Here is a 288,358-nt window from a genome sequence, read left to right as displayed (position 1 = left end):
CCCCCCGGCTTGTGCTCTCTTTTTCTCAAAAATAAATACACAATAAAATAAATAAATAAATAAATAAAATGCTATGTAACATCAAGATAAAGTGGTATTTATTATTAAACAGATACAAGTGAAAACCCCCAAAAAGCCATCCAGTATCTACCTCTGAGCCTACATAATCAGGGTTCTTGGCAAAATGATTTTTCTGGGTAAAGAACAAGGACTCACAATTTAGATGGGTTCCCTGGGGAGCCCTACACATGCAGCAAAACTCTACCTGCCTGACTGCATCATTATTCCTACAAGTTCAGAGACACTCATGAGTTAAGTCAAGACTCCTTCCATTTGAAACAAAACTCAGTCCCGAGTCAATGTAACTGCCAGCTCATAACACTGAAGCTTTGCAGAACTGTGTGCAAGCAGATGATGACAGAATGCATCTTGAAATCTAAGCTGGGAAGTCTTTTGACCGAGGCAGGTGGACAAGATTTTCTATAGAACATTCTTTTGCATCAAGGAATCCAAATAGGATGCATCCCGTAAAACACTCCATTCCAGCTGGGCTCGGGAAGATGGGTGCATGCAGGAATCACAAGGCAAGTGTGTGTCCAGCTGAAACTGTGGAGGACAGTGATGGGGATCCAGGATTTCTGCATGAAATGGCTCACTGATACCCACACATTAGTATTTATTGAAGAGAGGTGGGTCACCACCATCAATGAAAATAAAATTTGGATAAGCCAAGCATTAACTAGTAATTTCAGGAATTTACATTTTTATCTGTTGCACCAATGTGGCAATTCCTTATTCAAGGTGAATCAATTCCCATTTCTTGGGTGTCCAAGGAGTGACTGGTACTGAAGCTTTTGAGTTTCAGTTGCACTGTTTTAATGATAATGACATTTTCCTGGCTGATAGAAGTTTTTATAGTCTCCAAGAATTTTTTTGAACTTCACAACAAGGTGGAAGTATGATTTTTTTTAACTTGAGATAGATACCTCTGAACTATTATGCTGGAAATTTTGTTCCACGTCACTGAGCAAAATCAGTCCTTATAATTACTGTTTCTGCATTCTTCTCAAATGCCTGACAAATTACTCTAGCTGGTACGTTCTCCCCAACCAATACGCTTTCCCAATTCACCCTGGGGGAAAATTTGGACCTCTACAACTGGACCTCTACATTTTGTCAGGAGCTATCTATTCTCTTCCTCTCACTAAGGGTAGGGTCCTCTTGACCAGGTGAGAAGCAAGCGATCTGGTTTCAAAGCTCCCTCTTATTGCCTGCTTTCCTGGACCACTCCTGGTACCAACTCTTTCAGGTTGGCAGTCAAACTGGATTGTTCAGAAGCAGACTTGGAAATGGAATTTGGCAAACTGGGTGTTTCTTAGGGATCAAGAGCTGTGGAAGTGAGAGTGAGGTGGGTAGGACTGGTCAGAGGGAGAAGTCAAACCAATACATGCCAAACACAGTCATGGCCAGCATCCCAAGGAGCTCAGGAGTGTATATGACCCATATGGGGCTGAAATGGCTGGGCCTCTATACCCACCTCAATCAGTCACTGGAAGAGGCAGATCTGTCACTGATGCAAGGCCTGAAGATACTGACAACTGGGAAGCCAGTGGTTTCTTGAAGGGGGATCTGGACAGTGCACCTTTGTACCCACCACAGTCCACCCCTTGCACTGTTCAGAACCACTTCTTGATGTTCATTTGGGGAGCAACTCTTTAGGATTCCAGAGAATGCTTCTTCCTGGAGAGACTCAGAGGAAGTTTTGAGTGATGAATCGTATCTCCTCACACTGCATCTGTTATTAGGGACACAGTGGATACTCAACTTCTCCCTCTTCTGTTATTCTCTACTTGAGTCCTCTTATCTATAGCCACCACGTCTGTGGGCTCCCGTGGTTTACCAAGGGTCAAGACCCAGACCTTCTTTCTTGAGTAGTATGAGTCTCGGGCCACCATGACCTTCTCAGGCCAGGGTTATAGCCTCACAATTAGGCAGGGGAGTACCAAGAGGCACCTGAGTGTATCACCTGAGGGCCACATATATTCCTCCTTGCTTCCATTGTATGACAGCAGCCTTGCTCCTAAAAGCACTCAGGTCAGGCCACCTGGCTTCTTAAAGCTTTTGGCCACTGGGACACGCACAGGATTGTTTCAATCCACTTAATTGGAATCCAGCCTCACCACAAGCCCTCCCAGGGAGAGCCAGAACACAGAGCTCCTGAAAGACTGAGCCTGACCTAATATGGAACTCAAAACTGAGTCCCTACTGTAGAGAATCTCTCTCCTCTTGAGCCTCTACTCTAAGCATTTAAACTCTGCTGGCACACCATCCTTTTCTAAAATGAGATTCCAATTTTTAAAATCCAGTTAAAAAAAATCAACTCTTAAAGCAGCATCCTGCCCCTAAGCCCCTTCTAACTTCTACAACGATCCATGGGTATGAGCCACTTCACTCTCCTCTAATTGTTGTTCCCACGCAGCCCCAGCCCTTCCCACCATGGGCTCACAGAAGGCAAAAGGAGACCCAGTAGGATATGAGAAGTACTATTTTCACTCTGGAGAACTTGAGGAACAAAAAGCTACCTGCATAGAAACTCACAAGAGAACCTGTAGAAGCTCTCTTATCACGAAAAATGTCTCATTCATTTTAGTATTAAAATAACATCACATCAGAATGGTATTTGGGAACAGTCTTTTGGTATCTTTGAAATGCCTTTCTGGAGCATTGCTATCTCACGGAGCCCTCCCAATGGCTCTTTGAGGTAGATGTCTATTTTGCCAGCTGATCAGAAAGTGGTTCAGTCACTCTTCCACAGCCAGCATGTGCAGGGAGTCTGAGTACAGAGGTCTTAAAATCTTCTGGGGCTGGATAGGGCCCCATGGAGAAATGTCCCTCTGTCCCTTCTGCCGCCACTGCCTTACAGGGCCCGGGTCTCATCAGTGGCCTCGCCAGGAGACGAGATGCTGTGTTGCCTCTCTTACCTCCATCAGTGCCCTCCACAGTGCCCCCCCCCCCCCCCGCAGTGAATGCAAAACCATATACTTGTTTTGGAAACCCAATTTCACACAGACTTTACCTCTACGCCCCTCCTGTATATTTTCAGCACCTCTCCTGGGGTCTCACAGACAGGATTTACAGTCTGGGGACCATGCGGTAATCTCTGAGTGAGGGGGAAGGGTTGCCGGAGTTGAGACAGAACACTCGGTCCCACTCCTCAGGCACAGTCCACGGCTGTATAGCTGAGAATTTACTCGGGTGAAACAACTGTTCTCACCATTGCTTCCCCACCTCCTTCGTCAGAAGCTCAAGAAGCCCTGATAGATAGCGAATGTTCTGGCTCTCAGAGGCTCCCCACAGTTCTGGAGAGGTCCCAGCTGGGGGTTCAACGTGTGCCTGCTCAGGTCATATCCTGAAGCCGGTTTTTTTAAAGAAGACCTCTCCTACCTTTCCCTCTCCTACATCTCCCCGAGGGGCCTCATTTCCTCAGGTGCAGCTCAGGCCTGCGCCTTTGGGCTTTCTTTGCTGGTCAGATAAACTGCGAATTCCCCTGGGAGGAGGTCTATTTTAGTTTTATTAGCCCTTTTACTTTAACATGAATACACTGTAGAACCTTTCCTGGGGTAGTTTTGACAGGAAAATGCCTAGTGTTTGCAACTGCTCGCTCACCAGAAAGAGAAATGCGTCCTGGGGAAAGGCAGAGCCGAGAGGAGTCAGAGGAGTGGGGACTTCCGCTCACTGAGGACAGCTCCTCGGTCCTGTTCGCTGCAGATGTGCAGTGATCTCTGGGCGGTGGAGCTGCCAGGGCTCCTGGTTTCCCAGCAACAGAGAACTTGGGGGGCTCAGCACAGCCGGGAGGTTGTTCTCAGCACAGCTGGTCTGAGAAGTCAAGTGCACAGCCAACGACCCACCACAGGGATGAGGGGATTAGGAGCTCATCTCTGCAAAGTCACACGAGGTCCCCAAACTTCTGCACACATCCCTCCCCTGCCTCCACCTAGGACTCGGTGCAGGGGAGAATTCCCCCAGAGTGCCGGGCTCTGTCCTAGTTGCAAATGTCCCCCAGAGAGGGAAGCTCTGTTCCTTACCTTGATTTAAGATGGGGGGGGGGGGGGCTTCCCTTCCACCAGACCAGATGGATTTGAATCTCCAGTACAAGGAGATTTCAGGAGGAGGCAATAAAGATAGCATAGATTTAAAATCAGGCAGAGGAGCTCAATTCCTGGCTCAGCCACTTACCGGCTGCATGACCTTGGGCAATTGATGTAACCAGTCAGGGTCATGGTTTTCTCATCCATTTGATGGGGGTAACATTTTGTATCTCACAAAGTGATTGGGTAGAGTTTCAAGAAAATGAAAACATAAAACAGCTAGCCCCGAGCAAGAATTCGGTAAATACTCTTTCCTTTCACCTTCTTCCATCCCAAGCTTCTGCGTGTCATTGGCCCATCACAGGTCCAGCCTGGGGTGCAGTGAGAGCAGTTCTCCACAGGGATGAGCTGTCATTGTTAGACGGAAGGAGGGGGCTGAGCCCACATCAGCATTTCTGAGGCAGCCAAGGGCAAGAATCTTGGACTTGGACCCCAGCGGCACCCAGGCGTGCTACATGAATACCCACCCAAACAGCCTCGGCAGCTGTGAGAACTCCAGCCCAAGTTATCTGAAACCCACCTTATGAAAGCAAAAAGCAAAAAACAAAAAACAAAAACAAAAACAAAAAAAAACAGAATCAAGGAAAGACAAGTGACTTTTCCCAGTCCAGCATTCCTAACTACTCAGGCCAAACAAAAGATTGATCCATTAATTTTTTTAATCCGGAAAAGGTATTCTCTTCCCACTGGAAAGAAATAGGCAATGCTTAGAGAAAAAAGGCTCCCTTTCAGATTGTCTTAATGGGACGAAAGTCTGATGAAATTAGCACAAGCAAATATGAGCCCGAATACACCCCTCAAAGGCCTCCCCAGGTGGAATTTGTTTGGAGAGAAACTGCCCAAGACCATCACTTGCCTCCTGTTTGAGAGTGTGGTGATGGCACCCCACCCCTGAAGTTAGACGAAATATTTGTATGTCTGTAGTTTTTAACTACAGTCCTGATCTCAAATATTCCATGCCGTTGCCCCACAAACAAATATTTGCCCAGATGATAGATGTGAATTCAGAAAATGCGGCGGGGCAAACATAGGCCCACTGTGCTCAAAGGCCCCATCTGCCCTGGTTTTCACGGTTGGGCCTGAAAAGCCTCTTCTCTTGTTGACTCTCGTAGTGGGTCCTCCAGGCGCTAACAGGATGCCAGCACCTTCCTTGCAGGGTGTTGCTTTCTTCCCAGAGCTGGAGGACAAGGCCTTCTTAAACACACACACACACACACACACACACACACACACTGTGCTGTCTATGGGAACGTGAGTGGTTACTGGGCCCCTGAAAAAATTTCCAAACAGAGTCAATCTCTTGGAACACTTAGTAACAATTTTTCTCTTGGTTTTGATGTGGGTTTTTGTTGTTGTTGTTGTTGTTTTTAATCCTCATATCCAGCCTGTCAGGGCCCTGTCATGGGAATAAGACACCGGAGGCGAGGGTGCATCTGAGCTGAGTAGCAACCTGCAAACCCCTCTCCACTCTGAGGTTCAAATGCCAGCAGGCCCGCCGGCTGCTCGGCCCCACAACCTGGGTGAGGATTCGCTGTTCAGCTTCTACTGGCTGAACCGCGCCCCTTGCGAGATTCCGTTCTTACCTCAAGGCAATACCCTCAAGGGGCCCATTTCTTGGAGACAGGTGTCCTTTAGCAAAACTTCACACACAAATACAAATTAGTTTACCCAGTTACCCTTCAACAAGAACTATTTACTTAAGTCCTCTGCTCTACCCTCTTGCATAAATTATTTAGCTTTCGTGTGAAATATCACTTACAATTTCTTTACTTACTTGGTGAGAACGTTGTCTTCAGGCATGTTCACCAGCAGTTAAATAGAAAGGAAAATAGAAGCAAAATAAAGTGAAATAAAGTGAGTAACAGTTCTTTAAGTGGGGCCTAAAGCTCTCTCCCTAGGCCTAGAAGTTTTCATGTGAAGCGCCTTTATCATCCTGGCCAGACAAGTGGTTGCTTAGTAACTCCTCTTATCAATGATTTAGGTTTTCTCCTGATTGCCTTGTAAGACGATAGTACCTCTGGTATTTTCTATTCCTTCCCTTCCACTTGTAATGAGAAACGATTTTGTAAAAGGTCACTGTCCAGAAATTTACTTTCATTTACAAGCACAGCCTCTCACTAGCACGTGCCTACGGTGGAAGTTGTACAATAATTAATGTTAATCCTCCAACAGCGGTTCTCAAATTTTAGTACTCATCAGAATCTTCTGGGGAAGTTTTTAATAACACGGAGGCGCAGGCCCTATCCTATTTCGAAGAGCCTGAGGCTCCGTATTCTTTCCTAACACACCAGTGGTGGAGACCCACTCCCAGAGCCTGCATCCACTTGCTACAGAATCACCAGAACCCGTAGTGCTCAGGTGTCCACGTGCCGATGCCAATCAAAATCAGATCGATGCCTTAACTTTCACATGTGGCTCCAAGGAGACTTCTCCAATGCATTCATCACGACCCTGCACCCAGGCACACGCAGACGTCCTAGAGGCCCCGCGTCAGCTCTCGTATCCGCACGCCGTGTACACAGAGGGGCTGTGATGGCAGTGTTTGGGTCCTGCCTCCCAGGAGACGCATTCTACAGAAGATGAACATCAGAGAGAGCGAGCTAAAGTCTCACCGAGGGGAAAACAAGGTCCGAGTCTCACTTGCTTCAAAGCTGACACTTCAGTTAGCTGGTAAAACTCATTTCGCAACAGGGCTGTGAGACACTGAGATTCACTGCAAAAACAAAACTGCCGTGGCATTTTCTTCTCTGGAGAATTTACGAGTTCAGAGAGTCATCTCTCCGCAGTAGTTGAAGGCACAGATCTGGCTGCATGTACGTGACTCGAATTTCTGTGATCTTCAGAGAAACTTGAGCTGCTTCCTGGAATGGTTTGGAACAGTTTCTCCATCCTAGAGCACTGGATCAAACAGGCCAATACAACAGAAATGCAACTGTCCTAAGTACACACGAGAAATCAAAAATGAAAGATGATGAAGGCAGAAAATACTCTAAACCCTGTCAGAATTTCTGCTTCCAAGTTCATCTCTCCTTCCAAAAAAAAAAAAAAGAGCAAACTGATCTTTTTTTTTTTTTAAAGAAGGAAGAAGTTTACTACTGTTTGGTTTTTAAAATGAGGTGCCTAGAAAATATGTGTCATCCTTCCCTCAGCTGGAAAGACCTATGGAGCAGACATCCAGCTGCTACAAGGCTCATGTCCCAGGTAGACGCGCCTCTTGGCCACATTGACATCCTCACAAATCACTGGAAACAGAGCTTTGTGGAGTAGACAAGGAAAATGCTGGAGTTACTGGCAACTCTGTTCAGAGACGACCTAGACTCTGTTGGCTTCGTTTCTACACACTCAGAAGTCCCTGGGATAGAAACTCATACTGAAGTTGTGGCAAGAACCTGGACTCCAGAGGTTTAAACTTTGCCCAATGGAAATGAAGCTTTACGACAAGGCCTAAAAGTGGTCGTCTTGCATGAGTAACACTTTTATGAGCACTATCATCTGCTGTTTCGCACCTAGAGAAGAAAGGAAGACTGACAAATGGAAGGCTGCCCATCAATATATACAGAAAGGATGGGCTTTGGGTTCACACAGAGCTGAGTCTGAGACCTGCTTTCACCACCTTCCACCTGTGTGGTCTCAGGAAAAGCTGTTTCGCTTGTCCAGACCTCCGTTTGCTCATCTGTAAAATGAGACAGTTAAAGCATCCACCCACGCAAAGAAAGTGCTCAGTAAGTGTCGGTGGCCATTTGGAATCTACAAGGAAACAAGATCGCTTTATACTTCCAGCGAAATTCTCAAGTCACTGGAAAGCTGGTAATTATAAGAATGAAAACGAAGTCATAGAAGGTGATGGAAGGATCCGGCCTGTTATCTCTTCTAAAAATAAAATGTATGGAGAACTTAATCAATTATTTATTGAGTACCTGAACGACATGCCCAGGACTATTCTTGGCATTACCGAGAAATCAAATATGGTCCGTACTCTACAAGAGGCTACAGTCCAATTGTGTGGACAAATCATACAATTATCTAACTGTACAAAGAAAAATTAGGTACAAAGCTAAATGATATGTTCAGTGAAGAAAGGATGAGAAAAATGAGATCAGCGCGAGCTTGGGAAAAACTTTTTGAAGGCAGTGGGGCTGGGAGAGGGCTTGAGAAGTAATTAAGATGCCTCACATTTCTGTTCACATCAGTCACCATGGGAAATCCAACTCTCTAGGCCATGCCTACCTCCTGTAGAGGTCTGTATACCCCCACGCCAACTCAGTCTCACCTTCTTCCGAACCTACCAAACCCTTGTCCTGTGCCCTCTGATCTCATGACTGAAACACTGAAACCTAAACCTCTTCTCTCAGAGTCCTTGTCACCTTCTTGCCCTAACTACGCCTAGCTCCATCCTAACCAGGCTGATTCTCCCTCACCTTCTCATACCTCTGAGTTACCCATGTGGCCAGGGTCCTCTGTGCCTCCTCCGGCTTCTCCTCCCAAACTTCTGGTGAGTCTAACACACATACTCTCAGATCAGAAGCCCTTGTTGTGTCATCTACACACAGCCTGAGCCCATCCCCACTTCTTGAAGCCTTTAGCACTGGAGTGATGGGTATTCTTTTCATCCTTGGAAACTATAAATATGTTACCTGTGATATGGCCTGAGTCCCATCTTCCCCAAATTCAAATGTTGAAGCCCTCACTCCTAGTCCTCAGAATATGACTGTATTTGGAGATAGGGTCTTTAAAGAGGTAACTACATTAAAATGAGGCACTTAGGTTGGGCCATAATCCAATCTAACTGGTGTCTTTGTAAGAGGAAATCTGGACACGCAAAGAGACATCAGGAATGTGCACACTAAGGAAAGACCATATGAGGACATAGCCATCTGCAAGGCCAGGAAAGAGTCTTCAAGAGAAACCAAATCTGCCAACACCTTGACCTTGGACTTCCAGCCTCCAGAACTGTGAGAAATAAATTTCTGTTGTACAAGCCCCCCATTCTGTGGTACTTTGTTATGGGAGCCGACTAACACACATGACAAAGGGAAGTTGTAGATGAAATTAAGATTGCTAATGAGCTGACCTTAAAACAGAGAGATTATCCTGGATTATCCAGATGGGGCTGATCATAAGGGTCCTTAAAAATGGAAGAGGGAGGGTCGTCTGGGTGGCTAAGTTGGTTGAGTGTCTGACTCTTGATTTCAGCTCAGGTCATGATCTCAGGGTCATGGGATCGAACCCCCATGGGGCTATGCACTAAGCATTGAGGGTTCTTGGGATTCTCTCTCTCTCTCTCTCTCTCTCTCTCTCTCTCTGTGTGTGTATGTTTGTGTGTGTGTGTGTGTCTGTCTGTCTGTCTGTCTGTCTCTCCCTAAGCCCTTTTCCCTTGCTGGTGCATTCTCTCTCTCTCTCTCTCTCTCTCTCTAAAATAAAAAAAAAAAAATGGAAGAAGGAAGCAGAGAGGTCAGAGTGATACCATGAGAGGAAGATACAGCCTACAGTAGCCAGCTTTGAAGTGAAGGAGGGCCACAGGCTGAGGGATCTGCAGGCAGCCTCTAGAAGGTGAAAAGGGTAAGGAAACATATTCTCCTCCAGAACCTCCAGGAAGGAACACAGGCCTGCCAACACCTTACTTTTAGCCCATGACGCTGTGTTGATCATCTACATAAAAGTGAGGTCATCCAGGGGCGCCTGGGTGGCTTGGTCGGTTAAGCGTCCGACTTCGGCTCAGGTCACGATCTCGTGGTCCGTGAGTTCGAGCCCCGCGTCGGGCTCTGTGCTGACAGCTCAGAGCCTGGAGCCTGATTCAGATTCTGTGTCTCCCTCTCTCTCTGCCCCTCCCCTGTTCATGCTCTGTCTCTCTCTGTCTCAAAAATAAATAAACGTTAAAAAAAAAATTAAAAGTGAGGTCATCCATGTGTGTTGCTCAAACCACTACATTTTTGGTTATTTTTCACAGCAGCAATAGGAAGCTGATACAACTCCAGTCATGGCAGTTGTAACATCTATATAGAGTAGACAGTCCATCCAATATCCTCCCGTCCTTCCGTCCGTTGGGTTTCTCTCTTCCACAGGCCTGTCCTGCACACTCCCTCAGGCCACATTCCCTCTTGTCACTGCCTGTAACCTGTCCACGTGTCATTTTAAAGCACCACACTCTCCAACTTTCACTTGTTGTCTTTCCACCTCACTCCCCCAGTTCCCAGCCCAGACTCTAGACATCCCGCAGCTGCACGTCCTCTCTCCCTCATGCTCTTCCCAGTTGAGGGGCACTGGCCGTAAAAACAGTCATCCCTTACATGCAGCCTCCCCATCTTTACTTGTTTTTTCCCTTTAGTACTCATGTGGATGCACCCTACCCTCCATCCACTCTGTACTTGTACCCAAGCACCTGAACATGGCTCAAGGACAACATTCTGCAAGGCTCCATGGTCTCAGTTTCAATCCATGACTAATAATCTCAAGAGGACCCTCGGTGCTATCAGCTAATCCTACCACGTTCCTCTCCATTCACTCTCTCACTCTCCAGGATGTATATCTCATACCTGAATACTGACCTTGAGCTATCGCCTCCTTACCTCTTCCTTGGCCACCCCAAAGCTGACTGAGGTACCTCTCCTTGGGGAGGGGGGTCTTAAAATATTCTGTGCATCTTATTATACTTACCATCTTAGATTATAATTATCTGTACCCTCCCTGGATGGTGAGATCCCTGAGGGCAGAGACCAGGTGCTTTTCCAGGCCCTGCAGTAAGCCTAGTATCCAGAACAGAGCAGGTCCTCATAAGTGCTTGATGAATGGATGAAGAAATGAATGAATGAGCCAACAAATAACATGGAAGGAAAGAGGCATGGAGTAAGCCAGGTGACCTGCAGCATTATATAGTAGTTTCTTTAAACTCTGAACCACTTTTTCCCAAAAGAATAGAAGCCAGAGTGGCTGGCTGACCTCCTAAGTTCATTACCGCACTAGGCAAACATCCTGAGACAGCCGTTGGAAAGTGAGTTGTATATATATTTGTTTAAATCAGGATAGATTTCATTTGGAGATGTTCTCAAGTCTGGAGTCATGAAATCTTAGAAGAGGATGGGGCCTTTGAGGTCATGTAATTTCGTGCTCTGAGGTTGTCCAGCCCAATCTGAGGAGTGAGCTTGGCTTGAGAGAGGTGCTGTTTGCTATTTTGGTGGATTTGTTATTATATCAATTATTTTGAATCCAAGTTGTCTAGAACATGACAAAGACACTGGAAAAGAAAAATAGTCACCTTAAAAGAGGCCAGTTAAAATCGGCCTCTTTCGCACATTTTCCTGATTTGAAAAGTTAACACAGAACCAGAGGGAATGGAGAGATACACAAACCAAAGTCAGGAAATCGAGGTCTATAGGCTCCCGTGTGTACTTGTGCAAACCACTGAACCTTACCAAGTTTTTATTCCAGACAATAGAGGTTACTGTACCTCCATTCCCCTCCCCAGACCTGACTACATTAGGTAATGCCTGTAACTACACTGTGCTCCCAGGAGAGTGGGTACGAGCAAAAGTTATACTGTTGTAAATATTCCAGCAACAGTGAGAAACTAATGGCCCTTTCTTGTAATTTTTTAAAAAATCATAAACCACATGATTTGACCCAGCCAAGTTGTGAAAAATGTCCCTCGTGATTTGACTTAGCCAAGTTGTGAGAAATGCAGCTGACCACAGCAACTTACAGGATAACAAATGGAAACTTCTGGATTTGGGCTGCTTTTTACTAGAAAGAAAATCAAATGCAAAAATACAGAACACACAATGTCTCCGGGCCAGGCCTTTGAGCTTTCCGTGGCGAACATTTACTTGTTAAAAACGCAACACAACAGAACAAAAACCAAAACGTGTATTCGGCACCTACACAGTGCACGGTGCTGGGCCAGGCCAAGAGAGATAAAGATGATAACTTCCAGTGTCTTGTCTAGAGACACTCACAGGTGATGGTTGGGGAAGACAAATCACAAGGATGACAAGTGCTGCTAATGAGGCACTATGGGGATGAGAATGCCATCCGCTAACATTTTTAGTCCCTCTTCTGAGCAGGGGCGAGTTGGTCTGGTCAAGAAATGTTCAAAAAAATACTATGGGCGGAAGAATTTAACTGCCAACGTGAGACTCGGTGGAGACTCCTCTGGTACCTTAGTGCCTGTGGAAGTGTGAACTTGGCCTTGAGCCAAGGCGTGAGGTCAGCCACCCAGGAGAGGCCCCCAAAGCCACGGCAAAGGGCCTCGACTAGAACTCCGTGGTTGTTGTTTGGGGCCTGTGAGGTTTAGGGAGTGTCTGTTGTCCTGCTACCCTGACTGCAGGGGAGATGCTACAAAGGAAGGTGTTTGAGAGAAGCCCCTTCGCCCCCTGCAGAGGAAGGGATGGGAACCAGAGCCCTACCAGAGGCATTACCTCAGCACTAGGGCTGTTCTGTTTTGTTCTCGGTGCTCAGGGATTCCATCATTTCTTCATAATCCGCCTGCCCCACTGACGCTCTGCATTCTTGCCGAGTAAGCTTCTTCCGCAAACTGTGGTCGGAAATAGGTCTTCACGTCCGGAATCGCAGGCGCAAAGAGCAGTCTTCCCTACTTGTGTCGGGAGACCCTTACAGATGCAAATCAGAATGACATCATCCATGGCAAATTTGAACCTAACGGCATTTTTTTTTTTTCAGGTATAAAAATAAGAGAATGTAAGAGTTTAGTATCTTCCTTGAGTGATTTCTCCTCCACTTATCCAAATATGCTATCTTAAGAAGTCACCTGCTGGAGAACTCTGGAATACTACGTACATCCCCTTCCTTCAGGAGTTTGGAACATCCCTAAGGGCAATTGAAGACACACAACATGCGGGCCGATCCACTTGCAGAGGTGTCTCTACAGGACGACTAACCCAAAGTGTTAGAACCCCCTGGAGTGTTAGGTATCCGGGTGAAAGCTGTATCCAACACAGTAAGATGACTGGTTAAATACAACACAGATTTTTAAAAGACTTCTTGAGATTTGTATATTATAAAATTGACCCATTTTAAGTGTACAGTTTGAGTAATTTGATTTTTTTAATGTTTATTTATCTTTGAGACAGAGAGAGACAGAGCACGAGTAGGGGAGGGGCAGAGAGAGAGAGAGAGAGAGGGAGACACAGAATCCGAAGCAGGCTCCATCCAGGCTCGAGCTGTCAGCACAGAGCCCGACGCGGGGCTCAAACCCACAAACCGTGAGATCATGACCTGAGCCGAAGTCGGTCGCTCAACCGACTGAGCCACTCAGGCGCCCCTGGTTTAATTAATTTGGGTAAACTTACACAGCTGTACAACCATCACCTTAATCCAGGTCTGGCGCACTTCTATCACCTGAAAGTTTCCTCACACCTGTTTACGGCTAATGCTTGCTCCCATTCCCACCCTCAGGCTACAGTTTTGTCTTTTCTAGAAATTCCATATAAATTGAATCATTGCAAAATGGAGTCTTTTGTGTCTGGGCTTCTCTCACTTAGTATAACATTTTGGAGTTTCATCCATGTTGTGACGTGTTTAGCAGTTCGTTCCTTTTCACTGCCGAGTAGCATTTTGTGATACGGATATGTCACATTTTGTTTGTGCATCAGGAGATGGACATTTGGACTTCAGACTATTATGCATAATGCTGCTCTGAGCAGTCATGTACAAGTCTTTGTGTGGGTAGATATTATCATTTCTCTTGAGTGGATACCTAGAAGTGGAATTATGTTTAAGGGTTTGTTGTTGTTTTTTCAGTAGGCTCCACGCCCAAGGTGGGGCTTGAACTCACAACCCTGAAACCAAGAGTTACATGCTCTACCGACTGAGCCAGCCAGGCACCCTTATGTTTAAGTTTTAAGAAACAGCTAAACGGATTTCCAAAGTGACTGTGACTGTACCATTTTACATGATTATCAGCAATGTATATGGGTTTCAGTTTCTCCACATTCTCTCCAAAAGTTCGTACCATAAGTCTTTTTGATTAGTGACATTCTAGTAGGTATAGAATGTACCTAGTATATAGACGTATACTAACTAGTTGTGATGTTATTTATATTTCCCTAATGATTGAGCATGATAAGCATCTTTTCCTGTGCTTTTTTTTGTTTTGTTTTTTGGCCATCGATGCATTTTTGTTGATAAAATGTCTATTAAAAATACCTTGTCTATTTATTTGTTGGATAGTTTGTCTTATTGGTGAGTTGTAGGAGTTCTTTTTTTTTTTTTTAAAGTTTATTTATTTTTGAGACAGAGAGAGACAGAGCATGAATGGGGAGGGTCAGAGAGAGAGGGAGACACAGAATCGGAAACAGGCTCCAGGCTCTGAGCCGTCAGCACAGAGCCCGACGCGGGGCTCGAACTCAGGGACCGCAAGATCATGACCTGAGCCGAAGTCAGCCGCTTAACCGACTGAGCCACCCAGGCGCCCCATGGAGTTCTTTACACGTTCTGGATATAAGTCTCTCATGAGAGACGTATGGTCTGCAAATCATTCCTGTTAGTTTGCTTTCCATTTCTCCTCTAAATGTTACTCAAAAGTCAAAGTTCTTAATTCTCATAAAGTCCACTGTATCCTTTTTATTTTCTTTTATAGATCACACGCTTGAAGTCTTACTTAAGAAATTTTTGCCTAACCCAAGGTTGGAAGGATTTTTTCTAAACGTTTTATAATTTGAGCTCTAACATTTAGATTTGTGGTCTGCTTTGAATTAATTTTTGTGTATAGAATGAAGCGTCTAAGTATTTTATATCTGTTGCTGTTGTTTGTTTATTTTGCAAATGGATATCCAATTTTTCCACTACCATTTGACAAGACTATCCTTACTCTTTTGCATCCCTTTTAAAAATCAATTAACCACAAAAGTGTGGGTTTATTTCTGGACTCTAGCGTCTACCGTTGACCTACATTCTATCTGTATGCAAATACCACATGTATTTGGTTACTGTACCTTTAGAATAAGTTTTGAAATCAGATTGTTTAGGTCCTCCAACTTTGTTCTTCTTTTTCAACACTGTTTTGGCATTTCCAGATTTAGTTTTTTGCATTTAGGTCTTTTGCATTTCCAGATAAAGTTTTAGGATGATCAAACGTTATTTTTTATTTTTTTTTTTTAGCACTATAGTTTTTACCTTATGGAAAAAATTCTGTATTTCTTCCAAGTATTTTTTTTTTTTCTGAGAGGTCAGAATTCGATCTGACTTGAACAAGAGGGAGGGATTGTCAATGGTGTGAAGTATATAAGATGATCCCTAAAGTGTAACAGGTGCTTCTCCCTTTTCTCCCTTCCACACCCTCGCTTATGTTTCCCCCAGAAGGTGGGGAGTCAGAACAACATGGATTTAGCTTCTGCCTCTGTAACTTACCAAGTGGGCAAGTTTAGGCGATTTATTTAACTTCCCTGAGCTTAATTTCTCGATCTGTAAAAGAGAGATAATAATATCTACCTCACAGGAGTGCCCTGACTATTAAATGTAATGTGCCAGGTACAAGAAAGGTTTAACAAAGACTTTATAGATAAATGAATAAAAAAATAAAGAGTTGGTGATTATTCAAGCTTTATGGCAAAACAGACCAATGACAAACATTCTGTGGCTTCATGATTAAATGCACATTGGGGAGAGAGAACTCATTTTCCGGTTTCCCACAGATATTCCTCGTAGGAAACTAAACAATCTGATTCCACTTACCTTTGGCACTAGTAGAAAGGATATTCAACACTCCTCCCTCAAGGGTCCAGGCTGAGATTTTCAGAATTCAGGGATCTGCTTTTCTCTTTCTTGTGTTCCATATAATGCCCTTGTAGCTCAGTACGGCCTTGAGTCCCAGGGAAGCGAGAGCATGCTCTTGGCCTCTAGGGTTGCCACATTTAGCAAATAAAAATACAGGATGCTCACTTAACTTTGAATTTCAGAGAAACAGTAAACAATTTTTAGTGTAAGTATGTCCCATGCAATTTTGAGGATATGCTTGTCCTAAAAAGATGGTCTTTGTTTACCTGAAATTTAAACCGAATTGCGTGTCCCGTGCTTTAGCGGGCTTTGCAGAATGTAAACACACTTAACACAAACAAGCAAAAACTGTAGTAAAGAAATACATGGGCCCCCTGTCGTCCGTTACGCAGACCTGGCGCTCGTCGGTGGCACCGCATAACCTGTCGCCATAAACGTTCTCTCTCGTAACCATTCTCGTAGCGAACGCCACGCCGGCCCCAGGGAACCCCTTGTCCACACCTCTTGCTCTTTTGGCCTTGAAATAAAAGGCAACTGCATCCAAACGCCGTGAAAGCCTGTGGCTAGGGCTGCTGCCAAGGTCAGAGGTGGACGCTGCTTCAAAGTGCCCGGAATGTTTGAGTGACAGAAGCATGAAGGTAAAAGACAAATTAGCTTGCCGAGAACTTCCTCTCAGATAGCACGGATGACATCAATTAAGTATCGCTTCCCAGGAGTGCCGGATGGCTCATCTGTGCTCCAGAGCATGGCTCTGGGGCTACTCGCAAGTCAGCAGGGCGTTGGCAACACGCTGACAGAAGAACGTTTTGCGATGTCAAACAGCTCGCATTACTCTTAAATTTGTGTGTGTATATAAACATGCACGTGACATACACAAACCGTGATGATTCTTTTACGTTGGCAACCGAAGGGAACACGTAACGCTAGAAATACAAACAGATTTATTTTTTATAAAGCATTTAACAGGATTCGGATATTTGAAAAATTAAAAACTCCACTCCATGTAAATCATTTTGGTTGGATGTGCCTCATAATTTTAACTTGCCTCTTAATTTTAAAAGGCCACTGCCACTATTTTAGGAGAAAAATAACGATTGAAAATGTATATGAAATAATGACTAATTTTCACATTTAATGTCGTTCATTTTTTAAATAAAAACAGACTTACTTCATCACCTCCAAATAATTACAATGTATTTTAATAGAGACATTATTTAATACAGACATTTTGATAAAGACATACATGTCTTTATTATGAAGTAAGCATAAACGACAGAAAAATCTTGATTATAACAGAGTGGTTGAGCTGAAGTAGGGAAGGATAAATAAAATGTATGTAATAATTATATAATTTATTATGATTTAAGCCTCGACTTATTATTTATCCAACATTGCCAGTTCACCAAAAGCTCACCCAGCCATGTACAACATGTTAAATTCCGTATTTTGCCAACTATGAGCCAAGTAAAAACTATAGCCTTGTATGTATTTTTATTTATTTATTTGTTTGTTTGTTTTGAGAGAGAGCGAGCACGAGCTGGGGAGGGGCAGAGAGAGACAGAGACAGAATCCCAAGCAGGTTGTCAGCGTGGAGCCCCAGTGGTAGTTTCCATCTCAGGAACCACGAGATCATGACCTGAGCTGAAATCAAGAGTTTGCCGCTTAACCACCCGAGCCACTCAGGCGCCCCCACCCTATAAGCATTTTTTTTTTCAACGTTTATTTATTTTTGGGACAGAGAGAGACAGAGCATGAACGGGGGAGGGGCAGAGAGAGAGGGAGACACAGAATCGGAAACAGGCTCCGGGCTCTGAGCCATCAGCCCAGAGCCCGACGCGGGGCTCGAACTCACGGACGGCGAGATCGTGACCTGGCTGAAGTCGGACGCTTAACGGACTGCGCCACCCAGGCACCCCATAAGCATTTTGAAGCTTTGTTGCTGTTTCGCATGGTAGGCAGACATAATACATTTTATTTACCAGTTTGCTGGCAACGTTGATAAGCTTTCTGGACACAGACGTGTGGGCTGTGGTTCTCCACCAGAAACTCTTGCTCTGGGCACCCCCACCCTGTCAGAGTGGGGCCTGCCTAAGCAGCCCAAATAATTGAGGTGGGCAAGGGCAATGGGCACGATGCTGTATCACCCCTGAAGGGAGAGGAAGAGAGAAGGACCAGCGGGCAAAGACCTCCCAAGGTGCTGAACAAGCAAAGTCAAGGCGAACATTGGATTGGTGGGCCATAGAATTGCTAGATCCAGCTGGGTCCTGTGATGGTCCAAGAGGCAGGCCTTGGTTGGGACCTGGAATTTCTCCAGTGCATCAGGTAGAGGGGAGTATGCCATGGCCCGCTGTAATTGAGGATGGTGAGGTCCGGCATGTGCAGAAATCCCCGCTGAGGGTGAGCCCAAGGCCAGGTGGGGGCTTGTGACTAGAAGGACAGAGGGAAGGCTGGGAGAAATGACTTCAGATATGCACATGACTGAGCACTGCAGTCTTTGCAGGGATCAAGATCCAGGGAAGGTTTGATTTACATAATTAGCCGACATAATGACTGGCCCACGTTACCTGATGATGGCAAAACAGTCTGCCACACCCTCAGCTGCCTGTTCCTGCTGGGAACGGTTGCCGATATCCCTTCCTCCAGTGGAGGCCCTTCACCTCCAGCAGGAAACCCTTGTGCCTGACCCGGAAGTCAGCACCAGCCCCGCCCCGCCCTCCTCTCCCACCTTTCACTTTTATCTCCCCACCCCCATTTTCCGGTGCCCCCATTTGACTCGGAGGAACACCAGAGGGTTTGTAAGGTTTCCTCACAGTGTTTCCCATCCACATGCTCGTCCCCACCTTGTCATCTCCTTTCTGTTTCTCATGGAACCCTGGACATCTTCCAGACCCAGAACAGTGCCACCCCACCCACTGCCAGCCCAGATTGGGGCCATGGCCTCCCATAGGCTCTTGTCACACAGGATGGATTTCTGTGTCCCGCCCATCCTTTAGTGGATGGAACAGGGTCTATCCTCAGTAAACTGGGAGCATTTGAGGCTCAAGAACCTTCCATCTTTTGTTCCCTGCATCAAGCATGGTGCCTGGCACATAATCAACACTCCATAAACATTTGTTGCGTGAAGTGAACACAATCACACTTGAACTTCACAGCACCAAGCAGAAGTTGGCGTATTATTACCTCATTTGTATGGGTGAAAACTCAGGCTTAAAAATTGAGATTCTCTCAGAAAGGATCTTGGTATTAATCCTAAAAGAAAAAAAAAAAAGTTACCGGCTCCTAAGGCCACACACGGGACCTTCTACTAAATTGTGAGTGCTCAATTAAATGGCTTTTTTTTTTTTTTTTAATTTAAGAATGTTTCTGTAGCTGTGAATTCTGTTTGAAGAATAAGGGAACAAGTTGTTCTCACCTTTGAAGCTATGAAGCAGTAGTTATACACTTTAGAATATTCCTTGGTCAATGAGAATTGTTTTTGAACCTTCCCTTTGCATAAAGTTGAGTTGGTATCATGAGTTGAGAAATAATTACATAGTAAAGAGCACTCAGCCCACAAGAGCCTTTGTTGTTGTTGTTGTTGTTGTTGTTGCTTTTAAATCAGTCCTTTACAGGAAGCTGGTTTTCACCCAGGTAACTGCTGCAAAATATTTTTCCAGGTAAGAGCAACATTCTGCAGCCAATCAGAGGCATCTCTGTGAGAGCAACATTCTGCAGCCAATCAGAGGCATCTCTGTTGTGCGACTTCACCTACCTCATTACCATTCACCACACAGGCCAGCCATGTAATTACCTTCAGTATGGAACACATCCTGTTTCCGCTTGCTCAGACTCCCAGACTAACATTTTCTCTGACTTTCCAGAACTGGGCTGTGAAGCCTCAGACGGGTAAATAAGTGGCCTGACTCTCAAAACCCCTGCCTCCCAGCATGTTGGGGCACAAACTCAAAGCCAACCCTGAACTGTGAGAAGCACGACTAGCGAGCTCCCACTTGGTCCTTCGGGAAGAGGGTCATTAAAGGAGTCCCTGGCTCCAATCAGGGGCTAGTAAATAATGCCCCGGGACTCACACATGGGCACCTCCTCCTGGTGATCCTGCCCCCCTCTCTCCCCATGAGCAGACCCAAAAAGCATTAACAACCGCCAGAACATTAAGGGGGAGCCTTAACATGACAGACACCAAAAGCTCCAATAAGCCTGTCTCCTATCCTTTGGCCCAACATAACAAACAGAAAAGGGGTGATGATTTCTCAAGGGCCAGCCTCGAATACCATCTCTGCCTCTTTGTAGCAGTGTGACCCGGAGCAAGTTATTCAGCCTACCAGGCTTGCTTAGCCATTTGTAATACGTATTTTGTAATTTATACTTGAGGATGATAGTATTTGCCTCACAGCTGTTGTGAAGATTAAATAATACAGGGTGTGGAAAGTGCAGGGCACAGAGCTGGCCCATCACCAGACATTATTTCTCTTCCCTCTTTCCCCCACCCCCATCCCCGGAAGCTCAGAGAAAAATGGCTTCATCATCATGAAGGAACTTGAAGACTGAAAGCGCAAAAGCAGGGGGTGCAAATTCAGCCCCCCGCCAGGGCCAGGAGATGTTAATAAATATAACCAGTATGAGGGCATGGGGGCTATGACAAAGAGGAGAAAGTGTGCCCCATGGAGAAGGGCCTCTTGGAATTCTCTCAAACACAGAGGCGCCCGGCCCAGCGTTACCAGAGCTTCAATTATTTAAGAGAAGCAAGAAAGAAATCAAGATATTTGTTTGAGAGTCCCCAGTTTTTAAAAGTTGAATCACATTAAAATAAAACAAGAATATCTTGAAGGTCAAATAAAATACATTCCCTCGGGCCTCCAGTTTACGATCTCTCTTCAAGGTAAAAATACAAATGGCACAATACGTTACAGAGGGGACTAAACTTGGAGCCCAGTGCAAATCCTGTGGCACTCACGTCATTTACTGTGATCTGTAATCCCCAGACATAAATCTGGTAGTTATCACCACAAATAGCCAAAAAGAGCTGTAATGAGCTCTTACCGTGTGCCGACATTACCCCACCTGATCCTAACAATCCTATGGGGTAGGTCTTACCATGGTCACCATTTTGCAGATGAAAAAAACACAACGGAGAGAGATTGCTTTCCCAGCATCATCTATTTGTTAAGAGGCGATGCTGAGATCAGCAAATGCGTGCTCCAAATCCCAGTTTCCTCAACACTCCCGAGATCCATGCTTCAGTAGGCTTGAAGCGTTAAGGAAGAGAGGCTCAGGGAGAATCATAGCCGACAAGTCATTGCTGCCATGTCTACTCCGTCACCGTGTCCACTTGGCACAGATTCTCAAGAGACATGGGAAGCAGAATGTTTTCTGCCAAGGGCCTTTGGCTGGAGGTGTTTTCTGCCCCGCAAGCTTCTCAGGAAGAGTGGCTCCTGAATGTAACCAACTGATAAACAAAAAGCAGCCTACACTTAAGAAAATTAGGGTCAATATTTGTTATGGCCTCGCGTCCCTGACAACTAACAGGATGTGGGTACAGAAGCAGTCATCAGACTCAGAGCATGACATATCTTCCACCCACCCCACGGGCCACACCCCAGCCTGCCCACCTCCTCCCTGTGTGCTTCGGACACTCAGGTGAGCATAGAGGGTGGATGGTATACAGCCTCTCCTGAGAGGCTTAGACTGGTAGTACCGAGGACATAGTCCACATTCCAAAAAGCCTTTACGCATGTCAGAAACAGAAAACTCACCAGTAAATTGAGACAATGGAGTTACCTCTTCCCACTCATCAGATCTGCAAGAGTTGAAAAGTTTGACAATCCCAAGTGTCGTCGAAGATGTGAGGGAAATGGGAATACTCATACACGGCTGGTAGGAGTGTAAATCAATGTAAACATTTAAGAACATTTCATAATATTGCAGGTGCACGCAGCCTGTGACCCAGCTAAGCAATCTAGGTACATAACCCCAGAAGAAATGCCCCTTAGGTGCACAAGGAGCTACGTCCAAGAAGGTTTACTAAAACATGCTATGGGATAGCCCAAGACAGGGGAAGTGATAGGTTTTGTGGTGGGTTCACACTAAGGAACACAAGGCAGAAGTGGAAATTCATGAGCTAGATTCGTATAAACCAACATGGTTACATCTTAGGAATCTGACGTGAAGCGAGCAAAGAAAGTCACCACGTGAGAAATAAAACATGTCACCACCTCTCTGCAAGTATTTTTAAAACACACTATTATGGTATGGTGTGTAGGGGAAGCAAAAAAGACATGTATTGGAAGATGTGCACTAAATTCATGGTGGTGGTGGCATCTAGGGAAGGGGGACCCGAATAGGACTGGAAAGGAGACAGAAGGAACTAGGACATTTCTGATAAAACCCGTGTATCCGTTCCTTCCGGCTGGTGGGCACGGGGTATTGGCTCTATCTGTTGTTGTTTCGTTTTCTTTTCTTTTTTTTTTTTTTTTTTTTAATTTTTTTTTTCAACGTTTATTTATTTTGGGGACAGAGAGAGACAGAGCATGAATGGGGGAGGGGCAGAGAGAGAGGGAGACACAGAATTGGAAACAGGCTCCAGGCTCTGAGCCATCAGCCCAGAGCCTGACGCGGGGCTCGAACTCACGGACCGCGAGATCGTGACCTGGCTGAAGTCGGACGCTTAACCGACTGCGCCACCCAGGCGCCCCTCTTTTTTTTTTTTTTAGTGTTTATTTATTTTTGAGAGAGAGAGACACAGAGAGCGAGTAGGGGAGGCAGAGAGAGAGAGAGAGAGAGAGAGAGAGGGGGAGACACAAAATCCAAAGCAACCTCCAGGCTCTGAGCTGTCAGCACCGAGCCCGATGCAGGGCTTGAACCCACGAACCATGCGATCATGACCTGAGCCACCCAGGCGCCCCTACCTGCTGTTGTTTCTGACTTTTCATCCAAACTGTAAAGTGTGGAAAAAAATTCCATCTTCCTCATGTGTCTGTTGTGGGGACTAAATTAATGAAGAAAGCATGTCCTTACCATACCATGACTCTAAGTCACCTCATTTCCCCTGTTTTAAAATCTCTGCAGTCAGGGACTGCTTACAGTCCCCAATATCTTAAAATTATAATTGGTGGTGATTTTTGTTTGTTTTTTCTTAAGCCCACGACACAGAGGTATGTGATACGCAATGGGGGTCTTAGCTTCTATTGTGGTAGTTCCTGACCTTTCTGTTTCAAATAGCAGCTACGTGTAAATCAAGATAAATCAGTACATGACTGGGCTGTTACCCAATCTGTATAGCCAACCCTCAGAAAAGGGCTAAGAAGAACTTACCCCATTTTAAACAGTCGTCCCAGCCTACTTAGGAATAGAATGAGGTTCGCTCCTGGCCCTAGATAGGTTGTATCTCTAAAATCAGCCAGTGTATTTCAACATAGTTTATGGATCTTTTGCAGGGCAGCTGCCGGGGTATCCCCGCTGGGACAGACAGAAGTATTAGGTGCTCAGTAACCACGGTAAACGAGCCCTCCAGCCCATCTTTTTAACAGGCAATGGAAGGATTTGCTAATTATTTCTGAGAGATGAGGACATATTTGGACAATCTGTGGGAAAAAAATGTGATTACAGATAAGGAGCCTGAGAGGCAGTAAAGTTACTGTGCCGAATGATTTAAAACTGGTAAATAATGATCCAGGAATCTGGACCCAGGTCTGTCCGATTCCAAAGCCTATAATGCCACGTTGGGTTTTATCGTATGTTGACCTGTTGAGAAGTCCGACCCTCCCACCGACTGCGCTGTAAGGTTGCTGAAGATGATTGACTGGCACCTCGTGCGTCCCAGCCGGGTGTTCCTCCTTTTGAAATCTTGGATCCCGGGGTGCCTGGGTGGCTCAGTCGGTTGAGCGTCTGACTTCGGCTCAGGTCATGATCTCGAGGTCCGGGAGTGGGAGCCCCGCGCCTGGCACGCTGCTGTCCGCCCGTCAGCCAGGAGCCCTCTTCTGATCCTCTGTCACCCCCCCCCCCGTCCCTCTGCCCCTCCCCTGCTTGCTTTCTCTCTCCAGAAATAAATAAAACATTGACTTAAAAAAGAAAATAAAATCATGAGTCACATTTGACATTCATGGGATGACGGACCCCAGGATTAGACTACACCCGGGAGACCATCTTGCTCAGGCCTCTGCCTGTGGACAGGCCGCACACACTGCCCTTGTCAGAGAGGACGCTGACTGCCAGGGACGCCAGGAGGTGCTGGGACGCAGGTGCGGCAGGGGACAGACGGCAGATGTTTTCCAGTGCCCGGCTTTTTCATCATTGGGAAATAAGGAATAAATGCTGGGGAGATGTGTATAATAACGCATATTATGCTTTATATTTTTCAAAGATTTTTTTCACTTGTTTAATGGGCTCATCACAACAATTTCATGCATTCAGGGAATAAATATTATACGACTCGTTTTACAAATCAGACCAGTGAGGCCAAGAAGTAAGTGGTTTCTGAAGACCGTATAGCTAGCATAGCGAGGAGTACAACCCCGATGTTCCAATTCTCAGTCTAGCCACTTCCCAGTCAACTCTAAGAGCAACCCAGGAGAAACCGCTTACAAAGATTCTGTTATAATGGGCTCGCATGCCAAGTATTTTATTAGATTTCTTGCTCCTCCTTTCAACCTATTTCGTGAGCAATAGCAGCCGAATTAGTTTTCTTTTTCTTTCTTTCCAACTTATGAACACACGCGGTCTTTTCTTCCAAAACATTTGACGGTGTGTGGCGAGAGCAAAACCCAACGGATTCACTGTTGTCCTGTCCCAGCCTGGCAATTTGCCTGTGTCTCCGGGCATATTCTGATGAAATTACCGCTCAACTCACAGTGTACTTCCTTAGAGCCCTGAGTGAACTCCCCTGCCCCATTAAGCTGAAATTTTATCTATCCAAGATGTCAACTTGATATCTTATTTTCCATCCTGCCTAATGCTCGCAATGCAATCTGTGAAACAACACATCAAAATGGAAATTGCTCCTCGAAAATGCGGTCATAAACATGCATCAAGTTTTTCACGTGGTAGATTTTTAAAAATACAGTTCTGATAGGCTTAGGATATACGTAATCAAGAATACATCTGTGTTTTTTTATTTTCGAACCAGGAAAGTGAGCTCCCAAAGATTTTCGAAGTAGTGATTTGACTTTCAACAAGCTTGTTTTTATGGCCCATCGCTAGTCAATAACCCATTATTTTCATGTGCTGGAACGACACAAGAAGATTAATTTGTACGCTGTGGAAACTCCAGCCAAAACAGTTGGTTAATAATTACTACTTTTCACCGAATGCCTATTATGCATCAAGTGTTATACTTTACTTGGGGAGATTAAGTATTATGAAACTGGTTTCAAAACTGATGAAGTTGAAGCTCAAAGAAGGTAAGTGACTTACTTGCCTCCGATGGCCCAGCTCAGAAGTAGAAAGTCAAGATTTGAACTCAAAGCCTATACCCTTAACCACTCTGATATGATTTAATTTGACCTGAAGTTTTGTCTTTAAAATGGGGTTTGAGGGGTGCTGCGTGGCTCAGTCGGTTAAGTGTCCGTCTCTTGATTTCAGCTCAGCTCGTGATCTCACAATTCATGGGTTGGAGCCCCAAGTCGGGCTCTGTGCTGATAGTATGGAGCCTTCTCTGTCTCCCTCTCTCTCTGCCCTCCCCCACTCACTTGTGCACGCGCTCTCTTTCTCTCAAAAATAAATGAATATACATTTAAAGTGAAATCAAATCAAATCAAGTAGGGTTTGAAGATTCAGAATCTGGAATTCCCATGAGACGTTGAGTGGCTCTTGAAATAATCCTGCAAATATTAGTATGTTTTGGCTTTCATATATTCAGTCAATTGATACCATTTTCCTTTCTTCTTCTTGGTCCTGGGGATGAAATGGTGATAGCAGATATGGTGTCTGTCTTCACGGAGCCTACAGCCCGGAGGGAACACCAACTGCTAATTGAATAATCACACAAGTGAATGTCAAGCTACACTCCTACAAGCTCCTCTGCCACATTTAATGTGATAAAGGAGATGTATGGTACACGTTCAGGGGGACCTGACCAGGTCTCAGAGGTGATGACCGGCTTCAGAGTAGGAAGTGTTGAGATCCATAACCCATGAAGCACAACACTCGGTGGGTTGTCGCCTCTAAAGCTGGGGAAACAATAGGAATGACAACCATTAGGATTTCTAAGTGTGTCTGGCCGTCAGTGCTTTCAAACTGAGTCTCCTATGTCCCCTACTGACCTGATCCCTATTCTCTTAGAGCAAAAGACGTTGTCTCCAGCTCTTTCAACTGAACCCAAGTGTGTTCGAAATGGCCCATCCCGTCAATGGCATGGGCGTGGAGAGTACTTGCGGAGAGCAGAGTCGAGGAGGACTCTGAGAGTATCAACGTGGGTAGCTAGGAACTGAGCTCCGTCCTTCAGTAGCAACGCTGGAGTTGAACAGCAGTGAACAGGGGAACTTGGATTGCAACAGTATATATCGCGTTTCAGGCTAAGAGATTCAAGCCATGGTGAAATATCCAAGGGGAAACAGCTTGCAGACTGGCAGTGCTGGGGGAGGAGATAAGAACAAATTGTAAAACTGAGTCTCAGACCAGAATGTATCTGCATTCAGTAATAATGATTCTTTATGATTACGTACCATCGTCATCATTTCGCATGGTGCTTACTACACGTCTGCACACATGTTAACTGCTGGAGTCTTAGAGCAAGACTGGGAGGCAGACACTGTTATCATTTCCATTCCACAGATCGGGAATCTGAGACACAGAGAGTTTAAGTGACGTGGCCAAGGTAATAATGCCAAGCCAGTTTCAAACACAGGCAAGCTGGCCCCCAAGCCATTGTCCTTAACCAGCCGATGCCTCCCTACATAGCGTTACCAATTACAGCGCCCTGTACATCCATCCCATGCTTACCACCCCCCCCACAGCAACGTATTCCCTCGACAGAGGAAGTTTCTTGTTCTGCTTAGCTTTACAGAAGGCCAACACAAAAGCCGGCCCACAACAGAGGGTTTCAGAACTCAAACCCATGTCTTCTGATTCCAAATTCAGTATTCTTTCACTCCACCAACGCTGCCCTTGAAAGCTCACGAGCTCCCGCCTCAGGCAGCACAGAAGGAAAAGAGGGAATTCTCACAGGTGTTGAGGAGAAAAGCGGGACGGTGTAAGAATGAAAAGCTAGAAAGACAAAAGGCCTAGAGAGCCGGATAAAGATATTTTCCCTTCTAGTAACAACCTTACCAAATCGTGATTGATGACTGTGGGCAAAGCGCTATGTTGGGTGATTAATAAAAGCTCGTCGATGCAATGCTAAATACCTTGCAGCAGACCCGATTCTTGTCCTCGATGAGCTTACTGTCTTGCTGGGAAGTTAGTCAGACTTCAAACACAGGGAAAGAATTTTTTAAGGCAATCGTACTGCCAGTTGAGTGTCTGGCAGAAGAGCAGGAGGACTTTGGAGAAGGAAAAGTTACCAGCTGAACTGTTACAGAGAAGTCACAAAAAATGCCTCATGGGGGAAGATGGGTCCTGAGCAGTTTACGTAGAGAAATCATTCTGTGCTCATGCTCTTCTGTTTATTTTTTTTTTAATGTTTGTTTGTTTGTTTATGGATGGATGGATGTATTGAGAGAGAGAGCAAGTGCGGGAGGGGCAAAGAGAGGGAGACAGAGAATCCCAAGCAGGCTCCATGCTATGAGCACAGAGCTCAAAACCGGCTCGAACTCACAAACTGCAAGATCATAACTTGAGCCAAACCCAGGAGTCGGTCGCTTAACCGACTGAGCCATCCAGGTGCCTCTCTTCTGTTTATTTTTAATTACATCCACACATTTATCCTGATCCTTTAGGGACCAAGACGGCAGAAAACAAATTCATATCCTTTCCTCTATGCTTCCTCTCTCTTGCCAAAAAGTGAAAAATAATAACAACTTCTCTAAACGCAGCGTTGAGGTAGTTACCTGAGCGGCCTGTTCCAGTTCTAGAAGCTCTCCTTCCCCTGCCACAAGAATAAGTTTTATTTACACTCTTACCCCAAAGGAATTTGAAAGTGCTCTGAAAGTGCCCAAGGGGCCACCCTCCAACTGTTAACTAAGTCAACAGTCCCTCAAGGAAGTAATTTTGCTTTTAGAAACCGGCAAAGCCCCACCTGTAGCCGAAGAAACATAGTCCATGTGATTCCTATTTCCCAAGAAGAAACTAACCCAATACCGACAGCGTTTGTTAAAGTGGTTTCCTTATCACCGTAAAGGGATCTCAAAAAGCCAATCTATAACCAGAAACCCAGCTGTAAATCTCCCCAAGTCCACCTATGTTAAAACAGATGCCTGAAATAAAGACCAGAAGTTGAACAAATCCCTTTCCCCTTGATGTGAAATCCCGTCGCTGCTGTTGAACAGGATTTACAGAGCTTGAGTCAATTAAAGGGAATTATATGCAGCTAGAACGGGCACCTAGAACGGGCAAATTCATAAAGACAGGATGGTGGTTACCAGGGGCTGGGGGAGGGGGAACAGGACAGTTGTTTTTAATGGGAACAGAGCGTTGGTTTGGGGAGATACAGATGTTCTGGAGATGAATAGTGAATTGGAGCACAACAACGCGAACGTGCTTGATGCCACAGAACGGATTAAAATGGTAGATTTTATGTTCTGTATATTTTACCACAGTTTTAAAAAAGGAGTAAAGAGAATTTGTTCCAAAACCTGGAATCTAGAGTCTTTCCTAATAACAGCGACAAAGGCAACTGCCACCTTTTTATGACAAACTAGTTTTCAGTAAACTATTTTTAAAATACCATAAGTGAGGGGCGCCTGGGTGGCTCGGTCAGTTCAGCATCTGACTTCGGCTCAGGTCATGATCTGAAGGTTTGTGAGTTCGAGCCCCGCGTCGGGCTCTGTGCTGATGCCTCAGAGCTTGGAGCCTGCTTTGGATTCTGCGTCTCCCTCTCTCTCTGCCCCTCTGGCTCATGCTCTGTCTCTGTCTCTCTCTCTCTCTCTCTCTCTCTCTCTCAAAAATAAACACTAAAAAATAAATAAATAAATAAGTAAAATAAAATACTGTGAGCGAAGGGAAGGGAGACAGTAAGGCTTTTGAAGAGCGTAATATGAAGAAGAATCAAACTGTTTACCAGGAGCCATAGTATGAGTAATTCAGGTGCACCATCATTTCCTGGATTATTTGAGGAACAACTCAGCCCGCCAGATGGTCATTCAGCAACCTAACAGAAGTGTGTTGAGGGTTTGAGCCAATTATTATCCCTTTAAGGAAACTAAGACTGCAGAACTATATTTTGGTGCCTGGAATAGACCAAACTCATAGAAACAGAAATAGACTAGAAGTTACCAGAGGCTGGGGAGAGTTATTGTTTAGTGGGTACGGAGTTTCTGCTGAGGATAATGAGAAGATTCTGGAAATAGTGGTGATGGTTACATCACATTGTGAGTGTCCTTAATGCCACGGAATTGTACCTTCTGGAATAGTTACATTTTATGTTCTGTATATTTTACCACAATTTTTTAAAAATGGTAAACCATCTCAGCCGCTTGAAATAACAATAAAATGAAAACCCGTTCCAAGAAAGAAAGAGGGAATCCTGAGGAAAAGGACGAATAAAGAGCTGGTAGTTGGTAGACAGTGGAAGGAAGAAACCGTATTTCACAAAAGGGCCACTGTGGGCATGAGGCAGCACGTAGGCAATCTACCCTGCAGACATCTATCCCGGATCTCTGCCGGCAAGGTCCCATTCAGCCAAAAGTTTTTCTAGCGGCCCAGCCCCTCTTTCTCTGTCCTCCTGTCCCCTTCCTCCCCCTCCTAAACTCTTCAGAGCCCTAACCCGTCATTTTCTTTCTTTTAAATTGGCAACCGCCCACATTGGATAAACAAGATACACAGGATGGAGGGGGGTGGTGAAGCGGAAGCACATTGCAGGGCTAAGAAAACAAATAGCCAATGAAGCAGAAGAAACCACAATGTGACTTAGACGCGCTTGGCTCTGGAGAGCAGTGTCCGACGAGTCAATTATTTCCAGATCTCCACCGGCCCTGGGATGGAGAGGGCAAACCGCACCGTTTGTCGGAGTTGAGTTCCTATGGGGTGGAGTCCGAGTCAAAGGAATGGATAGAGAGAAACAAGAAGGGGACTGAAGGTCCCTTTTCATTAAGTTGTCACTGGGAAAGCCAAGTCTGTAATAAAGCTTGTTGGGTACTGATTAAGCTCTGTGGGTTTGGGCAGGGAGGAAAAGGATAAAATAGCAGTCGTGACATGACACCTTCTCCCTGGCTCTCACTGGAGCAAAGCCGGAAGAAGTGGCCCACGCCAGGCACAGAGGCCACAAAGCCACATGGCCACACACTGAGAGGTTCCCATGGGCGCTCAGGTCCGAGCATCTCGGGAAGGCGGCAGAAGCAGCAGGAGGAAGGGCGGATCACAGGCAGGTGAACGGGCTCCGCCTCTTTGGCACTCCTAGCCACTGGGAGAAAGACCTAGATGGACCTTGCCTTTCCATGAGCTCTTTCCTGAGCCATGAGCACAGGAAGCAAGGAGACCCTTAAAAAAAGTCAGTTGTGGTTTACTGTGGACAGAGGTGAGCAGGGCCCTGTCTCTCAAAGAGAGCTGCTGGATGAGCCAGATGATTTGTTTGCAAGTCCAGCCTACCCTTTTGGCAGGTAGCAGTATAAACGCTTGCCCCCCCCCCACCCCCGCATTGCATAGAGTCAAAACGTGGGATGCACCCTCAGGCTATTTTTAATGCAGGCCAGCTTTGCCCATGTGAAGTGCACTCTCTGCCTGAACGTCAGTGCCTTTGAAACGTTGACTGTGCAGAGCGCTGTGAAAAGCACCGTAGGGAAGGTGACCAGAGAACAGATCGTGCAAATAGGAACCATGTGGATACGTATCACATGGATACGAATATCAATGACGACAAAAGATAACGCATAAAAGGGGCACCAAGACACTGGGTGACCGGGGAAGATGTGTAGATGGAAACAACCCTGGGACTTTTCTGGAGAACCAGGCTTGCCAGTAAAGTGGTGAACTTTTAGTATTAAAACAGTAACGCTAACATTAACCACCATTAACCTGAAAGAAACGTACGTTTGTTCCTCCAGGACAAAGGAGCAACAAAGCCCTCAGTCGACCAGTCACATTTTCTTCCTTCTGGACTTTGTTCCTTTAATTGCCAAACCGTGTTTGTGACTTTTACTACAGAATAATGACTACCGTGTTCAGATGAAGTGATTTATTTTAACTACGTGCACTACATATTATCGAAACGAACAGAAAATGGACCCCACGTGCTCAGATTCTTTGGGTACAGTTTTTGCATATGAAAATTACCAGTCTCAGTTACCAAGCACGATCATGATGAATTTTCCTCCTTTTGACTTTTGCTCTGCACCCGTTTAAGTGGGAAGTTGGACTGGATAATCCCCAGGTCCCTTTCAACCCCAAAGTCCCATGAGTGCATGTAGGAGGGGGGATCGTGGACTATCAAATGAGGAGCTCTGACAAAGAGCGGGGAGACTGGGCGACCTGAACCCTGACCCACTGCCACCATTGGTATGCCCGTGGGAACATCCCCCCACCGCCCCCCGGCAGTCAGCTGTCACTGTGGGCAATGGGAGCACCAAAGAGATGGTACCAGGGTGGTTGGGCACATTTGGGGTTTTCTCAGTTGTGTATAAAATGTTTTGCAAACACGACTTCAGGACACATTCCTACCACTGCCCACCCCACCCCCTCAGACCAGATTGTTGCCCCTGAGACCCTCCTGTAGAGAAATCCTGTAGGGTCACCATCTGTGTGCTAGTGTCTCAGCTGTAAACCTGGAATAATAATAACATTGACCTCTCTCCCCATAGTGGCGTGGGGATTGACTAATTAAGCCCTGTAAATCGCCTTGAAAACTGGACAATAGAATTCTCTGCCTGACTGTCAGAAAGAATTCACACCATCCCCCCGGGCCTGACCCGAGGGTGGTGGCACAGCTCTCTAGTCCCTCTTTGCTAGTATTTTGTCACACTTGGACAAAGGGCTCTGGAGTCAAAGGGCAGCTTAAACCACACACCCAATATCTTGCTAAGAGGAATTCCTGAGAATCAGCTTAGTGCTGATGATGATTGCCAAATGCTCTGAATCACTTCCTTTTCTCCCACAGACTAGCTTTTTCTTGATTTGTGTTCCCAGATGAAATGGGTGTGTATGTGGGTGTGGGAGAGGGACCATGCCTGTAGCCCTAGGCTGGTACTTCCCAGTGACATGGTGGTTCTAGACGCTGCCACGGTGACCCAAATAGGGATTCCCTTCAAAGCTTCCTCTTCCTAGTCCCTGTTTCCTAATCTTGGTTCAGATTTCACTTTGATACTTAACTACTCGAGGGCAGACCCTGCCTGGTTTTCCACCCAGATGAAGCCGAGGAAACCAGTGCGGCCCAGAACCCTCCAAAATCATGCAGGGATGTTGTACAATTAAAAAGCTGCTATGGTTTCTGTGAAAACAGCTCCGTGCAAACATCTGGACCTTCTGCAGATGGTTTACTAATCCATACATATCACTGCCAATGAGCTCTTTGCAAAATCCTTTTAAAGTATATCAGATGTGACAGGTTTCCAGAAGCTGGGATCCTGAGTTTAATGTGCTGACATTCAGAAAAGCCAATAGCATTCCTGATAATTCACAAAGCTCCTTTCAAGTAACTTTGTGATGCAGTTATTGAAAGGGCTGGACTTTTCTTTAAATCAGACCTGACAGAGATTAAAAAATAAATAATAACTATAAAGAGGAATGAGTGAATTGGATCAGGAAAACATGACTGTTATTTAAAACGGTAATTTAAATTTTCACTTAGATCAAAAACAAATAGCAAATGCAATTAAATGAGGGCTTACATCGTTATCTGTTTTAGACACCAGGGTCACAACTCGGAGTATGAACCTGTTTTGTGTACCTAGCACAAGTTGACAGGTACTCTGAATGAATGAAATACCAACTACATAAAATACTGAATAGATATTAATTGCAATTAATACCCCAATCCCCCAAATCTTCTCAGTTTTCCACTATTCGTTCATTCCGTATTCACTGAACACCTACTGTTTGTCACCATGACAGCTTATGGGGTCACCGTGATGAACAGCTGTGGTCTACGCCATGAAGGAGCTAACGGTTTATGAAAGGCAAGGATTGTTCATAAATATAAGCCCTCTTTCTCTAAATTGTTTAGAGCAGTCTACTAAATACAAATATGTCTTGCTAAAAATAATGAAGCTTAGCAATATTATCATTTTTAAAAATTTAGATCTTTCAATAATTTCCCATTAAAAAGTTACACTCTTTAAATCCAGAAATCGGGGCGCCTGGGTGCCTCAGTCGGTTAAGCGGCCGACTTCGGCTCAAGTCATGATTTCGCGGTCCGTGGGTTCGAGCCCCGCGTCGGGCTCTGTGCTGACAGCTCAGAGCCTGGAGCTTGCTTCCGATTCTGTGTCTCCCTCTCTCTGACCCTCCCCCGTTCATGCTCTGTCTCTCTCTGTCTCAAAAATAAATAAAACGTTAAAAAAAATTAAAAAAATAAATCCAGAAATGGTCAAGAGTATTGCCTATCTGTCCATTTTCTACTCTAGTCTCTATTGTGACTCACAGAACATGGAAAGAACTAACCTTGACTAAAGTGACAGCAAAGCTAATTGAATAGTTAGTGGATAAATTCATGACCTTGGCCTCATTAGCAGAGCACTCAATCTAGTAAATATAAAGAAATAAAATGAAGCAATGCTCTTTACCCAGGATTGTTTTGTTTATGGCCATACAACTCGGAAATCATAGCCTGAACACAGTTATATACATTATGGGAGGAGTATACATTGATACAAGTTCTCCGCCTGAACACAGTTATATACATTATGGGAGGAGTATACATTGATACAAGTTCTCCAGAGATAACTTGGCAATATCTATTACACATTTGTGCACATAACTTTTGGCCCAGTAACTATACTTCTAGGAAGTTCTCCAACAAATAGATGCATGCATATTTGCAAAAACACCTACACAAGGTTTTTCATTGATTCATAGTAGCGAAAAACTGGAAATAATCTAAATATCTGTCAATAAGGGATTGGTTAAATAAATTATTATATCTCCATGCAGTGGAATACCATGCAGCCATTTTAAAAGAATGAAATAGATCTAGACGATGTACATCAACCTCCGTGATATATTACCAACTGAAAAAAACAAAAATAAGGCACAGATCATATTGAATAATATGATACTCTTTGAGATTTTCAAGAGGAGATTAAAAGGATTTTGTAAAGAGCTCATTTAAATATATATGTGTGCATATATAAAGTGTATTATGCATGCATGCTTGAATTTACATAGAAAAGACACACAGTGGTTGCTTTGAACTTGAGAGTCAGGGATGAAAAAGACCAATTCTTCTCTTTGATATGGTAACGCTTGAATTTTTTTTTTGTTCAGATTTTAAAGTAATTAAAAAGAAATGACCTGGAAAGATTGTCCACATGTTCTGTCTCTCAATTCAATGGCTTCTTGTGTTCATCCAGACTGGAGACATTCAGTAGTGTTTAAGTACTTCAAGAACACTCCAAACTATCTGAAGGCAGGGACTATGGCTCGTGGTCTTGACCTTCCTTGGGCAAGTTACCTATCTTTCATAAACCTGTTGCCTCAATGGTATATGGAGACAATAACAGCGGTAGCTAACATTTATTAAGAACCACGATCCAGCCTGTTACTGCTTTTAACGTGGATTGCACCTAGTCTCAAAACAATCCTAATAAGCATGATTGCTGTATCCCATTTTATAGATTAGAGAAGACACATATCACTAAAGTTGTAAGTGGAGGATTTGTCTGTGTCCAGGCCCCTTGTACCTACTGGGTTGTGTAAGAAGTGAGAAAGTGCGTGTAAAATACTTGGCAATGTCCGGCTCTTCAGGAAGTGCTTAGGAAACGTTAGATATTATTCCTGATGTTATTTCTTCCCTTCCAGGAAACTCTTCCAGCCATTAAAAACATGCACCAACTGAACTGAAACAAGGTAGCTCTGTGCTGAAAGCACTGAGATCCTAGCAGGGGCAGGCTCATGGGAGATACACAGCCACTACTTGGGCTCAGACATGTGGATCACCTCACATGTCTTCAGCCACGTGTGGATTGCCACGGGAAGTCATTAGGGAAAGTACTGTAGCAGGGTATGTGTTTTCCCCTTGGGATATGAAGGTTCTACTGCCAGTAATAACAGATGTGGCCAGCCAATTACAGACTAGAGATGGGTAATCACATCTTGCATTTTAAGGCTTAATCTGATCACCTCTGGGGTCAAGGAATGACAGTTATCGTAATGGCTAAAGTTTGTTTCCACCTCCACTTATGGACCGAAGTTCAAGCCTTGGAGGTCTGAAATGGAATCTATCTTTGTTCTGCAGTATGCATGTATGCATGCACAGGTGTGCATTCCTGCGTGTGAGTGCGTGTGTGCATGTGTGTGTGTGTGTGTGTGTGTGTGTGTAAGAGAGAGAGAGAGATTTTTTGTGCACATATAAGATGCTCCAAAGCTTGGCCCTGTCGCCCTGTCTCCAAGTTTACCTAGTAAATATTTCTTTTGAGAAAACGGGGAGTCAGGAGGCCTCACTTCGGCTTTCAGTTCTGCTCCAAATTGCTTTGCAATTCCGAGGCTGTGGCTAATCTGTGAAATTAGGGCAGTCTCCAAACGTTTACTTCGTCTCCCCCACACAACTGAGAACTCCCCAAAGGCAGAAGCTCTTGTATCAATCATCGAATTCTCAGTGTCTAAAATAGTGTCTGGCATACAGTAGACGCTCAGTAAACACAGCAAACGACTGAGTTTCTTTCCAGTGACAGTGTGGCGTGAGTCCACGAAATCATAATCTAATGCGTTGAGTTGATTCCAGCACGTGCAGCAGATAACATTGGCTGTCAGCTCTCTTCTTTTCTCTGCCTACCGTTGAGACACCTTCGTGAACATTGGCACCAGAACCTAACATGTGCGAAAAGAGATGATGTTGAGATCTGCCAAATTTTTCTCTACTCCGCCAGTAGTGGAAATGATTTGGATGAAGAAGAAACAAAGTATTGGATGAAGAAGAAACAAAGTATTAATTCGAAGGGCTGGTGATTTGCTGGTTTTGTTGAAGCAAGGTGTGTCTGTCAATCGCCCCATCCATACTCACAACTGGCCACCCACAACACTTGTCACCAAGGCCTCTATCCTCAGTTCCCCTCGGTGAGACAAGTCAAAGACTGCTGGCTAACAGCGTCTGAGGGCTTCCAGTGACATGGCAATCATTCCAGATCTGGAAGGGAAATGACCAAGGAGGACCTTCTGGGTTTTTGTCTGTTTCCATGAACGTCAGTCAGGGTTCTTGGATGCAAACAACACAAACTCTGACCAACAGAAGCAGAAGGGGGGGTTAAGAATTTCAGGTACCACAAATCAAGTGGGGTCCGCCCCTCTACCACCTCCCGCCTTTACCGCCGCCCCCTCCGGTGCTGAATGCTGCTTGCCTCTTGGGTACCCCACCGCCAGGGTGAACGTTGATTGGTCCCTTGGTTTTTGTGCTGTTTGATCAAAATTCGAAGTTCCAAAAGGAGCATATGATTGGCCAATCTGGGCCTCACCGCCCCCCCCCCCCCCACCAACCACAGGCATACACCAGATATACTGCAGGTGCTGTTCCAGACTACTCCAATAAAATGAGTATCACAGTAAAGCCAGTCAAATGAGATTTCTTGTTTCCCAGTGCATATAAAAGTTATGTTCACAGTATACTGTAGTCTATTAAGTGTGCAATAGCATTACATCCAAAAATAAAACAAAGCACATACCTTACTTGAAAACGACTTTATTGCCAAAAACTGCTAACCATCATGTGATCCCTCACTGAGTTGTAAACAATGATCGCAGATAACTGTAACACATAAAATAATGAAAAGTGTGAATATGGCAAGAATTGCCAAACTGCAACACAGAGACATGAAGTAAGCAAACGCTGTTGGAAAAATGGCACCAATAGACAGGCTTGACGAAGGGTGGCCGCAAATCTCCAATTTGTAAAAAGCGTAACATCCGCAGAGCATAATATGGCAGAGCACAATCACACAAGGTATGCCGTATCTGTCCCAGTGGGCTCCCACAGTGGTAAAGGGGGTCCTAACTCTCACACGGCGGGGGAGTCCCCCAAGTAGAAAGGAGATTTGCATGCTGGTCAGCCACAGAAAGGTGACGGGTAGCCACTACATCACAACCCGATAGCGTAGCATCTGTGCGCTTTGATAATACATCATTTGTAAAGATGGGTAAAACCTAGAGCCTACAGTCACAAACCCCAGCACTCGAAGCGGGGCAGACTCGTGATGGATGGACATGGGGCTTATTCGAATTCCTGCTCTAAAGGCTGAAAAAATCACCAGCCCAAATTAAATTTTAATCACTGGGCAGCTTCCTGCAACTTCACCCAGAGCCATTTTAGAAGTTGTGGTTGAGCGCCACTGGTGTGCCCTAAAGTTCCTGCTGCCACCACGAATTCAGCCAAGGGGACTTCCGGCTCTTGATCAAGCTTCCATTCCTCTCTTAAGTCCTCCCACCTCCAAAACACAAGATGACCCCACGCCTTGCTCCTTCTTAGCCCAGGGGTCACTCTGGAACTCCAGGGACACAGCTTCAGACCTTGGCCCCAGCTTCCCTGTAGAAGGGGATGAGCCAGCTCAACCTCTAGTTCATGGCAGCCTGACGGTGGGGTAGGAAGGGACAGAAGCCAGGGTGGGAGGGAATACCCTTCTCAGCAAATAATGCTGATGTTCAAGGCAATGAACAGGACTGGGATCTACAGAGTGGGGACAGGAGGGGAGGCCCAGATGGGTAGGGTGCAAGTCACAGCCGATGGACCCGTCCCAAACCAGCAGCAGTGACTCTACCAAAGGACTTGAAAAGGTGCAGCAGTGTCACTCCCAGCCATCTGTTGCACATGTGTACTTGCACAAGTGCAAGTGCATAAAGGTAGATGTGCAGGGATATTCACTAAAGCATTGTAGACAAACACACACACACACATGCACATGCACACACACACACTGGAAATAACTGCCTAGCAATAATTCAACAAATTCTATACAATCATCCTAAGGGGTATTTGTATATGAATAAAAAATACTGGAAGGGTCACCTAGGACCCGTGGGAATTAGTGAGAAGGGCAACGAAAAACCCTTACTTTTCACTGCGTAGCCTATTTCATTTACATGTTGACTGTGGATACGCAGCCTCTGCTCTATAATTAGAACCACACATTTAGGGGCGCCTGGGTGGCTCAGTCGGGTGAGCGTCCAACTTTGGCTCAGGTCATGATCTCATGGTTCACGAGTTTGAGCCCCACATAGAGCTCTGTGCTGACAGCTCAGAGCCTGGAGCCTGCCTCAGATTCTGTGTCTTCCTCTCTCTCTGCCCTTCCCCTACTCGTGCTCTGTCTCTCTCTGTCTCTCAAAAATAAAAACGTTAAAAAAAATTTTTTTAATGATGTAAAAAAAAAAAAAAAGCAAAGCATAAGGCCGCTATCGAGCAGGCATTAGGGGTCAAGAATTTCTTCCCAGACAAGGGGTTCACCTGAGCCTCTGGGAAGGCAGGCTTCTCTCAGGTGAGAACACATTTCTCCTTGCAGGCCCAAAGGGATAACCATCTCTGCCCGTACCTTTTCCTTAATGTTCCCCAGAACCAGCTCTGTGCTCAACTCAGGTGGAGACTTACCTTCCGCCTCCTCCGCAGGAATGTGGACAAGATTTGTAAAAAGTGAGTCAGGGAGAGGAACTTTCTGGGCCTCACATCACGGTGGGGGATGGGACAGCCCTCTCTCCCCATCCAAAGAGTCAACAGTTACTAAAAGCACAAGCGTTCCGATAACAGGCCCGCTTGGTTTGTAGTTCTGTATGAATGGTGGAGATGTTGGCGGGAACTGGTTTGCGAACTCAACTGACCTCTAGAGCCAGAAAAGTCATGGCCAGACTTTACTAACTGCTAGGTAGATTGTCTTCTTCTGGGCTGCCAAAAGCAACCCCCCAAAACAGCTCGTATCAGAGCTGGGACAACAAGAAATGGGGAGGAGGGCGAGGATGAGCTTAATAAAGGGCCCTTAAAAGAAAGAAGGAACTTCCCCTAAATTTCTACTGACGCTAGGACACTCTCTCCACACAAAACCTTTAGAAGCCCGGCCACAGATGCCTGCAAGGGAAGCACTGAGGGGCGCGAGCCAAAGCCAAGCCTAATGCCTCCGTTCTTCCCACAGCTTCCTGCTGCCTCGGACCTTCCAGGCTGACGTTCCCCGTTTTCCTCAACGCTTCTGAGCTTCTAAGAGCTCACCTCGGTTCATGCGGCACAAGGAAAAGTGAGGGACTGAATCCCTTTCCCCCTGCCCCCACCGCCGACCAGGCAATCTGTAGGGCCCTAACACCAATGTCTGTGGGTCACATACACTTCAGTTTTTATCCCTCCACTGCAGGGAAGCTCCCAGTTCAGAGCCCTTGGGACGCGGGTGGCTGGAGGAGGGCCAAACTGCTCCAGGCAGGTGGGGAGCCTAAGCTGGTCAAATCCGTCCACTTTAGGGTAGTGACCGCCACATCTGGCTGGGCTGCAGGCCTAGGACCTTCCTCCACTCAGATGCTGACGGTTGCTGCCAGTGTTCCATGGAAGGCCCTCAGCTACCAAGGCAAGATGACGGAGCCCACTCCATCCTCGCACCCACTTATCCGCATCCTTGGGGAGTTCCAGCCCTTTCCGCAGTACTTGAGAAGGGTCCTGCGGTGGGCTTCCCTCGCCCGGGGCCCTTCCCCAGACCCCTGAAGGGGAGGTTCTTTAAACTGTCCCCCAACAGCGTGGGCCGGGACTCGCCCTCATGCCACTTGTCTTTTGAGACACCCCCCCCCGCCCCCCACCTCCACCCCCACCCCCACCCCCACCCCCACCAAGGCCCGCCGGCCGCTGCCTCCAATCCGGCCCTCGGCCAGGGGTTAGTGGTGCAAGGCAGACTGGCTTAAAGCGCGGCCGCCCCAATCCCGGCCCCGGGCGCCGGCGGGTCCCCGGCCGCGGAGCCCCAGAGCGGCTGCGCCCCCGGCCCCTATGCGCGCACAAAGCCCGCGGCCGCCGGAACCCTCGGCCCCGCCGCGTTCGGCCGCTGGATCCCGAGCCGAGCGGCTCCGCGCGCGGCGCTCCGGCCGCCCAGCGCGGGGAGGACGCGCGGCAGCGCCAGCCTCGGGGCCGCGCTGGTTAGGTAGCAGGGGGGACCGGAAGGATGGCGAGGAAGTAGGAGAGGGTTTCCTGAGATGAAAGATTACTTCCGTCCGGGCTCTGGCCTCTCTCTGGAGCCGGCTCGTTGGGGGCTGGGGAGCGGGGTGCGCGGGGCTCGGGGGCCGCGCCTTGCCACCTGCAGCGCCCGCAGCCGGCGGGACGCGCGCGGCCGGGTCGGGGGGCTAACGCGGGGGGATTCTTGCAGGTGGGACTCGAGGGCATTGTCTAGCGCCCAAGCCATGGTGGCCAAACAGCGGATCCGGATGGCCAACGAGAAGCACAGCAAAAACATCACCCAGAGGGGGAACGTAGCCAAAACCCTGGTAAGGCGGGGGCGGCGCCGACCGGGCCGAGCGGGGCAGGGCCGGCGGGGGCGGGGCGGGGCCGGCGGGCGGGTGGCGGGCGCGGGGCCCGGCCTCCCCGCTCCCCGGCCCGGGCCCGGGCCCGCCCCTCCCGCGGGGTCCCGCAGAGTGGGCGCCGAGTGCCGGGCTGTGGGGCGCGGACCTCGCGGAGCCCTGGCGGGCGGCGAGGGCCGGGTCGGTGGTGGCCCCTCAGGGGGCGGCCGCCGGGGCTACCACGGAGGCGCGGGAGAGCCTCCCCAGGAGAGAACTGGGCCTTTGTCTCCGGGAAAAACGGAAAGTCACATCCTTCAGGAACAGTTAAACCAACTGCGTGACACAGGACCCAGTAGGTGCTAGAACGTTCGATGAATGAATGAGCAGGTAAATGGAGGCCTCTTATCATCACCCCCTTCCAAGCTCCGACTCCTGGCCTCCACCCTCAACAGACACCCACCAGGATAAGGTTTCCCCTCCAGCCTCTTTGTTATGGCGCTGAATAAGTTGGAAGGGCGCAAAGTGCGAAATGAGGTTCAGACCCATGTTTCCCTCCATCCTCCGTTCTCTCCTTCTCCTCTTCTCCAGGGAGGCCTCTCGCTACCGGGCTGAAGTTTAAATGCAACGTTACTCTTGTTCACCCTGTAAGTTCTGGCTCATCCTGGTGGTATGATCCAGAACTTTGGAGACTAAACCTTTGTAACTGGACTTTAAAGTAAAATCTGTGCCTTATGCACCAGGGTTAGTTTTAGCAAAGCAGAATGTCTTCAAGAGAAAATGCCAGGTCCGTGAGTTTGGACACTCAGAGGCATGCCTGGGATGAGTTGTTGGGCAGTGTTGGTCTCCAAGTCTGTGAGCCAAGATGCCTGGAATCTGTTACCCCAGACACTTAAGTGAAGTCCAGCTGAAGCTTTGGGCTTGGCTGGAAAAGCTCGCAGACCTGATGAGGCACTTCCTTTTAGCCAAAGAAATGATCCTGGTTTGAGTAACTGAGCAAAAAACTAGAGCTGCAATGATCACACCAGAATTCTTGCAAAACTGAGCAGTACCACGGCAGAGAAATCTTAGGATCAAACTCTGTTCTACTCAGAGCTTTATCCACAGTTCCAGGCTTAACTTATGCTGGAAATTCTCTCATTGGGAGTTAGATCATTTAGTTGTGACTGAACAGTAACATGCTAATATACCAGTGAATTGGAACCGTTTTTCACATAGATCTATTTTTCCTATTTCTTTTTACTCAGAAAAACAAACCTTGCTGTCCAAATTGACCTTGAGAAACAAATTTTAATCGGTGTTAAAGCACTTAGGGTTTTATATCCCTAGGAGGTCACTTCTTCCTAGATATCATACAGACTAGCTGAGGTACTGAAAATCTCCAGTTGTGTGGTTCTTTTGAATGAACTAAGAAACTACAGAACTAACAGTTGTGAACTAAACTCAGTTGACAACATATCCCACTGCAAAAGTAGCAACACGGTAACTGATTTGCAAAGCTAAGTTATCCATCCCGGCTTGGTGAACTCAAGGTCGGCCACCTTTAGCTTTTCAAGACCATTAGAAGGTGTTTGAGACCTGGGGGAGGGGAGAGGGCGAGTTAGTGGCCTCAAAATAAGAAAAGAAAATTTTAAAATTGGAGGAAAATATTTAAATATCTAGGAAATGTAGTTGCTCTCATTTCAACTCAACTTTCAAAGCTACATTAGGACGAATGTTTAATCTCTGGTGTGAGTGAATTTTAATAGGTTCGGATATACCATGGCTTGGGGCCCTTCAGAAGTGCCTGGTACCTGTGAGGATGTTCAAACGGCCCTACTACATTTGTAATGAAAGGCTCCCAAACCAAGCCACGGTGTATGTTTATTTTCAGTTGGCTAGGAGAGCCTTTTGGTTAACTTTATTGTAAATAGGCCAACATCCAAAAAGAAAACCGAAGTACTTTAAGCCCTAAATCTCATTGTCCTAATTACAGGTCAAACCCAATTATACTTTGAAAGAAGTAACTTGCAAGAGATCACTTGTTTGGGAGGAAATTGGGAACATATGAACAGATTCGAACTGAAAAATCAGCATAAGCATTCGGAAATAAACCCCTTCAATTGTATGCAGATGCTTCAGTATTTCATTAGCTAATAACTGTGGAGTAAATCGATATTATTCTCCCAGATAGCAGATATATCCAAAAAAACAGAAGTAATCATTTTGTGATTATATGGTAGTAACTTCTCCAGAATGAAGGGGATTTAAAGTTCAGAGTTCTGAGTTACCCTGCTAGTATATAATCATGGGGGAAATGAGCCCCTGACATTATGAGGGAAGTAACATACTCCTGTTTGAAATAAACCATGTCATTTGCAAGATTCTGCTGCTTGTCTTACCTTTACCAGCGATAGATTCAGGCTTAGGTGAATTGCCCCAAGGGGATTGTGCTGGGGACTGCTTCTAAAACAGGAATTCAGAGCTCTCAAAAAAAAGGATATATTGGTGTTCTTGAGCTCTGAAAATCCCCAGATCATATCGAGTCACTGGAAAATGCCATCAAACAGATTTTGGTACTATAGAGTCCAAGCTCTGCATGTTGATAATTTGTGTTTTTCTGCAAAGGACAAATAATGGACTCCATTGCTATCTGCACCCGGCCAGTAATTCATTTACAGGCTCCTGAATTCACTTGTTGGCTTTGCTGGAGATCAATGAGCTTTTTATATAGCGTTAGTGGGATGACAGCAACAGAACTGGTTTGTGGTCAACCGTGACAGATGGGTTAGGAAGTTAGTGAAAGAGGGTGGGGACGGGGTAAGTGCCGCACTCTGTTCAGGTAACCTTATTTGATATCTCTGTTATTTACGTGATCTGGCCTTGACCTGGCGTTGGGTGCCAAAGAATGACACAGTGACAACACTGGTTCAAGTTATCTTACGCAGTTATGTAAGACTGATTTTGTCCTTGTCTGGTCAAGAGCGGGCACCTATTCCCTTGCAGTGCGATTTGTTTGTGCAGGCGTGGTGGTGGAAACAAGCTCGTCGAGGACAGAGAACCGAAGGGTTTTAATCCTTGGACTCTGCCTGCCACTAACACTTTAATCTCTGCTCTGGTATGGAGAGAGTCAGGGATAACCCTATCACCAATTAGGAAGTATTTACAAAAAAGGTAATATCCTTCCTAGATCCCGTCTTTACTCTGCTTGACCTAAGAAGCCATATTTAATGACGTTGGTGTGCTTATTCATTCTTCAGTGAACACTTATTGAGCACCTACTATGTTTAAGTCCTGTGCTAGGCATTGCTATATGCATTGACACGTGAAAGAGACACAGTGCCTGCCCTGGTGGGGTAGGGTCCGGTGGAGAGACAGACAGTAGACACGTTATCATGAGAATAAACATGAGATACAAACGGGGATAAATGCTGTGAAGAAAACATACATGGCGATTTAAGTGGTAAGGGAACCCACTTGAGGTAGAAGAGAGAAGGCTGTCTCAGAAAGTAACAGGTAAGCTGAGAACCGAAGAATTGTTGCCTTATTTATAATAAAATGAGTTCTTGTCTTGACGTGGGTAACAGCCTATTTCTGGCTCACACACGTGAGGAAATGTTAGTGAGTTATTTTCTTCACTCTAACATCTCCCTTTTTATTGGAGAAGATCACTGTTTTTTTGGACGCCTCTCTCAAAAAAAAAAATAGTTTTTCCTTGATCGATTTGATTTTTTTTAATGTTTACTTATTCACGAGAGAGTGAGAGACAGAGTGCGAGAAGGGGAGGGGCAGAGAGAGAGGGAGACACAGAATCCGAAGGAGGCTCCAGGCTCTGAGCTGTCAGCACAGAGCCCGACGCGGGGCTCGAACCCAAAAGCCGTAAGATCGTGACCGAGCTGAAGTTCTACGCTCAACTGACCAAGCCACCCAGACACCCCCATCGGTTTGATTTTAAGGACCAAGCCGTACCTGCAAATAGACCTAGAGGGGTTGTGGATGGTTGTTCTTATTACGTCTGTGTTTTTAGTTTGAGGGGAGCAGGAGGTGTGCAGGGACTGGGTTCGTGTGTGCACAGTAGTGCCATTCTGCTCCCCAGGGAAGGAAGAGATTCCTTCAAAGTGTAAGCTTCATTTGGGTTGAGGAACTTTTCTCATTACAAAATGCTGCTTCCTTTGCCTACGCGCTCACCGTTGCTGTGGTGCTTCCGCCATTCTGAGAATTTCCACAGCACTCACCTTCCCCATGTTCTTGGCGTGTGGAAGGTTTTGAGAAAATGGCTGTTCTGTGACCTTATTTGGAATCCACAGATTGGGGAATTTAAGATGATTCTGTTAGTGGAAACCACCCAGGCTCTGTAATGAGGCAAGTCTAAATTTGAATCCCAGCCCTTGATCAAATTAACAAACTCTGGGTGTCAGTTTCCCAACCACAAAATGGAGTTGATAACACTTGCCCGGCATGGAGTTGTGAGTGGTGGAAAGAGTGGTTGTAGATTGCCTAGGATAGAGCCTGGCATCCAGTGTGCCTTCAACAAATGGAAGCAATTATTAGTACTATCATTTGGGACTCCCAATCACTGTATCAGTTGGTACTTATACCCCATCTGTCCCTAGCATACTTAAGAGTGCCAAGTGCGCTGAGTTACAGGAGTATAAATAAGGTTATTGGTTAATTTTTTTCACACCTATCTGGATCCTTCACAATTGGCTTTATTCAGCTATTCCCTGCCCATTGGGCATTGAGAATGGATCCATCTCACCCATCGTGGTATTCCCAATCTTTAGTAGGGTCTAGTAGTACCCCACAAATGTTTCCTGAATGAATGAACCTAATCTTACTTTACCCCATTCCCTTTCAGAGGCCGCAAGAAGAGAAATACCCTGTGGGACCATGGCTGTTGGCACTGTTTGTTTTTGTTGTCTGTGGCTCAGGTATGGGTTTTTCGCTGACTTCATAGACCATGCTGTCCTCTGTCCTTCAAAAACACAGGTTTTATTCACAAGAAAATAGACAAAAAAAAATACACACACACACACACACACACACACACACACATTGTTCTGGGATTCAAGTTAATCTCTGCCTGAAGCCTTCATCTTAATGGGTTTTGATTTGGTCTCTAGTCTAGCAGAGCAAATATGAGTAGAGACAAAATTGATATCCTATCAAATCATAATCATAAAATGATTACACTGAGTAATTAAATTGGCTGTTTACACTTTAGAGTTCAGTAAAACATAGCCTAAAAAGGGCATTTAGGACAGAAAGTGGAACACCTGTCTGTCTACCCAAGGTAGATCCAGATTGCAGAGAAAGGGAGAGGCTTTATGCCTTTCTCAGAGGAAACTCTACAGAACTCATAAATAGAACTGAGCCTTTGACCTGAGCCTCAAGGTACAGTCACCTCACACTGAAAGGTGGCCAAGTTCAGAGAGCTTTGCTTACACTCACGTGCAAACATGCGCACACACAGGGGAGGCTTGAGCAAAGGATCATGCAGTTGTCTCTCGTTGAATTTGGTTACTGGGAGTCTTGTAATTCCTGGTCCCCAGGGGTTGGGTCTCTAAGATAGTGGTAAGTGAGGAATAGTGGGGCTACTTCTAACAAGGCAGGCCTTCCGAGGTTCCTGAGATCTCTCACTCGAAGAAACAAAACTGCGCACCCCATTCCCAAGGATGTGACTCGAAGGGAATATTTTACCCAATACAGGGAATCCCTCTTCCTTAACAGAGTTTACCCAACCTCCACTGGAATACTTCTGAGGGTGAAGGGCTCACTTCTTCAAAACGCCTATCCCATTTCTGTATAGCTCTAGTTATACATCTTTTGAACTACACTGAACTATCTTTTCAGTAGTTCAGGTGCGAACTCCTAAAACCACAGGGCATGGACTCATTCTCTTCTGAACATCTTGAATCATCTTGACTCTTCGGATATTTTAAAGATGAGTTTAAATTCCGCAAACTAAACTTCCCTACTTCTCTCAACCTAGCCTCAAAAGATGTGGTTTCTAGACCCCGCTTCTGGGTACACTCCATGAGTGTCTTAAAGTATGTAACATTTGCGGCTGTGGAAGTTGGTCTAGAAGGGGTGTGACTGCTACAGAGGCATTAGGATTGCCACTGCCCTTGATCCCATCACTCTGCTTCTATTAATGTGACCCAAGCTTCAGTTTATTTTCAGCAGTCACAGCACATCCTAGACTCACATCAAGCTGAAGGATAGCCTGGCCCCTCCAAACTCTCCTTAACATAAATGCTCTACAAGCTTCAGAGAAGCATGTACATACCTCCCTCCAATCCAGAGCTGTCTCTTACCCCATCACACATTGTTTATTTTATTCATGACCCTCATCAAGGTATGACATTATTTACTTTGCTTCTTTAGTATATATTTCCCACTGCTGGGACATAAGCTCAGGGAAGGGAATGTTTATTTTCCACTAAACCGGTAGATTCTTACAAGTATTTAGCATATAGCGAGTGCTCAGTGTGGTTGGCTGAATGGATTCACGGATGGGTGGATGGGTGAGTACAGCAAGATGTTCCCCGTACTATAGATATCCAGCTGGCTTTCTTGAGACCTAATATAAAGCTTCATGAATATTTCTATTAAAATTTTATTGTTGGTTGTCAGTTGTCTTTTTATAGCGTAGCCACAAAGTCTAGAAATACAGAAGAACATGCATAGTAAATGGCTTGCATGAAATTGCATTATCATGTGCGATATGGTCAGTGACATATGATATGGTCAGCGTATCGCCTTCATCAGCGATGCGTAGTTCAGAACGCTGTACAAAATTCCGAGGAATATGGTGCATTAATGCAGCATTTCCATCACCGCCTGCATATTCGTCTGCCGTGCGTTGCCTCAGATGATTGGTCTCTGATTTTCACCCGGAAACAAAACAAACAAAAAACCATGTGCCTTTAGCAAGCCATACAAAAATCAAGAAAAATAAATCTATGTGAAAAGGTGATCTGCCCTATCAGGCCTTGTGGCCAGCCTGTAGATTGTTAGATCTTGAACCTTGAGCCTCCTATCTAATCATCTTTCTTTGCCAGCTTTATAGTCTCGGAAAGTATACTGTACCTCCAAGTCACTGATAAAGTCTAGACTTGGAGAAGCCCATGGAACACAATTCGAGACAACTCCCTCCAGGTTGACTTTGAACCTCTCTGCAAAACTTGTACAAACAATCATCGTGTCTTGGGGGCTTGGCGGGGTCCGCTGTGTGCCTGGCACTGTGCCAGGCTTTGGAACAACCACTTTCAGGAGGCTGCAGGCAACGGGAGAGGCAGATAAGGAAGCTGTCAGTTGTACCTAGGGCAAGAGTTCTATGATAGCAGAGTGCCCAGAGTGCTTGGTGGGCACGGATAAGGGACTGTGTTAGCCTGCTCAGGCTGCTATAACAAAATACCACGAGCTAGGTGGCTTAGAAGTAGCAGAAATTTACTGCTCACAGTTCTGGAGGTTGGAAGTCAGATTAGGGTGCCAGCCTGGTCTGGTGAGGACCCTTTTCCCGGTCACAGACCTCTCCTCATATCTTCATATTGTATCCTCACATGGCAGAAAGGGTAGGGAGCTCTGGGGGGTCTCTTTTATAAGAGCACTGATCCCATTCATGAGGTCTCCACCCTCATGACCCAATCAGCTCCCAAAGCCCCCGCTTTCTAGCACCATCACATTGGACATCAGGATTCCAGCACGCGGATATGGGAGAACGCAATCAGACCATAGTGGGGACTTCTCAGTCATACTGAGCAGAAGAGAAAGTTGCCCAGAGGAGGTGCCATTTGTGGTGAGTTTTGAAGGACAAACAGCCAGACCAAGGACAGGTCGTTCCACATGAGAGATTACTACGTGACAAAGGCACATAGACTGGAGATAGCGTGCCGGGCTCAAGAATGGCCAAAGCCCAGTGGCAAGGACCTGTGAGTCATCACGCAGCCCGTGTTGTCAGGGGCTACAAAGGTACAGAGCCAGTATTGTTTTCTTTTTTGGCGTCCAGATACATATTAACCGGTGCCCTCCCCAGTCTGCACCGTGAGGTAGCACATGGAGGGGGTTAAGTCGATAAAGTGATTTGGTCTGTTTTTCTCAAACCGGTGTTAGTTCTCAATATCCACCCTTTTCAAAGGGCTTGAAAACCTTCTCTAAATTACGCTTTAATTAAGATCTTGCCAGGCTATCGGTCTATATAGTAGGAACTGTATCTCCTCCCCCCGCCCCTCCCCCAACCTCCGGGTAAATTGGGACATCTGCTGACAGCAGTCTCTTGGAACCCTCCCAGTCTCCATTCGTTTTCTCAGGGATCAAGTACATTGGCTCTGTTATCCTTTCTGGGATGGGAGATCTATCAGGGGGCTGGAATGGGAGCCCGCAGGGCCCAGAGACATGGATTTAAAGTGGCTAAGAGGACACAGCACTTACTAGCATGCCACACCCCCCTGTCTTCACAGCCTGTTCTCTCCCCGGTGTCGCTTCTTTAAATCCTTGTCGTCAAGACCGCGTTGCTTTTATGGAGAGGCTAGTTAGGAGTTGGTTAACATGTTACCATGATCCCTAAGTAATGGGCTTCATCTCTTTTTTAATCGTAACTAAAAATAATCCACTAATCCACCTTTAATTTTTATTTTTTTTTTATTTTTTTTTTTTTTTGCTAACTTACCTTTTTTTTTTTTTTTCCTGCAAGCCTCAGCTCAAGTCAGGCACTGTTCTCACAGAAATGTGTCACTCTTCTCAGCTTGTCCTTGGTGCTGTGCCCTTCCTTCTATCTTTGTACGCGTGCTTTTCGAAGCCAAACATGTCATGAAAAACACAATAACTCCTTTAGGTCTGTCCCGGTTCCCACCTCGCTGGGATTAGTCACGATTCAGTTCGTCTTGCAGAGCCTACTGCCCTTCTTGAGTTTCTCCTCCTTCAGGTTGTGGGGCCAGTGTCTTCTCTATATTTAAGAGAGTGTCGGGGCGCCTGGGTGGCACAGTCGGTTAAGCGTCCGACTTCAGCCAGGTCACGATCTCGCGGTCTGTGAGTTCGAGCCCCGCGTCGGGCTCTGGGCTGATGGCTCAGAGCCTGGAGCCTGTTTCCGATTCTGTGTCTCCCTCTCTCTCTGCCCTTCCCCCGTTCATGCTCTGTCTCTCTCTGTCCCAAAAATAAATAAACGTTGAAAAAAAAAAATTTTTTAAAAAAAAGAGAGTGTCATGTCCTAACGGCTAGCCATGCCGTCTGTGGGTTCCTTTGCCTCATGTCATGAGCCTTCCTGGTGAGAGAGAGGATGACGGAAGCCTCGTGTCACTATTCTCTCTGAGGCCAGGTGGCTGGCGGCTCATATGTTGTATATTTTTATACAGACGGGGAAAATATGAAAGCTTCCAATATTAATGAAGGTGCTGATCAATGATCTGATTCTCTTGAACAGAGACAACGCTCTCATCACCTCACTCTGTTGACCCACTTGTCCCATGATGATTGGTTGGGCAAAGTGCTCTTTTTAGAAATAGTGTCCGTGTACCTAGGATAGGTAAATATTTGGGTCAGGCAAGTAATAAGGAATGCACACCGTATCCGTTCTCCTGGCGAGATTGTGGGAAAGGATCAGGACTGGGGAAACGTTGGCATTTAGGCTCATGCACTCTTATTGGCCACCGTTACTCCACTTCGTGTGGAAAAAAAACAAGTTAACGAACCTCCAAGAGGTCACAGGACCCCTTGACTATATGGGGCGTGATGTGTCACAGCAGTCTTGACCCCTTGCTTCTTGGCTTCTTCCCTGTGGCCTTCCTCATTCTCCACACATGCCTTTAATGCCTGCGGTGCTGATAAGAACAAGATAACAAAAAAGAAGGGAGAAGAACCAGGAGAGCAGCAAGAGTACAGAACGCAGAGGCCCCTGGCGCAAACATGCACCCAGGGAACACTCACCCCCTCATCAGGAAATCAGATAAGAGCACCAGACCTCCTGGGGCTGCCCTGAGGCCCCCAAGATGTGAGTCCAGCCCAGGTACACGGTGGTAGCCTCCAATACATTACCCCGTTGACATGCAGTTGGAAGGAGGCTATCTAAATGCACCCCTCTTCAGAGTAAGTAAATTTCCACTCTCCGTGATTGCAAAAGGGCTCTTAGGCAAGACGCTTCTTTGAAGCCTGACCGTTTGGCAGGAACAGGATGAGAGATGAAGAGGCCTCAGAGAGGAGGGTAGTTTTGGAATCTGCCAGATGTAGGTTCAAAGCCTAAGATTCACTGTCAGCTGGACAGCCTTGGACACGTTATTTACTCTCTGTATCGATTTCCTTATTGATCAACTAGGGATACGAGTAGCCCCTCCAAAGGGCATTGACTGGCTCCAGGGATATTAAGCGCTGGCCCACAGCTCGACACCTGCAGCCTCAGTCACTACCACCATCCCCATCAGCATAGCCCCGATAGTGGCACCGTGGATGGGAGGGCCTGGTGTGCCATGGGGGGGGGGGGGGGGGGGGAGGTTCAGGTTTCCATTTGCTTTGCATCTTTCCCGGCTGGGCCTTCTGTGGGCAGCCCATGGGCAAGGCTCAGCCACTCACATTGGTCTTGCTCTTCAACAGTAGGCCCGGCCTCTTCGCTCCAAGGATGAGTGTCTGCAGTTTGATAACATTCCATTCCGAGGGTGTGAGCCTATCTTTCCATGATAAAGCTTCAAAATCTTCCCAACCTCCCCACGCAGGGGAAAGGAAGAACCCACCTACAGACTAAAATCAACAAACAGGGGTTTGTAGTTTACGTCGATATCAGAAATATCTATTTCTGATATCTCGACCTGAATACACCACTGTTTTGCTATAAAAGTTCTCTTTGTGAGATGCAAAAGCTCTGGGAACAGTGCGTTCTTTTGAGACCCAGTATTATCCAGATAGAGGACATCTCAGGGCCATATGGTTCTTTGTTTTGTATAATTTGGTAGCTAGCTGTATTGTTATTATATACATCCTGTCAGAAATCTGAAACCTGTTTCTCAGAAAGCGTGTTACGAGAAAACCTCATACGAGGTTTATGTTATGAGTTATGAGTGTCCTCAGATAATTATTCCAAACTTCTCTTGTTCAAGTCTTGCTTGGCCCGGGACTTTGTTTTGCTTGGGCCTTTTTAACTGGTTACATTTGTCTTTACTTGATTTCCTAGGGCCCCAGATCCACACTGAAGCCTTAAGGATTCAAGCATCCCGCCCCCCGCCCAGCCCCTCTTAGAGACTCTGCTGTGTTTTTCTTCTCTTTTTATAAAAACACTGTCTTCCATTTCTGCAGGCAGTGGGGCCTCTTTCCAGATAAGCACCTCATCCTGTCTCTCCTGGCCCTTGGTTTCAAACCTGCCTCTTTGAGAACCGTGTGATAGCTTCTGAAGAGTGCTGGTTTTTATCTCGAGACTCAGAGACAAGCGTGACCCAGAATGTCTGTCTGAGGCGGCAAAGATGCCGTTGCTCAGACCGGCCCGCCGCTATCTCTGGGGGACACTTGCAGTCCTGATGCACTGCCCCAGACCATGAATGAAGCCAGTCACCCTGCAGTAACCCTGGATTTTCCTCTACTTTTGTCCTCAGCTCCTTTAAGAGTTTTCTAGACAAGGATTCTGAGGCCACGCCCAAGCTCCGGGGGGTGGGGGGAAAGTGTGCTGCAATTGATTAACAATGTCCATCCTAAACCTGGTGTGGACAGCGGGGTCCCGTGCTCACCCTTGCCATCCCTGGCCTTTCCGTGATGGGAGTGCCACGGGGTTCACAGGACAACTGTCTTCCGCATTCCCAGCTTTCCTCTTTGACCAGAATGCCCCCTGGACTCCACGAGATTGATTAGGTCTTTTCCTTAACACATTCGTTGTCCAGACAATCGGGCTGTTTAGTCAGCATATACGCGCATCTTGTGATCCTGTAGCATGATTTCCCTTGTCCGAGCCCCGTGTGAAACTTCACGGTGACAGATGGCAGCGGCCCGAGACCAGGCTCTTTGCAACCTGCTTGTCCCCTCCCCTGTCCTTACCCCTCACTGAGGTTTCTACTGGGATTAATGGAGTCCCCGTTTAATTCCTATTATCCCTTGATTCCCAGAGGGAAACTCTCACACATCAGCCGTGCCCCAGCTCCCTCCCTCAGACCGTTTCTCCCTCATGTATTCCTAATTTCAATTTGATTTCTCTCTCTCTGGCCAAGCCTGATATTCATTTCCTAATTAGGGATTATGAGAATTTTAATGGTTACTGAAGCCTGAGCATTCTTGAAACTGATGAGCTTATATCCCCCATCAAAGGGGAACCTCTCGGGTAATAGGATTAACGAGTGGCTGTTATTTCCTTCAGACTTTTCTATTTCCCCGTGTGAGCATATATGACTTTTATAATATAGAGAAATACAGACAACTTTTATAATCTAGAAAAAATTAAGTGTATTTTAAGAAGAAAACATCTTGACTAGTGGTTTTTAGCCTGTTTTTAACAAGCAGCCAAACTCTGTTCATATCTTAGGAACAAACGAAAGAGCAGCTGTTCTGGTGGAAGTGGGATCTGTGTGTGTGTGTGTGAGAGAGAGAGAGAGTGAGTGTGTGTGTGTATGTGTGTGTGTGAGAGTAGGCGTGTGTGTGCGTTTGTGAGTGTGCATATGTGTGAGTGTGTACATATTTGTGTGTGTTTACATTTGTGAGTGCGCTTGAGAGTGTGAGCGGATGTGCGTTTGTGTGTGTGTATGTGTTTGCGAGTGTGTGTCTTTGTCTGTGTCTGTGTAGGGGGTACCTCCGGTGTTGCTGGATATTCTGGGTTTTTTTTCCATCCCCGGACAGGAACAGACATCTGGACCCTCTTTGCCCATCAAATAGGAAGCTGCGTCTGGCCCGGAGCTGGCCTCTGTCATGACAGAGCTCATGCCTCTGAGCAAACGGCCTGCTAGGTTTATTTGGCACATGAGTTGTGAGTAGTGACACTGTTTCTGGGCAGGGACATTGCTTTCGTCTGTCGGTTTAGGGGCTGTAGGCTCCCGTATCCCCCAGGGAATCTGCCTGTGGACACAGGGGAGGTGGGAGAGATAGCATGTCATAGACCAGCGCGTTTTTCAGGACAGCCTATTCAGAACGGATATGAAGAAGTGATTCCCTGAAATGTTCTTGGCTGGGCCTGAATCCCTCCCATTCCCCAGTCTCATGTTTCAGGTGGTCCAAGGATCTCCCTGTACAGAAGGCCTCTCCATTTCTGGAAGGGCCAACACCCCTGTCCTTCCTAGGACCTACTGTTTCTGCTGAGAACAGTGTGGAGGAGGGAAAGGATCAAGCCACCTGTGTGCCAGCTCCAAGGCCAGCCTCCCTGGGTTTGACACCCAGCTCTGCGACCTACTAGCCACGTGGCCTTATCCAGCTTACGCCCGTTCTAAGCCTTGGTTCTCCCATTCTTAAAAGACCTAAGAATGGTCCCTAACTCCTAGGACCTTGGGAGTTGATTGTTAGTCATTATATTCATGGCCCTTAGTCACGCTCTCTCCCCACATCTCAGCCTCCCAGGCAAGGTTCCGACCAAGACTCTGAATGCTCACAGAGAAAGAAAGAGAACATTTGGATCTTCCTAGTGATTTTGCTGTACGGTGGTAAGAAAACTTGTAGGGGGGAGCATACTAGCTCCGAGATCCTGAGGAAGCTGGGGTGATGTCAGCCAGAGGTCGGTGGGGTCACCTCTGTAGGGGCAGCGGGAGCCTCCTCTCTATTTCTAGAAAGAATTCTTTATATAAACTAGCTAATAGGGATGAGCAGGACCTGTTCATACAACTGTCTTGGCTACTTACTATACACGTATATTTTCTCTTCTCGTCACATAATCCCTACGAAGGAGCTATGGTACTCGTTTTTCCAGATCGTAAAACTGAGGCTCCTAGAGGAAATCAGCTAGCATCACACAGCTAAAGAGTGAGAGAGCCAGTCCCCAAACCTGAACTCGAAACCCTATTACACTGCCTTCCCTCCCTCTTACCACTTCTCCCAAAAGTACTACCAAGCAGAAGGTTTCCACCCACCTTAGGCCTTCAGCATATGACCATGTATTGAAAAGAATTCCTGTTAAAACATCTCCTGCTTTCCCTGCCAGAAAAGGTGCGTTGTCCAGAGGTTCCACGTATACAGCCATCCTGGGTCTGCTCCCAGATGGATAAACCCTTGACCCAGCCGTGGGCTGCTTGTTGACTGGGCCACCGGGGCACCCGACCTCCTTACCCTTTTCTGGACCTTGCTCCAGGACAGATTTGAATTCACCGTGTCTACAGGTCGACCCAAAACACTGGCCTTTCCTGGAGACCGCCAGAACTGTCTCGAAACTGTGACACCCAAAGTGGCTGTCACTCCCCTGAGACTGACAAGCAGGATGTTTGAGGAGCTGGGCAGCCTTGGAGAAGGTCTTCTATTTCACCACAAAGGGAAGACTGAGGACATGCCTCTGCCGAGAAACTCCTGCCTCGAGACCTGACATGGACACTCTGGAAAAGATGTCTCCTCAGCCACTGGCTCCCTCAAGGTGACCTGCATCCTCCCTTGTTCCATGCCCTGTACCCTGTGCCTCATGGAGCATTTGGGTTTGTGTCTGATCTGCTGCTCGAAGAGCGTTTCTGCTGTCTGCCATTTTACTGTGGATAAAGGGCATCACGCTCTTTGCTAACGTCCCTTCTCTTCACAGTGCCTTTCTGCCCTCTATCCCAGGCACCTCTGTCTTTCCCCTCGTCTCCATCTCTGGAGACGCTACCAGGAAATGCTACCGGAAATAGCATCATGCCTTCGACTCCCTTTGTGCTGATTCTTCCTGAGAGCTTAACCCGCCTTTGCGACGTCTCCTTTCTTGACGTTTCTACTTGTCTCTCACAGGACCTATACTTTTTCCTACCAGCTTTTTCATTTTTTAAATGGAAAATAATCAAAATGATGTGATTTCTAGAGCGGTCTTGTCCTCCTCAATGGTATTCCTGTGGCCTCTCTCAATCTCTCTTCTCAGCAACTCTCTTGAGCTCGCTTATCATCAACCTTATTCTCAATAAAAGTGGCCTCCTGAAGCTTCCTGTTATCTTGCAGGCAACGCCGGCAGCCTCCCACTCTCTAGCTGTCTCCCTTCTGTCACCCCTGTGTCCTGGCGCTCCCAGTTAGCCGAGGTAGGTCTGTCCCCAGGGTAAGAGTGGGCTGGGATGACACAGTCCCAGGCCTTAAGGAGTTTATGGTCTTTCATGACTTTCCTTCCCCGCCAAAGACCGGGCTCTTGCAACATCGGAATCTGAAAGCAGTTATTTGATGTTGTTTCTTGGTTCGCAAAATAATTCTCTAAGGTTTATAATATGTGTTTTCCTCCATGCTCTTTGCAATTATTCACCTTTCATTTTCCTCCAAGAAATATTCGCTGAGGACCTGCTACGTGCCTGGTGCTGAGCTAGGCCCAGGGTGGTCATGAGCAAAATCATGCACGGTCCCTGCTGTCCTGGAGCCTTCAGTCTGGTGGGGAAGCAACATAAGTTTACCAAGTAGTCATGTTGAAACCTGCGCGATTTCAGTCATGAAAGTGGAGGAGAGACATGTAAAGCTGTGAAAGCAGATAAGGCAAAAGGCTGGGCAAGTGGTTCTCAGAGTGTGGTCCCTGGACCAGCAGCCTCAGCATCACCGGTGACCCAGTTAGAAATACACATTCTCAGGGCACCTGGGTGGTTCAGTCAGGTAGGCATCCAACTCTTGATCTCAGCTCAGGTCTTAATCTCAGGGTCCTGAGTTCAAGCCCCACGGTGGGCTCCCCCCTGGGCATGAAGCCTACTTAAAAACAAATACACATTTCCATTTCCCACTCTAGACCCACTGGATTAGAAACTCTGGAGGTGGGGCCCAGCCTCTGTTTTCACACATCCTCAGGAGACTACCATACACACGCAGGTTTGAGAACTCTTGCCTCAGATGGTCAAAGAATGCTTCTCTGCAGAAATAACTTCTGGATTATAAAGGAAAACTAGGCAATAGGGTACGGCGGGAGAAGTATTTCGTACAGAAAGAGTGGCACATGGAAAAGCCCTGAGAGTTTTGAAAACATGAGGGATTAGCCCAGGAGAGAAGAGTAATATAAGATACATCTGGACAGGTTGATAAGACCAGGATATATAGGTCATGGAGGCCACATCAAGGATTGGGCAATAGGAAGCTTTTTGATGTGCTTGAAACACAGGGATGACACAATCTTACTTGTTTTCATTTAAAGAATAAATCTAGCTACAGTATGGAGCAAATATTGCAGAAGAGCAAGGGTAGACCAGTTGGAGGTCATGGCAGGGGTCTGGGGAAAGATGGCGGTAACTTGCACAAAGGTGGTTTCTGGAGGGACGGGGAGAAAGGTGCATAATCGCAAGATTCTTAAAGTCCACAGGTGTTGGTAATCAGTTGGAGGTGCCGAGGATGACTCTTGCGTTTTGAGTTTATATGCAAGATGGAGGGTAACGAGGCCAAGTTCGGCAGTGGGAAGGGATCCTGAGAAGGTCCTGTTGAGTTTGAAGCGTCTTTGAGCCACCTACGTGTAGATATCAATTCAATGATGGAAGGTGTGGGTCTGGAGCTCTGGGAAGTCAGGGCTGGCAGTACACATAGGTGAGTCAGCAAAAGCTAAGGGCCACCTAAAATTGTGGGGCAGGGTGAAGTCACCCGGGAAGTGAGAATGTGAGACATGAGTGAGAATAGAAGAAAGCCCGAGTGCTCACTGAGAGGTGTCATTATTCTTGTTTATTGGTCAGATGGAGTTAGGATGACCCCTGTAAAACCCATTTAGTGTAAAGAGCCAAAGAAAACTAGAAAACCAGGGAAATATAGTGTCACAGAGGCCAAGGGATGAGAGGGTATAGGAGGGAGTGGTCAACAATGGTGAGTCAGGAAGTCAGGCAGGAGGTAGCTGGAAACTGCCCATTGGATTAAGTGACATGGAAGGCGCTTTGTGTCCCTAGCAAGAGATATTTTCGGTGGCGTGAAGAGAGCAGGAGCTAGAATAAAGTGGATTGAGGTGGGAATTGAAAGCAAGGAAATGGAGAAAGTGAGTATAGACAGCTTTTTAGAAATGGTTGCAAAGCGGAAGAGAGGGCACCTGTTGGTAGCAGATGTGGACTCGGGCGGATTGATCCGGTTCATTTGATTGTTGAGTGTGAATGTTTCTTGCTTGCTAAAGCCTGAGGATTTCGTTGAAAGGGGATGGTTAAATAAAAGAGAGATGTGACCATCCGAGGTCACCAAAGATCAGGATGCCAAACACAGGTTGGAGAGGGCAGGGGCTCGGGGATTCTGTGGCTCCTGCGCTAGCCTGGATTTTTCTGAACCCCAGTGACTTGCCCGAGGCCAGATGCCCTGACCTGGAATGTCTGCCTGTCCCTCCTTTCCTTGGCATCTCTCTTCCCTGCTGTCTGGCTTACCCACGGCCCCTTTCCTACAGCCTGCTCAGCTGTTTTCTCAGCTTTGTTCACCCACTGTTAAGTTATTAACTTGTCAGGGTCCAGACTCCCCACTTCCTTTCCCTCTTTGAACCCACTGTTGGCTCCCTTCCTGGTCGCTGCCTCGGGAAGCCAGCACGTGGAAAGCCAGGGTGACTCTGCCGGTCATTACTGGCAGGCACAGAGACGTACAATTAACGTAATTGCTCTAGAATGTTGAAGGCTTCTTAAAGACATTGATACAACTGAAAAAGGAATAATAAACGCAACCCACTCTCCCTTATCTCAAAGGTGAAGGCAAATGGTGAACTTAAAACGGACTTTATTCAAAGTAATTTCTCCAACCAGGTTCCATTTTAAAGAGTCACCTGTACACCTGTTAAGGACCATCAGATTTTTACATTTAATTCATGGATTCAGTAGGGTCAAGAGTGATCTTTAATTAGTTCTTAAAGCAGACTTAGGAACTGGTAAGTTGCTTTACCAGAAGTGTTGCTACTCCGAAACAAAAAAAAAAATCTCATCTAAGACTCTTTAGAGAAATTTGCAACCGTTCTGAAAAGAGAATTGAGTGGCCTTATCATTACCTAGCACTTTTGAAGTCATGAATTAACTTAATGGGGCATGATGGACCGAAGGCACAGACTGTTTCCTATTTGTTGACCTACTTTCCGCTGATAACGATGTCCTGTCTAAGGCTAAAATGAAGGGAGAAATAACATTTTTGAGCATTTTATTATGGGCAGATTTTTTTTTTGCTTCTATCATGATCTTCATTCCTTGCCATCCTCTGAGATGCACATTATCTACAGCTTTACCAGTAGAGAAAGCAGGGCTCTGGAACTGTGTGGGAGTTTCCCGAAGTTCACACCACTAGGGAGTGGCAGGTGGCACTTGGTACTTGAGCTCTGGTCTCGTGCTCACGCACGGAGAAGCAGCGGTCATGACCGGAGAGATGGTAACAATAGCAGTAGCTCCCACGCATCGAGCCCTCCGTGTAGGCAGAGCCACTGTCGTTATCGTTTAATCCCTATGACAGCACCGCAAGCACCATGGTTCTCATTTCACCCAAAAGGAGGCGGTCTCGAAAACGTTAACTAATCCGTCCGGTGAAGAACTGGAATTCAGACCTAGTTCCATCTGACCCTGCCCTTCCATGGTAGACCTGTTTGTCAAGATTAGGGATGCTTCCCTGACCCCAAGAACAAAACGTGAGGCACGGTAGATGTAGATATTCTTTTTCCTAATGTTGTCCAATATACAGCTGCCTCCCAGCACTCCCGTTGAACCGGAATACGGCATGTTTATTTAACGTTTGTTCCTTGTCAGCCCTGGCAGGGGAGGACAGGAAGGTCAGCCATTTCTGTGAGCTTATCCATTTGGGGAAGGTACTTTCTCACCCCCTCAGCAACTTCTGCTGTCATAGACCCACCCCCAAACCCGGGATGGGCCAAGGAAACTTCCGAGCACAACCATAATGGAGGATCACAAGTTGTTGAATTCACTCCTTCGCTGGACGCGGAGAGGACAGTTCACACAGAACTGGCTAACTTCGATTTTCTGTGTAATTCTAAACGGTCTTTGTGTTCAGCTTGGTCGGTAGCAACATAGTAACAGAAGAGGGCCCAGCACAGGCTGGTTTGGTAACACCAGAGAGGTGAGCGGAGATCATCACTGAAATAAAGGACGCAGAAGCAGAAACGAGAGCCCAGAGCACAGCCAACCAGAGCTGTTTGGGTCTCAGATCAAATACCTTGCACACCCCGTGCCAATACTCCATCGGGGTCTTAGCAATGACTGTTTTTCATTATGGTCACACTGAACCTTCGTGAAAAATTAATATTATGTCAGGTTTGGTGTATATCCAATTTAGGAGGGTAGTGATGATGCGTGCAGGGTTTTTGTTTTGGTTTAGTTTCGGTTTTTTAGGGAAAAAAATGCATTCATGCTTTATCTTTCCTTCAAATCTAGCTGTCCAAGGAAGATCCCCCAAGGCCCTGTGTGTTACTAACCTCTGCACACCCAAAGCACAGTACCTGGTTTACAGTACGTGCTCACTAACGTTAGATGATGGAACGTCAAGGGCTTGTTTCCCGAAGGTTCTGGGTAGCCTGCTTTAGCGTGGCCGCTCAGCTCGTCCCTGTTTATCCTGTTTTTAGACGGGATTAAATGAAATGATACCCAGCCTCACCTCCAAGAAATCATGCAGCACGTGGTAGTGACGGTTCTCATCTGTTCTCGTCCTCATCAAGCCTGACCACCATTGCCCTCTGGGGAGGGCGTAACAAAGACGCTTCGGCCTTATGTTCCCCGGGACACATTTAACCCCAATAGCTAGAACCGGGCCGGGGGAGCTAACTCGCTCTTAGCAAGATAAGCGGGGGTGCCAGGTGGGCTTCCAGGCTCCCCACCCCCTCGGTCAAAAACTCCTGGTGGCTCTGGATGAGAGGTAGCGGCATTTCAGGGGAGTTACAGGCAGCCAGCAGATCTTGCATCAAGGGCTACCGGCATCCAGGGGCCCGGTTTGATGCATCTGCTCCAAGCACCTGGCCTGCATTCCCTGCTCGGGGGCCGCTCATTTTCCAGGCCACTGCCGTTTTGAAAAGGCAGCCTCGCTGACCTGTGAAATGAGTGCGGTGCCTGTATGAGAGCCCCGTCCCCTCTCCCCAGCAGCCACAGGACACTTCTGGGGAAGGGGGCCAAATCCGTGAGCGCCTGAGGGATCCTGATGGAATTAGCAGGAGTTATCTATAAATCCCCGAGGCATCCATCAGCAGACAGAGCAAGGCTGCCTTTTTAAAGAAGTTCACTGACCTCGTGTTAACTTAACTCCTTGTTAGGAAATATCTAATCAGCTGGATGCTAACATGTCAAGGGCCCAGGGGTCAGCAGAAGCAGGGTTCGCTGTGGGCTTGGGTTTCCAGCTGTGTGCTGCCTGCTATCTGAGCTGTCTTGTTTTCCTCTTTCAGCTATCTTTCAGATCATTCAGAGCATAAGGATGGGCATGTGAGAAGGCCTGGGGATTTGACCCTGCCCCCTCCCTCTGGAGGGCGGAGGACCACTTAAGCTTTTAGCCAGGGATCTGTGGGAAGCAAACAGCCACACCGAGTAGAAAAAAAAAAGGCTCCCTCCATTGTTCCCTGATCACTTCATCGTGGATGTCAGACCACATTGCCTTCTCACAGGACATCTTGGTACATCCGTGTTCTCGAGCGGAAAGGACATTTTGCTTTTCTGTTGGTGGGATTGGTAGCTCCCAGATGTCTGCGGCAGCACCCTGTCTGGTTTTGCCCCTGGTCTCACAAATGTATGTATGTGGCCCTCCGAAGGATCACCAGGTTACTTTCTATGGATACAGCCTCTCCTCCGTTGGGGATTGGTTTTACGAATAAATGTCTTTGTTCAACCTTATACCATGTGTGGGTTACAGTGAGAAACCTGAAGTGAAGAACATGCCAGAATAGCTCCAGGTGGGGCTGGGGTGGGGGGTGGGGGACAGGATTAGACGTTTGGGAAAGGGTCAAGGAATCTGTGGCTGGGGAATTAGAGCTAGATTTACCTTCGAGGTCTTGGCCCAGAATGAAGCCCTGGGCTGCTCTCATGACCTTGGATTTTCCACACATTTTACTTTTTTACTCTTTTTTGTTTTGTTTTGTTTTGTTTTGGGCGGGGTTTTTTTGTTTGTTTTTTGTTGTTCTTTTTTTCGATGCAGAAAAGCCACCTGCAAAGCGTGTCAAGGTTCGATTAGCTGTTATCTGCTCTTTGTCTGTCTTAGGACTTGACGAGGAGCAGGTGTCTGAGCCCTCTTTATGAAAACCAGCCAACCTCAGGACCCAGGAGGGCTGGAGTCTCATCTCATTCTGGGTGGTCAGCCTGGAGGCTGGGAGAGTTTGGCCCAGGGCTGGTGGGTGCACACCTCTCCCTGGCCAGCCTCCCCACAGCCCCTCAGAGTGTGGTCTGCCTACATGGGCATCCCAGTGTGTGGCGGGGGTGGGGCAAGTGGGAGATGCATCTGGAAATGCAGACTCTGGGGTTCTACCTTACGCCTGCTCAATTTAAGTGCGGCAGGTGGGGCCGACGCTAATGTTTTGTACAAACTCCCTGGGTGAGGCTTACGCACTCTAAATTTTCAGGACCACGATCCTGAGAAGACCCGGCTGAAGAGAAAGTTTTGTCCCATTCCAAGCGGCAAAGACAGCCCCCGCTGAAGCTTGCTCTTAAGCGAGGCCTATCCTGCGGGCACGGCTGGTGGAGGAAAGGGAGAATCAGCCTGCTCGGTTGTTCTGACTTCTGATACGGCCTCAGGAAGTCCGAGGGGCGACCACAGAGATCGGCATCGGGATCAAAGATGTTCAGTGTGCAACTTTAAACAGTCCTGTGTTGCTTCTTAAAATTCCATCTTTGCACTCTTGGCAATTTTGTTCATTCCTCAATATTGGGAGAACTTTAAACATGGAAGCGGTGGCAGTGGCCAGGACTTCTGCCAACCACTTCGGGGGCTTTGTTGGAAATGGTGCACTTGGAAATGGGGGGAGGGGAGCTTTTTGTCCACTGGAGTCTTTTACGAAACCCAGACCCTTCAGTGATATTCTTTAGGGCCTTCTTTTCTCCCATCCTCCTCCTCCTCCTCCCCCTCCTCCTCTCCCTCTCCATCCTCCCCCTTCTCCTCCCTTCCATCCCCTCCTCCCCCTCCTCCCCTCCCTCCTCCTCCTCCCCTTCCTCCTCCTCCTTCTCCTCCCCTCCCTCCTCCTCCTCTCCCTCCTCCTCCTCCCCTCCTCCTCCTCCCTCCTCCCCTCCTCCTCCTTCTCTTCCCCTCCCTCCCCTCCCCCCTCCTCCTCCCCTTCCTCCTCCTCCTTCTCCTCCCTCCCTCCTCCTCCCCTCCCTCCTCCTCCTCCCTCCTCCCCTCCTCCTCCTTCTCTTCCCCTCCCTCCTCTTCCCCTCCCTCCTCTTCCCCTCCCTCCTCCTCCCCCCCTCCTCCTCCCCCTCCTCCCCTCCCTCCCCCTCCTCCCCTCCCTCCTCCCCCTCCCTCCTCCCCCTCTCCCCTCCTCCCCCTCCTCCTTCTCCTCCTCTCTTCCTGCTGAGAAGAGGGTTGCAGGCCTGCTTCAAAACCAGCAGCCCCAAGGACAGTCTACCACCCTTGTGCTCCCCATCACTGCCACTGCCAGGCCCCTCCCAAGCCGGCAGAAGGCATCTCCCACCACGAGAACTGCACACGAGATGCTCTGCGAGCTGGTCCCCTCATCCTGTTGGCTCTGCTGCCTGTTCTCTTCTAGGTCACTGAGTAAGACCAGTGTACTGTGAAAGATCAGACCTCAGGGCTCCTGCCAAGAGGCCAGAGGAAGAAAGGCTGCTTGACGTAGTTTACCTGGTCCGTGCTCCCTTACGTGGCCTAACTCCCACATGGCCTAGTCTTGCTCGGAGTCTGGCCTTTCTCTTCCTGCCCTAACAGCATGCCCGCCATGAAAGGCCTTTGCTGGGCCCACGCTTTGCGGGTCTTCCCCCACCACCAATTGGGTTTTTCCCACAACAGTAACAGTCAACAGGGTGGTAATCCCTATTTTCAGGAAAGGGAAACCGAAATTTAGCCAGATCAGGCTCTGGATAAGCCCCGCTGTCCCCAGGTGACAGGTGTGGCCAGCTGAATCAGCTACTATTGGTAAAACTTCCTGGGATTGATTTATCTCCCCAGGCTACTGGGATCATCCACAAATTGGTTTCCTATTACTTTTCAGGGAGCCTCCCCGAAGTTCTCGTGTGTGACAGTCTGCCCTTCCCGGTGACTTCTGTCACTCTTCTGAAAGCAGAGACAGGGCTGCCTAAGTACCTTAGGGTCATGGTTGATTTATGCCATACGGCAGAGACGTACATTTTTTGCCACGACCCATGGTAAGAAATACGTGGCAACCTAAAGCACAACGCATCCACCAAAACAAGTTTTCCAGGACAACGCTTATCCTTTTTTTTTTTCTTAAAATTTTTTTTTCAGACAACGCTTATCCTTAACATATGTCATGTAGTCTACCCCCTCCCCGTCCCCAGCCTCTTTCTTTGGTTTTTGTTTTTTTTGTTGTTTTTTGTTTTTTTTTAATACTGGTTGCGTCCCCCTCAGCTGATTTTATAGCCCATGAATAGGTTCCAACCCAGTTTGGAAACGCTGCTCTTCCACCAAAAATCAAGCCCCTAGCGGGAGACGGATGAGCAGGTCTCATGAGGCGAGAAAGTCTGAATCTCACTTTGCGTGCTGGTGAGAGCCTGGCGTCACGCCGGTCACAGCCAACCAGTACCTCCTGTGATACGTGAGCGCTTTCTCTGGGTATGTAAATTACAGTGGCAGACCCTGCAAAGAGAGCACTAGCGACCCCTTGAATTCATTGTAATAATGTGAAATAAACACCACATTCCATTTGTCAGCAATCCCTTGCTGTTCGGCACCATCTCTTGGGGTGGGGAAGGGTGTTTTTTTTTTTTTTTTTTTAATGTTTATTTATTTTTGAGACAGAGAGACAGAGCATGAACGGGGGAGGGTCAGAGAGAGAGGGAGACACAGAATCTCAAACAGGCTCCAGGCTCTGAGCAGTCAGCACAGAGCCCGACGCGGGGCTCGAACTCATGGACCGAGAGATCGTGACCTGAGCCGAGGTCGGACGCTTAACCGACAGAGCCACCCAGGTGCCCCGGAAGGGTGGTTTTTAAAGCTGGAATCCACCCAGGGTCTGCAGAGAACCAGAGTCTCCAGGGACCACACGCATGCGTGTGTATATCTTTTCAGCGTCCAGAAGATTCTGATGCTGCCCATCCACCAATTAGCATCTGGGAACAAACTCGCCAGCTTAAACTTTGACTTAGTTTAAGCCAAAGCAAGGACTCAGCAGGAATACCCCCAAATTGAGCACTGCATCAACGCTGTGCAAGAGCTTTTCCTGCCCGCGTTTTAAGCCTTTGGGGTTCTCCACGGAGTTCGGCAACAATGAGACGCTGTGTCTTGTTTTGCTCCAGGTCTTGTGTGTCTTTGTCGTCCCAAGTAGATCACACACCGGGGTACAGGGCGCTGAGCCTCGACTCCCAAAACTCTGTCCATGGTGCAAAGGCTAAGGGCTTTTTCCACGTCTCGACCTAAAAGACAATTCTCATCCTATGCAGACACGAGAATATTCTAACTTCGTGTCCAGGTGCCGCCATGTTGCAGTAACAACAGAAAAGCTCTCACTCAGCCAGTGGGTGCTTCCTTCTCGCTCACACAAGTCTGACCGGTGCAGGCTGGCAAAGCTTCCCTGCGAGGGGTGTCTCGATAGGCCAGCTCGCACCGCCTTCATAACACAGGGTCACCGCAGCACAGAAAGTGAGATGTAGGAGAGACACCACCCTGGCCCCGGAGGTGACGCTTCACTTCCATGCAGCATGACATTGGCCACCGCCAGTCGCATGGCCCAGCCTGTCTGCAGGGAAGACTGGGAAACGTTGGGGCGCACGCGGGTATTCGGTGAACTCAGTTTCTGCCGTAACACTGACTCTATTTAGCATTTTAGATTCAGTGTTTAGTTGAGGTCAGTTTTCTAGCCATCGCCTTTTCTTATCGAGGAAAATTTAGATTTCTTCTAAATCTCACTGCTCTCCTTAGGCCTCGAGGGCCCATCTGTGCAAAGCTCACAGTGGCTCAGAGTAGGCCAGCTGTGTGCTACAGGTAAGTGACCATGGCATTTAGCACCCCAGCCAGGATACTTGTAGGCACGAAATGGGGTACTATAAATAATCATACCAGGACACCAAACGTAAATGGTGACTGTCCTGGGCAGATCAGGACGTACGGTCAACCTGCCCACGGATCGATGCACAAACTGTCATCTCGAGAGACACTGGATTAAGTTGGAAAGTTCTGCACTTTCACAAGCCCCTTGTCCATAGCATAAGACAGACTCTCCTAAGAAATTCAGAATTTAAACAATAAAAGTGATACAGGTAACTGACTTGCCTCGGCAGAGCTGTGAGAACACCCAAGGATATCAATCCTATCTGTGCCCCAGGGTGAGTGGGGCATCAGATGGGACCCTGGGCAAAGCCAAGCCAGCCCCTTAATGGTGGGGCCGGGGGAGATGCCTGGAGTCAAGTTCCATCTGTGAAGTAACTAGAAAGTTTCAGCCTTGGATGTTCATAATGCTGTCAAAACAGAGGCATAAACTGTACCACTGACCTCTTGAAAGTCCTCAGTATACACACCTATACTCAGACTTCTTTTTTTATCTTACTTTGACGGACACAAACTTTAAATAATTGCATCAGGGACCCAATGGGAACTTAGAACTGCATAGAGCTCCAGAAGAAAAGCCCACATGAATAGTTTTTAAACGGGCCATGAGATTAGTATAACTAATCCATTTCTTCTTGGTGGGAGAAGACGAAAGGAGGTACAGAGAAGAGAAGGTAAGTCACTGCTAAAAAGAAAAGGCCAGAAAGAAATAAGTGTAGGGGCGCCTGGGTGGCTCAGTCGATTAAGCGTCCAACTTCGGCTCAGGTCATGATCTCATGATTCGTGGGTCCGAGCCCCACGTCGGTCTCTGCGCTGACAGCTCGGAGCCCGGAGCCTGCTTCGGATTCTGTGTCTCCCTCGCTCTTTGCCCCTCTCCCACTTGTGCCGTCTCTCAAAAATAAAGAAAAGGAAAAAAAGAAAAGAAAAAAAGAAACAGGCATAGAGTCATCACCCAAATTTTACTGCAATGTATTCGTAAGCATTTTACAATCTTCACACGTATTTAGGTTTTTCAGCCCCCCCATAAGATCGCTTGGACCCACCAGTAGCTTTTCTGGAGGGCTTGCTGTGTGCCAGAGACGACTCAGGTACTCGTGAGAATACACTTGTACCCTCGTGTCCACCGCACTAAACAGCCCTCAGGGAGGTACTATAATTATCCTTGACTTACCGATGAAGACACTGAGACGCAGAAGGTTTGAAAAACTTGCCAGAGAGGCTGCTGCTGGTGACCAGGGGAGCTGGGACTCAGACCCAGGCAGCCGGGCCCCAGCCTCTGAGCTCTTTATCACGGCACTGCCCTTAACAGGGCCTAATCATAACGAACAGAAAGGGCTGGTTTGGGTTTTGTTTCACTTTTATTTTCACTGCCGTGTATTCCAGACATACCACAGTGCCTGGAGCTCCATAATGGTTCATGAAAGGAATGAATGAATGAGTCAGCAAGTAGTAGCCTCTTGGTGAATACATACTTTCAGCAAGACCGGAGTGGTGGGGGGAGGCAGAACTGAATTGTAGAAATGGCCCAGGACCAGAAATCAGGCCATTGGCTTCTCGCCCTGGCTTCTGCCCATCACTCTTTTCTCTGGACCTTGATGTCCTCAGCCATACGTTTGAAGATGTCCTGCCCTCTCACATCACAGGGCTGTCGTGGGAAGCAAATGATATGATGTATGTGACATTGCTTTGAAAAAACTGTAAAATGCATGCAGATTATATATGTACATAATTACATCTATGCATACAATTATATATGTAATCATTGCTACAACCATATAATGATATAATAATTGCTACTCAGGACAGGTGGGGACTGCATAGGTTAAAGGAAAAAAAAAAAAAAAAGATTCACATTCAAAATCCTACCCCTACCAGGACCCTATCTTAGAACAACACGCTCTCAGCAGCAAGAATGCCCAGACAGTGTGGGCAAGTGGGAAAGTGTGGATGGGTCAATGCAATCCATTCCAGCTGATGGAGAGAATTCAAAGTTCAGGTAGTACCTCGGTGCCATGATTATCTATATTATTGTTATTTATAATCAATAACAGAGGTTAGGCGAGACTGAGAATTGCTCTGGGCTCTGGAGGACCATCAGAATCTGTTAAGAGGTTGACCGACTGCTAGTTTCACTCTCATTGTATGTTTGTCATCTTCCAGTCTCCTCCTATGTCACTCCTGAAGGGAGCGGATGCAGCACATGTGGTCAACTCACATGGAGCTGGAGATTCCAAAAGGATGGGGCTGGGGGAGGAAAGGAAGATAGAGAGGAAAGAAAGGAGGGGGAAGGGAGGGAGGAAGGAGGGAGAAGAAAACGGCGGGAGGGCAGAGATTTTCCGACATTTCAGTGATTCGCCTTATCACCCACTCGGAATCCCCGGACGTGATTTGCTTGGGCCAGGCCACAGGCCCTGCCTGTTCCACCTCCCACACTCTCGACCTTCACTCCAGAACCACATCCCAAAGGGACGCGTCCTCAGGAAGGATGGGAGAAACGTGTCCAGTTCTGAGACCTGTATTACTTCTGTATGAGAGAAAGGCTTATTTCTCCTCTGTCTTTCATCTTAACTATCGTTTTGATAAACATCTTCAGACTGGATAAGCTGGTGGTGGCGGGGGACGAGCGAGAACAGAACAAAGGTACATTTCTGGCGGTAAGGCGTGAACAGGATTGTCAGGGAGTAAGACGCAGGAAACGGGAGCTAGATGTTGCGGACTGAGCATCTAGCTCAGTTGATGCTGAGCTAGACACAGATGATGCTGTGTCTTCGGAGCTCAGGACGAGCAGAGAGCCGGGGCCTGGGGCTGCTTCCTGGGCTCGTAGGCTCCTTAAAGACTTCAAGAGCACGAAGTCACATCGTGGGGCCCACAGCATCTGGCATCCTCGGGACCCCCCACCTTTCACACTGGTCCTGGGGGCACAATCTAATTGTCCTTTGAGGAAGTCAAGGTGGTTGCCAGAACACAAGACGACTTTCAATACGATGGTGGCACAAAAGGTACCTGTTTATTAGGCAGACCTCCACTAAATCGGTGTTTGCCCTCTCTTCTGGTAGGTGTTTTGGGAAAATAAAAGGAGAGAGGTTGGTGGCATTGTTCCGTGCTCTGTATGTGGGAAAACTCAGGCTCTTTACATAGTAGGAAAACACTCCGTTTGTTCCCTGCCTAATAGGGTGGAGAACCTGGCCGGGGGGTTTCTTTGCTGCAAAAAGCAGAGGATGGAAACCGAGCAGGAGCGTGCAGTTCTGTGAATTAAGGTCATTTACTGGCAGAAGTCACCAAACCTGTATTTCAAGGGACATCTCTCCAGCTCTCAGTCTCTTGGGCTGGCCTGCAGCCCTGAAGGGACTGGGCTTAGCTCCAAACCCTCTCAACCTGAGCGAAACCCAAAAGATGCCTCTCCCCATTTTCTACAACCAGGGCCACTACCGAAAATTATCGTTTATTTGTGTTGGAAAAGATTCCTGCTGCTTTCCAACCTGGCCAGCCTCCCCAGGGGCTGAGGAGGGGGAAAGTCACTGATGTAATCACCCAGCTTGGGATTTGCTGCCATTTGCACCCGGGACAAGAGGAAGCCAGCGCACAGCCTCCCCTGCGCACCGATGCCACAGGGAGGCTGGGCAGAGTGCCAGAGGACCAGCCATCAAAGCAGCCCTGAAAGCGAGGGCTCGCGCTTTTCCCTAGTAAGCCACCTTGACAAATGTCCCTTGAGGGGGCCGGGGGTGCCTCTTTCTGCCTCTGTCCGTCTCAGTCTCTCATCAAGGAGCAGTTATCGCTACTCTGTGTCTAACACGACTACTTATTCTCTCCCCTGGACTTGGGTGTTCAATTAGCATTGCCTCTTCAAACTGCACGAGCTGTGGCCCCCTGGCTGGTCTCCAGCGTCCCGCCCCCCCCTCAGTCCAGCGCAGGCTGCACGCTGTCCCCCTTCCCCAAGCCAAGCCAGCTCTTGCATTGTCTCACCTGAGAGGCCCGAAAGCTTCTGGATGATCTCCCGAAGCCTGAGAGGGTATGGGGCTGACGCAGACGGTCACTGGGCCTGGCGATCCGCCCTTTGCTTGGGGCCGAGGTTCTGTTCGTGCAGCCACCACCAGCTCCGGGCACCAGGACGATGCCGGGGACAGCAGTGTTTTCCAGGCCGCCAGCGCAGGAGCCGGCCCCGCTGGGGTAGAAACCCTCCTTGGGACGCTTCTCAGCCTCCACGGAGAGAGGAGATCACATTTTTTTAAACGTTAACCCAAAAGGGCCCCCTGTGATGGCCCAGATTGAAAATCAGTGTGGACCCGTGTCCCGCCCTTGACCCTTCAGAGCCATCACAAAGTGGGGCAGGGCCTCAAGGCACAGGTGGGGGACGGAGCTCCAGCCACACAGCGTCGTCAGGGCCTGGAAGGGCCAGGACCCATCTCCGCCCAGGGAGCCCCGGGCTGTGTGGGCTTCACCCTCAATCCGACACAATCTGGGAAGGGGTTCCCTCCGGCCAAAGACGGGAGGAGACCCAGAGGGTTTACAGGGGTAGGAGGGCAGGCACGAAGGCTCGGGCGCACCGCGGAATCTTTACCATTAGGGCTGAGGCGGTATGTGGCCACCAGGCCCCTCCGTCACCATCCCTGGGACCTAGATGGCTGTTGCCAGGCAGACTCTCAACGCACAGCGTGCTGAGGCGCTTCAGGGAATCCAGAAAATCGTGTTCCTTCACACAATGGAGGCTGCGCCATTTAGATTTAAAAATACAATGAGGGAGGAAGAGGAACAGAGTCAGCTTTATGGGAGAAGAGCCAGACAAGGGAGCCCCGCCCAGATTCCACCTTTCCTTGCATTGCTGGGCTTCCGGGACCAGCTCCTGCCCGCACCACCACCCCCCTTCCCTTCCTCTCTCTAGTCCACCACACTCTCCACCTCTGCAATAATCAACAACGTCCACATGGCACTTACCGTGCCAGGTACAGTTCCAAGTTCTCTTCAGGACACTTAGCTCCCAAAACTCTCTGAGGAAGGTTGTTTCTTTGCATCACTTCTCCTCTCTGCTGCCTCCGTCTCTACCCCACCCTTGCCCCGCGCCTTGGGTTTTCTCACACACGCATTTACACACACCCCTCCCCACAACTTGGACCTCTGTCTCTCACACGCGGCCTCGTCTACGGTTTCCCAGGAAGCGAACCCTCTCCTCAGGGAAGGAAAGGCCTCAGAGAATGAAGACCTTCATCAAGTTTTCCTCTTGCTGGGCCATCTGGAGATCAGCTGAGCTACCCTGCGCTGGGGTTGCCTGGAGGGGCCCGGGGGCTGAGTCCCCCCTCACTCCATTAAAGCTTGTGGGAAAGGAAGCACACTCCCCTGCTTATGGCAGCCCCACCGACTCCATGCTGGGCTGCCCGACCTGGCAGGGCCCCGACCCAGAGCTGGGGCTGGCTCTGGGGAGGGGTCTGCCCTGTCTTCTGAGGGAGGAGACAGGCAGAGAGCAAGGGGGGAAACAACAGGACAATCGCCTTTCGTGGAGAAGGCCGTGTGGCAGCAAGGCCAATTAGAGAATGGGGACCATGGGTTCGGATCCTGGCTGGCCCACCAACTACGCCAGGATGCCTGGCAAATCACCAGCCCTCAGTGGGTTTCCGGTTTTCCCACAGGGAACTGGATTATATTCGTTTGTTTTTTTTTTTTATTGTTATTATTTTAGGGACGGTTTTTCCCTTTCAAACAAAATCAGAAAAACCCCATGTATAAAAATACACGCGAGCCGGGGCAGGAGGGCTCAGCACCACGCCCTCAGCAACAGCCCTGACCAGATTTGTTCCGTTCTAAGCCTTTCAGAAGGCAGACTGTGGGCCCTCCATGGCATCAGGGTGTGGGAATGTTGAACACGGTTCCCTGGCCACCAGGAACCTACAGTCCAGCGGGGAGAGACCCATGCGAACAGACAATGGCCACACACCTTAATAGGTGACAAAATTCAGGGGCGTCAGTCAGTTAAGTGTCTGACTTCAGCTCAGGTCATGATCTCACGATTCTTCATGAGTTCAAGCCCCAAGTCAGGCTCTCCACTGACAGTGCGGAGCCTACTTGGGATTCTCTCTCTCTCTGCCCCTCCCCTACTTGCTTTCTCTCTCTCTCTCTCTCTCTCTCAAAATAAATAACCTTTAAAAACAATAGGTGATATAATTCTCAGGAGCCACCCACAAACAACCGTTGTTCACCTCAAAGGAAAAGTGGTCTACAATTGCTCATCCACTTCTGGGCATACACCCCAAAGAATGGAAAGCAGGGACTCGATGAGATATTTGCGCACCCGTGCTCAAGGCAGCATGATTCACAATAGCCAACACGTGGAAGCAACCCAGTATCCTTCGGTGGATGAACTGATAAGCAAAACGTGGTCTGCACGTACAATGGAGTATTGTCCAGCCTTACGAAGGCAGGAAACATTCTGACACATGCCACATGAATGAACCTTGAGAACATGACGCTAAGTGAAATAAGGCAGTCACAAAAAGACAGATACCGTATGATTGCACTTGCATGGGGTACCTAGAGTAGTCAGAGTCCTGGCGACAGAAAGCAGAATGGTGGGTGCCAGGGGCTGGGGGAGGAGGAGTGGGGAGTTGTCGGCTAATGGGTGTCAAGACAAGACACCCACAAGACATTGGGTGTCTTCTTCCGGACAACATTTCTGGAGATGGATGGTAGTGATGGTTTCACAACAACGTGAATGCATTTAATGCCACTGACCCGTACACTTCAAAATGGTTGAGATGGCAAATTTCATGTGACGCGTATTTTACTCACAATAGTTTTAAAAATTGTTGATGTGGCTCAGGCCACTCTTGATTTCGGTCCAGGTCATGATGTCACAGCTTGTGAGATCGGCCCCCACGCCAGGCTCTGCGCTGACAGCATGGAGTCTGCATGGGATCTTCTCTCTCTCTCTCTCTCTCTGTCTCTCTATGTCTCAAAATAAATAAACACTAAAAAAAAATTGTTGAGTCTTTGGGTCAAAAGTGGCCAAGGTTTCGCATGGGCTGTGGTGGAGAAGTATAGACAAGGCTGCTCAGCCTGCTGGGGTTCCAGGCCCCAGGCCTACCTCTATTCCACCCCCGCCTCCCACCAGGCATAAGGAATCTTCTTCATGGTCTCAAGGATTTTGCATGTGCTGTTCCTCTCACCAGACGCTTTTCCCCCAGGTATCTCCCTGGCTCAGGCCCACCAGGCTCTCTCCTCAGATGTCACATCCTCAAAGAACCCTTACTAACATCACTAAAATAATGTGCCCATGTGCATGTGCACGCACACACACACACACACACACACTCACACACTGCCTAGCACCCACCTTACCTAGATTTACTTTCTTCATAGCACTTACTACCATCTCCTGTGTTGGCATTCAGATATTTAGTTGTTTCTTTTCGGACTCCCCTGCCAGAACATAACAAGCTTCACCACGACAGGGACATTGTTTTTTCCTCACCGTTCTCTCCCCCATGGCTGGCATATTGTAGGCGCTGCTGATATGAATTTTTTGAAAGAATGACAACGAATAAACAAATGAATGACAGCTCGCCTGCACAGCTCACCAAGCCTCCACTCTGGAGCCCCATCTGGTCCCAGGCCCGCCTACCTGGCGTTGTCTTTTTTGTATTTACCTCTCTCGAGAACTTGGCCGAGAGGTGATGTCCGACTGAGGACAGGGGTCGAGGATTTGATTCCAAATCGCAGCTAAGGAAGAGCTATTACCATCTTCTCCTCTACTTGGCTTTACAGTTCAGATACCAGGCGAATGACAGATGGTGAGCTGGGAAGGGAGAGTCAATTTTAGAGAACGTAGAACTCAGTGTTTAAAATAGAATCCTACAGTCTTTGAGGTGGAGAGGGCCGCAGACTTGGGCTGGGCTTGAAGCAGCGAGACGATTGCAAATGGGCCGCATGGCCCTGGCCGCTACCAGCCCCCGTGACATAGACCGGCCTGGGTGTCCTCTTGGTCAAGCTCCACAGATAAGCAGGGCACTACGAAATGCCTCTGCTGAGGAGAAGAAGAGCTGCTGTTGGCAGCAAGGGCACAGAGGAGAGGCCCAGGAACCCTCGGACAGGCACTCGAGACGAGCTGTCCTCTCCAGGCTCGCTCCAGAGCGCTCCAGTGATCCCCGACATTGACTTCCATGAAACAGATGCTTAAAATCACTCATACCCACCGGCGTGTTTGAAGAGCTTTCACTTGCCCTCCCCCGCAAACTGGGCCAAACCTAAAAAAGGCCAGCTTGGGGTAAGAATTCTCCGAAAACCTGAAGACAGAATGGCGATGTTGTTTGATTTTTTTTTTCAAGGCCATGAAGCCAAGTCCCGTTAGATGCACCGTCGCGGTGACACTATTACATTCTCATTCATGATGCCTTAAATTCTACCGTTGGGGAGTCACAGACTCTCCGGGATGGAGGGAATGCTGAAGGTCACTGGGCCAGTGCTGCTTAAGCTGTGGGTGGGAGTTATTTTTCAGGTCATGAAATCAATTGAGCAGACCACAAGCGGAATTTGAACTGGACACAGAACAGAATGAAATAGAGAATATCGCAGTGTGTCGCACACGGCAAAGGTAGGCATTGCTTCACCAAACTTCTCATTCAAACGTGCGTGTGTCTACAGCACTGCTGTAGTAGCTATGTTTCTTAATATGAATCCTGCCCCCCCCACCCCCCCAAAAATGAAAGCTACTCCCTGGGTCCATTTTCCACGGAGGACTCAACACTCCTATATCCAGCCCACGTTGAATCATTTCTTAATCCTCGGATTTATTAAGTGTCCGTGGCATGGAAGGCCCTGTTCTGGCCCCGGGGAAACAAAGATGAATAGAGAACACTGTGTTAGGCAGGGTCCCGGCAGGAACCAGGTGGCATGCCTAATTGGGTAATAGGAGGAGAGTTTAATAAAGGAGCTATTTATCTAGTGGGCAGGATATAGGGAAACCGAAAGAGATAGTGCAGAACCCGGGGCTGTGAACAGCACCGCAAGGCTGGAAGGGGTGAGGGAAGGGAGGTGTTTCCAGAGCCCAAAGCCATGTGGAGAGGCCTTTCTGACAGGAGCTGTCGCCTTCAGTTCAGGGAGGCAGCCTGTAATCTTGCAGAGAAGGAGCCGGAGGGATGAACACCTCAGCCTCACTGTCCTCTCTGTTTCTCATCTCCTGCCAACGAACGCGCTGGCCTACCAGGCCCAGGGTGCCATGACGCAGTCCACATGGGAAAGCAGGGTGACGGGGGCGGAGAGTGAATATGGAGTTCAGACAGAACATGACCCGTGCAAACAAAATCTCTGCCCTCCAGGAACTTATATTCCATGGATGGCCAGGTATGTAATCCAAAAAACCCACAGGTACCCCCATGCTGGCAGAGAGGTATTAACGAGGACTTCTGGAAGCACCTGCCAAGAAGCACTTGCCTCTCCGCGTAGGGTTAGGGAAGGCTCGCCAGGGAGAAGACACTTTCTGCCCAACACCCTTCCTTGGGAACCACCCTCTCTGTTTCCCTCCCTGCAGAAAGGGTCCTGGTTGGTCCCGGACATGGTGCTCCGCCCCTCTGCTGCAGGGGCCAATCAGAGTGAGTCTTTAATCCCCTGGCCACAGTGATTGGCTCAGGGAAGGGCCAAAGTTCAGCCCACGGACTCTTACGTGAGAATGTCCAGCTAAGGACCAAACTGTCTCTTGCCTCTGAATTCCGGTTGCTGGGAGGTTGTGAAATTAGAACTGTCGGGTGCCATCTCTCCCCTTTCCCCAGTAAGTGTAAATATCCAACCTAGGGGGGAAATGGAGGCAAGGCAGAGACTCATTTTACGGGAAATAGTTTATGTTCCGGGTTACTGTATGTTCGGGCATATACTGCATACATGATCACTTCTCCTTTTAAGTTAGTTGGAGTTGAGCTTCTGTCCCGGCTCAACATGCAAAGAAAACCGCCTGTGCAAAAGTGTGGAGGGGAGAAAGCGGATGGCATATTGAGGGACCGGCTGGGTTTGTGGTCTGGTGCTGGCGAAGTGGGCAGAAATTGGAGAAGGCTCTAACAGTGGGCTTGGGTCAGATGCCGAATGTATGAGCATTCATGAAGGGGGTTAAGCAGGAAGTGACACGAACAGATGTGCATTTTAGAAAGCCCACCCTGAGAGCCATGTAGAGGACAGGTGGAGGTGAGCAGGCCTGGGAGGAAGGGGGCTACGGCAGAGCCTGGGGCGACCTGGTGGGCGTGCAGAGCTCAGCTGGGGACACGCGGGAAGGAGGGCAATGCTGGGATGCAGGAGGGATTGAGGGGAGTGAAAGAGTCTAGAATTCGTACCAAAGTGCCAGTTTGGGTGAGAAGGTGGATGACAACATAAATGGGATCTTACTTCCCACATCTCACAACTTGGAGGGCCTTCTCCTTCCTCAACATCATCTCCTGAACGCATTCTGGGTTTACCCATCGCATATGTAAGACATGGGGGCCCAGAATGGGACGTATTACTCCAGATGTGGTTTGACCAGTGGAGGACTTGGACCATGACACATTTTCATGAATGGAGCCCATCCATCCAGAGGTTCTTCCTCGAAATCATTTCACTACGATGACTCATGAAACACATCACGGTCTAAAACCCCTAAGTCGTCTTTAACACAGGTTCCAGATCACTTTTGTCATGCGGTGGTGAATATTTTTTCAAGTGAATAATTCTCTTGCCCTATCTGAAATGCAAGCCTATGGCATTAAGTTTAGCACGCCTTCCCTGCCTCTGAAAACTACACCTCTCCAATTCTTTTCCTCTGATCGAATTCAACCGGCAAGCATGAAGCAAAGAGTCTGAAACGGGTACTATGGGGAACGCGTGAAAAGGACATGTTCTTCCATTTCCAAGAAGCTTAGAATCCAATTATATGTCTATAATGAGGTATACGTATAATTATTAAAAGTCCTTGGAAGTCTCTAGTTGTGAAACATTGGCGTGGAGTGCTCGCTATGATTTTGAAGGGCCCGGGAACATCCGCCATGAGGTTCATCGCAACATCTTCCCGGGCTGGCAAGTCTGAATGCTTTCACCGTGTCAACTTCTGATTGCCTGTCATCTGTCCACATTGCAGATAATTCAGATTTGTCACTGGCACTTCACCTCTGTGGCCTTTGCCCTAGAATATGTCCCCTGAGTCTATTCATTATGGGTTGGTACCATTCTCTGGCTTCTCTTTTCTGGGGTTGATCTTTTATTTATTTCCCCAGATCTCACTAACTTCTACAGACACGCCTTACAAGGGGTGGTAACAGAAAGCAGGTTTCTTGATATGCCTTTTCCAGGTGTCATGTAAACTCTCTTAAACTCACAATTTCCCCCTCCTGTTCAGGCAACTCCCGCCTACCTCGGTACTCATCACCTGAGAATATGTTCCTCAGCGAGTCTTGCTGGAACCACTACGCCATCAACCTCTTTCCGGTTCTCCTGGATCACCTTTTTATTCAATCCCAGGAGCCAGGCCGTGGGCTGTGCTGTGAGTCCCCCACACCATTACACTGGCCCTTTTCTAGGGATTGTGGGGAGCCTGACACAGAGCTCTCAGGACAGGGCAAGATGTGCAAATCTGTTCATCCTTCCCGTATTTTCTGAGTGCCTACTGTGTATCAAATGCCCTGGGTGAGCAGGAGTGTCCCCCCCCCACCGAATGGAGTTGGGAGATGGGGGAAGGCGGGCCAGCTGAGCCCAGATGAAAGAAGGAGAAGGCAGGGGAAAATGACTGGCCCAAGAAAGGGAGGAGTGTGGCTTCTCTGTGCCCCAGGGTGCGCGGGATGGAGGGAATAGAAGAGGCTACCCGATGAAGGGCCAGAGGAAGCGTTTTAATCATAAGCCATAGGCTCAGACTTGTATTTCCTTCTTTGTTAGATAGCCTAGAAGCTCAGAACTGAATTTGCAGCCCACTGCTAGAAACTAGAGGGCCCATCCACGTGCGATTTGGAGATTAATTGACCTTTCCATCATCTTGTTTTCCCTTAGTCCCCGTGTCCTCATTTACTAACTTCCATTGTACTCTGTGCATCTCTGCAAGCCCCGCCAGGTATCAAGAGATCTACCCTGTGAGCACGGTTACTCTCATAACGCCACCTGAGTTAAACACTTGTACGCCCATTTTATACAGAAGGAAACCTAAGTTGGGAGAAATTCGGGAACTTGCCCACATGGCCTTAGCACCATTTCACTCATTCTGGGGACTTGATCAATGTCTCGCTTCCCCAACAGATGGCAGATACCAGGAGGCAGCGATGGGGGTCTGCCATTGGGGGGCGGAGGGGGGTGTGGGTGGGGGTGTGTCCACCTCATGAGCTGGAGGTCCCAGCCCGGCTGCCCACCGCTGACCCACCCTCCCTGCCCTGGGGCTGTAGGATCCCCTGACCTGAGCACCATCCAGCCCTGCCCTCTGCCACACCGGCCCCTCCCCTCCTGCTTTGGTTCCCTGCCTGCTGCCTCCTCAAAGCCTCTCCTGTGTCCTCCACCTGTACATGCTTTTACAGAAGACTTGTCATTTCCCTCAAGTACACCAAGTAACTGAAACCAGCCTAACAGGTGGCTGCCTTTAGAACTACATTTTTCGGACTAAAGCAACCTGAGCAACGATTCTGACCTGACCAACTCATTTCATGATGAGTTAACTCAGGTTCAGAGATGGTGGGTGGCTCCCCACAGCTGGCTAATAGCCATTTTGGGGGCGAGGCTCTGGTCCCCAGGCACCTTAAAAATGTTCTGCCTGGTATTTGTAGTGTCAGTTTGTTCATTTGGAAACATGAAGAGTCCATGTTGAATTGGGTCTGCTCCTAAAACCAAGTCGTTTGATATACTTAGAAGGGCTGGTGAGCGTTTTGTTTTTAAGAGATGTTAAGCCACAGCCCCGTGATTTGTTCTGCCTCAGATACTCAGAAAACAGCCCCACGTGCTCTGGGCCACAGCTGTCCTCCCTGTCTCCCCACTCACTCACAACTGTCACGCTGGCCATCTCATCTGCTCGTCAGCCTTCCCCCCCCCCCCCCCGCCCCACACACACACACTAACATCCCGGGGAGCCCCGGGGAGCCATGATAAAGCACTAACACACTTGGGGCACTTCTATGCACCAGACACTGTTCTGAGCACAGAGCCACCACGGCAATCCACACTGTGCAGGGGAGGAAACTGAGGCCCTGAGAGGAAAACAATTTGCCCAAGGTCACAGGTGGTAGCACTAAGAGTCCCCTAAATGCCTGACTGTAGCAGGTCTCCTTTGCCGGTACAGGACTGTCCGTAAAGTTCAGCTCTGGCCCCAGGTCCCCTCTCCTGAGCTCCAAATCCCGGCCACCATTTGCCCACTGGGGTCCCCACCAGATTATCCCAGAACCAACTCAAAGCTGAACTCGACTCCTCGCCTCCAAACTGGCAGGTTGCATGGCATGGCTGGCACCAGTAATGGCTGGTCCTCCGTCCCTTGGTTTCCTTACCCACCACCTGCTACTGGTTCACTTCATTCCTAGATAGTTTCAGGTCTGCTCCTTCCTCCCAGCGTCACAGTCACTGCGCATGGCTACAGTTTCCGAAGCGGTCTCTACGCCCAGTGCCAACCATAGCCCTTGCCCGGTCCCTCACCCCCAGCCTGCCCCCCCCCCCCGCAAACAAGTGCCAGTGCGGGAGTTCTAAGGGCAAATCTGAGTACCTTCCCACCGACCTCAGCTCTCGATGGCCCCAAGCATGACCACAATGCTCCCTGTAGCCACACTGCTGGCTGGCCTCCATTGGGGCGAGCAGCCTGGCCTTGGCTGCAAGACCCGGTTCCAGGCCAGACCGTCTGGTTTCACATATCTCTGCTCTCCCACCCACTCTTCTTCCTTGGAATGCCCTCCTCCCCTTCCCTCAGTGACCAGGACTGGACGTTTCCTCCTTTGCTCCAAGCCTGCCTCTTACACTTATGCTCAGGGGCACCTGGGTGGCTCAGTCGGTTCAGCATCGACTTCAGCTCAGGTCAGATCCTGCATCGGGCTCTGTGCTGACAGCTCAGAGCCTGGAACCTGTTTCGGATTCTGTGTGTGTGTGTGTGTGTGTGTGTGTGTCTCTGCTCTTCCCCTGCTTGCACTCTGTCTCTGCCTCTCTCAAAAATAAATAAACATTAAAAAAAAAAACATTTTCACTTATGCTCATCCAGCACCCTTTCTGGGTTACAATGACTTACTTTCCCATCTCCCCTCCAGGCAGAGAGAGCTATGGTAGGCCCTCATAGCTCAGTAGTGCAGGTAGGATTTACATCCGGGTCTCTTTGGATGTAGGTGGATGGGTAGGGTGAGGAAAGAATGAGTGGCATAAAGCTCTGCCAATCAGTGTGGCATTCACTTGTGCAAGGCGCTCAGCTCTACCCAGGCCCCTGTGGGCCCAACGACCCCAAGCAACTCCATCCTGTCCACATCTGCCACCCCCTCCCCCCACCCCTCCAGCTTCCCAGCAGCACCCCCAGTGAGCCCCCCACCCCAGTCCGGGACGTGAATCCCTCCCCTCAGCCACCACGTCCTTACCTCAAGGGCTTCCCTTAACTAAACTGGGAAGAGTGGTTGGAATCTGCCAATGGATGGTGAACAGTAGCCCCGCCCCCCCCCAACCCGCCACTACCCCACCCTACCCTCTGCAGTCCTAGAGGGAGCCACCAACCGTTTGCTCTCTCTGACGTGAGCACTCAGTAAATATTTGCGGAGCAAAGGCACGACCTATAAACATTCGTTACAATGAACGCGCAGCTTATCTCCGCAAGAAAAAACTTGCTTTGCTAAAGCAAAGCATCAGGATTTTCCGACATTTGAGGTTAGCAGATTTCAGAAGGCTGTTTTGGCGAAATGAGTGCGGATTCCTTGCCCAGAGTTGCCTGGGCCCCCGGCCCCCTCTAGGTGAGAAGGAAGGGGCCGCTGGGCCCCACGAGACGCTCACTGCTCCATACCTGTGTCCCAGCCCCGGGCGCAGGCTAGGTGACCCACAAGTAACACGCTGCTGCTCTAAGTGGCAGGCTGGCCCCTGCTGTCAGTGGGGGTGGGGCCCCGGGGGGGAGGCTCCTGATGCTGACTCCTCCCCCCCCCCCCCCCCCCCAGAGATGCAGGCTTCTGATGATGAGACAGGCACAGGGGGCTTCAAACCTTTCCCTTGGGAGCACTTTGCTGTGCCTTGTTGTTGTTGTTGTTTTTAAGTTGCCTTCACTGAATTCACACTGCTGGGAGATGGGTTTGCCCTGAACTTTAATTTGGTGGAGAAGTGATTTTTTGGAAACATACTCGGTGGTCCTTCTGTCAGACACAAATTGACCAAATGTTTCCTCAAAAGCGAATGTGTCTGGCTAAGCTACATACTCCACGCTCCCTGCAAGAGGTTTGGAGAGCCTGGAAGAGCAGGTGGAGAAAAGAATGTGTGTGGGGAAACCCCATGGTGCAGTGCGCCTGAACACTTCCTGTCAGCACTTTCCGGGGTGGGCAGGGGTCTAGTCAGCTTCCCCATCCCTGTTGAGCTGTGATACTCCCGGATGGCTACATTTGGTTTCGCTCTCTTTGCAATGGATTATGAATGATTCCCTCTGGTTTGTTTTGTTTTGTCTTGTTTCATTTTGCTATTGTTTAAAGCATCGGCAAAATTTTTGCACACCTCTTGGAACATAATCGTTATTTCCTTAAGAAAAGCTTCCAGCAGCGGGACCTCTGGACCGAAGCCGATGCACGCATTTAAGGTTGGGGGTACTTACTGCCAAACCGCCCCACAAAAATGTCAAAACACATGCAGGGTGAGCCTTTCCGCACACCTTTCTCGACGCGTTTGTTATTTCTGGTTCGCTACACAGCCTGAAAACAAACAAACAAACGACACCCTCCATCTGACTCCTGGTAACTCAAAGGTATTTATGCAGCTCCCAGGGTCTCGTTGAGTTCTTGTCCTAAGGTGAAAAGGAGGCAATTCAGAGTGTCGACCCGCTTCAAACCTCTCAAGCCAGGCGCCTCCTCCTTGGTGTCCCACAGTAGCCTGCCCACCTTATGCCAGCAGCCTCCTCACCTGCTAGAGCATTCAGTTCGGTGATTTTCCTGGAGACAAATCATTTCCACCTGCATCCAAAGGGCCAAAATTATTCCAAAGCACCAGCACCATGATTCACCTCCTCGCAGTGGTTTCTGCCACCAGGCTCTCGGTCTCAGAGGTGCCCACCCTCAGCGACCAAGACTTTGCTGGAGACGCGGGTGCACGGTAACTGAGGAATGGCGCTCGCAAGCCGGGAAGAGAACTCGGTGCTACATCCACCTTGCACGGGGAGGGACCAGAGTGCCTCCTTTCTTCCCCGACCTCTGAGTGTCATTTAGCGTTTTCTTCAGTAATAAACAGGCCACTACCACCTACAGTGGGGACTGGATTATGAGTAGAAATCATAAGTATTTCCAGCTCCATTATGAATGTTGCGCATATTTCAAAAGGCCGTTAAGGTCATCGCCGCCTTGAAATCGCGGGAATTAATGAGAGCTGGATCTTAATATTTAACGTGTGGCTACGTGTTGTTTATTACTGCAAGACGAATTTATTTTTTAAAATATTCTGAGAATTGCATCGTAATCTTTTTTTACGATCCTGTATAATTAATTTTAGTATTTAAGCCTTGTTCTAAAAAAGAAAAAGAAGTAATCCACTCCTTGACAAAGAGTGTAAAAAAAAAAAAAAAAAAAAAAAAGCCTTGTTCTGAGAAGGGTTCGCCATACACCTAAGGCATCCAAGACAGGAAAAAAAGGTTAAGAATCCTGGAGGAGGAAGCTAAGATCTGGGTCCTGTTACGCACGGGTAACTAAGCCTTCTGTTCTGTAATCCCAGAATTACAAAACATTCCTCTGGGGGCAGAAGGATAGAGACCCTTCCCTATTCACTCATTCATTCAGCAGACATTTATTTAGCATCTACAAAGGGAGGCACACTGGAAACAGGACACCAAGGCAGCCCTGGCGAGAAAATTGCTGAGCCTGGCAGGTAAGAGGACGGGCAGGACCCGGAGGAGCCAAGGCTCAGAGAAAACGCAGATTCCAACAGCTCACGGTTGTGAAATCGACGGAAAGGTGGAAATGCCATTAGAATAACTGCGGGCTCCCCCAGGAGAGCTCCTATCACCAGACGGCTCCCCATCCACCTTGTCAAAATCCTACCCATTCCTCAAGATCAGAGCTCTGCTCCCTCCCCTTCCAAGCTGGAGTTCATCTCTCCCTCCCCTCAACGCTCTCCCTGGGACGTCAGCACTGTCGCTCTTTATTTGTGTTATTTATGAGCCCGACTCGCCTCCGCCTCCGGGATCAGTGTCTTCAGGGCGGTGCCCAGTGGCTCGGGTGCCCAGAGGTCTGGTTTCGAGCTCTGCCCCCTCCAGTTCTCAGCTGAGCGATTTGCACTGAGCGGGCAGTGCTGTAACACACGCACGCCCAGCCCTCTCTTTCAAGTTTCCTCCTCCGTTCCCCACCACTCAAAACGTGATTTCCGGACCCAAGGGCTGCTTCCGCACAGTGGGCTCGGTGGCCCGGCATCTGCATCTCTGCCGAGAAGCCCTTTTCCACCCGATTTGCCTCATCTGCCACGACTCAGTCAAGTTGCTTCCTTCTGGAAGCTTTTCCTGACACTGATCATCCACCCTCTCCAGCATCCCAGGAAATGACTCTTTCTTTCCTCCTTGGTGCCCTGCCGTATCCGGCACACTTGATTCCAACAGCTGTCTGAGTCCCTTCCTTCAAGGCAGGTACCAGGTCACTTTCTTATTTGCGGCCTCAGCATCTAAAAGGCAGTGCTTATTTGCTGAAGGAAGAAGTGAGTGGAGGAATGGATGAATGAATGAACAAACGAACGAACGAACGAGTGCCCCTCCTCTTCTTCTCCCCACCTCTCCCCGCCTCTTCTCTTTTCCTTCCAGTCACTTTAGGTTCCAGGGCTGTCGTGGCCACTAAGTCTGTGATCACAGATAAGTGACTTCATGCCCCTAGGACTCAATGTCACCTTCTGTAAGAGAAGGGAGGGGACAGAACCAGACACTGTTTAGGGAACACCCCACCTCCCATCTCCTGAGTACTGTGACTTTATTATGTAACCGTGTGAGGGTCAGTCATGCCAGGATAGAAGAACCTCCTGAGGCCATGCCCTCTGTCCCCGGCATCCACCCAGGACCGATGTGCCCACCCTCATGTCCAATTGGTCGCGCAGTCCTCTCCAACCTACGGCCTTTTTGTCCTTAAATCCCACCCCACCCCTTTACCGGAAACCACTGCTCACGCAGGCCTCCGTTTCTCCCAAGTGCACTATATCTTAGTTGCTGCCCGAGTGACGGCCTCCTCACACGAGTCCATCCTGCCTTCTGCACAGCCCCCAGGCCACCTGCTTGGGGGCAGAGGCTTCTGCAGAGACCACGAGGTCTGGATTTGCTGTCCGAATTAATTGATGTCAGTTGCTTCCTTCCACAAATCTTCTGTGTGGTTCTATCTTCGGTGCTTTGGTCAGGCCTCCGGGCTTGGCCGTGTGAACTTTCTGCGCAGATCCCCCCCCCCCCCTCCTACCTCACACCGGACACATTTGGTTGGTGGGAGGGACCTTCCGTTTCCCAACACCTGCAAATAGGCCTGGGTTTACATCCCCTGGCACTTTTTCACCCTTTACCTGGGAAGACCTGATTCCTCCATCTGTGTTGCTGTTCCAACTTCTTCCTGCTTCCCAGGGGACTGTCAGCTATCACTCTATGATTGATAAGTATGTGCAAATGTCTCCTATTAACATTCCCCCCTTGATCCCAGCTGTTTCTCATCTCTTTTCTTCCTCTTATAACTGAGTTCCTTAAAATGCCGGTTCCACTCATTGACTCTCCTTCACCTCCCACCCATCATCATCCCGGCCCCTGGCAGAAGTTTCTGCTCCTGCCCACCTACCTGAGTGCATCCTGTGCTTTCCTTGCCGACCTCCAACCTCTGACTTCTGGCCTCCAAGGACGCTTTCCTGGTTTTAATCCGCCCTGGTATCTCTCGATCCCTCTTCTGGATTTCTATGGCTCCGAGGCTGTCTTCTCACTACTGCCTCTTCTCTGTCTCCTCCGCGGGTGCTTCTTCTTCAGCTCGCCCTGCAGCCAGGGTGCCCCAGCTCCCTCCTGGGCCTCTCCTCCTGGGCTAGGCTTTTCCTGAGCGGCAGGTCCACCCCTGAGGCTTCGCCACCACTCACAGGAATGACTCCACTCGCTTTCTTCATCTGTGGTAGTCACAGCCGGCCAAACTGCTCTCACAAACGCTCTCCACGTGTCCGGGACTTAGCTGCAGGTCAAGTTTACTCTTTACTGCCTTCCCAGTCCTTTCTGAGTCGGGAGGGAGAATGGGGAGGAGGTGCCCGGCTCCACACGGTCCCTTGGACAGCCTGGCTCCTTGGTTCACAGCTCTGCCCAGCTCAGCTCCCGGTGCCCACAGAGCGGGAGGTCCTGGGGTCAAGCCTGCAGCTGGGACACCCGGCAGCCTGGCTCACGTTCCACGGGCCAGGGAGGTTGGGGAAGGTGGGTGGCTGTGCTCCGGAAGAAGGGAAAGGCACGGGCCAGTCCCCCGCCAGTGACCCAGAGCTGTTGGTGGGGAGAACTCCCCACTTGGGTACCTTACAGCTTCCTCCCTCTCCATATTCAAAATGGAAGCATGGGGAAGCTCAGAAAGGGGTCTACCTTTCTCGTCCCGGTGGTGGGACTAGCAGCACCCAATTACCCGAGCCAGGAGGAGCCCGGCTCCCCCATCCAGCCCGACAAGTCTGTAGTTCCCCCACGTTTCTTAGATTCCTCTCTCACGCCTGATCTATTTCAATGGCTCGATAATGGATTTCTCTGCACGCGGTCTCATCATTCTTTGCTTCTTCCTAAAATGGATTTTTCATCGTACTGTCTCCCTTCAACGTCTCAGGGTGCTTCCAGGGCCCTTCAGGCTGGAGCCCAATCTCTCTTGCCTCAAACCACTGCAGCCCGTGCTCCAGCCGAAGGGAGCCGGCCTTCCTCTCCCCAAGGCCACAGGATGCCTCCAACACTGCCCTCCACACCTCCCAACCCCCGCCTCCTGGCCATCTCCAGTTTATCCAAGAAGGCAGAGCCCAAGTTCACTTTCCCAAGGAGACTTCTAGGACCTCCCCAGAGAGAGTTGGCCACCACCACGATGTAGACTATGGTTGGTCATTTTACAGAATGGTCTCAACCATACGGACTGGTTGAATACGCCAGGGAACATGCCCTTCATCTATGGTATTAGTAAAATGTTCGCACACTAATGACTCAATTTGAAGCTATGGAAGGTTAGCTCCAGTTCCTTCTCTAGTACTCCTATAGGACTTTGGGAAGTCAAAATATGCAACAATAATTATTTCTTCTGAAATTCAAAGTAGGCAACAATAACTCCTGTGGACAAAAATAAATAAATAAACAGACTCCCGAGCTGTTGACAAGAAAGCAGAGAAAGGACCTGTATAAGTTAGGGATCCTCTGCTTCGCAAGCCATAGAAAACCCAACTTCAACCAGCTCCAGAGAAAAGTACGACGTCTAGGGGTAGAGCTGGCTTCAGACTGGGATGAATGATGTCACAAAGATCCACATCGCAGCCCAGCTTTCTTTAACGGATCTATATAATGAGTCCTGCAGGAACCCCAAGCTCTCTGCTCCTGGCTGTGCACGTTTAAGAGTTTCATTTTCAAACTGCTAATCCCAGCAAGGAGAGAGAGAGAGAGAGAGTCTGGGACAAGTTTCTGAGCGCTTTGTGGGTTAAGGTTGACACTAACCAGACCAGGTTGGGTCACCAAGGCCGGGGGCAGATGTCAAGCAGGGCCATTTCTGTACCCACGTCAGGGTTTCCCAAGGGAAGGAGGGAAAATGAATGCTGGACAGCTAATAGCAAATGGTATTACAACGCTTCTTCCCAAGCAAGCATGGAAGGAGACAAAGATGTCCTCTATGAAGCCACGTCTCTTCCCTCCCTCGGTGACCCACTTCCCAGACAGAATTAATTCTTCCCTCCCTGTGTTCCATGACACTTCAGTGTATACCGTTTTTGAAGGGGATAGTCTTTTGCATTATAATAATTCTTAACATATCTGTCTTTGCCACCGGACTGGGCCTCTTAATAGCAGCAGTGAAGAGTTTTTATTGTTGTACCCACAGAACCTAAGGGACTCCCTAAGCTGGCACATTGTGGGTGCTCAGTAAACAAGGTGGCTTTTATCACTGAATGAATAGTAGCATCCTCTATAGGAGTATTTCATCCTCCAGGGCTGGCTTTTCTGGGTCAAGTGGCCATGATATTGGAGCAAGAAAGGGAGCTGTCTGGTCTATGCCATGGATCTATCTGTGGCCATGCTGGACAGGGAGAAGGGGTGGGGTGCTTGCTTCTCTGCTATACTTTCGCCTGTGTATCCTCTGACTCAATCCGTACCTACTGTTACCTGTGGGGCATCTTAAAGGACATAGAATTCTACTGGGCCCTGCTGGCCAAGCACTTGACAGACAGGGAAGAGTTTGGGGCAGAGTGCTGTCTATTGCCATTTTCTGGAGGGGATGGGATCCACACACCAGCCCTGACCTATACTGCCACACGCACCCCTCTTTAAGGCACACGGTGAGGGAGGGACAGAATGCCAGACGTGCTCCACACGATAGAGCTGCTTGGCTTTGGAAGTGGCCAAAATGGTGGCCAAGAGCACGGACCCTGGTGTTAGACATGCCTGGTTTCCATAACACTCATCAGCTCTTTCTTTACACTTGACTTGGCAAGTTACGCATTCTCTCTCCTTCTGTACCGCGGGATAATAACTTCTTCACAGGGTGTGAAGAATAAACGAGACGCTGTATTACAAGTGCTTAGACCGCAGTAAGCGCTCAAACAATAAATAAGTAATAGTAATAACAAATGCGGTCCATTTTCCTTTCCCCAGAAGGAGTTTTAGTCTTCATGCTGTGACACAGTTCAACCATTTCACATCGGCGAAGGAAAAAGCATTAACTGCTCATTTTCAACAGCATGGATCCATGAAGCAAAATAAAACCCAATAGATAACAAAACACGTCCTAGCGGTTTTCTTCTTTAAGGATCTAAATCATGAGCATTTCACAAGCAGAGTTAAAATGAATTAAACCACAAAATGTTATGAATCGGTGTTACCATCTGGCTTTGGGACACAACCTCCAATGCCTACCTGAGCCGGGTACGTAATCAGATGACCGGATGAGGGAGGCACGCTGGCAACTGACAGTGTGGGGCCATCAGAAGCGTGGCAGTCTGGAAGCCCACAGAACAGCCGCCAGCACTCAGCAGGAGCTGATTATTGTCATGTAGGAAATACACTCAAGGTTGCCAGAACTTGGAAAAATATCCCCGGTTCAGAAGGGATGTCACTGACTCACTTTTTTTTTTTTTTTTTGATGTCGTTGTCTTCAAATGCTGTGGAAAGCCATACCTGAAAGCCAGCTCTGGTCACTAGACTTGATACAGCCCGAGGATCACCAGATTGTGACCTCTAACCTAGCCAACTCCTGGCCAGAGGTGCTTCTCAAAATGGGTTACACTTTACAAGCTCACCAGGCGGCTGTCACAGCATATAAGCATTTTTCAAAAGCTCTTAGGAAGATAATTTATTCCCGTCACAGGGGAAGGCAATTGCTTTCAATAATTAGATCAAAAGTTATTTTTGCTCGTATGTTGCTTTCCAGCTCCTTCAAAGTCCACCTCAAGGTTTCCGTCTTCCCGGAACCCCTCTGTGATATATTCTCATCTAACGCTATTTACTGCTTCTTGGTACTTGTATGCCCATTGGTTTTTTGTTTTCGTTTTTAGTTTTTATTTTGTGGCACCAGTGCCTTTAAACATTTTAATTCTAATATAATTCACATATAGTATTGTAGTAGTTTCAGGTGTACAATATAGCGATTCAACAATTCTATACGTTACCGGGTGCTCATCACAATAAATGTACCCTTAATCTCCTTCACTTATTTTACACGCCCCATCCCTGCTCCCCTCTGGTAACCATCAGTCCTCTTTATTTAACAGTCTTGTCTTTTGTTTGTCTCTTTTTTTCCTCTGTTCGTTTGTTTCTTAAATTCAACATATGAGTGAAATCATATAGCATTTGTCCTTCTCGGACTGACTTGCTTCATTTAGCATTATGCTCTCTAGATCCATCCAAGTTGTTGGAAACGGTAAGATCTCATTCTTTTTATGGCGAGGTAATATTCCACTGTGTATATACACCACATCTTCTTTATTCATTCATCAACTGGTGCACACTTGGGCTGCTTCCATATCTTGGCTATTGTAAACAATGCTGCTGTAAACATAGGGGTGCGTGTATCTTTTTGAATTAGTATTTTTGTCCTCTTCGGGTAAATATCTTCAGTAGTGGAATCACTGGATCGTAGGGTAATTCTATCACTAATTCTTTGAGGAACCACCATACTGTTTTCCACGGTGGCTGCACCAGTTTGCATTCCCACCAGTAGCACACAAGGGTTCCTTTTTCTCCACATCCTCGCCAACACTTGTTTCTTGAGTTTTTTGTTTTAGCCACTCTGACAGGTGTGAGATGATATCTCATCGTACTGATTGTGGTTTTGAATTGTATTTCCCTGATGATGAGTGATGTTGAGCATCTTTTCATGTGTCTGTTGGCTATCTGGGTGTCTTCTTTGGAGAAATGCCTGTTCATGTCTTCTGCCCGTTTTTTAATTGGATTATTTGGTATTTTAGTGTTGAATGGTGTAAGTTCTTTATATATTTTGGATACTAACCTTTTATCAGATATGTCATTTGCAAATATCTCCTCCCATTCAGTAGGTTGTCTTTTAGTTTTTTTAGTTGTTTCCTTTGCTGTACAGAAGCTTTTTATTTTAGTGTAGTCCTAATGGTTTATTTTTACCTTTATTTCCCTTGCCTCAGGAGACATAACTAGAAAGATGTTGCAATGGCCAGAGACAGAGAAATTATTGCCTGTGCTCCCTTCCAGCTTTTTTATGGTTTCAGACCTCACATTTAGGTCTTTCATCCATTTGGAGTTTATTTTTGTGTATGGTGAAATAAAGTGGTCCAGCTTCGTTCTTTTGCATGTAGCTGTCCTGTTCTCCCAACACCCCTTGTTGAAGAGACTGTCTTTTTCCCATTGCTTATTCTTTCCTCCTTTATTTACAATTAATTGACCTTTATTTATTTTTATTTTTATTTTTTAATTTTTTTTATGTTTACTTTTTAGACAGAGAGAGACAGAGCATGAACAGGGGAGGGTCAGAGAGAGAGGGAAGCACAGAATCTGAAACAGGCTCTGGGCTCCGAGCTGTCAGCACACAGCCCAACGCGGGACTCAAACTCACGGACCTCGAGATCATGACCTGAGCCGAAGTCGGCCGCTCAACCGACTGAGCCACCCAGGCGCCCCAATTGACCTTTATTACAATTTACAAATAATCGGGGAGGGTTATTTCTGGGCTATTATGTTCCATCGATCTATGTGTCTATTTTGGTGCCAGTACCATACTGTTCCGATTACTATAGGTTTGTAGTGTACCTTGCAATCTGGGGTTGTGATACCACCAGTTTTGTTCTCTTTCAAGATTGCTTTGGCTGCCGAGGGTCTTTGGTGGTTCCGTACCAATTTGAGGATTACTTGTTCTGGTGCTGTTGCCCACTGCTTTGTCACACTGCATCAGACAGTCTGTGTGTTAGTGTACCAGCTAAGGTAATGAACTAAAAAGCATATGTCTGAAACATAAATAGAAGTCTATTTCTTGCCGTCTCGTAACAGTCCTGAGTAGTTCCAGGGTGTGGGGTAGGGGGGCAGAAGAAGGGCTTTGCTCCGCTCAGTGACTCAGGGACCCAGGCTGTTAAAGCTGTGCAATCTCCCACCAGTTGGCCGAAGGGGAAAGGGCATGGAGGATTGCCAATGGGAAATTTTATGAATCAGGGCTGGAAATGACAAGACAGCATTTCTGTCCACGTTCTTAAGTTTGGTGCAGATTCCATCAAATGGAATTTCCCAGCTGCAAGGGAATCTGGGAAATGCAGTTTGTGCATCCAGGAAGAGGAAGAGATTTTTTGGTAAACACCTACCAGTCTGTGCCACAACCCTTCCCTTTAGATCAGAATATGCGTATCATCTTCTTGCCCTCTCAGAACACGTTCACCCGCCCAGGGGGGCAGCAGCCCCCAATCCCATCCAGCTCAAACTCCAAGATCTCTGGGTGAGGCACAGGTCTGGGTGTGGCTCCTAAAGGCCTGGAACTTAGAGGCAAATTGATCTCCCCTCTATGGACAATGCACAACGGGGGAGGCGGGGCACAAGATCTGCCATAAAACTCCCATTGGAAGCCTGCCCAGTCCTCAGCAGTTATGAAATCCTACTGATCAGGCATTAAGAAGACCCCCTTACTCTGACAGTGAGAGAAGTTCCCTCATTAGACCCTGATTCCGCCCTCTGGGAAAAATCCCTGGCCCATCATTCTCCAAAGTTCTAGTGTCCTTCTTCTGGAAGGTTTCCTTGCCTGGTACCCTGCATACTACCTGTAAGTGCGTGTTGGGGAGAATGCTCTCCTGGGGAGCTCTAGCGTCAGCCATCTGCTTCCCCCACTTCTAGCTCTTGTGAGTTCAGGGACCTGAAGTTTATTTAAAGGTTCCGACAATGTCTTGTTGTAGTTGTTGGTTAAGTCTGGGCTGGCTTCTGTTTTCCTTGGCAACGGAAGTCCCTCAAAAACTTAGTAGACTCCTGCCCTATTTGTATCTGACCAACTCAATGTGTCAGCAGCAAGACCTGAAATATTTTTTCAGGACAAGACTGTGTTATGTTTTAATGCTTTGTCTCACCCACCTCTATTAGCTGCCAGCACATCTGAAACCAAAAGTACATTGGGAGTCTATACCATCTTTGCTGAAGAGGTGAAGCACCTTGTTTAACTGGAAAGTCTTAACGGGATCTCGAAGCTTTTCCTATGCTAGACAGCCCCAAATTTCTGCACCTTTCATTCCCTTTCCTTTCTACTTACAAACCGGGCGAATACTTTTCTGAGCTCACTTCTTTCTTGAAAGCCTTCGCCACAGTGAAGAGCCTCGAGTCGCTGTTTGGCTCCCCAGAGCTACACGCTCACCAGACACGGGGGTGGCTTTCTAAGCGATCGCAGGCAACTTTTGCTGCCTCCCAGTAGGAGTCTCAACCTCTCAAGCCTCCAGCAGTCTCCGTGTCACCTGCACCCAACTGTAGTCAATGCCATATATTTTGGGCTTTGGGGCGGACGCGCTGTGCGTTAAAGGTTTGCCACTGAAGCGAGCAGAATCTAAAATGCCCCATGGCTGAATGGCTGAAACAGTCCTGCTCATGTAACTGTGCCGGCAGGTTCCAGATTAGAGGGGCTGCACACTCCACAGTCACTCCGGGACCCAGGCTGACAGGGGATCTGTCACGCCCACGGCACCAGGCCTTATCTGTTGGGTCAGCAGAAGGGGAAGGAGCACAGCAGATCCCTGAGAATGGGTTTCTTAAAACCAAGTCTGAAAGTGTGGGGTCACTTCAGCCCTTTGGGTCCTGCGGTCACATCTAACTTCAAGAAAGTGAGAGATGTGGGGCGCCTGGGTGGCGCAGTCGGTTAAGCGTCCGACTTCAGCTCAGGTCACGATCTCGCGGTCCGTGAGTTCGAGCCCCGCGTCAGGCTCTGGGCTGATGGCTCAGAGCCTGGAGCCTGTTTCCGATTCTGTGTGTCCCTCTCTCTCTGCCCCTCCCCCGTTCATGCTCTGTCTCTCTCTGTCCCAAAAATAAATAAACGTTGAAAAAAAAAATTAAAAAAAAAAAGAAAGTGAGAGATGTAATTTTGCCGTGTGTCCAAGTAGAAGAGGAAATGGGATCTGGGGCAACCAGCTTGTCCCCGTTTGCCTGGGACGTCCCTGGCGTTAGCGCTGAAAGTCCCACTTCCCGGGAACACCCGCAAGCCTGGGGACACCGGTACTGTTGGTCACCCTAACGCCTCCATCAGATCTCCTCTCTCCTTAAGGTGAGAAACTTAAGTCTCCAGTTTGCCTGGCCCCCTAGTCTGCAGTGACTATAAACTACATTTCGGGGCATGAACTCCACGTACTTGAGACAACAGGGAAGATGATTTTAATTGAAATATATGTCATTCCCGGGAATTTGGAGCATGCGTGGCATAACCTAGTAGCACACACATCTGCAAACACTGTCTTTGCCCCTTGACTGATCAGTCAGTTATAAAATGTAGTGGAGGGAGTTACACTACCATGAGCGAATGCCACTGATTTAACAAGAGTTCTTGGAAATATTTTTGCCGAGAGGCTGATCTGAGGAATACAGAAGGAACTATTCAGGCATTATATTGCATAAGGCAAATTTCACCAGAAAACAAAATACCTCATTTAGTTTAAAAGAAGCTAGTGGGCTTCTTGAAGTCCTTGGAGGCAAGGACAGTGGCTCACCCACCATACGATCTCTGGCATGTAGAAGGACTTCAATGAATGTTCTCTGAATAAATGTACACATAGTTTACCCGATCGCCTGTGTTCAGTTTCTCTAATCAAAAAGGAGGGGTTTTGGGGCGCCTGGGTGGCGCAGTCGGTTAGGCGTCCGACTTCAGCCAGGTCACGATCTCGCAGTCCGTGAGTTCGAGCCCCGCGTCGGGCTCTGGGCTGATGGCTCAGAGCCTGGAGCCTGTTTCCGATTCTGTGTCTCCCTCTCTCTCTGCCCCTCCCCCGTTCATGCTCTGTCTCTGTCCCAAAAATAAATAAATGTTGAAAAAAAAATTTTAAAAAAAAAAAAAAAAGGAGGGGTTTTGTGATTAAAACCTTTTTTGCTGAAGGATGAGCTGCCATTTAGGACAGGAGGCCGGTTCTTGAGGCAGACACAGGAAGGGAGTGGAAACTTGGGTCCCGTGGGCCAAATGGGTATAGTAGGTATGCTTTTGTTCTGCAGTGTCCAAGAGTCAGGAATCTTCAAACGGAGCCTGGATTTCAGTGTCTTGAAGAATTGGAAAACTTGGCAACACAGCGTTTGAATCCCCACGGAGCAAACACCGGATGGAGCTAAGGAGCAGCCGCACCCATTAGATGGGGCACATACTCTCCACGGCACTAACGCTTCCTATTGTCTTACCCTCACCTCAGTCAAGAAAGTTCTGTCATGGGGAGCCTGGGTGGCTCAGGCGATGATCTCGCGGTTCGTGAGTTCGAGTGCCACGTCGGGCTCTGTGCCGACAGCTCGGAGCCTGGAGCCTGCTTCGGATTCTGTGTCTCCCTCTCTCTCTGCCCCTCCCCCACTTGCACTCTGTCTCTCTCTCTCAAAAATAAACATTAAAAAAATTTTTTTAAATAAAAAAAAAGTCTGTCATGTCCTATAGACATCTGAGTCTAAAACACCTGGATTGAAGCACAGATTTATATTGTAATATTATAGTAACTTTGCATGTTTTAAAACGGCCACCGAACCTTCCAATTGCTATTGACAGAGTCTGATTTCTAATGCCAGTGACTTTGGGCCTGACTGGCATTCTAGAGCACTGTTTCACATTGGGTTTTTCCATAAGAAAACTAATAATTTTATATACTTTTATATAAATATTAAAAACTATATATTACATAAATATATAAAATCATATAAATATGTAAGATTATGTAAATTATGTGTTATATATAAATTATATAAAACACACATTTTATATATATCTCCCACCTGTAATTGTGAATTTACTTCCACCAATACTATTTCCAACCATGAAGACTTCTCAACTAATCCCTTGTCTAACTCACATAAATGAAACAGCTGCCTTTAGGTACTGCTTCTGAGGTAAAGAAGAAATTGTATATTTGTGTCCATATTCTAAATGTTTTTTTTTTAAGATTTTTTTTATTTTTAGGGGCGCCTGGGTGGCTCAGTCGGTTGAGCGTCCGACTTCGGCTCAGGTTATGATCTCCCGGTTTGTGAGTTCGAGCCCGCTTCCGGCTCTGTGCTGACAGCTCGGGGCCTGGAGCCTGCTTCGGATTCTGTGTCTCCCTCTCTCTCAAAAATAAATAAAGATTAAAAAAAAAAAAGATTTTTTATTTTTAAGTAGTCTCTACACCCAATGTGGGGCTCGAACTCACAACCCCAAGATCAAGTCACATGCTCCACCGACCGAGCCAGCCAGGGGCCCCCTAAATGGCACTTTTTTGTGTGCTTTTGTAATAAAATTTTAACAGTCACCACTATTATAAAATGCTAAGTCAAAAGCTATTAGAAAATAAAACTGCCACAGCTTTATTCCTACAAAAAATACAAAGTTAAATATATAAACAAAAGAATGAGTGACTCAAAAATTATAGAAAAGCTAACATTCCTTGAACAGCGTGCTCTGAATCCAGCCCTGTGCTTACTGCTTTCCAGCACTATCCTTACAAAACCCCTGTGGAGATAACATGTCCCATTTTGAGCACGAGGAAGCAGAGTCCAGCTAGTAAAATACCCTGCCCAAGGTCACTTAGCTAGTAACCAGCGGATCGACAATGAAAACCCAATCGATTTTAGCCTAAGAAGTTAAATGAACAAACAAACCTGGCATACACCCCCCTCCCCCCAACCAGTTAGAAGAATAAAAGAGTCATCTTAAAAGGCAGAGGATTGTAGCGTCTCATGGCAGGACGGAGTCTTCTAGCCTGATCCAACTCCGTATTTTAGGGAGGCGAAAGCGGGTCTGAGAGGTTCCATTTCTTGTCCAGAGGCTGGTGACCGCAGGGCCCGGCCTGGCGGTCGCGAGGAGTCTCCTCGCGCAGCCTGGTGTCCTTCTCACACCTGCGGAGGAAGCTTCCCACACGATCTGCTTCCAAGTGCCATTGGCGGGCACACTTCTCCACGCTGCGGCAATTTATCTAAGGGGAGGAAACATCATTTTCTCTGCCTCCCGTTTCGAATCCTCATGCCGTTGCTGCTGCTAGAATGGACTTGAAATTGATGGACTTGAAGTTGACGGCTCAAAGCAGGTGTGTTGGCCGGCTCCCAGGAGCTCCAACTACTTCTTTCACATACAGCAAGGTCAGAGTGATGTCTATTGAACTTAACTTTCATTTTTTTAAATGTTTATTTTTTGAGAGAGAGACAGACGGACAGAGGATCTGAAGCGGGCTCCGTGCTGACAGCAGAGAGCCTGATGCGCGGCTCGAACTCATGGACTGAGAGATCCTGACCGGAGCCCAACTCAGACGCTTAACCAACTGAGCCACCCAGGCGCCCCGATTTTCGTTTCTGATCTCAGTTATAACGAACTTCTATACATTTCTTGTGTAAACTTAAAATTGATTCTGGCATGGCATATTCATCACACAATGACAAATAAAGTTCTGTTTTTAAAGTATGCAAAAATAGCACAGAACTACTGAGCCATAAACATTGTTAATTTGAAACAGAAAGCAGACGGTCATTAAAATCATGTACAATTCCTTGTTTCTCCTTCACTAGACAGCGGTCTCCCCTGCTGCAGCTGATGATGTCATGAGCACCCAGTGTTGATACAACATTCCATTCCTCTTAAAAATCTTTCCTGTGCCACAGAACATAAGTGTGATATAATCAATTAAATAATAACCCACAGGCCAACACAGGCCTGTAAGCAAGCGGTAAAATGTCTTTTTTAAATTACCTTAAACATCTCTAAACGTCAATCACTTTAAACATGTTTAGTAATTACTAAAGTAACCACGTATGGAAAAACATCTTTTGATTTTAATAATTCATTACTCGCATACAATATTCAACTCCCAAAGTGTCATGGGAGTCTCACATTTGTAATCAAAAGTCCAAAATTCTATTAAATAAGAGAGAAGTAAGTTCTCCATCGTCCTAATACATTGACATGAAAGTTCTCAAATTTTCTACAATTACCACCTTTGCTACTGAGGATCTTCATTAAAAACAGACAATGAAATGGTTAGCGATTCATTACGTTTTTCTTTTTAAAGGAAATGTAATTACTACATTAAGTACCCCTTTACTTAAAGCGAAGTTATAAAGCCTTCCAAGTAAAATGACAAAAGACTTTTTCAGGTCCTCTCCAAATTCCCAAACCATCTTCATGGCCACGGCCACCGGCCTATGGCAGTCAGTTTACTGCTTCAACAAGAGCTCGTGTCGCCACACCAGTTGCCTTGAGCTTGGTTACCACATGCACTGGCCCGTTCTCCTCCGAGAGCACGGATGTTCCATTCACCTATCAATCTCCTACCAGCTCTACAGTACAAAAATGAAGGATTCAGGAAAGTTAAGTGCTCGTCCTGCCAGGGCTTACCTAAGCCTTAGAGCTCACAAATGCCCCAACTCCTATTGGGTGGAAGGGGCGCTGCGGAGGTCCTGGGGCAGATTAGAGCTGATAAACCCACCCGTTCATGGGCTTGCTGATAGGGCTCCGAGAACATCTCGGGTGCCAATTTGCCTTGGGTTTCCATCCTGCTTTTAATTTCGGCCTATTTTAGCCTTGGAGCATCAATCAAGAGGGAGTGACTGCCTTCTTGCTCATCTGGTCCCACCTCAACTCCAGTAGAGGAAACACCTGCAATTTATCCTGTCTTTTGCTTGGACATTTCCAGGAGCTGGGAACTCAATCCACGCTAGGAATGACATCCCAATCTCTGTCACAGAGTTCCTAAAGTGGAAACCAGCTTAACTTCCATCTTTTGATTCTAGAGCTGTTTATTGGGATTATACACAGAGTAAGGTTCATCCCCCCCCCCCCCCAGCGCTGATAAACACTTGAAAATTAAGGCTTCCACAGACTCCTAGGACTTGATGGCCACAGAACGGAGAGCTTTCTCTCTTTCAATGTCCCAGATCAGCCCTGAGAGGGTGAGACAATTTGTCCAGATGATACTGAAGAAATAAACTCTCATCTCCTTCACTAGGTCTCTCCTCCCCTTCCTGGCTTGATGGAACGCAATGTCTGTTTCCTTTCACTTCTACCGTCAAACCACTAGCACCCTGACTTTGTCCACCCTTGGCACGCTCCTTCAAGATTCTGCTAGTCAAACGGTTTTAACTTTCGGAAAAAGTTGTGGAAGTGACTGCAGTTATGTTAATACTTTCACATGAAAACACTGGTTTAGCAACATTTTATATGCTTTATTGAAAGTTGACAAGTGCAACGGTTAAATACAGTGACACCTTACAGCTGTGTAGAGAACATGCACGGAAACAAATGCATATAACTACTATACAGGTAATATGCAGAAACCCCTACTGGGCGATCCATTTCATTAGCTAGAATGGATCATTTTTCAAAGTATTCAACCAGCTCAATCAAAAGACTTCAGCGAACAGGAATTTACTTCAAGATATTCAGCAACTAGAAGATCTCAGGTTACACAAAGTGACTGACAACGCCAAATTCTTAAAATTTCTTCAGGTGTGGTTTTCTTCATGTGGCATTTTTTCTGTAGATCTCTATATAAAAGACAATCCACACCTCTTCAGACAGCCAATGAGACACCTAGATTTCAATCTGTACAACCTAAATAGTAGTTACAGTCCTCTATTGTACAAAATAGTTACACTACATACACAAATATACAATAAGCAAAACAACCTTCATGGTAAGATAGCCTAGGTCCCAGCTACCTGTCACCGTCTCAGAGTTTTGTGTCATCCACTGTTTCAGAAAGAGGCACAGTACTATCGTTTTATGGATTTTTGGTGACAGTCGTCAGTTTGTACGATGAACTATGTTTCCCCTCATCTTAGGTGAGACTATGCGTCAGTCTTTACTCTGACCTCCCTTTCAAGTTCCTCATGGGGAAAAGGAGAGAGGAAAGTCCAGTGGAGCCCCACTGCTTCCAACCCCATGGAGTACACTACGTGCAAGCAGGAGAGAACTCTTGGGAGTGGGGATGGGGAGCAGGGAAGGGATGATGGAAAGGCACACAGCTCCTCAGCATGAACGGAACCACTTCTCACATTATCTGCCAAGCTGCATGAGGTCCCAGTATATCCATGCTAATTCTCTGATTAACCTTTAATTCACCCAACTAAGAAATTTCTTCAAGCCAAAAGCACATGAGTGTTTAATACTGGAAAACAGAGACAATGGCATAGGTCAGCCTCACTTCTCTTGTGCAGCGAGCAATGAAATGGGTGACTGTAGAGGTGGATGGATTCCCCCTTGTACGTCTTCTCTGGTCTGTTCAGTTCAGACAGCAGCGGCCAGTTCTGCGGGGGCATGGGAGGCTATGCGGTTGGTCCTGAGCCCTGGGATGCTGGCTGGGCCGGGGGCTGTGTGGTCCCCTGTGGTTGTGTGGTCGCAGGCGGGGAGCCAGTCTGCAGCTGGGCCTGAAACTGGGCAAGCTGCTCAGGACTGGCCAGTGTCTTCAGCAGATTGTTTTCCTGCTCCAGCTGGGAATTTTTCTCTATTAGTTCTTTGATTTGCTCTTTAAGGACCTCCACTTCCTCTCTAACCGCATACATCAAATGGCTTTTCACCAGATCCTGAAAGGGAGGGGGGGGGGGGGGGTAAAAAAAAAAAAAAGGTTTAATTTAGTATTTCCCAGATTCTGAATTTCTAAAGCATTATTTTTGCATGATTCTCCGTAACCATTAGCAAATCCGGCCTTTATTTAAGCGGCCCTTTGAGCAATCTACTGAATACAACCACAACTGTACAATACTTAAGTTCAATGCGTAAGGGATCAGGCTTTTAAAAAGCCTATGCTTTTTCTGCAGCCGTTAGCCAGGGATGCATACAGTGAGATCTCCTACTTGAGATGGCAAAAGGCACTGGAAGGGGTTCTGGAAGGCGGGGCGGGAGCCTGGCCGCCGGGATGTCCAGGCCCACATCCCCGCAGCAACGGTAGCTGCTTCCCCGCCCCCAAGTCCCTCCTCCCACCCCCCCCCCCCCACCGCCTCCCTCAGCACCGGCTGCAGCCAGTTCCTACAGAGCATGTTGCCGCATTTTCCTCCCTCCACCCCCGCCCCCCCCTTTCGTGATTAAGCTGACATCACAGAAACCTGGGCAGACGACGCAGCCAATGGGAGCCCGAGTTATTTATAGCTCCGAATTAAAGGTTCGGAGTTTGCCTAGCAACAGTGGGCAGAGAATCCCGTGAGAAGAGCCACAGGCGCTGCTCCAATAACAAAGAACAGCCAAGGCGGAAATAAAAAATAGGAGAAATCCAGGCACAGGCTGAGAAGACAAAACTTTTCTCGGATTCTTCTTCATTGTGCAGTAGCCTACCTCACTGGGGATCTGTCTGTGCAAGGTCTAGACGGCCCTTGAGATCCTCATTCTGTCCCCTCTCCTTCCCTAGTAAACCTTAAGATTCCTAGTAAAGCCACATCGCTAGAGACGTGACCACGACCAAAGGACGCACAGGGCAGAGCTTCCCTAGCAATTCCCTACTAAAAAGGGGGGCACTCCGGCAAAAGTCCCGACGTTACGTGAAACCGACTGGGGAAGAGAGAACATTTAATACCCCCAAGGCCCGGATCTCTCTCCGTAGCAGCCATGGTATGTGGCTTCCTGCTGGCCGAATGGAGACAGTGCCGGCATTTCTAAATGTATGAAGAGTAACCATCATAACTATGGATGCACTGCTTCCATCCTAATCTCTCGCTTTTTGTAATGTGCCCACATTTAGTACAAATGAGTTTTAATCAGTACATACCATAGCTTGCTCGATTTTGTTGTCAATAGCTACCACACTTGCACCAGAGGAGCTGGAAAAGAGGGGGGAGAAATCGATAAGTGGAATTTTTATAACATCCAAGACAAAAAGGATTTCCCAGTTCTGTGATGTTATTAGCATCATTTTTTGAACATTCTACAACGCTATGGAGTATATCACCCTCCAGAAAACACCAGCCACTCTCTTACTAACGAATATCCCGACATTTCCCTATTTTAGTGAGTCACAAAAGGCTAAATTACATAATGTGGTAAAAGCCTGCTCTCTGGCTAGACCTGCGAAAAGAAAGCGATTCTAAACATTTCAAAAAGCAACATCCATGTCACCGTAGTCTCTCGGCAATGGACAAAGGAATTCGCCTGGCTATCTTTCACCTGCATTATTAGAAGTATCTCACGAGAAAATTTAAAGAAACTATCCCAGCCGACATTTACCTATTGTCAAGTCTCACAGAAGCGTTTTCAGTCCCCAGCAAGGATGACAAGAAAGAAATTGAAAAATGTCTCAGTTGGTAAACTCCTAGATCCATCGCCACTGGTCTACACCATTGGGATTTCATGCAATTGCAGCCAAAAACACCCTCGCGGAAAAAAAAAAAAAAAAAAAAAAAGGGAATACCAGCAGCCTTGTTTAAGCTAGATAAAAATCTTCTAGCTTTCTGCAGCCCAGGGAGAAACAGAAAACAGCAGCCCTAGTTTAAAGAAACCCAGCTTCTAGGGCTCGGCGATCCCGGGAAGATGCTGATCCCAACGCTGTGCAGAGAAGCCTCCCAGGTCTACAGCCGGGCTCCACTAAGGTTTTAGACCAGGACTCCAGCTCGGTGCAGAATATATGGAGGCAAGAGCCGCGCCGATTGGCCAGCACTGCATTGGAACCTCCCCCTTCTCCCTTCCCCGCCCTCTTCGCGCTTCCCCGGCCAACCCCCCCACCCCCACCTCCTGCCCCAGCCTCCCCATCGGATCCCGCTTTTCGGGTGGGCTGACCCAGGCCGCAGTGGACCCGCAGAGCTGAGGGGCCGCCTGAGGCCTCCACGGCCTCGGCAAGCTGCACCACTGCTTCGGCAGAAAACGTCAAGGGGTCCCTGAAAATACAATTGGGGCCCCGCACGTGCTTACGTTTAAGGGAGTCAGACCCCGTCCCAGGAGCTGCCTGTCCCCGAAGCTGCCGAACGGCGAAAGCTTCCTATTTGCAACCAGAACCGTCTGAGCTACTGGGCATGCCCAGTCCCACCGCTAAGACTTGGAGGAGCTCGAGTGTCTCGATTTCAATTATCTTGTTCTTACAGGCAGCAGTAATGGGAGGATTTTATAGGCAGTTTTATTTATAAGGATAATAATCCTACTGTAATAATACTTTTTAAAGAGGGAGTGAATTTTGGAGGGAAAAAAATCACATTTGCTTTTTGAGAAATACTACCTTTCCATGGATTTATTACTTGCAGCAACAAAACAAAAAATACTACATATTCTTTGCTAGGCATGTATCTACTGAAGCAAAAAGGAACCCATCAGATGAAATCTGGTATATCTTCCCAAAATGTCCCTAGAGCCATAAACCTTAAAATCACATCTCCCCTTCTTCCATTTACAGCTAGAAAACTCAATCCACAGGTTGAATCCTACCTCGATCTATTTTCAGTAAGTCCCTAAAGCAAGTTTTTGGAAGTGGCAATTCCTGTAAGTCTCAACCCTATGAGCCTTCTTACATCAGAAGGACTGAAATATTGTAAAGTATGTATTTCACCCTGAAGGCCATACTGACCAAGTCATTCCCTTCTCCAAACCAAAATCAAGAGATCTGGGTGTAAAAAAGCTTAACCCTTTGCACATTTCCTCTATTAATTTAAAATACTTGCAAGAACGCACCAATTGAGGTTACAATTTAATATACTGAAAATCTAAGGCTTTAAATTTGCCTGATTATTATAGATTTCTATAGTTTGCGATTCAATACATTTTAGAAAGCAAATTTAACCTCTACAATACTGCCCTCTAATGGCACAATCCTATAAAACCACAAACAAACTACAAATGGTAAAGACTTCTCTAATCCACAGGCCAGTTGTATCATCACAAATAATTCCAACATAAAATTTGACCGTAGAACAGATATATGTTAATATCCTATTTACACACACGCACACTGTCTTTTCTCTCTCAAGGAGGCATTCTTTCTCAAGTTAGCACCCTTTTATCCTCAGCATCCTTTAATTCAGGAAATTTTAATTGCCATCGGGGCCTTTCAGACATTCTTTTTTAAGTGGACCCAATACTGCCAGCGAGTATTTGGTTTTAGAAACGGTCGAAAGGAATTAGGAACCAAATGTGGTGAAAGTAGTAGATGAGAAGGGCAATTCTCTTTTGGGTTAAAAACCAAAGTGTGACTAACTATAGAAAGGAGTAACATCTTCTTTATTGTAAGGATCGTAATAGTTTCCAAATTTTAAGTCTTTGATTTTGAATAACAATGTTTGTTAGCATTTTGTAATTTATAAAACTTATGAAATATCAAATTTGAGGAAGGCACCCATTGTCAATAAAAAGAAAAAGGGTAAGTGGAAAGCTTAAAAATCAATAATTCAGAAACTAGGGATGTGGTCTCTCTGTCTGGGAGTGCTTCGCAGAATTATTTACTACACAATAGTTTCTATATTTTGAAAGTTAAGGTTGCCACAAACTACCTGTGTAATTAAAATCATTTACATATTTTTAACTGAACTGCACAGGACAAGTTATTAAAGAAAGTATCATCCTAAACTGTAAAAAAAAGACCTTAAAAAATAAAACTATAAAAAAATAAATAAATAAAACTCTAAGGTCATATGCAGAAATGAATTTAAAATTCCAGCTGAAATTTAAGATTACTAAATTAACTGAATTTTATTTATTTACGATGTTCCTGAACACAAACAGAAAGAAACAAGCTGTTATGTTTCCATTTCATTCAACATATCACCCACTGGATTAAGCTACAGAAGCCAGTATAAGCCATCATAGTCCGTTTAACCCATATCTCTACAGAGGGACATTACAGTCACCTCCAGTACTTTGCTATTTTAAATAAAATTGCAAGAAATATTTTGTATGTACATCTTTGATCATTTGTGTATATATTTCTGGAGAATTTGCCAGGGCCAAGAGAACATAAAAGCCCACCAGAATTACTAGAAACCTATTGCCTTTCATATCTTCTACACAAATGGGCTAGATTCCTTTCAAACTAGATTTTTATATGCAAACTGGAAAGACAATTTGAAAAAGAAGGCAAATTAGCTGGAGGAAAACTCCATGGAGGGGAAACCAGGGGTCAGAAATGTTTGAGGCACAGTGGCTAGAATTACTGTCAAAGATTCTTCTCTTTGTAAGACAAAACATCTAAGAGTCGGGTGCTAGTCGGAGCTCAACAAAGACTAGCTGATAGGACGGGGAAAACACTGCCTTCAGGAGAAACCCCTAAGGGCATGGGTGACAATAGCCATCTTCAGACGTGGGGCAGAGATCAGGTCTCACTCCCTGGGGAATCCGAGCCCAGGAAAAATGGCCTGAACATTAAAGATAGTTGTATTTGTTGTTTTCATTTTGGTTTATTTTGCCTAAAAGCCTCTTCTCTGGATTCCAATTCCATCACCTCTGCATACTGGGAGCAAGCAAGCTAGGATGGGAGAAGAGGAGCAGGGGCAGGGCCTGTGTTTTTAATTCATTCAGTAATGCGTGCTTTTCTTTCCAACTTCACCTGATTTGGCCAATATAGGTACAGTTGGACATCTGACGCTCAAACAGGATAACCTGATTCTCCCTCTGTCCAAACTCCCTGTAAATCTAAAGTGACTGCTGGGGAGGAGGCTGAAGCCTATGGCGCTATGTCTGACCAAATCTTACGGTCTGGGAACTACCAGCTCACTTACTGTCTCCTCCTTTACACTCACTGGGCGCTGAGTGGGCTTACGGGGTTTAGCAAGGAAAGCTACAGGACTTCCAATTAAAAGTGAATGCAAATAAACAACAAATAATGTTTTAGTGCTGCATCCCACACACTGTGGGAATAATAAATCGTTCCAAAGAAATCAAAACACAATTCAGCCATATCTGAAATTTCCTTGATTTCCATAGAAAAGTTGGAAGATAAAGAGGAGAAAATCTTCCAAAAAGTAGAATAAAGGAGATGGAATTGAGAGAGAAAAGAAACCAAAAGTATAAATCTAGGAGGTCCAACATCAGAAATCAGATGATTCCAAAAACACAGACCAAAGAAATAATTTAAGAATTTTTCCTCAGCTGAAGGGCACAAGTCTCCAGACTAAACAAGATGACCAAATGGCCACCACAATAAATGAAAAAAAGTCCTACACCAAAGCACAACACATGAAAGTAAAGGTCACTCGGGACAGGGAAAATCCAAAAAGCTTCCAAACAGAAAAAAACAAGTTCTAAACACAGGAACAAAGATCAGAATGGTTTTTGCTGGCTATCGGGAAACAATGGAGAAAATTCTGAGAGAAAAAAAATTCTCACTTGGCCAAATTATCATGTAAGCGTAAAGGTAGAACCAAAGCATTTTCAGACATTTCAGACACCAAAATGGAGGAAAAGGTTAACATTTTTAAAAAATAAGGACTATCGTATATTTCGAAAGGAAAAGAAAAGAAAAGAAAAATGTTTCAATAGGAAACATGAACCAGGGGCTCAAACACTGGAGAGAAGGGAAGGAATGAACAGGGTGATGGGGAAGGAAAGCTCAAGACGACAGCTGCTGAGCAAGCGTGAGCAGCATCTGATCTGTTAAGGTGCAGAAAGATGGGAGCCTCTGGGAGGAAGAGCTCTGTGGCTGGGAATTCACGGAGAGATGATCCAATTCGGCTGAACATTTGCAAGGGGAGCAGAGCTACAGACAGGTGTAAGACAGATCTAATGGAACCACTGGATAAGTTTGAAGACAATCTTACAGAAAATAAAAGAAAAAACTAGTAGGTTTATCAATAAAATTTACACAACTATATTAATTTTGAAAAACTGTTATCAGTTTAACTTTAAAAAGTTAATTGTATGAGGAAGGTGGTGGGAAGAAAAACTGAGCCCTAGGAATGGTTTAAAACTGCTAAATCTGAATCGATAGCTTGGTTATAAAATATATAAAAGTGAAAAAGCAAGAAATAACAGTATAAATATATCACATAGACATGAGTAGGTAAATATGAGAAAAGATAAAAATTAAAAGTGGCTGCCCATGAGGAATAGATGGGGGGGGACTGAAAAAAAGGATATATTTTTTCTATTCACTCTGTGTGATCTTTAGGGATGCACAGGTCTTTTCCTAAAGGAAAAGAAAGAAAATGGGATCTGCAGAGGGTTCCTATGCTCCCAGGCTTCAGCGAAGTACTTATCAGCACAACCATGTGAGGAAACTACCCACGATGGCAAAGAGCCACCCAAGTGGACGAGGCAAAAACAAACGAGTTTTGGAAATAATACAGGGTCAGGAATTGTTGGTGTTACTACCAGCCAGAGATAAAAACAAAAAACAAAACAAAATCCTTATAAACATGGGGCACCAAAGCTATTTAGATATTCAGAAGGATACTGCTAAAGTAGATGCGAAAAATTAGTTCTAAACTAAAGGGTGTTTTGGTCTTGTGCAAAGCAGTTTTAAAGAAAGCCTTGAAGATCAGACTGTTTCCAAGTAACTTAATTTTGTCCCAAAACAAAGCTCTAGGATATTAAATAAACACTTAGCATCCAATAATTCACAGTGTCTGGCATCCAATGAAAAGTACCAGGCATATAAACGCAGGGAAATATAACGCATAACAAGGAAGAAAATCAATCAAAATGACCCAGATATGACAAAGATGATATAATTTGTAGACAAGGATATTAAAACAATTATTATAACCATACTTTATATGTTCAAGAAGGTAGAGGGAAAATTAGCATATTAAGTAGAGGTATGGAAGTTATAGAGAAATACATTTCTGAAAATGAAAAATATAATGTTTGAGAAGAAAAATACACTGCATGGGATTCACAGTAAATTAGAAAGTGTGGAAGAAATATTAGTGATACATTTGCAATAGAAACTATCCAAAATAGGGGCGCCTGGGTGACTCAGTCGGTTAAGTGTCAGCTCTTGATTTCGTTCAGGCCATGATCTCTTGGTATTTGTGAGATAGTGTGGAGCCTGCTTGGGATTATCTTTCTCCTTCTCTCGCTTCCCCCCACCCCCTGCTCATGCTCGCACTCCCTCTCTGTCTCTCTCACAAAAAAAACATACATTGTTTTGTTTTGTTTTGTTTTGTTTTGTTTTGTTTTAAAGAAACTAAAGTAAAACACAGGGAGGGGGAAAAACTGAAAAAAAAAAAAAGAATAGAACAAAAAAAAAAAAAAAGAAAAAAGCGTCATTGCACTGTGGGGCAATTTCAAGCAACCAAATGTATCTTTAGTAAAGTCTCTAAAGAAGAGAAAAGGGAGAGAGGAAAAATATTTGAAGAAATAATGGCAATTTGCTCCAAATCTTATTAAACAATAAATCTGCAGATCCAAGAAACTAAGCCTCAAGCAAGAGAATCGTGAAGAACACTACAATAAAGGTGTGTCATATTCAGATGGCTTAAAACCAGTGAAAATGAGAAAATTTAAGAGCAGCCCAAGAAAAGAAAGAGATTATACACAAAGCAACAAAGATAATGTAGCCGACTTCAGGTTGGAAACAACACTAGACAGAAGGCAGTGCAGCAATATCTTTAAAGTGCTAAAAGAAAAAATTTAAAAACATGTCAACCTACAATTCTATGCCCAGTGAAAATATCTGTCAAAAATAAAGGTGAAATTCATTCTTTTTTCACACATACAAATGCTGGGAGTATTCATCACAGGCACACCCTACACTGTAAGAAATTCTAGAGCAAGTTCTTCTGACAGAAGGAAAATGATACCAGCTTGCAATCTAAATCTACAGAAAACAATGAAGAGCATCAGAAATGGTAACTAGGTGGTTAAATACAACAACAACAAAAAAATGTTCCCTAACAATTTCTTCTAAGAGATAAATAAATGTTTACTGTTGACAGACTTATAGATACAAGAAACAAACTGTTGGTTACCAGAAAGAGGAGAAATTGGGGGCGGGGGCAGGTCAAAATAGATGAAGGGGATTAAGAGGTAGGCAGTTGCAGTTAGAAAATAAGTCATGGGGTTGTAAGGTGCAGCATAGGGAATATAGTCATAACATTGTAGTAACTTTGTGTGGTGACAGATGGTAACTAGACTTATCACTGAGATCATTTCACAAGGTATAAAAATATCAAATCACTATGCTGTACACCTGAAACAAATAGGATTTCGAATGTCACTTATACTTCAATTAAAAAATTAAAATTGAGGGGTGCCTGAGTGGCTCAGTCCGTAGAGCGTCCAACTTGGGTTCAGGTCATGATGGCACAGTTCCTGACTTCGGTCCCGCATTGGGCTTGCTGCTGTCGGCCCAGAGCCCGCTTCCTATCCTCTGTCCCCCTTTTTCTCTGCCCCTCCCCCGCTCAGGCTCGTGCTGTGTCTCTCTCTGTCTCTCAAAAATAAACATTAAAGAAATTAAAATTGAAAAAATATGACTAAATGTTTAAGGCAGAAATAAGAACAGTGTATTGGGAGGCGGGTGGCCAACAACATATGTAGAAGTAAAATGTAAGACAAAAATAGTACGCAGGCCAGGAGGAGAGAAGCAGCGTACTGCATTGGGTTCTTACGTTACTTGAAAATACACTATTATGAGATACATACTAAGAACTCTAAAATAACAACTGAAATTACAATATAAAGAGTCATAGCTAATGAGCCAATAAAGGAGATGAAGTGGAATCATAAGAAAATATACAATCTAAAAGAAGAGAGAATAAGAAGAAAAGGGGAATAAAGAACGGAATAAAAACCAATTACCAAGATAGTAGACTTATACCAACTATAGCAATAATCACATTAAATGTAAATAGTCCCAATTAAACACCTTAATTAAATGGTAGAGGTGGTCGGGGTGCCTGGGTAGCTCAGGGGGTTAAACATCCAGCTTCAGCTCAGGTCATGATCTCTAGGTTCATGAGTTCCAGCCCTACCTCGGGCTCTGTGCTGACAGCTCGCAGCCTGAAGCTTGCTTTGGATTCTGTGATTCCCTCTCTCTCTGTCCCTCCCCTGCTCACACTCTGTCTCTCTCTCTCAAAAATAAATAAACATTAAAAAATCAAATCAAAAAAAAAAAAAAAGGTAGAGGTTGTCAGATTGAAATTTTTTTTTTTTAAAGGCAAGATGGGGCGCCTGGGTGGCTCAGTGGGTTAAGAATTAGACGTCAGCTCAGGTCATGATCTCATGGTTCCTGAGGTATCCGGCTCTCAGAGCCCTCTCTGTCAGCACAGAGCCCGCTTGGGATCCTGTCTCCTTCTCTCTCTGCCCCCTGCCCCTCTCCCTCTAGCTCTCTCTCAAAACTAAATCAACTTTAAAAAAAAAAAAAAAAAAAAAGGCAAGACAAAACTATATGCTGCCTGTAAGAAACATATTTTAAGTATAAATGCACAAATAGGTAAAATAAGACGATGAAAGGTGATATTGTATGTTAACAATAATCAGAAGAATGCTGAAGGCTATATTATTCAAAGTACACTGAAGAGCAAAGATCATTTCATAATGAATAAAGGGCCAATTCATCAAGAGGTCATAAAAATCTTAAATGTTCACACAGTGACAGCAAAGCTTTAAAATACACGAAGCAAAAATTGATAGAATTGCATGAAGATATAGAAAAATCCACAATTAAAGAATTAAAGTTGGAGTTTTCAATAACCTCTCAATAATTGGAAAAAAACATAAGCAGAAAATAAGTAAAGATATAGAACGCTTAAATAACACTGCCAACCACTTGACCTAATTTATTTTTGTAGAACAGTCCATCCAATAACAAGAGAATACACATGCTTTTCAAGCACACATGGATTTTTTTCCAAGATAGAGTATATTCTGAGCCATAAATCAAGTTTTAATTAATTTAAAAGAGGTCACATTATACCATGTAAATTCTCTGAGCACAGTGTTATTAAAATAGAAATCAACTACAGAAAACTATCTGGAAAACCTCCAAATATTTGGAAATACAACAACACATATCTAACTCATGGGTCAAATAAGCAATCAAAAGAGAAATTAGGAAATATTTTGAACTGAATGACAAAAACATGGCATATCAAATTTATTTCAATAAATTTAACAACTTAGATGAAATGGCCAAATTCCTAGAAAGATACTATCAAAACTCACTTGAGGAAGAACAGGTAACATAAATAGCTCTGTGTCTATTTTAAAAATTAACTTGTAGTTCAAAATCTTCCTACACAAAAACCCTTAAGCACAGATAGATTCACTGCTGAATACTACTAAACATTTGAGGAAGAAATAATACCCATTCTACACAAACTCTTCCAGAAAATTGAAGAGGAGAAAACACTTCCCAGCCTATTCTAGGAGACCAGCATTTCCCTAATAGTAAAACCAGATAAAGACATCATAAAAATCTAAACACATAAAAGGAAAACCACAGACCAATAAACATAGATGTAAAAATTCTTAACAAAATTTTAGCAGAATGAATCCAACTAGACATACAAAGGATAATAAATACATCTTAACCAAATGGCATTTATCCTAAGAATGTAAGGTAAACATGTGAAAATCAGTCAATGTGATTCACCCTATCAATAGACTAAAGAAAAACCATAGGATCATCTCAATAGATGCAGAAAGAACAACTGACAAAATTCAATATCCATTCATGATTTAAAAAAAAAACAAAAAAAAAAAAAACACCAAACTTTTAACAGAATAGGAATTGAAGAGATTTTCCTCAACCTGATAAAGGACATCTATCTATAAAACACACTCAGCTTACATCATACTTAATGGTAAAACAATAAACACTTTTCCCTAAGATTGGAAACAAGGCATGTCCACTCTCATCACTCCTATTCAATCTGATACTGAAAGTAATAGTCAGGCAATAAGGCAAAAATTAAAATATAAATAGCATCCAAATTGGAAAGAAGAAAGAGTATCTGTATTCACATGACTATGTACAAAATCCCAAAGAATCCAAAAATAAGTTACTAGAACTAACAAGAAGCATGTTTAACAGGGTCACAGAATATAAGTTCAATATAGAAAAATCAATTATATTTCTATATATTAGCATGAACAAGTAAAACTTAAATTTTACAAAGTTCCATTTACAATAACATAAAAAACAAATGAAATAGGTATAAATCCAACCAAATATATACAAGATCTTTACGCTGAAAAACTACAAAACGCTGATAAAAGAGAACCAAATAATAAGGTTAGATATACCATGTTCATGGATTGAAAGAGTCAATTATTATGTTAATCCCTCCTCCCCTTAACTAATGTATAGATTCAGTGTGATCCTAATCAAAATTCCATCAAGACCTTTTGTGGAAAATGACAAAGTGATTCTAAAATGTACATGTAAATGCAAAGGAATTGGAATAACCAAAACAATTTTAGAAGAACAAAGCTGAAAGACTGCACTACCTTATCTCAAAACTTTCTGTGAAGCTACTCTAATTAAGATGGCATGGTATTGGTGAAAGAACAGAGGTACAAAGCAATAGAACAGAACAGAGAGGTCAGAAATAGAGCCACACATATGTAGCAAACTGATTTTCAACAAAGATGTAAAGGTGATTCAACACAGAAAGACAATCTTTTCAATAAGTAATGCTAAAACAACTACATAGCCATATACAAAATAAAAACATAGCAAAAAAAACCCCAACTTGATCCATTTCTCCCACCAAATGAAACATTAACTTAAAATGGACCATAGACCTAAATGTAAAATCCAAAAATTTCTGTAAAAAAAAAAAAAAAAAATAGGAGAAATCTTTGGAACCCTGAATTAGGTAAAGATTTCTTAGATAGAACACCAAAAATACACTCCATGAAAGAAAAAAGAAAACAAACAAACAATAAACTGGCCTTAAAAAGCTCCAGGCTCTGAGCTGTTCACACAGAGCCCCACACAGGGCTCTAACTCACAAACTGTGAGATCATGACCTGAGCCAAAGTCAGATCTTAACCGACTGAGCCACCCAGGTGCCCCAACAATAAGCTGGACTTTATCAAAATGAAGAATTTGTTTTTTGAAAGACACTGCTGTAAGAATGAAAAGGGAAACTACAGACTGGAATTAAATATCGCAAGTCACATACGTAATAAAAGATCTATATCTAGAATATGTAAAGAACTCGCAAAACAAGAGAACCTAATTTTTTTTTTTAATTTTTTTTTTCAGCGTTTATTTATTTATTTTTTTTGGGACAGAGAGAGACAGACCATGAACGGGGGAGGGGCAGAGAGAGAGGGAGACACAGAATCGGAAACAGGCTCCAGGCTCTGAGCCATCAGCCCAGAGCCTGACGCGGGGCTCGAACTCACAGACCGCGAGATCGTGACCTGGCTGAAGTCGGATGCTTAACCGACTGCGCCACCCAGGCGCCCCGAGAACCTAATTTTAAAAAAAGGCAAAAGATACTTCATCAAAGAAGATATATGAATAGTAAATAAGCACATGGGAAAAATACTAAACATCATTAATCATTACAGAAACACAATTTCAAACCATAATGAGACACTACTGCACACCTATTAGAATGGCTAAAATTAAAAAAAAAAAAATTAAACCTAAAAATACCAACTGTTGATGAGACAGCAGAACAACTGGAATGCTCATATATTGGTGGCAGGAATGCCAAATGTTACAACCATTATGCAAAAACAGTTTAGCAGTTACTTATTAAGCCACACACTTTCCATAAAATCCAATAATCCCAACCCAAGTTATTAAGTGAAAGGAAAACTTATGCTCTCACAAAAATCTGCAAGCGCACGTTTTGAGTGGTTTTATCATAATCCCTCAAAATTGGAAGCAACCCAGAGGTGCCATCTCTTGGGTTGGGCTCAGGTCATGATCCCAGGGTCATGGGATCAAAACCCCACTTTAGATTCTCTCTTTCACAAGTGCTCTCTCTTTCTCTCTGCCCCACCCCATCCTGCTCCCCCCTCCCTCTCTCTCTCAAATTAAAAAAAAAATATATATATATATATGTGTGTGTGTGTATATATATATATATATATATATATTGGAAGCAACCCAAATTTCAATCAGTTACTTATACAAACCATGGTATACCTTATATAAGGAAATACTACTCCGCGGTGAAATGAACTGGACTACTGATTCACCTCACAAATGAATCTCAAATACATTACAGTAAGTGAAAGAAGCCAGGCTGAAAAGGCTGCTGAACATATGATTCCATTTAGATGCATTCTAGCAAAGGCAAAACTATAGGGACAGAAAACAGAAGTTGTCAGAGCTTCGGGGTAAAAGAGGGGGAGGTTTTGTGGGTAACAGAACTGTTTCTTGATGGTGGTATGCCCACTGTTTGTATTTGTCCAAGCTTCTAGAACTATATACTAAAAGGGCAAACTTTACTATATATAAACTATCCTTAGAAAATGAAAGAAAAGTGACTGCCTCCTAATAGCACACTGGGAAGAATGAAAAAAAAACCAACAACTGCTTATACACACATACACACACACACACACACACACACACACACACACACACACAGACGTATTTTTTTTTATAGTGGTAAAAAATATATAAAGTTTACCAATGTAACCATTTTTAAGTGCGCAGCTCAGTAGCACTGAGTGTAGTCACGCCATTGTGAAGAACTCTTTCTTCCAGCACATCTAGAACTATACCCACTAAACAACTCCTCTTTGACCCTTTCCCTCCAAGCCCAGTAGCCACCATTCTACTTTGTTTCTATGAATTTGACTATTTTAGACACCTGTACATGTATTATTTTGATTAAAAGTATTTTAAAGTAAAAGCAAAGAAAAAAGCTATTAAAAAAGATATAATCCAAGGACTTGAACACTTTCATTGAAGAGACCTAAAATGCCGATTTTATAACTAATTTCTCCATAATCGTTTCAAATGTATTTCTTGGTTTGAATTTTAAACTGTAATTTTGCCTTGTTCTTAAAGCTGTCAAGTTTGTTGGTGATTAATCTATAAGAGAACTAATTTAAGTACATTGATACTACAGAGTTCCTAAATCCCACAGAGTCTAGATACCATACAGTTCTACAATCCCATAGTGTTAAAAGATTTTTTTTTAAATGCTTGATTAAAAAAAAAAAAATACTTGCTTTAAAGAGTGAGAACTTCAAAAATCATAAAATGCTAATAAATTTAAATATAATCTTTTATGTGTTTATACACATATAAGGCTTTCTATAAATACATTTTTCTGTGTATTTTCGCTCTAAGCATTTATGATTGCTTTCAAATCATTGTTACAATTCTAGAAACAATTTCCAGTCTCCCATGCACATACCTCTGTTTCTTTGCCTTACTTAACATAACTACTAATTCCAAAAGAATGCCCATATCCTAAAAAGACTCAGTGTCTTTAAGCAACAGGACTTAAATTGTTAGCATTCTTTTTTATTTTTTATCTCTCTGAAAGTAAGGTCTGCAAAGCCAAATTTCTTCCTAAATTATCACTTTTCTTAATCTGGAAGATTCTGAACACCAGGAGCCAGAGACAAAAAAGGGCATCTCAGATTTAGAAGCCAGATGATATACTCTATATAAAACATCTGAAGAAATACAAAGTTGTCCTGATTATGATTTTCTATTTCAAGAATCTCATGCAAGTCTCCCATCAAAAATGAATGAATACCATTTCTATTTTACTTTTGCACAGTTATGGAAAATAAATACTTCAAACTCTTAACTTTTTAAAAATAACTAATTACTTTAAGCTACATTTTCATGTTAAATTCCAGAAGATGTCAACAATGATAAGCAGTATAGAAAGAAGAACCAGTAGGAAGTGGATTAACCATTATTCTATGCACGCAGAAACACTTAGGGCCATTAGAGTCAGTCCTCTGGTGAGCCTAAAACAATCAGAGCTCAACTGAACAGTTTTATTTACAAAGGTGAACATAAATTCAAGGGTATTAACATAGCTACTGAATTTCTAATGTACCACAGTCTTCAGTAAGCATTAACAAATTGGAAAGGTAACTCTGTACGCTGGGGACACAGTGAGTGTTTAATAAGTACCTTCTGCTCTGATCAAAGGACACATTTCCATATTACAGTCTCTCTGGACTCTAGCCCCGGGACTTCAAAGGGCCTGAGGGTTTCTTTAATTGATCTATTCAGAATTCTACGGTTGAAATGGACCTTAGACATCTCATAGTTCTAAGTTCCTTGTTCTGTAGGTTTCGAAATGAAAGCTGAAAAGACATTGTGGGTTTTGCCCAGGGTTTATCTACTTAATTGTAGGATGAGGCATAGAACCAACTTTTGATTCAACAATTCTTTTCTAGACAGGCAGACCAGGAATTCTAGATGGATATATACTTTTATATACATGTCTATTTATGTATATATTATATATATTTATATCCATACACACTATATACAACTATACACAACTATACGCGACTTGTTTCCAACTACTGTGAAAGAAGTGGCCACTATAGTACATCTTACCTAAGATACAAACTAGAGTAAAGAAATTGTCTATGCATTAGTTCTTCAGGCATTCCTTCCTTCATGTATTCGTATTTGTCCAATACTAAGCACCCATAAGAGGCCAGGAACTTTGGGCCTGGCACTAAAATTACCAGGATGAATAGGTCACGGTCCCTGCTGTCAGTGACCAGGGGGTAGTTGGCGGTGGGAAGATACCCGGGTTTATACAGAGAATGGGGGTTGGCAGAGAGGAGCCAGAGGGTGTTTCAGAGAGCAGAGGACTCTGCCTCTGGGCCTTGAAACGCGAGTAGGAGTCGTGCAGTCAGACCACAAGGTACAAAGAAAATGAGAACGCTCTGAAAAGGGAATGGTCAGGCAAAACCAGGGTGATAAAGCAGCAGGCCGAGCGGAACACCTATGGGTAGCTGAGTGTGGTGAGGGAGTAGGAAGCTGGGAGGTAGTGGTGGGAAGTGTAGAGGGAAGCAGAGAGAAAAGTTGAAGGCAGCTTGGGGAGCCTCACAGGCCACCAGGTGGAGACTGGTCTTCAGTCCAAGGGCATGGGGTCCACACAAGAGGATTTTCAGCAGGCAAGTGATACACTGGGATGTGGGTTTCAGCGAGACACCACCCGCCCCCCCCCCCCACGCCCCAGACCACAGTGTACAAGACGAAAGGAGATGGGACTTGCAGTGAAAGAATAGGAATCATGAGGGCCAAACCCACAGGGGCAGATAGAGAGAAGAGGGTATGAATGCAAAAGATATTTGGGAGATGGAACAGAAGGACTGGATTGCAGGAGGTAAGGGAGGCGGGAGGGCTCCCAGGCTTCTGGATTATGTGAATGGGTGAAAGGCAATAACATTCACCAGGATGACACAGTGGTTAGACGGCAAGTTCTGGAAAATGACACTGATGGGACATCCCAGGCAGTGGAAAATATGGCTTTGGAATTTCAGTAAGATCTGGCTTGAGTAAATATTTGGAAGTTGTTGGGGGGGGGGGGGCAGTGAGGAGCTGTGGGAGTGGATGAGATTACTTCAGGAATGGATATGGCTAAGAGGGCGGGGCCGAGAGGCCACACACTGTTGGGGCAGCCATTTGATATGGCAGACACCTGGGTTTTCTGTGGGCCTCATGGATACCACAGAAGACAGCGAGGCTGGAGCCATCTGGCAAGACCTTGTCCAGGAAGGGCATCCTGTTGGATGAAGAGACCAGGAAGCAAGAAGGTGAAGGTAGTTTGGCTCTCCAATGAGAACCACCAAACACGTCTCATGAGAGAGCTTGCATGTGAACGGCTGCCTCACAGGTAGAGCCAACCGTCAGCCAGAGAGACAGAAAAGCAGCTGCAACCAACACAGAGAAGGGGACCCGGCAGCAGCTGATACACAGCCTTCTGCCTCTCTTGAGCTCCCTAACCCCCAAAGCTGGTGCACTACTTACTGAGAAGAGGAAGGGAAGGATGCGAGAGCCAAACACTACCCCCCGAAAAAGGTGCCAGGACCCGGACTGAGCTTTCTTTTCCTTTTGGGGGTGGGAGGTGGACCGAGAAGAGAACGTTGATTCTAACATCAGAGTCAAGTTTCCAAATGTGAAGAGCTAGGTTTTAGAAAACTGTGTTTAAATAACCAACATGTACCGAGTGCTGATAAGGAAGCCTGGCACCAGTGTGAAAGGGAGATTCAACAAGACACAATGAGTAGCAGTTATTTGAAGAAATAAAACCAAATCGTTACATGTTTACTCTCCCCAGTGGGTTAAGACACTTGAGTAAAGAGTTAACAGAGGGAGTTCCAGAAGATCACAGTGTAAAGCCACCAGTTGGGGAGCAAGTGGCAGATGAAGCCAGTCTCCGAAGGGACTGGCAAGAACTAGGTGAGACACTTGGGAGCACTCTTACCTGTGGAGCCTGTGGGGGTCACCACATGTCCACAGCAAGCCCACAGATCGCAAACACAATAGCCATTAAGGCTGACCAAGGAGAGCACTGCAAGGTCTGAGGTAAGGACACCTGTCTTCTCCCTCTCCTGTCATCCCAGCCCCACACCAGGGGAGCTCGCTCAGGGAAGGGGGAAGGGGCAGACCAGCCCCCTACCCCCATCTCCATTCCAAACTGCTAGAGACTCAAGCTTATTAGCCTGACTTGGCAGAAGTGGACAGCTTTAAAGCAAGTAGGATAGAGAGTCACTGAATAATAGAACTAAGTCTTAAGAACCAAAAGTTACTTAACCAGTAAGTTAGAAAAGTAACTTTAGTTATAAAACCAGAGTGAGATACTGTGCAGCGGCCCCACTAAACAGCAAAAAGGAGGGGCTTGCCAAGGGGAAAGTTGGTACAATTATTAGAAAGATAAAACTGTTGCATAATCATACCTGGGAAGCTGAGACTTCTCAGTCAACTGGTTATAATATACATTTTATGTATAATATGTATAATATACATATAATATACATTTTCTTATTTGAGCCTCACAACTACTCTGCGGTAGTGGGTACCCTTATTTTCTTCCTTTAAAGAAAAAGCAAAAACACTGAGGCTTAGGGTGGCCTAACAACTTGCCCAAGGTAACACCACGCTTAAACAGACAGGCTCCAAACTCCAGTCAGCGGATGCTGCTGTATATAGAACACGACTCCACTACCAAATGGAACCAAAAGGTGGGCAGTTCCTAGACACCCCAGAACTGCATGGTTCATGCAGTAAAAACACCTGTCCTGAAAGCAGTAAAGGTTCCTTATAGTCATTATGGTCAGACACTATAGGATAATTTATATCTTAAATATACCGATTTATCAGACTATTACACTCGTGTTTCTAATAAAAAGAAGTAGTGTTAATTGAATATGCTTTAATTTGAACAGCTTGTAATTGTTTTGAAGGTGAAGTTAAAACACAAAGCAATTCTTCTAGGTCAGTCTCATGTAGAAAATGAAATCCTTAATCCCATTACACAAATACTACAAATATTTTTAAAATTCAGTGATATTATTTCAAATGAAACAAGAATGCTTTGCAAAAGTCATGAAAATGGTATCAGTGACAAAGCATAATTCCTATCATCTACCCCAAGTTAGGATAACTCTACACAAATTCCATAAAACTAAATATTTCAAATAGACACTGGGAGTACAAGCAGGGTTAATTAAAAACAAGTTTGCCTTTAAAAAATGGAGGGGGGGCACCAACTAAGTTAACACTAAGGGATTTTTAAAAATCAACTCTCTAATCAGGATAAGTAGGTTAAATGAGTAATTAACCTGTTTCAACACTTTATTTACTTATATTTTTTGACAGGGGTGGGGGGGGGCAGAGAGAGAGGGAGAGAAAATCTCAAGCAGGCTCCACATTCAGCACAGAGCCTGACATGGGGCTCGATCCCACGATCCTGGGATCATGACCTGAGCCGAAATCAAGAGTCGGACATTCAACCAACTGAGCCACCCAGGCGCCCCACAAGGCTTTACTATGCTTGGAACAGAAAAGATTTCTTAAAATGAAGTATTAAAAGCATATAAAATACATAACATTTGTGAAGTGTAACAGTAGAACAAACACCCACAAACCCAGCACCAAACTAAGATGGTGACCAACACCACTGAAATCCCTGTGTGCTTCCACTCCCCTAAGCCTGGAAGTGTTCAAAGTGTCATACCCATTTAGTTACTCTGGTTATTGTCTGCATCTCTGCACTAGAAGGCTGGAGAAGGCGGGGGACTTACTGTTTTATTTACCAGTGTGTCCCAAGCACCTAGGTCACAACCTAGTCTACGGTGCATGTTCAATATGGTGTTACTGAATGAAGGAAAATGAACAGTAATAATAATCATAATGATAATAAGAGCAGCAAACACTTAATCACACTTATGACCTGTCAGTCTCTATTTCAAACCCATTACATGTAAACTCATTTGATCTCAACAGCTCTCTCATCAAGGAACAATTACCATTCTCATTTACACAATGAGGAAACTGAGGCGAAAAGGAGTTGTGTGATTGAGTTACTTGATTGAGGCCAGACTCATCACCACTAAGAAAAGCAAAAAAAAAAAAAAAAAATCTGCAATATTAACATAATAGATACCATCACGTTTTTATAATCTTCAGAATCTTGAAAAACTGGTTTTCACTGGAATATGGAAATAGTTGAAAAAGTGAAGAAAATCCAACAAATCTATATTGAGCACCTGTTCTGGGCCAGGCACTGGGGATTTAGCAGTGAACAAAATCCCCGCCCTCATGGAACCTACATTCAGATGGGGTTAAAAAAGTAACATGAGAAGCAACTGCACAGCATGTGGGTTAGTGATGGTGCCCAGGAGACAAACCGCAGAGCGGAAGCAGGGATATGCACTATTATAGGGTAAAACCTCAGACAAAGTTGTCAAGGAAGGCCTCCCTGAGGAAGTGTATTTTGAGTAAAGACCAGAAAGAAATGAAGGAATTAGTCATGGAACAGCTTTTCAAATGGAGAGGACAGTAAGAGAAATGCTCGTCTGATATTCAAGAGTCCCAACAAGGTCAAGCTATCGTGGAGCATCACAGGAACATGCAGTAAGCGATATATGATGCAGGAGATCACCTGTGCTTTGGTATCTTGTCCTCTGTGGGTGGAGATTTACTAAGATCAGAATTACAATACACAGTGCATTTAAGAGGAGCTATGGTGCATTTAATAGCAATGCAGTAATAGGTATTACATACCATTTTGTAGCCCCCTAAACTAAGTTTCTTCAAGGATTACTTTGGAGCACTTTTCACTTTCCAATAAAAACTCAATCTTTTTCTGTCTGAACGTATAAACAAATGATAGAATCATCTGCCTACAAAGTTCAAGCACTAGATAGGCAATGATAGCTCTTTTCTGAGTCTTGGTTTGGATCGTTTCATGAAACCATGAGAATCTTGCAGAGAAATTACTTTCTTCTACAACAAAACTGTTGAAAAGTGAGTTAATATGGGAGATGAAACACACTTCTTTCTTCTCGGTTTCTACCTACAAACCACTAAAGAAACATACAAGGGTAGAAGAAATAGGACAGCTGTCAATTTCGACAGTTTGGAGGACTGGAAAACAGATGGTGATTCATCCAGCAGGAACTTAAGCAAAGCATTAATAAAGTCCAGAAGATAGCTGATATGCATTAAAGAGCCCAATACTTATAAACCACATGCTTCTCAAAGTGCACCATGCAAGTGGGAAGAGAGTCTGCAGGAAACATGGACCTTATCCCACCGTAGTCTTACACAGCTGAACAACAAGCAAGGGCTGACTCAGAAGAAAAGGAACCTGGAGAAAACAGAGGGAGTATAGGGAAACGAGGAAACTTTAAAGATCTAAAAGACATGGACATAATGATAGTAGAAAGACAACAACAGAACGCCAAAAAGAACTCCTGGAAACCAGAAAATGGGTATTATGAGAGCACAAGTGAAAATTCACTAGAATAGACAGAAAGCAAAGTTGAATATCTCAGAACTAAAACAAAATACCAAAATAGGGAAGTAAACAAAGAACAGCAGCTTAGAAGGGCTAATATCTGAACAATAGGAGTTTCAGAAACAGAACAGAGACTATGGAGGGGAGCGAAGTATCATAAAATAGTTCAAGATAACCTAGAACTACAGATCACGCTTTTTCTTTTTCTTTCTTTCTTTTTCTTTTTTTAAAATTTAATTAAAAGAGCCTAGTGGTGCCTGGGTGGCTCAGTCAGTTAAGCGTCCAACTCTTGATTTCACCTCAGGTTATGATCCCACAGTTCGTTCGTGGGGTCGAGCTCCCAAGTTGCACTCACAGCACGAAGCCTGGTTGGGATTCTCTCCATCTCTCTGCATGTCCCCCTCTTGCACTCACGCGTGCTCTCTCATTCTCAAAATAAATAAATAAACTTAAAAAAAAAATACCAAAAGACAAAAAAAGAGCCTATCAAATACAAGCTGTTCTGCTTTAAAACTTGTTTAGAAAACACAAATTTATTCCAAAACAATTTATATATGTTAGAGAACAACTTGAGTATAATGCACACTTCATGTTTTGCTTATGTTTACGTCTTCGAGAAATACTAAGTGAAAGCAGGAAACTGCACCAGCTGAATGAACCAAGCCACCTAGAGAGACACAAACACACACGTATCTCAAACATAAACCATGTATGTCAGGCCACCACATTTGTTGTGCTACAAAGATTATGTTTTGCTATTCTTTTGCAAATGTTAATTTTTCTATACAGAAAGCACGCATTCAACATCCCAAACATGTCTAATCACCCAGATTCAAAAACACCAAGCAGTGCACACAAAAGAGGAGCTTTTAAGTATCGAGTAAAAGGTGGAAAGAGGGAGTTTTGAGACAAAGGAGAGAACATGTAATTTCTCCAGATCAAGAGGCATAAAAGAATTCACACTGTGGACCACCAAAGATAACCCACCCTGAGCCACCAAAGATAACCCAGGAAAATAACGGAAACTTCTATGGCTACAGCAACCTCAAGTGAAGAACCTTCACTTCTAGTGAAGTCAGCAGGAGCAAGCCCTAAAGAAACAGAAGAAACGGGAAGATTGTTGAGCAGACAGACCGAAGAGCAAATGGAAACAAACGAACGGGAACAACCTTCCTCCCAAAGAGACAGCACTATCTGTATACAAAGACCTTACATGGAAATCTGCAAATCCTTCAGAAGCTGCTTCTCTTAGTGCCAGTAGTGGCTGGCCTGGGAGTTTCAAACATGTCTATAATTTCCAAAGAGTAGCTGTCGGGAGAGGCAGAGAGTACAGACCAGGGAACTGCAGAATTTCCCGCAGTGGTTCGGAAGCAAACCGAAGAAGAAGGCTCTATATTGGATCAAATTATCAGTTTGATGACACAGGTTACCTATTTTAATTGTATGCATTTAATCCAAGTCTCCCCACAAAATTAGGTTTCTGGGGATTTCAAGGTCCCTTCATTTTAAAATAGAAAAAGTTCTAGGATCTACTTTCACTTTTTAAACAGATTAGTGAAGTCTCTGATCATCTCTGAGTCCCTATTTCTATCACATTTACCCTCCTCATGTTTCTAAGATTCTGATACCAGCAAAAATTCTCCACATTCTCCTAAAAGCAAAATTCTATAGGGCCCAAGAGAGGTAAAGTCAAAATAATGCTGGCTCACCCTTTCTAATTCCAATTAAAGTGTCGCTTCTAAACAACCCTTAAAATAATCTATGATGTTATTTTTGGTCGTTTAGGTCTAGATATGCAATTGCAAGACTCAAAGTCTATTTACTCCCTGATTAGAATTGACTTTTTAAGTACAACTTTAAAGAGCAACAATCAGATCTTGAGCTTTGGAGTTGGACTTTAATTCAAATTTCCAGAAGTTATTTCTTCCTATGTAAAATGAAGAGCTAACACAAAGAACCTGGCATTTCCCACACCAGTAAGGTGAGCAGTGAAGACTATGACCTTGTGCTCTGGGTTAAATCAAATTTTTCCAAATCACATGTCTCCACTTATTCTTTAAAGTAGAAAATTTCTTGAAAATAGCCTGATATAGGGGCGCCTGGGTGGCTCAGTCGGTTGAGCATCCGACTTCGCTCAGGTCATGATCTCACGGTCCGTGAGTTCGAGCCCCGCATCAGGCTCTGTGCTGACAGCTCAGAGCCTGGAGCCTGCTTCAGATTCTGTGTCTCCCTCTCTCTCTGGCCCTCCCCCCGGTCATGCTCTGTCTCTCTCTGTCTCAAAAATAAATAAATGTTAAAAAAAAAAAATTAAAAAAAAAAAAGAAAATAGCCTGATATAAACAGTATTATTAGAGATCATATCCAAAAGAAAATGTTTCAGCTGTGAGAACCACCTTACGCAACTTGCTTTATTTGTTCCTAACCATATAATAATAATCCTAAGAACAAATTCATAATAATTAATCATTCCAAGAACCAATGAAGATTTCATTGTTTCGGTAAAAGGGAAGATCAAGATTTGCTTTAATCTCTGTAATATGACGAATTTGTTCACAGAGTGAGTCCTGACATTTTTGTTTTATATGTTTAAAGAGAATCCCCTCTTTTTTTCCCCTCGCCTATTTTTAATGTCCCAAACTATGTTACAGTCCTGGTAGCCTCCTTCAGGAAAGTTGTCTGTAGCATCTGAGTCTCTCAAGTGAAAGCTAAGGAGGGAACCTCCCATCAGCTTCTATGACTTCTCTTCCCATGATTTTGGTATGCCTGTTGTTCCAGAAAGAAATCAAGTGAACTCATGCCCAGAACAAGGAAGGGAAGACAGTCTTTCTTTCCCATGATAGCTCCCTTCCACAGATATTTTTTGCACAAATATTTATTACACAATAACTACTTATTTATTTCACAAAAATGTTGTGTCTGGCATTGGGCTAGTCACTGGGCTCCTTTTGAAAAGTGAAATAGTCCCTCTCCTAAAAAGCTGGTAGAAATTGGTAAACAATGTTTTTCCTTGGCAGGAGTGATATAACTTATCCAGTTTTACCACAGAGCACTAGAAGGGAGAAATGTTTTCAGATGAAAACTGCTTTCTTGTTACAAATTAAGATTCAAAGAGAAAAATAAAAGGCAAGACTAAACTTTTAAACTGAATTCAACTAGTAAAATGCATATCGAATAACTATGCACTAGGCAATATAGTAAGCACCATACATATTATCTTGTGTAATAGTCAGCTCACCTCTATTACCATCACATATACAGATGAGTAAACTGAGACCAGCAAAGTTAATTTGACCACTGTCACACTGCTGTTAAATGGCAGACCTGGAATTTGAACTCAGGTTTGTCTCATTCAAAAAGTCGATTTCTTTCCCCTGCACTGTAATTATTGCTTGCAAATCTACCACCCTTCCCGGACTCCGGGGCTATCACGGTGCTTAGCACAGGTAGTCACTAAAGAAATAACTTAAGTGTGAAGTAATAAGTATGATAGGTGTTGCAAGAACCAAAGAAAGCAGAGGAAGAGGTCAACAAGCAAAAGGGGACAGGGGGAGTATTGTAGGCGTTGGGTAGTCAGGAAAGGTTTTACAAAGGGGTTTTCTCTTAAATTAAATCCTTCATGAATAATCTTACATCACTAGATCAGAAAAAGAGAAAATATTTCAAGGAAAATTAACAGCATGTCCAAAATAGGCAGAAGGGCAAAGTATCTTTGTGGAAGATGCCCCAGAAGTAGGGCCATCTGAAATAATCATAGAATGGTGGAAAATGGATGCAGAAGTATCCAGAAATCCTTCAATTATCCAAAAATCTTGAAAACACTGCTCAAGAATCTGAAATTTACCCCACAACACATGAGCTCCAGGCCACCAGAATAGATGCCAGTTATAAACAGCCAATTTTACCTAACTAGTGCAAACCAGCCAAATATCAACCCTGCCTCTAGGAGATGGGAGCAGACACTGAAGGCGTTCCTACAGGCAAATGTTCTGGATTTCAGAAAGGTGATCCTGGATACAGCATGAAGGCTGAAAGGAAAAGGGCAAAAGCAGAGACTAGGAAGAAATTCTGGTAAAGGGTCTTAACCAGTTAAGCAGGTTGGGGAGTGATTTTAAAGGAAGCCAAGTTATCAAAATATAATCAACATTTCAAATGATTCTATCGCTGTAACAAATAAGTATATAAATTACACAGCAACCATTATACAATAAGAATAATCCAGAACTGTGACTCCTAGATTGCCCACGTACATACACATGGATGTTATTTCAGCAAAATAACAAGAACAATCACTATCATTTAGCTAAGCACCTTGTTTTGTTCAGGTCATATAACATCAAACACTCATTTCGCATACAAGCATTTTTAGAAAGGTCCTGCCTAGTAGAAAATATGGCTCTGTAAACGCTACATCACAATGGCCTCCTTTAATCTTTTACGGAAAATAAGAGCAGACTTTGTACAACAAAAGGAAGTAGTAATGATGTGTTTCCAGCAAGCCTTCTGAGTCCTTCTTTGTGATTATCTTATAGCAAATGTGCCAGATGTCCTCTGGCCCACACTACTTTTAGTTAGATGGGTCGTCTACTCCCATGGATCATTTACAAGCCTGCAAATGAAGGAGCACAAGTACAACACAAAAAGCCAAATAAACACAAATCTTGTCATATAAAGATGGATAAATGGAATTTAAAAGTCTAGCATAAGATACAAGATATTAGAAGTTACTCTACTTATGGTATTTATCCGGGTGTTTAAAGAATTTGATATAGCCTCCATTTCCACATGAAAAAAGAGGATATAAAGAATTAGAGAGAGCCCCAAAAGGGCAAAAAGTAACTTAAGAAGTTATAAAACTAGAGTGGAAGAGAGTAAGCAACAAGGAAACAAACTAATGCAATACAATGCCAGGTCCATTAAGATGGTGAATATGTCTGGAAGTATTTAGAAACTCTGTTTATTTATCTTTGAAAAGCAATGCCTATGTATAAGATATATAATGTACAAACAGCAAGTCAACATGTAATTATAATGCATGTTCTACTTATTAAGAGTTTGAGAAACTTAAAAAATAATTTAAATCATGCCACTCTTTTCAAGGAAAGAGATCCACTTAAAAATTTTAAACCTTCCTCCAACTAATCCTAAAACTGAAGTTGATCATACAAGAAAATATTGCACCTAAGTTTCTTAAGTGTTAGACCAAAGGGGTCGATTTTACTTGACAAACTAATAAAAAAGACTTCACCATCTGTGTATAAGCCTAAGGAAAGAAGTATAAATGGATATAAAACTATATGTGACTTCCTAAAATTACAGAATTTCACTTTAAAAGTCCTTGAAAATTTCTTTGAAGAGTGGTAATGATCTAAGAACTATAAATCAAATTCAGGTCATTTCACATATTCTCAAGCTTCTGACATACCTTAATCTTCAGTCTACCCAGAATTATAGAAACAGTAGTCCTAGCTAAACTTCAGCTCACAGACTGGTTGCACTTCTAACTCTAATTAAAAGTTACAATGGCTAAACAGCCCATGTATAAGAACACTATACACTTGAACTCAGAAATAGGTCAATGAGAATAAATTCAGATTAACTACTGAATTTCATTAGGAAGTTTATAGAAAGAAAACTGTTCTCTCATTCAAAATGGCCTTTAAGGAGCGCCTGGGTGGCTCAGTTAGTTGAATGGCCGGCTTTGGCTCTGGTCATGATCTCAAGGTCCATGAGTCTGCAAGCTCAAGCCCCACATCAGGCTCTGTGCTGATAGATTGGTGCCTAGAGCCTGCTTTGAGTTCTGTGTCTCCCACTCTCTCTCTGTACCTCCCCCACTTGCACTCTGTCTGTCTCCCTCTCTCAAAAATAAATAAACATTAAAAAAAAAGTTTAATGGCCTTTAAAAGATACGTCTAAATCCTTAAATGTGTGGCATTTGATTAGAGGATTTAATGAAAAAAATTATATTTGCAAACTTATATTCATTTGCTCTTAAGATATAATAAAGGAGAAGAAGTTTACAGGAATCCTTACGTGCAATCCAATCATAGTAATTATCAGAGAACAATGCCAGAATAGATTAAATCATGAAAGAAAAAAAAGAAAAATCAGTCATTTTCCATACTGCTTACTGTACCCGTAATTGAGATATTTTATATGTATGTACATAGTTTACATTTTCATATATGCAAGATTACACTGGCAAATTTATTTTTTTTTAATTTTTTTTTTCCAACGTTTATTTATTTTTGGGACAGAGAGAGACAGAGCATGAATGGGGGAGGGGCAGAGACAGAGGGAGACACAGAATCAGAAACAGGCTCCAGGCTCTGAGCCATCAGCCCAGAGCCTGCCGCGGGGCTCGAACTCACGGACCGCAAGATCGTGACCTGGCTGAAGTCGGACGCTTAACCGACTGCGCCACCCAGGCGCCCCTACACTGGCAAATTTAAAATGCTTATCTATGTACACAGGGAGTACTCAATGTCTGCTAAGTTGAGTTTGGGGAAAAATTAAGTATATTATATTTTATAATCACATGTTTAGAAACAAGGGGAACTAGGGAGTTATTCAACAAAAAATAATAGAAACTAAGCAACATAGAAAATACATATCTAATGTTAAGGGAACAAAAAGATAATAGACTATCCATGACCTATGATGACACCTGTCAACATGAATGCGTATGTGCAGTAGCCAGCATTCAAGATGGTCCCCAATCGTCCACCCCTCTTGGTTTTCATGCCCTTGAAAAGTCCTTTCCTATAATAAATAGTGCTCACCTGAGAATAATACTGCACAAATGACGGTGTAGGATTTCTAAGACTAAGTCACAAGGATTCTGCTTTACTCTCTCTTCAATCATTCTCTCTGGGAGAAGCGAGCTGCCATGTCATGAAGACCCTCATGCAGCCCTATGGAGAATTCCACGTAGCAAGGGATTTAAGGGCACCCTGTCAAGAGCCAGCATCAACTTGCCACCCACATGAGTGAGCCATATCGGAAGTGGAGTCTCCAGCCCAGTGCCAAGCCTTCAGATGGCTATAGCCCTGGCTGACATCTTGACTGTAACCTCATGACAGACCTCGAGTGAGAACTGTCCAGCTAAGCCTCTCCCACATTCCTGACCCTTAGAAACGGAGTAAGATAATGTTTGCTGCTATTTTAAGCCACTCAATTTTAGGATGATTTGTTACAATAGAGAACTAACAGAATATATATTTCAAAAGGCCATTAGAGTATTAGAATATTAGAGTATGACTACAGAAGAGGACCAGAGGTTATTTCTTCCTCTACTTACCAAACTTTCTGTAAGGTTATTCACTTTCAAGTTTCAAATTTTTTCAAAAGCATACTCAATGCTCCTATCTCTAGTTGCTCCCACCACTTTCATTAGAAAAGTTCTACCCGAGTCATTCATTCATTCAGCAAATGCCTGCAAGGACCAGAAATCGAAACAGTCACAGTCCCTGACCTCAGGGAGCTTACTTTCTAGTGGGAAAGAGAGGCCTCACTCAAGATGTGTGCCAGAGCAGTCTGGGATTACAAATTGTGATATATAGTCCACTTTGCTTTAACATGCATGTGTTTCTGGAAGGCAAATTAATTCATAAGTGATTAGTAAATGAAAATATGATGTCAGGATAACACAAATATTTTGTTGATTCACTGGGGTTTTTCCTACACAAGAGGAGCCATGACATCCAGTGAATCGCAACCTTTAACAAGAAAAGAAAAAGCCCTCAGCACGCTATAGCAGCAGCAGGAGCCCTTTCATTGGTATTTAATGAAACTTAAAAGCAAGCCCTCCACCAGGAGCTCCCCCCACCAGCTCTGTGCAGCTTTTCAGCTTATGCCAGCTTAGCTGACTCTTGTACCGGCCTCACCACAGCCCCACTGGCTTAGAGCTTCATTTCTTCTGCGTTATCTTAGCACCTGCCGCCTCTGCTCTAATTAAAATATTGCTGGCATTTCACTCTACTTTTTTGTGTGTATTTTTAAGATCTACCATGAGAGCTTCCAGCTATATTGAGCTGGTATCAATTTTTTGTTCCCTCCCTGCTCTGGTTACAAAGCTGCCTAAGTGTTGAGTGGTTGGCCCCAACTCTGTTTTCTCCATAAGCTGTCTTATTTTTTGCACGCAAAATGAGGTTTTTTAGGAATATACATATCATGGCATAGAAGGAATGCCTGCACTATTAAGGAAAATTTTACAGTTCTAGGAGACAGTGTAACAGAGGGCCTTGAACAATCTGGGCATGGCATCTACAAAGGTCTAAAGCCCAGACACAGGTGGACACGAAGAGGCTTACAGACCCTTTCTCTTTCCCTGCCCCAAATACTTTGCCAGACCCCGGAAGCTATATTCACTTCAGAAGGCTTAAGCACTCCTTTGTCTGACCAGACGGTGGTGAGACCTAAAAGCGCTCCTCCGCCTGGGCTGAACCTTAAGAGTCGATTGGGAAGCTTTTCACAAATACAGATATTCAGGCCCATCCTGATTTAATCGATCAGTGAGAGTCCTCAGTCCCGCTAGGTTTTAAAAGTTCCCCAGGTGAATTCAATGCGAAGCCAGGGCTAAGAACCACTAAACCAGCAATAATCAAAGGATTGGAGAATAGGTCTTAAGAAGAACTTAAAAAAACAAAAACCTGATATAATTTATGCATTTAAAAACTCTGCAATTGTAATTAGTCAATAAGACTAGCAAGGTACTGTATTTTTTTTAAAATTTTTTTTCAACGTTTATTTATTTTTGGGACAGAGAGAGACAGAGCATGAACGGGGGAGGGGTAGAGAGAGAGGGAGACACGGAATCGGAAACAGGTTCCAGGGTCTGAGCCATCAGCCCAGAGCCCGACGCGGGGCTCGAACTCCCGGACCGCGAGATCGTGACCTGGCTGAAGTCGGACGCTTAACCGACTGCGCCACCCAGGCGCCCCAAAGGTACTGTATGTTTTTAACCATACTAGTTTTCCCCAGTACAATGTATACAGATTTATCTGAGAGCACAGGCAGGATGGGGAATAAGCAGAGCTGGAGTGTGAAGTCCAAGACCAAGGAGCGCTGATCTCCATCTCTGGGAGAGGCAGCGCATAGGGCTGGAACATAAGGGCTAGGAGCCTCAACTCCACTGGGGCGACAAAGTGGGGAGAAACGGGGGTGGGGGAGGCTCGGAGGAATTTCCAGGGGGATTTAGGTCAACTATTCAAAAGGAGTTCCTGATAGAGCATGCTACAATAGTAACACATACCATTTACAAACATGGCCATGTTTGGAATGTCAAAATAAGGGATAAAAAAAATGCACAGAGTGGTTTAAATCCAGTCCTATTTTATGGAGGTAGAAAAGCAAGTTGCAACAAGTTCTCACACCTGGTGATCAGTCACAGGAAGGGATATTATGAAAATACAGATCCCTGAGTCCAATGTCACAGGTGTGGACTGGAATCTCCAGAGGCAGGAAATGATATATACCCAGCAAATACCAATAGTTGCGGCCATCTAGTCAGCATTTCCAGGGTGTCAGGCAGTCTCTTAAGCACTTTGTATGTTTCCTCTGATTTCCTGCAACGACCCTAATGGTTAACTGGGGCAGAGAAGTTAAATAACTTGTCCATGGCAAAGGGTGGATCCAGGTTCAAAGCCTGCAGACCTACATATAGTCTGTGCTCCTACCCACAACATTCTGCAGCCCCTAGAACACTTAGCCCACCCCCAACAAACCAAGTGATTTTGAGGCTGCCAGGATTTGAGAAGCACTACACCATAATCTCTCAAAGTCTTTTTTTAGCCGTATCATGCTACAAAATCAGGCTCAAAATCAACAGTATCTTTTGTATTGTTGGGCTCTAAATCAAGTAGCATTATCTCCTTTATTATGAAGAATTTGCAATATGCTAAATGTACAGAAATAGTTTTCCCGTAGAAGATGGGCTTATGTCTAAGACTTCTGCCTTTGACAAAAATAGAAATTTTATATAACAGTTTCTTCTTGAACACACTTAGCAATTTGCTGTCTTATCAATTCTTCCTTGATAATATCTCTGCCTTTTCTTTTTCTATTCCTACTGCCATCATCCTAATCCGGACCCGTATCGTTAAGACTTCCAGATTACTGCCATATCATCTGGTTAACCTGGCCCCAATCTGTATTCAGCCAGACCCAAACAAATTCGTCCTGTATACTGCCTTCCAGGCTAATTTCTTAAAATTTTCTTTCCTTTCTTGCCCATCACCCATTCGCTTAGGAGTCCTCTAATGATTACACACTACCTATAGGATAAAACCCCACCCTTTAGCTTGGCATTCCTGGTCTGCAACCAACTGCCCCTTAACCAACTTGAACTTCTTTTTAAAAAAATTAAACCACAATGCCTTATTTTTAAAGCCCAAATTCCTTCATCAAAACAAGAATTAAATAGATCTGAAAACCACATTTAGGATGAGAAAAATACTTAAATTGTGGGCTAATTCTTTAAATCCCTTTAGTGAGATTCAAACTATCTTACCGTTAAATGTTCAGACTTGGTACAGACTCAGATGAGCTGCTTGCTAATACGTAAACGTTTTGCAGAGCACGTCGAAGGATGTGAACTTGGCTGAGTTCTTGCACCAGATCTTTCAGGTAATCTCAAAGTTAGAGTTAATTGAGTTTCAGAGTGTACAATTACACCAAAACTGCCCCAAGGCCACAGGGAGGGGTCGGCCTGTTCTTAAGGCATGAATCTTTTATATAATCCACAAAACCAGTTCGCAAATCTTGAATAAGATTATTTTTACTTTAAAACATACAGTACCTTGCCAGGAAGAAAATGCATACATACTAAAATTACAAGCTAGGGCAATTTAACCATATATATTTTAGTCTTGATACATCTACTTCTTCATCTACTATAAGTTTAAAAAAAAAAAAAAAAGAAACAAGTTGTTACTACGAAGGAGAACTGAGAAGGATCAAGTGTCTATGCGCTAATATCCATTTTCAGGTGGAGCTAATTTATTAGTCAGTTCCGAGGCTTCTCTGGAGCGCTTGCAAGAGGTCTCTGGTTACCCCAGAAGGGCTGAATGAAAGATGAAGGCAAAAAACACAACCCTCCATAAGGTGATAATCACTCTGGAGAGCGGAAACGGGGCAGGCAGATAGATGAACATTTGAGAGAGTCAGAGAAACACAGGGCTGTTATTAGAGACCACGTTCTCTTCCTTTCCCCTTACTCAGTAGAGCTCAGCTACTGCTTTCTTAGTGCTTACGTGAGGTCCAAGTAATTCGTTCTGATATTTAATCCAAGGAATTCTCTATGTAATCTCTTTTAAAAGATTCAAAAAATATGCAAATAATTAATGAAGGAAAGAAATCCAGAAGAAAACCTCTCCACAGTCCAGTCTTGTGTAACAGACTCACAGAACAACTCCAGACCTGGAAGTACACGGGAGGGGAGAGAAAGCCTCTGGCAAAAAGCAGCATCCAGAAAGGAACTGAGAAGTCCAAGGGATTGAAGATTTTACCCAGTGCTTATTGTATCACCAACAAAGACACGAACTGCCTTGGAAGAGCTCTCCAATAACTAGATCAGAAAAAAAGAAGAGTTACCAGGGAAGTGCACCGATGCCTAGACACATCTTTCGTAATCAATGTTACCTCATTCGTAAAAATTATAAACAGTTCAGAGTCTAAATTATAAGAGAAATTTCTTAAAGTTGCTACACAAGCAGTTACATTGGTTTTTAATATTGCTCATAACTACAGAATCCTATTCCTCACTGTCTGGGGCTACCTTTGCCAGCGGGGCCATTGATGACGAATTTTCAAGGCCTCGCTGTTTATTTTCCTTTTCTCAAACAACCTGTTACAACCCCCCCTGGAAGAACGCAATGTCTGCCTTCATTTGCTATTTAATTTTGCACAAAACAATCATGTTTTACCACGCCAGGGTCTGGCACTTGACATGATTCATTGCACTTTAATAGGAAAAACGCCGAGGAGCCAAAAGCAAGCTGACGTCAGGCACAGCTTTTCAGAGCACAAAATCCAGTCTCTGCTGGGACCAGTCCGCATCTCCTCCACACCACCTTTAGCTATCACCTCATCGTAACACCATCCAATAACTGGAATTCAAATGGCTCACTGATAAAGGCTACGTTTTATTCTTCTGCTTACGAATTCAGGAAAGCATGGAATGTAGTTTAGAAAGTTTTCCACCAGAAAAGTTAAAGTTTAAAAGTTTTGGTATATAAAATGCTTACTAGTTAGTCACATGGAAAACTTCTGATGTTAGATAACCAAGGGTTTGCAGTACATCAAAGCAGAAAGAATCTACAAAAATGCAATCCTGCCACCTTGTGGTACCCATTCAAAAGCACTTCACCACTTTGTACTTGAAAACAAATTTTGATTTTTTTTAATGTGCTTATTTCAAAAAATGTTAATCAAAATAACATAACAATTATTTTAAAATCTTAAATATTGATTTAATGTTCCCTGAAATATATTGAAATCTATTAAATTGTCAATGTTTGACTTAAAGAAATTGTTTCTAAGGTCAAAACTAAATTCTCTCTTCAAGTATGTATAAGAAGTAGAAATACAATCGTGAACACTTAGAATTCTCAGCAAATATTTTGTAGCAATTATGGATCATGCTTTTCTTTTTTGGTCGTTAAAAAACCATCATGTTATATAGATGGAACTACAAAATTTTTACCGCCACGGACACAGCATTGTTTGATCAACTTTAAACTATGAAGTCAGAATATATGTAGTAAATTTCTCCAGTACCTTTACTACATATATCATTCTTAAATTGTTCGGACTCCTCAATGAGTGCAAATAAAGAATTAAGTTTCTTAACATCATGTTGACATAAATAAGGTTAGTTTTAAAATAGTGGATAAAAATGTGGGACCACTGACATTTTCAGAGCACCATCTAAAATAATTCATTCCTTTCAGAAAACTATTAAGTGAAAACTAGTCTCTTTTGACATATAAAGGGTTGGAAGTTTATTCTGTGAAAATCTGAACACAAATTACAGAAAAACATGACAGGAATATTAGGTTGAATCAGATGAAATTCCATTTATGTAGCTCAAAAACTGTTGAGTGTTGCTTATTGTAATAACTAACATTTCACTGACAGCTTCCTGTAAATGTGTGCTATGTACTTTACCTGATCTATCCTATTTAACAATCCTCATGTTAACCTTGTGAAGGAAGTACTATTATTATCCCCAGCTTACCAATAAGGTAAGAGGCTTAGAGGACATATAACCTGCCATGAGTGGCAGGGCCTGCCTGCCTCAGTTCCCCACCACCATATCCAACAGAATAGACATTTATATAGATAAAAATAGAATATCTGCAAGAATGTTTCTGAAAAGATAATCAGATCTTTTGGCTAATTTTTTTTCTGTCAGCGATGACTCTAGACAGCATTTATACCGTTGAAACTTTCAGGGAAGAGCCAAGGGCAACTACTGCCATTTTTGTAATCTGCATACAGCATCATTTGAATTCACTTCTTTGACAGATGCCGGTCATCTCTTTTATCTCACAACCTCCTCTTTTTTCATATAAAGCAGGATTTTTTTTTACCGTGCATGCTGGTATTAACCTCTCAGATACTCATAACCACTGGCATATCTGATTTTTCTCTTCTCATCCATTCAAAAAATACCTGGTTTCATTCTTACCTGACAAAAAACATAAAGTCATAATCTATACCCTCAAAAAATCTGTATTTTAGTAAGAGAGACACAAAAAGATGGTCTACTGCTAAGTATTTCAAGATAAGTATGTAGAAAGTATAATGGAATTTGGGAACAAAGGCAGCTAACTTTGTTTTGAGGTTATCTATTTTTGCCCCTTCCTTCCATGTTCAAAATCATTCTCCAAATAAGCTCCACATTTAACTAGGCAGCTTTGCTAAGTGTTTGTAGTCTAAAGTCTTATAATACAAGAGCTGAAATTAGCATTAATAAAAGAAGTTAAGAAACAACAAGTTTTATCAGGGATAGTGAAACTATCAAATATTAAGCAAATAAATACTTCCACCATGTTTTATCTTTTCTGTCCACAAGTCCGAATAATCCACCAAATGGCTACAGGAGGAACAAAGATATCAGTATTACCTATAAATTCTGTAAGTAAACTCAGAAAGATAGAAGATTAAAGAAAATTCAAGAAACAAATATTTGCAAGTCCATTTGCTCTAAATTCCATTGTTTTGACAAAAGCGCCCCCTTTTAAAGTTCTATCACAGCCCTTCCTTTACTCCTTTTCCCCTTTTAGCTTTCTTGATAAAATAAACAGCTTTTCTTAATTTTCTCCCTACACGTCCCTAAAATTGGACATAAACTTCTTTAGAAAACCTTCTTGCTTCAGACCAAGTCTATGATCAGATTTTAAATTGCCAATAAAATATGATATCAGTTTATTAAAAAGATTTCCAGTTAAAAAAAAAAGATTTCTAGGTAAATCTTTAATAAGTATCTATTGCTTTTATGATGAAAACTCTTTATGCTAATTCATCCAACAAGTACTTATTGAGCATACTTTACATGTACTAAACATATATAAAAAAGTATAAACTCAGGAGCTAAAAGACTGGGACCTATTCTCCTTAAGCAGCTACCTCTTGACTTCAATTTCTCCACTTGTAAAATAAGGATAAAAATACTTGCCTTACCTCCCTCACAAGTCATGCCAAGGATCCAAATGAGACAATACATGTAAGAGCACTTAGAGTACTAAGTTACTTTTAAAGCCAATCATAAGGAAGGCAGTTAATATCACAAAAAAGGTAGGCAAATAAGATTACATAATGCTGTAACTGAGGTGAAGTGTATCCTTTATAGCCAAAATGATTTCAACTAACCATTAATTTCAGTGGGATATTTATTTGTGAATCATAAGTTCTGTTTGGTTTCACAGAAGTGTCTTTTTAAAATCATCACAAGCCAGCTATAAAAACATTACATCTTAAACAATAACCTCCCACTGTCTATTTGTCGACAACTAAAATCTAAATTCTTTCAAGGTTTTCTTTTTTAAAAAACACTCTTTCCAGGGCACCTGGGTGGACCAGTCGGTTAAGCATCTGACTTTGGCTCAGGTCACGATCTCATGGTGTGTGAGTTCAAGCCCCACATTGGGCTTTGCACAGACAGTGCAGAGCCTGCTTGGATTCTCTCTCCCTCTCTCTCTGCCTCTCCCCTGCTTGTGTGCACTCTCTTTCTCTCTGAGTGAATAAATAAACTTTAAAAAAATTAAAAAAAAAACACAACAATCTTTCCATCTGCATCTGTATTATTATAAAAACAAATATTATTTGACCATTAGTAATCAGATAATAAATGATCTCTCAGCCCACTTAGTGTTCTAAAATAATGTGATGACTTTGTTAGAAAGTTTACAAACGTTTCAGGAACCCATTAATCAAAATAAATTAGAATTAATAAGTGAATCAATTTTTTACTGAAAATAATTAGATAAATTTGCCATCCCATGCAAGGGTTAATTTAGGAAAAAAGCTTATTTCTCCTTTAAGATTCAAGAATTTTCATTTATGCTAAGCAGAAAACTTCCCATTTGCAATTTCAGCTCTAAAATCAATATCCTTTCTTCGAACTGTTAGTATTCATGAATCTACAGATTTAATCACAAGACTTAAAAGTTTATTTGTCCATTATCCTTTTGATTCACCTCCCTTTAAATAAAAGTAACTATATAATCTATGTCTTTTGATGGTAAGCTAACTGCAAAATTCCTAGAAGTATTTTCTCTAATTTTAAGCCAGTTAACAGCTTATTTTGAAATTTAAATGGTTTTTAAAATGTAATTCTACATTAATTCTTAACTGAAAAAATTAATACCAACTGCTCTCAAGTATCTTACATTTACGTAGAACTGTGCAAGTAGATGGGTACTTTCACCAGATTCAAGTCAGTTTATTTCAGCTACAGAAACAGTAGATAAAAACAGTATACACATACGGGATATAGATATACTTATGAATATATACACATATGTGTGTGTATACATCTATATACACACTAAAACAGGAAGTTAGAACTTGCCAGCTCTAAAAAACACTCACAAAAATTCATTTCAAAAGAACCATTGCAACGGCAGCTTTACACATACATTGAAAGACCTCTATTTTGAAAGCATCCTGAAGGATGGCTGGCATCATTTTCAAGCACAGATAAATGAAGGTTAATATTTTCTGACTGAAAAACTCACTATAAAATTCTAAACCATCTACAATTTTAAGTCAACTCGTAATGGCTTCACTCGGAGAATGAAACAAATCAAAAAGTTGTTACCCAACTAAATTTTTAAAAGTCATAAACTAAAACAGGACTCTGTACAATTCGTCTCTGTTTGCCCCTGAAGGCAAAAAATTCCTCCCTTCATAATCCCCAAATAATCTTCCAAGTGGTTTTTAAAAATAGCTTTTAAAATGTCTCAAGGGGGGGTGGGGACCCAAATGACTGAACTGAGCCTAATTTCACCCTCCAGGACGGGTACTGAGGAGCCAACCACCTTTCAAGGTAATACAGCCTGCGGAGGACCACAGGGGGGCAATTCCTTCCACAACTACTACTCACAGCAGGCCTAGCATTAGGCTACAGAGTGAGTTTCAAGATGGGCACACCATGGTGGCTCTCCAGGGGCCAACCGACACTCCTGTGGCCCCAGCACAGCAGGAAGGAGTCCCAAAGTTCCAGGGCCCCTCAAGGCAGTTTCTACTTAAAGGGGCAGTGGCCCCATTCATTTATAGTGATTCACTGCTTCAGAGAGAACAAAAATACTATGCATATAGTGAGTTGCTAGGCTTCTGAGATTTAAAGGACTTAGGAGATTTCCTTCAGGTTTTCTTAGCCTGTAACAAGTCAATAGCACATGGCCTCTATTGATCATTTCTCCTTGATCCAAAAAGGCAGAAGAATCTAGGAGGGGATTTTTCAGCTTTTGAAAATGTTTGTATGGGGAGAAAAAAAAAAACAAAAACAATAATGAGGATTCGGGAATGGAAGGAAGAAGACTTGAGGAAGAGAAAGGGTAAAGGAAGGGATGAAGATAGGAAACAAGGAAGAGAGGAGGGGGGAAGGAGGGAAGGAGGATCAAGCAGACAAGCAAAGCAAAACTGAAACAAGCAGATAGCAAAGGACTCAGAGAGAAACGGGAGTTGTCAGACAGCTTTCCTCTTCCCAAGAGGCCTCGCAGTACTTCCTGCAGTTTGTGTCAAGGATATTTGTGTCCCATAAAAACACCATTTTACTGGAGCAGAGGTGGGGACGGGGTGGGAAACACACAGTTGTTCATTTGTTTCTCTCCTGAGCAGCCTGCAGTGCTACTGCAGAAGGTAGAGAAAGACTGATAAAATCAAAGTAGAGGGAACTGATATCAAGGGTGCCTGGGTGGCTCGGGTGATTAAGTGCCTGACTCTTGACTTCAGCTCAGGTCATGATCCGATGGTTCATGGGATCGATCCCCATGTGGGGCTCTGTGCGGACAGTGACAGAAGGATTCTTTCTCTCTCTCCCTCCCTCTCTCTCTCTCTCTGCCCCTCCCCCAACTTGCTCACTCTCTCTTTCACAATAAATAAACATTAAATAAATTTTTAAAAGGTAAATGGCAATAATAAAAGCAAATGATATAAATTTCATGAAACAGGAAATGTATGCAAGTAAATGGGCCAGTTCGATCTTTTTAAAGACAGCTTAAACTTTAGAAAATAAAGGAAAATGTGTAATAGAAAAATATGATACAAAGGAGTCAACATCACACAGACATCTTTTCTAATCGTGAGATTAAAATGAACAATAACAAATACAGTATATACCAAAATTTCAGGATGCAACTAAAGTAACACATAAGGAAAATGTACAATCTTGAGCATTAGAATAAAGGCTAAAGAATAGTGAGATAAGGCTTTATCAAGAAAACTGTGGGTGGGGGATCCCCAGCAAAGTAAGCCAAAATACAGGAAAAGAGATAATAAAAGTAACAGCAAAAGCTATTAAAACAGGAAACACCCATGTAAGACCGAGGCCAAATATCGGCTCTGTGTTAAAGACTATAAAAATAAACTGTGAAACCTCCAGGATGGTAAAGAGGGAAGGCAGAGAGAAGCAATATTAGGAACGAAAAAGGCATATAACCATAATTTAAAAGATACAGATTAAAAGAACAAACTGTTAGAAAAATACAATCTACTGAAAGAGTCTGATGAAGACCTATGAACTCTAATAGTCCTATGTTGCCATGAAATAAAATTAGAGCAACAGTGAAAAGTCTTCTCACAAACAAGATCTGCAGAGTTGACAGCTTCACCTGCGAGCCCTACGCGTCATGCAGTGACCCAGTCCAGCTGCCCCCGCAGTGGCTACGAGCAGGATCCACAACACAATCCGCCCAAAGTGGCGCCGCCCAGTGACCGCGACAGAACCTTAGCGGGTGGCCAGAAGAGAAGAAAATTGTAAGGATACCATGTGTTTGACACCAGATAGCTGCGGGAACCCATGTGAGACAGTCTTTTGGACTCCCCCAAAAATACTTAGGAGAGGCACAGTTACCCCACACTAGCAGGTGGAGGCCACTGCCATAGTCAGATTATGCAGTCATTAAAACTAATATTCTAAACAAATAATGTTTAAGTCATAAGGGATATGTAGTTGCTAAAAAAATAAATAAATAAATTGAAATGTGATTGTTGACAGCATATGTATATCAGGTATTTTTACTAAAAGTCTATTTAACATTGTGCTTTAACTATAGACAAACTGTAGAACTCATGTAAGTTATTTCCAAGAAAAAAATACATCAGAATTACGACAAGAGTAGTTCATTCTAAATCAGTCAAAAAATAAAAAATACTTGTGGTTTGCAGTACACTTAGAAAAATAAAATAGTTCTCTTCCTTTTGTTGATTATCATCTAATAAATGGTGCCAATGTACAAAAACAGAAATAATGTGCTCTATTTTTAAAAAAAATGGTGAGGATTATTCATACACTGCATGATCTGACCCTTGGATTATCAAAAATAAATATCTTACACTTGAAGTCAATCTTTATTTTTAAAATCATAGTTAATTTTGAGTCAAATTTTATGATTTTATGATTTCTCTATATTTAGTAATTAGGATTTATGCTTAAATAATATATTTAACAGGAAGATATTACCACTGCAAAAAATAAGAATTTTTTTTAAGTTTATTTATTTATTTTGAGAGAGAAGAGTGGGGAAGAGGCAGAGAGAGAAGGAGAGAGAATCCCAAGCAGGCTCTGCACTGTAAGCACAGAGCCCAATGCAAGGTTCGATCTCACGATGTGGGAGATCATGACCTGACCCGAAATCAAGAGTTGGATGCTTAACCGACTGAGCCACCCAGGCGTCCCAGAATTATTTTTTTTAAATACACATTCTCCATATATAATAATGGCTCCTTTCTGTCTCTGTCAGCAATGCGCACCCTGCCACGTCCATGCCTTTTCCAGTTAATGCCATTGATCATTCTTTGGATCTCAATGTAAGTTCCTTCTTTTTTTAAAAATTTTTTTTAACGTTTATTTATTTTTGAGACAGAGAGAGACAGAGCAGAGCATGAATGGGGGAGGGGCAGAGAGAGAGGGAGACAGAATCTGAAGCAGGTTCCAGGCTCTGATCCATCAGCCCAGAGCCCGACACGGGGTTCGAACTCGGACTGCGAGATCATGACCTGAGCTGAAGTCGGACGCTTAACTGACTGAGCCACCCAGGCGCCCCGTAAGTTCCTTCTTAAAGGGAGCCTTTCCTCAACCCTTAGACCCAGTGAGTTCTCCCTGTCAAACACTCTCATAGATCTAAAGACTACTGCTTCATATAATTTAATTACCTGTGTGTTTAAAGGTAAAACAGCCTGACTCCCTTATTCCACGTGTGCTTTTTTCTCACTGTCCTATCCCCGGGGCCTGACACACTGCCTGTAAGTCAGATGTGTTTAAAAGAGAGAAAGAAAGGAGGGGCACTTGGGTGGCTCAGTCGGTTAAGTGTCTGACTTTGGCTCAGGTCATTATCTCCCGGTTCATGAGTTTGAGGCCCACAGGCTCATGAGTTCAAGCCCCACATCACTCTCACTGCTATCAGCACCGAGCCAGCTTTGGATCCTCGGTCTCCCTTGCTCTCTGCCCCTCCCCCACTTACACTGTCTCTGTCTCTGTCTCTCTGAAAAATAAACATTAAAAAAAAAAAAATTAAAAGAGTAAAGAATAAACCATGGAGAAAATTGCAAGTATTTTCTTATTTTAAAGTAAAGTCCTTAGGTAAAAGGTAAAATAATTTCACCAGATTCCTTGTGAACAAAACTTTTTTGAACTACTTTGAATTGCTTAATGCTTAAATAGTTAAATCACAACATTCTTTTGGAGATGCCAGAAGATTCCAGAAGTTAGAAGTTTGAAGATAGACTAAAATTTACTTTCATTTCAAATGTTTTCTGCACAAAAATACATAAAGAATAATATTACCGCTACCGAACTACACACATTGTTCTAAGCAGTTTACATATATATTATCTCATGTAATCCCCACAATTTTACTTTATCACTTATTACCAGGAAAACCCACGCACAGAAAGACTAAGTAATATGCCCAAGTTTGAGGCATAAGTTAGTAACTCTTTGGGTCAGGCTGGGAACCTGGCAGCCTGGTGCCAGAATGTACATGCTCTATTGCCTCTACAAGAAACAAACAGGATTGCTCAAGTTTTGAAAAAAGTAATATAATGGGGTATTAATTTCTTCACATTGTTAACAACAATTCTTTATGTAATTAATATAAGGCAATGATAGTCAATGTATAACACATTCCAAAACATAAGCTAGCATCGAACCATTTATGGAAAACTCATGCTTAGTTTGTTTCCCACACTCCACTACGGTACCTAGTCCCTCCCGCTGTGCACACCACCCAGCAAGAGAGCCCAGTAGGCACGCACGGACACTAATAATCTTTATAAACAGCGCGAGGCAGGGACTCAGGCAGTGAACTACCAACAAGATCGATGAATATGTGCTATGTGTGTATACAGATTTTCAGTCAGGCCCTCCAACACCAAAGATTAAAGCCCCAAAACTATAGTGACCAAACAATATGGTACCGGCACAAAAACAGTCAAGAAGATCAATGAGATGGAATAGAAAACCCAGAAATGAACCCACAACTGTATAGTCAATTAATCTTCGACAAAGCAGGAAAGAATATCCACTGGGGAAAAGTCTCTTCAGCAAATGGTGCTGGGAAACTTGGACAGCAACATGCAAAAGAATGAAACTGGACTGCTTTCTTACACCGAACACAAAAATAAATTCAAAATGGACTAAAGACCTAATGTGAAACCCAAAACCATAAAAATCCTAGAAGAGATCATAGGCAATAACCTCTTTCTGGATATGTCTCCTGAGGCAAGGGAAACCAAAGCAAAAATAAAATAAACCATTGGGACTTCATCAAAATAAAAAGCTTCTGCACATAAAAGGAAATAATCAACAAAACTAAAAGGCAACCTAAGGAATGGGAGAAGAAATTTGCAAATGACATATCTGATAGAAAGTTACTATCCAAAATATATAAAGAACTTATAAAACTCAACACCCCAAAAATGAATAATCCAATTAAAAAATAAGCAGAGGACATGAATAGACATTTTTCCAAAGAAGACATACAGATGGCCAACAGACACATGAAAAGATGCTCAGCATCACTCATCATCAGGGAAATACAAATGAAAACCACAATGAGATACCACCTCACACCTGTCAGAATGGCTAAAATCAACATGAAACAACAGGTGTTGGCAAAGATGTGGAGAAAGGGGAGTCCTCTTGCACTGTTGGTGGGAACTCAAACTGGGGCAGCCACTCAGGAAAACAGTATGGAGGGTCCTCAGAAGCTTAAAATTAGAACTACCCCCTAGGACGCCTGGGTGGCTCAGTCAGTAAGGCGTCTGATTCTTGCTCTCAGCTCAGGTCATAATCTCGCAATTTGTGAGATTGAGGCCTGTTTTGGGTTCTGCGCTGACAGCACAGACCCTACTTGGGATTCTCTCTCTTTCTCTCTCCCAAAATAAATAAATAAACTTTAAAAACAAAAATAGAACTACCCTATGATCCAGCAATCGCACTACTAGGTATTTACCCAAAGGATACAAAAATACTAATTCAATGGGATACATGTACCTCAATGTTTATAGCAGCACTTTCTACAGTAGCCAAATTATGAAAATAGCCCACGTGTCCATTGATGAATGGATAAGATGTGGTATGTATGTATGTACGTATACACACACACACACACACACACACTGGAATATTACTCAGCCATTAAAAAAAAATGGAATCTTGGGGCACCTGGGTGGCCCAGTTGGTTGGGCGTCTGACTTCGGCTCAGGTCATGATCTCACAGTTAATGAGTTCAAGACCCACAGTGGGTCTGTCTGTACTGACAGCTCAGAGCCTGGAGCGTACTTTGGATTCTGTGTCTCCCTCTCTCTCTGCCCCTCCCCCACTCATGCTCTGTCTCTGTCTCAAAAATAAACATTTAAAAAATATATATAATCTTGATATTTGCAACAACATGGATGGAGCTAGAGTGTATTATGCTAAGTGAAGCAAGTCAGTCAGAGAAAGACAAATACATATAGTATTTCATATAAATTTCATCATTTGTGGAATTTAAGAACAAAACAAACAAGCATAGGGAAAGAGAGACAGAGAGAGAGAGAGAGAGTGACAGAGGCAAACCAAGAAACAGACCCTTAACTACAGAGAACTGATGGTTAACCAGAGGGAAGGTGGGTGGGAGGATGAGTGAAATAGGTGATGGGGATTAAGGAGTGCACTTGTCATGATAAGCACTGGGTGTATAAATTGTCATTATAAAATGTAAGTGTTACATTACTATTTTGTACCCTGAAACTAATATAACACTGTATGTTAACTACTGAATTTAAAATAAAAGCTTTAAAAAAAAGAAATCAAGCCTTCTCGCTCTGCCATACATGGCTCCATAAGCAGTGCAATGGAACACCAGTAGACGAACCATAAATGAATGGAAAATACACCTAGGTATCTAGAATCAGCAACCCTAACCTTCAGTACATAGTCTAGTAACTCAAAGACTAGTTGAACAGTTTAAAAAACCGTTCATAAAGCCCCCTATGCCAAAGAAATATACTGTTTCTTAGGTCTTGCTCGAGAATTACTGACTCTTATCTATCATACAATTCTTAAAACATGATTCAGAGATTAAAAGTAACTAAATTAAAAGAGCAAGATGTTACCAGCCAAATGCAGTCTCATGAAGAGATAGTTTCAGCCTAATAAGAAAAATTACATAGTAGCCATCATATGAGATAATTCCTCATCCCAATGCTGACCCTGAGTCATCAAGCCAGAATCATCTCAGAAGGTAAAAATAAGGTTAGAAGGTTACAGCAATTAGTTACCTAAAAATTTAAGTTTTGATTACCTTCATATTTCTCTTGATACTAAAACCATTGGAAAGCCCACCTACCTAAGTTGTTACCATTTAGAATTTGGGACACACTGTCCTCTCTCTTGTTATTTATTTAGGTCTGAAATGGACAAAGTCTCCACCTCTAGACTGGTCCTGAAAATACTACTATGTAATAAGAACAATTTATTTCAATAACGACAACAAATGGAAGGCACAGTTACATACATTTAACAAAAATGTTACTAGCAAACCACCATTTGAGAGCATGTGATGAACAAAAATAATACTGAGAAATATTAAATAAGAAAAACTGGATCCATAATAGGACTAACAGAAAGGAAATTTGGACTTCATTTTTAAAAATGAAGGGATTAGGAGTTCCAAAATGTATTGATGGCAGATAAAAAAAAAAAACTTTCTTTTGAGAAACTTAAGAATAAGATCTTATAATATATCACTTTAAAATAACATTAATTTAACATTCACAAATATAGAATTTTTTTAAAGGAAGGTGAGAAGACCTATTGTTTTTGAGTGCTTGACTTTTTTGAGACAATAAAATGACTAGTTGGGCATTTACTACCATACAAAAATTATTGTAGATAGTTGGAACATAAAAATTTTAGTGAAAGAAACAGATACTAATCAAATAATTATGATACAATGAATCAAATTCCATCATAGATGAAAGAAATTAAGGCAGTAGTAATCCCAAGGCAGTTAAGGGAGAAGCAGGGGCACCTGGGTGGCTCAGTTGGTTGAGCATCTGACTCTTGGTTTCCTCTCAGGTCATGATCTCGTGGGTCACAGGATCAAGCCCCACATCCGGCTCTGAGCTGACAGTGCAGAGTCTACGTGGGATTCTCTCTCTTCCTCTCTCTCTGCCCCTCCCCTGCTCACGCTCTCTCTCAAAATATATAAACATTAAAAAAATAAGGGAACAGCAGAGTTGAGGATGATGTGGGGGTTTGGGCTTATGATACAGAGTACAATCTTGTTACTGCTAACCATGGCAGAACATTGTTTGAAAGGAGTGATAAATGAGGAGCCCAGTTTGGGTGCTACATACAAGTAAATACGTTCACAGGAAAATTGAGGGCAATCACGGTCAGCTCCAGAATTTCTATAAAGGAGTAGTTCAGGGGCAAAAAGGATTAGGAGACACTTCTTGAGGTTGAGTTTCCATACCAAATATACTACTTTTATCTAAGTTTTTTTTTAATGTTTATTTACTTTTGAGACAGAGAGAGACAGAGCACAAGCAGGGGAGGAACAGAGAAAGGGAGACACAGAATCTGAAGCAGGCTCCAGGCTCTGAGCTGTCAGCAGAGCCCGACGCGGGGCTCAAACCCACAAAACGCGAGATCATGACCTGAGCTGAAGTCGGACGCTCAACCGACTGAGCCACCCAAGCGCCCCAGATTTTGTTTTGTTTTTGCACAGATTGTATGTTTGCTTAGGGAAGCTTTAATGTGTTAACAGGTGAAGGAGATTATGAGGGGCTAAAGCCCATGCCCTCTTCCCCTGGCACTATAAGTCTCTGAATTCAGGTGCCATAGAGAAAACTGAGATGGAGGCACCAACCATCAGCATATGGGTGAGGTCCCTGGCATGCAGAGAAAACCGATAGAGTAAAAAGGAGGAAAGGCAAATGATAGACTCTAAAGAAACACCAACATTTCAGAGGGCTGGGAAGAAACCAACAAACAAACACTAAATGAGACCAAAAAGGAGACGGTCCAGAGAGAGGAGATCAGGAGTAAATGGCACACTGGAGCCACGGGAAGAGGATGCGGGAAGTAACAGGCAACAGGGCCGAAGACAGAGGCCAAATGACTGAGGACTCGGGTGGGGCTGGCAGCTTATGCAAGAGTCAAAAATTAAACAGAACAGGACATGCTATATCCTGATGAAGCGAAGTCCCAGGGCACACAGGAAGGAATTAGTTATTTATAATGATAGACAGAAATTTATATTAGGATGTGATAACAACACTAGTTTTAGTTAGCATCATAACTGTGATGCAGACTTTTCATTCATTCAGTCACACATTTGCCAGCACCTCCCAAGCTCAGGAACAACATTTTATCATTTACCACCACACACCCCTCATCCGTACCTTGCAGGCTGAATACACACCCAGCCTGGTTTCACTGAGCTGGTAGATAACATGTAATCAATAAATATTTCTAATGATCCATGAGTGGATTTTATCTTCTTTGTGTCCTCCTAAAATGCCGAAGGGGCCACAGCTACCATAATAATTATAAGGGCAACAACAACAACGATAATAAAGTTGGTAGGGGACTAGTAAGCCAGATCCAGTATAAAAAGTATTCCTTCTTTGAACTCCTAAAAAAAAAAAAAAAATTCTGTATAATTTAACAATAGCATACAAATATTATTGCATTAGTCAAATTAATTCAAAAAACTTCACATTATGGCCCATCTTCTCAGTTATACCCCTTGAGGATGTCACAATTTCCTTGCATCCTTCTCAAACCCCAACTCTTTCAAATTTAAGAGTGTTTAATATTTAATTTTAGCATGAGTAACAAAATTATAGAAATATGTACATGTTCCTAAACTTGTAATAAGTTGTTACTGAAAGAGAATCAACGGTTATGTTCTGTGAGTCTACCAAATGTCAAGAACGACAGCTTTACATACACATTCTATCATTTAAGTCCTCAAAACAACCCATTTTTCAGATGAAGAAACTGGGCTTTGGGTTAAATAACTGCTGTAAGTTACACGGCTAGTAACTGACAGATCCAGGACCCAAAAGGCCTGTTCCTTACACTTTACCATACTATCCTCTACTCTAAATGATGTGCAGAAACAGTAAACACTTTGAACATTCATATTCTTAAGTTACATATTTTATTCATACGTTGTAGGTTTCAAAAAAAGGGATGAGTTGCCAAAATTAAAATATATTTATTGAAACATTGTATTTACTTCGAAGACACAAGCAATAACAAAAGTAGCAACAATGACAATAATAATAGCAAGTAACATTTATTATTTTGTGCCAGAAGCTATGCTGAAGTGCTTTAGAAGGAGTGTTCTGTTTATGCCTCACATAATCCCAAAAGGTAGGTACTACTCCTGATTCCCACCTACAAATGAGAAAACTGAGGCTCAGAGAAGTTAGGGTTAAACAGTCTCAAGATCACAAGTGGAACAAGTGATAAAGCCAGCATTGAAACTCAGGGAGTCTAACTTTGAAGCTCATACACTTAAGGAGTACATTATATCAACCTATTTTTGCAATATCCTTTTTTTTTTTTTAAGTTTATTTATTTTTGAGAGAAAGCAAGTAGGGGCGGGGCAGAGAGAGAGAGAGAGAGATTGATTGAGAAAATCCCAAGCAGGCTCCATGCTGTCAGCACAGAGCATGATGTGGGGCTCGAACGCACGAACTATGAGATCATGATCTGAGCAGAAATCAACAGTCGGGCGTTTAACCAATTAAGTTACCCAGGTGCCCCTGCATTATCCTTTCTTAACAAATTGAACTCCAAGAAAATGACCACATTATTTAGACAAAGGTTTTCCTCTAAATTACCAACACACTTAATGCTGTCCTATGCAGATCTGGACATTAATTAACTAACAAGCAACATACTGAGAAATAGTTTTCCAGAGTCTTTCAACTACAAATGGAACATTCAATTTAAATCCCGATTTTAATCCACCAGTCTTTTTGTAACAATAGTAAATCAATCAGCAAATTTTAAAACAAAAGTGCTACATGGAAAGCTACCATAATCGGCTAGCTTTATTTTTTAAATCCTGAACTGTAAGGAGTACAGTATAGGAAATTTGCCACTGTAACTTTGACAAGAATTATGAAGCAATATCTCCAAAAGTTGGTTAATCCTGAACACATATAGGATATCATTTGAATTTCCCAAAACATGCAGATTCCACAGAGTGGTCAACTAAGTGAGAATATCCCCAGAAATATGCAGGACTTAGAATATGGCACTGGGAAAAATCCAAATATATACCAGGAAGTGATTATTCTCACTCAACAGTAGATGGCGCTAAGACATCATATGCTATTAAAAAATAGCGGACCATACTCTTCTAGAACATTTTTACCTACACAACCCTGGCTTAACCATAAGTTAAGTACTTAACTTACTTAACTGTAAGTTAAATAAAATTTTATTTATATAAGAATCTATATAATTTAATTTCTAAACTATTAAAATCTAAACACACAGACCTCTTATATACAAATCTGGGCCTTTTTAAAAATGTATTACTTAAATACAAAATACAAGTTACAAGATTTGTTAACAAATACAAGCCATGCTGTCATGACATCTGAAAAATTGAAAAAAGAATAAGAATGGGTAAAATAAACTCAAATAAATAATAACTGAATGTTTTGAGGCTTGAGTAGGCTGTGAAATTGAAATAATTTCTACGGTCAACTACCAGTCAACTACTATATACATATATATACATATATATAGTTAATTAGTCTAGAAGAGGAAAAATGCATAGTTATTTATTATTACTTGTCATGTTAGTCTAGGACAAGATTTGGGGTAAAGGAAGGCTGGGAGAGATCAGGGTTATTAAAAGTACCAGTGACACACATGATAATCGTATTTAATGATTGTGGCATAAGACAGCTATCTCAAATCCTAGAAGTAAATCTCATTATAGGCCTTTAAAGCAACACAGAATAATAGTACAGCAATATTAGTTACTTGGGAGGCTCTTTCACACACCTAACGTTAAGCTACACAGGTAGTTCTCTAGGCTGTCTGCTCATCTGTATAAAGAGGATTGATTACTATAGGATATCTTAACTTAAATGACACTAGAATTATAGAATATATATGAGCATTTGTGTTTTGACTCCTAGCTTTAACACTTAAAGATACTATAACACCTTGGGAAGTCACTTAACATTCAAATTCAATTTCTTCACTTATAAAATAGAAGGTGGGATTGTAGTAAGAAAATATATATATATATATATATATATATATATATGTGTGTGTGTGTGTGTGTATTTTAATCTAAATATATATATATTTTTTAATCTAAATATATATATATTTTAATCTAAATATATATATATATTTAATCTAAATATATATATATTTTAATCTAAATATATATATATATATTTAGAGTATATCATTTGAGTGATACACAAAGATTCAGTGAATATTGGACTCCATCCCCTTCCTTTTGCCATATTAGAAAAGTAGTAAGAAGCAGGCAGAAATAATAGTATAAATCCACTTAAGCTGATGTAAATCAAAGCAACAGTTAAAAAATAAGATTTTAAAAGACAAATGCAGATAGACTGCCCTTTTACCACCAAGAACTAATAAAGTATGAGTTTCTGAAAAATGAGTGCTTAGTATAGGCAAGTAAAAACTCAAGGCCATAAACAATCATAGGCACTATAAATAGTGACTCTACCCATAAACCCAAATCATGACACATATATGTAAAGTTCTTTTAATCATATTTCCATTTTTAAATGTATAGCAATTCTACCAGTAACCTAATACAAACTTTGTACAACGTTAAGAGGCTTCTTAGTAAGATGATTTTCATTAAGCCTGCACATAATAAATATTTGACTTCAAATTACATTTTTCATTAGCAAGATATTTCAAAAATGTTCTGCTTTTGCAGAAAAAAAAACAATGACCACGATAACTCTTCAACCTAGAATTAGGTCCCCAAACCTTTCAAGAACTAGAGTAAAAAAAGACATTTTTCAGATAAACAGAAAATAAATTTACCACCATTTAACACTCACTAAAGTGACTTCCAAAAAATATTCTTTAGGAAGAAGAAAAATGCTCCGTTAAGAGGGGCTGAGTTATTGGGGCGCCTGGGTGGTTCAGTCGGTTAAGTATCCGACTGCAGCTCAGGGTCCAGGAGTTCAAGCCTCCTGTCGGGCTCTGTGTTTACAGTTCAGAGCCCGGAGCCTGCTTCAGATTCTGTGTCTCCCTCTCTCTCAAAAATAAATACACATTAATTAGAAAAAATAAAAAATAGATAAAGCAAGGAGCTTACAAAAAAAAAAAAAACGAGGGGGCTGAGTTATAAGAAAAGAGTAAATAAAGAAGCTGGTATACATGTAATTAAGCTAAACAAACATTGTCTACAGAAAATAATGTCAAATGTGTGAATTATGTAAAAATGAAATTAAAATTATGGACAATGATATCATGTAAATTGTGGGGAATGGAGAAGGTGATAATTAGTGTTAAAATGTGGTAAGGATTTTGTATTTTTTCTAGAAAAGGTGGGTTTTAAGATATTGATTAACCTTAGATTTTTGTTAAGTTGATTAAAAGAGTGCAAGTAGAATGTATAGGTACCAAATAAGGGAGAGAGGAGATAGGAAGGTCCCTCCCCTGACCCAAATCCTCTTATACAGTATTTTTAAGAGATACCCCAAAATATGTAAATGCTAAAAGGCAGAAAATGGGGGGAAAAGATATTATTAGCAATACCAACTGAAGATAGGTGGAATAACCTTGTTAAAATAAGACAAAAGAGAACTAGGCAAAAAGCACCACTAGGATTAAAAAGAATCATGACCTAACAGCTTCAATGCACCAGCAATGCTAAGCTCATATGTACTCATATATATATAAATATATAAAGCAAATTTTGATAGAACTATAAGGAAGAAAGTGTCAATCACCTTTCTCTAATATTGTTGGGTCAGGCAGATAAAATTAGATATAGATCTAAACAAAGAAATTTAAAAACTTGTCTTAATGGACACATAGAGAATACTTGACTTCAAAATTAAAAAACAGACACACTCTACAAGCATACATGAAACCACCTAAAATGTTCACGTGCTCAACCATAAAGCAAGGCTAAAAAAATTTCCAAGAATCAGTACCATACAATCAAGTTAGCAGCAATTCATTAATACAGAATTCACTAACAAAGTGATAAAATGTAAAAATGCCTACATTTGATGATTTCAAAACACACATGCACAATGGAAACTAAAGCACTTAAAATAAAAAGAAAATGCAGACTTGTAAGACATGCTGCCAAAATATTAGCTTGGGAGGAATTTTATAGCCTCAAATGCTTACAATGTAACTGAAGAAAATTTGAAAATTGGTGAACTAAAATTTCAACTTAGTATGACAGACTAGGAACAAGAATGAACCTTACAAATACAGAGAGAAGGAGATCACAAATATAAAAGCAAAAATTAACGAAATTTTAATGTTTATTTATTTTTGAGAGAGAAAGAGAGGGATTGAGTCAGAGCACGATCAGGGGAGGGACAGAGAGAGAAGGAGACACAGAATCCAGGGCAGGCTCCAGGCTCCAGGCTCTGAGCTGTCAGTAGGGTGCTCGAACTCACAAGCCGTGACAGCATGACCTGAGCCAAAATTGTACACCTAACCGACTGAGCCACCCAGGCACCCCAGAAGCAAAAATTAATGAAATTTTAAAACAAGATACAACATCAAAGCCAAACTTGGCTCTTGGAAAAGACTATTAAAATAGGTAAAACTCTGAAAAGATTAATGAAGGCAATGGGATGCAATATAAACGGTATTAGGAAAGAAAAGGGGATATAACCATAAATACAGAAAAAATTAAAATATAACAGAATACTATGAACTTTAAGACAACACTTAGAAATACCAGGTCTAGAAGTTTTTACATGTAAAGTTCTACTTAACAGGCCAAGTAACAGAATATTCTTACTAAAACAGAATACTCTTTCCTAAAAACTTTTATATATGAAATTCTTTACAGCTTATTTTAAGAGGCTAGTAAAACCTTGAAACCAAAAGCAGAAAAGCACAGTTTGAGAGAAAAAAATCTCTCATTCTCATTCATTTTATGAACAGAGTAAGAATCCATAAAAACAAACAAAGAAAAATAAATCTAGTAATAAATACAAATACATCACAACCAACTTAAGCTTATCCCAGCAATACCGGAGTGATTTACCATTAGAAAATCTTTAAATTTTACTTACGGTCTTAATAGATTAATGGGAAAAAAAATCACCTAAAGAAATATTTAAAAACCTTAACAAAATTCCCAATTACTTACTACTTAATAAAACTTTACTAAACTAAAAACACAAAGAAATTTATTTTATGACACAGAAGCCAAAACCTACAGAACATAATCCTTCTTAGTGGTAAAATGTCAGAAGCATTTGTTTCAAAATTAAGAACAAGATAAGCATGCCCAGTATCAGCACTCTCCTGGAAATTCTAGTCCTACATTGTCCAATATACTGGCCAGTAGCCACAAGTGGCCATGAGCACTTGAAATATGGCTAGTCCAAATCAGGATGTGCTGTAAATGTGAAGTGCATGCCTGCTTGTAAAGATTCAGTACCAAAAAAGTAAAATATCTCATTAATAATTTTTATACTGATTATATGCTGAAATCATATTCAGTAAAATAAAATAAGGCATATTATTAAAATTATTTTCACCTGTTTATATTTTTTAATATGACTACTAGAAAATTTTAAATTGCATGTGTTCACATTATGTTTCTATTGAACAAAAAGTAGAAAAAATAAATATTGATTGGAAAGGAAGAAACAAAGCTACCATTAATCTCAGATACTATGACTATCTACACAGTAAAACAAAATAACATACAGAGAATTTTAGAATCAATAAGAAGTTTTAGCAAGGTGGCTAATAATATTTCTATACATATCAACACATAAAAACTGTAATTTTCAAAAAGATGCCATTTACGAAAGCAACAAGTATAAAGGACCTTAAGTTTAACAAAAGATATGTAGAATCTAACTGAAATATATAAGAGACCCCAACAGAGGGAGAGATTCAGTCTGATAAATCCCCAAACTAAGCTGCAGATTTACTGGTACTCCATCAAACTTCCAAAATGGCTTCATGAGGAACCATAATATTCATATGGAAGAGCGAAGACCCCATAATACCCATGGCATCCTAAAAAATAAAAAGGTGGAATGACTTACCCTCCCAAATACCAAAACTTTTAACAAAGCAATAGTATATTAAAAGAATAGATCAATGAGACAAAGAGCTTGTTTTCTGGAAGGACAAACAAAATAGATGAACTTTAGCTAGACTCCCCAAGAAAAAGAGAGAGAGAGAGGACTCAAATAAAATCAGAAATGAAAGAGGAGACATTACAACTGATAACACAGAAATACACAGGATCACAAGAGACTACTATGAACAATTATATGTCAACAAAGTGGACAACCTAGAAGAAATGGATAAATTCCTAGAAACATACTACCTACCAAGACTGAACCATGAAAAAGTCGAAAATCTTAACAGACCAATTACTAGGAAGGAGATTGAATCAGTAATCAAAAACCTGTGAACAAAAAGAAGTCCAGGACTACACGGTAAATTGTACCAAACATTCAAAAAATTAGTATCAATCTTTTACAAACTTTTCCAAATAAACACAAAAGGCTGGAGCACTTCCAAACTCATTTTACAAGGCCAGCAGTACCCTGATACCAAAACCAGACAAGGACACTACAAGAAAAGAAAATTACTGGCCAATATCCCTGATGAACATAGATGCAAACGTTCTCAGTGAAATATTAGAAAAGCAAATTCAATAATACATTAAAAGAATCATACCCCATGATCAAGTGGGATTTATTCCAGGGATGCCAGGATGGTTGAATATCCACAAATCAATCAAAGTGATATATACCACATTAACAAAATGAAGGATAAAAAACAGGATATATCAATAGATGCAAAAAAAGCATTTGATAAAAACTGAACACCCATTTATGATAAAAACTCTCAACAAAGTGGGCATAGAGGGAACACACCTCAACATATTAAAGACCATATATGATAAGCCCACAGCTAACATCATACTCAACAATGAAAAACTGAAAGCTTTTTCTCTAAGATCAGAAACAACGCAAGGATGCTCACTCCAGCCACTTTCATTCAACATAATATTGGAAGTCCTAGCCAAAATAATTAGGCAAGAAAAAGAAATACAAATAAGAAAGGAAGAAGTAAAATTATCACTATTTTAGATGACATCATCTTTTATACAGAAAATCCTAAGGATGACATAAAAAAAACTGTTAGAAGTAATCAGCAAATTCAGTTAAGTCGAAGAATGCAAAATCAGTATATAAAAATCTGTTGCATTTTTATACCTAATAATAAATTATCAAAAAGAGAAAAATAAGAAAACAATCCCATTTACATGCATCAAAAAGAATAAAATACCTAGGGATAAATTTAACAGGGAGGTCAAAGACCTGTGCACTGAAAACTACAAGACATTCATGAGAGAAACTGAAGACAACATAAATAAATGGAAAGGTAATCAGTGCTCATGGGTTGGAAAAATTATTATTGTTAAAATGTCCAATCTATGGATTCAGTGGAATACCTATCAATATTGCAATGACATTTTTTCACAGAAATAGAACAAACAATCCTAAAATTTGTATGGAGCCACAAAAGACCCAGGATAGCCAAAGCTATCTTGAGAAGAAGAACAAAGCTGAAAAAAACCCACAAAATTCCTGATTTGAAATCAGTTATTATTGATAACTACAGTAATCAAAACAGTAAGGGGCGCCTGGGTGGCTCAGTAATCAGAACAGTATGATATTGGCATAAAAACAGACACATAGATCGACGGACCAGAACAAAGAGTCCAAATGGATGAAGGGGACGATGCTATGTATGTACATACATAGCACTGTATGGTGACAGATGGTAGTTACACTTGTGGTGAGCAGAGCATAGTGTATAAACTTGTCAAATCACTACGTTGTGCACCTGAGACTAATGTAACACCATGTATCAACTATATTCACGTAACAAACTTTTTAAATCAAAATAAAAACAAAAATAACAAATAAAAATAGATCCCAGAAATGAAACCATGCATTTATGGTCAATTAATTTATAACAAAAGAACCAAGAAGGTACATTGGAAAAAGGGCAGTCTCTTTAATAAATAGTGTTGGGAAAACTAAACAGTCATATGCAAAAGAATAAAACTGGACCACTATTTTATACCAGACACAAAAATTAATTCAAAATGGGTTAGACTTGAATATAAGACCTGAAACCTCAAAACTCCTAGAAGAAAATATAGGCCAACTCCTTGATGTTGGCCTTGGTGATGATTTTTCGGATTTGACACCAGAAGCGAGAGAATCAAAAACAATAATCAACAAATGGGGCTACAGCAAACCACAAAGCTTCTGCACAGCAAAGGAATGTTAATCAACAAAATGAAAAGGCAACGTATGGAATGGGGGAAAATATTTGCTAATCATATATCTGATAGGGGGTTGATATCCAAAATATATAAAGAACTCCTACAACTCAACAGCAAAAATACAAATGATCCAATTAAAAAATGGGCAGAGGACCTGAACGGACATTTTTCCAAAGAAGACATATAGATGGCCAACAGGTATATGAAAAGGTGCTCAACATCACTAATCACCATGAAAATTCAAATCAAAACCATAATGAGATATCACCTCACACCTGTTAGAATGGCTATTATCAAAAATACAAGAAATAACAAGTATTGGCCAAGATGTAGAGAAAAGGGAACCCTTGTGCACTGTTGGTAGATATGTAAACTGATACAGCCAATATGGAAAATAGTATGGAGGTTCCTCAAAAATTAAAACTAGAACTACCATATGATCCATCAATTCCACTGCTGGGTATTTACTTGAAGGAAACGGAAAACACTAACTTAAAAAGATATCTGCCCCCTCATGTTCATTACAGCATTATTCATGATAGCCAAGAGATGGAAGCAACCTATCTATGTATCTGTTGGTAGATAAATGGGAAGAGAAAATGTGATTGACACACACACACACACACACACACACACACACACATTAAAAAAGAAGGAAATTCTGCATTTGCAACAACATAAATGGACCTTGCAGTCATTATGCTAAATGAAATAAGTCAGATAAAAACAAATAGCACATGATCTCACTTAGTGTGTAATCTTAAAAAAAAAAAAAAATTTAAAAACAACCAAACTCATAGATACAAAAAGCAGATTAGTGGTGATCAGAGACTGGGGTAGGGGGAGCAGAAAGCATTAGATAGATGAAGGAGGTCAAAAAGTATAAACTTCCAGTTATAAAATAAATAAGTCCTGGGGATATAAGGAACAGCATGGTGACTATAGTTAATAATACTGTATATTTGAAAAGTTGCTAAGAGAGTAAATTATAAAAGTTCTCTTCACAAGGAAAAAATTGTTATTATGTGGTGATGGGTATTAACTAGACTTATTGTGACTATTTTGCAATATATACATATATCAAGTCATTATGTTATACACCTGAAACTAAGATAATGCTATGATGCCAATTATCATCTTAGCAACAACAAAAAAAAACTTTTTAGCACTACAAAGAAGAGAAAGGATGGTCGTTTCAAGTATTAATGCTGAGCCAATAAGCTGCCCCTTTAGGGAAAAAAAAATTACTTAATCCCTATCTCATACAAAAAAAAAAAAATCAGATCAGATGCACTGTAGCTGTGAAAGGTAAAACAGTTTCTAGGAAATAACACAAGAGAACCTTGGGAATGGGCAAAGATTTCTTAAACAAGGGTACAAAAGCATTAACTATAAAAGAAAAGATAAACAAATGAAAGTACATCAAAATTGGGAATTTATGTTTATTAAAAGACATCCATAAAAGAATGAAAATATAAGTCACACAGTGAGAGGAGATATTTGTAACATATCAAAGAGCTCATTTCAGGAACATTTAAGGAAACCCTCAAATCAGTAAGAATATGGGGAGCCTGGGTGGCTCAGTCGGTTAAGCGTCCGACTTCAGCTCAGGTCACTGATCTCGCGATCCGTGAGTTCAAGCCCCGCGTCAGGCTCTGGGCTGATGGCTCAGAGCCTGGAGCCTGCTTCCGATTCTGTGTCTCCCTCTCTCTCTGCCCCTCCCCCGTTCATGCTCTGTCTCTCTCTGTCTCAAAAATAAATAAACGTTAAAAAAAAATTTTAAATCAGTAAGAATAAGTCAACCGGTTAGAAAAGTGGGCAAGACGGATGAACAAGCATTTACAAAACAATACATCCAAATAACCTATGCTCAATCTCATTAGTAACAAGAGAAATGCAATATAAAACCACAATGAAGTATACTACGCACCCATCAAGATGGCAAAAATGAGAAAGATTGACAAGTGGGTTTAAATCTAAGTGATGGGTAGGATGTGGAGAAACTGGAACACTCCTACAGAACTGGTAGGTGTGAAAATGGGTATAACCACTGTGGAAAACTGGCAATATTTACTAAAAATGAACATATACAAACCAACAAGCAGTATTTTTTTTTTAGCAGTCTTATTCCTAGGAATATACTCAACAGAAATGCAAACATATGTGCATCAAAAGACATACACAAGAATAGCCACAGCTGCATTATTCATAAGAGTCTCCAAAATGGAAACAACCCAAATGTCTATCAGTAGAATAGAAGAATAGAATGTTATACATCAAAATACTATACAGCTTTGAAAATGAACAAACTCCTAGTAAACAACACGAATGAGTCTCACAGACAGAATACTGAGCAAAAAAATAAATAGAAGAATATATAGTATATAATTTCATTTATATAAAGTTCAAAATGAATTAACGGATACTGTACTATAAAAAGTCTGCAGAATAGGTACCTTCCGGGAAAAGAAGGAGAGCAGTAATTAGGAGGCAGTTTGAGAGGGGATTCTAGAATGCTGGTAATGTTCTGTTTGTTTTGTTTTGTTTTTTAATCCGGATGAAGGTTACACAGCCATTATTTTGTGATAATTCATCAGGTGATTTATGTATTTTCTCACAACCTGAAGGACAGGTGCTTGCCTCTGCTTCACCTAACTCAGACTCTCTCAGGGTGAGAAAAGTGTCTAAGCACAGGGCATTCCTTGAGAACATTAAAAGGCAAATGAATAACCCACTGTTGTCTGAGGGGGAAGATAGAGCACACAAAAGAACAGGCTGAAAGCCTGGGGAGAGCGATGCTCTGGAAAAATTAATACACTGAAAAGCTACATGTAAACTGGGGAATTTAGAATGCCAAAGTACATGCCCAGGACAGGATGTAAGAAGACCCTAAACTCTCATCTCTGGCTGATCTTTAGGGTCAGTACAAGCAGGAGGAGAAGGTTAAGGGAGAACCATTAAGAACCTACCTAAGCTTTGAAGGAGGGTCCCAACACAGAATCAACCTGCAAAGACTGAAAGAACTGAGGTTATTTGGGGGGAAAGGGGGGAGCTCCACATGTTCAAGGAAATCTGTGCCAAAACATTAGATGACCACAAGCTAAAGGAAACAGATACTTCAGAGATCACACAGGACGAAAATATAGAATTAAACCCTATTTTGGAAAGGATAGACTATGGAAAAGAATAGTCTCTTCAACAAATGGTGTTGCCATAACTGGATACCCACATACAAAAGAATAAAGTTAGACTCCCACTCGCACCATATACAAACTCACAATAAACCAACGATCAAGATATAAGAGCCAAAACTACAAAATTCTTAGAGCAAAACATAGAGCAAAATTTCATGACCTTGGTGATTCTTAGATACAACACCAAAAGCACAAACAACAAAAGAAAAAATAAACTGGACTTCATCAAAATTAAAAATTTTGTGGATCAAAGGACATTATCAAGAAAAGGTACCTACAGACTGGAAGAAAACATTTCCAAAACATATATCTGATAATGGTCTAGTATATACATTACAGACCTTTGGGGTATATGCCTAAAAGTGGAATTAAGAAGATATACAGATAGCTAACAAGCACATGAAAGATGCTTAACATCATTAATCATTAGGGAAATGCAAATCACAACCACAATGAGCTACCAACTCATACCCATTAGGATGGCTGTAATTAAAGATTCAGAAAACAAGAATTGGTAAGGATGCGGAGAAATTAGAACCCTCAAAAATTGCTGGTGGGGACGCAAAATGGTACAGCCTCTGTGGAAAACAGTTTGGTGATTTCTCAAAAAATCAAACACAGAATTGCCATAGGACTCAGCAATTCCACTCTTACATATATATGTCAAAAAGAACTGAAAACAGGTAACTCAAACAAATATTTGGACACAAATATTCATAGCAGCACTATTCACAAAAGGTAGAAACAACTAAATGTCAACAGATTAACAAATGCCAATAGACACACATGGAACATTATTCAGTCCTAAAAATGAATGCAATTCATAAATTCATAACATGAATTCACAAAAATGAATGAATGCTGTAAGGTAGATGAAGTTGGGAATCATTATGGTTAGTAAAAGAAGCCAGGCAAAAGAGACTACATATCGCATGCTGCCATTCATATGAAATATTCAGAATATATAAATCCATAGAAACAGAAAGCAGATGGGGGTTGCCAGGGTCTGGGGCAGGGGCAAATGGGGAATTGCTGCTTAATGGATATGGTGTTTTCTTTTGGACTGATGAAAAAATTTTGGAACTTGATAACAAGTAGAGGTGACACAACACTGTGAATGTACTAAATACCACTGAATTGTACTTGTTAAAACAGTTAACTTATGTTTAATTGAACTTCACCTCAATTTAAAATCAAAACAAAATAAAACCTATGGCCTGAATTAGAGAGGCAAAATTACATTCAACTCCATTTTTCCATCACCTCTCTGAGTCAAAGTAGATTCTACCTTCATTTCAGAATACAATTCTCTCCTCCACCCTTTCCTTGCCACACTGTTCCTGCCTTAATTCAGGCCTATCACTTCTCACCTACTACCTACAAAAGTGTCCCAGATGATCTAGTTGCCAACAATATTGTTCCCCATTTTTAATCCCTCCTCTAAGTTGCTGACAGATCCATCTTTCCAAAATGCAAATATCTCATCAATTTTCCTACTCAAAATCCTTATTTCCATATAGCTTTTAAGATAAAGTGAAGCTCCTTACCTTAGCCCCTTCCCACCCTTCTGGCCTCATTTCCTGTCATCCCCTCTATTATGAGAGGTCACGCTCTTCTACTTCAAAAATCTATAGTGTTTAAAGTCTCTGTATTTCCTATAACTGGGAAATCCTTTTCCAAGCGAGTAACTTCCCTCGATTACTCCCCAGCTCCCAATTCACTACTTTCACAGTATACCAAGCATTTATCAGAGAACTTAACACACTACAGTACAACTGGCTTACTTTCCTATAGACTAGATAATCCCCTTGTAGGCCATGAGAACAGGGGCCATGGCTTCATCATATTTTTATCGCAAGCACCTCCCTTGGCGAATATTCATCGAGTCAGTCATTTGCTCAAACATAAAATAATTCATAGATCTACTCCCCTTTTGCTACTTGGTCTTCATGGCTGACCAATACCTGAGAGAATAATTAGCAACTTGTTTGTGCAATATTTCTGCTAAACAATTCATCCTCAAACTAATTAAACAAGAGCTTCTTGATTAATGCATTTCGTTCGTGAAAGAATATTTGCTAATCCTTCTTATTAAAAACATTGTTCTAGGTCAATCTAAAGAAATGCAAATTTTCTTTTTTATGAAATAAGACTACAGTCAAGGCAAAAAATCCCTTACTTGGTTTTGAAATGAAAACCTAAGTATAAAAATTTAGCTAACTGTTCTCTCCCTCACTGGAAATACAAAATCGATTTTGGCCTTTAGGACTTAGGCATATCATTATGCTCTCTCCTATTCCATTTCATACCAATCCCCTTGTCACACTGCCCTGGGCCCTTAGGCTCCCTAAATCATTTGGTTGGTATTAGATGATGTTCTAGAAACCAGATTCTTTCAGAAGATTCTTCATAGAAAATTTAAATTTCAAAGAAATTTTCAACTGTTTCTGCTGGGAACACTTGATATCTGAGAATGCTTTGCCAATCTGGATTTGAAGGTACCCAGGTAAACCCCAATAAGTAGAAATAGATCTTTAGACTGCCTTGATGACTAGAGGTAAACTGGTATTTTGAAATATCTAGAATTTATAAATACTTCCTTTAAAATAGTACTTTGATGACAAACTATAGTTATGTGATTTCATTGTCTATGGGGTAATTTTTACTCTAATAGTTCTAATTCAATCTAATCTGCCCACATAATAACATCTATAGATTCCCAACACCTTAAAAAAAAAAAAAAAAAAAAGACCCCCCCCCCCCCCCCCATTATTAAGTTACTTATTTTTCTTACACTTAAGACTGATTTTTTCCTATGGCTATTTCTGCTGACCCAAAGCATGTTCTCCATTTTCATTAAGTTTATAAATTTACAGAAAAGACTTTGGGCAAACATTTTCTCAATGCCAACAATTGTTGCACTTTGCCTAATTAACTCATTTGTTTTATGTTTTACAGGGTTGGAATCCATAATTGCTATTTCTGCCTCTACACTGGCTACTAGAAAGCTCTCAGCGAATTTATGGCCCATTTCTAAACTTCCTCATACGTAGAGTCTGAGTATTATTCACATTCTGAGCTCTCTCTTCTCCTTGTCAACCTCTCTCCTTCATCACAATATATATTTAATTTTATTTTGTCACGCTAGATAGATTTTTGTAAGCTGCCTTTAACCCCTTCTGGAATAGATCCTAGAAAAACCACACATATGCACTTGACTAATTATCAGCCAGTCTGCTTCTGGGCTCCCAATGTTACAGGAGCCAGACATAATCAGATGTATTCCACAGCTGTTCTACAATTCCTGTGTTCATTCTTGGTTGATGAAATATCCATTCCCACTGTATATTTTTTTTCATTCTCTTAGAGCCATTATAATTTATCTACCAACAAGTGAGATATCTTTCCCTAAATTTCAGAGATGATAGAGCCAATCAATTAAATTCCCTCACTCTCCTCCCCACAGTCCACCTTAAAATTTCTGAATTATAATCCCGACCAAAAGAAAGAAAAGGCTCCCATCTGGGTTCTTAATGCTAAAACTTTCTCAATTTTTTTCTATGGCCTTACTTTATCTCCTATATTTAATGGCATCCACTCTGCTGGCCCTTTCCTTCACCAGAGGTTTTATAAAGAACATTTCACTCCCTGCCATTGTCATTTTGGGGGCAGTGCCAGAGGTTCCCGAGGTGGGACTGGAACAGATAAGGATTTGGAACTAGAAACTGGGAGGTGGTGAACCAACAGCAGGCAGTATGGAAAATTTAGTAGGTAAAAAACAGATAAAACCCAGGGTGCCTGGGTGGCTCAGGCACCAAGAGTCTGACTCTTGGTTTCAGCTCAGGTCATGATCTCACGGTTCATGAGACTGAGCTTCACGTGGGGCTCTGCACTGACAGCACAAAGTCTACTTGGGACTCTCTCTCTCCCTCTCTCTCTGCCCCTCCCCAGCTCGTTCATTCTTTCCCTCTCTCAATCAATCAATCAATCAATCAATCAATCAATAAAGTTAAAAATATTTACACACACACACACACACACACACACACACACACACACACAAAACCCTGATAGGCAACAAGTAATAATTAGGCCAATGGTTGGTGCCAGAAATTTCAGCACACATTAACAGAGACCCCAACAGATAGGGCACTGACAATGGCACACATGGGAGACAGTCCATCTCTGAGTTCCATGAACAGGCTGACATTTATCAAAGCAAGAACTCTACAAAGAGAAATAAAATATTCTAGGCGCGTGAATTTGGGTGAGAGATGAGGAACTAATGACGGGAACAGAGCAGTATACCAACTGTAAATACTGAGAGATAAAGCATCAGATTTGCACTGCCCCTCTTGCTAAATCTCCCAGTATTGAACTGGAAATCTTTAAATCCTCCCTACAGTCCGACTTGGTCCCAGAGGCTGGTCGGGGGGAAGGGGTGAGTGTACTAGTGGGAGTCCAATGGTAATTTTTACTCTAATAGTTGTAATTCAATCTAATTCTCCCCCATCTCCAGTGGGAGATGACAGAAAATGATCATCGAAGTGACACGTAGGATAAAATGCAGGGAAGGGGAACTCTAAATGTAGGAGGATGAGTTAGGAGTCTACTGTAGTAAAAACAACAAGAAACAACTTCTTCATAAGCATATCAACTGTATCAAAGCCATATCAGTTTACAAATATACTGAAACTGTGAGAGAGACGGTAAGTACTCACAGGTGCACTGTGGGCTGATACTCCAGTGAAATGGCTCTCTCCCAATGTTACCAAAGATCCTTATACTCGACAGCCAATTTTTCATACTTAACCTATCTAAAATTGTGTTTATAGGACACTATTGATTAAATGAAATAAATGTTTCTCTTCAGCTTGCCTTTACATGCAACAACACAAAATTGTAGCCACAAAAACAAAGTGTGTCAATTTACCTTTTTGGTATATGGTTAATTTCCATTTGCTATCTCTTGCTCACTAAAAATTTTTTTATCTTAGTTTCAATATTTGTATTGTATTTGTATTTGTATTGTATTGTATTGTATTTGTAAACTTACATGACTTTGATACACATAAGAAGGGGTTTTTTTTTTTTTTTTTTTTGATGCAAAACCTTCCTTTCAAATGTTCCACGCTTTTCTGATTCATGACTAAGTTGTTGATTTTCCAGGTCCCATCTTGGTCCTAGCGATACAAAGTAATGGGATACTTGTTTGAGATGGAAAACACTTTCAGATAACCCTTAACTTCTCCCAGCCTGAAAAACTCTTTACCTCTGATTAAATACTCTTTTTCAGAGTCCAATACCAGCCAACACTTGCAAGCCCTGCTCCACATGATTCATTATATGGTAATGCATTTAGTCCTCGACCAGGGTTACTCCCTGGAATCACTGCACACAGAAAATTATCTGAGTAGCTGTTTTCTCAAATCTCCCAAGGATGGCTCATAACTGGTCCCATCCCAGATGCATAAAAAGAGAAGTCAAGTCATTACTTACAATAGATGCCTAAGGTCATTAAGGCTTTTTTTTTTTTCTCAAGAAACCCCAGTTTTAAAAAGGCCACACACAAGTCAACAATCCTAGGGGATAAGTTATATTATCATCCCCATTTGCCAGTTAACAGGCATAAACTAGTTACTTGATCAAGCTCACATAGTTAGTAAGTGGTAGAGTCAGGACTCAAATCCAGCCAGTCTAACTCCAGAGTCCTTACTACTCAGTAAGTCCTACCCTGTTGCTCTGAATCCACTTAGTTCTTCCTCCATGTGTAGACTATGTCTTGTGACCTAATCCTTAAGGATTTGCTGTTTTTATAACTATTTCACATGCATACATTTTCTTCACAACAAAACTACAAGCTATTTAAAGCAAGGACCACAACAAACTTCCCTTGTATTCCCACAGCACTAGGTCCCCAAAAGGGTATACAGAATCTTCAATTGATTACTGCAACTGATAACAACAGCCATAAGAAATCAAGAAACAGTGAATTCAAATAGGCGAGATCAGATTACTTGATAGAAGCCTTGCTCGAGACAAAAACTATTATTGTCAATCATTACAGACACAGTAATATGTGCATATTGAACATAATGAAATCTGAAGATAAAAAATATGAACAAGATTCACATAGCACAGACAATATCTACAATCAACAATTTTCACGTTATCATGTCATTACTAATAAGAAGGTTGCCATTTCAGCAATCCTACTTCCTGATAGTTTCTAACGCTCCCACACAGATACTCTATAAATTACAGGGGAAAAAACAGCAGGGGGCAGAGAGGTGACATATAAAAGTATCTAGAAACCTGTTGGGGCTCTCTTGTGGAATATACAAATCTAGATTGAAGTTAACACGGCAGAAGAGAAAGGAAGGAAATGATTTCCACCACAGCTGCAAGATGCCATACATAAATACCCTTAAATTTTCATATTACCGTTGCTAATAAACCTGTAAATCACCTACTTGCCCAAGAATGTTCAATTTTGCGCGGGGGGGGGGGGGGGGGTTGACCTAGAATATAAAAATCATCTAGTATTTTCAACTCTAAAGCACAGAGAATAGAGAAGTTTACAGCATGAACTCCCAGTGTTTCTACCCAAAGGTTAGAAAGACGAATGAAACAGTAACAGAGGTAAGACTTGGCAAGTGGATGAGCAGGTCATTCTACAGCTGGTGAATATTTCATTACAAGTACCCGATACCTTTCCTCCTTTTACTTAGACACTGATCCATTACAAAACCTAATTTTATAGATTCTTGAATACATCTATATTTTATTTTGACTAGCAATACTTAGAACACCTTAATATTTAAAAATATATTAAATAAATTCATGACAAAATTAAGAGACGATTAAATAATCTTAAGAGTATATTAACATAAAAAGATGGAAATTTAGTTCTTAACTCTGTTAAATTCGCAAGTTAATAAAACTACTATCAGAAGTAATGATTACTCGGTGGGAACTTGAACTCCTAGTGGTTCTTTGTCCAATGCTTCAAAACCCCCCCATAAAACCTAGAGGAAAAAAACACTTTACTTGGTATCCTCAAATAGAATAAAATATTAAAGTTAAAAAAAATAATTTTACACTCTTAGAGCACTTAATCAGACTTCTGTTTACTGGTAAAGATTCCATTTTTCTCCTTGTGGAGCCAGAAAAAATAAATATTTAAGGGATATTTCTTCCCTTTTTCCCCATCTGAATCAAACATCACTCTATATTTCACCTGTGGTCTAATTTTAGAGCTATTTTTTTAAATATTTATTTATTTTTGAGAGAGAGAGCGAGCAGCAGGGAGCAGAGAGAGAGGGAGACACAGAATCCTAAGCAGGCTCCAGGCTCTGAGCTGTCAGCACAGAGCCCGATGCAGGGCTCCAACCCAAGAACCATGAGATCATGACCTGAGCGGAAGCTGAATGCTCAACTGAGCCATCCAGGTGCCCCTGATTTTAGGGCTATTTAATCTCAAGCAGATTGATAAAACCAAATTAAATGTCTACCCCTATGATAATGTTTACCATTTCTTTAAACCATATGAATAAAACTGATGGAATGTCAAATATTTAAGCTTCAAACAATATTATCACAATTCCAACATATTAAAATTTAACATACAAGACTGACAGCAAATATTAGTCCTGCACATCTCTTACTCAATCCTAAGGAGGTACTCAAAAACTCCATTCAATATATTTTACAAAAGCCATAGGTATATGTAAGTTAAAAAATCCCAGAAGGGAGACTAAAACTAGTGTTTACAAAAGAAAACGATACATAACTGCTAACGCTACTCTGGGAGGCTTTCACTTGGAAGGTTATCTCTACTGCATGCAAACTGTTGCCTACTGTAACTCTTAGGGTTTTTTTGTTGTTGTTAGTTTAATTTAAAACACCAAAGCTTATGTTTTCAGTGTTTAAGTACCCAAAGGTTTGCTATTCCATCATCTTTGTATAATTTTGTTTAAAATATACATTTTAAAACTACATGGTTGGGTTTTTTTCCAAACCATATAATTAAACAAGGAAACCGTATACTCTGCTATTAAATTATCCCGGAAAAACTCTGTGACCTCACTTTATGGCTGCTGAAACTACTCTGTACAAGTTTAAACAGCCTTATTTCAAAACCAAAAGTAGCTGTTGTTGGACAACTGAATTTTGCAATAAATTTCAACTTGATTCAATAAGTAGTTATTGAATGCCTACTATACAAAAGGTACCAGGATAGATTCTGTAGGGCATTGCAAATGAGAAGAAAACATTCTCCATTTTAGCAGCTTAGAGAATAGGATATTTTCTTAACATGTAAGGATAATAGCAAACATCCATATAGTACTAGGCAGGGTTTAAAATATCTATTAACTTACGCCTCACAACAGATCTGGGAGCTGGGTACCACTACTGCTCCCGATTTATAGGTGAGAAAAATGAGGCTCAGAGAGGTTAAGGAATCGGCTCAAGGTGCAGTAGTGAGAGGTGGGACTGAGATGTATGTGAATGTGGGCAGCGCAGCTCGGGTCCTTTCTTATAACCACTCTGCCCTGGACTCAAGAAATGAATAAGGCAGGGTGTGGATGAGTGGCAGTTTTTTTTTTAAAACCGTCACCAAAAAAACAAACAAACCAACAAACAACACCTATCTTGAGTTTCCAAAAGCAGTTCACATCTAATCAGGCATAACTTAAAACGTGATCCCAGGAGAGGTAAGTTTCAGGGGAAGAATGAAGTGGGAATTTCAGGTAAAGAGAGTACATAAGAGCAAGGAGCTAGGATGAAGTACAATTATTAAAAGCATGAGTAAGTAGTCAGCTAGGACAATAGGAAGCAACTAAAGACTTCTAAATTGAGTATTGAGAGGGAATTTTTAAATTTTTTTTAATGTTTATTTTTGAGAGAGAGAAAGAGAAAAGGAACAAGCAGGGGAGGGGCAGAGACAGGAGACCGAATCCAAAGCAGGCTCCAGGCTCTGGGCTGTCAGCACAGAGCCTGACGCGGGGCTCGAACCCACGAACAGTGAGATCACGACCTGAGCCAAAGTCGGCCACGTAACCAACTGAGCCACCCAGCCTCCCTGAGAACGAATGTTTTAATAAGACTAATTGCATGACTGGGATGGTTATTGGATGCCCGACGGTCCATATGGTGTCTCCCACAAACAGTCCAAAGAAGCGGTTATCACCTGGGGCTGTGGTGGTGATATATAGGAAAGTGGACGCAAAGGTGACTACGCTTTAGAGCAAAGATGATGGAAACGCCGGGGCAATCATTCATAGAAGCTACGCACTTAGAAGGTGCTCCAACAAAATCTGAGGCAAAGTTAGCTCCATAGGACAGGGAGATGGGAACAAGGTCCAAGGTTGAAGGTAAGGATTTGGAGTCCTCTGTAGAGTGTGGAGGTGAAGAACTATGGCAAATGCTTCAGCAGGAAGTTGACAGAAAGAAATAGAACTAAGGAGATGACTTTTACATACCCACACCCAGCTCAAGGGAGCGAGGGTAAATAACCAAGAAAGGAGATAAAAACAACAGAAAGAAAACTAGAGCAGTGCAGTGTCGAAATAAGCAAGGCTCAAAAGCAGTGTAAGAGCAAGCTTAGCCAGGTCGAAGAAGGAAAGGAGTCAGAGCATCCGTTATCCTGGAGAACTAAGGATCTGAATCCTTTTCAACATTTTGCGCTCAATAGTAAATACAGGATCTTTAAAAACCTTACAAAGGCTAATCACACAGACACTGATGTTATCCCCTAAAGCCAACAAAAGAAAGTAACTTAAAGTATACAAAATACTACAGAACCGTAACTCCTCACCCTGGAGAAGATAACAGTATGCTGAAAGTAGAGAAAGCCACACTTACGGCTCCCTGTAATGTCGACTGTGTACGATGTCAGGTAATTTAAAATACTATTTCTTATTGAAACAAAACCGTACTGTGGCGTGAAACAGAAGAGTCACAGGACTTCACAGAAGTTTCACACTTGCCTCAAGTCCCTGCCAGGTTGTCCCCCTAATTGTGTCCTGCCCTTGCCTTCATTCTCCCCAGTTTTGATCGCTGTCCTCAGAGCCACAGGATTCAGCACAAGTAGATGGTTAACACAGAGGAAGGTATAAGGTACCATCAGAGCACAGAAGAGGGGCCTTTTCCCAGGCGTGCGGAATCAGAGGCAGATTCCCAGAGCAATTACACAACCTTTAATTTGGGACACAAAAATAATAAATACCAAAAATGTGCATATAACTCTCTAATTTCATTCACACCCTGAAGTTATAAGAGATTTGGAAGGAATTAAGCAAAAAGCACGATGGTGACAAAATGGTGCTTGCATTTAAAAGAAACCGACAGATGCTTTGCTTTTTTATTTTGGTACTATTAATGACTGTACTTCCTGTTCTTCGTATATAAAATAGGAATACGAGTATCTTTCTGAATTCACTATGTCCTTTATCATTAAAGCTCATTTAACCTCACAGGGATGTTCAATGAGAGTCGACAGTGAATTCTTGAGATTTACTATATTTAGCCTGGGGTTAGTTAGCTTGGTTACAATAGGATATTAATGAACCCAGCACTCCAGATGCTCATTTGTTCTTATAAGTTTCACTTTTCCATGGAATAAACCTGGCCAGTTATCTTCAGTTGTGCCACAGATGGCCACAATATGTGCATTTAGTAATGAAAAGAAAGAGAAAATCAGTATAGCAGTGCCCCTGGGATAACAGAAACAGCTTCCCAACACATCACCCTGCTTCTATTCTTTTTCCTCTATAATCCAGTTCCCCAACCCAGCAGCCAGGATGATCTTTAAAAAAAATTATATATATATATATATATATATATATATATATATATATATATATTAGAATGTTTCCAGCTCCCATTCACATCCTTTAATGGAGTTCTAGTTTCAGTGGTATAGGAATTTAGCTACCACAGGGCACTACAGTACCTGCCCCTGCTTACCCCTGCAATCCCATCTCATACCACGGTCCCCTGGCTCCTTGTGCCCAGCCACCCTGTGTCCCTTCGGTTTTCTGAATAAGTCACACTCCTCCAACCCCACACCCTGTGCCCTCCTCCCACCTTCCTGTGCCCTCTGCCAGCACATAAGGACACAGACACAGAGACCTATCCTCACAGACAAAATTTCTGAGTGAAGTAGTCAAAAGAACAACGACAAACTGTGTAAATATCGCATGAGGCCCTCTGTGAGAAGATGAAATAGCAGATGAGCATCCATCGTGTAGAACAAAACAGTAAGTTTAGGGAAAATGGACATGAATGCCAATAAGCCATAATACTGAATGAGGGACCCTAAATTATTAATAACAACCCAAGAGCCAATATAAACTGAAATCTCAACTATGGCACCCAGACAGTGTGATTCTATGCTTAGACAAACCAACAAATCTCCACAAAATTATTTTAAAAATATTAACCAAAATAATGGCTCACTAATGGTAGGAATGCCACAGGTAACACTGGTGAATCTCAAAGCCAACACTGTTATGCTGCAGGACTAATCAAAATGACCAAGAGGGTAGGGTGGTGGTGATGGTTGTCCCACAAAGTGAATGCACTTAATGCCACTGAACTGTATCCTTAAAAATGGTTAAGATGGCAAATTTTATGTGATGGGTAGTTTACCATAGTTTTAAAAAAAGGAAGCGGGGAGGAGTAGGAAAGCTTTAATACACTTTTAGGACAAAAAACAAAACAAAAAAACAACTAGACCTCCTGGTCATGAAAATGATAAAAGCTAAGGATATGACCTAAGTCTATTAAATCAATAAGAATATGCAACCGTTCACTAAATTAGTTACTAGAACTAAAGGGAGAGAAGACATCAAAAGAAGAAATGCAATTAGTTTTAACATGTTTATCATTAATAATCAAAGATTCACATTAAAACAAGGTGCTATTTTTACCCATAAAATTAGAAAATTAGCAAATTTAGTAAAAGATAATATCCTGAGTACTCTCATATATTGCTAGTGCAAATATAGTCAAGGCCCTTCTGAAAAGCAATTTGCCAGTATTTATTAGGAGTCACAAAAGTGTGTGTACTCTTGCCCAGTAATTTTATATCTGTGAATTAACCCTAGGAAACAATCCTAAATGCATATAAAGATGAATGAACAAACATGAATGTTCATTAAATCTCTATTTATAAGGAAACAGTGAAAAACATGAAATGAATGTCTGCCAATGAAAATAAGGAAACTCTGATTCAGCCACATAATGTTTTTATATAGCAAGTAAAAATATTTCTGAAGAACTTATGATAATGTGGGGAAACACTAAGTTAAAAAAAATATGGAAATGTATGTGTAACCAGGTATAACTTCAAATATTTTCAAACAACTTGAACAACAATCTATGCCCAAGATTTTTCTGTTTTTCTACAGGTGAGTATATGTCACTCTAATAGTTGGGGGGAGAAATAAGGTTAATGTAGCAACAAATTAGTTCAAATTTACATTTAGGAGGAGAGAATAAGGGAAATTATGAACTTCATAAAACATCCGCCCAGTTGTCTTATTTTCCACATTAAGCTACTGACACCCTCAGATCAGGAGATATATTGTATTTCTTGATCTCTAACATCTAGCACCTAATTAGTTGACATATAAGTAGGTGCTCAGTATAACAATCTAAAAACACCCACCCATCCAAATGACAGCTTTCCAAAAAGAAAAAAAAAATACACACACACACACACACACACACACACTTTTTAAACATTCAGGAACCAGTTAAGTCAAAAAGCTGGGATTCTATGTAGTAGTATTTGATTGACTAAAAATAAATGCTACAAACAATAAATATCTTTTTTCCCCCTAAATTCTAGAGAAAGTGGTAGAAATGGTTTTGTGATAAAAAAATAGGTTTTAATTTGACTGCTGAAGGACTGATTAGGTTTGGTTAGGTGAAGAAGCTGGGTAGCATTCAGGGAAGGAGAAACAGCCCAATCAAAGGCCGTTATGAGAATCTTCTTCACATCCCTTAAATGCTGATGTTCCCAAAGCTCTTCCTTGAACTCCCTGCTCTTATTTTACACACACTTCCTGGGTCATCACCTCTACTCCCTTATCTTTGTTTATCAACCTGAGGATAACAGCTTCCAAGTCAATCTCCTCACTTCAGAATTTTATACCAATTTTCAGGCTCAAATTTGCATGCTCACTAGGCATCTCTACTTGGATATTTGTTTCAAACTCAACATGCTTACAAGTGATTTAGGCTTCCCTCTGAAAACCTGTTCCTCCTGTATTTCCTATTTCTGTGAGACAGAATCACTTTCCACCTAGAAAAACAAGTTATTCTTAATTTATCCCTTGCCTACACCCACATCCATCAATTAACGAGGCAGGAATTCCTAAGTCTATCTCAAATCTGTCTCTTCATTCCTATCTCTAAAGCCTCTGACCTAGTTCAGACCCACATTCGCTCTTGGCTACATCCTGAAATTGCCTCCTACTTGATTTTCTTGCCTCCAGTCCTGTCTCATGGATCCTCCTCAGGGATCAGCTTAAAAGTCACCTCCTCGGGCTGGCCTTCCCTGCTCTTCCAGACCAGGTTAGGTTTAACTGTGACCAATCACACAGTAATCCCCTACCTCACCTCTCCTCACACCTCTGAAATGTTCTGTAATGGCTGTCTCCCCTATTAAGTCAGCTCCTGCATGAGAGAAGGGACTGCCTCTCCCATACCACTTTGCTTTACTGCATGTAGGACTTAGGCTAAATGATTTAGTGTAAAGGATCTAAAAGGTGATTGATAAATAGGAATCCCTGGGCTCTGTATCTTCAAACATGAACCTACTCACTTTTTCAAATATATATAGATGCTTTTTGTGATCAGTATAGTATCAATTCATTTCAATCTCACTGAAAGAAATGATGGGTTTTGTCAGATCTTTTCTTGTACCATATACAAAAAACACAAATATCGGTGACTTTCATCCTTGAAAACATGAAGATAAATGGATTAGGAATAGACTAACAAGATAGAATGAACTATTTAATAGAAAACACTCCTGAAATAATGTGAATTGACTAAAACAGAGATCAGCTTATAAAATCTGGTGGTTCTTTTTTTTCTTTTTCTTTTGATTCAGAATTTGCAACAACCATTGGAAATCCTAACAGCAAACAGAGGAGACATATCCAACTATATGTCACCATAAGCAATACCAGTCAGTGCTATGCTGAACCATGGTAGAGTATCTTTTCTCCACCACCTTCTCCTTCTAAGTTTGCTCTCAAAGTTAACTACTTAAGGTCTTTGCGGGGAGAGAACTCAGAAGACAAGTTACTTAAGTACGTATGGACAACACAGTTTTGAGTTTTGAGAGACAAACCTTGATAGTGACCTACACTAAACTCTAGCAAATGTAGTAGAAAAGTTGTGGAAAATTTCCTTTCTACATGTGGGTACCTATAGATCATTACAAGTTTGGTAACTCAATTAAGAAGAGAAATACAGAAAAATGCTACCTTTCCTATTACTCATCTTTTGTTTACTGTCCTTAGATTCAAAACATTAAAGGATATTCTAATTAAACTCATGCTGAGTATGAGCTGATCATCTAAAGAAAATATACTCATTAAATGTTGTCAGATCAACAGGAGCTATGTGCAAAAAGATAAAGTTGGATCTACTTAGTGAACTAAAATAAACTCCAAAGGAGTCAAAGATGCATATAGAAAAAATGAAACTAATAGTTAAAGAAAATATAATTTCTTCATACCTTTGGAGGAGAGAGGTCTTTCTGACTCAAAATTTTAGTCATAAATGGAAACTTCGATGAATTTGATTCCATAAAAATCAAAAACCTCTGCAATGGCAATACACACACACACACACAAAATCAAAAAACAAATGTCAAACTGGGAAAAATACTGGCTACTCCCTCTTATCACAAAAGACTAACAGCAACAAAAACTCAACAGAAATGGGCAAAAAATATGAACTGGTAGTACATGGAAATAAATATGAAAAGCCTAAAGTTACTCATAAGAAATATGCAAATAAAAACTACTCCGGGATACAATTTTCACCTTACAGATGGGCAAAATCCAGAAATTCAATTGTATACTCTAAAGACAAGCCAGGAGGGAAAAATGCACTCACTCTCACCCATTGCTAGTGGGAGCATAAATTGGCACAAATCTCATGGTTGGAAACTTGACAATTTTCCTCAAAATTACAAATACACTTTGATACTGCAAGTCTACTCTTGGGAATTTTACTTATGAATATAATTATGCAGCTAGGAAATGACATATGTACAAGGTTACTCATCACAATATTAGCAAAAGAGGAAAAAACCTAAAAATACAGTAATTAGAGACTGGGTAAGTAAAATATGGTCCACCCATATAATGCAGTATTATGCAATTGTTAAAAAAAAAGAATGAGGAAATAGTCTATTTATTGTATGGAAAACGGGACAAAACAGTGTGTATAATGTGCTACCTTTTGCATAAAGTTTTAAAAAGTGGAAAAAATAAGAATATAAATTCTGAATTGCTTTAATATGTATATAGAATGTCTGAAAGAACAATAAAGAACTTAATAGTGGCTGCTTAGAGCTGAGTAAGGAAGGTAGATACCACTGGGTGAATATGGAACAGAAATAAGAGCAATACTTCGCAATATGTACTATTTTTAAACCTATTAAAAATCTTTAAAATAAACAAAGCTTCTTCATTTCAAATGAGCAATAATTTCACAGAGGGGAAAAATACGGATATCAGTATGAATAAAATCCTACGTATACTATATGAATAAAATATAATATAAAATATAAGAATATATATTTATATATGTAAATATATAAATATATAATATAAAATAAAATACCTATGTATACTATATGAATAAAATCAATGTATACTATTTCTGAGAGCAGATAAACCTCTTCATGTTGCCCTCTACAGTACTTTGAAAGGAATGGTTGAAACTGAAATTGAAGTTGATTTTAGTATAAACATAATCCCATTTTCCAAAAGTAGTTTCTAAATGTTTTAGCTAAGCTGTGTTATCCTAGAGTATCCTAGAGTAATGTGTTACTTTACCTGCAGAACAACAGTATCCACACTATTAAAAAAAAAAAAAAAAAAAGGTTTTGAGATGCTCAACATCACTCTTCATCAGGGAAATACAAATCAAAACCACAATGTGATACCACCTCACACCTGTCTGAATGGCTAACATTAACAACTCAGGCAACAACAGATGTTGGTGAGGATGTGAAGGAGGAACCCTTTTGCACTGCTGGTGGGAATGCAAACTGGTGCAGCCACTCTGGAAAACAGTATGGAGGTTCCTCAAAAAATTAAAAATAGAACCACCCTATGACCCAGTAATTGCGCTACTAGGTAAATCCAACGGATACAAAAATGCTGATTCGAAGGGGCACATGCACCCCAATGTTTATAGCAGCACTATCGACAATAGCCAAAGTATGGAAAGACCCCAAATGTCCATCAAAGGATAAATGGATACGGAAGATGTGATACACACACACACACACACACACACACACACACACACACAAATGGAGTATTACTTGGCGACCAAAAAGAATGAAATCTGCCCATTTGCAACAAACATGGGTGGAACTAGAATGTATTATGCTATGTGAAATAAGTCAGAGAAAGACAGATATCATATGATTTCACTCATATGTGGAATTTAAGAAACAAAACAGAGGAACATAAGGGAAGGGAAGGGAAGAGAAGATAAAAACAGAGGGAGACAAACTATAAGAGACTCTTAAATACAGAAAACAAACAGAGGGTTGCTGGTGGGGTGTTGGGTGGGAGGAAGGGCTAAATGGGTGATGGGCATTAAGGAAGACACTTGTTGGGAGGATGACTGGCTGTTATATGTAAGTGATGATGAATCATTAAATTCTACTCCTGAAATCATAATTACACTATATGTAAACTAACTTGGATTTAAATAAAAAAATAAAAATAAAATAAAAGTTATCTTGTTGGGGAGCCTGGGTGGCTCAGTCAGTTAAGCCTCTGACTCTTGGTTTCCACTCAGGTCATGATCTCATGGTTTGTGAGTTCAAGCCATGGTTTGTGGGTTCAAGTCCCACGTCGAGTGCCACCACCAGAGCCTGCTTGGGATTTCTCTCTTCCTCTCTCTCTGCACCTCCCCAACTCACACTCTCTCTCAAAATAAACTTAAAACAAAAAAAAGTTTTCTTGTTAAACATCATTAACGTGCTTGGGAATCTGGGGGCACTAGAAATTGATGCTGAATGATGAGGGGCACTCCCTCTTCCTGTTTCCCCTCCACTATGGGTGACTTCTTTCTTAATTCTGATGACTCTACTTAAAACAAAACAAAACAAAACACCTCTTAATAATCTGAGTCTCTTAATAAAAGTTCCTGAAGGCATGGATTCAGGCTCCAAATGGTAACATGGGTATCACAGCTAATGGAAACTAGCTATGCAGCCAGTCGACAGAAAAACCCAGGACATCCCAATGCATCAAACACACCTAGGTCACTTTCAGAATATACCCAGTAACTGCATTATACCAGTAATGAAACATTCTTCCTTACTTATAATGAGAAAAATCAATATTGCAAGTGACATACTGTTTATGTTTGTTAAATGCAGCAAAATGTAGAAAGGGACACCTTAAAAAACACTGCATCAAAAGTACACTAAATAGAAAAGATGAAATCCAGGCACTTGAAATTTCTCCCCTCAAAGACAGGATTTTAAAAGTCAAGTTTTGCCTCTATAATTCCCTTCCCTCTCCCTTCTATTTCTGGAAACAGCAACACTATTAACAACAGGAGCTTCTTAAAAGCAAACATAAGACATTTCAGCAAAAGCAGATTGGTTACTACTGATGAAGAAAGGGACAGCAGTCATTTCCCCAGATCTTTCCAGTTGTCAGTCACCCCTTCTTCCTTCTACCTCCTGATCTCTTAGCTCTAGAACATGGCACCAATTCTAAAAAAGCAATCTAGAGTTACAGCTATGTGATCTAGCATGCTCTTCCTGGTCAGAGATCAACAAAGTGTTTATATACACACACATATACGAAGTGTATGTATGCACATGTTTGTGGGTATTCACAAATAAATATAGGTGTATATATAATTACTTCCTCCTAAAATATTAGTAAGAGTTGTAGAAAAATTAAGTGAGCATAAATTAGAAAATTTCTCGGAAAAAATTATTAGCCCCTACAATTTCTAAGTCACATCGATAACAGAAAGCAATCATTAAATTTTCAAAGTCAAAATGTGTGGGAACATTATTCCTTTTCATCTATCAAAACCTGAGCATTTTAAAGTATTTTCCAGCGTAATACTCTTACTTTAAATGTTCACAAATTAGGTAAATCAAGAATACATCTTCATGCTCAAAAGTTTCAGTGAAAAAAGTTAAAAGTCTCCAGAAGAAAATGAATATGCTATTTCAAAGTGGAGGTAAACAAATTATATATGTAAATCCACAAAGAGTATTTCTAATAAACAAATTGTCTCATCCCCCTACAAAGGGTAAAGTTAAAAATAGATTGCTTACTTTATTCATACAGTCCTAGTTATAGTAGCATGGATGTAGGTTATCACTTTCATCAAACTTTGTTTTAATATTTACCTAAGATTGCACGGTGGTTTAATTCAGAAGGTTTGATACCCTCGGAAATTAAAAAAATTTAAGGAAATTTAAGGTGATGGAAAAATTGTGAACCGTTTCATAAGGCTGGAATTTCAAATGACATGCGAATTATTTTAATTTTCAAGGACTATGAAAAAGAGGTTTTTTTAACCATAGTCTAAACCAGTAAATTTCAAATTAGAGGGTAAAAGACCATCTATTTGGTGCAGGAAAAACTCTTAAATTTTTTTCTTAAATCAAAAACTTCAGAAAGATGCTGCACCCTGCTGATATTTAGCATGCAAACTGACACTGCATACTTAGTCTATCCCTGGGTCAGATGGTCTCCATCAACTACAAAGTCCAAGGTGTGTTCCACACAAGGCTTCCTCAGTGGCAGTGCTACAAAGGTACAGGAATTTCAGTATTCCTTCGACTCTTTCTTGTCATTTTCCATGTTTTAAATTCTACTGAGGTTTATGGGCATCTGATTAAATGAATTATTTTATATTGCTTTAAACAAAATAACCCACACCAAATGGAGAAAAGGCTTTGCTATATTCCTGCGAAGAAATTTAGAATTGGAATGATACTAACAATGCAAACACAAGCACATAAAAGAAAAATGGTAGAGCCAAAACACTTCTCCCAGCATGAACACCTTATTCACCACACCAGTTGATAAATGCAATCACGCTAATCAGATCTATGAAAAAAGAACCTGCAAAACTATCAAGAATTCCACATGAAATATAGATTTGTACCCACTACCAAAACCAACAATCACAGTCCTAATAAGAATATACTGTGCTATAATTTAAGAGAATAGGAATCACTAACAAGACATCTAAAACTTAAACATCCAGAACATAAACACAAACATCTGTATTTTTTGAAGACCCGTTTAAAGCCATGCAATACTCAACCCAATTCTTTCAACATTTACAGCACTCATTAAACAGTCCTAACAAATAAAGTTATGTTACATGGGAAAGACTTGCTGTTCCTCCTATGGTAAAATGGGTAAAGGATTAAAAAGAAAAAAAAGCATAGTGACAAAATGCAATCCTTAATCACTAAATATTATCGGAAGAATTATAGGAAAAATTGCTTAATATATGAAGAAAGAAGGACTGGAGCAAATTATATAGTAGGAAATGTTGGATAGAAGGTAAAAGACACACACCTTACATGTCTCAGACTATGGTACTTGCTAGATTCCACTTTCTTTTTTTTTTTTTTTTAATTTTTTTTTTCAACGTTTTTTTATTTATTTTTGGGACAGAGAGAGCCAGAGCATGAACGGGGGAGGGGCAGAGAGAGAGGGAGACACAGAATCGGAAACAGGCTCCAGGCTCCGAGCCATCAGCCCAGAGCCTGACGCGGGGCTCGAACTCACAGACCCCGAGATCGTGACCTGGCTGAAGTCGGACGCTTAACCGACTGCGCCACCCAGGCGCCCCTAGATTCCACTTTCAAAATAAAACATTTTGTATGTATATGTTAAGAATTCAAGAAAAGTTTTACTGGATAACATGTAATCTCCATAGCAAATTTTTTCTTTAATAAATCGTGTGTGTGTAACTTCTGATGGAACAGCTGTTTTAACTAGAAAAGGGATTCTCAGACAAATTTACAAAGACAGCAACTCAGGTGAAAATCACTCAACCAGTCAGTCACAGGCAAGCTACTGCAGCAAAAATGCTGAAATAAGAAGTGTGCACTTAATGTTCCAGGGTTATCATCTGTGTGGTTAATTTAAAAAAAAAAAAAAAAAAAGGACCTTTAAAATGAAGAATCATTAGGATATTTCATGAGATAGGGAGCAGCTAAAAATTATTTTATTTTCCCCTATACAGTCCACTAGTTATCTATCATAAAGAACTTAGGAGTTGTTAAACTTAAGAGACGGACTATGGACTTCTCTTTCACAGAAATAAAAACATTCAAAATTTGCTGACCTTTTTTGTAATGACAAAGCAGAATCTTCAAAACAATAAACACACCACACCTGTACCTTCAATGTAAAGGGAATGTTATTAACAGTTCATGAGACGGTGACTGCTTTTCTACAGTAACTTCCTATGAGAAAGGAATTTTAAAGACAAATGTTTTTAGAAAATCCCCATCATTTTGTGACTGGTACTGAAATGTTGAGAGTAATCTAAAAACAAACAAACAAAAACTCTGAGAACTGCACACTCAAAATACATACTTACATTAGGGGTGAGCCAAAAAAAAAAAAAAAATACTTAGGAGTTATGGAGGTGAGCAATAAAAAAACAATTTATGTAACAAATTTGGTCCTTTTCCTAATCAAGAAGCCAAAATTAAATAGAAAATAAGATGATGCTCAAAAGCATAGCCAATAAATAGTACTCCATTTTTCATTGAAAATTTATAAGTTTACAATGTACATATAAATACCTTCCTTCCTAGTAGAGCCTGCATGTCATATAATACATTTCCAAGAATTCAAAAGAGGTGTTGAATCTTCTAGCATAACCTCTTCTTCATTACAGGTAACCTGACATTTTTAGTGGACTCAGTGGAAAAGGCAATGAAAATGTTCCAATGCTGATATATACTACAGACCTATTAAGAAACTATACTATGTGAAGATAAATTAATACATTTAAACACAGGTTTGGAATTTAGACCACTTAATTAGAAAATGTGCATAAAATGTCCTTATTCAGACGGTCCTAGATCCACCACCAACACAAAGAGTTCAGAGGACAAAGGTGACTGCTAGAAGGTGATTATTGATTTTTGTTTTTAATGCACTGAATTTTACAACTAAAATACCATGGCTCTAGTTTATATGAAAAGTGGAAGTGGAGTTAATTATTTTTAGAAATCTGATAGCCATTACAAGATTGTTTTTAATGACTTTCCAAAGACATTATTAAAAAAACACGAGTTCATTAAGTCACATTTTCCATGAAGAAAAAAAGGGCTTATATTAGAAAATGTACAGAATCCTACCAACTTAGAAAAAAAGACTACATACTTAAAATGTTTAAATAAAAATTGCTTATGAAAAAATTACTGAGTCCTTATAATTAAAACTTTAAAATTTCTAGGAAGTATTTAACAAGCTATTTTACACAGATATATTTTAATCAGTGTGATAATAGTGCCTGACTTTTAACTGTTAAATAAATATCAAGGTTATTATCTGCTTTCAAAGGACTACTACAAATTTTACTGAGAAAATAAATGCAGTTCTACCTTTAGCAAAGGAGCATTTCATACGTTCCTAAGATGCCAAAGGTAATTAGTTCTCTATTAATTCAAACATATCCATTTCGCAAAATGAACTTATCAGTACCTCAGCAAGAAGAAAAAAGTTCTATACTTCAGTGTACTTTTCACTCTACAAAAGGACATGTACAACCAATCTGACTGGATGGGAATAGTCTGTTGTCCAGCAATATGCTTTGGCACCACCTAATTTTGAGAATAAAAATGCACACTAAACTCAAAACCGCCACCAACTCTTCTAAAGAACACGAAGCAATTCAAGCAAGAAAAACAAAAAAGCTAGAATGTACGTTATTTCAAAACAATGACTCACAGTTAATGAGTATTTTAAGTGATTGCAAAAGACTGAAGTGATTAGTTTATTCCCTCGCTACCAAATGCCAGGTTGCCAGGAGTGTTTATTATTTAGAACCTAGGAAAACCTAAATTTACAGAAAGGTTTTTGATAGATTTTTTAAACTTTCCTTTGAGAACATCCAATGTTAAGTGGCAAACTGAGTCTTTCCATGATAAATTTCTCTAATATGAAGAATAAACTGAATCAAGATAAAAAATTAAATGTTATGGAAACGACCTTTTCAACCTCCTATAGGAATAGTGCAGAGGAGAGGTCCTCAAGCGAGGAATGAAAACACAAATGCTGACAGTGGTTAATCTCCCTGTAGGAAACAAAAGCATGAGGAAAAAAAAGAAAGGATAAATTAATGAAATGAAGAGCTAGCTAAACAAACAAGCAATGATTCACTACACATCACCCTAAATTTAAAAATTCTTGTGATGTTCTTAAACTAAAATTATCACTAAATATCCCTTCCCAGATAAAATCACAAGTCAGAATCATTTGAGAGTTCAGAAAGTCATCAAACCTATACTTAAAGCCAAATCACAACTACCTTGAATATTTATCTTTAAAGTCAGAAACAAATCTAACGTTTGTTTTGGAAGGCCTGAAGAGTGGAACCACTATCAAGTGCCAGTTATTTTCATAATGTATCAGAATCTAGAAATAGATTCCAGAATTTTTTTCCTTCAATAACATTTATTTTACCATCATAGAAATGTAGGGGGCTGGGAGAAAATGTTACAATTCAAGTTAATTCAGCTTTTATAGGAAATTCTTTCGATAATATTGTAAGCTTATCTTTCATTAGATTACTTTCTTTTTCCTTAGTGAAGGAAAAATAAAATTGGTATCTTAAGAATCAATTAATGATGGGTATAAGCCAGTTAACTGTGCTAAGCACTGGCAAATGATAAACAAAAGCAAACAAGATCCTTGGCCTCTTTTAGCTGGAGGGAGAAAATGGCACATAAAAACGTAAAACCATGACTATAAGCAATGAGACAGTAGGTACACAGGTCACTGTGAGAGCAAATAGATGATCTAACCTAAGAACATCAGAGGAGGTATTCCTGACGTAAGAAAATGACCACTGAGCTGAGACATGAAGGATGAGAAAGAAAAACACCGTGTGGCCAAAGGTGAGACGGGACAGATAAATAGGAACTCGTCTTTCGGGGTTTCACAAATTATAATATAAAGGATTTGTGTCCCTATCCTTCCCATAGATCTTAAGAGCAATAGGAAGTCAAATGAGTGTTTTAATTAAAGGGATAATATCATTAAATTTGTGTCTTAAGAAAACATCACTCTGGCATACTGTGGCAACTGAATTCAATTAGTGCAAGGGTATGTACAAGGAAACAACTTAGAAATGTTGTTAGGAAATTATTTCAAGTTAGGAAATAATGGACTGAGCCAGAGTAGTGGAAACAGGAAAACAGGTTGTTGAGATATTTTAGACACAAAATAAGACTGGATGATGGACTGGGGTAATATTCGCTAAAATGGGGAAAGGTAAAGGAAGCCCACATTTAAGGGGGTGGGGGGGCGAGATCATAAATTCATAAAACATGTTTGAAGTGCTCTTGGAGCACATGCAAAGAGATGCCAAACAGGTATTTGGTCTATAAAGTTGGGCCAGTGTTATTAAACTTGAATCATCATTATAAAGGTAATGAATCTGCAATATGGATACAGACGCCCGAAGAATTGAAATCATGACCAACCTTAGCAATTCCAATATATAAAATAAAACCTCGGTAGAGTGGGAATAGTCTGCAAATGAGACTGAGAACCACCAAAAAGATACAAGGAAATCAGAAGTGACCCACAGAACCAAAATGTCAAAAAAGAATGACATCAGTTGCTTTGAACGCTTCTGACAAGATAGGAAAATTGTCCATTTGATTTGGTGATGAGTATTATTATTATCAATAGTATTATCAGTATTATTTCAATGAAGTTATTAAGAGGTAGAAACAAGCCCAGAGTGGGTTGAGAAGGCAGCAATGTTGGAAGAAATCAATGGACAGAATGTTATAGTCAGTTTTGGGTACATAGATGATGGGAGGGCAGGGCAGCAGCTACAGTTACCTATTTTTTTTAATTGGAGAGATTTTACCATGTTTATAGGCATATAAGAAGGATCTAGTTGAAAGGAAGCAGGTGAATATGAAAATAAAGAAGGGATAACAAAATGTTAGGACATCTAAGAAAGCAGAGGTGCTAAGAAAGCACACAGGAGGGAGAGAAAAGGATGAGGGTGGCAAAGGCACATTTTATGTCTGTCATCAGGGAGAGTGAAGCCTCTCTTTCTCTGTACAATAGGAAGTGAGGGATCTGTGGAGAAAAGCTACATGTTTATATCCTAATGTAATAAAATCTTACTTAAATGAGGTCTTTACATAACAACAGAAACACTTGCATTTATTGCGGGACGTGACACATAGTAAATGCTATATACATATATGTCCATTTAATCCTCAAAACAATGCTGTAAGTTCATTAGCTTCTTCACAGATGAGGAGCCTAAGGCACAGGGAGGTTCAATGATGTGCTGAGGTAAATGGCAGCACTGCGTCCTCAAAAGCGAACACTGACTCTACAGCCAATGCTCCAACAATGTGCCACCCGGCCTCCTGGTGGGCATGAGACCGCCTCTACGCACCCACACTGTCCCTACAGAATGGTAGGTTCTTCAGACACATAAGGTCCTAAGTCTCGGACTTCTGGGATGAGAGTTCTGTTGACCCCCACATTAGCAAATAATCAAAATATGAATTTATGGCTAAGAAGCCTAGGCAGTTAAGACTTCATAAACTGACCTTTGTAATCACCAGTTCACACTAGTGAGAAAGAATCCCAAAGATTTCTTTTTAAATCTTTCATCTCTTATTTTCTGGGACAACTATCCAATAGGACCGAAGTGGCATTACAATTCATCTATTTATGTGTGGATGTCCCTCACTAGATTTGGGCATTTCAAAGGCTGCCTATGTCTACTCCATTAAAATATTTGTTCAGTGCCCACTATGTGGAAACCACCGTGCCAGGTGCTAAAAAACAACATAAACAAGAGAGCCACAATCTCTGGTCACTGGAAGTCAACTAACAGACAATATATGCTTTTAAATTGAGAAAAATACTAGGAAGAAATCAATATAAGAATGAAAGGCGAGATGTAGAACTGGATGTTTATAATATAGTAGCTAGAGAAGGCATCTCTGAAAACATTTAAGCTGAGACCTAAAAGCCGGAAAAGGGATATTCCATTACTACAAATCTGCTAAGGTAGAAGATATATAATTTAAATAATTCAGAGACTAAATGAAATAAGCCCAAAGCTGTCTGGAGAGCAAAAGCAAAGGTAAAATTGAGGAAGAGTCAGGTCAAGATCACTTAGGGCTTAATAGGCCATGATAAAGAATTTGGATTTCATTGTTTTTACAATAGAAAGCAATTAGTATTGAGCAGAAAACAGACACAATTTTATTTATGCTTTAAAATTATAATAACTCATAGACAGATGCCGAGGTCAAACAATAAGGCAAGGAGACCTGTAGCAGTTCAGGCGAGAGGTGATGGTGCTTGGAGGAAAGGTTGGTAGTTGGAAATGGTAAGATGTGGACAACTTTGAGAGAGACTTAGGAGTTAAGTCTGAGCTTTGAAAAGGGAGCAAAAGTAATTCAAAGGAGAAAAGACCATCTCTTCAAATAATGGTATTAAAACAACTGGACATCCACATGCAAAAAAAAAATAAAAAAAATAATTTTTTGCCAAAGAAGTTAACTCAAAACTGATCGTCTAAATTTAAAACTCAAAACTGTAAAACTTCCACAAGATAACACAGGAGAAGATCTAAGTGACTATGGGTATGGCAATAAGTTTTTAGATACAACACCAAAAGCATGACCCACTAAAGAAAAAAAATGATGAAGTGGATTTCATTAAGGTTTAAAACTGCTCCTTTGCAAGAGACACTGTTAAGAGAACAAAGACAAGCCACACACTAGCAGAAAACATTTGCAAAACACTTATCTGGGAAAGGACTAGTACCCCAAATATACAAAGGATTCTTAAAACACAGCTAAGAAAACAGATTTTTAAAAGGGCAAAAAATCCAAGCAGACACCTGTCAAAGATGATATACAGATAGGTAAGAAGCTTATGAAAAGATACTTGGTATCATGTCACTAGGGAACTGCACATTAAAACAATGATGCCACCATACATCTACCTATTAGAGTAGCTACGATCCCAAACACCAACAACACAAAACACTGACAAGAGTGTGGAGCTAAAGGAAGTCTCATTGACTGCTAGTGGGAGTGCAAAATGAACGGTTCAGCCACTGTGGAAGAGTTTGGTGGTTTCTCACAAAGCTAAGCATAGGCTTACCGAAAGACTCAAAAATCACACTACTAGGTATTTTTCCCAATGAGTTGAAAACGTATGTCCATAAAAAATTTGCATATGAATGTTTACAGCACTTTATCCTTAAGTGCCAAAACTTGGAAGAAACCAAGATATAATTCAATAGGTGAAAAAATAAACTGCAGTAGAGTTATACACTGCTAAAAAGAAATGTGCTATGAAGTCACAAAAAGAAAAGGAAGAACATTAACTGCATATTGCAAAGTAAAGAAGCCACTAGAAAAGGCTACATACTGGTATGACTCTAACTATATGAAAGCCAAACTACAGACACAGGAAAAGTTCAGTAGTTGTCAGGGATTGGGATGGTGAAGGATAAAAAGGTGGACAAAAAAAAAAAAAAGGGGGAGGTGAGGGGGGACGGATTTTTAAGGGAAGTGAAACTCTTATGTAAGATGCCCTAATGGTGCATACAGGACATTAGGCACACTGAGTGAATCCTAACTTAAACTGTGGTCTTTAATGTATCAAAAGTGGTTTAGCTGCAAGAAATACACTAAATAACTGCAAGATATTAATTAGTAGGGAAAGGAGGAGGAGGAATCGATATAGATACTTTCTGTACCCCTTGGTCAATTCTTCTGTAAACTTAAAACTGCTGCAAATATGGGCACCTGGCTGGCTCAGTTGATGGAGCATGTGACTCTTGACTGCAGGGTTTTGAGTTTGAGCCCATGTGGAATAGAGTTTACTTAAAAAAAAAAAAAAAAAAAAGAAATTAAAAAAAAAAAAACCTGCTTGGGGCCCCTGGGTGGCTCAGTCAGTTGAGCCTCTGACTTCAGCTCAGGTCGTGATCTCACTGTTCATGGGTTTGAGCCCCACGTCAGGCTTTGTGCTGACCGCTAGGAGCCTAGAGCCTGCTTCAGATTCTTTGTCTCCCTCTCTCTCTGTCCCTCCCCTGCTTGCACTGTCTCTCAAAAGTAAATGTTAAAAAAAAATTTTTTTTAAACTGCTATATATAAAGTTTAAAAAGTCCAAAAAAGAAACAAGTGAGGTAACAAATAATGAAGAGACTGAATATGGGATGTAAGGAAGAGACCACTCCATGGTTTTTGACATAATGAGATAAATGATGGTGCCGCACTGAGAAAAATAGCTCAGGATTGGACATTTTAATTTGCTTTAATTATCCAAGTGAATATCAAGACTGGAGCTTTGAGGAAGGGCTAGAGGGGAGGGGGGAGATAAACATTTGGGGAGAGTTACCAAAGGTATTAAACCATGGTAATAGATAAGATCATCTAAGTGTAAAGGGAAAAGAGGTTAAGGGAAAAGCTCAAGGACTGAGCACTGAACTACTCTCCATAGTGTATAAAAAAATAAGACCAGCAACAGCAACTAAAAAGTAAAGGCAGGGAGGGAAATCAGAAGTATATGCTGTTATGGAAGTCATAAAGAGGGTGTTTCAGAGGTAAAAGTGTTCAATTACACTGAATTCTGCTAAAAGGTCAAAACAGCACAGGTTAAGTGCCCAGTGGATTTGGCAACAGGGAGGACTTGGGTGACCTTGACAAGAGCAGTCCTAGCAGTATTAGATGCAAAAGCCAGATTGGAACAGATTGAAAAGTAAATAAAATTTGAGAAACTGTAACATTATGAGCAATTCTTGGTAATAAAAGTGAGAAGAGATTGCATGAGTTAAAGGGGGCGAAGATTAAGTAGTTTCCTCTTCTTAACATGATATATGACTGAATAACTAGACACAATAATGATCCAACAGAGAAGGAGCTTTGTTCATAAGAGAGAAAGTACTACAGCCACAAAGTCCTTGACAACATATAAGAGATACATCCAGGCTCCAGAGGACAACAAAAAAAGCAAGATTTTGAAAAGAGGTGTACAAGTGTAGAAGCATCTTAATATCACCAATGTTTGGGAGATTCATGAAATTTAGTACTAAATGATTCATTAAATGAATCAAATTAAATAATTATAATGGCTTAGAAGGCTCCTAGTAAAGCACCATTACTTGTGTAAGGACAAACCAAATTGAAGGCAAATTCAAACATCTAAAAATGCTCAGTGACTTCCAGTTTCCTTCCAACAAGTACAAGTTGTCACTTCCTGAGCATACAACAAGAAAAAAGCTACACTGAAAATTAACAAATTCTCTTATATCCATCAGAGATCTAAGGTCACAGGATCAACTACCAGCCCCAAAACTGAAGAACTAGGCAAAATACAGATATCAGCAGCTTGCCAGGAGAAACCACCACTGAAGCCAGCCGGGTAGAAAAACATAAAAGGAATTGACTAACTGCTAGAGACTGAGGGCCCATGAACTTGAGAAATTAAAAATTTTCGGGAAATCAACTTTAAGGGGCCTGTTACATTTTCATGAGTTTTATCTCCAGAAGCCCCATCACTTTCTCAAGGTAAAGAACAGAAAAATCTCCTCTAGTTCTGGAAGCAGAAGGAAAAATAACCATTTTGAAGTACACCCAGAGCATATGGTTCTCCCTAACAAAGGGCTGCCCTCAAGGAAAATTATTTAACCAAAGCCTAACAAAATGGAGAAAGAGAAATACCCAAATCAGGCCCTTTCTACCCTTTGCGTCTCATAAGGGGAAAGGTAGGGGGACGCTTGTGAAGGTGAAAGCCCACAGGAGAGTCCACTAAAAGATTGAGACCATTGACAGGACCACAAAGAACTTCTTCTATCCCCACACCTTACCCACCAAATCAACAAGGAATTACAATGGAAAGAAGGCTCTGATTCTATTTATAAAGGAATCTCTATGCAATCAGAGTGGACCTAAAAAAGCACGCAAGAGGTAATTTCAGCCTGACATATACAGGTAGAGCAAACAGTAAACAGACTAACACCTAGTCAGATCAACATAAAACCTCACTATAGACCTATCTGCCTAAGTTCCTTTTCCAAAACATCATGTCCAGCATTTAACAAAAAATTACAAGACACCCTAAAAGATTAAAAACCAACAACCAAAAAAAAAAAAAAAAAACCAAAAACCACACAATATGAATATACAAAGCAAGCGTCAGAACCAGGTTCAGATATGGCAGATATGTTGGACTAACAGACCAACAATTTCATATAACCATTAACACGCTAAAAGCTTGAGTGGAAAAAGGAGATAACATGAAAAGATGAATGGGTCATGTAACTCTAAGAGAGAATCAAAAGGAAATGCTAGGACTCAAAAACAAAGTCAGAAATGGAGAATGAATTTTGTGGGCTCATAAGTGGACTGCACAAAGCCTAAGAATCCATGAGCTCAAAGATATGTCAACAGAAACCTCCTAACTGAAAAGGAGGGGGGAAAGGAAGATAATATACGAAAACTATGGGACAATTTTAAAAGATGCAACACACGCACAATGGTTACACCAGGAGAAGAAGAGAGAAAGGAACTGAAGAAATATTTGAAAAAATAATGGCTGAGAACATTCCAAAATTTATGAGACACTAGAACACAGATCAAGGAAGCTCAGAGAATATAAAACAGGATAAATCCCAAAATATCTACACTTAGGCATATCACAAACTGTAGAAAATCAAAGACAAAGGAAAAATCTTGAAAGAAGCCAGAGGTAGGAGTAGGAGAGAAGAAATCTTACCTACAGAGGAATAAATCATACAAACAAGAAGAGGAAGTAAAGCAAAACATTTAAAGTGTTGAAAGGGGAAAAAAGCCCTACCAATCTAGAATTCTGAATACAGCAAAACTATTCTTCAAAATTAAAGAAGAAAAAGCAACTTTTGTCACCAGTGGACCAGCCTTGAAAGAAATGCTAAAATAAGTTCTCCAGAGAAAAGAAAGATTATATAGGTCATGGGTCTACACAATTTTATTGTGGAAGAGCACCAGAGAAGTGATTATAAAAGGCAAAACAAAACCTTTTATTTTTAAAATTCTAAATTGATGTTAACACTGTTTGTTCAAGATGACAGCAACAATATTTTGGTTGATTATAGCTTATGGAAAAGTGAAACAAAGAACAGCAATGTTATAAGGGATAGGAGAGAAAAAGCAGGAATACTCTATTATATGATATCTGCACTACCCATGAAATGGTTATGTATTAGTTGAAGATAGATGAGTTGTAAATGTATACTGCAAACTCTGAGGCAACAACTAAAAAAAGTTTTAGAAGTATGCTAAGACAAGAGAAAATGGAATTAGTACTCAAGATCAGAAAAAATTAAAAAAGGGGGGAAACGCAAAATAAATTTTAAAAGAACAAAGGCAATGAAAAGTTACAAACAACATATTAATCCAACTATATCAATAATTGCTTTACATGTAAGTGGCTGAAATATATCAGTTAAAAGACAGAGACTATCAAGTGGATAATAAAAAGAAGACCCAACTACATGTTGTCTATAAGAAATTCACTTTAAAAATAAAGATACATGTAGATTAAAAGTAAAAGGATGAAGAAATTATACCATGACAACACCTGAAGCTACACTAGCTTCATTAATTTTAGAAAATGTAGACTTCAGAACAAGAAAAAGATCTCAGGGATAAAGAGGGTCATTACTTAATGAAAGGGTTAATTCTCCATGAAGACATAACAAGCCTTACTACACACTTGCCTAACAATAGAGCATCAAAAATATATGAGACAAAAACTGACAGAACTGAGAAAATGATTAATCAATCCACTATTATACTTAAAGACTTCAACACTGCTCTATCAGTAATTGACAGATCCAGCAGATAGAAAATTTGTAAGGGCACAGTTGAACTGAATAACACCAATCAACTGTATCTAAGTGATACCTAAAGAATACTTCATCCAACAACAACAAAATATGCCTCAAGCTCACATGGAATTTTCACCATGATTAAGGGCCATAAAACACATCATACAAAATTTAAAAGAGCAGAAATTACACTAAGTATGATCTCAAACCACAGTGGAATTAAACTAAAAGTCAGTAACAAATATTTACAGGTAGATAGAAATCCCAAAATACTTGGGAGATTAAACAACATACTTCTAAAAAACACAGTGGTGTAAAAAAGATTTCAAGAAGAATTTTTAAATATTTCAAACTACAAGAATATAACTTATCAAAACAGTGGGATAGCACAAAACAGTGCTTAGAAAGAAGAGCAATATAAACCTAAGGCAAGCAGAATACAAATTAGACAAGAAATCAGTGAAACTGAAAATTAAAAAACACAAAACCAAAATCTGGCTATTTTACCAATAAAATTGATAAATCTCTGGCCAGGCTAACAAATAAAAGGAGACACAACTAATGTTACAAATGAAAGAGGGGCCATTACTGCCAGTCTCTTGGACATTAAAAAGATAATAAGGAATATTATGAATAGTTCTATCACCACAAATTTGAAAACTTAAATGAAATGGACCAATTCCTTAAAAGACACATCTCCTGAAACTTACATAGGAAGAAATAAACTGAATAGGTTATCTGTATTTTAAAAAACTAAGTAATTAATAACCTTCACAAACAGAAAGCACCAAGCCGATGGCTTCATTGGTGAATTCTACCAAATATTTAATGAAATGATACCAACTCTCTGCAATCTCTTTTAGAAAGTAGAAAGAGAAGGAACAATTCCTCATTCTATGAGGCAAATCTAGTATCGAAATCAGACAAAGGCATTACAAGAAAGGAAAATTACAGATCAATAGTTCTCATTAACATTGATACAAAAGTATTTAGCAAAACCCAAAGACGTGTATGACACAAAAGTAAATCCTAACGATGTATCAGTATCAGTTCATTAATTGCAACAAATGTGCCACACAAAAGTAAGGGGTTAATACGAAGGTCAACTATGGGAGGAAAAACGGGGTATATGGTTGGAGGTGGGGGTCTCTACTTTCTGGTCAACTGCTCTGTAAAACCAAAACTACTCTTTAAATACAATTTGAAAAGGCATACTAAGTAAAAATATCCCTTTTATCTACTTTAAACACTGAGCTTCTATAGGAAAAATGTTCCTGGGAATATGCATTCATTTTGGCAAAGATATTTGGTAATCAATGGTGCAGAATTCTTTATATTTTGATAGATCTTTCAAATGCCATCTTTGTTGCTTACTGAGTATATGCCCTTGGGCAAGTTTTGAAACCTCTGGTATTATTTTTGTGTAAAATGGAAAACATGCCCTTTCTCACAGGTCACAGGTCAGCTGGATTAAATTAGGTAAATATACATAAAGCAGCTGGCCAAAGCTGCACACAGGAGGCATGTGTTTGTTCTTTTCTTTCTCCCTTGCCCTAAAATTCTAATTTACGTAGGGTAATATACCCTATTTCAAAGGTTTGTTTGAGACACACGCAACCCTTAAACATTCTATGTCTTCCAGGAGCTCAATTTTAAAATTGGGAGGTAAAAGGCTAAATATTTAATTGGTAACTTAAAATGCTGTTACGCTACAATAACACTGCTGTAGTAGAGTATTCGCACTATGTTTCAAGAGGCAACATAAGACTATGCCTTCATTAGAATTTAGGCCACATTCTCAGATTTCCAAGACTGCTACTTCACCATCTTCTCTGCTATTTGGGATCTATCCCTAACCTTTCCACTGAAGAACTGCTTTTTGTTTCTAATTTTAATGATGTTACTAAACACCAGTTGATTTTCTTCTCATGGTCAGTCATGTGTCAACAGTTTAGCTCCAACAGGCCTGGTTACCCTTAAATTATCAAGAACCACCTGAAAAGTAACATTTCACATTATACAAGTCATTTAAAATGGTCATTCTAGTTCATCTGAGTCAGAACTAAGCAAGCAAATACAAAATGGAAGACTGTACTTTTTAAACTATGATTTCTTAAAGTTTTAGCCATTACGATATTTTTTCTTTCCCGCTGAACTGCACACATTTGCCTGTACCTAAAGACTACTAGCCTAATTTTTAGACACCAAGTATTCTGCATATCACTATAGAACGTTTTTGTGCAAGAGAACCTCAACATGCATAAAATTAAGCACCTTACTGGACAGATATAGAAGGATAAACAAAGTGGCCATGAGTATTCTACAGCCAGTCTGAGCACATCTGTACTGTGTTGGCTCAGTGTCACACATTAAGAAAAACAATGATAAACTGAAGCATGTTCATGGAAGATCTACAAAACCTTCAAGGATTTCACAACTATGTTACGTGAATAAGAACAAGAAAATGGAGGTGCTTAAATCTATTTACAAACAAAAACAAAAAAATGGGCTTAAAATTAATGGGGATGTAACAGCCATCTTAAAATACCTGAAGGCTGTCATGTTTGAAGGAAATCAGACTTGCACTATGTTGTCCAGAACTAGGATCAACATAAGACGGCAGAATACAGATCTCTGAGCTTGCAGTCAAGAGATCGGAGTCCTACAATTGTTTATCAATCGTGTGATGTTAGAAATATAGGAGATATTCCTGGGTATACGCTACTTTGTATGTAAAATGAGGGTGCTAAAATAGATTACTGTCTATGGTAATTTTCAAATAAAATATGCCAAGGAAGCAAATCTTGGATCCACTTCTTACCATTAAGGCATCCTGAATAGGAAATCAGCTACCTCATGAAGTAGTGAGTTCTATCACTAGTTCATATCAACATTATCATTTGCTCTACATATAAAGGTGAAAGTGGAACAGACAGCAAACTATTGTCCACAAACTAGTGTTCTTATAATAAGAATTAAAGGATAGGATGAAAGATTATTGTGGTTTCTATGTTACCATCTATTGAATAAATTATACTATTATTTCTAGGGAAGAACACCTAAATCATTTTTTCAGGTCATTTGCATTGAATATTTCATTTTCCTTTGATTCTAGATACACTAAATACTATATGCTAACACTTTACTCTGAACCTACTTATTATTCCTCAGAGAATAATAGCATAACTTTCTTCTCTAAATGATTTTATATACTAGCCCTTCAATATTATTTTTTAATCCTTATAGAACAAATTCCCCTAAGTTACAGTATAAATGAATGTTTATAAGACTCAAATTCATTTCTCAAACCAAGTAAAAATTATTCAGTACAACAGTTTTCTAAGTTCTAGATATCATTTAATAAAAATGGGCAAAATGAAGCCAGGCAACAATCTCATGGAATATGTACTCAACTTTCCATACAAAGTATATTTTAATGGCACTCAAAGCTTAAGAAATAGTAAATCAAAACTGGATGATAAACACTAAGAGACCACAAGTAAAAGATAGCTTAAAATACAGGAGGCTAAGTACACCAAAGGTACAATGTCTATAGATGTATCTAAATGCACTCCAAAGTCATATAAAAACAATCTGTGGCTTATCCTTTTTTTTCTGGGAGAGGTTTATTTAAAAAATTATTTTCCTAATTCTACACCTGTCTGAAAATCCAAGGATATCTGTTGTAGTTTACTTCCCCATCAGACATCACATTGAACACATTCTTTGAACATTTTTCTACCTATGCCATACCTTACCTCTTGAGTAGAGATCCCTTTGATCATAATTCCTGAAAACTCCGATGTATACTTTGAAGTTCCCTAACATTTTTACTGCAGTAATCTAATTACCTTAGATGATATTTAGTGTTAAAAAATTTTAGAGCATCTTTGTGCTTATTTTTGAAAACAAAAATCTTTCACATTTTAGGACTAAATTAATATGTCATCTTTTTAATGGGAAATAAAAATACCTGAATAAAAAGAAAACAAGAAATTACATGGGACATCTAACCAATGGACGTTTTGCTCAATTGTTTCAATATAGCAAAATAAGATCTGAGCTTGTATTTACAATAAACTGCAAGATCAGTACTTTGCCAGTCACACTGCTTATGTGACGTTTACTTTTTTTAAACAAAAGCTATTTTTTAAAAAGTCTCCTCACTAATGAACATCAAAATTTTACACTACAGTTAATCCAATCAATGATGGTGAAACAAGCCTATGTTCTCAACCTTGAAGATACAAAGATAAACCATGTTTAGCATTCTGTAATATTTTTATTTTGAAGACCGTGTAGGGAAGCATCCATGTAGTAAGAATTTAAAGTATTTAAAACTCCCATTTCACCATTACTTTTATAGTATGTTTGAAGTTTCTGGTACAGGCTTTTTATTTAAAACTCCACAACCAACTCTTTATACACATATAGTTATGGCTGATAATTTTTTTGTATTCAAGTAAAAAATATAGCCTTCCATTGAAATATGTCTGTAAATCTTTTAATGGCTTTAATTCTAAAAACAAAATTTTATCCACAGAATCTTAACTCTTTTCACTCCCTTTTCCAAACTTACCAGACTAATAAAGCCAAGAATTTTTAGTTTCCTCCTACCCCACAAACACAATAACTATTCTAAATCATAATTTCCTTTTTCTTTATTCTTTCAGAGTATAATTTCTTTGGGGAGCCAAACTGTTTCATTTTAATCCACAAGTTGTCATTAATTCAACTTTTATTTCTTGCCTAGGACACCATCACAATGTTCATTTTTAATTTTTAGAGTCCACTTCTTATGTAAGTTTTCTTCAAATCAAAAGGGAAAACCCTCTTGCTTCTAGCAGACTCTGCACAGAAAAGGTAAATTGTTCCAGGGGCTTCAAATAAGTTTATGGAAGCTATAAAGAATCCCAAAAACCAAGCTTTACCCTTTTCCATGTTGTCTTGATAAGGTTAAAAGCAAGAGACTCTTAAATAAGGTTTCTCCTTCTACAATTATTTGTTCAAACAGAACATTAAAACATTTTTCTTTCTCCTGTTAACAGCTCTTGTGAATTGGATAGTTCTCCAATCAGCCATTATTTCCAAATGTTCTTTTCCTGGGTTGAGAATTTGTCTTTTATATGCTATTTTGTAAGGGATTATATTTTGATCAATCTCACTTCAAAAAACTTGACCATATTATTCCTGATATTTACAATATTTACTCGAGAGTTTTAATGGTTCGTAAAATGGACACACAAAAACGGTATCTTAAAAAAAAAAAAAATCCAATTCTGAAAACAAAGATGAAGCTTATCAGGAAAATGAGAAAAAGACTAAATAGATCACCTATTTCATACATTTGGGACTGGATGACCCAATGAAGAATCATTTTAATTTAATAGTTTAAAAAAATTTTTTTTTCCAAAAAGGTTAACATACACAAGAAGAGGATATATATTCAGAAATACTTAGAGGAAGACACATAAAATTAAAATACACTTAAAAATACTGTTGCAGTTTTCATTTTCTACTCCTGAAACAAAAATAAGCCATTTATCAGTAAGTGCATTTTTTTCATGGAGAAAATATTTATTAGTTTTCAAATGATCACATAGTACAAATATTACACAATTAGTCATTCTAGGAAAAAAAATTAGCTTATACTAATAATCATAAAATAAACACTGAAAAATATAGGATTGCATAGTGACACGAAATATTGAAAAATCTGAAAGGAAAATGTATCAAAATAAAAGTTTAAATAAACAAATCAGTTCACATTAATATACAAAAAGTTTCACTTTTAAATAGCTTTTAGTGGCATGAGGTGAATTAAATGCACTTACATTTCTTTTGCACACTTTAAGGAACAGAGCTAAAATTTAATCAAAGCATGAGGTTAAGAGATTAAATCACTTTTCATCTTTAAAACTGAAACAAAAGGCTAATCGCACAGGCCATAAACTGGTTGGTACTGTGGTTCCAAGAGTTCAACTAACTTAATTTCCAAGCAAATTTCACTTTCAGTTCCCCTCAGTTCTTTCTAAAATGTTGGGTAGTTATTTTTTAATTTATAGGTGTCTGTGAAGACTCTTATCCAAATTTAACAAAAACAAATCAAGCATACAAAGCTATAATCGTTTATGGGAATTCAGAGCTCCCTACGGAAATTATAGTTCAAACTGATCTTTTAAACCTTTAAGTACTATACAAAAATTCGTAACTAATGGGGGGAAAAAAAGGTCTCATAGAAAGAGAGGCGACACGCCAGGTATAACTTAGCAAATGTGGCTCCTAAGACCATCAAGATCATTTTAGATGCTTCCATATTAACTCGAGGATTCTTATTCCTAAACTTTATACCAAATAAAACAAACTGGCAGCATCAGGTAGCTTTTAAAAACTTCTTTAATAGCTTTTGACTGATCAGTTAATAGATGCCAAAGAGAAAAACAGAAACATTTTGATAACTACTTCCGTTTGGATCAAATGTTTTGCAACACTTATTCACATGTGGAGACTTATGCCCATACTACTAACTGCCTGTGCTCTCTACATGCATCTTTGTTTCAGTATCGTTCAAACTTTAGAATGCCTTCAATGCAGAACAATACCTCGAATTTAACAGGTATTTACTACTTTAGAAGACCGAACAAGCTACTTTGATCTCAAAAGATGTCTCCTCTACTTCTATCCTGGAATCTTTGTTGACTTGACAAATAAGAAGGCTCAAGAGCAGAAAAAGATAAGCTAAAAGAGTGTATCCTAATAATAAAAGCAATTTGGAAATAGTTAAGAAGTTCACCTTTTTATTTACTAGTTCCTTTCAGTGTCAGGCAACAAAAAATAATTTTGTAAGTTTTCTAGATCTCCTATACTACTAAAAAAAAAAAAAAAATTTGCCTGCTTCATTAAGGTGATTTTCAATCCCACAAATCTTTTAAGTGAAACAGAGAGCTGCTTTTAAAAGAAAGGAGTCTCTCATACTTTCTCTATTTCAGTCTTCGAATAGAAAGGAATATTTGCATGGCCATGTAAAACTCCAATCTGAAAAAATTATTTCATTATTTGAGCCTTTCCGTTTCCAGACCAAGAGTACACGAGAGTAAATCTTAAAGTTTATAAATGACAAGATCAGGTGGCTCTCTCATCCTTGTGTCTTCTAGATATATTGCGTGGCTCCGTTCACCACTGCCTTCCAAACTGCAGGTGCTGCATGTGTGACAGATATCATCCATGAAGGCTCTGCTAGAAGAGTTCCTTTTGCTGAAGAAGTATGATGTTTACCAGTTGAAAGAAATCTGGGCAATTAGAGAACAAATAAACCGGTCTCCCATTATCAAGATACCTGGAGTCACAGAAGGAATCCACCAAGGAAAAATGAAAACTTGCCAAAGACACCAAAGTCATGTTCTACCCATTGTAGATGATAAGAACTTCCTGGAATCAAATCCTACCCTTGGCATCAAAGAAACTAAGAGAAAACCATCTTAATGCCATGGGAAACATCTAGGACAAGGCTCTTTTGCCACAAATAACATTATTCCTAGGGACTGGAAAACTACTTTTGAGTATATATTTAACATAGCTTTCAGGGATAATATATCCTGAAACTTATATTCATTCACATTTATCTCATTAAAGAATGAAGCCTCAATTTGACAGTAAAACCATAAAGGTACTATCATTGTATCTTCTAAAAGATCTAATTAATATGAAGTCCTAAAGTTTGAGGTAGGAAAAAGACCAAAAAGTTCTCTCTAACAGGGTAGGATAACACCTGGACATCAGACTTGTGCAAATTAGGAGAGCTCAGATGTCCAGCTTGCCCAAAGATGAAATACAGAAACTTCTTTTTTACCTTCCGGTAATAAAAGAGCACTTAGAAGTCCACTAATACCATTAAACATTAAAATGGGCAAATATTCCTTTTAAAAATTCCTGTGGACTTAACACAGGCAGTCACCAAATCCAGTGCCCCAAATCATCCACTGCTTTAATTATCTGGAGAGAAAATTAAATAAATTTTAGGCCTCTTTTCTGAATGGGCACTAGTTAGCATTCTCAAGAAAAAACAAACAGATTGCAGCCCCACTTGGTTCTTATATGAACCCAAGGAGTACACCAATAGAATTAAATGGGCAATGGACGGACACTCCAATCTATAAATAAACCCAAGTAAATAATGGAAAGCACCCACTTGTTTATTATCCTTTCCCACTCTCTCCAGAAGCTGGATATTCTGCCTCCAAGGGTTCAGTGGAGAAAGTGGACCCCTGACGTCAAAAGCTCTCCGTGGTCTTGGCTGTATCTGTGGTTCTAGGATCACTCCTTGCACCTCTGGTAGGAGAGAAGCACTGAAATAGAGAGCTGAATATAGATTTAAGAAAAAATTCTTATTAAGAAATTACATTCTCTGGTCATTTGAGTTTGCAATGACTTATCCTCAGGATAAAAAGGAGCTACCTTTGGGCACACTTTCTTTAGTGCCTTCTTAATTTGAATCTTTGAAATCTGTCACCACAAATGATTAATTCTTCAGTAACCTACTAAGAAGGGACCTATCTTGGTGTAAGCCATAACACACTCTGTGACAAACCACCCAACTTCAAGTGGAAGACCAAATCAAAAAATGATAAATTATGACTAGAACAAGAGCACAGCAGCACAGTTGTCTTAAAGGGACAGGGAAAGGAACTCGACCTCCGCTATATCAAAGGAGGAGTCCCAGTTAATTCTTCTGTCAAAGAGAAGAAGATGGATTGAAAAGGAGAAACAGAATAATCAAGCATATTAACAGGAACACTACTAAACTTTGGGAATTGTCTAAGAAGCTGAATTTGTTCTTGTTTTTAAGTCTTCAGTAATTTAAAGACTTAAACTACAGTCCCACATTATAGCAATACAAAGCTAAACCTAAATTTTATCAAGCTAGGACCACCATCACTGAAAAAGAGTTTTTCTTCAAGCACTCATATTTAAAAGTGGGAGGGCAGAATACTGTACATAGGTAATACAATCTAAAAATCTTTTTTAAATGTATGATCATTTGGTTTTGGGTCAAGAAGGACCAGGAAATAAATCATTAATGGCTACAATGCAGAAATTAAAGCAGTAAGATATACTCAAATAATAGATGATGACAAAGATACTGGAAAATAGTTTGCTTTATTATAGGAATAAGGTAAATAAGAGAAGGAAGTTCAAAGCACATAGCATCTGATCAAGGAAAAGCTGAAAGGAGAATAAGATAGGCAGATATGTATTTAAAGTTACAGGGACTGCAGGATAAATTTTAACAGTGGAAAACAGATCAATTATACTTTGTGGTACAGAGTGATATATCCCTATTAAATTTCAGATCTTCTAACTAGAAAGGTGCTGCACATTCCTGTTGTATTGAACATAATCACACTATCCTATTTCATGGACATGTTGTATTTGGGGATAAATTAAGAAAAAAACTGCTAATCAAGTAATTTTCTTTCTCACGCCAACTGGTTATCACAAGGGTTCCTTACCTGTTAGTGGAACGAGGACTGTGCTCTCTTGTTCTCTATCAATCAACCAACAAAGGTTATAGTCTCAGCACTAAGAAGGTAGCAACCAACCAAAGTTAGTGTTTTAATGCCTTTACTTCCTCCTGGCTCTGCCAGCCAGTTTGGAAATATACCAACACAGCTGAAAAGGAATCGTTATTCCATTACCTAACAACATTTAGACTCAATTTTTTTTAAAAGCCTGAAGAAGAAAGAACAAGCTAACCCTTCTGCTTTAGGAATATATTCAATTCTGTACAAGTGAGAAATGAAAACAGTTTGGACTAAGAAAAGAAAATCTATGATTTAACCATCAAATCTGTGATTTCCAAAATGTAAAGAAGTGAAAAAAGAAATCTAAAAGAAGTCAACGGGGTGAAACTTCCATCTAGCAAGAGGTAGCAAATAAATAAGTATGAAAGTGCTTTACAAGCCTATGTGGCAGCTATTTTCTTATTTTAAGTTTCCAATAGATTTTAAATCCTCAGGTCTTTTAGTTTTAAAGACTATACTTTTTAACCAGTAGCTTACAACAGTATTTTACAGTATAATCACATTGAGGAGGTATATGAGGGACGATGACAGGAAAGAAGTACAAATTAGAAAAAGATCTGAATACTAAATATCTCAAGAATGGCACTCTAGGTATTTTCAGGAGTCCAAAAAAAAAAAAAAACAACAAACAAACAAAAAAGAAAAACAAAAAACAAAAAAAAAAAAAAACAAAAACAAAAAAAAACCCACTATAATCCCAAAAAGATTAACAAGGTATTCCACAATTGGAGTTCTTAAGGTATGACTTTTTAACAGATGAGAAAGGTTTAGAATTAATACATCAGAGCCATCTCATTTATGTATTCATTGTACCTACTGTAGTCCCTCTGAGACAGACAGACACACACACACACACACACACACACACACACACACACACACACTAGCAGTACCTACAAAACCCCAAGGTTTTGCTTTCCAAGTTTCCATTTACCCTGTTCAACCATGATCCGGAAGTAGATTATCCTCTTTCTGACACGTCGTCAGGAGGTCAACAGCAGCCTAATGCTACGTCACAAGGCAAAGGTCATTCACTTCACTTCATCTCATCTCTAAGCATTTTATCATCTCACATCATCACAAGAGAAAGAAGGGTGAATACAGTAAAATAAGATCTTTTGACAGTGAGACAGACCACATTCACATTATTTTTATTAGGGTACACTGTTATAATTGTCCTAGTTCATTATTAGGTTATTGTTGTTAATCTCTTACTGTGTCTAATTTACAAATTAAACTTTATCATAGGTATGTTATGGTACAGGAAAAAACACAGTATATACAGAGTTTGGTACTATATGTGTTTTCAGATATCCACTGGGAGTCTTAGCACATAACCCATATAGGTAAGGAGAGACTACTGTATACTGTGCAATCAGGTGCTACAAAAGTCTTTTTTACATTATGAAAAAAATCACCCTCTAGTCTTTTCCAGTTAATTTCCTTAACAAATCATTCTTTTTCATGTCTAATATTTCAATACAAACTAATAAGATTAAAGATTTCCAAATTAATGAGATCTAAGTAAACCTTAACTATTTTATGATATAGTTTAAAAAAATAAATTCAGAAACTATAAAAAATATGATTTTCCAAATTTTCCAGTTTTCCTTTATTTCTTGAATACTAATCAATAGTAACAATACTTCTGATTGAAAATACAGGTTAAAAGGGAGCATTCCATTTTGGAATAAAAGATATTAACTGCTGAATTTTTTTTTAAGTTACAGGCTCACTTAACTTTGAAAATGAAAAACAACTCCCAGGAAATCATATCTTGCTCAGATTAACAGTGGGCTAAGTTTACAATTTCCCCTTCAATAGGAGCTCTAAACCACTGATTTACTTACCACACCCCCACAGAATTTATAAATTAAAAATACAAACATATTTAAAAAACCAAATGCCCTTAGGATAGGTTATAGGGCTGGAGAAGTAGATACACTCATAAAAACTTCTCCCAAGTGAGATTATTTTCAAGATATAACTTCTTGATTTTGCTTAAAGTAACAAAACTTATGGATTCAACATACTCATACTCAACATACTCATACTCTGAATACAGATTTCCCTAAATAGAAATTATTTGAATCCTTGAGGAGAGCTGATATCTCTCTTGCTTCAGGAGTTAATTATTTATGATGATTGTGGATTTGATCATGTATCATTTATAAAGAAAAATGTAAAGGCACTTACAAAATGAGATCGTTATTCAAACAAGAAAGAACAACCTTTGCGAGACTACCATTGATAAAGGCTCTTAAGAATGACACAGTAGGACCTTACCTAATTCTATTTTAATAAACAGCATTCTTCTATGTAATGTTTAAAGAGATGAAAACAATAAGCACTCCACTGGAGAACCTGTATTTCAACCACTAGAGAGTAAATTCTAAAACAAAGCTAACAAAATCACCTGTGCTAAAATGTCACAAAGGAACTCAAATGGATGTTAGGAGGTCTATCAATCCACTAGTACTTCAATAAAATCATTTTAACATTATCCCTAAGTATTTAAATTTTTAAAGATTCTTACTGAAAATCCAGGTATATTCAAATCAGAAACAATAAACCTAAGTATTCCGTATTTAAACACCACTGAGAAATTCTTCCAAAATATGCAAACTAGACTATTTGCAATACTTGTTCTCAATACTAAATTATTAAATGAGCATATATTGCTTATTAGTTTTAAGCATTTCTAATACCGAAGAAAGAGTAAAGGCTAAGCCTAATCATTTTTAAGCAGTGAAATGCAAGGTAATGTGTTTCTACAAAGACTATTTCTATTCCTTTGTATTACAACTGACTGAAATTGAGCTTGCTAATTTACAGATTTATAGATTATTTATAAAACAAAACATTCTACACTAAACTGGAAGCATGATGTAACATAATCTTATTTTTTTAATCACTAATCATTCTTACTGGTCCTAAGGCACGTCTATTAAAAAAAATAATAATAATCATCTCACAAACCCCTTCAAGTGCCCAGAACAGTCCTAGCTGGCATTAAGAAAATAAAAGAACATCCTTAACAGAAACCATGAGAGTCTATCTCCAGACCCTATAAGAGTGCTTGGCACAGTTAATTCAGTAAATATTACACAAATGAAGTCTACTGATCAAGAAACAAACACACAAAAAAATTTTGTCAAGTGGCTGATGTCTAAAGTAGACACTAAAAAGTTCAACTTTCTAATCCTAAGGAAAATAAAATCAAAAGTATTACTTTCATGTACCTCTTTGGGGGTCATCAGCTTCTAGGATTAATTTTTCAATATGGTCAGCAGAAAACAAACGTATCCTAGGATGATACAAATTTTAGCTAAACTTTAACACCCGTTATAGATTTTCTAATCTTCTTTTCCAGGTTTAAAATCAGTAAGAAAAGAACCCAGATATTGCCAGAACATCCAATTTAAAAATTTCAGTTTGAGAAAGTGAAATCTTGTCAAAAAACAAGCAAACAAACAAACAAAACCAGCTACCTTAGAATTAGTCACAGTATTGTAATGACTCTGGAAGGAAAGATTACTTCTAAGCTACAATCTTATTATTTATTGTCAAGTAGGTCACACCTCAAAAACGCCAAAATAAGGAAGAAAGCCTGAAACTTTAAGGAATGCATACCAATATGAGGATATACACTTATCATGGAAAGCAATTTCCTAAAAGAAAGTTGTAATGAGAATGATGAACCTTAACTACTAGAATCTTTCAAGAACTACCAAATTCCAAGATTTACCACTATATTTTCTCTTCATCCTTTTGGAAAAGATGCTATCCAAAAATGTTATTGGGATTCAAGTTACTCCACTAGGTTTAAACATCAAGTATTTGTCAAAAGATAAACAAGAAAGAGACAAGCAATGGGTCTTCACGTTCCACTGATTAAGGTAGAAGATGAAATAAAACAGATAAGGAAACAACGCACATTTTTTAAAGTAGTTAATCCACTATACAATAAAAGATAAAACACAATCATAAAAAATATATATCGACTATAAAAAAGGCAACTTCAGGATCAAGAAGACCAAATATTTACATTTGCTACTGCCTCTTTTGAATGAAAAAAAGGCTTCCAGATTTGACAAAAAAAAGAAAGTCAATTTTAAGAAAACGCTCTAAATTACTCTTGCAAATTCTTTTCATAATTAATGCAGCCCATTACTTTTATCTCTTTTTCACCTGTTTATTTTACTATATGAAATATTTGGCTTTGTTCTTACAACGGCCAGCATATCCTGAAGTACATGTAAGATACTGGGAGGAAAAAAAAAAAAAAGGATCGTCTTTTGATCACATTTTTTTATTCCAAGATCTTGTGTTGTGCTACTTCCCTAAAGACTGCATTCAGACATAGATGAATATAAAAGACTACAGAAAGAAAAAGTTATGTTTTATGAATTATGCTGCCGTTACGTTAATTCTTTTGTGACACTTATCCACCTATGACAAGAAATATATTATCAACAACAAAAAGATATTAAAGAATTAAATTCAATAGGTTCTGATCAAGTAAGATTCATTAATGGATGCTGAAACTAATGGGTGAATATATGATGAGAAACAAGGCATTTACAGTGTCTCAAAATATCTCCCCACAAAAAACCTTGCTATTTACAAAGGGGAAAAAGAGTAATTTTTAAAAGTATAGAAACTTGGCAGACACCTCCTTAACCAAATGATCAAGATAACATCACCAGTAAGGGAACAAATCAATATCACATTTCTCCTGATACAATGCACTGATAAGGACATACTATCATTTCTGTGGTATTCTTGCCAAAAATGCATTATCCCAATCTGATCACAAGAAAACATCAGACACACAAATTGAGGGACATTCTAACTAGTTACTCTTAAAAAGTGTCAAAGTCAAGAAAGGCAGAAAGACAGAATGAAGAAGCATCTCAGACTGAAGGAGACTAAGGAGACATGACAATTAAGTACAATAGTATGAGATCCTAGATTAGATGCTGGACCAGAAAAAGGTCATTTAGTGAGTGGACAATGGTCAAAATTCAAATAAAGTTTACAGACTGGTTAGTATTAATATTAATTTCTGATTTGTTCTATGGTTATATAAAATATGACCATTAGGGCAAAGTGGGTGAAATATATGAGAACTCTATGAAGTAATTTACAACGTTTTAGTAAGTCTAAAGTGTGCACGGCCTGATGCAGGGCTCAAACTCACGAAATGCGAGATCATGACCTAAGCTGAAATCAAGTCGGAAGTTTAACCAACTGAGCCACCCAGAAGCCCCTAAAGCTATTTTAAAATAAAGTTAAAAATAAAAAATGAGATAGTCTGGGGGTACCTGGGTGACTCAGTCAGTTAAGTGCCTGACTTCAGCTCAGGTCATGATCTCGTGGTTCACGAGTTCAAGCCCCGCACAGGGCTGGGTGCTGACAGCTCACAGCCTGGAGCCTTCTTCGGATTCTGTGTCTCCCTCTCTCTCTGCCCTCCCCTGCTCGTGCTCGCTCTCTCTCTCTCTCACAAAACAAACATTAAAAAAAATGAGAAAGTCTGAATAAGGTACCATATTTGACACACCTATGAAATGTCCACTAAGAAATATAAGTCTACATTTTTTAATTTGAAAAGCTTACACTAATCTTTATTTAAAAGTTATCCTCATGGAAATAACAGCATTGTCGTATTCTATACTAGTACCAGAAAATTAATCACATGGTGATAGTCTTAAGTTTTTTAATATCTTTGGTAAATAGTTCTCTATACAGAGAACTGATTCAGAAGAAAGTATAGAAGAGATCAAAAGACAAAATCTTCCCACCTACAAACAGAAAAACTAAATTATGTTTATGTCAAGCAACTAGCATAGAAATTAACTTTAGACTACAGCAAACATACGATAGAAAAGATGGATAAAAAAACAAAGCACTTCCAATTTAAATTATTATATATGAACTTACACTGCTGCATTATAAAAATAGAAGGAATAAAAAATTCTCATTTTTTTCTTTAAAAATGTCCATAGGAAACAAAGCTTAGTGTCATAAGTGTCCCTCTTGCATTTTTTTTACTTAAAAATAATGACACTCCCAAATAATTTTTTTTTTTTTTAATTAAAATCACTTAAGTAATCTCTATACCCAAGGTAGGGCTCAAACATACAACCCAAGATCAAGAGTTACATGCTCTTCCACCTGAGCCAGCCAGGAGCCCCCCAGATAATTTACTCTACTTTCAATTATAAAATCAGTTACAAATATTCATGATCATCTGGTACCTAGGTAGCTCAGTCAGTTAAACTTCAACTCCTGATTTTGGCTCAGGTTCCTGAGTCCAGAACCCCACTGGATTGTGCTCTCTGCCCCTCCCCCTTGGTCACATGCGTATGTGTGCTCGCTCTCTCACTCTCCCTTTCAAAAATAAACTCAAAATTTTTATTTTATTTTTTAACATTTATTGAGCCTCATATATAGCAAACAATATATTATGCATTATATATATACTGCCTTATTCAATCCTCTAACTCTGACATATACAATATTAAAATAATCACAATTTTATTGATAAGAAAAACTAAGGCACAAATTAGTGAAGTAACTCACCTAAGATCATACACCTAGTAAGCAATAGAGAAATTCAAAACCACTTTGCCTCTAGGATCCTGAGTTTTAACTAATTTTATACTTTTCCAAGCCATGTTATTTTCATTAACATAAATATTTTCTTTATAAATACTTAGTATATGACCAACAGCTAAAATAAACATTCTGGGGGCACCTGGGTGGCTCAGTCTTGATTTTCACTCAGGTCATGATGGCAAGCGTTTGTGAGTTCAAGCCCCAATTTGGGTTCCACGCTGCCAGTGCAGAGCCTGTTTGGGATTCTCTCTCTGCCCCTCAACCTCCTCCCCCTTCTCAAAATAAATAAATAAATAAATAAACTTAACAAAACCCCTCCAAAGGCTTTCCATTGTCCTCAGAATAAAATATTCATATGTTAAATAAATATACATACATTCTGTTTTAACTAGAATTCTGAAATTCTTTCCTTCAATTTCATTTAAACATAGATCAGTTGACAGTTATTTGCTTCATTTCTATCAACCTATGAAAGTTTGACAAGGCAATAAAACTTAGAACGTGTAGCAAAACTCACTATCTGCAAAATAATCTAGAAACATGTTTCTATTGAGCTTGAAAAACCTAAATCTAAAAGTATATTGGAATGGTAATCAGAAATCTCTCTTACCTTTTAAGTGTCTACAAAGAAGCAAGATGCCAAAAGTTTTATTTGAATTTCTAGTTTGCACATCCATTGACTTGCCTAACAAACAATATATGCAATACTCTTAAATGCATAAGAATTTCATGAAGAGTTTAATGAGTTCAATTATCTTAATGTAATTTAAACATATCTACAACTTAAGTCATCATTTCTATCATGAGCAGGATTAAAATAATAATCTGGCAAAAAAAATTAGACTTTATTCTCTGACAGCTCAATTCTATTGCCCAGAGAACAATCTTCGATTTATTACAGAGTAAACAATACTCTGAATGGATGCTATAGTTGTCCTAAATTGCAACATTTTAAAAAAATTATTTGCAGAGAGCTTGCAATGTACCTACTGAAATTCTTCTATATTTAAGATGGGATCAAACGTCACCTGCCTCCTCCATCTCAATTGAAGTCTAATAAAAATCAATATAATATAATCATATAAATGTAAACATGATATTAGAAGCAATATAACTTTATATAATAAGAACAGGGTGCTTTCCAATTCTTTAAGTTTTTTAAAAGACAAAACAGATATCTAATTACAAATAATGCCTTCAATCTATTCTATTCTATTATATATAATTGATGGAGCCTCAATGTCCAGATAAATTATATACCAGTGACAAAAAAAAAAAAAAAAAAAGTCATAATACCAATGATCACTCATGAGTTTTAGAGAGAGGGTATCTGTTCCACTGGAAATTAAGAACGCATGTATTGATCAACTAATCAGGTAGTTCATTTCCTAACAGTAATAAGAATATACACCAGTAAAATGAGAAATGCCCGACCTGATATGCCATTCTATATTTAAGTACTGGAAAAATACTTTAATCCTGGTATTTTACTGACCATTCAACACTTTCATATCTGATTCCACTTTCCAAACATTTGGGGTATAAGATTTTATTGTCACAATCTATGTCTTGAAAGGGGAAATATTTCCAAAAATAGTAAAAAAGTACAAAGGGAAAAGAATTATCACCACCATCAAGTTAATAACTTAAGAATATGATTTGATATAATTTAAGAAATACAATTTGATATAAGGCATACAGGAAGTTTAGTTAGCATTATATGGGCTATCAATAAAATTTTGTAAAAGCCACAACAGATCTTGGATTAAGCCCTTGAAAGTGCCAATGCTACTCATGTGAGACAACTTCACAGCATGTGAGACAATACAGCATGTGAGACAACTTCACTTATGGATGTACCTTCATTAAGAAATGAAATTCATGGGGGCTCCTGGGTGGCTCAGTCAGTTAAGTCTCCAACTCTTGGTCTCAGCTCAGATCATGATCTCAAGGTTCCTGAGTTCAAACTGCATTGGGTCCTGTGCTAACAGCAGGGAGCCTGCTTGAGATTCCCTCTCTCTCCCTTTCTCTACCCCTTCCCCAGTCATGCGCTCTCTCTCAAAAATAAACTTAAAAAAAAAAAAAAAAAAGAAATGAAATTCATGTATATTCTTTCACATATTTTAACAAGTCACTCTTCAAATTTTATTGAGTATAGTACTTTAAAGTAGAAAAAAAATCTCTTTACAGTCCTCCTTCAGATCTTCTGAAACTGTCAAATGCAGCTAGTAGTTTTAAAAATTCTTTCTGCAGTTTTACAGTGGTCTACTTTCAAAGACATTCCCAAAAGAACCAAAAATTCCTTCCTTAATCAACCAATGTATCATCAGAAACATCTCCAAGAATCATTCTTTTCACCCATTTAATAAGTCTTTTAGTCCCCAAAAGACTTCAATTTTTCTCCTCAGAATGGGACATCCCTTTTGATACTCTTAATCCATTTCTCAAATAGGTGCAACATAGGAAATGGATGAATGAGAGATGGTAACATTTAGTTAGTTGGCTCCTACACTTTGTTAGCAACATCAAGCTTAACTCTAAAACAGAAGACACACAATGTTAGTAAAATGTTCTACATTAATGGTAATCAAAGCATAGAACTGATCAGCCTGCCTATCTCTGAATGTTTACAGAGTTAACATGGTAATACTTTCTATCCTATTTACAGATTTCCCCCAAGAATATACTAACTCATGTGAAATCTATTCCTAAGGTCTGCAAACCATTTATAATGATGCGGCCAATTAAATGAGGCTGCAAATATGTCAGTGCTGTAGTTCTCAAAATATGTTCTGAAACTTCTGCCAGATGGTTCACTTGGTATATATACTCACATGACAACAATTTTACTTTTATTTCTAATATAAATCAAATACTTATGAAAAATAGGGTGATATAGCAGAAAAGGAACGGTTAGGGGTAGTTGTAGAGATGGGATCCAGTTGGAGTCTGCCACCATTACTTAACTATATGACGCAGAACATTTTTTTGTATATAAATTGAAGGGGATTAACATTTCCCAAAGTATGTTACAAGGATCACAAGTTCTACAGGATATTAATAAATGTCAGATGATCAAAAAGGTTGCTAAGGTTGGTAGTCAATAAACAAAATTGTCTCTCTTCTGTAGAATTTCTTGGTCTTTAATACATTAAAACGCAATGTCAACCTCCAAGATACATATAACAAAAAGCATTCCCCAAAATTCCTGGGTTCTAAGAATTGTGTTTTTGTTTTGGGGTTTTTTTTTTTTTTTTGGCTTAAAGAACTGGTATTCCAAAAACACTACTTTTGAAACTTTTATACTAGATTTAAAAATCCAGTTCAATGAATCTTTGAAACCTAAAAACCAGGTACTGAACTCATTATCTTATTAAAAGCAAACATTAATTCCATCCATTCTAAGGAGACAGTCTTCAGTCCCATATGGGATTGAGTAGGGAACGGATGGTATTCAAGGCACTATGCCCATCTAAAATAATCTTTACAATGAAAAAGTTTAAGAATCACTTGATTAGGGTAATAGTTCTAGTTTGGAAATATTAACAAACTGCTGCTACAAGACACTATAGTCCTTGCAAGTAACCCCCACCCCCATAAAGAAAGAAAGGAAGATGTGCTTTGTAACAACTTTGTTTCTGTAAATTCAAGAATTTCAAAGCACTTCTCAAATACTTAGATACGATATAGTCCCAGCAGTCTAGGATTCAGAAGACTTAATCCCTGGTGCCTCTATTATAAGTAATAAATTCCCTTTTCTCATATGCATCTAGAATGCTAATACCAGATATATACCATTCTTAGGAGGATTGAGAGTAGTCACTGTTTTCCTATAGGAATTATTTCTCTTACAGAGACCTAGGGGAGAAAGGCTATACCAAAAATGTCACAAAGGTGCAGAATCACTGGTTCAGAAGGCTATGGTATGTAGAAAGACTGAATATGTAAGCAAGCTTTTAATTTTAATTTACAGTGCTTATGAAAGGAATCATTCTTATTTGCACAGTAATAAAAGCAGCTACCATTTACAAAAACTACTAAGAACTGAGCTAGGTATGCATTACAGCCTTTATCTCCTTTAATCCTCCCAACAACAGTTCAAGGGGAGCTATTACCCCCACTTCACAGGTAAGAAACTTGGGGCTTACATTTATATTTACAAAGGCCATACAATGAAGAGGTAGCATAAACAAGATTAGACATCAGATCTGATGCCAAAGCTAATGCTCATTAACTCTACCTCATTGTGCTCTGTGCTCTTTGTTAATCCATAGCCTAAATTAATCAATTTGAATTAAAAAGCTGTCATGCACACCATATACAGAAACTAAGCATATATAACTCAATTTGAATAATTCAGAAGATATACCAAGATCTTATGATGCTTTTTCAGAGTACTAGACAAACCTCTTGAAGACCAAAACCATGATTTTCCTTTTTATCCTTAGTACTTTTGTTCTGTGCTAGCATACATAACAAGCATTCAAGTATTTCTTAAGTAAATAAATCATCACAATACCAGGAAAGATTAGTACTATAAAAAGCCTCACAGGCTAACAGACAACTGCTTAAACTAGCTTGGGTGTTTTTCTAAAATATTTTATATAGCTAGATTTACAGATGTAGGCAACAAAATTCTCTATTAAATTATCAATTATCACCAGATCCTCCTCTTTCCCTTCCATCCTTTTTAAAGGTCTTCTATACCTTTCTATTTGTTTCTTCTCCCCTATTCACATGTTGAGTCTCTAACTCAGACCACTAAATGGCATTTACAGCATTCAGGTCACATATTTATAACCTCAAATACAGCACAATTTGGGTTTTGTTAGGCCAACGTGTCTACTTGTTAAAAGCTTTTGTTTTTGCATATTGGACTCATTTCTTAATAAGCAAATTTAATAAGCTACTGGTAGATCCTCATGAGCTAATAAAAATGTGAGTACAGCTAGAAAAGGAACTAAATCTTTAAATACAAGAAAAAACCCAAAGTGGGTTTCCATTTCATAAAAGGCAATCCCACTTTTAAAACATTCTCCCTTCAAGGTGATTGCCTACAAGGATTGGGGAGAATGGCAAATTTAGGCTTTCAAAGTATATCAATAAATAAAATGCCTAGAAATGCAATCAACTTGTACATGATGTGAAAGTCATATTAGTGGGAAGTGAAATTATGGAAAAAATGATTAAGATTTATATTACTATTAAATAAATTATTATATCCTTTAAGATCTTTACTGTTAACTACAATTTTTAAAAAATTCCAATTGCTTTTTTCTATAGTTCCAATGTTTATAAATCAGGAAAAATATGATGAAAATGAAGGAAAGCAGTTCTATGGTAAAAACTTTAAAAAAATTTTTTAACGTTTGTTTATTTCTGAGAGAGAGACAAAGCGTGAGCAGGGGAGGGGCAGCAAGAGAGGGAGACACAGAATTCAAAGTGGGCTCCAGGCTCTGTGCTATCAGCAGAGCCTGACACAGGGCTCGAACTCACAAACCGTGAGATCATGACCCGAGCCGAAGTTGGACGCTTAACTGACTGAGCCACGCAGGCACCCCTCTATTGTAAAAGCTTTAAATTAAAAACTTTAAATTAAAAGAACACCTAATGCAATTATCTCATAAAAAAAAATAATAAGCTCTTCTAAGATAATAAGCAAAAAGCCAAAGTAAATCCTGTTTTTCAACTTAATATAAAAGCATTCACATATTTCAAAACATTTTCTTGTTCCAATAATAAGCACAAGATGAATATAAGCTATCACCATTCAAAATTAAAGATCTGAGTCATAAAATGTACCATTATAATTCAACTAATTAAAGTGAGTTTTATACTTTAAAAATTATCTTAATGTAATTGGATCATGTTAAGCATTAAAAATATATATCCTAAGTATCAACAGCTTATAGTAAAAGCTCACTAAATGAGACCAATGCAAGGCTACTAATCTACTTACTGAAAGGTTCATGTCATAAAACTATCTGTATACTCACTTAGTCTTAAAAATTGGATTCCAATTAAACTAATTTTCCAAATTTGAAGTTTATTCTTCAGCAAAATTTTGGAAAATTTAATCATTTGGATTAGAAAATGTTTTCAAAATTAAGAGAGTTAGGAGAAAATAAGATTAAGAGAAAGCAATAACTGAATTAAGATTGAAAGGATCATCATTAGGAACATCAGTCACTGTACAACTCTATAATGAAGTCTATGGGGCCAAATGTCTCCATCCTCATAGGCTAAGGACCACTTTTTATGGTTGTCAGCTATCACCTCTTGCTGCATATCAGTGGGCCAGGGCAATCTCCAGAATGGTTATGAGTACAAGCTTTGGAATCAAATCACCTAATGGAATACTTGCTCCATCATTTAGTAGTTATGCGACCAAGTTACTTAACTTGATAATATTTTACTTAAATAATACATCAGCCAATAATACAGTAAAAGAAAAAGAAATTTTAGAATCATCTGTCATACAATCCTTAAGACCCCTGCAAATTTACCATCAATCTTATATAAATTTACCAAAAAAAAAGAGCTAAAGAGGCTGACAATTCAATTATTATGTTCCTTCAGTAAGCATTAAACATACTTGTTCCTAAAAGGATTGGGATTCAGTATCATGGTTAATTATCATGGGATTCAAGAATGAAGACAGGAAACATTAAGCTATCTAATTTGCACTTATCTCCTCATTCTGGGTCCACCCTTCCTTCCTAGGAAAACAGGTAAAGCTAATAATAAAATACAACCAGTTGTGCAAACTTACAAATTCTGCTGTCATTTCAGAGAATAACTAGTAAATAATGTTTGGTAGATCCCCAATTTAGCCGAAGAACAGTTTAGGAGTCAGATCCTTTATTCCAAGATTCTACAACAACATGGAGGAGCATCAACGAACAGAAGGCATGGCTCCAAGCTGAACTCTGAAAGGGAAGTTAAGACAAACTACAGTGATAAAGCCTAAAAAGAGGAAGAAAAGGAAAAACTCAGACATTTGACGGCTTATCAGCACCTGAACAGTGGACAGCACTGCCAAAACCAGTATTTTCTCAATTCACCTCACCACCTTGCACCCAAAGCAGTACACCTGAACAAAATCCAGCAAAAAACGGAACTTATAAAGCAGGATTTTTTCTAAAACAAATTTGCTAATAATATCACTTTCATTGCCTATCACCTTTAAGAAGTAATTTTTAAAGCATGAGTATTTCCTGAACAGAAAGAGAATCCTTGTCATTGCTGAAAATACCACGACACTGCCTAAAAAACACAACCAAGAAAATAAACTTCATATTAAGCATAAACAAAAACTTCCTTATGATGTAAGTGGGTTGTTACCTAATTCATAATCCTACTTTCAACTGGTGAACATTCAATACTATATGTTTCTTTGGGGTATTCTTAAATTTCTAACTCCTACTTTGCTATCAGGCTATAAGCTGCTACTTTCCCAATGTCACCTTACCTGCCTTAGAATCCCATTTCTTTTCTTTCCCCTTCCTCCCTCATCCGCTTTAAGATGATAAAGCTAGCAAACAGTAAGACTTTAATAAAAAAAATAGTATAAAAAAGGACCAAATCTGCTATGCAAAAATAGCCCACCCCTCCTGGGAGATGGGGCACCTACATTGCTTTATTTTGTGACAGCAATTTCAACCAATTTGGAAGTCTTTAGTCCAAAGGATTAAGTTACCAGTGTTCAACCTCTGGATTAGTGAGTGGAATGTTACCATGTGTGGACTGGGTCCTTACCTCCTTAGCACTTCTAATGAGGCCAAGGTCACTGATTCAAACCATTATCTCAGATTGCAACTACAAAGACAATATACCTCGGTTTCCACCAGTGACAGAAAAAGGAATTACTGAGCTCCTGATACCCCATTAGGGAAGGAAACAACTAGACATCCCGAGTAAAGTCAGCAATTCCCTAAAACCCATCACTGGGACTAGGCCACTACATAGCACAAAAACTAAAAGGGGCCCTCCACTCCATGACCAATTAAATACAGACTTCTCAGTTCTGCCTTTAAGGCTTTTCAAAGGTAGCTTTCATTTTCTATATTCTTGTATACAGACACCATTGCCTACCAACTTAGGCAATTTCCTATGCTCTTTTCCATAAATATTCCCTATAATTTGAGCCTTTTTGGTGTAGTTTTCTCTACTAAAATAACCTACTAATCCTCATAGCTATCAAACTTGTCTCAAATGTCACCTCTTAAAAGGCATGTGATTTTTACTTTGATTCCCAATACTGTTTTATTCATATCTCTCATAACATATATCCTACCCTTGCCATACTTTTCCCATTTATTGAACTTCTATCCCAAGTCATTCCCTAAAATGCTTCAAGCAACCTACAAAGGTAGATATAAATACTACAAAATAAAATACATTATAAATAGGTGAAAAAACTGAAGCAAAGGACCAAAATTAGTAGGAGACTAATATATGGACCCTGTTACCTATTATCTTCTTTCATGTACATGTGTGCGTGTACACATATATGTATGTATAAACATATACTTATTCTTGAATGAATATGCTCTCCTTAAGGATAGAAACAGTGCTGTGTAAACACTTATTAAATTATATCCTTTCAAATACATAGGATATTTTGTAATCTAAGAATTTCAAAATGTCCTTTTAAAATTATATTCCTTTATACGTATATCCACACATATATGAACATGATTCTCAAAACTTTAAAAGGCAAGTGAAGTGAAAAAAGGTACCAACATATAAAGGAATAAGTTAGTTTGATGGCACTTTAAATGTCAGTAAAATAATCAAATTACTCACATTTAGTGTCAATGACAGCACTAAGGCTTTTAACATTTCAAATAACTGCATATGCCATTTCCCTTTTTGTAGAGACATAGGAGTGCTCAGAGGGATAGGAAGAAATAATTCCTCTTCTTTCCACTGCCTGGAAGAGACTGGCAATTGAATATATGAAAAGAAAGCAGGCAAAAGTCTCTATGATCACTAATGTGTTAAGAACCAATCCTAAAATATAAGTCCACATTCACTTGGATTTTTCACTACTAAGTATATTTGGGACACATCTGCTTTGGATTAGACACAGATGAACCCTATGAAAACATTAAATTGCCAAACATCCTACCTGAAGGTTATAACCACTTACCCTTCAGACCTTTAAAACTACAGCTATAGATAATAGCCTTTCTGGGAAATTACGCTATTTTTGTCTGTTTGTTTTTCAAAAGAAAACACGAGAAGAGAAATACATTGTTTTGAGGGAACACAGGCTAGGAAAGTGAATACAGTATTTTTATAAACTGAGAAATCTGCTAACCAAAGGACTTCTGTACTGAATCATTTTATATTGAAAATCACTATTCTTCTAATGTATTTCCTTCATGCATTAACAAATAACAGAAAAAAAACATAATTTCCTCACTGGCCCGGCCTTTTCTGCTTCCAAGTGTACCCCACTACAATCCAAATTACAGATTTCTTTTATACTAATATAAATTAGCATAAATTGAAGGTGATTTAGTCAACAAGTGTTGAGGGCCAGATCACTCCCCAATTTAATCTTCAGTTACTTCTTTTAAGGCCAACTGTTACATTACCGATGTCCTGAATGTTTTTCTTATTTCTTCCCCTTTTTATTAATACTCTCTTGCCTGAAACGTTCTCCTTCAACCCAAAGCTTTCAAATAGTCCACTCAAATAACTCTACAACCCTCACCCACCAAAGGTCAATTCTATCCCACCTGTAAACTTTGAATGCAATTTCCTATGTCATTTTCAAGACTAGAGTTCCAGTTAGTCTAAGAAACATTTTGTAGCACCATCTGAGAATTCACTTAGCCTCTTTGAACTTGTTCTTCCATCTATAAACCAAGAGTTGAACAAGATCACAAGATTTCCAGCTCCAAATTTCTGATTTGTTGATTTCATATTTCATGTCATTTAAAAATGTTCTTTAGCTCTTATGTTGTCATATAATTTCTCCATGTATATGTCATATACACTCTCTGAGGATAAGAACCATGTTTGATTACATCTTGTCAACAGCATTACTATGGAATAATTTACATCGAGTACTTACTCAATAAATTGGTATTGAGTAACCTATCATTTGATAGGTTGGTGAAGGGGAAGCATACAGAATCTAATATAACAGGCAAAGTAATATATCTGCGGAGAACTGAAACTTACTCCTGTATATCAGAATGGCCATGCCTATAATGGTAATAGGATGGCAGAATATTTGGCAGTAATGATACCCTATCCTGGATGTTTGGTGGGGGAGGGGCTCTGCACATGTCAACTCACTTATTCAACAAATATTTCAAAACATAACCATGAACCAGGCACTATCACATGCAGTGGGTAAAGTCTTTGTTCTCATGGAGGTTATATTCTTGAGTGCAAGAACAAGAGTAGCATCCCCGCTCACACTTCCAAGATCAAAATAAGAGTTTCTGAGGACTGAACAAGATAAGAAATATCTGCAGTTGCCAATGCCCTCCAATACATGAAAGCTGACTGAGAAAACAACGGTCAGAACAGCTCCATTCTGATCACATGCTACAGAGGCCAACAGAGCACAAAGGTTGTGAAAAGCACAAACTCTGGAAGGAAACCAGACTGCCTGGATTTAAATCCCAGCTCCCACTTACTAGCTATGTGACCGTGAATAAGTTCCATAATTATCCTATGCCTCAGTTTCTTCACCTGCAAAATGGGGATAATAATGGTACTTACAACCAATAAGACTGTTCTGAGAATTAAATAAGTTGATTTATGTCAAGCGCTTAAAACAGTGTTGCACGTAAGTACTGTAATTTCCAACTCTCCTACAACTATTACCACTACTCTTACTACTAAATTGTTACAATCTATGAACAAGCTAAAACCAGTACACAATACGTAGTAGTAACTCAGTATTTAATCAACAACTAAATAAATGAATCAGAGACTCAGCTTCTTCCTCTGTGAAAACTGAACAAAAGCATCCTATCAACTTTAAGACTGCTAGGACTCAAGGGGATATAATCTATTTCAAAGTACCTTGTTAAAAACACTCACCCCCAAAATCATACAAGAGTAAGGTTTTAATACTATCACCAGCAGAAATGTATCACAGCCATATCACAGCAAAAATTTAGTGCTAGATTATTTAAGTTGTAAGCTTATACCTTCAAAGCATTCCTAACTAGTTAATATGCTGGTTATTACCACATGAATGCACACTAAGAAAGCCTAATAACCAAAGAAATTAGGTAAGTAGATGAGCTGGCAGGGAATGAAGTCTCATCACAATCAGCAGTTTTATAATCAATCCAACTAGAACTTACTCAAAAAAGGAATACTCAGACATGTACCCACGGTATTGTAAGTTCCCCAACCGGAGTGGTGAGTTAATATTACAAAAATAATCTAGGAGACCTGGAAAAATAAGATGCTATCACATCTATCTTAACTATGTGAAGTTCATAGTAACCCTTTACTCTATGGCTGCATGGAAGAGGAAGGACAATACCACCCATACCATGGTAGATCCACACCATGATCTAACCACAGTAAATCTTCTCCCCAGTCAACACCTGCTGATCGTTGCACTACAACATCACATTCCACATCTTCCCTTCTGTTTTTAATTACCCCAGCCTTAAAAGTAAAGACCTCATCTCTTAATGCTGTTTTACTCCCATTTAATACCCATACATAATCAATTAATTTATTGCTAATTCTGATCACTGTCAACCCTTTCTCATCTCCTTTTACATAATCCATTACTTACCTGTTCAATAAGTAACCGTAATGACTGTAAGTAATATAGATCAGTTAGGAACTTTAAACGAGTAATTAACTTACTACTTACTAACCTGTTTAATTTTTTTAAAATGTCCTTAATACAAACAGATGACATTTTTATAAGTTCGATGTTTATATTTTCAACAGCTGAAACTGCACCAAAGGGCTTCCAACACAATACTTGGATACTATTTAAGAATCATTATACGCTGAGTAGATAAATCAGTCAAAAGTGGATAAAGAATACTGATAGTCTAACTTTGAGGTAAATCAGTTTTTCTTGGTCTTATTCCAGTTGGAAAACTTTTACTGGCATAAACAAAAGTAAATACAAAATAAGCATAAACATAAAACAAAATGCTTGTTTAAAGCAATAACTAAGCATTGCCTTTTTGGCTCAAAACACAGCAAAAAGTAATCAATTAATTCTGATTCATCTCTATTCAAGGAGGAAACAATGGTATCACATGATCATCCATACAGAACGTATTTACCTTTCAAATATACCATAATAGTGTTTTTAAAAAGTTGTCCTTGTCTTATGCCAATTTGTTTCATTTATTCATTAAGCAAATTTTTACTAAGCATCCACCTGTTAAGCACTGAAATATACTTTGGATATATAATAGCAAATCAAACATCTCTGTCCATGAAGCTTAAAATCATCACATAATCACATATGCACAGAAAATCATTAAACTGTAATAAACACTATAAATAATCAAGGTACTATTAAAGAGTACTTACAAAGAAACTGAGTTTAGATTGTTACGTCAGAAAAGGCCTATCAAAAAGTGACAGTACACTTACTATGATGAGCACTGAGTAACACACAGAATTGCTAAATCACTATATTGTATACCTGAAACTAACACTGCATGTTACTTGTACTAGAAATAAAATAAAAATTTGTATAAAAAAGTGACAGTTAAACTTTAAGAAAGAATGGAGGGAAGGTGACACAGGGGATGTTCAGGTTGAAGGAACAGTGTGTGCCTAACCCTAGAGGAAGAGTAAGAATGGATGGCAACTTGAGGAACTGAAAGAAGGAAACTGAAAGTCAGGGGGAAAGTGGCAAAATATGCCGGCAAGAAGCAAAAGCAAAAAGTAATTACTTTCAAAGAAATGGGAAGGCTTTAAAGGGTGTTGGGTAAGTGAGTGATCTGAACAGATTTCTATTTTAAGAATATCATTCTGACTACAAGATATAATATTAGACAAACCCAAGAATGTATGCAAGAGGCTAGTGAGGAAGCTACTGCAGTACTTGAAGAGGTAAATATATTATCTTGTTATCTTAGACAAGAGTTGTGGCAATGGTGGGGGAAGGGGATAAATTCAGGATATATTTTAAAGGTTATGGTAAGGATGTAGAGGGTGAGGGAAAGGGAGCTATCAAGAATGGCTCTCAAGTTTCTAAAGTGAAGAATTAGTAAGAAGTAATAATTATATTCTTAACAATAGAGAACTGAGGGTTGCTGGAGGGGTGTTAGGTGCGGGGATGGGCTAGATGGGTGATGGCATTAAGGAGAGCACTTGTTGAGATGAGCACTGGGTGTTGTACATAAGTGATGAATCACTAAACTCTACTGCAGAAACCATTATTACACTGTATATTAACTAGAATTTAAATAAAAATTTACAACAAGCAAAAAAGAAATAATTATTAAAATGAAGATGACAGAGCAGAAAGAAATTTGAGAAGTTAGGTAATGAAGAAAGAGAGAAGTTTATGATCTGTTGAGAGGCCTATGAGAATACATGCAGAGCCGTTTTATGAAGGCAGATAACTGGATCATTCTAACATGCAATGAGAAGTGTGGGCTACTGGTGCGCATTCAGAAACGGATAGCATACAGGCGGTATTAAAGCCATACAGCAGATGATTACTCAGGGAAAAGGCAGTAAGTGTGAAGAGGACTCAGAAATTCAAAGGAACTCCAACACGGAATCTGAGAGAATAGGTGAATCTGAAAGAGACGGAAAAAAAGTGGCCAGAAAGGTGGGAAGAAACTGTACCAGGGGATCGCTGAAAGCAAAGGAGAATGAATGTTTCAAGAAAGGAAAAACAAAGCTCATCTAGGCCCAATGACACTGAAAATCCAAGTTATGATTTCCAGGTCAAACTGGTGAAGAAGAAAGAGTGGAAGGAAGGACACGTAAATATATGTGAGACTAGAAAAAAAAGTCAACCTAGATTCTAAAACTAATTACATAAAGCTCTTTAAAATAATGTAAACATGCTTTAAACTGTTTTCCCCTCATGTAATTTCTTTTAATGAGCCATGAAAGCATACTCTTACCATGACATATTCAATGCTAACACCATGGTGACGCAGCAAAAACCAACCAGCAGAGCTCTAACATTGCAGCATGCTTCTAATATTGCAGCACCACAACGGGTCATGCTTTGCATAGTTTCAAATTTTTAAATTCAACTTCCTATACAAGAAACAAAATCTACTTGTTTTGCAGTTCTACAAAGACTGAATTTAAATTATTAGGAAATTAAAATGGTTTTCCTGAAAAGATAACTTTCACACGATTTTCAAAGAAAACATACTAAAATTAATTCATTTAACACTTGAATGTCTTGCATGCCAGGCACACCAGTGTGATGACTTTAAACACTTTTTTTCTCACCAAGGGCTTATAGGTAAACGTCGGTATGTTCTACAGTAATTGTTACTGGTAGTAATACACAAATCAAAGAAGCCTGCCTATTTTCAGGTTTTCAGCCACTCTGATATATTTATGGGCATCTTGTTGGCTTTATTAGAAATACCAGAAGATTTTTAATTAGAAAAATTATTTTTATTATTAGCTGTTTTAGTATTATGTATGTAACCTGAGACAATCCCACCTCTCTAATAAACTAAGTAAGCTTCAGTTTATTCACCAGTAAAACAGAAAAAAACTTAACTCACAAGGCAGTTGAATTGGCTTAACATGTTAATAAATATTAACTGAAGCTTATCCTAACATTTCTAATCACTTCTGTGAAGTGAAATACTGCGTTATATACTATTCTTATTTCTACTGGATATAAGCCAAGCAATTCGACTCTTAAAATTTATATACTCTTATAGATCAAATCTTGAAGCAATGACTTTATTAAAACTAGTATCATTTTTTACATTTAATTGTGCAGTATTCTACAGTTAAGACAGGTGCATAATGATAGTAAACACATCTATTTTATACTCCTTTTCTAAAAACACCACTAAAATTCCAAAAAAAATGAATTTTTAAGATATAAAGACATAAGCCCATAAAAAATGACAGAACGGGTAAAAAGACAATAGCAACAAAAATTTGGAAGCTGGAAAGCAGATGGTTGAGTGACAAATGACTTAGCAAACACTCGAAAATCAAATCTTTAGCAAACAGTGGAGAAAGCCAAGAACAAACCCAATTTAAACTGTAAAATCCCCAAAAGACTCAGCAATTGGCAGTACCACGTACATCCGAAGTGGGATATGGGGGAGAGAGGGAGCTAAAATAAGAAGACTGTTTAAAAGTCTGTTTAACAAGTAACCAGCCCCACTGATCCCAACTGCCCCCTCACCAATCCCAACAAAAAAACTGAAAATATGTTGTCTGGAAAATATAAAACAAAATATTCCAAGTTTCAAAAAATCAGGTACAGCTGTAGGCAAGAAAACATACTGAAAACAGGGTGATTGAAGAAATAAATATATATAGGGAAGCTGAGATTCTACCAAGACCTTTTACCCAACTCCCCTCCTATATCCCCCACAACCTGCACCTCCAGGCAAGAAAGAGCCTTCTACAGGACATCTAACCAGCTCAGAGGAAAGGCATGAAGATACTGACATCAAAAGTGCTCCAACCACACAGCCCAGCCTGGTTACCATAAAGTAAAGCTAACAAGTCTCACTGAGGATTTCCAATTAGCATTTTACTCCCCTACTCACACACAACCACCAACCAACTAAGGAAAGGCTATAGAACATGAAAGATAAAGACCAAAACAAATACAAACTAAAAAACAAACCAGGAGGACACAGGTCACACAGGGAGAAGAAATCTTTAAATAAAAAATTAAAAAAAGAGTAACATTTATATATTCAGACAGCTATGAGAAAGTACTATTGTTATTAGAACAGGATACGATTTAAAAGGGGCAAAGGCAAAAAAACAAAAAGCAAAGGCTTTGGGAAATTAAATATATGGTAATATAGAAAATTTAATAGAAGTAGAGCAAAAAAGAAAATGAGATAGAAAATAGGAAAGAAAATACAAGAAAATCAGAAGTCAAAAAGGTCCATTATCCTAATAAGGAATTTAAGGAAAAAAAAAAACAAAACACAGAAAATGGAAAGAAATAATCAAGACCTCATTCAAGAAAAAGTCCCAGAATTAAAAGATGTTTCCAGACTAAAAGGGCATACCAGGTACTCAGCAACACTGAGGGTAAAAAGAAACCTACCCAAGGAACCATCACTGTAAAATTTCAACACTGGAACACTGAAAACAGATTCAACCTTAAACGCTTTCAGAGAATTAAAGAATGAGAGAGGGCAAGAGAGAGAAGGGTAAACAAGTCAGAAAAAAAAGAAAAACAAAACATATATATACAGGTCACATACAATATATAAGAAATCAGAATGGCTTCAGACTTCTCAAAAGGAATATGGAAGTTAGAAAGCAATGGAGCAAAATTATAAAATAATACAATTTTACAATGTAGTATTCTTTACCTAACCAAACCACCTTAAGTGTCAGGGTAAACTAAAATCATTTTTTCTTTTAAAGATTTTAGCTTTACGGAACCTCTGCACCCAACATGGGGCTCAAACTCATAACCCTGAGATCAAGAGTTGTGTGCTCTACCAACTAAACCAGCCAGGCACTCCTTAAAAAAAAAATTTTTTTTTTTTTTTTTAAGTAATCTCTACCCCAATGTGGGGCTCAAACTCATGACTCTGAAATCAAGAATCTCATGCTCTACTGACTGAGCCAGCCAGACACCCCTAAAACCATTTTAAAACATCAAGTAAGCCAAGAAGGAAAATGACAAGGATCACTGCGAAATGAAATCCAAACACAGGAGAAAGTGAAGGGAATCCCACAATAATGGATGTGTACCAAGGTGTAGAACACAATTAGGTCCAAAATGGAGGTCAGAGGAATGTAAGAGACTGCCTAAGGAAGATAAAATTGATAACACCTGATATGTCTGAACATCTCAAGAGACATTTGATGCAATGTTGAATTAGTGATAATTACAGAAAAAACTAAGCCCGGGGTGGGGCAGAGGCATTGAACTTCAGCCAGATCACCCTATGGTAAAACAGTCAATAAGTCCCACTGAGACCAGATAAGCTCTTTAGTCTCCTAAAGTGCAAGCAGATGACCAAGAATTACCAGACCTCTGAGGAAAGGCTCTATCACAAAAGGCAAAGCAAAAATGGGTAGAAAGGCATACAAAAATGGGGGAAACGGAATTTGGAAGAAACAGAAAACTTATCCTAAGTAGTATATAGAAATATATATACTATATATTCTAGTACATTACATGTGCTAGATAGCTGGGATGGGGTGGAAGGAGGTAGGCAAGTGCAGTACATTGTACAGGACATGAAGAGTGATATTTAATAAGAATACTAAATGATCAACAATGATGTAATCATAGCTATTCAGAGGAAAGGGTACTTGGAGGAAGGGGGATCAGCTGAGTAGGTGATAAAGTTAAATTTTCATTTTCTATCCAGAAGTTCAAAAAGCCAAAACACAAGCACAAAGTATTTTATTTAACACACACTGTGTAGGGCACGTGAGTTAGACACAGTTCTAAGGGCTTTCCAAATTCATTTCCTGTAACAACCCTGAGGTAGGTACTGCTATCCCCATTTATTGAAATGAGCAACATGAGGCATAGAGAGGTTAAGTAGCCCAATGTTACATAAAACTAGGTTCAAACCTAAATAGTCTTATTCCAGAATCTATGCTCCTAGCCATCTAGCCATGTTACATATCGAGTAACAATACAAGCATGTTGTTTACAACTAGCAGGTAAACATAACAATCATCTGAAAGAGATAAAAGTGACTGCTTTGGGGAATGGAAACACGGAAAGGAAGGGGGCAGGAAGCTTTTGTTTGTTTTGATAACCATGTAAATTATTTGACTCTAAGTTGTGGAGGTACAATCTAAATAAAATTAAAATGTACAATTTAGTACTTTTATTTTATCTAATGCTGCCATCCTCAGAAGTAGGCAAAATGAGTATTACTCCTATTTCATAGATAAGAAAACTTTCATTCCTCTTTAATAAATATTTGAGGGCCTACTATATAACATACACTGTATTTAAAAAATAGATATCAATTCACCTCAAATAATGATGAGGTGAAAGAGGTACAAAAAGTCTTTTTATTCTTTTCTCTTCAATTTATTGCATAACTTATATGATCCTGTATCTCTGACAGCTGTGCTTAAGGGATAATATAAATTGTAAATTGTGACAGAAAAAAAGAGTAAGGTCTGCTCATTAATTTGTCCAAAAAATATTTAGTTCTTGTCCTTGAGGAACTCAGTGTCTTATGTGGAACATAATTATAATTGAACGTGTGCAGTGCGTTCAATAGAGGAGCACTAAAAAGTGTTAAGGAAACATTCCCTGGGTGAAGACACTGCTTCAGAGGGAACGTTTCTGAACGGAGTCTTGAAGGATGAACAGAAGTTTGACCAATTTCACACAAGAGGCTGTACTAATAGTTGCAAAACACAAAAGACTACAGACCAGTGTGGAATACCTACACCTCCACTGTGTTATAAAGGTGACTTCATATTAAAGGCTAAAATAAGACATTAAGATTTTTTCAAGGAGCTTTAAAAAAAAAAGATACATAATCTTAATGCCTGATCCATGTTTCTAAGTTTTAGTGTTGCCCCGTGATCAACTGAAATCATTTTCCACATGTCTAATAAACATTTTAAATTTTAAAGTGTTAAGAGTATTATTTCAAAAGAAGACTAAAGAACAACCAGCTTTCATTTGTCTTACCGCCAAAAAGTTTCACTGTTAACATGGTTTTTAAGTCATAATATTGAAATTATAATGTACCCCTTTCTCCCATGAGACAGAAATTGGTGACCAAGCCCCAGACAATGCAAGTGACATGGAAGCTATCATGGGAAGAAAAAGTAGAAAGAATTTTTTTTAATCGTTATCACTTTTCTCTTGTAGATAGTCTCAAATTTCCTTCCAAGGGCAAACTTAAATGAAACTTTTTCCAAACTTTAGTGATGAAATAATTTGCAGTAAAACACCGTAAAGAAAATAATATGCATGTGTTCCTTTTTGACCTTTATAGGTATTTTAGGGGTGAAACATTTTAATTTTTTAGCATTTAAAGGATGTCTCTGAATCAAAAATTTTCTGGTTTTGATGACTTAACTTTGATGTTAACTAACAAAGAATCAAAAACGTAGTAAATTCGAAACAGGTAGCGTCAACTCAACTTACTTTATGCCAGTACTTGATCATACTTCTCAGTATCTCTTTTTGTCCCTTAAATTCCAAACCTTTCTACATAATTTGTCCCTAAATGATCTTCATCTCAGTTACTATATGGAAAAATTAATTTTGTACTAAACATCTTAAATTGGGCCTCTATCCCTACAATTAAAAAACCTAACTGTAAGTAGCAACATCTGACTTTAATTGCCTGGAAAAGCAAGTTGTGGAAAGCTCTATCACGCCCTACCACCAGGGGAGAAAAAGGAGAAAGTCATGTCAGTCAGGAGACCACAAATGGTAATTAACAAAAATCATGGCAGGTTTCAATTCAAAATGTGTGGTTTTCATTTGTGCATTTCATCTGTCTTTTATTTCTCTGAATTTAGTATCCACATAATATACCTGTTTTTTTAGGGGCTTCACTCGATCATGCCTCTTAGACTCAGAAAACATTAATATTTGGGGTAAATAGTTCTCTAAAATTATGAATATTAGCAATTACAGATAAATATTAGCATACGAAACAAACTTTTATCGATGATTATAATGACTATTAAGGAAACTACCTCCCTAAAAGAGCTCTACCTTTTAAGGACAGTTTTGTACACAAGATACAGATTACATTTGGTTCGGTAACAAGGTTTTAATTATATGATTACTGGAAAAATTACAAAAATCTTAAAAGACAAGATTTTAAATTATTTCAATTAACCATGCCTTTGCCTTACATCTGTAAAGTAACTTAAAAATGTTTATCATGAAAACCTCACTGCATCATTTGGTCTTTGTTCTTTTTCTAAAACTGTAATTCTTTTGGAATACCCTCAATTTTTCCAAAGTGAAAACCAAAAATACACATTTAGAATATAAATTTCCAATTAGCTTGGTGAAAGTTCAACAAAAATCTCCAACTAATACTAAAATAATTAAATATCTTTAGAGCTTATTCAGAGTTCCACAGTTAAAATGAATAGCCTTTGTCATTAACTCCTATGATACTATTTTGATCAAGGTTAGTCACAGACCAGCAAATCTGTGAAAAGAATATTCCTTTAAAATTCAACTTAGTTTAAAGCAATGTAGAATCATTAGAGATTTCACAACTTTTGCAGTCAGCTTCAAAGACACGATTGGAATCAATAGCGTATTTAAAGCATTATTTCCAATTCAAATAAGAAAACACTAGTGGCTTAATAATGTATTTTGACTATGTTTTTATTCTTTTCTTTTTTTTTTTTTTTTTTTTGGCAACAAAGGGAACAGGTGGAGTAGATTAGCAGGGGAGCAAAGTCTTATGTTCATGCATCTATAAATTCAACCCTCCAAGACTTTTCCTACTCTTTAAAATGGCTACCACCTTGATCTATACAAAAGAAAAAAAATGTACAGGACACTACTATCAAAGATAAATGTGGTTATTTTGACAGTGTTTACCCTCCTGCCCCCCCCCCAACATACTTTTTAAGATTCTCATTCCTGTTCTGTTCAGATAAAATGACCATTAAATAAGTACACAAAAGTTGGTTAATTACAGTCTGTGAGGGCAACCTATAAAACCGAGACTAGGTCATCTTTCCTACAATGTCTAAGAAAAGCACGTAACATTATCTTCCACAGACTAAGATCAAACACAGTAGAACTGAAAAGGATTGCCCAACCTAGCAAAGGAGAAACAACCGTGGGAACCACAACCCCCACTCAAGAGATGCTCATAAGGATTTAGTAATTCAAGTGAATAGATTAAATATTATATGGCTTAGCAAAAATTTTGTTAGTAATCTTTTCAAAAAGCATTTTATAAATAACAAAAGCCATTTGGTGCCCCTAAACCTATACTTAATATTCCATAGCTACTGTCAAGTAGTTTACATATTACTTACACCCATTTGCTATCCACTCTGAAACCATTCCATAACACTCTTGCTCTAGGAAACTTACCACAAAAATGCATTTTCACATACAAAAATGGAAAAATATGTAATGCTTTCGACAAATCTTGTGCATCTATACAGCTACTAAATAAATTAACTCTGAATTTGTTGAATGTCCGCAGAAACATGGCATGATCTTACCTCTCATCCTCGCCATCCACCAGGGGTGTCGTCAGCGGTAGCACCTTCAACGGGAAAAGAGAAGCAGGGGCTGCTAGGCTGCTGCTACTCCCATCTGAAACTGCTGACATTCCCCCACTGTCACCACTGATAGTCTGAGGTAAGCCAACTAAGGAGGGTTCCGCTGGGCGCCTGGCATCTTCAATTTGGCTTCCAATTGCCTGAGCTAATGATTGTGCAGTGAACTGAGTAGAACTTAGTGGTATCTGTTGTGCCAAAGGCAGATTTATGTTACTGGCTATCAAGGGAGGTTGACTAACACTTTGAACCAAATTACCATTTTGAGTGGCAGGGGTTTGTGCTATATTCTGTGGTGGAACCAAGTTTGTTGGGGCAGAAGGCATTCCAGAAGGACCAGTTGAACTAACCTGACTTGTAACAGAAATACTACTAGCAGAGGGCAAAGGACTAACTGCAGGCAACGGCTGCGAAACAACTTGAGCTACCGATTCTACTCCTTGTGGCTGGGGAGGCACAGTTAACAAGGTACTCTGGGGTGCAATGACCAATTGTTGAGGAAGGCTTGACGCACTAGTTTGAACTCCCTGATGAATAATCGCAGTTTGAGCAGGTGGAACTATTTGTGAAGATGGAGGAGCACCTTGCTGAATAACCGAAGGTGTGACTTGGGTAGAGGGCTGCTGCACTGCAGTAGGTATGTTTGCTTGTTGACCGATATTTGCAATTTGACTGCCAGTAGGTACAACAGATACTGCTGTTTGAGCCTGGCCAACAGGCTGGCCAGATGCCCCTGCAGGTTGTGCTTGGATTGCCGCGGGCTGCACTGGCAGCTGGATACTCTGTGGCTGAGCCGTAGGAATCACTGTCGCTCCTGCTCCCACTCCTGCAGAACTGGGCTGTCCGGAGGACACTGCTGTTTGAAGAATCGGCTGCTGCTGCTGCACATACTCTGAAGGATTCTGAGCCACAGATTTACCATGGCCTGGGACCATCTGGGTAGAGACAGTCGGCTGCTGTTGTCCATACTGTAACTGTTGGGGTGGTGCTCCTGGAAGGGGAGCTTGCACTGGAGGAACCGTCTGAGAATACGGTAGTTGGGGTTGAGCCAGACTGGAAATGGAAGGCTGCTGACCTAAAGCTGAAGTTACACCAACCACACTAACAGGTGACGGCTGGATACCAGTTGCAGCGCTGATAGTGGCCTGTAGAGGTACTGGCTGAAGACCTTGCTTTTGAGGATAGCTCAGTTCTTGAGACTGTAATTGTACTTGCGTGATCTGTGACTGAGAAATACTCTGTGGAATGCTAACTGCTGAAATACTCTGGGGACCAGTGCTACTGAAATCCATCTGGGGAAGAGCCATACCTTGAAGAGCTGGTTGTTGCTGCTGCTGCACCACCACAGTAGGGGCTCCCATCTCTCCGCTTCCCACACTCTCCGTGTAGTGACTCAGTGTGCTGACACTACTGCTCACTGAACTCCCACTAGTGCTCTCCCTCTCCGAAGTCACTTCTGTCGGGTTCTGTTTTACAGTTTCCACCACTTTATTTATCGCCACACCTTCTGCAGCAGGTACAGCATTTTCTTTTTCATAGAACTCAGTGCAAGTCCATCTGCCTTTTTTAAAGGGCTCAGAACTAGAATCTAACTTCACAACTCTGAACCTTGACGTGTTAACTGTTGGTGGCTGCTGCTGACCCGAAAGGGACCCCGCAGTCATCCCTGCAGCTGCACTGGGGGCACTGTTAACAACAGCGGAGGAAGATATAGTACCATTGCCCATGCCACTCAAGATATTCACATTAACACTGCTGCTAACTCCAGGCCCAACACTCACAGTAGCAGCACTAGGAATATTGCTTGCATTTATATTAGCATTACCAAGTATGCTGCTTGTCACACTAGGATTAAAACTACCCACGGCAGTAATGGTGACATTACTCATTGTATTAGTGCCAGTAACAGAACTTATACCTATACTGCCAGTAGTACTTGGAGCACGGATATTAGTCATTACAGATGCAGGTGAGCCACCCGATGATACAGCAGAAGTTGGGGCCGCTGCTAAAACACTGTCAGAGCTTCCAGCTGCAGAGAGTTTTCTGGATACTGGACTGGAGGGTGGCCCTCCAGGAACGGACGTACTGGCCACACCAGCATGGGATGGATGGTGGTGCCCATGGTGTAGGTGGTGCCCATGATGGATGTGATGGTGGTGATGGAGGTGGTGTGGATGAGCATTCCCATTGATCACAACGTTCTGTTGTGGAAGGTGAGGCAAATGAGGCTGCGGAAGGTGGGGCTGGTTGGGAGAGACTGCCCCAGGTGTCTCAGCTTCCTGGAAGTTATTCAGAGTCTCTTCTGAGGAGCTGCGTTCAGGCTCCCCTAAGTCAGTAGCCCTGGAAAGTGACACATCAAGGATCTCGGAAGAAGACAGATCTTCCGTGTGAGACTCATCCAGGTCATCATAGCTCTCGGTGTCCTCTGCGATACTGTTGTTAGAGCTGATGCTGGCGGAGATCTGAGCCGGGGTAACGCTAGTTATCTGGAAGCCACTTTTCTTTTTCATTTGAGTTCCGCCTGGCGCAAGAGGCTGTGCCTGCAGCTGAGCCTGAGAGAGGAGGTTCAGGCTTTGTGGAGGCGGAGGCTGTGGTCCCGACGTAGAAGATGCTGCAGGAGGTGGCGGCTGGAGCAGCGACGGAGGCGGAAAATCCTCGGAAGATGTGGCACTACTACCAACGCCGGTACCTGCTGCATTGAGAGCAGAGGCGCTGCCACTACCGCTGCCCCTTCTAGGGAACATTGCCGGGTGCGCCATCTTCCTAGCACTAATGTCTGCAGCGGCCGCGGCCGCCGCGGCGGTGGACTCAGGCGGCTGGTGCATTGTGTCGGGTACCGGGGGGCGGAGGAGGCGAGTGCAATTTCCTTCTGCACCGTAATCTTTGTATTCAAGACGCCGGGGAGGAAAACGGGACCTGACGCTCCGCCCGGCGCGGTTCCTCCTTCTCCTCCTCCTCAGCCGAAGGCGCCGGCCGCTCCTGCCTTCGAGGGCGAGCTTCGGGAAGGGAGGATGAACGAGGGTGAACAGGGCGGCCAGGGACCCGAAGGGGGGACCCCTTCAGTCCTTCGCCATTCACTTTCCCCTCTAGTCTCACACCCCCCTTTATATTCCGCTTCACGTGGGGTGCGGGGCAGGAGGGAGGGGAAGACAAGGCAAGGGGGAGACAAGTGGAGGGGGTGGGAAAACCGAGAAATGCCCACCTTCTCCCGACAACTCAAAAGCCACCTCAACCCCTCCTCCCGCCGCGGCGGCGGCGGCGGCGGCCGCTGCAAAACCCTCCCGGTCGCTCTGCACGAAAGCAGCGCGGAGCGAGTGTCGCCTTCCCCTCGCCACCCCCAGCGCCGCCGCCGCCGGCGAGCCCCGAGCTCAGTGTCGCTCAAACCTCCCCTCCCGGCCCCGCTGTCCCCGCTCGGCCCTCCCCCCACGCCCCTCGGACCCTTTCAAACCCCCTGGGCTCGCGGCGGCTGTTCCGTGAGCAAACGCTGGCCGCGGCTGGGGCCGGGGCGGCGAGGCTCGGAGCGGGGCGGCGGCGGGGCGCCCGGTACGGTGAGCCCAGCAACGAGGCGCGGGCGGGCGCGCAGAGACGCCGGGTCCTCGCGGAGCACGGCCGGGGCGCGGCGGCGGCACTGGCAGCGGGAGCCCAGGGACCGCTCCATCACTGGCAGCCATGGAGCCCGAGCATTTTCCTCCCTCAGGGCAGGCGCCTCGGCTCGGCACACGTCCTCGGGGAGGAAGGGGCCGGCGCCCGAGCCTCCCCGGAGGGCGGCGGGATGTGCGCTAGCGCAGAGGGGTGCGAGCTGCTCCTGTCCTCTTCCTCCTCAGCCGGCTCGTCCTCACCCTGCTGCTCCCGCGGCCCGGGCGGGAGGGGGCCGCAGGCAGCGGCGGCTCCTTTCTCGGCGGCGTTGGTGGCCAGACGGGCTGGTGCAAGCGACTGCAGCCGACGCCGTTCAAAGGAACGAGAGGTGGGGTTGGTCGGTGTCGGCAAACGGGGCGGGTGAGTGGGTGGGTGCCGAGGGAGGGCGGCGGGCGGGGAGGGGGCTGTGGTGGTTGTTACTAGTGCTCTTCTCCGGCTCCACCGTATCCCCCAGTCTCTCGCGGCAACGGGAGAGGAGGGACCAGCGCCCGAGCGCAGGAGGAGGAGGAGGGGCGACCGTCGGCGAGAGGAGGCGGCGGCGGTGGTGGCGGGGGGAGGGGGCAAGCAAAGGAGAAGGAGGGAAGATGGCGTCTGCGCATGCGCCCCGGCGCCGCAGACATAAAGCCGGGTCCGGCGAAGAAGGAGGCGGCGGGGCTTCGGGCCTTGCCGAGTGCTGGGTCTCTCGACGGAAATTGCCGAAGACTCGCGGCGGCGCCGACGCCGAGGGTGGTGGGGGTGGGGAATTTCGGCCGGGGGAGCGAATCCGGGTCGGCCAGTGAGTTGCGGCCTGAGTGGGGGGTGGGGCAGGGTGGGGGCGCGCGCAGGTTAGGTGTGTCCGCTCTGTTCTCTCACGCGGCCGGTGCGCGCGCACGCGCGCGCGGGCACGCGGCAGGGGAAGGGGCGCGGTGGGGTGGGGCCCGCGGAGGCTGCTGGAGCCTTGGGTCTCTGGCGTACGCGTTCTGGATGGTGTTCCCCCCGCCCCCCTCCCCGCCTGCGGAATGGGTAATGAGGCTTTTCTCCGCAGCAACAGCATCACGAGTTTCAGTTCCCAGGAGCCCGCCGCCACCGCCACGATACGACATGAGTCAGGCTTTCTTCCTTGGCGCGTGGCGGAGCCCTCCCTCCTCCCCCTCGCCGCACCTGGGCTCACCCCCGGCCCGCGTCGCCCGCGCCCTCTAGGCGGAGGCCCCTGTGCCGGGAGCAGCGCGGCTGTCCACGGAAAGCCGAAGGGTCTTCGAGATAGGTGCTGCCTTTTGTGCAGTGTCGTTGCGGCTGCCATGCGGTGCCCCCCCTCGCCCTTCGACGAGCAGGGAGGGCCAGCCGCCAGCGGGCAGATGTTGCAGCTGTTTGCTGTTAACTACCTAAGTGCCTCCCGGGTAGGCTCTTCGCTAGAGAGGGCGTGCTTGCAGTCCATCCCTACCTGGAGGGAAGAAGCAGCCCAGCCCAGTAAACTAATTGACCTCAACAGGTGGAGCTTATCTCCAGCAGAGATGTCTTTTCGTTTAATTGTCCAGGCTATATAGCCCCCAGAGGTTTGAGTTAAAAGACAAAGTCCTAGTGGTAACACAAGTGCAGTGATAAATGAAGACTACCTTTTAGGGTTGGAAAAGGAAAAAGAGCCTACTGTGATTTCAGTTTTAAAAAAAAAAAAAAAAAAAACCTGCATGGTCTGAGCATAGTTCTACAAAGCAACGTTAGGTTTGATTGGAGGCAGTTTACTGGAAGTTGCTTCCCTAGCATTACACGTCAAAACATTCTAGCTCTAAACTAGAATGTACTACTAAGCGAGAATGTACTTCTCGCTCAGGAATTAGCAACAAACTGATATGGAAAACCCTAGAGAGTTTTGTTTTTTTTTTTTTTGACCTAGGCTGTTGAGCGACTAAACTTTTATGGTTAGACTTCTAATTCAGGAAATCTCACAGATTTACAGATCTATAATCCTATTTCAGGAGCTTGTTTAAGCATAAAGAGCTGAATTCTCTTGCAGAGTTTTATAGACCTCTAGTTGTCAATTCAGCGCATTACCTTTAGGATTCTCTAAACTATTTTCTTCATTCCATCCCTCAGTGTCTCCATTCTCTTATATTACTGAACAGAAATGTACCCTCAACGTCCTGTGTATATCCTGTATCAAAGCCATGATGTATTGCTGTTATTTCTGTGGTCTCCGCCCCCCTTCCCCCCTCCACTCCAACCAAAACGGCAGGACTACATTTTTCACCTTAAATTGCTAATGTGGAGCTCTGCACTAGGTACAAAGTAGGTGCTCACAAATACTGAAAATGGTGTGGTAATGAAAATCACATACATTTGAAGAGATCGTACTTATGATATTCCTAAATATATGAGTGATTGTATTTTTGCATACCCATGGCCATTTGTGTATTTTACAAAAATCATCTTTTTAATACCCTCGACAGCTTTTGTCGCAAGTGAAAAGGATGGTTAATAGGGGCCATCCTTTGTCGAAATGTAAATCTGACATACTATTTCAACAGTTTGTGAATGGAAAAAGAAGCTATCTTAGCCACTTGAACCTGCAATGGAATGTAGATAGGCAAAATGTTTCTTTGGACTAGTGTGAAAGAAAATGCTCTTGATCTCTAAAAATGTTGCATTAGGTCCACTCCAAACAACAGCTCAACACCCCCACTTGGACCCTAAATACCCTCTATGATTGTGCTGATATGGTTAGAAGCAGAAGAAACAAAGTCTTAACCCAAAGTTGACAGAATGAGGTGAGATAATCCTATAAAAGCAGATACTTGTTCTGATAACCAGTAGTAAAGGATATTGTTTAGGGCTGTTTTGATGGAAGGGGAGTAACATTATTTCTTTTAAAAGGAGCTTTTTTGGTGACGCCTGGGTGGCTCAGAAAGTGTCCGACTTCAGCTCAGGTCATAATACAGAGCCTGGAGCCTGCTTCTGGTTCTGTGTCTCCCCGCCCCTCCCACACACTCTGTCTCTCTAAAATAAATAAACGTTAAAAAAAATTTTTAAGGAGTTTTTTTTTTCTTAACTTCCAGGAGAATGTAAGTCATAAGAAAATAGTCTTTTCAAATGTATTTCATTTTTGTCTGCCATATCACTTTGCAATTCCTGTGTAGGCTCTATCAAGCCTCACTCAGATATAAAGAGCAACTCCACAATTATGGAAACTTGAATTTTAAAAACCTCTATATATCTCTCAGTTGCCAGCATTTCTGTGACCAGGAATACCTGAATACAAGTACATTAAAACAAACAGAAACACTTGAACAGCCAGGTATTTTCATGTTACCGCCTTTGATGAAAAAAAGTCTGGACTCTTTTGCATTGATATTAAATGCCTACTACTATGTGTAATGAAGTCATTAAATCCTCTGAACTCAGTAGAGTTATCCTTTGCCTTTTGAAAGACTGAATTTCCCCTGTTTATATCCTGAAGGTGTAGCTCTGAATTCCTCTCTATTGACTAAAAGATCAGTCTACAGTGCAGTGTTCACTTTAAATCTAGTTGTTGCAACGTTGCAAACCAACGTGTCTATTTGGCTGTGTTTAGTGATCTTCCTACCATAAAATAGAAAATTGGCTGAATATTATAACAAGTCACCTGTTTGTGAGAACTGTGAAATAGGTCAGTATTTAAAACCAAGTGATTCTCCAAAAGTACTTCCCTCAAAGAGCAGGAAGACTGTGAGTGGCAAAGGCATATTAAAGAGAAATGTGTACAGAAAATATATCACTGTTCCACTAGTAATTCTAGCTAACCAGTGCTTCAATCATGCAATATTACTTACCTGTAACTTTTAAATGTCATCTGGAAAAAAAGTCAAAATGGTAAACAAGTTATAAACATGAAAGTAAGCACGCGTGCTCAAGAGCAGGGCGGGGGCAGAGAGGGAGAGAGAAAGAGAATCCCAAGCAGGCTCTACATGCGGCAGGAAGCCTGATGCAGGGGTCAAACCCACCAACCGTGAGATTCTGACCTGAGCAGAAATCAAGAGTCAGACACTTCACCAACTGAACCACCCAGGCGCCCGTCTCTGGAAGATTTTTTTAGATGAGACCAGAAGTAGTATATGCTATTTGACTTTTGTAAATAGCACAAAATGCTTATTTTGAAATTTCTTACTCAAATTTCAGTGAGTACGGTTTAGCTTATAATTGATTAGTTTTTGCAGCATTTGTTAAATTTTCAATGTTTCTGGTTGGGGCGCCTCGGTGGCTCACTTGGTTAAGCATCCGTGTCCTGATTTCAGCTCAGGTCACGATCTCACGGTTGGTGAAATTGAACCCTGAGTCTGGCTCAGCGCTGACAGCGAGGAGCCTGCTTGGAATTTTCTCCCTCTTTCTCTGCCCCTCCCCTGCTCACGTGTTCTCTCTCTCTCTCAAAATAAATGAATAAACATTAAAAAAAAAAAGTATGTTTCTAGTCAGTGAAACAATTTTATATCCTCAAAGGAGATATGCTTACAAAATAAAAGAAGTTTGAATTCAGAAGTTTTTTGTTTTTTTTTTTTTTTTTTTTTTCAACGTTTATTTATTTTTGGGACAGAGAGAGACAGAGCATGAACGGGGGAGGGGCAGAGAGAGAGGGAGACACAGAGTCGGAAACAGGCTCCAGGCTCTGAGCCATCAGCCCAGAGCCCGACGCGGGGCTCGAACTCACAGACCGCGAGATCGTGACCTGGCTGAAGTTGGACGCTTAACCGACTGCGCCACCCAGGCGCCCCTGAATTCAGAAGTTTTAATTTACGATTTAGGGGTCACACTGCTACACATTAGCTCATTTATTTAAAAAATTTATTTATTTATTTACTTATTTTTAACGTTTATTTATTTCTGAGACAGAGAGAGACAAAGCATGAACAGGGGAGGGGCAGAGAGAGAGGGAGACACAGAATCTGAAACAGGCTCCAGGCTCTGAGCTGTCAGCACAGAGCCCGACGCGGGGCTCGAACTCACAGACCGTGAGATCATGACCTGAGCCGAAGTCGGATGCTTAACCGACCAAGCCACCCAGGTGCCCCCCCCCAAAAAAATTTTTTTTTTAACGTTTATTTATTTTTGAGACAGAGAGAGACAAAGCATGAATGGGGGAGGGTCAGAGAGAGGGAGACACAGAATCTGAAACAGGCTCCAGGCTCTGACTGTCAGCACAGAGCCTGACGCAGGGCTCGACGCAGGGCTCGAACTCACGGACCAAGAGCATGACCTGAGCCGAAGTCGGCTGCTAACCGACTGAGCCACCCAGGTGCTCCACATTAGCTTATTTAATCTATCCTTTGAAGGAGAAGACATTATCATTGTCATTTTAGAAGTGATCACAGAGAGGGGCGCCTGGGTGGCTCAGTCGGTTAAGCGTCCGACTTCAGCCAGGTCACGATCTCGCGGTCCGTGAGTTCAAGCCCCGCGTCAGGCTCTGGGCTGATGACTCAGGGCCTGGAGCCTGTTTCCAATTCTGTGTCTCCCTCTCTCTCTGCCCCTCCCCCGTTCATGCTCTGTCTCTCTCTGTCCCAAAAATAAATAAACATCAAAAAAAAAAAAAATTTTAGAAGTGATCACAGAGAGGTTAAATAACTTGTCCAAAGTTTATACCTAAATCTGGGTATTCAGGTCCTCTTAATTTCAGATTCCATGCCTCTGTGTTGAGACATTTTTCTAAAAAAAGCAGTCTGAACTCTAGGGACTAGCATTTTTCAAAACACTCTTGGAAATTAATGAGTGTTCTTTTAATGCTTTTGAATGCCAAGAAAGATATGCTGCACACACACTAATTGCATACAGCTTTTCCACATGAAGAGAGTAAAAGACTATTTCCCTTGTTTGACCAAATGTAAATGTTGCAGATTCTGCTAGAGTCAGTCTTTTCTGACTTATGAATGTGTTAACTTGGAAAATTGTCTCACAACTTAAAAAAAAAAAAATCATTTTTAACTTCTGCTACAAAACTGTGAAGTGACATTGAAGAAAGAATTTGTTAATTTAGGTTTTTTTTAATCTATAATGAAATAACACTCTAAATCTCCCCGGATGAGAGCTAATATTTATTGAATGCCTGCTCTGTGCTACGTATTATTCTAAATGCTTTAAGTGTTTTATCTCCATCCTCGCAACAGTATAAAGTAGGGACTGTAACTCCCCCATTTTACAAATGAGTAAAGTGAGGTGCAGAGAAGTTGGCAAGTAGTGGGACTAAGATGCAAATCACTTGCACAGCCCTTCACAGCTGCCTCCAGACATATTGTTAAATCAGCTTCCTGCCAATTCTAGCTCCAAAGTTAAATTTCTACAGAATACTCATGTTTTGATTTTTCTAATGAGATATCTTCAAAGAATCTGGGAAGCATCGTTTTCTCCCGACGTAGAGACATTCTAAGAAAGAATGTACATTTTACAGAATCTACCGTGGCCACGTAGGAATTGGACATAAATGAACAGAACAGCCATTTGATAAGTTGGATGATCCTTCGCTGATCAAAAGCAGATGTCGAATGCTTGGAAAAAGGCATTCATCACACATAATTGAGGAACGCCGTCTATATAGGACAAGATAAATGTTTTCCCATTTTAGCAATTAGCATTTATTGAACATGAGCGCCTCTAGAAGAGAGACAATAACAGCCTAGCCTTTTCAATATGTTCTAAGGACCAATTTGTATTTGTACATCGTTTCGTATACTTAAAGTTATAGAAATAAACACATTCATTATTTTTGTTTGTATCATAATTCTAATAAGACCTCCACCATACATGAACCAAAACCAGGTCAAGAAGCACAAAGAGCAGCCAGTATCTCTTTGTATTTAAAGATTAGGTTCTTGAACCCAGGTATAGCTCAAGCTCAACGCTCAAGGAAAAGGAATGGCTATTGAAGTCATTCCTTAGTATGGAATTTTCCTTTGGTCATTCATTTTCTCCCTCTGCTCTGACTTTATCTTTGCGAAGAAAATTGATAGTTTTTATTAACATACTTAAATTGACGTTTCCAGTTAATTTCACTATAGAAGAAAAACAGGAAATCATTAGTCTTAAAGGCCAAAATCTTTTCTTATTTTAATACCTTAAAAAAAAAGAAGAGAAAATCCTAGATGCATACAAGCTGAACTGGAGTCAGAAGCACAAGACAAAATACTATTAATATTATGACCACATGTTGTTACAGGCAACAGCACTGCTTACATATGGAAGTTGTTTACAAAACCCTTCTATATAAATGATAAAATTAGACAGATTTAAAGAGATATTAGAATTTCAAAGAAAAGCGTGAGATTGAATTTAGGTGGGAAAAGCCCAACATAATTGATTTGTTTTATTCTACACCATACACACTTGTCAGAATCAAAAAAGTTAAGTATATAACAGAGTCAGCCTAAATATATAAAGTTAAATATAAAGTTAATTGCAAAGATGCCAACCAAGCTTTCCATCAAAAAAAAGGGAAGAGAAGGTCCAGGTGCTTTTTTGCTCTAGTTATTTATAGATAGGAATGAGATCACATGATAATGCCACCTCAGTGGTTTAACTTTGATTTTAAAAGAGTTTCTGAACATCTTCCTTATTCAAGTCATAACCGGCATTACAAAAATAGTTGTTAAATGATGCCTATATCAATACATATTTGAATAAAATGAGGTAATATTCTATATTTTCCCAACACTGATCCCAAATTATTTGACAAAAACAAGAGTTTTGAAAGAAATACTTCCAATGAAAGGCATCTTGAGAAAGGAGCTAAATTTTCTTTATTTTGTCAAGCATATGATAGGCACTCAATAAAAAGAATTTCTTAAATTCCACATTATGTAATAATGTTCTCAACATAATTTATCATATGAACTTTACTACTAGACTTTTCACAAGATGTTTCTGAAGCACATTAAGCTCAGAAATTATGACATTAGGAAACAAGCTCATTATCAAAATTTTGGTCAAGGGCATTCAATGGTATTAAATTTCCTTCTCTGTTCTTTCTGTACTTGATCTCTGTAAAATTCTCCTTGTCCAACCTAAGCCTATAACAACTTGCTGACTACTCTTTTTCATGGAACATCATGCCCAAAGCATTTTTTTTTTTTTTGTAAGCAGCAAAGTCCAGTGAAAATGGTAAGAAGATATGAGTTGAATCTCTATCTCCTTTTCTGATAGCTTTGCATTTGTTTAGGGACAGTGCATTATGTTAAATACTGATGAGAACTGGAATCTTCAGCATTTGCAGGTTCTGGAAATGCATTCTTTCCATCCTAGTTTAAGGATATGAAGAATTCATATGCTTCTTCCAATCAGATGAGCTCCAGAGCTATTTTCTAAGAACTAACTTGACATGACTAGTCACAGACCTCATACAAAGCCTACCATGAATAGAGTAATTTCAGATAAAATGATCCATTGTTTAAAGCTTGACCTAGTTAATATGTCTAAAAACTTACTGGCTGTCTATCAGTCAAAACTTCCATTTTGAAGTGTTAATATCAAATGAGGATTTTGCTATTTTTTTTTGCACTTCCTCCTGCATGAAACATGTTTTTCTTTTTTTCATGATCGTAAAGGATAATAGGACACTGTTGGCATGCTACTTTGGTATATTGATATTTTGAGCTGTAGGTACTTAGAAAGCAAATGCAGGGCTTTCTCTGAACTCCCTTTATCTACCTGGAGACATATTCTCCAAAAGGAACTCAGTTATCATAGATGCCCCCTCCCCTGGAGTTTCCTCAACCAAGGAACATGATTCTTGTCCTGGAGAGGAAACTTCAGGTCAATACCACACTCAGACAAACTTTGTCACAAACTACCATGCCTCTCATCTATTCTTCTAATGGCCCAGTTATCTTTCCTAAAAATCATTCACTGTCCCCCAAGAGGCCTTATATCTCTGCTCCCCTTTTCCTATAAAGATAGCATTTAATCCTGAATTCTAAAGACACCTCAGAGAGTTATTCATTGTTCCTGAGTGTCTCCTGTGTATACATGAGGTATACCTGTTAATAAACTTGTTTGTTTTTCTCTTGTTAATCTATTACAACGGTCTCAGCCAAGAATTCAGAAGGGTAAAGGGAAAATTATTTTTCCTCCCCAAAATTGTCAGAATAATAAAAATCACCTTTTATTATATAACTTAGGTTAGAATAAGGAAGCTACCTTGCTGATCATTATGGATATGTTTTTAATTGAAGTACATAACATTTACTTAGCATAGTATCCAAGTGTCCAAAGGCTCTCAGCTCTGTCGGATCTTCAGAGGAGGCAAATCACCATTTCCACCCAGATCTGTCTTATGAAAATATCCACAGAAAATAGTCTTTGGCACTGTTTCCAATGATTCTGTTCTTTTTTTTATTTTATTTTATTTTTATGTTTATTCATTTTTGAAAGACAGAGACAGAGCACAAGCAGGGATGGGGTGGAGAGAGGGGGGACACAGAATCTGAAGCAGGCTCTAGGCTCTGAGCTGTCAGCACAGGGCCCGACGCAGGGCTCAAACTCACTAATGGTGAGATCATGACCTGAGCCAAAGCCAGACGCTCAACCGACTGAGCCACCCAGGCGCCCCCATCAATGATTCTGTTCTAATAAGACATTAACATAGCATTCATCTTATTACAAGTTATACCAGATGAGTCAATCATTTAAGACTCAGGCCTTAACATATTTTCAAGTGGCTTTGACCTACAAGTCAAAAATTTTATAATGTCGTGTAGGTTTTACAATGAACATCATACCCCATTTCACTCTTCCCTTCCCATTCACCTCCCCACCATCCCTTCCCCCACTTTCATTTTCCTCACCATATCTCACAAATTGAAATTACAACCAGCTTCACGTTGATGAAACCCCAAAATAGCATACTGCTTCATTTTCTTCCTTGTGATAATTGTGCAGCAGCAGTCAACTAAAAACACCCCTCGCTGTTCTGTTCATCCGAAGTACATGATGAGTTGTATCGCATGAATAATAGTGCTGCAAAAACATAGACAGTAAAAACAAACAAAAGCATATTGACTGATTAAAAGAAAGAACTTTCAACATCTCACAAATACATATTAAGAACCATGGCTGATCTCATCTGAGTTGTATTGCAGACATGTTTCACTTCATTAGGTTAAACTATGGGGTTTTCCCCCCTGAAAAGCACCTAATGTAGAATTAAAGTACATAATAATCTGTGGCCTGCTACGTGGGAAAGAACTAGAAGATAGGAAAGGCAGAGTTTTGTTCTCCTTAGAAGAACTAAGAACAGGAAGGATAATTTGATCCAACTTCAGTGTCATTAATTGAATATCTACTGTCTCGTCTTTAGGAGACGAAATTGCCTATACAGTGGTCTTTTATATAGCAGTGAACACAAAAAAGGAGACCACTTTCTCTCCCTACCCTCACCCCCAACTCAAAGGTATATTTGCATAATCTTACTGTAAACAAAGGGCAAATGGAAAGGAGCAGGAGAACAATTTGGTTCATGTTTCACCAAAGACATTCTTCTTCCAGGTTGTAACCAGAGACTTCCAAATCATCGCAAACACCTCTTCATCCCCTAACTACCTACAAGCCCAATATAGATCTTTGGAAATTAGATGAGAATAATTCAGGTGTGGGACACCTGGCTGGCTCAGTTGGTAGAGCATGTGCCTCTTGACCTCAGGGTTGTGAGTTTGTGCCCCATGTTGGGTCTAGAGATTACTTAAGTGATTAAATAAATCTTTTTAAAAAAGAGAGTAATTTCAACATGAAATAATAGCAGCATTATAGGTTAGAAACTATGACGCCTCACTGTTGCATACATCTGCTGGGAAATGAGCATCTGATAGTGCCCAGAACACATGTAAAAAACTGCAATTATGGTTCCTTAGTATGATAATTGATTCTAAGTAAGTGTATGAGTATTATTAGTTGTCTTAATTTTTTGTTGCTGGGTTTTTGCTTTTGTTTGTTTTTTTAAGGGCAGACACTTGGAGGTAGAAAAGTCTCTGTATTCTAAATCTAACAATATTAATAAGATGACCAGGAAAATACACCAAACGCAGCCAGAAGAGGATAGTAACAACACACTAAAAGATTCTTTGAGGCTGTTTGTTCCCTGATAAATCTTTATGACAGCAAACAACCCTGCATAGAATAAAATTGTGTCCTTGTGTATTTAACATTCACCAATTTTATTCCATGGCAGCCTATTATCCTTACAGGGGCAGATGGAATATTCCTAAGGAGAAAGACTAAAAACTAGGTTTTATTTTTAAAAATCAATAACAGTAATTGTCTTTCTCTGACCAACTTATTTTGCTTAGCATAATACACCCCAGTTCCATCCACACTGTTGCAAATGACAAGATTTCATTCTTTTTGACGGCTGGGTAATATTCCATAGCATATGATTTCGCTCATATGTGGAATTTAGGAAACAAAACAGACGAACATAGGGGAAGAGAAGGAAAAAAATAAGATAAAAACATAGAGGGGGGCAAACAGAAGAGATCCTTAACTATAGAGAACAAACGAAAGGTTGCTGGAGTGGAGGTGGATGGGGGATGAGCAAAATGGGTGATGGACATTAAGGAGGGCACTTGTTGGGATGAGCACTGAGTGTTATGTGTAAGCGGTGAATCGCTAAGTTCTACTCCTTAAACCAATATTACACTATATGTTAACTAACTTCAATTTAAATAAAATCCTAGAGGGAAAAAAAATAAAAATAACAATAATTAGTTATTAGCTCTACCTTTAAAGCACTAAAACAAAGTTTTTAAAAACATGAACTTTTTAAAAAGTTTTTAAAACATTTTTTAAAAGTTTTAAAACATTTTTTAAAAAGATTTTATTTTACTTATTTAAGTCATCTCTGCGCCCAACGTGGGGCTTGAACTCAAAACCCCGACATCAAAAGTCACATGCTCTTCCCACTGAGGTGCCTTGAGCTCCGTTTTCAACAAGGAAACCAGGGAACACTTTAAAAGCTTAAACTTGCTTATCCTCTTCAGGAAAGGCCCTCATTTGATTGACTTTGCTGTGGCTGTTCCAGGGTCAGAAGGCAGAGCCTGAAGCCTATTGCACAGATTAAATTGCATTTTGATCAATATTTTAGGTACAGCCACCACTTCATTATCTGCATGTGAATTTCCCAAGGGCAGTTTGCATTCTGAGACCATCTTGAACCTCTCAGTCAACACCAGTCAGGTCCCCATCCCCAAGCTACAATGTGTGCACAAGGGATGCAAAACATTGAGAATTTGGTCTAGACCAAACGAAAAAAAAAAAAGTTTAGGCAGGCAAATCCTTTGGGGGGGTAGGGAAGGAAATCCATTATAGTATTATACTTTATCCACCATTTTGGAAGAATTCCATTACTTTCTTCTAATAGCAAAGATAATGAGGAATTGACTGCTGTTGTTTCAATGAGGTCTCTCTGCCCACAAACATTTGTTAAGGACTTGTCTAAATTGTAGCTCATTTTAATTTTTTACTTATTTTTAAAGTTTTTTTTAAGTTTATTTATTTATTTTGAGCGAGAGCAAGGGAGAGAGAGAGAGAGAGAGAGAGAGAATCCCAAGGAGGCTCTGCACTAGCAGTGCAGGGCTCAAACTCACAAACTGTGAGATCAAGACCTGATGCAAAATCAAGAGTTGGACGCTTAACTGGCTGACCCACCTCGATGCCCCTAAATTGTAGCCCTTTTTTTTTTTAATGTTTATTTATTTTTGAAGGAGAGAGAGACAGAGTGTGAGCAGGGGTGGGGTTGAGAGAGAGGGAGACACAGAATCTGAAGCAGGTTCCAGGCTCTGAGCTTTCAGGAGAGAGCCTGACCCGGGGCTCAAACTCACAAGCTGTGAGATCATGATCTGAGCCGAAGTCAGGCGCTTAACAGACTGACCCACCCAGGGGCCCCAATTGTAGCCCATTTTTAATGTGGAACTGAAAACTCCACTTTTGCCTACAGACCTTGTAACAGAACATTCTAGAATGATTATAATCATAGCTCAGTAGACAATATTATACAACCAACAGAAATGTGCAATAATCAGGTCATCAAAGAATAATAGGGTCAGTAGTGGAGCAAGTACTCAGGGGTACTGAAGTAATGCTCAGAAAGTCTGCATGGGGATAGAATTTAAAATTAATATAGAACTCTCAGGTGCCTGTGGTAGATTGAAGAGCAACTAGAAGTCTCTGGAAGATTAGGCGGACCCACTCTTTTTTTTTTTTTTTTTTTAATTTTTTTTTTCCCCAACGTTTTTATTTATTTTTGGGACAGAGACAGACAGAGCATGAACGGGGGAGGGGCAGAGAGAGAGGGAGACACAGAATCGGAAACAGGCTCCAGGCTCTGAGCCATCAGCCCAGAGCCTGACGCGGGGCTCGAACTCACGGACCGCGAGATCGTGACCTGGCTGAAGTCGGACGCTTAACCGACTGCGCCACCCAGGCGCCCCAAGGCGGACCCACTCTTAACCAAACCCCTTTGCATTTAACTTCTGGGGGCATCTGGCTGGCTCAGTCAGCAAAGCATGGACTCTTGAAATATAGGTTGTGAGTCTGAGCCCCACTTTGGGTACACAGATTTTAATAAACAAACAAACAAACAAACCACTTCTGTCTCTGACTTGGCCTCTTTATTTTTATTTAATTGGCAGGGGGGTGGAAGCTGGCACGCCTTCTTCAAACAAAAAGGAACCCTAAACATATAGAACCTGGACTCCTGAACATCATTTTATATGATTACTGTCTTCTTCTGAGGCGTAAGCTAGTTTCCTAATGACAGTGACCCTGATATACAAGTTAAATGACAGATACAACCAGAACTTACATTGAAGACTCTGCCATCAAATGTACATTAGGGAATCATTTCGTATTACTATTAATTCCTAAAATGAATTAGGGGTTCATTTTCTATAAAATCCCTACTACTCAAATGACGCAATTCAAGTGAAAAATACAAATCTATTGGTACAACATTGTCAATTATTCAGCAAGAATTTACTAACAAGTACTATAAATTGCATATATCAAATATCCTGTATGTCTTAGGCTGAGTATCTCCCAAATGTGAGACAAGGCTTGCATGCAGTTAGTTTATTTGAAAAAATAGGGCCAGGAGGCAGGTATATCAGCTGGGGGGAAAGGGAGTTAAAACAGGGAAAGAAGAAAAACCAAGACGAGGATGTATCATTGAGTTGGCTCTCATGGAGGAGGCTTAAGCATGCTTTCGAGGAGACAAAAAAGGTTCACATTTATCTACCAATTTCCATTCTCCATTGGTCAAGTGTGGTTCTATGGAACATCACATCCACTGCCCACCACCGAATTTTTATACAGGCATGCGTACAGAGCCTGTTCTAATGGTGCTCCATGCCAGTGGGTCAGGGAGGGCATTATCCTATCACATTTATGCAAAGCCACTCAAGGCCTGTATGGAATTAGTAAGTGGTTGAGTAAGAGGCAGCTCCCAGAGGACTTAGCAGAAGCTTCCAGTTATTACCGTGCTTCAGAACCAATTGGCACAATTGGAATTAGCATATAATTTTCTAATTCTGGTCAAATATTTTTTATTTGAAGTCTAGTTAACATATAATATTATGTTAGCTTCAGGTGTACCATATAGTGATTCAACAATTATATATGTTACAAAATGCTCACTGTGATAAGTGTAGTTACTCTCAGTCACCATATAAAGTTATTACATCCCTATGCTGTACCTTTCATCCCCATGACTTATTTATGTTATAACTGGATGTTATAGTTCTTAATCCCCTCCCTATTTCACCTATCCCCTCCCTCTACCTCTCTCTCCTCTGGCAATCACCAATCTGTTCTCTCTACTTATGAGTCTGTTTCTTTTTTGTTGTTGTTGTTCATTTATTTTCTTCTTTAGATTCCACATATAAGTGAAATCATATGGTATTGTCTTTCTCTGACTTATTTCACTTAGCATAATTCCCACTGAATGGCAAGATCTGGTTTTTTATAAGGCTGAGTACTATTCCATGGGTGTATATACACCATAACTTCTTTATCCATTCATCTACCAATGGACACTTAGGTTACTTCCGTATCTTGTTTATTGTAATACTACTGCAATAAACATAGGAGTGCATCTATGCTTTCAAATTAGTGTTTTTGTTTTCTTTGGATAAATACCCCAAAAATGGAATTACTGGGTTGTATGGTATTTCTATTTTTATTTTGTTGAGGAACCTGTATACTGTTCTCCATAGCGGCTGCACTAATTTACATTTCCACCAACAGTGCACAAGGCTTACCTTTGCTCCACATCCTCACCAACACTTGTTATTTCTAGCCTTTTTGAGTCTAGCCATTCTGACTAATGGGAGCTGATATCTCATTGTGCAAATCTCTTTTAACTAACATTTTATAGAGTCATTTAGATTTACCAAGAATAACCTCAGTAACACTTCTGTGAACACAGTGAAATCTCAGTCATTCATACTGCATTCATCATGATTCATGGACTGAGAGCAAATTTACATTGGTATTACCTATTTAAAAAAAAAAGAAGAAGGATATGCTTAGAAATTAAGCATATAAACCTGACTCCACAGAGCATTTTAAAATATTTACCTTTGCCCATCCCCCATTCGTGATATCTCTCTCTTTCTCTTCCCCCCTCTCTCTCTCAAAAATAAACATTAAAACAATAAAATATTTACCTTCACCATCACTTCTATACATACAATTATATGTTGGCAGTTGCCTCTAAAACCGGTCATAGTAAACACTAAGTAATCAATTGCTGGAAGAATGAAAAATTTAAATTGTAATTACAAAGCATCTCAATCCATTAATTAAGCAATAGGTCATCTATGATCCACTACTAGCTTGACTCTAGCCGTTGTGTGAACTTTAAATTTATAGAAGTATGCTTTAGAGAATTAGTCAGTAAATCAGATGTTTCTCTCCATCTAAATGCCTCCAGGAAGTTTGAACTAATGATGTGTCTCTTGATAAAAATAAGGAAAATCTAAGGATAGAAACAGTTAAAATTCTATTGGCTATTTCTCAGGTAATTCTACTAAACTTCTCATACCTTTGATGTCTCTTCAAATTGAGATTGTGTTTCATCTGGCTAAAGTGTTTTAAACTATATCTTTTTAGGGCGCCTGGGTGGCTCAGTTGGTTAAGCGTCTGACTGCGGCTCAGGTCATGATCTCACCACTTGTGAGTTCGAGCCCTGCGTTGGGCTCTGTGCTGACAGCTCGGAGCCTGGAGCCTCCTCAGATTCTGTGTCTTTCTCTTTCTCTCTCTCTGCTCCTCCCCTGCTCACACTCTGTCTCTCTCTGTCTCTCAAAAATAAATAAACATTAAAAATAAATAAACTATATCTTTTAAACAACTGAGCTATCATTCATATACCATATATACACCTGTTTTTAACATTTTTAAACATTTTTTTTATTATTTGAGAGAGAGTATGCACACACACACATGCATGCAAGTGGAGGCAGGACAGAGGGCAAGAGAGAGAAAATCGCAAGCAGGCTCCAAGCTCAGGGAGGAGCCCAATGTGGGGCTCGATCCCATGACCCCAGGATCATGACCTGAACCATAATCAAGAGTTGGATGGTCAACCCACTGCACCACCCAGGTGCCCCTCACCTGTTTTAAGTGTGGAATTCAATGAATTTTAGTATATTTACAAGGTCGTACAACCATTAATTACCACTAGGACATTTCCATCACCCCAAGAAGAAATTTCATTCCCATTTACAGTCACTCATCATTCTCACTTTCAACCCTAAGCACCACTACTCTACTTTCTGTGTCTATATTTTTGCCTTTTCTTGGACATTTTATATCATAAGCATGATGCATTAAGGGTCATCTCTGCTGTTAACCTACATCTTTTACAACCAGCAAATATGGTTGTTCTGTATGTTGTCTGCAAACTGAAATCATCTCATTTCAGTTTCAAGGTAATATTTCTGGGGGTGCCTGGGTGGCTCAGTCAGTTGAGCAACGGACTTCGGCTTAAGTCATGATCTCACGGTTTGTGAGTTGGAGCCCTGTGTAGGGCTCTGTGCTGACAGCTCAGAGCCTGGAGTCTGCTGATTCTGTGTCTCCCTCTCTCTCTGCCCCCCCCCCCCTCATGCTCTGTCTCTCTTTGTCTCAGAAATAAATAAACATTAAAAAAATTTTTTTAATTTGTTATATACAATATTAAATAAAGCCATTTAAAGAATTAAAGAATCACATACAAAAACTTAAGTAAAAATCCTTTTTATACAACTTTTATTATCTGGCAATTGTAAAAATAATAGGCTCAGCATATTAAAATACTGAATATAGAGAACTACAGACAAGTATAAAATTTTATGTTAATTTTAGAATAAAATAAAGCCTCTCTTACTACCTCAATCCATTCTAATGTTGCATTTAACTTTAAAATATTATTTTCTTCAACTTTCAAACTATTTGAAAAGTTGCAAGAATAGTAAGATAAACACCTTATACTCCACGTAGATTTACCAATCGTAAACATCTTGCCACATTTACTTTTTCTTAGAATAACTCATTATCTCTCTCTCTCTCTCTCTCTCTCTCTCACACACACACACACACACACACACACACATACACACACACAGGAAAGTTACATGACACGTCAACCCTAAAGACTTCAACATGCATCTCTTAAGTACAACAACATTTTTCCTTGTAATCATAACACTATGATCATGCTCAGGAAATTTAATGTTGACACTGCTATTATCTAATATAAAGCCCACATTCAAATTTTCCCAGTTATTGTCCCATTAATGTTATAAAACTAAAAATCGTAATAATAATAATCCAAGTCAATTGAGAAAAATTCATTGCACCCTCCTTTAATCTGAAACAATTCCCTGGCCTTTTTCTTTCCTTTTTTTTTTTTTTTTTTTGACACTGACATTTTTGAAGATTGCAGGCAGACCAGTCATTTTTCACTACATCCCCAAAGTTAGACTTGTTTGATTGTTCCTTCATAATTAGATCCAGGTTTAGCTTTTCTGGGGGAGAGGGGAGGCCAGGAATAGCATATATATTTTGTTCTATCTTCTCCCTGTATTAGAATATGCCTAATCATCTTTTAAACATAATTATTATAATTTTCACATAATTGTCATATTATATATAAATGTTTATGCCCTGCCTTTGAAAAATAAGCATACTATAATTTCACCATGATATGAAAAATTCTTCAAAATCACCACTTTTGATGGATACCTAATCCGTCATATAGTATTATCATTTATTTGATAAATACATTCTTGATTATTACACATTTAAGTCATTTCCATATCATACTATTATAAAAATGGTATACACGCTTAGGCATATTATTTGGCCACATACATGATTCCTTTCTTAGAATACATTGCTAGAAATGTAATTACCTAATATCATTGGATTAAAGGTATTAACTCTTAAATATTGACAAATTAAAGAAATGTGACACCTAGCCTTCAAGAAGGCCCCCAATGATCCCTGCCTCCTGGTCTTCCTACCTTTATGTAGTCCTTATCCACATTTACCAAGATTGGTCTGTGTGACCGAAAGAATACAGCAGAGCAATGATAGGTCACCTGCAAGGTTAGGTTATAAAAGAAATTATAGAAGGGTGCCTGGGTGGCTCAGTCGGTTAAGCATCTGAGTTGGGTTCTGGTCATGATCTCATGGAGCCCCCCCATCAGACTCTGTGCTGACAGCTCAGAGTTTGGAGTCTGCTTCAGATTCTGTGTCCCCCTCTCTCTGCCCCTCCCCTGCTTGCTCGCTCTCTCTTTCTCTCTCAAAAATAAACATTAAACAAAAATTTTTTAATAAAAAAATAATAAAAGAAACTATAGCTTGTCTTGGTCACTTTTCCTCTAGGGTCACTAGCCCTGAGAGAACCCAGCTGCCATATTGTGGGGACAGACTGGCAGCCTATGGAGAAGTCCACACGGCCAGGAACTGAGGTTGTTGGCCAATAGGCATGACCCACTGATCCTGCCCAACAATCTCAAGAGTGAGAGTAAAAGTAGTTTCTCCTGCCCGAGTTGAGCTGGCAGTGACCACGTCCAGCTACGAACTGCCCTTCCTAAGCAGCAGGTTAAGCAGTCCCTAGGTCCCTGATCCACAGAAAATGTGAAATGATAGATGTTTATTGCTTTGAGCTGCTAAGTATTACAGTAACTTGTTACTACAAGCAATACACAATTAATATAAAAAAGTGTAAATCGTCTTATATTCTCACCGCCAGGGCATGAGGGCCTGTCTTGCCAAACGGAATTGTAGTCTTTTAAAAATCATTGTTAATTTCAAAGATTTCTTTTTAAAAGGCATCTCTTGGGGCTCCTGGGTAGCCCAGTTAGTTAAGCATCAGATTCTTGGTTTTGGCTCAGGTCATGATCTCATGGTTTGTGGGATCGAGCCCCTTGCTGGGCTCTTCTCTGGCAGCATGGAGCTTACTTGGGATTCTCTCTCTCCTTTTCTCTCTGCCTCTCTCTCTCAAATAAATAAATAAACTTTTAATAAATAAATAGGCATGTCTTTATTTAAATTTGCATTTCTTAGACTATCTGTGAGGTTGAAGTTTTTTGGTTTTTCTTTTTTTCAAAAAATTTGAGTCACTAATTCATGTTCTGTGAATGGATTAATCTGTTTACTGTTTCTGTACAAGTTTTGCCCAAACTTTCTATAAAAGCTTTCTTATTATTATGTATGAATTCATTTCTCTTTTCCAGTTATATTGCTGGTAGAAATTTTCCTAAATTATTTTTAATTCTTAAATTTTATTTAAATTCAAGTTAGTTAACACATATGGGGCTCCTGGGTGGCTCAGTTGGTTGGACATCTGACTCTTGATTTCGTCTTGGGTCATGATCTCACAGTTTGTGGGTTCAAGCCCCACATAGGGCTCTGTGCTGGCAGTACAGAGCCTGCTTGCAATTCTCCCTCTCCCTCTACCCTGCCCCTCCCGTGCTTGCTTGCTCTCTCTCTTAAAAAATAAACTGAAAAATATTTCAAGTTAGTTAGCATATAATGTAATAATTATTTCAAGAGTAGAGGGGCACCTGGGTGGCTCAGTCAGCTGGGCGTCCAACTTTGGCTCAGGTCATGATTTTGCAGTTTGTGGGCTCAGGCTCTGCATGGGGCACTGTGCTGAGAATCTGGAGCCTGGAGCCTGTTTCAGATTCTGTGTCTCCCTCACTCTCTTCCCCTCCCCCAGGTCATGCTCTCTCTCTCTCTCTCTCAAAAATGAATAAACATTAAACATTTTTTAAAATAATGTTTTCAAGAGTAGAATTTAGTGATTCATCACCTGCATATAACACATAACCTTAAATTTGCCATCTTAACCATTTTTAAGGGTATGTTTCAGTAGTGTTAAGTATTTTCATACTGTTGTGCAATAGATCTCTAGAACATTTTCATCTTACAAAACTGAAACTCTATACCTGCCAAACACTAATTCTGCTACCCAATTTCTCCCAGCTCTTAGTAACCGCCTTTCTATTCTCTGTTTTTATGATTTGACTACTTTAGACATTTCCTATGTGTGGAATCATACAGTATTCTTTTCTGACTCACTTAGCATAACATCCTCCTGGTTCATCCATGTTGTAGTGTGTGACAAGATTTCCCTCCTTTTTCTTTTTTAAGGCTGAGTAATATTCCCCTGTGGGTATATTCCACATTTTCTTAATTCTCTCATCTGTTGATGGGTATTTGTGTTGCTCCCTCCTCTTGACTATCGTGAATAGTGCTGCAATGAACCATGGGTATGTAAATATCTCTTTAAGATCCTCTGAATTCTTTTGGACATACACATACAAGTGAGATAGCTGGATTATATGGTAATTCTATTTTTAGTTTTTTAATGGGGCGCCTGGGTGGCTCAGTTGGTTGAGCATCTGGCTTTGGCTCTGGTTGTGATCTCACGGTTATTGAGTTCCAGCCTCACATCAGACTCTCTTCTGTCACTGCAGAACCCACTTCAGATCTTTGGATTCTCAGTCCCTCTCTCTCTGCCCCTTCCCCACCCAGGTGCCCCTACCTTTCCAATTTCTGAATTCATATTCTTATCCTATCAGAAAGTTTCCTGAAATTAAATCAACATTGCCATTAACTTACATTACACTGAGAATCCAATTTTTACTAGCCCCCTCTATTAGACATTTTTTCTAAATATATTTAGACATTGTCTCTCTGACTTTCTTATCCAGCTGGATTTATTAATTTTTAGCTATATCATGTGGCTTAGTGCTTAGCACATATTAGGCTCTCAATAAAAAATTTATTGAGGGAATTTTTGTTTAATGAATGTTTAAAGAATATTATGAGTGCCACCTATAAGCTTTATTAAACATCAAATGACAAGTACTAGGATGAAAGGAATTTTTCTGGCTTATCATAGCACAAGTTCAGGGGACTAATGATAAAAAATGAAATGAACAAGAAACCAGAATTGCTCTCGAAATGAGCTACGATTCCATGGTCAAAAAAATGTGTGTGGGGGGAGAACTGAAATATATGGGTAAATAAAAATGAAGTAGAACTAACAATAACCAACTTTTATTTAACATCCTATAAGAAATAGATTTTATTATCTCCACTGTATAAAGGGGGAAGGGAACCCCTGAGTCCCTTGTCTAGGTGACAGAGTTGCAAGTGACAACTCTTGGATTGGAATTCAACTTATGTCTGACTCCACAGCCCATCATCTTTGCAATAAGCCACAATTTTCTCCAAGGCCCTGTCTTCCCAGCTCTAGCCCACCCCCTGGTTGTAATTGGGAAGTAGGAGAGATCTCTGAAGCAAAGGGAGGGGCTGGTGGTATCGGGATCGATCTCCAGTGAATACAAAATAGTTTGGTAGAGGTCAAATACTACCACATTTTTTCTTAAAAATATTTTTTTTAATACTTATTCGGTTTTGAGAGAAGGGGATAGACAGAGCATGAGTGGGGGAGGAGCAGAGAGAGACAGACAGACAGACAGACAGAATCTGAAGCGGGCTCCAGCACAGAGCTGTCAGCACAGAGCCCAACTCGGGGCTCAAACCCACAGACCATGAGATCATGACCTGAAGTCGGACACTTAACCGACTGAGCCACCCAGGCGCCCCATACCACATTTTTTTCGTGTCCTTGAGAATAATCTTTGGCAGGGGTGGAGAGGAATTAGACAGTTCTGCCTTTAACATACTGTTGACCTCTTTTCCTAACACCTCACTAAAGCTCACAAATGGAATCTAATGTCAGAACCTGCAGTGCCATGTTAAGAATACTGTAACATCTTACAATTAAAGAGCTCCTTTGTGCATATTTTCTCTAGGCATCTTTTTAAAATCTCTGCATTTCCCTTTTATTATTTAATAAAACTGTTAATTAATCTTACCAATGTAATCTGATACTGCACAATAGCGATTGTCTTCTTGGTTATTTAAATAGTACATATTACATCTTTGCTAACAACTATCTTTTCATTATTTTATACATTTATCAAAGCTGTTTCATTCCTTTTGTACCAGTTTTTGATTTCTTCCTTGAACATCCTCCTCCATAATGTTTAGGATCTGCGAGTTGGTAATTAGAACGATCATTCCTCCATCTCCAACTTTTAGATTGTTTACTTTTTTCCCCTTCAGTTTTGTGACTTCTCCTTGATCTCTTTAATCATTATTTTTTTATAATAGGTGTGTGTGGTGGTTATAAAGAAATGTTCTTATGACATGGAGAAATGTTCATTTACAAAGTTAAAAAAAAAAAAGAAAGCAGGATTCAACATTGCATATACGATGTGACCCCAACTAAATGAACATTTATATGCTTTACTTAGATTAAATTTTTAAAAAACTAGACCAAAATATTGACAGTCATCACTTAGTGGTGAGATTATGAGCAATTTAAAAAAAATCTTTTTTAAGTGTTTACTTATCTTTGAGAGAGAAAGAGACAGAGACAGAGCATAAGCAGGGGAGGGGCAGAGAGAGAGGGAGACACAGAATCCGAAGCAGGCTCCAGGCTCTGAGCTGTCAGCAAAGAGCCCAACATGGGGCTTGAACCCACAAACCACGAGATCACGACCTGAGCCGAAGTCAAACACTTACCTGACTGAGTCACCCAGGCGCCCCGAGATTATAAGCAATTTTTTAAAATTCTATGTACTTTTCATGTTTTCTACAATGGGTACATATTATTTTTTGCCAGACCCGGGTCAGAGCCCAAAGTCAGAACTGAGGCCAAAGGGACAATTTTGCTGAGGACTCTTGCTGCTGCTAAGGGCTGTCCATCCATGGAAGACTTCCCCTGCCAGCCCCGTCCTGAGGCAGCTGTTTCTGGTGGGCAGCTGGTAGGTATGTGTGGCGTGCGTGGGGTGTGGGAGTGTGGTGGGGCAGGGAGGAGAAAGCCAAGAGAGAGGTCTGACAGTCTGATATCTCTGGGGAGGGACTGGAGCTCTCTTAGTCTGTGGTTAGAAGCAGATCTCACTTGGAATAGAATGGAAATAAATATCAGGATCCAGATGAAAGCTGAATACCTCGTATCTATATTGCCCAATTCACTCTCCACCATGAGGTTCATTCCCCTGAATGATATTGGAGGATATTTGAGCAAGTTCTGGTCTTTTACTTCAGATTAATTGTGTAATATTTAATATGTTTTCCAGCATCCCTTTGTCTCAGTTTTCTCAAGTCATTAAGGGCCTAGTAAGAATCTTCTACTGTATCATTAAAGTGTCATGAAGATATAGGAATAAATATCTCCTATTTACTTTGCCACTTAGAATGTAGCTCTTTGCCCCAAATTATGTTGCCTTTCTAGGTTAGAAAGCCGTAGTGGGGGAAGAGTGCATACCCTTTTCTTTCCCTTTTAACTATCCAGACTTTATTCCATTATTCTTCTTTCTGGGAAATGAGACAGAAAAAGTGAACTCCTGTCATCTTAAAAGGTTTGCTTAATGACCGTCCCATGTGAACACACGCAGTCTTAGCTGAGAAACATGATTGCTGCAACCATATAGGCCCCTAAGACGGACTCATTTATCAAATATTAAAGAGTCATTTCATAGAATGGCTTTTGTGGCCACTTTTCAATAGAAGTGAAGCCTGAGCAATTATAAGAAAAGCAAAGAACCCTTAGGTTCTTTTACTGAAGGGGTCAATCATCTAGCATTTGGGAGACCTGACATCATCACCTATATGAGTTTCCCCCCAAGCTAAATTTGCACACAGAGCAAAAAAATACACCATTTCCCATGGCAAATAAACATAAAGAGGAGACCTTTTCAAGGGGCTATTTTCTAAGACTTAATATCTAGAGCTCAGTTCTTTTTGAATTTTTTTTTTTTTTTTTTTTTTTTTTTTTTTTTTTTTTTTTTTTTAGGTATCTAGAGGGAGAAAGAGTGTGCGAACCAGGGGAGGGGAAGCAGGAGAGAGAGAGAGAATCCCGAGCAGGCTCCACGATGAGCATGGAACCCCACCTGGGGCTTGGATCCCACAACCCTGGGATCACTATCTGAGCCAAAATCAAGAGTCAGGCACTCAACCAACCGAGCCACCCAGGAGCCCCTAGAGCTCAGTTCTTGTGCATTGAATCATATTTGCTCATATCCAGCCTCAGGCTTCCCATGTGTTGTTGGATTAATAGACTACACCGCTGAGTAAAGTTGAAAGGGCAGAGTTTGGATAATATATCATTCCTGCATGATCCTCCTTATCATATCTAAACTGACAATTCCGTTTGGCACGACATATGACTCCACACATCAATTGCCAGAATATAATAGTAATGTCAGATAGTTATAAGGGCAGAGAGATTAGAACTGATAAAATAACAAGGTAATTGTTAAGGTCTGTATTGTATACCGTGGGTGTACAATTATTATTTGTGCTCATTGCATCTGATGTTTGCCCATTGCCAGCAGCATGGTGCCTTTCGTGCACATGGCTTGAGGAGGGAGCCATGGATCTGTGCTACTGGAATGCTGTGAGATTGTCTTCTGACCATCAAGCTAAGACCCAATAAGGCCAGCATCCCAAGCAGGATTAGGGCTGAATTCTAATTCAGCCTTCTCTCTGGAATTGCTCGCCCACCAACACAGAACTGGTATAACTGGGCCGCGCTGAAAGTCTGGCCTGCTCACCAGATATTGGCAGCAAGCCATTCTCTATGGAGATGTTCGTTTGATGTTCAAAACATGCAAACTTAGCATCTTTGGTAAAGGAGAACAATAACCTTTTCTTATTCAACATAAACGATGATCCTTTTTTACAACAACAGCAAAAAAGTCAATAAAAAACTCAGTTTGAAACCAGATTTTTTCCCCAATATGAATAAGAGTTCAGTTATTTTCTCCCCTAAGCTTTGGAAGTGCTCCTCTCTTTTTGGACAGTTTTGTATCTCCTTTCCAGTACAGATGTCTATTGCCTTGAAGGCTTTCACAAGAGAATTTAATCCTTGGCAGTGAAAAGAAAGAATCCCACGGGGCAAGTTGGGGGGCGGTGGGGGGGGGGGGGAGGAAGAAGAGACTGGCCAAGTTGAAGGAGGTTGATTTGAATGGAAAAATCCTTTAGTCATGCCAAAGATGTGAAATTATCAAAGACACAAAGATCTTATATAGAAAAAAACTACATAGAAAAAAACACAAACTCTTTCCGTACGCCAACTGTGATGTCAATTCTACAATAGGTTATCCTTGAAAAAGAATATTACTCTCACCTTTTGGAAACCCTGTGCTACTTTACAGTGTGAGTTATATTTGCTCCTAGAGATCTGAAATGAGTGAACACTAATATGCACTCTGTTTCAGGTTTAAGCTAGGTTTGTCCCCAATACCTACTGTTTCAGGAACCAAAAATAGATTCTCAGTGGGTCGCATCCCAAATCTTAATTTCAGCATTTATTTCCACTTATCTTCTGCCTCGACTGTTTCAGCTAGCGTTCTTTGATTGCAAGCAATGGTAGCTGCTCTGGTAAACTTAAGCAAGAAAGGAATTTTGGGGGAAAATTGGGGAAGCTCCAAGGATTGAGGAGAGGAGGCGAGAGACCCAGTAGTGGAAAGGACAGACCCAGACAGCTTACATGCGTCTTCACACCATGAACTTCTCAAGTGCTGCATCTGAAACAAAGGATTCTGAGTCCAGGAAGAGAGAATCTGGCTGGCTTAACTAGGTTCAACTCTTCGCTCCGTTCGGGGGCTGGAGGAAAACAGAGTTTCTGAACCACAGTCCCACCAGATGGCATATCCAAAAGTGAGGATGGAATTACCAAAAAGTAAATGGAGATGCTATTATTGAAAGAATGGGGACTGAAAGCTGAGCAGCTAAGGGAAGTAAACCCAGAACAGCAACAACAAAACAAATGTGTGCCAATCCCCATCCCTTTCCATTTCACTGTTTTGTATGTTTTCTGCTCTTTTGTATGTTTCCCTCTCTTCTTTTTTCCTTTATCTCTTTCTGTCTTTCTTGCCTTTTCCATATCCTTTAAAGTTCATCTGTTATTGTAGCTGAAATTTTTGTCATCATTCTTGCTTTTTCCTAGAGATCCTACTATCAAAATTATATCACCTGAACAACTGATTCTTGTGGGCAGTGGTGTTAGCTGAGTAGGGATCAATCAAATCAATGTCCACATTGATTTTTGAAAACATATTCCTGAATTTATCCCTTTTAAGCCAGTAACTCACTCAGCTGCCTACCATTATGCTTCTCATTTAATTGTCATAAATGAATTCCTTTAATTAACGCAAGGAGGCTTCAGGAATTTGTGATTGGAAGGATATTAATCTAATATTTACTATTTCCATCTTATCATGAAATCAGTCAACCTGTTATCAGAGGAAGCCAGGGAACAGCTCACCTGGCTGACATAAATGTGCCAGAGTAAAATGATCATTTACGATGGAGACAGAGGTTACCGGTCAGACCTCAGATCTGCATCTTTCTGACTTTGTGAACTTGGTTTAATTATTTATCTTCCTCAAGCTTCCTTGATCTCATCTGTGAAGTGGGATATAGTTCTCATCACATTTGGTTGTTACAACAAGTCAATAAAATTATAACTGGAAAATATTTACCATACTACCTGGCATATGATGGGTATGCAGTAAAGGTTAAATTCCTCATTCTTCCAACAAATATTTAATGAACATCTACTATGCCCCACACACCATGCTAGATGCCAAGAATGGGAACAAAACAGACGTGCTTCCTCCTGCTTAGAGGTTACTTTCAAGTGGGAAAGACGCATTAATCAAAATCCAATATAGAAAGTATTGGTACCAAAAAACATATTAATTAGAGGGTCACAGACAATGTCTGCTATAGGCTCAATGGTTGTGTCTCCCACAAAACTCATATTGAAACCTAATCCCAAAAGGGATTTGAAGGTAGGGCCTTTAGGAGGTGATTAGGTCATGAAGGTGGACCCCCCCCATGCATGAGATTAGTACCCTGATAAAAGAGACCCCAGAGACATATGTTACCCCTTCTTCTACAGAAGGACACAGCAAAGAGATGGCCATTTACAAACCAGAAAGCAGATCCTCACCAGGCACTGAATCTTCTGGTATTTTTATCGTAGGCTTCCTGGACTCCAGAACTATATGAAATAAAAATTTGTTGTTTATAAGCCACCGAGTCAGTTATTTTGTTATGGCAGCCGAAATGGACTAAGGCAGTGGCACTCACACTATATAAATTAACTATAGATGTGGGTTAATTAAGGGAAACACTCGCATTCAGTAAACCAGAGTAAACTCACTGGAGACATGTGATTGACAATTCTGGGTATTCTGGAGAAACTTTACCGTCTCTCATTTTAGCAAAAAGGATTTTTATTAAAGAGATGATATTTCCATGTTTGCATAAGAAAAAGAGGACAAATTGTTTTGCTTGATAGAGAAGTTTCAATGATAGGATTTTGCATGCAATCTTTGGGAGGTTGAAATCATGTACTTTAATGATGTAAGCATTGAATGAATTAGGCTCTGAGCAGTCGTGGAGGCGATCAAGTCAAGAAAAAGAGACAACCCAAGAAATTTTAGGAAAAAATGTTCTTCGTGTTTGTGGCAGACATTGCTAGTGACATACCAGTGTCTTATTTACCCTTCTTTACTAAAAGCACTCCAATTTTTTTTAGCTTGGCCCACTGTTTCCCAGACAAAAGTCTACATTTCTGAGTTGCCCTTGTAGCTAGGTGAAGCTACATGACCAGCTAGGTGATCAGAAGACAGCAGAAGTGGGGCGCCTGGGTGGCGCAGTCGGTTAAGCGGCCGACTTCAGCCAGGTCACGATCTCGCGGTCGGTGAGTTCGAGCCCCGCGTCGGGCTCTGGGCTGATGGCTCCGAGCCTGGAGCCTGTTTCCGATTCTGTGTCTCCCTCTCTCTCTGCCCTTCCCCCGTTAATGCTCTGTCTCTCTCTGTCCCAAAAATAAATAAACGTTGAAAAAAAAAATTAAAAAAAAAAAAAAAAAGACGACAGCAGAAGTGTTATGTCGTCTGACAAGTCTGCTAAAATTGAGGGGCATTCTTATACTTCCCTTTTCCTCCTGAACCCTCCTGTCAGGACCTTTAGCACCATCTTAGGCCACGAATGAACCTTGGGACTTAAAGCCATGTAGATTCACGCGACAAGATAGAAGAAGCCTGGGTCCCTGGTACTTGCTGCCTTCATCCCACCCTTGCACCGCCTATCTCCAGACTTCTTCCATGTAAGTGGGAAACAAGCTGTCTAGTTTAAGCCACTATTTGGGGCAATCTTTATTTTTAAGCAGATGTTCAAATTGAATCAAAATTGATATATTGCTTGGATAATACGCTAAACGTTATGGGGGGGTATAAGATAAACGTGTCACATGGCCTTTTTACCTTAGAAGTTTATATTGAGTTGATCCTTAGATTTATGCAAAGTTATTTGAGAGTTGTAGGCGATAAAGTTGGAGAGGTAACCTGGAGCCAGAATGCATAGGATCTTCTGGACCACCGTGAAGTCACTGGACTTTTATTCTATTTATAGAGAATTTCAGTGTCATCATTTGGCTTACATTTTTAAAGGATCAGGTTCTTCACTTCTGGCATGGTAGACTGGGTAATTTGAACAAACGCTCCCACTGAAAACAACAACAAAAACAAAAACCCTGGACAAAATGTTAGAAAAAAAAAATTCCTTGAAGGCCTTGGAGAATCAACAAGTTAATTAAGAATTACAGGGCCAAGTTCCAGAAGAAGACAAATCACAGACATAAGCTTGGCAGTTAGGGAACTTTTCCTATAGAACCTTTACCAATTCTGGAAGAAGTGACTGAGAAGTTGAGAAATTCATATTTTTGACAGGCTTGTGAAGCTGGGGCGGGGGGGTGGTGGAATTGAAATCACAAAGCGTTGGGGAATAAGCCTGGTAAACCATTTGGGCTTTGAAGTGATACTTAAATAGGCTACCTTACAGAAGTAAGAGTGAACTGGGAGTCAACTGACTTTCACAGGGAGTGAATCACTGGTTCAAATCAGCTTAATCATGCAATTGGATTGCTACAGCCCCTTGCTACCATAGAAGCAAATTTCTGTGAAAACATTTCACAGCCAAAATAGCCAAATACACAAGAGGAGACATGAATGGAAACCTAGATAAACAAGAGAAAACAGAAATAGACCCACTGAGGCTCCATCCAGCACAGAGTTAAAAATAGCCATATTATAATTTAAGAAACAACAAATGAACATATGGGAAGGGGGGGAAGAGAAGAGGGGGAAACAAGCTGAGGCTCTTAATGATAGAGAATAAACTATGAGTTGACAGAGGGAGGTGGGTGGGAGATGGGCTATATGGGTGATGGGTACTAAGGGGGCACTTGTGATGAGCACTGGGTGTTGTATGTAAGTGCTGAATCATTGACTTCTACTCCTGCAATCAATACTGCACTGTATGTTAACTAACTAAAATTTAAATTTTTTAAAAAAGGAGAGAAAAAATAAAAATAGCTATATTTAATATGCCAAGATCAAAAAAGACTGAGATTTTGGAAGTGAACTGAAACTCTAAAAATGAGCCCCCCAGAGTTTATATCTGAAAACTACAATAACTAAAATTAAAAAGTCAATGGAAGAGATTAATAACAGATTAGACAAAGCTAAAAAGAGACTTAGTGAACTGGAAGATGGAGCAGAAGAAAATATTCAGAATATACAGAGAGAAAAGTTGGAAAATACAGAACAGAGGATAAGAGATATGGAACCTACAGTGAGAAAGTCTAAGATACATGTAATTAGAGCTCTAACAGGAAAGAGAGAGAGAGAATGGGGCAGATGGCATATTTGAGAGACAATGGCTAAGAATTTTTCAAAATTAGTGAAAGACATTGAGCCCATATTCAAGGATCTCTATGAACCCAGACAGGATAAATAAAAGAATTCCACACCTAGATTCATCAGAGTAAAACCAAAGACAAAGAGAAAAATCTTAAAATCATGTGGGAGAAAAAGGAGCCACAAATTTCAAAGCAACAGCAAACTTAGGGCTAACTTCTTCATAGACTTTTGGAAGCCTGAAGAAAATAGATAATTTAAAACGCTGGAAGAAAATAACTGTCAACCCAGGATTCTATACCTAATGAAAATATCCTTCAAGAATGAAGCTGAAATAAATATCCACACAAGCAAAAATCAATAAAATTCATATTAACAGATTCATAGTAAAAAAATACAAAGGATACTTTTTAGGCAGAAAGAAAATTATCACAGATAGAAGCCCAGAGATGCAAGACAAAATAAAGAGCAATGAGAAGGTTAAGTATGTAAATAAACATAAATAAAAATTGATTGTATAAAATAACAATAATTTATGGTGGAGTTTTCAATAAATATGAAATTAAACTAAAACACAACAATACCATATAAGTCAGGAGAAGGACAAATAAAGTTTGAAGATTCTAAGGCTCTAAGGCTCTTAACCTTGTTTGGTAAGAGGGTAAAAATACCAACTAATATTAGACTTTGATAAGTTATTACTATAATCTCTGCAGTAAAAGAATAATACAAGAATACATAACTAATAGAGGGAGGAAGTTGGAATATTTACATAATAAAATCAACCCAAAAGATGAAAGGAAATGAAAGAAAACAGACCATAGAGCAGGAGGAACAAATAGAAAGCAAATATTGTGATGGTTGGTATCAACCAAAACATATCAATAATTATATTAAATGTAAGTGAATTACCTGTTCCAATTGAAATACAAAAATTGTCAAACCGGATAAGAAAACAAAATTTGATTACATGTTGCTTACAAGAAGCATGTCTTAGGGGCGTCTGGTTGGCTCAGTTGGTTGAGCATCCAACTTCGGCTCAGGTCATGATCTCCTGGTCTGTGAGTTCCAGCCCTGCGTCCGGCTGTATGCTGACAGCTCAGAGCCTGAAGCCTCGAGCCTGCTTCGGATTCTGTGTCTCCCTCTCTCTCTGCCCCTCCCTCACTCATGCTCTGTCTCTCTCTGTGTCAAAAATAAATAAACATTAAAAAAAAAAGCTAAAAAGAATTCTTAAAAAAACAAAACAAAACAAGAAGCACATCCTAAATACAAGCACACAGAAAAGGTGAGAGTAAGATGAGGGAAAATGGTATACTATGCAAATATTTTTTTTTACATTTATTTATTTTTGATAGACAGAGAGAGACAGAACACACGTGGGGGAGGCGCAGAGAGAGAAGGAGACACAGAATCCGAAACAGGCTCCAGGCTCCGAGCTGTCGGCACAGAGCCGGATGTGGGGCTCGAACTCACAAACCACGAGATCATGACCTGAGCCGAAGTCAGACGCTTAACCGACTGAGCCACCCAGGTGTCCCTACTATGCAAATATTTTAGAAGAATCGTTCTAGCTGTCATGAGGGCAATAAATAAGAACTATGGGCAAAAAAGGCAACTTGGACAGAAGCATGAGATTTATTTCAAGTGGGAAAAACAGAGGTCAAGAGATTGCAATAGCTTAGATGCTCTGTGAGGTGCACTTAAGTGTAATAAAGCACTATAGAAAGACTGCAAATACAAAAAGAAAGAAGGTATTCCTAAGAATGCTAGGTGCAAGAATTAATATCTCCCCTACTATATCTCTCCCCTTATTAACTACGTGCTCTTATTAGGGCCAAACTAAGGACAAAAGAGTCCTGGCAAAAGGACAGAGCACTTCCAAGACTCATACAAGTGGTCCCAAAGGACGTAAGAAACCCGAAGTTAAAGGCCATCCCACTTTGCTGGACTATTCAGACCTGCCATAGACTGCACTCATTGTAGGGCTGCTCTTGCCATGCTACTCTAAAAAGTCAAACTTTAACTCAAAGATATTCTTTCGGAAAGACCTGTAATTTTTCAGCTTCAGCAATACTGGCTTACAGATCCTTGAAATAACAGGACTATTCTTTAATTTCCTTCGTTCCTAATCCCAGCAACATGCATACTGATACCCATTGTGAATGTGTAACTCTCAGCTGCTAGCACAGAATGGAGAATATATTGTCATTAATAAGATAGTCACCAATTGGTGAAAGAGTGAGGAGAAGAATAAAGAAATTCTTTATAAATTCTATTTATTTTCTGGTCACATTGTTAGGAATGACAGATTGGTTAGGTGATGACATCCTTATTAACTCATTTATCACATAATCTGGAAGGGATTGGTATGTAACACATGCATAGATGTTTTAAGCCTTATTTTGTAACTGATGCTGTTTGCTTATCCTCCCATTCTGAATACCAGTATCTTGGTTGCAAAGTTACTTAGAGTCAGTTGGTTTAGATGCCTTTCCACTAAAAAACATATGAAGGAATTCTTGAGTTAGAACTTGGGAAAGATCACTATGAGTTGAGAAGAGAACCCAAACTGGAATGAACTAGGCTCAGTCAACTTACGTATAAATATACGTTATGGAAACTGTAATTAAAATATAGTCTTCGGGTGCCTGGGTGGCTCAGCTGAAGGTCCAACTCTTGATTTCAGCTCAGGTCATGATCTCAGTGTTGTGAGATCCACTCCTGTGTCCAGCTCTGTGCTGGGCCTGGAGCCTGCTTAAGATTTTCTCTCTCCCTCTCCCTCTGTCTCTCCCAGCTTGCACTCCTTTCTCTCTTTCTCTCTCTTTCAAATAAAATAAAATAATAAAATAAAATAAAATAAAATAAAATAAAATAAAATAAAATATAGCCTGCAAGTGTTTTGGTGAAATACCCAATATATCTCATTAATTATTTCAATTAAAGAATTCTTGGTTAATAGTTAACAGAAAACCCTGAGTTAAACTTGCTTGGGAGCTCCCCTCTACTTGCTAGATGAGGTGTTGCCCAATTCATGAACCAGTTAATAAAGCCAATCAGATCTTCAATAAATAAATAGGTAAACTGGCTTAAGCACAGGGAAACATTACTTCCCATGAATAGAAGTCCAGGAGCACAGGACTCAAGATCGGTTGATTAATAATTCAACAAGGTCATTAAATACTGAAGTTCTTTCCATTCACCCACTCTCCCAATTTCAGAGAATAGATTTGGTTGAGTATATTCTCAATAAAAGAAGAAAGGCCATCTCTTCCTCTCTTCCATCAGAGTGAGAAAACCTATTCCAGAAGCCTCTCAGCAGACCTTTCCTCACTGGATCACAAGCCCCTTTCCTAACTGGTAAGGCGAATGGAATTACCACAGCCAGCCTCGACTGATCGTCTAGTGTGCGGGAAGGGTGGTGAGAAGTCAACGGTAATGAGCACTCTGCCAGGGCCCTGCTGACAGAGGAGGCTGTTTCTCACCTCATCTGGTCCGTGTCTTCTTCCTCTGCCCCTGAACTCTGTCACTCCTGTTCCTCTGTCCACTCCATACTGGCCCATGCTAGTGTTTTCTTTCTGATGTGATGTCTGTAGAGCATTCTCATTCTCTTCATTTCTTTGCCTGCAATTATTAAAAATGCACATTTTACAACCAACCCGGACTTGCCAAACGGAAGGTGGGTGAAACAGAGCAAGGGGATTAAGAGACCACTTATTGTGATGAGCACTGGGTAATTTACAGAATTGTTGAATCATTATATAGTATACCTGAAATTAAGATAACACTGTATGCTAGTTATACTTCAATAAAAAATATACAAATTTTAGATGAGAGGATCTTCATCAATTTGAGGTCTGTAGCTCATGATTTCTGTTCCCATAAGCTGTTAAGATTTGCGCAGAACTATACCTACCTCAAGGAGGGAGCGCTCTTTTGTCTTCTCTTTAAAAACAAGCCTTTACCACCTGCTTTTAACAATAAAATTTGGGGGGCACCTGGGTGGCTCAGTCGACTGAGTGTTCGACTTCGGCTCAAGTCACGATCTCACAGTTCATGAGTTTAAGCCCCACGTTGGGCTCACTGCTGTCAGCAGAGCTCACTTGGGATCTTCAGTCCTGCTCTCTCTCTGCCCCTCCTCCACTCATGCTCTCTCAATAACAAAAAAATTCATGTCGCCTTACTATCGAGGAAACGACAGGTGCTTTCTCAAGGATACTTCATTATCCCCACAAAATATGTTTCCTGTGCTTCGTTTGGTATACTACTTGCAAATATATTCTTTGGCCTGAGTAAATGCAGCTACATCGAACCAGTGGCTGCCTCACTGGAGTTTTGTTAACTGTTTTACATCCATTTATGTGTGGATTTTAAAGACAAAATGGTTATATTTCCAATTGTCTCACTAAATTATAATTATATAAGATTATCAAATTATATGTCTCAAAGGCCGATAGGTCAAATTATAATTATTTTTTAGTCTAATTATGAATACATTTTGCCTAGAAATAAAAAATAATCATCTTATTACTTAATAAAAATGATTTTATTAATTCGTGTAAGCAAATAAGCTGAAACTGGACAGTTTTTTAATATTTTGTATTTTACTTTATATATGATGCTACACCTATAAGAAATTAGTTAATAAGAATTTTTTCTTATGTAATTGAAATAGAATCTAATGTCTCTCAACCTCCTCAAGGAAACAGATTTCCCCCCCAAAAGGCTTAACAGTATGAATTTAGGTCTAAAGAAAGGCAGAAAAGCTTCTAAATTCAGAATAAGTCAGGAGAGTTTCTTTTTCATTGCCCTTTTCCACTTCTACTGTCTGTAGCCATTACTCCTTTTTCATTGTCCCCTTCTGGAAAAGCAGAAAAAACCCTGCTTCCCTGTGGGCCCTCAGGGAGACTAGGTTTAATTAAAGTCTGAAAAGCACATTTGAAAGCGAGGACTATTAAACCAGAAATAATTTGTGAAGTGTTTTACCCCAATCTGCGTATTACCAGTAGTTGAAAGACAAAAGAAAAATGTAGAATAAGAAAAATAAAGAAATCAGGGAAATATTAAACCTAATGGTCAGTTATCTACTGCAATCAGGTTCCCTGGGCACCACCTGGTAGGAAGGGATGTGAAGCCTCATTGGCCATTAGCTGTTGATCTGGAAAATCCAAATGAAACATTCTTATAGATGCTGTGATGGAAAAAGTACGTGGTCATCACATGTAATTGAGTGAGTCCTGCATAGACAGCAGTAAAATCGTCACGAACAAAAACCTTTTGCACTCACATCACGTGCATGTGCAAGGCAGCATTCCATGCCCCTCAGCCACTTGAGGCAAACTAATGAAGGAGTCATCTCGTGTCACGGGCCATGTTTCTGGAAAGGTCTATTTCTTCTTGTCCTCTTGTATATGAGATGCTATAAGCCATTTCTTTGAAATTTGTGTCTTGTGCTTCTATTTTTGTTTTCTCTTTGATTTTCTAATTGTTTTCCACTCTGCACAGAAGTTGAATTTCAGAATGAATTTATCAAGCATAATATCCATTAGCAGGATTACCACTTGAGAACTGCCCAATTTTTCAGTATATTTATCAATCTGTTAATTGAAGAGTTGGCAACCATTATATATTTTTTTCAATATATGAAATTTATTGTCAAATTGGTTTCCATACAACACCCAGTGCTCATCCCAAAAGGTGCCCTCCTCAATACCCATCACCCACCCTCCCCTCCCTCCCACCCCCCATCAACCCTCAGTTTGTTCTCAGTTTTTTTTTAATTTTTTTTAATGTTTTATTCATTTTTGAGACAGAGAGAGACAGAGCATGAATGGGGGAGGGGCAGAGAGAGAGGGAGACACAGAATTGGAAGCAGGCTCCAGGCTCTGAGCCATCAGCCCAGAGCCCGACGCGGGGCTCGAACTCACGGACCACGAGATCGTGACCTGAGCCGAAGTCGGCCGCCCAACCGACTGAGCCACCCAGGCGCCCCTGTTCTCAGTTTTTAACAGTCTCTTATGCTTTGGCTGTCTCCCACTCTAACCTCTTTTTTTTTTTTTTTCCTTCCCCTCCCCCATGGGTTTCTGTTAAGTTTCTCAGGATCCACATAAGAGTGAAACCATATGGTATCTGTCTTTCTCTGTATGGCTTATTTCACTTGGCAACACACTCTCCAGTTCCATCCACGTTGCTACAAAGGGCCATATTTAATTCTTTCTCATTGCCACGTAGCATTCCATTGTGTATATAAACCACAATTTCTTTATCCATTCATCAGTTGATGGACATTTAGGCTCTTTCCATCATTTGGCTATTGTTGAGAGTGCTGCTATAAACATTGGGGTACAAGTGCCCCTATGCATCAGTACTCCTGTATCCCTTGGCTAAATTCCTAGCAGTGCTATTGCTGGGTCATAGGGTAGGTCTATTTTTAATTTTCTGAGGAACTGCCACACTGCTTTCCAGGGCGGTTGCACCACTTTGCATTCCCACCAACAGTGCAAGAGGGTTCCCATTTCTCCACATCCTCTCCAGCATCTATAGTCTCCTGATTTGTTCATTTTGGCCACTCTGACTGGCGTGAGGTGATATCTGAGTGTGGTTTTGATTTGTATTTCCCTGATAAGGAGCGACGCTGAACATCTTTTCATGTGCCTGTTGGCCAACCGGATGTCTTCTTTAGAGAAGTGTCTATTCATGTTTTCTGCCCATTTCTTCACTGGGTTATTTGTTTTTTGGGTGTGGAGTTTGGTGAGCTCTTTATAGATTTTGGATACTAGCCCTTTGTCTGATATGTCATTTGCAAATATCTTTTCCCATTCCGTTGGGCAACCATTATATTTTAAGTCATTGTATTGAACTCAAGGAAGATGAAATTTTTGAACCACAGAGGTTAAAATTCAGCGTTACTTTTATGTTTAGTCACTGATAGCCAGTTCACACTAACGGGTCCTGGACATTTGGTTTTTGGGTCCTTTTCTGGATTTCACCTTATTTTAAGAACAGTTCCAACCTATAGTTGGCAACTTTTCACATATCCTTGTTTGCTAACCAGGACTTTGTTACTGTAAGATTTAAACAGGCACGTGTATTCAAATTAATAAAGATGTTGATAAGCAAGAAAATAATTAGAATTAAAGGGCAATCATGGGTTAATAATCAATTTGGAAGAAATGATCTAAAACAAAGATTGACCTGTGCTCTAATTGTTCCTGAAGTATCCTAAAGTTGAGGTGGAAACTAAAGCAAAAGTTTTACAAGCTCTTTGCTCTACTAAATGTCTTCCATTTTATCTCACTTTAAAGCCAAGGGAATAAGGGTTTTCAAGACTCAACCTGAGCATTTTAAATTTTCTGTTTTGCATTAAAATGTTCTCGTTTCTCACTTTACTGTTGATACATCTAAAAAACTAATACAGCTCATATGAAACAGCCCTTCATGAATTATTTACCCTATGAGGAAAGATAATATTCCTAGTCTACACAGATGTACATCTTATAGCCACTGATTTAGTTATCATATGCCTTAGGGACATTCATAAAGTGTCAGCAAATGTCAACAAAATACTGATGGCAAGTGTAACAAATGACAAAATGCTGTTGAATTTGTATAAGATTCTGGATGGTCTATCTGAATTCACCTTCGAACGATGGCTAGAAGGAAGATAATATTAACCCTCCTCTTTAAATCTGCAGAAGAAATCTTATAAAATGATTTATAAAGTTTTGAAATCTTGTGAGCATTTTAAGCAATCAAGAGCGATTAACACTATTTATTCCCATATTACTATTTATTTCCCATATATGCCAGAGACCAAAAGAACCAAGAAAGTACCATAGGGCATAAATGTCACCAGAGATAGGTTAGCGAGTCTCATAAAAACACCATTTTGATTTCCATCCAAGGAACCCTTCTAACTATGACTGTGAATTTGATAATAACTGTGAGGTTGACAGAAGAGTATGAATTGTCCAAGTTAATCAGCTTCATTTTCTCTGGTTTAATCCCTATTTTTTTTAAGCTAGGACTCGTTTATCTTTATATTGTAATGAAGTCTCTTCAATAAAATAACCGGCTCCAACAAACCTTACGAAATCAAAGACTTATTTTTAAAAAACCTACCAGCAAATGGTTACTGGATTTTTCCCACTTAAATTGTGCCACAGAAAAGAGAAAAGAGTGTCTCCCTGGTTTACAAAATAAATTACTCCCTATTCCCCAGGAAAAAACAAAGCTGGAAATGTGCAGTGTTAGGAGCAGACAGAATCATTGTGTAACTGAGACACAAAAAATCTGGCTTATGTTTCTACTTCCAGCACTGACATATCTCCCAAGATTGTTACCCTGCCGGTCTCCCTGTCTCAATCAAATGCGGTTCTTTCTACTTGTTCAGATGTAGTGGCATAAGCTTAAGTCCTGGAAGTGCCAAACAGGAACCATGGCAACCTTGAGCAATGACAAGATTAACACGTCTTGAACAAAAATGAAACTCCTCCTTTCGGCTTTTAGCCCCTAGAGGAAATATTTACATCTTGGATTTCAATCCTATGAATGCAAATACCGTCCAGTTATTTACAGGGTGTAACACATTTCATTTCCATTGTTATCGCAACCCAAATAGGTTGGTGAATAAGAAAATAATTTCAGAGAGGCAGGAAAGAGCGTGGTCTTTCAGAAAGGATGAGAACTGCCTGGCCCAGCTTAGAGTTTGTCTAGAAGAGGAATAAGACGTGAGGTCGGAAATGCAGATTAGAGAGATTACAAAGAGCCGTGAATGTCAGCCTGATGATAGCAAAAAATGTCAGCGAAAGTTTATACAACACAGTATGCATCAGGCATAATGCTTAGACCTGATATGGGTTATTTTATTCATTCTTCACAACCAGGGCTGTGAATCAGTCGGTATGCACCGTTACCATGAGAACTATTATTATCCCCTTTCCAGGGAGTTCGGAGAACTTTGAGAACTTGCCCAAGGTTACATAGCTGGGAAGTGGCGAAGCTGGTATTAGAATCCAGGTCACTCTGAATCCATACGGTGAGCTCTTGGACAGCCTAGAGTTTGGTTTTATTCTACATGTTTGCAAGTTCAAAAAAAAAAAAAAAAACAGCCAAAATTATAATATTCAAGAAAGGACCAAACAGTTCTACAAACTTATTATGAAAAATAGCTATCTTCTCTCCATGTCCCTGCCATTATTTTTTTTCCTCCAAGAGACAAGCCTTTTCAACTCCTTGATTGTTTCTCTTTTTAAATCCACCTCTAAATCTTTAACTAACATTGCTGGACCGCTACTGAAATAACTACTGTTTCTTGACTTTTTAATGTTATATATGATCTACTTTTATTATGCACAATAAGGATTTAGTTCTTTTTCTTCACTTTCCTGCCTTTACCACAAACATAACATACAACCGCCACATAAACAAGTGATTTTGTTAAACTGTATTCACTATTTACATTATTTTGACTAGGTAAATACTACTTAACAATTGAACCAAGTGGTACTTACTAACATTATACCTTTTCCTTTCTTCAGTAACCTTTTGTTTTCCTGGGGTTAATATATATATTTATTACTATATATGTATTTATTATTTATTTATTATATATATATTTGTATATAAATTATTTTACCTGAAAAAAATTTTTAATGTTTATTTTTGAAAGAGAGAGAGAGCAGGGGAGGGGCCGAGAAAAAAAAATGTTTTTAAAGACTTTATTTTTTAGAGCACTTTTAGGTATACGGTATAATTGAGAGGAAGGTACAGAGATTTGGTATATACCCCCTGTTGCCACACGTGCATAATCTCCCCCACTATCAACATCACTCACTAGAATGGTCTATTTCTTACCAAGGATGAGCCTCCAGTGACACATCATAATCACCCAAAGTCCACAGTTTACCTTGGGTTTCACTCTTGATGTTCTATATTCTATGGGTTTGGGCAAATGTATAATGATATTTATAATATCATACAGAGTATTTTCACTGACTTAAAATTTCTCTGTTCTCTGCTTGTTCATCTCTTCCCTTCCCCCCCTATATAATATATTATAATATATATAATATATATAATATATAATATATATAATATATATAATATATATAATATAATATATTCCCTTCCCCCATATATTATATATTATATAAGTTATCATATATTCTATATAATATATATTATATTATAATTATATATATTATTAATATATATAATTATATATAATATATATTATATATAATTATAATATATATATTCACTATTTACATTATTCACTAATATATATCATTATATATTATACATTATTATATAACAATATAGAATTATTATATTATTATAATTATATCATTATTGTGTATTACATATAATATATAATATATATATTATATATAATAATATAATATATATATTATATATATTATATAACTTTAATTTTTTGTCTCCAAACAGTCCTCATGAGGTGTAACTCTCTTCTTAAAATGTTCACATTTGCCAGGTGCAGTATCAATTTCACATTCTTGGAGACGTCTGTCCCACGATCCTCTGACCTCATTCAGTTTGGATGAACTACTCTCTCCATGTAGGGCAGCTGTGTCCCGGGACCTCCCTCCACCATCCTGCTAGGTATTCTCCTGGCCTGTCTTTTTGGTTAGAGTCCTGGATTCCTGAATCTCACATCCTCTCTTTGTTTACTCCTTTTCTTGGAGGAATACATCTTTCACTACTTGCTGAGAAAATGTGGCTGGGAAGTGAGTTGTAGAGAACTTTTATTTACAAAAACATCACTCTTCTACCCTTAAATTTGCTAGGTTTGGTTGGAAATAGAATTCTGAGTAAAAATATCATTTTTCCTCAGAGTTTTGAAGGTATTGTTTTATTGCCCTCTTCTGATGCTGTTGAGAAGCCTGAAGTCAGTCTGATTCTTGATCATTTGTATGTAATCTATCCCTCCCACTCATCCAAAGCTGTACTCTCTTATCTCTGTTTTCTTAAATTTCATGATGAAATGGCTTGGTGTGGATAGATATTTATCTACTGGGCTGGAAACTCGGTAAACCTTTTCAGTCTGGAAACTCATAATCTTTAATGCTCCGAAATGTTTTGAATTATTTCGTTGATAATTTCCCCATCCTCAATTTTCTCTGTTTTCTTTCTGGAAACCTTATTTAGATTCGATCCTCCTAAAAGGATCTCTTTCCCCCCGCCTATTTTCCATCTCCTTGTCATGTCATTTTGTTTTACTTTCTTAGAGATTTCGTCAACTTTATCTTATAACCCTCTTACTGAGTTTTCAATTTGTGTTATAATTTTTATAATTTCAAGGAGCTCCTTTTTCTTCTCTGAAGCCATTTTTTCCCCTATAGTTTTTCTTGTTTCATGGTCGAATTATCTTCTCTTATCTCCCTGAGGATCTTAATGATAGTTTTTTTGTTGTTTTCTTCACCCTGAACCGTTTTTGTTTCCTCTAAAAGACTTTCTTCAGATATCTACTGATTCTTGTTTAACCATCTTTTCGTTAGAATGAAGCATTTAGAAAATCTCTTTATTTTTATTTTATTATTATTTTTCTTAAGGAATCTCCCCACCCAGCGTGGGGCTCAAACTCATGAGCCCCAAATCAAGAGTCACACGCTCTACCAACTGAGTCGGCCAGTCACTTCTTAGCATGGAGCATTTAAAAAGCCTACTAGGAGGTCTGTGCCATGAGTAGGCCTTGCTGATGATAGACTTTGGTGTTGGGGCAATCTGTTAGAGCTGTTTCATTGGGAAGTGCAAGGGCAGGGTTAAATTTTATGTGTCACCTTGGCTAGGTTTGGCTTGGTCCAGTTGTTCAGTCAATACTACTCTAGACATTGTTGTGAAGTCATTTTATAGATGTGATTATCATCTACAATCAGGTGACTTTACACGAGATTATCCTCAATACTGTGGGTAGTCCTCATTTAATCAGGCCTTAAGGCCTTAAGGGCAAAAAACTTCCCGGGGGCTTCCCAGAGAAAAGTAATTCTGCCTCAAGACTGTAACAAAGAAACACAGCCTCAGTTTCCAACCTGTTGGCCTGTCCTATAGATTTCAGGGTCAAGACTACAATATCAACTCTTGCCTGAGTGGCCAGCCTACTGGTCTGGCCTGTGGATTTAGGGTTTTCTGGCCCCCTACAGCTCCATGAGCCAATTCCTTAAAATAAATCTTTTAATATAAATATACATATATCCTATTGATTCTGTTTCTATGGAGATCGCTGACTGGCACAGGAAGCCTCTGTTGTCTGTATAGTTAGGCTTTTCCTTTTGGGCTAATCAGATTTCTTTAAAAAGGCTCTTATGGTCTCTTGCCTAAAAAAGACAGCCTGACTGCCAGTGGGATGAAAAGCTGTAGGATTTTTCTCAATCCTCGGATTTCATCGTGGTACCCCAAACTTAAACCATGCCTGGTAACTCCTAAATCAGAAACTCTCTGATTCCTCTTCTGTAAACCCCTTTTCTGTAAATTATGACCTTCATATGGACGAAGAGAAGACATTACCACATGAATCTCTGAGCCCATTCATTTCCAGTGTTAACTTAGAAGCTCTTGAATATGTATCCCAAATATATTTTATTTGGTTTTTTTAAGTTTGAGAGAAAGGGAGAGGAAGAACAAATGTGTGTGTGTGTGTGTGTGTGTGTGTGTGTGTGTGTGCAAGTCAGGGAGGGGCAGAGAAAGAAGGAGAGAGAGAATCCCAAGCAGGCTCTGCAAGGTCAGCGCAGAGTCCGCTGCAGGGCTCGATCCCGCAAACCATGAGATCATGACCTGAGCCAAAATCAAGAGTCAGACACTTAACCGACTGAGCCACCCAGGTGCCCCTACTTTCTTCTTCATACTTTTATGTATTCTTTAAATTTTTTTAATAGGCAAATATTATATCTAATTGGGAAAATAAGCTACTTCAATTGAGAGACAAAAGAAAAAAAGAGTGTCTTAATAGGGAAAGAAGCAGAAAAGTAATACAGGACTTGCTCTAGGCACAATGAGTAGTACTTGAAGCCATCAAGGATACAAAAACAAAATTAAAAAGGGGGTAAAGGTAGGATTGGTTTACACTTTATAGGCGATCAAATATAAACAAAGAGAACTGATGGACTGAAAACTTCGGGAGACTGTGTGTCCCATTCAGAGCAGCCACTAAGCTATACTACTTGTTTATGTTAATTTAAAAAAAAAAAAAAGACCTGCTTCAACCACTACTTGACCCCTTGGTCTGACACCTTTGTGCAGTGCATGACCTCCACAGTTGTACCAGATAGTCCTGGATCCAGCGAGGAAAACAAGATGTCTGGCAAAAGGATAATAGAGATATGGAGAAATAGCTCAATATGATGACAATGTTCATAGAGTTAAAATGAAATTCTGAGAGGCCAATATGTAAAATGGCTTAGTCCTGGGGTACCTGGCTGACAGTCAGTAGAGCATGTGACTCTTGATCTCAGGGTCGTTGAGTTCAAGCTCCAAGTTGGGCGTGGAACCTACTTAAAAAAAACATAATAAAATGGTTTAGTCTTGTGGATGTGAAAAATCCCAAGGATGTTCCACTTATCTTTTCTTGCATCCTGAAAGTTAGAGGCTTAAAACAACAGGCATTTTATTATGCTCATGACTCAGTGAATCAGGAATTTGAGTAGGGCGTAGTGGAAATGGCTTGTTTCTGTTCCATGAAATCTGGGGTCTCAAGTGGAATAGCATGAATGGTTGGAGATGGCTAGGATATCTCTACTGGGGCCATACGTCTGGAACTTCCTTTCTTCTTATTGAGGCGTCTGATGGGAACAGAGAGTCCAAGGTGGCTCCTTGACTCAGGTCCAGTGCCCAAGCTGGGATGGCTAGAACAGTTGACAGCTAGCCAGCCTCATTCTCTCTGCATAAGTGGTTCATGCAACTGCAGTTCTTACATGGTAGCCGGTTTCCTCCAGAGAGTTCCAAAGAGAGGGTATGCCCACCAGCGTAAGCAGAAGCTCTAAGACTCTTACGAACGTCTTGAAAATCACAGTGTGCCCCTTTTTTTTTTTTTGGTAGTTTTTATTATTAAAGTATAGTTAGTTGACATACGGTATTGTATTAGTTTCAGGGGCACAACAGTGATTCGACAGTTCTGTACATTACACGGTGCTCATTATAAGTGTAGTTCTGTCTGTCACCATACAATATTACTACAAAATTATTGATGGTATCCCCATGATGCACTTTTCATCCCCATGACTTGTCTATTTTATAACTAAAATTTTGTGCCTCCCAGTCCCCTTCACCTGTTTCACTCGTCCCCTGCCCCCTCCCTTCTGGCAGACACCAGTTTGTTCTCGATACCTGCGAGTCTGTTTCTCAACAGTACATTATAATGACCACCTCAAATGTAGAATTTTATCAGATAAGAGGTTGTCTCATGAAGAAGGATCAGATAGTTTATCGGCACACAACATTGTGTACCTGAGATATTGTGATTTACAAGAAATGTTGTTGGTCATTGAGATAACTGAAAATTAGTTCTCATATATATTTGGTCTTTGTTCATGGTTCCTGGCTCACGCTCCTAAACCCCCTGGAATTTCCTGTGATAAGAGGGTTCAAGGTCTCTTTTGTTATGTTAATGAGTGACTTTGGGGAAGCCTTTAGGTAACCTGTTGAGCCAATCATGTGATTAGAAGGTCAGTCCCATCTCCAGCCATTGCTAGAGATTCAATCAAGGGCCAATGATTTGATCAATCGTACCTATGGAATGAGGCCTCCATAAAAACCTAAAGAACGAAATTCCAGAGAGCTTCCGGGTCGGCGAACACACGGAGATTTGGGGAGAATGGCACACATGGCAAATCTTTTAAGCTTAGAATTGATTACTTACAGACGACAAAATTAAGTAACTAAGATCTGATAAGAGACATGAATCTAGTTTACGCATTTTTTATTTATGTGAGATTATAGTAGTTTTTATATGATTACTTCAGATTCCAACTTGCAACAAACATACACACCGATTCTCCATCAACATTGGTAAACTCCTCCTGAATGATTCTTGCTCTCACCCCGTACATTTGGTACTTGACTATTTATTACTGTCAAATTTATTGAATAGCTGTTTGCATTGACATATAAATATTGTTTATGTCTTTTTTTTTTTTTCATTTTAAATATAGGAACACCTCCTCTCCCTAAATTTAGACCTTAAGCTTCCTGAGGGCAAGATACATTTCAGATTTTGGTGGAAAAAAAACATGGACTTAGAGTCAGATTATTGAAATTTAGACAATCTTTTTTGAGCCTCAGATGTTTTCATTTGTGAAAAAGGAATTAATAAATACTGATTTCACTGAGTTCTTGCGGGCATCAAATAGTGCGCGTGAAGTTCTTAGTGAATGCTAAAGTACTAAGTCACTGCTAAATACTCTATTTCTTCGTGTCCTTCACAGCAAAACCACAGTAAGAGCTAAGTGAATATTCATTGCATGAGTGAATGAATGGATGTAGAAGTCCGAAAAATTATAGTTTTCAATGATTTTTTTTTTTTAAACCAGCAACTATCTGAGGTGGCCGGGACAACTCATGTGCATGGTCTTGTGGTCTCTTTACCCATTTCATGGCCTCTATCACTGATCGGCTGCTCTCAAGTCTGGATGATCTTCTAAAGGGTGTGTCTGGTGGCTTGCCCATAAGCAGCAGAAGACCTACTTTCCTTAAAGTGGTTTAAGCAATAACAGGCTTATGACCTCCATAACTAGAACTCTACAGAGGGGCAGCTCCAGGTAAGCTTAGCACAGTGGCACAGTGATGGCCTCAAGGACCCAGGTGCTTTCCTTCTTTCTGTTCAGCAGTTTACCGTTCTCAGTGTGTGGCCAGTGTCTCCTCTCCTGGCCCCAAGGGATTATAGCAGCTCCAGGCATCAGATGTGGGTGTCAAGATGTCCAGCAAAGGGAACAAGTATGTCCTCCTGTGCAACTTTTTTGTTTTTTCAACGTTTATTTATTTTTGGGACAGAGAGAGACAGAGCATGAACGGGGGAGGGGCAGAGAGAGAGGGAGACACAGAATTGGAAACAGGCTCCAGGCTCCGAGCCATCAGCCCAGAGCCCGACGCGGGGCTTGAACTCACGGGCCGCGAGATCGTGACCTGGCTGAAGTCGGACGCTTAACCGACTGCGCCACCCAGGCGCCCCCTGTGCAACTTTTTAACTAAGAGGAAAAGCTTTCCCAGGATTTCCAAAGCAGACTTACTCTCAGGTACGGACTGGGTCAAGGTGCCCATGCCTAAGTCAGTTACTGGCAAAGACAAGACTATTGTGATTGCCTTTGATTGATATGTTTCATGCCCCAGAGCTGAGAAGGATGTAAACACCAGAAGGGGTTGGGGGTGAGACTGGCTATTGGGTAGACAATGCACAGTGTCTGGCCACAAAAGCAACACCCATTATTCTTTGCTAGCCATGCTGAACCTTGACTTTATACTGATGGGGCTCTAGAGGGACTTCAGACATGGGGTAGCAGCTCTTACCTTTATCCAGGCCTATAGGTGTAAGAGGCAGAGGAGAAGAGTTTGTACATCTTACCTCTTAGCTTTCATTGTGCTTCTGGGAGGAAGGAGGCTTTTGGTCCACTTTCTAGCTCTTCTGGGTCTAGGCTAAGAAAAGACAAAATAGAGGAAATTGGGAATTACTGGAGAACAAAGGCACATTATCATCATCATCATCACCTCCTTTATTGCCATCTTCATTGTTGCTATCATCATCAGGGGCCTTTAAGAGATTCCCACTTGTGGTGTCACTATTCCAAGCTGGACAGAAACATCTGGGTCAACACGACCTCAAGCCGTCTGGGCTCTGGGCCTCAACCTTTGTTCTAAAGGTGCACATTTAACAAAAGACATTTGCATGAGGGACCCGCTCCCATGGCACTCAAGATGTGTTAGGGGTCTAGGCACACCTGCAGGGCAGGCTGTGAGTTTTACTCAGTCCCACCCATATCCCCCTCCATGAGTTGCCATCCTTCCCTTTCTCTTGCACAGATGATGACGCATCAGTGGCTCATGATACCAGAGCTGAAAGCTACTGCTTTGGGATTTACAAACCAAAAGAATTAATAATGCAGATAAATATTCTGGCAACATGCTGAGAGCAAGATTTTTTTTTTTTTAAGTGAATAAAACCATTGAACAGTTCTGTTATGTACTGGCCATAAGCAGGTGCCTCTGGGGAAGAAGGAATGGGGACCTGTAGGGTGCCTCTTGGAGTAAGAAAAATGTCACCTCTCCTCAAATAATTCCAGAAATGCCTACTTGTTAATATGTACTTCGTGTTCTTAGTCTGATTGATCATCTTTGGCATCAGTGACTAAGTCACTCCAGAAAATGTTGGGTATGTGTTTATATTAAAATAAACAAAATTCATTTCCCTATCACCATTGTACCTTACTTTCCTTAGTTTTTATTTAATTACCAGTTAGTGGGGGAGGGGGAATCTACCTTACTGAAGAAAAGATCTGTCATATTTTCCCTGTTAAAATCTCAGATTTATCCATTTAAAAATTATTTGCATAAGTGAAGAATAACATTCACGGGTTTGGTGCAATGCCCTTTGTACTGTGTGCAACTAATAAATCCTTTAAAAGTTATAAATAACAAAATTAAAGCAAATTTCTCATTGGAAGTCAGTCTGTGTTGGTACAATAACTATATTTGATATAACTGTGTATTACATGAATGGTTTCTTTTTTTTCATTTTTTTAAATGTTTATTATTTTTGAGAGAGAGAGAGCCAGAGAGAGCACGAGTGGGGAGGGGCAGAGACAGAGAGGGAGACACAGAAACCAAACAGGCACCAGGCTTTGAGCTGTCAGCACAGAGCCTAAAGCGGGGATTGAACCCACAAACCGTGAGATTATGACCCAAGCTGAAGTCGGATGCTTGACTGACTGAGCCACCCAGGTGCCCCACATGAATGTTTTCTAATGTGTCTTTACTCCCAGCTACACATATTGTACCACAAACCGAATGGGGAGTATGAGTTTCTTAAAAATTGGAATTAAAATAGAAAAGCTAAGTAATATGAAGTAAAAGCTTGGTAAATAAAATTATTTTTATTCAGCTTGATTTTTTTCCCATGCTGTGAGTCAAAACGGAGGCCCACTTGTGGTGTTAACCCTTCATCTGTGTTTATGGTACAAGAGTGGAGACTAGAAATTTCTTCTCTTGAGATAGGCACAGCATTCTCCTCATGGCCACCTTTGCCACCATAACTTCTGTGGTCCATCCTACTCCTCAGTGTCCAGAGAGAGCCATTGACCTTAACGGTGATGGTGCCACTTGCTTGGTAATGTCCCTGAACTCTGAAAGAGTGACCTATCCTGTAACACCACCGGCACGTGGGTAGCACAATGTGTCTTACAATGAAGGGATCCAATATGTACCTCAGTGGCATAAAGATTATTTCAAGCTAAAAACGTCTGAACAAACCGCTGCTTCAGAAATAAACCTTATCTAAACTTTCGAGGACATAAGCAGAGCCTCCCAAAGAATACAGCTCGTAAGGTCCCTCTCCAGGAGATTTACAGCCAGAAATCAGTCTCATATTATCACCTAGATGAGTAATTGCGTTACAAACTTTACCTGAAACTGTCATACCTTCTGTCTGTTTCCCCTAGAAGCCCCTTTCCTCTCTTCCTTTCTCCCTATTTCATATATAAACCCCTATCTCTTGCTCCTCTGGGAGCCATTTCATCTACAGCCTCCTGTGAACGTAAGTGTTGTCTTTTCTCCTGATAATCTGAACTCAAGTTAGAAGAAAAGTTTTTCCTCCCAGCCACATGACCTCACCTAACCCTTACAACAACCCTATTGTATTTCCACTTGCCAGGTGAGAAAACTGAGCCCTGGAGAGGTTCAGAAACTTTCCCAAGGTCACATAGCACTTAAATGGCAGAGATGGGGTTTAAATGCTTATTACTTGAAAAAGGAAAAACACTGCCAACTTTTCTGGTATGCTAAGTACCCAATGGTGGTGTCCTGGAACAGCCAGGTGACAGGGTCTGTTTCCCTCTTTTCCTTGGATGTTTGGAGCCAGGAGGGCAGAGATGCAGCTCCCTGGTGGAGGCAGCCGGCTAGGCCCAGACAATTCAGTGAAAGGTTTCAGAAGGAGCTCATCTAAAATATAAGAGCTGAGTGAACGTTGTGTTGTGTTAGTACCTGTGGTCAGACTACAAGGTGAAAAGGAAGAGAGAAGAAATTGTCACATATAAGGATGGGCGTGAGCCAGCCTAGAGGCCGGGAGATCCCCCCAAGGTCAGGCAGTTCTCAACTGTATTCTCCCCATGGCACCCAACGCAGATGAGGTGCTCAGACACAAAACCCCGAGAAGAGGAGCTGTAAAGTGATTTCCTATTCTCCTGGGCCCATTAGTAACCCCTCCATCCTCATCTTCTCCTCCAGGGAAGCTCATTGGAATGGACAGGAGTGAGAAAGACGTTATTTTAAGAATAACCATTATCGGGGCGCCTGGGTGGCGCAGTCGGTTAAGCGTCCGACTTCAGCCAGGTCACGATCTCGCGGTCCGTGAGTTCGAGCCCCGCGTCAGGCTCTGGGCTGATGGCTCGGAGCCTGGAGCCTGTTTCTGATTCTGTGTCTCCCTCTCTCTCTGCCCCTCCCCCGTTCATGCTCTGTCTCTCTCTATCCCAAAAATAAATAAATGTTGAAAAAAAAATAAAAAAAAAAAAAAAAAAAAAAAGAATAACCATTATCATGCTCACATTTATTTCACAATAATAACGGATGCTACTAATAAAACTAGAACTTTACTTGTAGCATTTGGGGTGACACGTATTCTGCAACAGATCCTGATACCCCAAGATGTCTCAGCTAACTGGATTCTAGAAAAAACAGTAGTTTGGACCACCAGGAAAGTGCCCAATTGTACGGGGATTAATCCAGTACTCTAAAAAAGAATGAATAGCCACAAAGTATGGCAGGCACAGCCCCTCTCCTCTAATTACCTGTGTTTCTCAGGTCTGATCTTTCTGGGCATCTTCTACTAGCTCTTGTTGCTTCCCACCTTGGCATGCAAAGACAAACACCAGCACAGAGATGCACTGTGCATAGAGCTATCACCTGTTTTGGTAGTCTTGAATATGGAGGAAAAATTACACCCCACAATATGAAGTTATCAAGCTACCCATGTATGCCTGTGAAACAAAGATCAGGTTTCAAAAACAAGGAGGGAAACTTGGGAAAGTCTTAAATTGAGCAACGGCTTCCATGGCCCTTGGGGCTGCCTCTGCAGAGGCAGTTAATCATCTGCCTGAACAATCAAATCGATATTCGCGACCTTTCCTTCAGCTGTCTTTCTCCTGCTGTTTCTCCTGTCCTCCCACAGTCAAAAGGAAGATAATGGGATCATTTCCTTCAGAAAATAAACATGAATATGAACCAAGCTCGTAAGCGCTTTGTTATTAAAATGAAATCCTCTAGGGAAATTCTGTTTAGGTATCAGAATCATAAGGCTGATATTTGGCATTATTTATACTTTATAGCATCGTCACATGTATCTATTGATCTGCTCTGTCCGAGCTTCTATTACATTGTCTCAAGCAAATGAGGAATAAATTTCTTCTAGAAGAAGCAAAGTGTTCATAGTGTTCGTTTCTGTATCCTGGAAGGGCTGAGACTGGAAGTGTAAGCTAGCTGATTACATTTTCACAAGTCAGTTCACAGAGCAAAATATCTAGTATCCTCCAGAGTATGTTAGAGTAATATCTCTATTGACATGTCCTGAAATTAAACTCAAAATACTCAAAACTTGGGTGATTTTCTCAAGTTCTTTGATATCCTTGAAAACTGAAATAGATTCTGTTAGGTAGTTGTTTCTCAGACCCATCAAGAATTCATTGTACCTGCAAAGAGGCCCACACTGTTGGCCTTCTCGAGTTTCTCTTCGAAGAAACAATAAACAATCCCTCCCTGAAGAGAGGTAAGAATGAGTTTGCCTCTCAAGTTCAAAGGAGATGGGAAGTGTGAGGTGAGGTCAGGGAGCACTATGGCAGTCGGTGGCTGAACTTGAATCCCATCCAACAGATATGTGTCAATGATGACTGCACTTAAAAGACAGAAATCCCAAGCCTAAAGGTCCTCAGATTTCAGGGAAATTGAAGCGCCTTCCTTATTTGCCTTTAGCGATTTGCTGTTGTAACAGCAGCATGAAACTTTCCTATGACTAAACCTTTCTTGGCCCTGAACAATCATGGCTGAGTGAACAATCCTCTGTTGAAACAGGGGCTGGTCATCTACTTTGTGATTTTCCAGGTACTTTCCTCTAGGAAACCTTCCTTGAACTTCCAGCAGGCACTGAATTCCCTAGCACTTGGGGCTCACCTCTAAGCACCCACTACACACATCACCCTGGGTGCATGGGGTGTGTAGGGGAAAGATCACTCTGTTGGTAGTGCAGTGGGAGGGGGCCCAATGAGGGGACCAGATGGAAAGCTCTTCCAACAGAGTGAGGGGACGAGGCTCCAAACAAACAGAGGCAGCAGCAGTATGTATGGAGAAGAGATGACCAGCCAATTTAATAGAAATGTAGGACATAAAATCCACAGAACTTAGTTACTGATTGTATATGCAGACATAAGGGGAAAGGGGGCTTCAGATGACAAGCGGGTGGCCATCCTATACACTGAAGTAGGGAATACAGAGAATATGGAATTTTCAGGGGTGAGGCTCTGAAATGGGTTGAAGGCTGGACATGCTGAGCCTGAGGTTTCAGGGGACTAGGATAGACATGGGAAGCGAGCAGTTGCATCAGACTGAAATTCAAAGACAGGTTAGGACTGACTACGGATGGGGGCTTTGTGGTGAGGACAGAGGTGTACCGCTCCGGTCCCCCCACCCCTCCCGGCCAGAGAACCTGCTGTAAGGAATGTAGTTGGCGGACAGCCTTCTGCTCCTTCACTGCCGCCCACCGTGGTGCTCCAGGATCCCCACCTCCCTGGGCCGTTCCCCTGGGGTGACGGAGCATGGATCACCCTGGGGGATTTCCCCAACACAGACTTTCTCAGGGCCACACTGCAATCCGAGGTTCTCCCCACCTGATCCTTTGTCCTGGCTCAAGTTCACAAAGGCACCGTCGGCATGAGGGTCCGAAGGCTCTCCCTCTCTCCTTTATCCCTCACAGGCATTTCTCAAAAAAAAAAAAAAAAAAAAAAAAAAAAAAAAAAGTCTCTTGCACATCCAATTCCAGTTTGGTGTCTGATTCCTGGTCTGAACTGACCCAGGAGTCATCAATATGTAGGTAGGCAATCATTAAAATCTGCTAGTAAATTAGATAGATCTAGGAGAACACAAAGGTGAGATAAAGATCATTGAAGTGTTAAAATTAATAGAAAGGGTTGAGGGGAAAGCTAACATTTAGGTGCTAATAAGAGAGACTTCTGGGGGCGCCTGGGTGGCTCAGTCAGTTAAGTGTCTGACTTCATCTCAGGTTATGATCTCAAGGTTGTGGGTTCAAGCCTCTGCTGTCAGCACAGAGCCAGCTTTGGATCCTCTGTCTCCCTCTCTCTCTGCCCCTCCTCTGCTCACTCTCTCTCTCTCTCAAAAATAAATACACATTAAAAAATTTCCAAAAAAAGGGGCTTCTGGGGCTTGGCTGACTGGGTTTGAATCAGGCCTCAGTTCTTTTTTTTTTTGTTTTTAATCCAAGTTAGTTAACATATAGTATAATAATGATTTCAGGAATAGAATTTAGTGATTCATCACTTACATATAACACCCAGTGCTCATCCCAACAAATTCCCTCCTTAATCCCCATCATCCATTTAACCCATCCCCCACCCAACACCCCCCCAGCAACCCTCAGTTTGTTTTCTGTATTTAAGACTCTCTTATGGTTTGTCTCCCTCTCTGTTTTGTTCTTTTTTAATTTTTATTTTATTTTTGACAGAGAGAGACAGAGCATGAGCAGGGGAGGGGCAGAGAGAGAGGGGGACACAGAATCTGAAGCAGGCTCCAGGCTCTGAGCTGTCAGCACAGAGCCCGACGCGGGGCTCGAACTCACGGACCGCAAGATCGTGACCTGAGCCGAAGTTGGACACCCAACCGACTGAGCCACCCAGGCGCCCCTCTCCCTCTCTGTTTTTATCTTATTTTTGCTTCCCTTCCTCATATGTTCATCTGTTTTGTTTCTTAAATTCCATATATGAGTCAAATCATAGGATATTTATCCTTCTCTGACTGACTTGTTTCACTTAGCATAATATACTCTAGTTCCATCCATGTTATTGGAAATGGCAAGATTTCATTCTTTTTGATCACTGAGTAATATTCTATTGTGTGTGTGTGTGTATATATATATATATATATATATATATATATCACATCTTCTGTATCCACTCATCTGTCAATGGACATTTGGGCTCTTTCCATACTTTGGCTATTGTTGATAGTGCTGCAATTTCTGGGTTGTAGAGTGGTTCTATTTCTAATTTTTTGAGGAACCTCCATGCTATTTTCCAGAGTGGCTGCACCAGTTTGCATTCCCACCAGCAGTGCAGAAGGGTTCCTCTTTCTCCACATCCTCACCAACATCTGTTGTTGCCTGAGTTGTTAATGTGAGCCATTCTGACAGGTGTAAGGTGGTATCTCATTGTGGTTTCGATTTGTATTTCCCTGATGATGAGTGATGTTGAGCACCTTTTCATGTGTCTGTTAGTCATTTGAATGTCTTCTTTGGAAAAGTGTCTATTCATGTCTTTTGCCCATTTCTTCCCTGGATTATTTGCTTTTTGGGTATTGAGTTTGATAAGTTCTTTATAGATTTTGGATACTAACCCTTTATCTGATGTGTCATTTGCAAGTATCCTCTCATATTCCGTTGGTTACCTTTTAATTTTGCTGATTATTTCCTTCATCATGCAGAAGCTTTTTATCTTGATGAGGTCCCAATGGCTCATTTTTGCTTTTGTTTCCATTGCCTCTGGAGACATGTCAAATAAGAAGTTGCTGCGGCTGAGGTCAAAGAGGTTTTTGTCTGCTTTCTCCTCAAGGATTTTGATGGCTTCCTGTCTTATGTTTAGGTCTTTCATCCATTTTGAGTTTCTTTTTGTGAATCGTGTAAGAAAGTGGTCCAGTTTCATTTTTCTGCATGTCGCTGTCCAGTTTTCCCAGCACCATTTGCTGAAGAGATTATCTTTTCCATTGGATATTCTTTCCTGCTTTGTCTAAGATGAGTTGGCCATACGTTTGTGGGTCCATTTCTGGGTTCTCTATTCTGTTGTCATTGGTCTATGTGTCTGTTTTTGTGCTAGTACCATACTATCTTGCTGATTACAGCTTTGTAATACACAGCTTGAAGGCTGGAATTGTGATGCCTCCAGCTTTGATTTTCTTTTTCAGCATTACTTTGGTTATTCAGGGTCTTTTCTGGTTCCATTCAAATTTCAGATTTGTTTGTTCTAGCTCTGTGAAGAATGCTGGTGTTATTTTGATAGGAATTGCATTGAATATGTAGATGGCTTTGGGTAGGAATTGACATTTTAACAATATTTGTTCTTCCTATTCGTGAGCATGGAATGTTTTTCCCTTTCTTTATGTGTTCTTCAATTTCTTTCATAAGCTTCCTATAGTTTTCAGTGTATAGATCTTTCACCTCTTTGGTTAGGTTTATTCCTAGACATTTTATGGGTTTTGGTGCAATTGTAAATAGGATCAATTCCTTGATTTTTTTTCTCCACTGCATCATTATTTTTTTCTCCACTGCATCCAATGCAGGTGATTTCTGTACATTGATTTTTGTATGCTGTAACTTTGCTGAATTCATGTATCAGTTCCAGCAGTTTTTTGGTGGAGTCTTTTGGGTTTTCCATGTAGGGTATCATGTCATCTGCAGAGAGTGAAAGTTTAACTTCCTCCTTGCCAATTTGGATGCTGTTCATTTCTTTTTGTTGTCTGATTGCTGAGGCTAAGACTTCAACACTATGTTGAATAACAGTGGTGAGAGTGGATATCCCTGTTGTGTTCCTGACCTTAGGGGGAAAGTTCTCAGGTTTTCCCCATTGAGGATAATATTAGCTGTGGGTCTTTCATATAGGGCCTTTATGATCTTGAGGTATGTTCCTTCTATCCCTACTTTCTTGAGGGTTTTTGTCAAGAAAGGATGCCGTATTTTGTCAAATGCTTTTTCCGCAAGGCCTCAGTTCTTACTAGTGAGTCACTCTGGGCAGATGGGTTAGCATCACATTCACTGTTAATAAAAGGAGGAAATGCTAGTACTCATTAAAGGTTTGTTGTGAAGATTAAAATGTGATAGTTTATGTAAAGTGCATAGAAAACTATCCGCACACACTGAGGTTTCCATCATCAGGCATCACGGATGAGGAGCCCCTGGAGCTGCTGGGAACAGCCAAGGAAGGAAGAGAAGGACCAACATAGTGCACCACAAAGCTAATGGAGTAGCAGCTTCCAGAAGGAAAGCAGTTTCAAAAGTAATACAGAGCCATGAAGAACAGGTGAAATGAAATTCAGTAGGCTTGGAAATGAATGCTAACTTTACCAAGAGTTATCCCAGTGGTGTCAGGAAGACAAGCCAGAGCACTGTGGCATGCGAAGCAAACAGTGGGTGAGAAAGTGAGACATCTCCAGTCCTTCCAGAAGCTTTAAAGTAAAGAAGAGGGGGCTGTGGTCAGAGTGGGGCTCAAGAGCTGAAGAGGAGGGTCAAGCTTCTTCATACACAGAAAGTCAAGTCACCAAGGATAAGAAGAGAAAGAAGTTTTGGAAGACAAGAGGTCCTTAACTGGGAAGGAATGGGCTCCAGAGCACAGAATGATGACTTAATCTGGCCAGCAGGAAAGATGGTGATGCTCTGAGACCATGTAAGTAAGGCTGAGAGCAGTCTGAGAGGTCAGAAGACAGGAAGGTGAAGGTGTTCCCAAGCAACGACCTCTATTTTCTTTCTATAGAAGTCCCCAAAGTTGCATCTGTTAAAGGTGAAGACAGAGGTGGGGAACGCAACTTGAAGAAAGTGGGAACATTTCATTAATATGTTCTCCCCTAGCAATGACAGGAAACCACATCTACCAAGTACCTCCCCTATGCAGATCCTGGGCTGGGAACTTTCACATAACTGCCATCCTTAATCTCCACCATCATCCTATGGAGTAAGCATCATTATTCCCATTTCACAGATGAGGAAAGCCGAGGCCCAAAGAGATTGAGTCATGGGTCTAAGACACACCAGGTCTAGCAGAGTGCTTAGTAAATATTTGTTGAATGAATGGACTGCACAGACCACGCTCCTTCAGATTTCTAGTTGGTTGCACACTTGTATGATATTTTTTCCAATAGCCTTTGGCTATTGAGAGTATTCTTATGTCGTTAAGTCATGAATCAGTCATAGCCTCCAAAAATGTCACAGTAATGAAAAATGCAAAACATGGCTGGACAAGGAAATGCCTATGCTACTTTATCTACCCCCAAACAGAAAAGCTACTTAAAAGATTATGACTGATTGGGACATGAGATTTGGTTGGACAAAAGCACTTGAAACTCCAGTCGCTAACATTTCCATCCAGGACCTCCCTGAGAGTCAGAATTGATGTGTGGATTGTTTTAGTGTTGTTGTTAATAATATCTGGATGAAAATGCCTGCCAAAACATTTCACTAGAGGATTTAGAATATGCTTTCCAAGTCTACAACTGAAGGGCAGCCACTGATGTCAGTGTGTGCATGTTGGCATTCTCCAGTTCATCTGGCTGAATGAAAAACAAGCAATTGTGCCTTCAAGAACACTGTGTATTCTTGATACTTTAGAGTCAAAGTCTATTTTCCGTTCTTCTTGTGATTGTATAAGTCAAAAAGAGAGTGGTTCAAACAATAATTTGAGGTAAGGAACAGATCGCTAGACTCTAAGTTCCTTATGGACAGGGATTGGGTCTTACTTAAATTTCTGATATTTGTTTTAGAGGATGCAACGTGTGCTAAATAAATTCTTGTGGCATTAGGTTGAAATGCTTCAACTCTGCAGACAGCAGAGTGGGCAGAGATTGGTGAACCATTTAAATCTGTTTCCATCTAGAGCAGAGCACGGAACTGTCACACAAAGATG

General features: G+C 41.2%; 2 protein-coding genes and 1 long non-coding RNA gene across 20 annotated transcripts; 1 reads left to right on the top strand and 2 right to left on the bottom strand.

Moving 5' to 3' along the window:
• The first annotated feature begins 39,515 nt into the window (after positions 1-39,515).
• On the top strand, positions 39,516-62,319 carry SERP2 (stress associated endoplasmic reticulum protein family member 2). 8 transcript variants are annotated; one of them, XR_006297248.1, is made up of 7 exons: positions 39,517-39,631; positions 40,415-40,532; positions 45,379-45,451; positions 54,785-55,032; positions 60,919-61,143; positions 61,725-61,853; positions 62,083-62,319. XR_006297248.1 is itself a non-coding variant. In XM_043579246.1 (5 exons), the coding sequence occupies exons 1-4, from the start codon at positions 39,609-39,611 to the stop codon at positions 54,982-54,984; spliced, it is 414 nt and encodes a 137-aa protein (XP_043435181.1). In that variant the 5' UTR covers positions 39,517-39,608; the 3' UTR covers positions 54,985-55,032; positions 62,083-62,319. The 8 variants fall into 8 exon arrangements, 6 of the variants coding, with proteins under 6 accessions (XP_043435181.1, XP_043435171.1, XP_043435207.1 ...); XR_006297249.1 differs by lacking the exon at positions 60,919-61,143 and having other exon boundaries at positions 39,516-39,631; XM_043579246.1 differs by lacking the exons at positions 60,919-61,143; positions 61,725-61,853.
• Positions 62,320-66,707: 4,388 nt separating this feature from the next.
• LOC122482908 lies at positions 66,708-71,438 on the bottom strand. The gene is made up of 2 exons (XR_006297247.1): positions 69,657-71,438; positions 66,708-67,338 (listed from the first exon to the last, which is right to left on the bottom strand). It is a non-coding gene; the product is annotated as an uncharacterized LOC122482908 (long non-coding RNA).
• A 26,344-nt stretch (positions 71,439-97,782) lies between these two features.
• TSC22D1 (TSC22 domain family member 1) lies at positions 97,783-230,905 on the bottom strand. 11 transcript variants are annotated; one of them, XM_043579151.1, is made up of 4 exons: positions 230,806-230,905; positions 227,308-230,363; positions 100,338-100,389; positions 97,783-99,162 (listed from the first exon to the last, which is right to left on the bottom strand). In XM_043579151.1, the coding sequence occupies exons 2-4, from the start codon at positions 230,190-230,192 to the stop codon at positions 98,905-98,907; spliced, it is 3,195 nt and encodes a 1,064-aa protein (XP_043435086.1). In that variant the 5' UTR covers positions 230,193-230,363; positions 230,806-230,905; the 3' UTR covers positions 97,783-98,904. The 11 variants fall into 11 exon arrangements, 9 of the variants coding, with proteins under 9 accessions (XP_043435086.1, XP_043435152.1, XP_043435133.1 ...); XM_043579152.1 differs by lacking the exon at positions 230,806-230,905 and adding an exon at positions 197,934-198,090 and having other exon boundaries at positions 99,098-99,162; positions 227,308-230,685; XM_043579217.1 differs by lacking the exons at positions 227,308-230,363; positions 230,806-230,905 and adding an exon at positions 197,934-197,975.
• Positions 230,906-288,358: the final 57,453 nt, after the last annotated feature.

The sequence above is a fragment of the Prionailurus bengalensis genome, chromosome A1, assembly GCF_016509475.1.
Source record: "Prionailurus bengalensis isolate Pbe53 chromosome A1, Fcat_Pben_1.1_paternal_pri, whole genome shotgun sequence".
NCBI lineage: Eukaryota > Metazoa > Chordata > Mammalia > Carnivora > Felidae > Prionailurus > Prionailurus bengalensis.
The sequence above is the reverse complement of the archived record's forward strand: the minus strand, read 5'-3'. Positions and strand labels throughout refer to the sequence as shown.

What these genes read in the sequence shown, in the direction of transcription:
- SERP2 (XM_043579246.1), top strand. Translation starts at nt 39,609, where the DNA reads ATGGAAGGCCCTCAGCTACCAAG. An exon ending in GAAGGCCCTCAGCTACCAAG is followed by an intron (nt 39,632 to 40,414) that starts GCAAGATGACGG and finishes GGATTCTTGCAG; the next exon opens with GTGGGACTCGAGGGCATTGT. An exon ending in GGAACGTAGCCAAAACCCTG is followed by an intron (nt 40,533 to 45,378) that starts GTAAGGCGGGGG and finishes ATTCCCTTTCAG; the next exon opens with AGGCCGCAAGAAGAGAAATA.
- TSC22D1 (XM_043579151.1), bottom strand. Translation starts at nt 230,192, where the DNA reads ATGCACCAGCCGCCTGAGTCCACCGCCGCGGCGGCCGCGGCCGCTGCA. An exon ending in GTGGATGGCGAGGATGAGAG is followed by an intron (nt 100,390 to 227,307) that starts GTAAGATCATGC and finishes CCTCTTTTCCAG; the next exon opens with CTCCTCTGGTGCAAGTGTGG. An exon ending in ACAAAATCGAGCAAGCTATG is followed by an intron (nt 99,163 to 100,337) that starts GTATGTACTGAT and finishes CCTCCCTTTCAG; the next exon opens with GATCTGGTGAAAAGCCATTT.